Here is a 223,590-nt window from a genome sequence, read left to right as displayed (position 1 = left end):
CTGATGGGCCATCAGAGATCTTCTCCCCTGCTGTAAAACCACTCTTTTATTAGCTCTGCTAGACAGTGGACGGTGAATAGGGGATTTGTTGTATTCAGGTTTTTGCTGTTAAATTCATAAGGTGCTGCACATATTTTGCGTCTTGCCTCTCCATAATTTGAGTATGACTTCAGACAGTGGCATTGAAACAGTCTGAAAAGAAAGCCCTTTGGAGGCTTTGAATGTCTGTCACGGTGCGTCTCGCCCACAACCCTGGATTGCGTTTGTGTGTGTGCGCAAGTACCTGTGGTTTTCCTGTCAGTGAAACCCAATAACAGTCCCATTGCATCACTCCGAATAGTTTTAGAAGAAAATGGATGCAGTCTTGGCAGTCGCTGAGTGTTTCCATTGCTTTTTCTAAACCTTTTTCCTCTTTTGCTTTCTCTCCCTACAGAGCGAGTGGTCAAAACAAACAGCAAATATGCAGTGTAGAGAGACTGGGCACTGGGAAGGCCGCATTCCACTATAAGTGGAAAAAATTAGAGCCCTATTCTACCCTGCTGTCGTTCTAAAGCTCCTAGAGGTTTTGCTTCCATAAATTAGTTTGAGAACGTAGCTCTGAGACTGAGCATTTCAGGCGGGCGAACAGCGCTGTTGTCAGCAGCTTTTTTGAGAAAAATGCCCCCCCATCATGTCAGAATTATACTGAAAAAAGGACTCTGGGCCCTGGGGTTTGGTAACCAGTGGGTATTATGCATCACTGGACCACACTCTGATCAGAGGATGAAAAAAACTAAGGCAGTCTTGCTCGTAAATGACTGGTGGATGTAGAAAAATTCAGGTTGGACGTGTTTTACGTGAGCATAAGCCATCATAGGTTTGTGTAAATTTAAAATTTATGGTTCTCATAGTAGAGAACAAAGGAGATGTTGGTGTTACGATACACTATTGACCTTCACTAATGTATTAGACATGTGAGAGTAACTTTAGGTTAGCTCCATCAATTTAACTACACCTCTTTAATTACCAGGGCCCATATCCACAAAGCATCTTAGAGTAGAACTGCTCTGCTTTAGGACCAAATTCATGTCTTATTTACGATGATCTTACTGACTGAAACGGATCATAGATAAGCCCTCCTAATCTGAGACACTTTGTGAATATGGACCCTAGTCTGGCATCTGGATGGGAGAACTGTGTTGAGAACTTCAGCTCTATGCAGTTGCCGTGGTGCTGGCATCTGTCATCTTAACCATACAGTGTCCACTATATCCAAGATATCTCAACTTTTTGAAGCCTTCGGTTCATGATGAGAAGGCTGATCACTGAGTAGTATTTTGGATATGGTGGACCCTTATGAGTGCACCCCTGAGAACCACTGTGAGTATGAGCTATTGCTTTAATCATAGATTGGACCATGAGAAAAAAACATTCCTGTTATTCAGGGAATGATAACTAAGCTACATCCGCTCTTAAGTGTTTATCGATTTAAGGGGCTTTTGTTAAAACTTCGACGGAAACCACATTATACTTTCTGTATTCTCCAGAAGTCCTGGATAAGGTTACCCCCCTCTTCTGTATAGGGTTACATACCCAAAGGAATAATATTGACTGGCAAGGATGTGCTATAGGTAAAGCATGATGAGAGATGTCTTAGGTATAGCAAAGCAATATCTATATAGTAGTGTATCTTTTCAGACAGTGCCATTCAAATAAAATGGTTAGCTCTTCACTTATCGATCTGTAGGGTTCCCAGGCTGGCATAGCTCTGTTCTTTATGGCCTGGCTTCATTTTATTCACTCATTGGTGATCATCTCAGTGATCTTACTCAGTATGTTAATGCAGTCTTTTATGGCTTTTCACTAAACACTCTCAGAAAAAAAAGGTAGTAAACTATCACTGGGCCAGTGCCCCGCTTGTCACTGGGGAGGTACCCTCAGGGAACATAATTGTACCATAATCCATTAAAATTATGTTTCCTAAGTTGTATTGACTCCACACACCCCATCTCGTCCCCAGGCTTTTTATTCTATTGCTCTGTTTTAAAACATTAGGTTATGAAAAGTTACAAATATGTACTTTTTATTTGGGAAAAACATATTTAATGTACACAAATGGACCTTAAAACCACTGTTGTACCCCTAAGGATTTATTTACATTGTTTGTACTTTGACGAATGAAAAATGTACCTGCACAGTACCTTTAGATCTAACAGTGGAGATGCGCCATCTCCCAAGCATCTGCCACCTGGGCTTTTCACGCACAACTGTTTCTTTAGTTTACTGACAATGATGTGGGCAGCAAAACAGCTTGTGGATCAGAGCAGTCAAAAGAAAAATGGTGAGAACTGTGCAAGTAAACAGTTGAGCCACAACCTGATACATCACATCTAAATTCAATGTTGTGCAGAATGTCATCTCAGAAAGCTCACTTATCACACATTGTCTCAATTAGGCTACCACAACTGGAAACCATATCAGATACTGATGTTGTCGGCAAAAAACAAGAAAGCATGTCTTCAGTGGGAATGTTTTCCGAGCACACAGAGTTAATGGAAGAACGGCTGAATAGTACAGAATAATATTAACATTGATGCTGACCAGGATCATTTGGCTACGACTTGCTCAGACTGAAACTTCCAGCATGATAATACACCATGTTACATATGCCAAGGCAAGGTTTCGCCACCGAATGTATCCTGAGGAATGACAGCAGGTTTTCATTCTGTCAGTGGGCTGTGTGGGGTGGAAAAAACAGAAATTATACTTAAGTGAATGTCTGTGTACTTTATCACAATCTTAACTGGAAGTATTTCGCCAAAAATATGCTTGCGTGAAAGTCGAAAAGTATTGACATTTAAACATACTGAAGTATTTAAAAAGTTCATGTTTTAACAAATAAGTTAAAAGTTCTCTTTCTTTGGTTGTGTGTGGTACAGTGGTACAGTCACTTATCAGTGGTACTACTGTTTCAAAGGATTTTCCACCAGGGAAGCTACTAACACTCTAATTGTATGAACTCACACCAGAAGGACCTCACAAAGGCACATATATGTGTACAGTTACAAATTGTATGTATATGAAGTAAACAGCCTAAGACAAAACCTATCCAGTGCAGTATATTTAACAAGACATGGTGAACTCACCGTTCGTATGCATATATATGTAATATCAAAGCATTACCATCTTATTAGGATGACTAAACTGACCAGACAGTTGAAAGATTTACTGTAGGGTTCACTGTAAAACTGTATTATACAAAGTAAAGGACATTACTTGAACATCTGCTACAACTTCGTCAGTGTTTAAGCTAGAGCTTCCATAGTCAGGATTAAACCATTGTGTGGGAAAATGAATGTACACCATCACTAGGTTGGAGCTCACGTAATCCCATAGGGGTCCTCACAAAAATTATGGTTATCTGATAAACAAAAACTTCCTACAAGGTGAAAGTATTTCTGAATACTTTAATAATACAGATAATTGGTAGATTTCACGGTTACTAATAAAATTGGTAGTGGCAGGCCTAAAATGTAATATTTACTTATTGAAAGTCTCACTGGAGGACAGTATGCCAGCATGCTTAACCCCTTAAATGCCTAGGAGCCGCTGGCAACTCCAAGCTCCACTCCTCATTCCTTTTAATATTTCTGTATAATGAAATGAATAAGGTGTAAACAAAGTCTTTCAGAGTGGTTTGATGTGAAATGCTAGAGAAACTTCATTCTCCATTTGATGCTCCATTCTAAACAAACTTTCCATGTCAGAATTGTTCCCAGTGGTGGTGGTAGAAACCAGATTTCAAAAGAGTTTAATGCCTCCAAAATCTACCACCCAGAAAACTATTCATAAATATACTGCTTAAAGTGTGAAACATTGTTTTATGTAAGTTTTTAGATAAGAATTTGGAGTTTGACATTTGAGTTCTTAGCCACTTCAAATATACTCCTTTATCTATTTGGCAGAAGCCTCATCATTTTGCCGTGTTTTATGCTGACAAGGGACTTTACCACTGTAACGCAATGAGGTTTTTCACTTAAAACTGAACCTGGCTTTTGTCTCCAGAAAGTGCAACAAAAGGCTTTACTCGTTGTGGTGGTGTTGATGTCTGGTGTGTCAGACCCTGATGCGTCCTGCAGTGATGCTGCTTACTCTGTGACCAGTTGAGTAATATGAGCTCACGCAGCATGGATCTGGCATGGACAGTAGAGTGTTTGAGGCCAGAAACCCATTGCTAAAGACAGATTGATTTTTCTAGCTTTTCGTTGAGTCATTCCAAACAGTAGCAGCCAAACACATTATTGACATTGCGAGAGTGCATTAATATTATTTTCCTAGCATCACGTTTGAGGAACTCTTTTCCGTGCCCTCAGACACAGTCATACTGAGTGTATCTCTAATCGTGACCACAGTCAAGAAATGAGGTTTTCTGTTTGGAATCTGGAGGGTGGCAATTCCAAGCCGATTATGGTTTTGAAAGGGTCTGGTCCTTGGGCAGAAATAAAACCAGGTTTATTGAGTATTAGATGCAGTCACGCTTCCAGTGTTAATGTATAAGCAAACCCAACACAAATCTCTCCACAACCACACTCGTCTGATATACCACCGAGCTGACTTTGTGTTTTTGGATGCTGTGGGCCTGCGGCAGATGATAGTTAGCAAGTAGGGTCCCATTTAAGCTCTGAATAATGTCTGAATAAGCAATGGTGTATAATCACTGTCCTTCAAGTGGTGATAAAAGTTGTGTTGATATAAAAAGATGCTTTGGGTTGCAGTTGTGGTTCTTCAGAGGGGCTCTTAGATCATAGCCGATCCTCAGACGTGACCCGTTGCTTCCTGCTGAGGAAGTGATGCTTGAATACACAGAGCTCACGCACAGGCACTACAAACACACCGTCCCACAGGCGTAGGGACTCGGTAGCCAGCACGGGCCGGGCCCAAAGCGCCAGAGGCAGGAGCAGGCCAACTGTTCACTCACACGTCCTTAATCTTATTTCGTCTGACTGTCCTGTCCTCGCTGACAATGGAGCCCTTCTTCGGCTTTGAAGACTTTGGCAGATGTCGCCCAGAAAAAATACATTCCTGCAGAGTTGTTCGTTTTTTTGTTCTTTTTTTTTTGGGGATTTCAAAAAAACCAAAAGGAGCTGAAGCGCCCACATATCCTACTGAAACTGAGTATCATTCGGTAAAAGGCAGTCAAGTTTGACACTCCTTGACCCCAATTTGCAGCACCTGCAAAAATCCAAACTTTGAGAGTTTACAGTCTTTTAATTGGAGGGAAAACAGCCCCTGTGAACTCTTGGCAGCTGGCTTAATTCAGATCTGTTACAAATTACTGTTAAATAGGGGAACCTTTTTTTTATTTTCCTCCACATGTGCTTACAACCCAGCTATGACATCATGGTCCTCTAGCCGTGCAGACGGTGGTGGAAGCAAAACCGCACCGAAATTGAGTTGCCTGAGCTAATTTAGAGAAAAGTAAAAGCCTGCTCTCTGGTTACTTTAAGCACCACATTTGATATGGAAGGGGCGGCTTTGAAGGAGAGGCCAGGCGCAGAGGCAGACTCCTGCCCTCCGCGTGCCAGTAACGAGGACTGGCGGCACCCAGCAGCAGTCTTTTATTATCTGGACACACAGGGACCTCTTCCAGTGTGTGTGTGTGTGTGTGTGTGTGTGTGTGTGTGTGTGTGTGTGTGTGTGTGTGTGTTCAAGTTCCAGAAGACCATCACACCTACCCTAGCACGTGTCGTGCTGGTTTCCTGTGTGTGCAAGGACTGGGTTCGAGTTTGTTTTTGTATGATTTTAAGAAAGTGCTGTTGGCTTTCTTGCTGCCGATCTGGTAGGATAGTTCTACCTGCCATGTCCAACTGTTCTCCCTGCCGAAGGGTTTTCTTTAGGAGTCTGAGCAACTCTTCAATTTTTCTGTCACACTGCCATTCACCACCAAAGCTGAATACACAATGGATTATCATTTGATTGCCAGGTTTTTTTCCTCTTATGCCTTTTCTACTGTTTCTTAATGATATAATTTGCACACTGTGATGAGCTGCTTAATAGAAACCTCAGATGTTCTGTCCCTGTTATATCATTCTATAAGAAATCTGAACTGGGAAACTGTGGTGAAAGCCAGGCTCAGTTCCTCAAAGGTTACAGATGACCTTGTGTTTATTGTGTATATGTACAGTACTGTGGAAACGTGAGGGACCACTATCATTTACTTAATTTAGAAATGACCAGTAAGTACAACCTATTCATTTTTCAGCTTCAAGAAAATAGCAGAAAACATGTATTTTACAGAAATGTATGCAGAAGCCCCCAAAACTAAATAGTATAGCATTTTTAAGTATTTATTAGATTTAGATTTATAAAGATTTTTTTATAAGTATTTAGGATGTCCACCTTTCGGGAGATATGCTTCCAGTTTTTCGAAGAAATATTATTCTGTACTTTTCCACACTGCCAAAGTTCAGTCTTAGAAGCTGGCTGTATTTTCTGCTTTTCACAATCCAATAATCTCAAACACATTCAGTGATGTGATTTGGGCTCTGAGCTGGTCAGTCCATTGTTCAGTGAATTCCAGAAGCTTTTTTTTGATTTGCATTTTTCTTCTTTTCTCTCCTTTCCTTTTGTAGCATTGAGTTGTTTTCTCACAGTGGAAGGATGGGCATAAACACCTGTGGACTTCCAGATATAAAGCAAGAGTGGAGCTTGACTTTCTCTTTGATTTTTCTCTCTAATAGATGAAAGTAAGCACCATTTATGTGACGGTGACTGCTTTGGTGGTCTACCAGGTCTTGCACGGTTGTTAGTTCCATTTTTTGTATCTTTTAATCATTTCTTTTTAATCTCCAGTTTTGTAAACTTTTGTTTTTCCAATTATTTTCCATTGATTATCCCTTTTTCCATTCATTTCCCATTGAATTGCCCTTATCCAGTTGTGGATTCTCTCATATCTAAACTGTGAAGAAATGTTTCCCGAAAAATTAATAACAAAATTAATGGCCATTTTTACTGGAAATTAATTAAATAAAGGAGTCTAGGTCTTTCACAAAAAGCCAAAGTTATTATTGAATTATTTGTCTGCAGATGTATTCTAAAATATTGTAAAATATTATGCTTGTAAGTATTTAAACCCCTGTGCTCTGGAAGCTCGAAGCTTAGACAGATAAAAAAACAAACCCACTAAAGGACACAAATGCCTCTTAATTACACCTAACTGGTTTCTACTGGTTTCTGTGAACCATTAAAGTAATTGCCACATTTTGTAGATGAAGAAGAATCACTCTGACCAAGGATCATTGATCAGCCTGTGAATCTGAAAGAAAGGTGCAAGAATGAAGACTAAGAACTACATGATTTAGAGATACATACATCATACAACACAAAATAATATCCAAGTGTTCAGATGAACTGTAGAATTAATAATTAGGAAGTGGAGGCTGCATCACACTGTCTAGAAAAGGTCACCCATCAAAGCTTGGTGTCCAAGAAAGACGTAGACTTGTAAGGAAAGACAGGTAGGCCAACAATCACTTTAAAGGATCTACAGAGTTCAGTGACTGAAAGTGGAGTAAAAGTACACCAGTTTTCCGTAACAGAAGCTCTGCATAAAACTAGCTTGTATAATAGGGTGGTGACAAAAATCCCATTACACCCAGTTAATCCCAAAACAAACATGTAATTATATCTGGAGTGGCTCAACTAAAATGTGAAAAAAAGTTTTGTGGTCAGATGAGATTTTGGACTTTTTAGGCCAAAATTTAAAGTACTATGTGTGGTGCCAACACTAATCATGTTTCAAGAAATACCTTCTTTACAGTAAAGTACGGTGGTGGCAGTCTCATGTTAAGGAGGTGCTTTTCATCAGCAGGGGTGGGGCATCTTGCTAAAAGTGAAGGAAAAATAGATTAAAATTTAAGGAGGAAATGTTCACCAGCAAGACAGTGACTCCATGCACAAGGCTAAATGAACAAAGGCTTGAAAACAGAAAGCTGAATGTCCTTGTAGACTCAGAGTCACTCAAAGTTTTGACGTCAGTCCCACTGAAAATCTGTGGCACTATTGCTGAACAGTGCGAAAAGCTGGTACCCTAAAACACTGTTACTGCACCGAAAAAAAAAAAAAACAAAACTCCAAAATAGTAACTTTACAGGAGAAGGCAAAAATATTCTTAGCTTACAATGCAAATGAATGTACAAATTTAATTCCAAGTGATTTTGGAGCATTTATATTGGTCATTCGTGACATTTTTACACAGTGTAAATGACAGCTGCTGTGTTTAAACAATGTAGAAAAATAAAAATTGGAAAAAATTGAGTTTTTCATGTTTTTTAAGACATATTAAATATTAATGTGTGGGATCTGAATACTTATGAAAGCAACATATTTCAGTTTTTTATTTTCTTTAAAATGTCTGCAGTCAAATAATTTATTTTGGCTTTCAAAGTTGTGTTACAGCATATGAGTTCACAATATGAATACTGATTGGAAAAACATGTGCAAGTATCATGTGCAACCCAGAAAAGGTTGATAACTTTCAAGGGAATGCTTTTGCAAGGCACTATATATTGTGTTTGATCAATGTCACACATTTGAGCCATATCTTGTGAATACATGAGCGAATAGTGGGTGCTATTAATACGCACCCATTAGGGTGACTTTACGGGACTGATGACATACACTGACAAAAATCGAACAGAAATACACTCCTTGATTTTCCTGTACTAGAGATGAATGCTTTACAGCCTTTGCATTAGTGTGCAGGTGGGAGCACACTTGAGGAGATTATGCAGATTAATAACCCAATTTGGGTCATACCTTGACTGCCGAGCCCTTGATGACTACTCTGTGGTTTTGCTGAGGATGTGCTGGGGCACTGGCCAACGGGTGATAAAAATGCCTCCGTGCCCACCGTCTGGGCACACACGCCCTATTTCAGCACCAATTCCTCTGGAAATTGACATCGGCATCTCTGTGAAAACAGGATGTGGGGAGCGAGAGCGGGAGCAGGCAGATGATCAGTCCTAGCTAAGCTGCCATAGCCCCCATTACCTCTGCTCCTGCTGCTCCACTTGATTATACTTTTTCCTTCACAGGGACCATGCGCTCACTCACTCAGGCTTAGCATGTTGGTTGCAAGCTCTGCGCGTGTGTACACACTGATACTTTTAAAGCCTAAACCACAGCTCTAGGTGTGGCCAAAGAAGCAGACCATGACCTTGACTATTTGAGGACAGATCCTTAGGCAAACGCAAAGAACTTTCAGCAAAGAATTTTGGACTTAGTACTAGGCTTGTGGAATTATTAATATAAAATATAGTCACCGTTCAGACAAAAACAAGTATCTCTAAAATGGTAACTTTACAGTAGAGGGCAAAATCATTTTTTTACTTTTAATGTAAGCTAATGTAAAAATATTGATACCAAGTAATTTGTTTTGGTCCAATCATTATGAAATTTTCACATAATGCAAAGGACAGATGCTGTGTTCAAATTTTTGGAGGGTTATATATAAATATATAAATAAATATGTAAATTGGGAAAAAGTAAGCGGGAAAAGTAGAAAAATAAGTGGGGGGTCAGGGTTAGGCCTGAGAACAATAATAATAAATTGCACCTCTTCTGTTTTGGACCAGATGTATATTTGGTTGCAATCATGGCTTACACTGTGGGGTAATGTAAACATTACCTCCCACAGAAAACCTAAACTTTGTTGGCTTGGACGTCTACGTCTCTCACTTTCCTCTCCTTTACCTCTCTCTTTGCGATTATCAGCTTTCTCCTCATCCCTCTGTTCTCCTTCTGCCGTCTTTTTCATTTGATACGAGCCCTCCTGATTTATTCCCCCCAAAACCTTCCTGCTCTGGCTCTGGGCTAATCCCCACCCCAGCTGTGGGGTCCCCCTTCGGCCATAAATCTGAGCCCCTAAATCCTTACCTGGATGCTGTTCAGAAAGTGCACTCCTGACAGGAAGCTGGGGGAAGGGGATGGTTGGGATTTGGGGGGGCAGCGTGATCCCTAAGCTAGCCTCTAAGTGGATCACACCAGCTGAAATCCCTCTATTTTACTGACGCACACTATATCAATCAACTGCAGACATCGGTGTTAAAGGTGTAGTTTGAAAAAGGTTTTTTCACAATTTTCTCCTTACCCAAAATGTAGTCAGTCAGCCTAGAAACTTTTGGCATTTTAAGTTTATTTCTTTAGTTTTGCACTGGGGCATGAGGCTAATGTAGCTAACAGGTTATGGAAGCTTATAAGCACTAATTAGCATTGTGCAAATTGCAAGTAATCATAATCTTGCTTATAGATGCTGCAGTTTATTAGCCAACCAATATCTATCATTTGGCCTATTTTACTGGTGTTCTGAACTCATACGAAACAGGTATAAAATATGGGTTAATTCTACATGTTTAAAATGTACTTTACCATTACCATTTATTAGATTTGAATGGTTTATCTGATTGCTTTGCACTGTTTAACTGTTCGCTTCTGTCGTTCACCATGTTAAAAATAGCATTGATGTCAAAACTTGGCCAATTCGTGCCGCACCAAAAATTTTGGTGTACCCAACTTCATTATCTCACCTTGTAGGGTGTTCATGTCGTGCCTCCTGGTGAGAAATGCATTTTCCTGATGAGACTGAGACCACTTAGCAATGCAACATATTTTTGCCTTTTAACTCTGGTGCTAAAGCAAACTTCAACTCAAACACAAATGAGAGTAAATTTGATTTTTATTCTTTTGAGAAAGCTTTCCTTGCCTTTGTACACACAGCTTGCTTACTTGTTGATCTGAGTGTTTGTCCCCTGAAAACAGAACAGTATTCTCAGTGAACTCCCACAGGGTTAAGTGCTCTCTTCATGCCTTGCAGGGATGTGATTCTTAATGTACTATGCGGAGGGCCTGGAATGACAGGTAGCAGGTTTACGACATCCTTGCTCTGTTTGTTTGTTTTTGCTCCTGTGCTCGTCCTTGGGCTCTGGCCCAGCTTTGGCACAGGCTGAGGCAGCAGTGCGTCAATCATGGGTTAGGGCCTTCAGGGCCGGCTGTGGATCACCGAAAATGAACCATGTATTTGTTGGACCCCAACTTTCTCGGCGGTAAGAAAATAAGGTAATGGGAGCTCTGAGAGGATTTGCTCACCCACGTTTTGGCCCCCCTTGTGACCAGCCAGGCTGGTCTGGAAGGATGGTGTAGTCCATGAGCACATTTTCAAGGACCAGACCGATCATCTGTTGCACATTAGCCAGAGTGCAGTGAACTAACGGTTTAATTTCAAACTGCCTGTAATTACAGGACTGGCTAGGAAAGGGCCTGTTTCACCCCATCATGATAAAAGTGGGTCTGTCAGAGGTGATCACTCATGTCAGGTTACGAGGTTACACGACCAGTTGTCAAATTTGTGTCATCTATTTGGACAAGGGGAAAAGAAGAGCTAATATCAGGTCATGAAGTGCTAGACCCACATGTGAAGTCCCCCTCTGTGACCTTAAATACTAAGCAAGAAGATTACTGATAATCTCCCATTTAAGTGGACTTAACTGCCTAATGACAGGACTCCCTTCAGAATGAAAACCCCTCATTAGTTTATTACTTTACTGCGCATTGCAATTACTGTTCATTTTCAGTTTCCTTAATCCCTCAGTGCGATCCAATCTAATCAATTCAACAATCCTGTACAGGGAACACACTTCTGTAAATTTTACTGTACAATTGGAGGTACACATTGGAGGTTATAAATAAAACATAAAATGTGGCCTTCGCAAAAGTTATGGCACATGTTATATTTTATAATTATTTTTTTTTTCCAATGTGCTAAACTCAGCAAATAAATACAAATTGTGCTACTAAAATTTGCAGAACACCAGGGGGTGTTTAAACATTTGCACATCATTTTATTAAGGATGCATGACAGCAAAATACGCATGTTCTGCAAAAACACTTGTTTATTCTAAAATAATTTGTCTATTAAATTCTCAGACATTAGCCACAAGCCTGAATGTGGAATGACTGATGAGATAGTTGTTCGTTTAAATGCTTTGAATAACGGAAGACAGACATGAGTGTCAGCAGCACTTCAGTCGACACAGGGGGGTTAGTCAAAGGTGAAGGAGTGCCTAAACTCTGTTCTCCCATGCTCACCTCCCTTCTCTGCTCTCATTTGGCTGAAAAAACACAGAACAATAAATTTACCAGAGTCAAACACAAAAGGGAGAAAAGAGAGCGAGAGAAACCTTAACAATTACAGAAATTTACTATGGTCGTAAACCTTTATGGAAATCTAACACCTGATGTATGGCTAAATGAAATACAATTCATATCGAAGGCAATCAATCTGGCCACCTTAAGACTGACGCGAGGGCTGTGCTGAAACGAGCCCTGGTCTGTAGGCCTCCGGTGGGCTTTTAAATGCAGTATCACACCCAAGGTGGTCCAGTTGAAGGCTGTGTGCTAAATGGGAGGCAGATGCTTGTCCGTGGCCACCTCCCCTGCCTTGTTCCCTCTGAGTGCTCTCACATACAACTATTCCGCTAAAACTGTCACCATCCCACACGTCTCTGATAAGTCACTCTGGTCGTCACGCCACTTCTCGCTGTGCAGATGATGGCCGGACCCCAGACCTTTGCTACGTCTAGAAGATTCTCCGTCACAGATCATGTTTTACCACCTCTTTGGAGCTCACTAGACAATATTTGTAATGAAATCTGTCCTTGACTAATAAAACGCAACGACTAGATATAACGCTGATGTCTCAAGTGATCGAGAAGTCTAAGTCCCTTCTCAATCTCTAAATCAAGTGTTAAGTGCTGCTCTTTCCATCCTCTGGAATTCACTGGACATATTTGAGATCAAATCACTTCTTAAATAATAAAATGCAATGACTAGAGATAATGTTGATGTTCCAAGTCTTTTCTCAGTTTCTAAATCAAGTGTTAACTGCTGTCCTTTCTAACCTTTCTGGGCACAATTTTTGACAAGAAATTTCTTCCTCAGTAATAAAAATGCCATAACTAGAAAGAACACTGGCATTTCAAATAATCAAAGAAAGTCTAAGTCCTTTCTCAATCTCTAAATCAAGTGTTAAGTGCCGTCCTCTCCATCCTTTCAGACTGCAGCTCAGGTGACTGTTAAAGATGGCAGACCCAGATGAGGGGAAATGACAGCAGCGTCTGAGTCCCAGTCGGAGCCAGACACAGTGGGTCGAGTTTTAGGGTCTTTCCTTCAGACAGTCTGAACTGCCTTTGGCCGGGTCCAGCTCTGGCTCCGTGCCGCAGAACCGACCTCCGTTTCGCACCGTCTGTCCTGGGCCTGCCTGAAAGGGATACTGAGGCGACGGCCTCTCCCCACCAAAGGATCAGATAGCGTTTAAGAGCGGAAGAGCAAATCCACAGAGTCCTGCACACCACTCGACATGTCGTAGACGGAGTATGCGTGGCCCTTCTACAGCACTACTGGGTTCAGTAACGTCAATTACTCTTATGTTTGCCCTCACACTGACCCTCCAAGCACAGATGACCCTCAATCCATCTTTATCGGCCCATGAAATTCAACACATTTCGTGACCCACCAGGTGACTAATCTGACCAGAACAGACAGCCAGGTAGTAGGCCAGCAGTATCGCTGCTGGCGTTCAAAAGAAAAGACAGGTTTCACAACAGAGTGACAGATATGTGACCTATATCAATACACATATGCTTTTCATTTGTGGCTCAATTTCAAAAGTGAGAGGCAGCTTGAGGTATAAATGAACAGGAATTGAGCCTATGTTCCCAGACGCAGCTTCTTGTAAAATACGGTGTGCTTTTTATGTTAAACATTAAAATTAAGCCCTATTTTGACGTTTTTTAAATTGAGACAAAGGGGCCTGTGAAATAATTTTTTAATGTAATTGAATAACTGATAAACCTCCGTTTTGGGGGAAAATGAGCTATAGACATTGGATATTAAACTGGAAATGTTTTTTTTGTAACAAAGTCATTGTGCATATGTTAAAGAAAAAAACAGATAAAGGGCCAACAAATGGGTTCTCAGATTCACTAACTTATAAACTGGTCCCAACTGTCCCAAACGAACAGGGACAAGGGTGAAAGAAGAACCTATTTTCTTCTTCTTCTTTTGCGTCCCCAGTGTGTTGATTGAACTCACTAGATGTCAAATCACAGTTAACAGCTGTTAAAACACTGGGATATTTTCACTGTGGTTACTGCGAAAAAGCCCAATTAGGTACTAAAGTTGAGCCATAAAGCGATGGGGAAAAAATATTCAAATCGATATGCTGGCGTGATTGCCAGAGGTAACCATGAAGTGGAGCCATTTGGCAGAAGTTTCTCATAGTCTGGGAGAAACAGGAGCTCTATCTTAAAGTCCAAACAGTGGTGTTACTCTGATTTATGGACAGCAGAGTTTATGATATGGGATACGTCAGATTTAGGTCAAAACTTGTGGGAAGGTGAAAAGGAATTCAGAAATATATATCACCAGTTGCGGTGCAGGGAATGGTTTCACTGTACACTGCTCTGAATTTGGGAATCCACAGTTCTTCCAAGAATAAAAATCATTCTGCTGTTTGAACTACATGGCCTGAAGTAAAAATATATTCTCCATTGATTACCACTGTTTTCAGAATAATCTGCCTTCTAGGTCACCTCTAAATAGTAGCTCATGTTACCCTTGGGCCTCCTCTAATGAACATGTTACCTCTTAAATGTTAAAAAAGCTAATAGTGGGGAAGCAAATTGAACAAGAACAGTATTTCCATGAACCAGACAGGTTCAGTATTTTTCAATAAATACCAATTCTAACCAAGTCTAGTAAGTGACAGGTAACATTTCCCCCCTTTACCAATAGAGGTGAACCGGAAGTGAGACATAAAAGGAAATCAGACATATTCCAAGCTCCTAGCTCCGTTTCCTTCCACAGACCTGTTACTGAATGACGATAAGCCTGCTGGACGTTTATTTAAGCGGTAGCTTGATTTTGACTGATTTCTTGTAATTTGTTATTCTTCCTCATTTACACTGCCCTGCTGTATGAAGCGGAGGAGACTGTTTTCAGTGGCCTGGCTCCATCTGGTTTCTGTGCGCTTCCTGGTTAATACTCTTACCACCTGTTCAACATCCCCACAGCCTGCCCACACAGTGTGCACCAGAGGACCTAATCAAACCTGAAGGTGTACTTTTAAACTCAGCAATTGCTCAATATTGGTCTGTCAGAAGAATTAATATTGCCTGGGACACATGTGGGTTTACTGATAAATGAGGTTTAAAATGCCCTGTCATCTCTGACACCGCCTCTCCCCATTCATACTTCCTAAGAAAGACATACATCACCTCATAAAGGAACTAAACAGACGGAGATGGTGGGTTTAGCCAAATAAAGACAAAGAAAAAAGTGTATGGAGTAGACTTTGCTTGCCCACCTGAAGCACTTCAAAGGAATGAGCTAATGTAAGAGGCATAAACAAATCATCAAGTTACCACTGAATCCATTAAAATTACTTACTTCCCACTACATGACCACCCTCCTTTTACCTTCTGTTGAAGTATCCCAAAGAGGCTAAGAGGCTAGCACATACCTAGCACTTGTGTAGCACACAATTCTCGTCTGAAGTGGGTCTTTCAAACTTTGTTTGCTAAAAGACATGTTCAGAAAGAGAGGTAATGCAAAAACACAAGCAGTATTTTATCATGTTTTCTGATGGAATATCTCACTGAATTGCCACTGAACCTGTTAAAATTAGTTTGTTTTTCCCACTACATGAGCACCTTCCTTCTTACGTTCTGCTGAGCTTTGTAAAGAGGCTAAGATGCTAACACAAACCTAGCACTTGTGTAGCCCTTATAGGAAAGTCTGTTTACTTAGCAGCCATCTTTGCCATGCCACCAGGCAGTTATTTCCAACCATTCAAGACCATAGTCTATCAAAGGGGAGAGACTGAAGGTCAAATTACTATTTAAAACCAGATTTGAAATCACTTGTTAAATCTGACAAAGACCTCAAAAATAGTTTGTAGTCTTTGACACAAAAAACATGTTTTTTTGGGTTGTTTTGGCTACTCAAGGGTCCCAGGAGGGAGGCTTTTCCTACTTTCAGCATAACCAGCAAGCTGATTGGCTCTTTTTACTGAAGGACGGAACTTTCTCCTTAAGCAGCCATGTTGAGCGTTATGAGCTTTCCCCATTTGTTTTTCCAACTAGTGACCTTTTTCCTCCTTTATAACGTCTCTGGTAGCACACAATTCTCATATGAAGTAGGTCTTTCAAACCTTCTATTTTCTTAAAGACAAAAATACTTCAGAAAAGGTCATTTAAAAACACAAGCAGTTCCCAATATGTTTTCTAATGGTAATTCTCAATTTCAGCTTTGGTTCACTGTTAGCCTAATACTGGAGAGGTGGACACTTTGGGATTGAATGTAGGGCCAAGGGAAACAGCCTCATCTATCAGCTTCAGGAAGGCTGCCTGCTAATTACTCTTGGCTAGAGAATACAGGAGAGAGAAGTGCTGTGAGAATAGCTCTTAACTGAAAATTCATTTACTAGGAAAACTGGATATCATGCTGGGAACAAGCAACTCTGCTCTCTAGCGATGGCACGGATCTTCTTCTCAGAGGTCATCTTGTGTCCTTGAGAGGAACCACCTGTATCAGTTTCGGTTCCAAACCACATTCTTAAAGCCCAGTGATAATTGGTTTTTCGACAGCTCCAAACCACCCTCTTCTCAGCTGCTGTCAAGAGAATATATTAGCCAGTCCCAGCACCAAAGTTTAAAATCTCTCAAGATAATTTTCTTCTCTTGACTGCTGGAAAATCTGCCCCTGAGTTTGTGCAGCCTTTGTTGAAAGCACCCGAAGATTAAGTGTACCTGTCAGTTACGCATTTAAGTGCTCCAGAGTTAGTGCTAACCGCTGCACCTAAACAAAATGTCATTTTCTCTCACGCTAATGCCAAAGAAAATATGAGGTTTAAAGCAATGAGGTGATGTCGCGTACCGCTCCCAAACCCACCGCCCACATGCTCTCCACCGAGTGGCATCACGTTAGCGACCCTCTTATCTCGCGAGAGTGCTGTGTTTCTGTTTTTAAAGCGGCCTGCCGTTACCGCATCAGGAAGCGTTGCATTATACATCACCTAGGTCTACAATTTACATGTGCTTGGGGAAGACCAAACTGAGCATTTCAACATTTTTCTTATGTTATCACGTCCATATATCTGATTATGAGTAGTATTTCTTTTATTCGGCCGCTGGAAGTCATTTTTTTCCATCTCTTTGCTGGAAGTGACAAACTAAAGTTAAAGCCTTTCTACTGAATTTTGCAGGGCTACAGCATAACAACAAAAAGGACTTCCAGGTCACAAATGAAAATCCACAAACATTTTAAATGTCATAACTAGTATGTTTCAACTAAATCAAACTTAAAATATAAAAAAAAATTATATCCAGACTATGAGAGAGCAAGATACAACTACAGTTTATTTTTTGCTAAATAATGTAGCGTTCACCTCTATTAAAGAAGACCCAGTTCATGCACAAGTCGATGCTTTATTAACAGGTTGTAGTTGGCCACAGCTGAGGCGTACATAAGGAGTCTGTTTGTCTAACAGTTTGGTCTAAATACATACATACATACACATATACATTTTTTTTTGACACCTGCACATTACACCTACAGCTTTTATGACATCCCATTCTAAATCCATGAGCATTAATATGAACTTGGCTTCCACTCTTTTGGGAAGCTTTCTACAAGATTTTGGAGTGTGTCTCTGGGAATTTTTGCCCATTCAGAGCATTTGTGAGGTCAGACACTGATGTTGGACATGAGGGCCTGGCATGCAATCTCCGTTCTAGTTCATCCCAAAGGTGTTCAATGGGGTTGAGGTCAGGGCTCTGTGCAGGCCAGTCAAGCCCTTCCATGCCAAACTTACCCAGCCATGCCTTTTTGGACCTTGCTTTGTGCACTAGGGCTCAGTCATGCTGGAACAGAAACGGGCCTTCCCCAAACTGTTCCCATAAAGTTGGAAGCATACAATTGTCCAAAATGTCTTGGTCTGCTGAAGCATTAAGATTTCCCTTCACTGGAACTAAGGGGCCTAGACCAACCCCTGAAAAATAAACCCATAGCATTATCCCTCCTCCACCAAACTTTACAGTTGGTACAATGCAATCAGGCAGGTAACATTCTCCTGGCATTCACCAAACCCAGACTTGTCTGTCAGACTGCCAGATAGAGAACATGATTTGTCACTCCACAGTCCAGTGACTGCATGCTTTACATCACTCCATTCAACACTTGGCATTATGCCTGGTAATGTAAAGCTTGCATGCAGCTGCTCGGCCATGGAAACCCATGCCATGAAGCTCCTGGCACACAGTTTTTGTGCTGATTTTAATGCCAGAGAAGGTTTGGAACTCTGCAGTTACTGAGTCAGCAGAGTGTTAGTGACTTTATGCCTCAGAACACTGCGACCCCGCTCTGTAACTTTACATGGTCTGACACTTAGTGGCTGAGCTGCTGTGGTTCCTAAACACTTCTGCTTTTTCAATGGTGGTGTGGCAAAGATGGCTGCCGAGTAAACAGACATTCCTTTAAGGGCTGCACAAGTGCTAGGTTTGTGCTAGTATCTTAGCCTCTTTACAGTGTTTTAAAATAGCCATGCCATGTGCAGGCTATACTTTAGCCTGACTAGCTCTCAATGTGAGTTGTTTAACCCCTTACATTGCCAATAATATTAAAGTTTTATCATACACTACTATAATCTAAGAATAGCTTTCCTGGTTTGCATTGATGTCCCTGTAGATATTGTATAATAAGCCTTAGTATGTAATAAGCCTGGGATTATTAGGGGTTGAATTCAAAATGGTGGTATATTGCAAGAACAATAAAATACGGTCATTAAAATAATATAGGAGTCACTGCTTTGTCTTTTTTATTTATGGTTATTATTGTATAACAAACATTATAAAACAGATAGTTCCAGTCCTAAAATCTGATTGGCTGAGCCGCGTTCGAAGCCGTTGTAAAATCCATGATATACCACGGCTATGACCGCCTCACAACAACTGAACTCTTTATTACTGCTCCACGGAACGAAAAACCCTTCTGCTGTTAATGGATTAATCTTTGACTAATGCTGATCGCACGGAGCACCAAGTGTACTGATGAAGTAAAAACCCGTTTTTGTTGAAACTGAGAGGCTGAAACTTATTTTCTTAACTAGAACTGGCTGGTCAGCTAGCCATCAGGATAAAAGATAGTAAACATGCTAAACAACTCCATCATTAATATCACAGGCTTGAATTAAAGTACTCACGATATGAACCACTGAAAAACGTCAATATAAAAGTCTAAGGAATGTCACTTGAATGACTTACACGCTTCAAATGTCTGTGTTTCAGTCAGAAGTAGCATCAAACTCCGTCGTTAGCAATGATACCGTACGCTAAAGGATCTACATTTCTTGGCGGAATATTTGTTTATGTCGATTATTATTAATAATGACAAATAATTATCTAAATCATTGTGTATTTCAATATCTTTTATGTTGACCGCCGTTTTATAAAAGCAATAAGTCACTCGAGGCAGTGGCTTATTGCTTTATTAATATGACAAGAGATTCCAAACTTTAGAATTTTGTGTAGAATATTCTTTGAATACAAAGTCTACAATGACATCATTAATTCATAATAGTGGTCAACATAAAATGTATTCATTCTTATTCATTCATTCATTTGTTCTAGAATATCATGAAGGTGTGGATATGCTGAAACCAAGAAACTGGCTCTAAAATGCATGAGAGATCCTAAAGATAGCAGATTGCTACCTGTGACAAAAATGAAAAAAGCAACCAATTATTAATAATTCCACAATAGTGCTGACTAATAACTGAAAGATACCAAAGGAAAAAAAATCATGCAGCCACTTGTAAGGGGGGTGCATGCAATTATATTGAATTAGAGAAACAATTAGTACGAGTGGCACAAAAGTGAAGTACTGTCTGCATGAGAAGGCAGTAGAATGCAGGCAGCATGGATATCTCCTTTCAGCCAAGAAAATCGGAACGAGTGCCTTCTCCAAAATCTACCTTGGCTTTACAGCACCTAATACCATCTTTCAAAACTACAAGCTCGCCAGTGAGTTCAGGAGCAAGAACCACAATATGGTAAACCACAGAACCTGGCAGTGAAAGGCCTTCCACTCTACAAATCTCAACCGAGCATTAATAGTCCAAGTAACTAAAATGAGCACGTCTGACTTGCATTAGCAAATTTAGCAAACTCATATATTATGCTGTGCTATTACAGCTCTCTGAAGCATTTTGAAATGTGGTTTTGATATTGCAGTTTGAACTGAATGCCCACTAAAAGTCCTATCAGTGTACAGTATGTTATCCTAATGTCACTTATTCTAGTTGGCCATTAAGATAATCTCAACCAGCCATGTGTTCAACCAGACAATGTTTAGTGTCTGAATTTTTGTTTTTGTTTTGCACTTTGAGCTTTGATACTAATGTAGCCACGTAATGGAAGCGTATACCCCATTAATATGTCCCTAAATCACTACATGCATGCCTCAAACTGTTATCCATAAAAATGGACAGAAGTATATTGCACAACTAAAAAACAGTATTAGCAGCCATCTTGAAGCCTGAAATTTGTGCATGCTGGTGGTGAACTCAGTTGTGACAAAGATGCAATGATTAAGACGTTACTTAGCTATACTTGCATCATAGACAACTAAAGAAGCAAATTTCAGACAAACAGTCAAACAAACCAGTTAAGGATCAGCTTTAACTTCAAAACCTATAGAGGGAAGTTGCAGTCTTACGGCCTCAGCAGACTCCTTGTGGAGACGACATTCGCCTGGCTTCAGCAAACAATATGACGTAATTGCGGAGAAAACGAATAACCGCAGACGTCACGCGGAAGCTTCGTTCGCCGTGTCGCGCACATGGCAGCTGGGCAAACCTCTGATTGGTAGGTAAAAAAAAGGCGTGCCTTTAAACAAAGATGGACGACTTTGAGGAGCCTTGGCTTCGGCAGACACACTAACCTTTCACTGTGAAACGCACATTTGTTAAATAAACAGTGAATACTTCCTAAATGTAAGACGTTTAGTCGATTATTCGGTAGTACTAACTAGTCCTAAGCACCAAAACATAGAGGTTGTCTTATATTTAGGTTCACAAGGGGACGAAGTTCACCAGCTTCTCGTTCGAATTTTCCCGCTCCTCCTCAGAGGGTGGCAGTATTCTGAACTAGAACTTTGAAAGAATCGTTTTCCAGCAGTCATGAAACTGATCATAAAATGTCACAGCGTCACGTGGAGCATCACGAAACCGCAGAAAGTATGCGAGCTTGTAAGCTTGCGAGGGCGCCTTCGGCTTCGCACAACCCTCGAGAATTACGTTTCGCAAGAAGTCTGCTGAGGCCTTTAGACTCAGCTGAGAGGCGATGAGGAAGGATTCGTAAAATTTGGAAGTGATACTTATTTTTTTACCAAAAACAAAACAAAGCAAAACAAAACAAAACCCTAAACCTCTCTGGACGTTTCTGTGAAATGACACCTTCCTTGACTACATGTATATGTGGTGCTGGTTTTATCTGGCAGATTTTGGCTGTGCAAACCACTACACAGAATAGGAACGGCATGAGTGCTTCTGTCATTTCCGTGGCTCAGTGGCCTACATGGCTGCTGAGATCCATATGTACCAGAACTCATTACTGGATCTTACTGGAACTTAGCAGCTAGCTAGGCTTTTTAGTTTGCTTGTATTTTTCAGCTAATATTATATATAAGCTATGTAGGCTTACATATTGTGATGTGGCAAAGGCCATGATTAAATAGAGCAGTTTATAATAACGTGTGTGTGTGTGTATGTATATCCTTAATGCTTTCTGCTGAGATCACGTACACTGTGTTCAACACATGATGATGTTTTACACATAGGTGCCTGAAATTTGCAGTCTCCGCTAATGAACGCAAACAGTTAACACAACTAAAGTTTCTCCAAGTCAGTCTTGAATAGCAGGTTCGGTAAGGGAAATCACAGAACTGTGCTTCACTCTGGCCCTCTGGGAGCAGTGTCGAGCACCCCTGGTGTAAAAGTGAAATCTGACAAAATAGCACGTTGTCTGGCTGACTGGTCTGTCCTTCTCCTGGCCGGGATGTCAGGATCTGATTAAGCAGTTGTTGCAGTGGCAGCCCTCTGCCTGCCTGCCTGACCCTCTGTCATATAATGACCCACCACTGGATGTTCACCACCACAGGTCTCCTGAATGACTTACACATCATAAAGCGGACATCACAGACAAGGCAACACAAGAAGAGTGGTGGGTGTAAAAGTCTTATGTGGCCATAAGATTCAGACTGAGAACATTAGCCATACCAAAAGATACAGATGAAAAAGTGAAAGTGTAATATCTACAGTACCTTACATCACTACATTTTTTGATTGTTACTTATAAGTCATTATTACATAAATAAAACAATTAGCCTTGAAAGCACACTTGTTCAGGGTTATGACAGAAGCTTTCAACAAGTTCAAGCACCCCTCATAGCATGAAATGACATCACACCATCTTCGCCCTAAAATTACACATCAGTTAACTTGTTCACATAACTATGTATCATATCGCTGTTGTCAGAAAAAAAACTTCAAAATGTTAACTTTACCGGAGAAGGAAAACACTTTACTTTTAATGTAAGTCAATGGAACCAGACTTTTTTCATTCTGGGTCGTTTCTTTTGGTCCATTCATCATGAAACGTACACACAATGTAAAGAACAGGCACTTTCAAATTATGTCAAAAACTGAAAAATGAGGTTTTGTTCCAACAGCAGTGATATATATGATTTTTATAGTAGTTACAGAATAATTCATAGTAGTTACCGGACAACAAGTGTTAAAGGGGAATTCCAATTATTTTTCACCATTTCTTCATAGTTAAATGGTCGAGACGTAAACAAAGTCATTCAGAGTGGTTTGATGTGAAATGCTCCGTTCTAGAGAAACTAACCCGTCAGAATTGTTTACAGTAGTAGAATTGTCTACCAGGGGTCTGTGCGTAACGCCTCTAAAAGCTCCCTCACAGAAAGCTGTTTCATGAATTGGTTATGAATACCTTACCTGATGTTTGAGACATTGTTTTACAATAGATTGAGAGAAGATTTTTGTCCTAAAACAGATATTTTTAAAAGGGTATTCATGGTAGAGAGGTACATTTAGGGCATTGTAAAGCAGTCACCAAAGATAACGTCTTTTTTCAGATTTGCCACTATTTTACCACTATCAACGTTACATATAAAAACTCAGAAAACGCAGTCAGATTAAGTGGTCATTTGACTTAGGGCTATATTTGTGTTGTTGATATCATGACCTCTGATTCCTGTCAACAGCACTGTAGAGAAACCTGAGTTGTTAAATTTATCTATAACAAGGCATTTCAAATCAAACCGCTCTGAAGGACTTTGTTTACATCTCAACTGTTAAAATATGCAAAAATTTTCATAAATTAGTTGAATTCCCCTTTAAGATTAATGTTATCAGCAGAAAATGTTATTCATACTAAAGGTTTCAATATCTGTATTGAAAAAGTGGTAATGTGTCATCTCTCTGTGCTTGTAGTTTGAGTTAATTGTGGATTCATTATACTTTCTCTTTTATTCAGTTAATGCAAAATCTTAGCTTTGCCTTAAGCATTAATGTCCAATAACATTATCTTGTCCACTTTTAAATTCCCACAGTCCACCACCGTAGGTAATGTACAAACAATATAACACATAGAATTACTAAAAATGTGTTGACAAAGTACTTTCCAGGTGGGTAAAAGTACAGAAAAATTGTACTTAAGTGAAAGTATAGTTAGAAGTATAGAGCCAAAATATACCTGAATAGAAGTCAAAAAGTACATTTAAACATACTGAAGTATATAAAAGTAAAATGTAAATGTTTTAATAAATAAAGGTTTTCTTTGTTTGGTGGTGTGTGATGCAGTGGTGAGTGGTGTGGCAACTAAAGGGTGGTCCTTGTAGAAAGACAAATTAGCATAGTTGTTAGCAGTTTCATTTTATAATTTGATTGTATATTTAAATGTGAAAAAATTAACCAAAAAAACCCAGGAACTCAACTGATGAGATAAAAAGTAAAATAGTACAAACACTGAAAGGCTACAGCATTTTATGTACACTATAGACTCTCAAAGTTGGTCCCCCCAGTTGTCAGACCAAATTTGCACCCCTGCATTTAATGTTGGCATACAAAACTGTTACCATTAATTCTGTTGCCTTTTAGTGTTCGATACAGTGTACTTGACCTGGCTCTGTCCCCTCCAAAGACACTGCCATCTATAGGCAGATCTGCAGCCACTCAGAGGTCTAACCAACTTTAAACAAGGTCTGGATTCTACAGGTACAGATTAAGTCTAGATTTTTAACCCAAGACTACAAGGTATTTTTTTTATATCTGTTCTGTACTGTTCTGTTTTAATCTGTGTTCAGAAAATAAGCACTAGCAATAAATAACCACTTTTTAAGCCCAGGCATCCATCATAATTTTTCAGCCAATATTCAATCCAATATTCTGTTCACTCTTGAAACTAATGGGGTGCATCGCAAAAGACATGGACTGAATAAGGGTACATAAAGCATTATAAAACATTTCAGTTTTTTTTAATCAACACTGGATAGGATTTGTCCTCTCTACTAACTCATAGTATTAAATCAGTTCAGCACCAATGATCTTGGCAAGGAGAATTCATTTTTGCTCAATGGATTATGGAAAAATGAGCCTTTTTGAATTTGTGTTGTGCGAGACGTGTTTAGTGTCTCTGCTGCTGGATGTTTATCGTTCAAGCCCTTCTGGAGTTGTGTTCAGACATTTCTCAGCCTCCTCTTTGAGCAGTTCTTGTTTCTCCTTCTCGATCTCTTCCTGTTCTTTGGCATCCAAGTCCTTAAACTTCTGTTCCACATCCTCAGGGATGTTCACCTCCAGCAGGTTTTCCATGCCTGGTTCCGGCTCGTCTCCGATCAGTACCTGAACACCACACACAGGCACACAAACAAATGTTAACCAAACAACTGCTGCCACATTTTGTTATTAATATGTCTTTTTGTGCAGTGGTTCCCAACTCTGGCCTGGAGTACTCCTGCATATTTTAGTGTTTTCTCTGCTCTAAATAATCAGCTACCAGCTACAAACCCTTCCTTAGTTGAAGTGTGTGTGTTAAGCTATGTGCTCAAGCTTAGCATACTGCTCAAGTCTGATGCTTTTGTTTTGTGGTTCACATTATTATTATTTTTTTTTTATTTGGCCTATATCCATCAGTAGGCTAAAAAATCTCATACTCCTGAAGTGACCCACAGTAGTTCCCGCCAGTGTGGAATTCCCACCAGATTAATATTGGGTTGGATTGTTGTAAAAGTCTCATCTGACTGCTCAGATAATGCTTTCATTGCTAAAAAAAAAAACTGTTTACACCCTGCATCAACATGCGTTTTCAGAGATTGGAACACATTCGGATTCACTTGATGAATGAAAAGTGTGAACGCCCCCAGGATGCACTGCAATCCATTTGTGATCGGATTCCTCAAACCGCATTCCGAGATGGTTGTCCTGGGGACGCATTTCAGTTAAAAGTGTAAATGCAATCTGGCCAAAGTACATCCTGGTGCGATCCAGACATTAAGCAGATGTTAATGCAAGGTGTAAACAAGTTCTTGTTAGATACATACTCAAGTTCCACACGTAAAAGTGGCCAAAATCAGAAATGTGTTTTGCGGATCCTATTATTTCGCAAAATCTTAGTCAGATATGAAGAAAAAATAGAAAAAAAAAAAAATGTACCTGCAGCGTAAATGCAGCCTTAAAGCATTAAGTATGAAAGGCAGAAGTACTTCAAGGCTTGGGAACTGGTCTGAGAATCTACATGTTTGATGGTATTTATTTCAGCTCAGTAAGCATGACACACTTGACCTATGCCACAGTATATAGTAGCTAATGAGCTCCCAGACACCACAACAGTTTTACAGTATCACTGTCAAGTACCAATTAGACAGCCCAACAACATGGGAAAAATATATTCCATATTCCAGTAATACGATAGCTGTTATAGCCCAGTTATTTGCAAAATGTAGCATTACTCAAAAAAAGGCCATTAATCCTAGATAAATATTAGGCTTATACTGAGCCTCGCATATTGGATGTTTTACGACGGTGATTAAAACGGTTGGGTAGAAACCCAAATGACTGAAGCTCTGCCTGTGGATTGCAGTTCAAAAGGGATCTCCCACATGTTATGGAGTGGATCAGGCTTTATTGGGAGACCTCGTGACATCTTTTCCATGGACTTGTTCCCTCACGTTATGACTGCCACCACGCCACAGTGACACAACCAGGGTTTTTCCACCAAATTAGTGCATCCTGGGATTTTTTTCCTCTCTCTGCCAACCCATAAATCCCTGTTTGGTGTACTGGAATCCATCTGCCTGCTGTCTGGGGTAGTACCAAGCACAACAACCTGACAAAAACTCACATGCTAGGCACTCACTAGATGTCACTGAGATCCAGTAAAGGCACTGGAAAGGAAAACCTGTGTCATGCTTTATCTTTGCAAAGTAATATTTAAACTGTATTGTTGGTACTGATACATCTTCAGGTCAGTCTCTACCCACTTTAAAATATGAAAAACTATGGATGTTTTCAGCAAAACTCTGACAAAAATGCATCCTGAACCATGTTTGGAGTTCAGAGGTGAAAGCGTGTAGCAGTGCTTCTCAAACCAGCTTCAGGGACCCCCCAAACGGTCCATGTTTTTGCTCTAACCCTATGTGTTGTGAGTTAGGTCGGAGCAGAAACCTGAACCATCTGGTGGTCCCTAAGGGCTGGTTTAAAAACTGCTGGTCTCTGGTGTACCTGAACAAGTTTTTCACACGCAGAAATCACTTGCGGCTCCTTCTCCCACTTGTGAAACTCCCGCATGATGGGATAGACGTTTTTCTGCTTCATAATCTGACGTCCCTTTTTGGTGGCTGTAAGCTGTAGACAAGTAAGCCAAACAGACCATTACAATGCTGTATATATACCAGACGTCTAATAGAATATTTCAATAATCGCCAAGAAACATGCATACTGGTAGATTAGTGGTTCACAACACTGGTCTTGGAGTAACCGTGCCCAACATTTTGGTGTTTTTCTACTCAGGAACGACTTGTTAATTAGCTGATTAGTTGGAGCAGGTGTGTTACAGCAGAGACATCATCAAAATATGCAGGGCGGAGTTCTTCCAGGACCAGAAGCCTGTCTCTCAAAGCATATTTAACTTAGACAAGGTTCCTGACTGAGTTTCAGCTTCACAAAACCTAAAAACTCAACTGCAGGTTCATATTATCATGGGGGGTTAACAACTTTCTCTGTTAATCCAGGTTTAGATACTTAGGCTCTGATTAATCCTTGTGTGTATGCGTGTGTGAAGGCATGATGTTGATGACGGACAGACAATCACAGGAAACATGAATCAAAGACGGAAAAAGAAATCATGCTATATAAATAATAAAAAAGTGCCTTAAAAATAACCAGAGGGGTCCACCTCCATTAGTCCCTTGGTCAGAAGATTGATTTGTCCAAGAGCTGTATATGATCTGAAATCCTGACCTTAACCAGCTCTGGAGCAGGTCAGGCATGTGACATAAGTTGCCATGGTGATGTAGCCCAATAGATCTACTACCATGTAAGAAAATCCAGGGTTAAATTAAACTGAGCTTAAAGTCAGCTGGCTAAGCTAGAAATCCTGCTTTGTGAGACAGGCCCCTGGGTTATTATGGAAGAATATCAAAAAGAACGTGCGATAAATTCTAACCAGCAGTAGTGTCTCAATAAGCATCTTGCGGATGTCCGGGTCTTCCTCTCTTGTCTTGTCCTCTGGCAGGTACTGCAGGTCCACCGGCAAACCTTCAGACGAAAACAAAAACCAGCCACAAGAATATTTCCACTGCTAAAATGACATTGTGTGTTCAGGGCTGAGCTCAAATGTGTCTGGACTCAAGACTAGTTGGAAATCTCATGACAGCCGTTGTACTCTTTATTGGGCTGGTTATTCTCCAGAAACCTATGCTGCTAATTATAAACTGTGGTTGAAAGGGAACATGTTCCACAAGACTATTAAAATATTGCACAAATGAAATATTTCTAAAGGCATTATGAAACCACAACCTTTGAAAGTAAACCAAAGATGAACAGGGTGCAAATTCATTACTTCCAGCGCCGGTGACGTCACCCACATTTTCCAGTCTGCATTAGCTGACAACCTAATAATCTTGGTTACTGTGCAGAGCTACTACTCTCCCAATATACAGCTTGCCAAACATTTGATTAACTAACACTGCCCTCTACTGACCAAAGTAGACATCTGCAGCTGCAAAATGAAAAAAGAAGTAAAAATAAATAAATTAAACGCACTGGCAGTCAGAAAAGAAATTCCAGAAGCTCAAGAAGAAGCTCAGCTGCACATGTTGTTCACTGATAGCAATGGTTTTTGATTTGTTTGAAAGAATTCCCATTGAGACTCTGTGGGAGTACAATGAAAAATGTGGAGAAGAAAAATCCAACCACTCCACTATGGATGGACACCAGCTAAGAATGCACAGGAAACAGCTCCTGTAAATCATTCTCTAAAATTAGAAAGCAATGACAAAATATGAAAGAAAATTGTGTGAGGTGGTCATCAATGCCAGAGGACGACCTACAAAACTTTTCTTGTTTTTACTTTCATTTTTTATCAGTGATTATTATAAAAATGTTTGAGCAATTATGTTTGACTGCCAGTCTGTGTTGTCTGTGCTGTTCTGGGTACACTTAGATCTATAAAGGAAAGCAGTTACCTTCATTCTCCTCTTCAGATAGCTCCTCTGGTCCAGCCAGTGGTAACAACAAAAAAGGCAAAATGTCCACAGCGTCGCTTAGCAACCACTCATGGTGAGCTATGAGAGGAGGTAACAAATGAAATCAACACAAAATCAAAAGCAAAAGCTGTCAGAGAAACTCTTTGCTCAACCATTCCTTTAAAGTCAGCTCCTTTAGCTACCTCAAAACAACTTGTCTCTTTATAGATGAGCCAGAGTGATTTTCACTTTACCAGTTACAAGCTTTAAGTGTAAAAAAGAAATCTGATCTTCAGATCTTTAGCTCCTTCTTTTAACTTTACATCAACAGGTGCAAGGCAACTAGTCTAATTCAATTAATTCAATAATGCATCTACGAAGCACGTAATATAAACAATTCCTGTGCACACATAAACAGTAGGTCTTTGAGCAATCAGGCTTTTCAATGGAGCCAAACCCCTGTCAGGTCAGGCTCTACAGAGATCTGTGTCCAGGATAACAAAACTTTTACCATAGTCAAAGCAGCAGTTTCTGAGAGTACCCACTACTCCCCCTCGCCTGGTGACTGATGCTTCATACTGAGTGTAAGGAAGGAGCCTCTGTATCACGCACCTTAAAAACAAAAACAAAACAAACAAAAAAAAAAAAAAAAAAACAGGACAGACAGTGATTATCAGGTTAATCCAGGTTACAAAACACAACAAAGCACGGCCATTTCTCTGTAAACTATATGAGACTTAGTCTCTGCTGTACGTACTCTGTGAGAACTGCTTGCAAAGTAATATTTAATATTCTTCTCTACAAAAGCTGTCATATCTGCACAACTATCGCTGTTGAAAGGTTGTATTCAATGGAATGAAAATATGTTAATGGTAGCTATTCCAGGCTAGCACTTTGTCAAGCTAGTTCCAACCCTAATGTAATAAGCCTGAGCCAGGTGCTTCAGGTTAGGACAGGGTTTCCAATCGAGTGATCTAATGAGATCAGAAAATCTTGGCTTAAACTTTGAACTATCACTGAATGACACTCGCTGTCCCATCTCCATTTGAATTTAGATGCTGCTGGAAAATGCTCCCTTAAACCAGCCTTAATCAGGTCAGTACCAGAGCCTTCTAGTCCTTTATTTACTAGTCACTATGCCCAATGATAAGTGTTGACTAAAGGGGTATAAAGCCCTTAAGTTTGAGCTGTGAAGCAGTGGAACTGTGCTCTCCAGAGTGGTGTTTACAATCCAGAATTTATCTGTGAGCTAACACAATTGTGATCCCGAACTAATCATCCAACATAAGTATCTCACCTCACTAATACTCCTGAGGCTGAATGCTAATCTTCACAGCAATCTTCCAACATTTAATGTAAAGTCTTACCAGTAGAGGATAAGCTGCTGCTCCAGCAAAGGGGACACAAACACTCTATTAATACGCTTGATTTCAGAATAAACAGTGGATGAGCAGGTGTCTACAATCTTTTGGACACACAGGAGTGCCATATTGGATCTACCAATTTGCACACCTTCGGCTTAATTCAAAACTTCTGTCTTACAGAAGTGACTGACCTCTCCTTATCCAAGATGAACTGCCGGGCCTCGGGGAGCTGTGTGAGGTTGGAGAGCAGGGGCCCCAGGTAGTGAAGCGAAGCTTTCTTATTAAAGCCCTCGGTGCAAAAGATCTCGACTATTTTGGCCAGGCCGATCTCCTGCTCCTGCAACGCCTGGAACAGCTCCCTGCATGTCGCTTCGTGCCTGGACAGGTTAGTGAGGATTGTACTTACACGGTCAGCAAACATGTACTCTGGGTCCAGAAGGTTGCGGAACATTGTGGGGAGGATGGCGGCCTCTTTAACTAAGGGCTTGTGCAGGGTTTCATCTGCAGACAGGTTGACCAGTGCATGGTAACAGTCCTTGACAATGGCGATGGAAAGGTCTGCCGTGAGGGTGACCAGAGCCTTGAGGAAGTCTGGTTTGGTCCTAAGATAACGGCAGCCATCTCTGTTGCCCGTGAGGCCGAGGATGTATTCTGTAGCCTGGCCCTTAATGTCCGCCCTCATGTCTGGCCGGAGAAATGAGAGAAGCTCTTTAGCCTCGCTGTCGCTTAACATCTTGGCAAGCTGTCTGGTCAGACTCCAAGGACCTCAAAAAGAGTACGGCCAGAAGTTCTAATTTTCAACCTGAAAAACATAAACACAGCAGTAGCTTTGTCAGTGGAGAAAGTTAAAGGGGAATTCCACCAATTTTTCAAATTTCAAAATTATAATTCAGTGCTTGAGATATAACCAAAGTCATTCAGGTGGTTTGATGTGAAATGGTTCATTTGCAAAGAAATTTACACACTCGGATATCTTTACAGTGGTGGTGATAGAAACCAGGGATCCTGAGGTCAATGCAAATTTACCCATTTTAACTATTATCCAAAACCACCAGTGAACCTACATGTGCCTTCTGAGTTTTTTTATGTAACGATGATAGTAAAAGAAAATGATCAATCTGAAAAAAAAAATATTGTTTATTGACTATATCACCTTTCAACACCCTTCATATATCCCTCCATCAGGAATGGATTCAAATAAATTGATTAAAATTCGTTTCAGACCAAAACTGTATCACAAAACTATCGTATAACAATGTCTTAGATAACAGGCAGTGTATGCATAGCCATTTCACGTAATAACTGTCTGGAAAGGAGCTTATAGTGTCATTAAACTCCTTAGACATCTGGTTCCTAACACAACCCCTGTGAACAATTCTGACACTGTAAATTCCTCTAGAATTAAGCATCTCACACCAAACCAACTGAATGATTTTATTGAAATATTAACCATTTAATTATATAGGAATTTTGAAAAATTGGTGGAGTTCCAAAACGTATTTTAAATTCTGTCCTTCTGCAAATGTGCACCAGAAGTACACTACATGTCCAAAAGTATACAAACAGTAAACAGCATAGAAAAGCACTGCCAATAGAATGGGAGGCTGTGGAGCAGCAACACAAGAGACTAAGGTCACTATGCTCAATGCCAGGCATCTGCTAAAGGGTTATAAAGCCCTCAGCACTGGGCTGTGGAGCAGTGAAACTGTGTTTTCTGTAGTGATGGAGCACCATTCAGTACCTCTGAGGTGAGCTGTAATGGTGTTTGTGATCCAGAACTAAACATCCAATATCAGTACCTGACCTCACTAATGCTCCTGTGGCTGAATACAACCAAACCCTCACAGCAAATTTCCAATATCTAGTGTAAAGCTTTCCCAGCGGATTAGATGCTGTCGCTGCAGCAAAGTGTGATAAACTGCCTTTTAAAGCCTTATTTAGAAGAAACCCTGGATGAGCAGATGTACACAAACGTTTGGACTCCATCAGTAGCAACAAGACAAGTTTACAAGTGAGAATAGAGAGGCATCTCAAAATCTAGTGACAAGATTTAATACAGACAACATATATTACTCTTCAACATGACTTTTCAGTAGACAGCTTCAGTATCGGACTGTATCGGATCACTAAACATAGACCTTCATATCAAGTTACATTTTTCATATGGCCGCTGATTTAGGTAAGGTTAACTGGCCGCAGTCACAGCGCAACGTGATTTTGTATATAACGTTAACTGAAATCTGAGAGTGAGACAAATTATGCGCTGAAATACTAAAATATTACCTGAAATACTACAATATTACCATAAATACTAAAACCAAGCTATTTGTTACATTAAACCTGCTTACCACATTCACCATGCAGAAAACACATGTACCGTAGATGTGTACGCGTTACGCCATTCCGTCTTTGAGATTGACATTCTTCTGAGCCAATCATATTACAGATCACCTCTTGTGTTCCTCAAGCTTGTATATTATTGGTGCAGAAACGTCCAGGATCCGCCTCCTTTTTTCGGTTTGCTCGGCGCCTTCTGATGATGTTCTCGTACGCGTCACTTCTTGAGTCCATGCTTTGAGAGAAACATGGCAACTGTACAAGTGAGCGAAGCTGAGAAAGTGTATATCATGCATGGAGTGAGGGTGAGTGAGAAAGAAGACATTATACACATATGCATTCTGTGTGCTTCACTCCTCCTGACTGTAAGTGAAAGACTTAGTGTCTTCATTAGGGTGTACTGGTAAGTTAGCTAACCGTCGCCAGCAGCATAAGCATCAGTGTTGTCATATGTAACTTAGTTTATATCTCGTTTATTATCTCATTCATCACTGTAATATAACATAGTTATACGTCAGTGTCGAGCCCACCTGAACTATTACATTTGTGCTTTATCCCAGCTCAGGTATTCAGGGTGTTAGGAGGTTGGCTCGAGCAGAAATGAATTAGGGAACACTGAACTAGACTTACGACTGAACTCTGGACTGTTAGTGATGTTTGCTTAACCATGTTATAGTGATCTTTGAAAAATCACCTCTTAAAAGGGAAATACACAATTTTTTTAAACAAAAATCTACATAATTAGATGGTTGAGATGTCAACAAAGTCATGCAGAGTGGTTTGGTGTGACATGCTCCATACTAGAGAAGGCTTACCGAATTGTTCACAGTTAGGTTAGATATACGCTGCCTGTTGTCTGACACATGGTTTATGATTATAAAGTTTTGGCTTATAATGTATTTTTTATCAATTTATTTTAATCAATTCATGGCAGAGGCAAAATAGTTTCCAAAGAGAATTTATTTTTTCAGATTTATTACTATTTTACCCTCATCAACATTACATATAAAAACTCAGAAGACACGTGTAGGTTCACAGGTGGTTTTAAATAGTAAATAAAATGGCTGTTTTTGTGTTGTAGACATTGAGACCCCTGGTTCCTATCACCACCACTGTAAAGAAATTAGAGTCTGCGATTGTCTCTACAATGAACCGATTCACATCAAACCTCTCTGAATGACTCTGTTTACATCTCAAGGATTGAATTATTCAGAAATTTTGAAAATGGTGGATTTTCCTTTAAAGCAGTCTTCATCAGCTCAGTACCTATTCCAGGTCAACAAATATGCTTTTTAACATTTACCCTCTAGTACTCTATTAATCCCACTCCTAAAGCAATAGCCCTGAGTAAGGTGGCCAGTTTAGGGTAGTGACTCCACATCCAGTCCACAGGGACTCTCTAAAAGTTGACATTTGCAGTCATTGACTCATTGATATTTGCACTCACTCACGCTTTTTAATATAACAGTCTGAGAGTTGTAAGTAGCTCAGTTGTTATTGTTATATTAAATGACCCATGTGCTGCATTTTATCATTGTTTTTGTGACAGGATGACTTAAGGGTGGACGGCCGTGGATGTGAGGACTACAGGCATATGGAGATTGAGACAGATGTGGTGTCCAACACAGATGGCTCTGCCAAAGTCAGCCTGGTAAAACTCCGTTTGGAAGTATATGTGAGCCTAGGTGTAGCTGTGTCAGTGGCCATAGGACACAAAGGGTTTAATCTAATGTTCCTGTGACTGATGATCACATACAGTCAGTGACTATTTAATTAGATAAGTTAGATAAGCCTACTCTGCAGATCTACCCAACAGACGGCTGTCATTTTTATAATAATAATTTCTAATCAACACTTTTTTGTGCCACTCTTATAGGAAGGCATATTTTAAAAATTCATATGTCTAAGTACAATGTTATAAAAGTAAAATACATGTATAAAGCATGTGATGGAAGACATGTGATTTTGGTGTGCAACATCCAAAATGAAAGGAGTTCTACAGGAGCTGTAGCTAATAAAGTGGCCACTGAATTTCTGTCTGGTGCCATCATAAAAGATGTGGTGTTGAATGTCTAACAGGGACACACGGACATCCTTGTAGGAATAAAGGCTGAGATAGGGAAGCCGCGGCCTATGGTTCCAGATGAGGGTTACTTGGAGTTCTTTGTTGACTGGTAAGCATGTTATGAAACTGATGCACTTATGCCAAGTTTTACTTAAATAATAGAAGTTGAGGTTATTTTTAAATTATTAAATTATTATGCTTACTAGTAATAACTATAAATTATTCAGTAACTACAGTAATTTTTTTCAAGAGCCACCATAAAAAATTCAGGAACTACTATGACAAATGTCAGCTATATAGTTATAAGGGTTATGTAGCTATCTGGACCTGCAGTTTAAGGGGTTGAGACTGTATCTGTTGACTTCTATATATTGTCTTCAGGCCCAAAACTTTTCTCATCGACATATACTCATCTGAAATACAAGAGGGAATTCCAGGGCTTTCTCTATGTAAAGGAAGTTCTGTGTCACTGCTTTCTAAACTTTTTTCCCCAGTACATGCAAACTTATCACCTTTTGGCAATATTTGATGTTTTCATTAATGAACGTGCCTTTTATGTGAATCGTGTGGATTTGCTACATTTTTAATTTTAAAATTCTGGGAGAATACTTCCTCTCTCCCAAGAAACACAGCTCAGCAGCAGTGTACGATAATTATTCGGCCAATTCAGAGATATAGTATTTCATTTTACTAGGCCACTCTGAACTGAGGTAGCGTTACTGAAACTTGAACAAATCGCTATATTTTGTGAGCAGTTAAGTTTAATTTCCACATATTCTGACTTCTTTCTTCACTAGCTTTCAAACTGTGGGTAAAAGGTTCTCATCATAGTTATTATAAATTGCTATTGTTAGCAACCAAGACAATCAGCTTCAATTTTGTGCGTATAAAATGAATAAAATTAATGTAGAATGCATTGATTTCAGTGATTTCGGGGTCCAAGCACTGTACATCTTATGGAATCAGAAGAGAACAAATGATGGGCAAACTTTTTAGAATGGCTTTGTTTATAATAGATGTTGGGCCTCAAAATAGCATAGTGAGCTAAAGATTTTATCAAATAAATATCACACAGAATATAGTACAATATTTACACATTACTTGTTTGCATAGTTGTTGCACTAACTTAATCATTATGCAGTAATTTCTCCTTTATATTAGTCTCAGAATACACCAGAATTTTCATGTTAATATCACAAAAATTCTCTCCTAGGAACGATGCCCTTTTTTCATTGCTCGTGAGTTTTCATGTCTGTGTCCCTCTTCTTTATTAGCTCAGCAAATGCCACGCCTGAGTTTGAAGGGCGTGGGGGTGAGGAGCTGGGTGTGGAGCTGAGTAACACACTGTACAAAGTTTTCAATAACAGACACAGCCTGGACCTGCGCAGCCTCTGCATCTGCCCTGGAGAGCACTGCTGGGTCTTGTACGTGGATGTGCTGGTGAGAAACACTGCCTCAGCCATGACAGTACAGCCTCAAGTTTCTTGGAAGCTAGTGATATGTTTTTTGCTGTCATAAGCACAACTCCAAGTTTGAAGCCTTGGAAAATGGCGGTGATAAAGAAAAAATGTTAGGCTATATGAGGTTCTTTGAAGCCAGCACTTAAAAATTGTAACTTTGCTGGACACTGTTGAAACAAATGTAGTGGTATAAAAAGCAGAGTATTTCACTATAAATGCATATATGTAGTCTAGTAAAACTGGCACTGTTTAAAAACATTCTAAAGTAAAATGTGCAGTATCATAATGTACCTAAACAGTAGGTACAGTAATTGAAATCAGTTAATTAAAGCACATTGTTTACATGTAGCAGCATTTCACTTTATGACTAAATTCACAAAATGCCATAATGATGCCACTGCTAGCAGTTTGCCTCCCAGTAGCCTGATTATGAATAAAATAAGCTGTCCAGATGTTTCACTTGTACTTACACAGTGTCTGTGTACAGCAGCATTTAATTCTCACTGTGTGTGTACTGCTCTGGCACAAACAGTGAGACACAATTTGAAATGAAAGATGGTATGTGGGGTTACCAAAACCAGTAACATTGCAAAATTTACTAAGGATCCTTGTGGCGTTCAGAAGTGGTAGCTAGTGGGGGGAGCTGGAAATTTCTTCGTTGTCTTTTTTTTTCCAACTGGAATTGTGCCTCTGGAATTTCCAGTCCATGTCAGCATGTTGTCTGTCTGTGTTCCAGCTTCTACAGTGTGATGGAAACCTGTTTGATGCGATGTCCATCGCCATAAAAGCTGCTCTCTTTAACACACGGTAAGCAGTTTGCCTGTGATAAACACAAGCAACGCTCACCTTACAAGCTTTATTGCTCAGTTTTGATTTTTTGTTGTGCTCAAATCCAATATTCCTGGCTTCATCATTCACATTTGAATTTGTAAGTCATATCTATGTAAACACATCTCTATCCTGAAAGGTTCAACAGTTGCATACACGTATTTTGTCATTAAATTTGCAGCTGCTGACATGCTGCACAGTAGCGTGGGGTCTAAAACAGCACAAGTGAAAATCTTTCTGTTTTTATTCTTATCTAATCAGATGTTATTTTTCCATCATAACAATGAAACAGAAGAAGAAGTTTGTGCAAAAGCCTCTGACGAGTAGAACTAAGTCCCCCATTAGATTCATATCAACACATGCAGGAAAGGCCTCAAAGGGGAATTCCAGCGATTTTTCAAAATTTCTGCATAATTCAGTCATAAACAGTGTCATCCAGAGTGTTTTGTTATGAAGTCTTGATTTTAGAGAAACCTACCAACTTAAATTTCTGTGCAATGGTGGTGATAGAAAAATAGAAATGTGATAGATGATAGAAAAAACACATGTTTTTAAATATTTACTTCTTTTTTTAATTAGCCAGTGAACTTACACATGTCTCCAGGTAATAATGGTAAAATAGTGGTAAATATGAAAAAAAACAAGTTTTCTTTTGGGGACTACTTTATTTCACAACACCCTACTTGTACTACTCTGCAATGAATGTATTTAAAAATATGTGTTAGACCATCTTATTCCCCTTCCCCTTAAACCCCCTTAGACCATCTTATTCCTTATTCCTCTTAAACATGGTTAGTGACAGAAATTTGCTAGAGTAGTGATCTAGAAGTAGTGCAAAATGTTGAATATTTCTTCTTCATTTTACTCATACCTTTTCTTTGTTTTGATATGTTTAGAATTCTGCAACTTTCTGTTGGTCATTTCCAGGTTTAATTGAAAAAATTCCAAGATTTTCAATTTTGTCTCAGACCTTTGGACCACATTTATCTGATCTAGGACCGTATATGAAAGTGTCTAAAATTTGATTTGAAGGTTAGATTTTTGTGTTCACTCAAAATCTCTTTGTGAAATAAGTTTATGTTTAACCCTGTAATGTGAACATTGTCACTGAATCATTTTGTTTTTCTTGTCTGGAATCCCTGTATGGTTTGAATGATCCCTTCATGGATACAGATTCTCAGTGTAAAATGGTTTCTGTTGCTGTCAAAACAGGATTCCCAAAGTGCACATATCAGAAGATGAGGAGGGAGGAAAGGAAATTGAGCTATCCGATGATCCTTATGACTGCATGCGTCTCAATGTGGAGAATGTTCCCTGCATCGTAACCCTGTGCAAGGTACACCTGCAGCATCACTTATTGTTTATCGGTTCTTCTTTATGCCTTTATGGTTGTTTTTTCAAAATAGCTTGCACAGTGTGAATTGTCTGTGTGAATGTACACCACAGATTGGCCACAGGCACGTTGTGGACGCCACTCTGCAGGAGAAGGCCTGCTCTGTGGCCAGTCTACTGATCTCAGTCACCCACAAAGGAATGGTGACTTGCGTGCGGAAGCTGGGAGGGGGCAGTTTGGACCCGGACAGCATCTTTGAGATGACAGAGGTCAGCAAGCACACAAACACACTTTCCAGGTCAAATGACATGGTTTTGTTCATCTTCTAAGTGATAATAAGTGAAGACGTCCTTTACAGAGAACAGTCTTCTGCACATTTGATATACACATTTTTACGTAAAGAATAAAACATAAAATGTGGCCTGTGCCAGTCATGACAAGTTTTATTTTTTATGTTTTATTTTTATTCTATATAATAAGCTCAGTCAATAAATAGAAATTGTACAAATTGAACTAAAATTTGCAGAAAATGCCACATATAAGTTCTCTGTAGAGGATGTGCACTTATTTTCACTAAAAAAGTGTAATTTGATCATGAGTATTGAAACTTTTGCATATGACTGTGCACAAACAAACATAAAAATAGTTCACGGACAGATTATAGAAATCCTTGTTTAAAAATGATGTTGGCAGGTAGAGACTTGTTTGTAGGCCTTTCAGGTTTATTACAAAATCACTCTACCTGAGCTGAATGCTTATCTGACCTGACTGCAGTCATTAGCCACTGCTTGTTTAGTTTTCACAAGATATATGAGGCTAACTTAGCTAACAAGTAATGGAAGCTTACACTGCAGCACTTCCCAACCCTAAGCATCATGTGCATGCCTCAAACTGTTGTGTTGTTAAAGCTACACTATGTAAGAGGGATTTGGCGGTTAGAACATTCTGTAATCCTGTTGACTCGTCTGACCCCTCATTGAACTGATAATTTGTTTGCGGGCGTGTTGAAAGAGTTTTCAAGAACTCGGTCTTTGTGAGCCTGCGTGTGTGACATTAGTATGTAAAGGCGTATGATGTCCAAAAAAAAGCTCCCTCGAAATCCAACCCAACACCTCTGACTTTTGAAATTATTTCAGGCTTTACAGGGTGATTCATTACAGAACAGGCAAACCATATTTTTGGTTGCTTTCTTTCCTCACTCAGTAATTTCAACAAAAAAAAATCTTACAGCTTTAAGCTCAGATAGGCTTGCCTTTTGTCACTGTTGGAACAAAACCTCATATCTCCAAAAAGGAATCTTTACAAGAGAGGGAAAAACATACTTAACTTTTAATAGACATTTGGAATAAATAATTTCTTCAGTAATGATTTTTAACCATTTTCATTGCTCCCGTCATCATGAAATTTTGACACAACCTTAAGGCCAGCTGGCAATTTCAAATTATGTCAAAAAATGAAAAAGGTTTTGTCCCTATAGCAATGTTATATGGTTTCTGACACTGTATGACTGACCGTTTATTAAATGGACAAAAGAGACTCTGAGTGACCTTTCACAATGGAAAACTTAATGATGTTTGTAAGACGTTTGAAAGTGTTCCAGTCAGTGCCATTGCTTTTTTCTTATGTGTTTCTTCAGACGGGGAAGCGAGTAGGAAAAGCTCTTCATGCGCCTCTCATGGAGCTGCTGCAGAAAGATGAGAGTCTTGGCAAGAAAAGACAGAAAGTAGGCTTCCTGGCATAGTACCAGCTCTCCTCCTTTTGTACCTGTTTTTTCCTTCATTTTCTTTTTTTACTATTTTAAACACCAAATAAACTTTTGCCTTTTCAATGTGGTTAATGTGGTTTTGATTTTGGACATCACCAGAACACCATTCAGTGTCCTCTGGCAGGAGGAAATAAACGTTCTGTTAAGTTTTTCCACTTATAATTTTACGTTATGTAACAGTTTTTTTCACTGATGTCCCTCAGTGACATTAGAAACCCACGGACAGAGTGGCAGCATTTTTCAGTGCTTTAAACTGAGTTTTGGAAAGAGGATTTATCCATTTACAGTTTCCAATTTCAGTGTTGATCTCTGGATGTTGCTTATGCCAAATGGAGTACGCTGCTCAGTAGATTAGTGCTACTCTGGAATTATATGCTTTTGTTGAATGGTAGAAGAGCCAGTGTCTTGCTAAAACAGCTGAAAGTGGTGGCGTGGTGTGAACGGGTGGTTCCAGTGTTTTTCCGAGCAGACACAAGAATCTTTCCAATGGTGTGTTAATTTCTGAGCTCAGGAAATTAGTGTCTGTGAATGGTGAATTCATTTCTTCCACCTCTGGCAGAATGTGAAACAAAATGCCGTATATTTACAATAATTTGTTGCTGCTTGATTTATACTTATATTTAAATACCACCTCCATTAAGAGCTAGCATAACAGAGATAAAAATGTAGAGGAAGGTCTTAAAGGCTAATTTTTTACCTTGTTGCTTCATGCCAATGGTTATATTTAAGTATGATTCAGCATACCATGGCATTTAAAAGTCAGAGTTCTAATTTTTTACTGTAATCTGTTTACTGTAAGCTACAAGGCTTAGGTGGAGCAAAAAGTAATGAAAGCTTATAATCCACCCATTAGCATCATGCTAACTGTAAGGCGTCACATACCTCAAACTACATCAAGTTGTTAAGTAATCTTAATTAGTGGAAATATGTGGTTGCTGACATATTGTTAACTTGTCTATAAAAATGAAAGAGAGTATAAATACAATTCAGACTTTAAGACAGCTGGTACGATAACTGTATTTATGCAACATTTTGTCCATTTTGAATTTTTCAAGCTCTTCCTTTAGAGGTATACCCGCAAATTGTAACATTACCAAGTAAGAGAAACTAGTGGAGGCCAAGAGTCATTATGCAGCTCAAGTCCTGCTAACTGGTTAACCACAATAGCACTTTAGCACTGGAAGAAAGACAGTGGAGAGTGTATCCCAGTGTTAGGGCTGATGGGCGTCTCTCAGGCCTCTCCCCTGCCACGTGTCGTCTGAAGAGGCTCCAGCCCGAGACAGCAGCTGAAGGCCTGGATCTAAGCCACAGCTCAGGACAGGACGGCTCCAAAACAAACACTGTCACTGCTCAGCAGCCTGTGGATCTCTGAGTAGATGAGACAGGTCACTGGCAGAGGAGGGTTATAGGGAAATGCTTTGACAGTGCTTAGATCTGTCACGTTGGTGGTAGTGCTCAAGTGACTAGGGCTGGTTGGTTACTTACCATTCTTGCAGGATATCTATCGAAAGTTACGGAATACTAAATTGCCCATATACCAAAATATTCATGTATCTTATCATGCAAAATAATCCAAGAATGAACAGTTTATTTATAGAAGCATATTTTTATCTTTGTACACAGTCCTGTACCAACAGCACAGACCACACTTAATTAAGACCATTCTTACTTAATTTGATTTCCACTTGAAATGGCATTTAAGTACAAGCTATTTATTTTTCACCCTCAGGAAAAAAAACAGAAAACATATATTTAACAAAAATTGCATCCTATTTTCCAGTATGTCCACTTCACCTTTATGACAGCTTCCATTTTCAGGAGACGTGCTTTCTGTTTTCAAAGAAATCTGCAGGGATACTTTTCCACACCTCCAAAATTCAATCTTACAATTTGGTTGCATTTTCTTCTTCTCACAATCAAAGTAATCACAAACACATTCAGTGATGTTGAGGTCTGGACTTTCTTTTCTCAGTAACAGCTTCTTGACAGCTACACATCCTTTCAGACCCGTAGTGTTCAGTTGTCTTCTCACAGTGGAAGGATCGACAGAAACACACAGCAAAGAATGGAGCTCGACTTTCTCTTATCTCTCAAAGATGAAAGCTTTAGGTATTGTTTATCTTGTGTGGTCCTCCGGGTCTGGCACAGTTGTCTTATTTTCTCTGTATTTTTAATATTTTTTTAATTTCCAGTTTTAGAAGCTCTTGTTTTTTACTTATTTTCTCCTGGGTTTCCTCTTGCTTATGTAAGTGGATTATCTTATATCTAGTGTTTTCAGAAATAGCAAATAACTTGTACTTAAAGGTGGTTTTGACTGGAAATTACATATGAGGATGTCTCTGACTTTTGTACAGTATTGTCATGCGGATGAGTGAGTGCTGTGAATGTGAATGGGTGAAAATGTGGATGATCGGTGAAGGAGAGATGCAGATATATTGTTTGTAAGTGTATGGCGAACACTGTATGAGTGTGTGTGCAAGTCTGTGGATGAGCACCACGCCTCCAGGCTTCTGAGGCAGGAGCAGGTTTTTATTACAGTAGTTTTCCTCCCAGAGCTAGACAGAGAAGCGTAAATCCCCTTTCCCTCACAGAAACAGCTTCACTGCCACACACTCTCTGAAGCCAACCACTCTCTGCAAAGCCTTCAGCATGGAGCTCAGAGTTGCGTGTCTCCTGATTGGAATGCTCCTCATCCAGGGATCAGACCAGCAAAGCGCACCCAGGAAGAAGCCCCAAGTTAAAAAGGGTAGGGAAAAGTGCTTTTGTATACCCTGTGAATTGCTATAGAATATTTCAGCTTTTTAATGCAATGAATTGGCTAATTAGTTTACGAGATTCTCACAAAAGCCCATATGGTAAATTCTTCTGTGCATCTCACGGTTGGACTGCTTGCTAAATTTGAATCTCAAAAATAATGAATGCATTTTGCTGAGGTATCCATGCATTTCCAAATTATTTTTTAAGGGTTTGCTTTGAAATGAATTAAGTATATTGTCACTGTCCAAAATGTCTACACATCTCCAAAATTGTAACTTTACAGTAATTATACAGGAGAAAGCAAAACATTTTACTTTTGAATGTAAGTTAATGTAAAGTGATTATATTCCAAGTCATTTTAGAGCATTTGGATTGGTCAATATTGTTACATGATGTAAAAGACAACTCATGTTCAAATTATGTAGAAAAAAAATGAAGATATATGTTGTTTTTGAACAGTGACAATTTGTAGGATTTTCACAAAACTCAGGAGTTCTTTGGTGCATCTCAAAGTTGGACAGGTTGCTAATGTCCAGAATAAATAATGTAGCCATGTATTATTATGGGCATTAGATTAATTAATTTTGGATTAACTGATTCATGGATTTTTGCAGTATGTGGCAGTACCTTTCCACACCTCAACCAGTTTTAGCTGGAATAGCATAAACGCCGAGATACAGGATGTTCTTGTGGTCTTCTTTTGGAGGCTACTCTAAACCACCATTATTCTCTCTCCCTCCCGGGCTCTCTCTCTCTCTCAGCCTCAGATGTTCAAAGCACTACTGCCATAGAGGAGCTACAGAAGCAGATCAATGACATAGTAGCAGAGATGAACCTGTTGAAGGAGAAGCAAGCTCTACAAACAGGTTAGAAATACTCCTAATGTCATTTTCTTAAGAGATGTGCTTTCTGTGTCCTTTCCAGTTCTCCAGGGCTGAAGACAGGCTGAGCATTCAAGCGATCAGCCAATCAAAAAAGAAAACTAGATTGGACTCGACAGACTAGTCATTTTGCTCTATTGTTTCCAAAATTCTGATTTTAATGAATGTTTGTCTGCTATTGACATTTGTATTCCCCCTTTTAAATCATTATCATTTATGACAACACTGCAATTGTTTCCACTTTTCCCTATATACAAAGATGAGCCAAAACATTATAACCACTCACAGATAAAGTGAATAATATTGATTATGATGTCAAGGTCTGGAAAATATTAGACAGTAAGTGATGAGTCAGATTTCGTAGTGGTTGGATGCAGGAGAAATTTGCAGGCATGAAGACCTGAGCGACTCTAACAAGGGCTAAATTGTTATGGCCAGACGACTGGATAGAAGCATCGCCGAAATAACAAGCCTTGTGGTATGCTCCCGGTCAGCAGTGATACTGAGAGTGGTCAGAGGAGGGAAAAACCACAAACCAACATCAGAGTGTTGGCCACCCAAAGCTCATCGATGCACAAGGGCAATGAAGGCTATTCCATCTGGTCTGAACCGACAGAAGGGCTACTGTGGCACAAGTCACAGAAATTTGTGAATATGTCACAACACAATGCATGCATATGGTGCTGCACTGCAGCAGACCAGTCAGATTGGCCATGCTAACCCGTCCACCGTCCCAAGCGTCAGAACTGGACCTCAAAGCAATGGATGAAGGTTGCTTGGTCCACTGAGTCCTACTTTCTTTTACATCATGTAGCTGGCTGAGTATGTGAACGGCAGAGTATGTGGACAGTGTTTACCTGGAGAAGTGATGGCACCAGGATGCACTGTGGGAAGACAAACTGGTGGAGGGTGTGTGATGCTCTGGGCAGATGTGGACGTTAATTGGTGGACATCAATGTGGACCAGGTAAACTCTTTCATAGCAATGGTATTCCCTGATGGCAGTGGCCTTTTTCAGCAGGATAATGCTCACTGCCACTGAACACATTGTTCAGAAATGGGTTGAGGAACATGACCAAGACTTTAAGGTTGCCCCGACCTCCAAATTTGAAGCGTTTGTGGGATGTGCTGGAACAAGAAGTCTGATCCGTGGTGGCTCCATCTCGCAACTTACAGGACTTAAAGGATCTGCTGCTAACGTCTTGGTGCCAGATACCACAGGGCACCTTCAGTTCTCTTGTAGAGTCCATGCCTGGGTGAAGAGTTCTTTTGGCGGCATGCAGAGGAGCAATGGCATATTAGGCAATGTTTTGGCTCATTGGTGTACATTATGCAATGCATATAGAGATATATGTAAAGAGCAAATTTGTGAACTGGACCTGCAGGCACAGCTCATAGTGAATAGAGTAGATTTTGAGGACTTTGTAGGCTCATAACTAACTTTGATCTCTTCCAGGTTGGTCAGACATTAGAAGGTGTTCCTAAGAGAGTTCAAAATCAATGGGGACCTATTGAGAACTTTCGTGTGAAATTTCAGTTCGTAAAAGGTTCATTCTGTTTTTCTAACAGAGAAATGCACTCATTTTCTTAACATAGCATGCTGCTGTCATACATTTAATACTGAAATTCCAGTTATAGGACTTTGTAACAGTGCCTTATATATGCAGTATTGCATCAGTGAATGTAAATTGCTTTACTCAGCCAACCAATCAGTGCTCAGTAGCTGTAATCCTATTGCAGAATTATTGCTGTGTGCAGACTTATAAGGCATAAGACCTTGAAGATGCTTGGTGTAAACGTGTGCATTTGGGACAGACTCATGTGATGTGCAGGCTCTGTACCGGAAGCAAATTCAGTATGTGAACTCAGAATACAACCATAATGCAGCTTAATGACGTGTTAAATTAATAAACAAATGCATTTTACTCACATTTGAACACGTTCCTCTTTGCCATGTTGAGCTTGAGAACATTCTTTACTGACTATCCCACAGAGATATGATACATATCGGAACTCTTAATGGCTCCTTTCACACTTTTACTCAATCCTGAACTACATACTGCAAGCGCACTAAAGCAAAACCACAAAAACAAGTGTAAAAATGATTTAAATGAAAGTTGGGTCACTGTTCTGAAAGAAATCATAGCAAACATTTAAAGTTTCTGTTGGTTCCTGGTGGTGTTCAATAGTCAATAATGGTATTTGTGTTTTCCTGATGGGTTGATATCAGACTGTAAAGGACTCTTCTTCTGTTATATGAAAAACATGACTACATGACAGCAGAGGACGTCCAGGAGTGAGTCCTATGAATGGGGTGAATGGAGCTAAATGGCTAAAAACAAAATAGTTTCTAACCATTTTTCCAAAACCTTCCTTTAATTTTAAAGGATGTATTTTTAGAAGGACGTATTCACTAAATGTGCAAAGAAAACTGTGTAATTCGGTTTTTTTCTACAGTTTTGGGCTGTAGGACACTAGCATTACTGCTAATAAATGCTGATTGGTTGGCAAGCGGTGATTGTGGCTTAAACTGCGAGCTAATTGGATCGTTTTCTTGAAGGGCAGGACTTTCTCCAACAGACGCCATGTTGGGCGTTACGAGCTTCCCATCAGTGAGCTGCCTCCTCCTTTATAATGTTTCAATCCTGCTGCTTCTAATGGTCTCTTTTCAGCAGGGCAGTGTTCTCCACACAGTCCGTCTAAACCTTGACCACACTTACTCTATGTTTATTATTTAGTTTGCCTGAGAGGGAAAAAGATCCACGGCAAGTGTTTCCTGGCCGAGTCGCAGCAGAAGAGATACCACACGGCTAGTGAAGACTGCATCGCTAAGGGCGGCACTCTGAGTGCGCCCCTCAGCGGCCTGGAGAACGAGCAGCTCGTGCAGTACGTGCGGGAGAGCCTGGGCACGGACGCTCGGGTGTGGCTCGGGGTCAACGACATGCTGTCCGAGGGTGTCTGGGTGGACCTGACCGGCTCGGCCGTGCGCTTCAAGAACTGGGAGACTTCGACACGCCCCGCACAGCCTGACGGGGGAACCGCGGAGAACTGCGCCGTCCTGTCCGCCTCGTCCGGGGGAAAGTGGTCTGACGAGAGCTGCCGCGTGGAGAGAGCCTCCGTCTGCGAGTTCAAAATCGTCTGAGAGGCGAAGGTCTTCCTTCAGCTCTCACTGTCCTTTCCATTAGGTTTTACTTTCCATCGCTCCTCAGCAGCGGCCTTGCCAGCATTGTGTGGGCTCACCCGAGTGTTCCTGTTCCTTTTGTTGAGGTTTTGGGCAGAACTGAGATGGTCATTACATTCTGTTTTCTTTGTCCTCATAAATGCTGTCACGTTTCTTTGAGTGTCTAATTATACAAGTACAGTTAAACAGTACAGATTATATGTGTTGCAGCTCACTTTGAAGGATCAGGGTTAAACCAGAATCAGACCTCATGGTCACTAAATTATTAAAGAGGGATTTTAAATAATTGGTGATTGAAGGATTCCAAGGATTCAAAATTTCCACATAATTCAGTGATTGAGATGTAAACAAAGTTATTCAAAGGGGTTTGATGAGAAATGGTAGAGAATCGTGCATAGTAGAGAAATTTTAGACCTGGATTTTCTCTACAGTGGCGGTGGTGATGGGAACTCGGGGTTGTGATGTCAACATAAATATAGACATTTTATGTACTGTCCAAAGCCGCCAGTGAACCTACAGGTGTCTTCTGTGTTTTTACATGTAATATTGATAATGGTAACTGTTAAATCCAAGACATGAAATAAATACATACATAAATAAGATAATAATAATAATAATATTATTATTATCTTTGAGGACTATATTTCATGTGTGTATGGCTCTGCCATGATTTAAAAAAACAATATTTTAATCGAATACCTTCTCAAAATTGTTGTAAAACGTCCCAGGCAAGAACGTATTTCTAACTATTTCATGCAGTAATGTTTCTTAAGGGAGCTTTGAAGCACTAAGACACCTCAGCTGTCTGGTTCCCATCACCCCCACTGTGAACAGTTCCACACCAAACCACTCTGAATTACATTGTTTACTTCTTAATAATTTAATTATGAAAAACATTTGAGAAATCAGTGGAATTCTACTTTCAACTGGCTTACATTCACCAGTGTGTGTTATTCATAAAGACTCGTTTTTGTGTCCCCTTGCTGGCTAAAAATGCTGCAAGCTTTTTTCTCACTTTAGCTCTTCAGCTACTGATCAGTACAATAAAGATTATTTCAGTGCTAACTTTACATGCTTGTTTATTTTACAACAAATTCATGTCCAACATCATGAACATTATCAATATATTCTCTACCAAAAACTTGTAGTGATTTTGAGTTTAAAATCTACAAAAAAGTAACACCAAGTGTAACACAGCTCCTTAAATACCTAAAAATTTATTACTTAAAAGGATGGGAGAAATATACATTACCAGGAATTTCAAAAGATAAATAAAATGTATTTGAACCTTTGGGTTCAGACAAAGGGCATATACAAACACCAGAAATTATGACATTTGTCAAAAAAGTGTTAGTGGACACTAAATATGTACAAGTAAGCAAAAGTTCTCCATCATTAAGATGCTTTTGGTATGATGATTTTGGAAATCCCACGTGTCCATCCACCATCTCTGTTCTCATTGTATATGAATAACATGCAACATAAACAGCTTAGGAGTCCATAAAATCTAAGTCAGCAGACTTGCATTTAAAACATAAAACCTTTTGCTGATGCAGAAAGATCTGCTTAATTTTTAAGTGTCTTTAAAATTTCAAATGAAGCAAACATACATGTCTGAATATGTGCTTCCAGTGATGTTCAGCACAGGCAGGTGAACGCTGCTTCATTTTATAATATTCACGAATGGCAGGACAAACACTTTGCCCATCAGGGCCTGACCTGTACAAGCGAATCGTGGATCAGAACCTCTATTCCACAATTTATATCCTCCTTTCCTCCATCCAGCATTACATGTCGGGCATGTCGTAGTGTGGCTCAGCTTCATCAGATTCAGACCAGGAGTTGTCCTCAGGCTCTGGCGGAGGCAATGGTTCTGCTGCAGATAAACGGATTGGGTTTGGATCACCTGGGTTCTTAAAAGTATATAATTCGTTATCCACCATTCTGCGGTCCCAGCCCATGCTGTCCACTGCATCCAATGGAGTGCGAGGTCTGGGGGGGATAAAGGTCTCAGATGGTGCCAGGAAAGGACGGTAAGCATCTTTCTCAGGTCCTTGCCCTGAGTCCAGCTCACATCCACTCTCTTTGATTGACGTTTCCATGGGACCAGTGAATGTGCGGTATGTGCCCACCTGATGGCCATTGAAATTACCAGGCCCTCTGTCTGTGTGGCCATCCTGTGCTAAAAGATGGCCATAGACCATGGTGTCATCAATAGAGGCATACACTGGGGAGTCGTTTTCCCCTCGGCTTTTTGAGAAACTGGCATCACCAGGAAGGGAGACAGGTCCTTTGGGAATATAGATGGAGGATCTGTTGATCAGCCGCTTCTTTTTCCTGTTGGTAAGAAGGAAGTTAAATATTAGAAAGATTTGAATGTGTTGAAATGTTACATTTTGGAAAAAAGTTTACATTTTGGAAAATTGGAATGTAACATAAGCATCGATACTGATGCCCCAGTGCACGACAGTGAATTTTTTTATACCATCACTGCCGGAACAAAATTTTTTTTCTCCAAAAAAGTAACTTTACAAGTGAAAGAATAAGTCAGTCCTGGTCCTTGAGTACCTCTGCCTTGTACAGTTTAGGGTTTTCCCTGCTCTAAGTCAACTTAAACCCAGGAAAGGCCTTATTAATTTTTAACGCCAATTTAAAAATATCTGATTATTCCACAATTTAATCTTACCAATACTGTTTTTGCATGTGATCTAACAAAGCTCAAAATCTAGATTTTTATTTTAGATGTGTTGCAAACTACCTTTTTGATCAAGCCAACACATGTACAGGAACATTCATCATGTCAGTAGCGTTTCATGATTAAACTGATTTCCGATTATACCAGTCAATAATAAGTGCTTATCGATCCAACTTCTGTTCTAAATGTGTGCACATGCTCAGACACACACGCAGTAAATCACACAATCTTCTTCCTCTTAGAAAACATGGTAGCACACAGAAAGCTCATATTCCACATGTTGATACATTTTGCTGTGCCAATTTGGACATGCACACATCCTAACATACACACATATACATATATAAAAAATGATACACACTCACCGGGCACTTTATTAGGAACACCTCTTTGTCTACACTCACTGTCCATTTTATCAGCCCCACTTATCATAAAGTAGTACTTTGTTAACCACCTCTTACCCAGTTCTTCAATCGTTGGGACCTCCACAGGACCACCAGAGAGAAGGTAATATTTGGTTAGTGGATCATTCTCAGCACTGCAGTGACACTGACATGATGGTGGTAGTGTGTTGTACAGGTGTGAGTGGAGACACAGCAGTGCTGCTGGAGTTTTAAACACCTCAGTGCTGGACTGAGAATAGTCCATTAACCAAAAATATCCAGCACTCAAATAATACCTGCCCTGTGGGGGTCCTGACCATGGAAGAACAGAGTGTGAGCACTTAGCACTTTATTAGGAGGTGCTGAATGTATGATACCTACTACTCTGGTGGCAGATTTAAATGAGTTAAAGAGGACAAAGCTAAAGACTAGTTTACAGATACATTAACTCAATTAGATATGCAGTTGTAACACAATTATAAAAGTGGACTTTGGGTGCTTTACCAACTCAGTTAAGGGTGTAGGGTAACTGGTAAATGCTGCTTCATATAATCTTATACTGAAATAACACTATATTGTCGATTTTTCTTTTTAGAAAAGAGACACAATTGATACTGTACAGTTTTCACACCGTGACATAAGTTGACAACCAAAATCCACAGGGCAACGGATCAAACCCATGACTTACCTCACTACCACACAAACTACAGCAAGAATGATGACCATGACTGCCAGCAGTGCTCCAACTACAGCCAAAATGATGCTCAGCAGTTTCCCTACAATAAGAAAAAGTGAGCAAGTACATTAAGTAGTATGCTAGTAACAATCACCCAAAACTGCTGTGTTTAAAAAAAAAAAAGTGAAGATCCATCAAAAAAATAAGGGAACGTTCAAATTGTGAGTTTCTTACGTGTTTTCTTCTGCAGGGAGATCTTGCTGAGTGCAGCGAAGGTGCCATGCTCAGGTTCACAGTTAGACATGTTGAGGTAGAAACTACTCTGAATATCATATTTGTTGTCAAACCGATCGTCTTCCCGGAAGCTCTCCTCCTTGCTTGAGCCCATCTCCTGAATGGCCACTCTGGTGTGGCTCCTGTCACACCGAGGCTGAGAGACGTTGATAAAGAGTAACTCTGCACTGTACTCCTCTGGAATGGTGACAATCCATGATATGGTGGAGTCCGACTTCATTGCTCCAGGCCAGTTGGGCGTTGCAAGGAGAACAGGAGTTGAAACAAGTGGAGACACCGTATAGATCAGCATCTCTGTGAAGAAAAAGGAGAAAGACAGCGAGAAAATTAAGACTGGAAATAAGACTAAGCTTAGCTTTTATTTATGTTAGCTATGAAAGCAAGGAAGCTCAATTCTACCTGTGATCTCAGACCTGAAAGAGATGTTAAAGATAGATCCTTGCTGTTGGCTCAGGTCTTTAGTCCCATCTGCCTTAGCAGAGATGGTGACATTGGAGAAGATCTGGACCTTCTGGATGGTGCCTTGGTTGCTACGGTAGCAGAAACGGCCAATATTGGAGCCATCAGTGTCAGAGACTAGCAAAGAGACAGAACCATCACACTCTTGCCCCGGCACAGACTGGTGCAGGTTGCCCTGAGGTGAGCTCAGCTCCACCGAACCTTGCTCAGGAACACGCAGGTCCCACTTGAACTGGCGAAGAGGAGTAGGCAGACAGAAGTCCAGAGAGGGGATGGTGAGGAGAATGCCATTCACTGAACACGAGGACAAGCTCTGGCACTCTGCAAGAGATGGTGGTTGAATGAATTAGATGAGGTGAAAAGATTGTGGCAAGATCAAAAGCCTGATGCAGACGAATAACGTCCATCACCACTGTCTTTCACATGTGACAGAATTTCTCTGATAAAAGGAGCCATGTCATTGTATCAACTTGACAGTGTACAACTAGGACTATTTGTATTGTGGCCTGAAAAATCGTCTTAATTTTTCAAGCATAACAGACAAAAATGAGACGTGAAACAGCAGACTCCTAGTATTAGTATTAGTAATAATAATAATAATAAGAAGAAGAACATGCAGAACATGAACATTTTCTCAAAATGCCCTCAGAAACTTAAATTCCTCACTCAAAAGTGCATCACAACTTCATTAAAGAGTAGATTTGTCAGTGTAAATGCATTGCAAGGGGAAATGGTGAATGTAGCCCTCGGTTAGGTTAGCATCAGTAAGCTATTTAGCTAGCCATGTAAATCTTGTAATGCATTTTTTTAAACATTTTTACATTTGAGTGTAATGTACATATATTCTATGATCAACGGCTTTGATTGGCTGTAAACTTTGATTCAAAACTGCTGTGTATTTCCCTTCTTTTTCTTGTTGTTAGTCGTGTAGCCTTTAGCATGCTAACTAGCAGAATAAAGTAATGAAGTTCTATCAGAAGCCATGTACAACAGATACAGTTTGCTACCTCAGACCCAATATGACAATACTGAAACAAATGTTTTGGTTTTAAAATATGAAACATTTAACAGGGTATATTTTGTTTTTTCCATCTGAATTGTACATGACCAAAACGTAAGGCAAATTATTCAGTAACTGCATGAAATACATGTACATTTTTATTTTATTTATTTATTTTTAAATTAACAGAACGTGTTTTATGATCACAGACATATTGCTATATGCTTACAGTGTACTGCTGAAAGCCAAAAATCTTAGACACTCTTTGTATTTTTTTATAAAAAATCATTTTTACAGAGCAGATCACTGAAGAGACGCCATCTGTTTATAGCTCAGATTTGTGGAAAAATGGGTCAACTTTCAGTAGACAAAAAAATTGTGAGTTAAGCTTCTTCTATTATAAGGGTTTAAAATTACATTACCCACCTATTTGACTGGAAAGAAGACAGTTATAGCTCTCATATGACACCCACTTTTTGAATGTAGCTTATGAAATATGAAAGTTATGAAGAATATGACGAAGTGCGTTTCGGAATCACCGGTGGTCTCACGGGGCTGAAGAGGTTAAAAGTAGTTTATGGGTATATTGCTGCGTTCAGCTGAAGCTCGTAACTTGGAATTTCCCACTTCAGCTTGGAATTCTTACAGAAAGTTGGGACAGAGTTCTCAACTTTAAGCTCAGCTAATGACTTCAAATTACCACATCAACAGTAATGAACAATGATAATTGCTTTAGATCATTCAACATACAGTCCTATAACACTGACCATAAAGTTTGCTGCTTTGAGAAGGTAAATACATCAAGTAATCATTTCACAACGTTAGCTGGGTAACTTGTTGCTAACAATACTCGCTTTCATGGAGGCGGCCAAGTTTTTCCCACTTTGCAGCTCAAATGCATGGAGGAAAATGCTGCAATTCCCAGTTTCAACTTCCCACCCGCAGAGTCAAACACAGCATAAACAGCTCTGTCCATCTTTTTTTGGGGGGTTGAAAAGGGAAATGTGTCAGGTCACAATGAAGTTCTGACGATGAAGTCAATGTGTGTGTTCACTCAGTCTCTTGCTCCTCCAAGGGCTCATCTAATGGACTTCACTTGAGCTAATAAATGATACAACAGCCCCTAAGATAGTGTTGGGAATTCTCCCAAGGGGAAATGGTGAGGCCAAGTGGACGAGGGCAGTAAAAAACTGGTATTAAAACTTGCAGCCAGCCACCATCATGCTTGGCTTGTTCACTAGAGGCTTAGACCCAGTGTTCTAACAATTCTTTTTACCCATGAGCACGAGTATATCATTTATTATGTTTTAAAATGTTAATTTAGCCTTACTTCAAGTGTATCATACAGACTCAGCTTGATATTACTATTTACACTCTGATAAGATGATACAGGCTATCAAAATATCCTGCCTATAGGTTTATGTAGGGAGCTACCTATAAATATGTGCATTCGGTAAAGCGGTTTTGTGACTATGTTTGTTGTAAAAAGCACTAACAAATAAATTTAAATTTACTTTTCAATAATTCAAGATTATTACAAGAACTAGAAAACAGAAGATGCTTTTCCAGTATTAGCAAGAGAAATTATTTAAGTACACTCTTAAAAAAAGGCATGATTAAAGCGTTCTTTGTATCATGAAAAGGCTCCTCAGATTGATGTAAAGTGTGCATGAACGTGCTACAGACGGTTCTATATAGAGCCTTTTTAAAGAAGTTCTATATAGCACCCAAATAGGTTCTTTTATTGTTACAAGCTTGACTTTGTCACAATAGAAGAACTCTTTTCAAAAAGGTTTTACTTAGAACTATCTAGAGCACATTTTCCATCAATCTGATGAACCATTTTATGATGCAAATAACCGTTTAATCATGCAGAGGGTTATATATACAGAACCATTTTCTTTACTAAAGAACCCTTGAAGCACCATCTTTAAGAGTGTAGGTTAGTGAAGAGCCAAGATATATATTCTAAGTTGACTTTTAAAATGGAAAACAAGATTGTTAAGGGTATGGTCAGTGAGGATGTGGAGGAGGAAGAGGTGTACTCTTAACACCAGCTGTTAAAACACGTTCTATTTTCTGAATAAACTAGCATCATTCTAACTGGAAACACACTTTCATTTATTATTAGCCATATTACCGCTGCAATTTCCCATTCAAAGCAGGGAAACTCTAATGGTTACCTATGGTCTGGGTGGCTGTGAGAAGGAGCTCGTCACTAGGGCAGTCAAGGAAGGACAGGTCGACCTTGGAGCCTGCAGGCACCACAATCTTCTCCTGCACCACCGAGTCCATGCGGAGCTCACAGAAAGAGGTTGGGTTTGTGTTCTCTATTTGGAGACTCAGTCCTTGAAAATTCTGGAGATCGACTGTGCAACGATCTGCCAAAAACAGAATGATATGCATATTATAGTTTTAAAAAAGGAATCTAGTACTGATGAACTGTACAATACATTTATACACTATAGAATTTTTATCAAATATAGAACATACTGAATGACTCCAGTATAAAAGACACACTGTGTTGAAAATTTCACATTACAGCAGTGTGATGCAAAGTCAGATTTTGCATGTAACTAAAAACAATGCTTACATGGATATCCACTCCTGAACACAGAGACCCTGTAGCTGAGAGAGAAGCCAGCAACACCAGCCTTCCGCACTGCATCACAATTGGTCAGAGACAGGCTGAAGTCTCCCTGATAATTGGCTGGTTGCTCATCCGTCAGAGCTTTTTCAATTGGAGCCTTGTTCTGCTGCTGGTATGTAACTTTCACTTCTTTGCTTTGGCATTTCGGCGGCGTGTAGGGAAAGAACTGAATGGTGAAGTTGTGCATGGGAGGTACAACAAAGTTCCACTTCATCACAGAATCGCTAGGGATGTCACTGGCACTGAAGAAGTCTGTGTTTGTTTGCCCACGAGGCAGAGTGGCATCCACTACTACTGACGCTGAACCTACAATTATAGACATTACGTTTAAAATATGGACAAAACTCTTTTATGCAAGATTAAAATGGCTAATGAATTTCTTTAAATCACCTTTTTATTACCTCATATTCAGAAGGCTATGGCTATGGTGATTTTTATAAACATGCAACAAAATTCAGTATCTGATCTATTCAAATTTAAACAAGAACGGATATCAGCAGTGTTGAATCAGGGCTCCAGTCCATAAAATAATGAATACAAAAAACATGCAATTTAAGGTACATCACAGCTACTTCCTTAAACACATTTTCCTAAGGAAGTAGCTATGATGTACTTCAAATTGCATGGTTCCTTTATAGTAGTGTACTGCAATTACTTCAAATTGTGAATCATTAACATAATCACCATCCATTTATCTGTATTTTTAAGATTAAAACATAATAATAATGATAATAATAATAATAATAATAATAATAATAACAAAAACAACAACAACAACAACAACAATAACAAAAACATTAACAATAACAACAACAACAAATGAACAATAAGCCATCATGGAATTAGATCCTCAGCTGACTCAAGCACTAGAGCACTACTGGACTGCTGGTAGTTATGTAACAAATATAAAACATGGTCAATGAAATGACCACAACACTGTGGCTACTAAAATACAGTACTTAATTTTTTCTATCAGACATGTAGTCTTCCGATCCAATTCAAATGAAAACATTAACATCATCTCTAATTGAAATGAAAACAATAACTTCCATTGCTTACCACTAGTTTTTGAGTATTTGAAGTCCGATGATATCAGGTCTGTGTCTCTGGGAACCTCCAGCGTAACACGGCCTTTGTAAAGAACCTGCATCTGACTGATGGTGCCATTTCGACAGAATGTGCCCAAGCTAACAGCTCCTGCTCGTGCATACATTAAGATTGTGTAGGTGTGTTTGTCAGGGCAGTGATCTGATGATGGAATCTGTCTCATTCCTGGTGTTGGGAAGTCTAGCTGGAAAGCCATTGAGGGTACCACTTTCATGTCCCATGTAAAGGTCCTGTTGAAGTCTCGGAAGATGGAACTCTCTGGATGTATGGTATTATAATTGCAGTCCTTCGAACAATCTGAGAAAATAAAAAAAATAGAAAAAATTGAAAAATGGTATATACACTTAGCTGTGGAGAACAGAACCATACTTCTCAGAATTGTTTCCATCCATTACCTGGTGACAATGGAAGACATAGGTGACAACGGAAATTATTTTGGGCTTTGGATAGTAACACTTCGTAAAAGCTTTGAGGTGCCCACTCTCGATAGAAGTTACATTTGTCCCCTCATGTAAAGCCTTCATAAACATTACCTGCTCATCAGGGGTACAGTATGTGAGAAGGATCAGGATGAATCCAAGGGCCCCAAAGAGACAGGGGCCCATGAAGACTGCATCTATTTTTTTTCATATGACTGAAAGATTCTCAATCAAAAGGCTTTATCTATTAAATAATAATTAAATACTAGTTTTAGATAGTGCCAGCAGCAATGCATCTTGTATTCTGTCACTCCTTTAGTGACCCCCCATGTAAATGGTCAGTGTTAAGCCAAGTCATGTTCTGTAAGAAGCAGAACTGCAAATTTTAGCATTTTTGAGTTTTTACCTTATAAATCAACAGTATAAAGTAGTCTCTGTTTTTGTGTCAAGACGTTCTGTGTACCTAGAAAGTGAAGGTGAAGTAGTAAGTGGTCCAGTGTCTGCTATGCATTCTAAGGATACTCTTGTCTCAGGCCTCTCTTTCTATCATTAGGGCTGATTAAAGTATGCATATAAACCAAAATATCTCTATTATTGCTGAATTTCATGTAATATAGTTTGATAAACAAGTATGTTTGTGGAAATTTTAGCGGGTTCTGAATAATGCAAGTTTGCTATACTAGTCAAAAAACAGTTCATTACAGAGTTTTGTTTTGACAGCATAGAGGCAACACTTCTGAGAAGCATTTCAAATTTTTGAATTCAACACAGTATACTGATATGCAGTCATGTTGCTTATATTCATATTTGCAGTTTATTGCGGGCTCAATAAGAGCTGAATTTATGGGGCTATAAAATAAAGGGTTAAGAATACTGTGGCTGGTTTGAATGTCGTGACAGGGCGGATCTCATATCTCTAATTGCTGCTCCTTGACTTTTCCGTCCTACCTCCTCCAGCTCACAACTCGGAAACTGATTGTACTGCGCCATCTTTGAGGAAGCATCAGTTCTTTAAATGTGCTCGGAGGAATCGATGAGAGAAAGCTTCCAGACTGAGGAAATACTCATGCATCTTACACAGAAGTCTTTTTATCACAACTTGTGATGTAGGTGTGTATTACAGTTTCTCCACCTTGTGCAGTCACCGGATGAGCACATTTTACTTGCATCTATTACTTGTTTCTTAGAAGGGAGGAGCTAAGATACAAGGAAAAGCGACAAGGAAAGGAAATAAGGATGAATGATTAAAGATATGAGATCTACCCAGGTTCTGCTAAGGGAAATCAGGTAAGGCATACAGTTTCAGGGAGCCCAACATTCTTACCAGTGCCCCTGGGACAAGTTACTGGGACTGCTTACCAAGATCCCTATTGACCTCAACAGAGAAGACATCCTGAGGCTTGGAGCAGCTGAACTCCACCGTCGTGGTCAGAGGTTCACTGAGGGTCTGTTCAGCAGCACAGCTCTGAGAGGGGCCCTCACCCACACACACAGTACAATCAGAACCCACCAACTTCCTGTTGAAGATAACCCTGGTGTCAGGGTCAGGGGTCACCTTTACTGACTGACCAGGTACTGTGATTCCTTTTGATAAAAAAGAAAAAAAATTATGTAATGACAGTAAATTAAGTAATGACAATAAATGATGCTTACTTTATGGAGTTGTCAGAAAAACAAAATAGATTTTGGGGGTATATATATATATATATATATATATATGGAATATCAGGCCAATTTCAGCAGAAAATGCTAGACTGAATATCAAAGTGAAAAAAAAGAAAGAATCCCATTCAGTCCTGTAACAAATCAACATTTTTAGGAAAAAAGTGTACCATTCAGGGTACAAACACTTTCACTGGGGTGGTACACTCAAGGGTATGTATTCAGTATCTTTAGTAAGGGTACATAAGTACACTACATTCAATTTCAATATATATTTTAGAGGGTTCTGCATTGACTCCATACATTAAACACTGTATTTTTAATCTTTTTAAAAATAGTAGGAAAAAGTAGATATATGTACCTTTTTAAGTTTTCCCTGAAAAATGGCATGTAGAAACTCATGTTTTAAAACCCATACAAGGTGAACAACTGGACTGTTTTGTACCTTTAAGGGCAGGTTAATGTTGTTTATACTGTTACAAACAAACTAACATGTACGTCTACAGTACCGTTTTTTCTGACAGTGTAACCTGAATTAGCACACAAACACATTGTGTAATATGACATTGTTAGCTGGGGGCTAGAAGAGTGTAAGTAGTTTTAGCATTATAGCCTGCTTTTACATGCTCATCTTAAGTGAACTGCTTCAATTAAAATTTGCTCATTTTAAAGCCTAGTAGTTTTTAAAGATGAAACAGTGTAACGGCATCAGCTGATACTCAATGTTTCAATACTGGTATCGGAAAAAAAAGTGGTATCGTGCCATCGCTAGCAGAAGCAGTAGAGGAATAAGTGGTACATACGTTTCTGGGGAGGTTGTGGCATCACTGTGAATAGGCTAAGGGGCAGCTCCTCTTGCTGTGAGACTAGCAGAGTCAGTGTGGCCTGGTTAGGCAGTGTTACATTTGCAGAACCATTCCTGCAGTATGGCTGACTTTGTAGCTTAGCATCAGATCCTTTCATGACCACAATGTATCTGTATCCATCATCACATGTCTCCCCTTCGGCCACCTTCTTCAGACCGTATTCAGGAAAGTTCACAGCCAAAGCCGTTTGTGCAGGAGCACTCAGCTCCCACACAAACTTCCTTTTGAATCCTGAGAGGAAGGAGGCTGGCACATTGCCTCGTTCAGGAGTGCAATCAGTTTTGGTACATTCTGCAAATAATAAGTTAGAGTACATACGCTTAAAAGGCATGACTGGGAAAGCAGATCAGCTGTTAGTGATGACATGAACTGCATGTGCAGAGACATTCAAATGCAACTGCATGTTTAGCAGTGCTGTTCTAGGCTGACAGTGATGTAAAAGGGATGGGATATATTACAACCTCATTATTATCTCTATAAATTCAGTATTTATCGAACGCTGGCCAATTGTGTCCTTAATAATAAAGAAAACTGACATGTTTGACAAATTAAGAGCCTATAAACAACAATCAGCGGTGTCACATTGTCAAACTAAAGCTGCAAAAACAACCAGTAACTGATCGGATGTTGATGTTGAGCCACTGTGCCATTATCTTATTTTTTAATCAGCTGTTTGACTTTTTATCTTGTTCCTTATTATGTTGACCTAGAGAAAACATACAAATTCACAGAGGTTCTAAAATGATGTGTGTATGTGTGTGTGTATATATGTGTGTGTGTGTGTGTGTGTTAAATTGTAATACCAGAACAGATAATGTTTCTTACCAATTCTGCTCTCAATCAAGACTGAGATGGCCTTGTGGGGTTCTGTGCAGTTCAAGTGCACTGTGACATTTTCACTGGGCTTAATCTTCAGGGAGGCAATGCAGTTTCCAACAACCTGATCTTTAAACTCACATACACTACACTGGTCCAGGGGAAGGGAGGTGGACAAGGTCACTGTAGAAACTTCATCAGAGTGGACTGTGAGCTGAAGACATTCTGGACAGGCAGAGCATGAATGGCTGGAGTTAGAACAGTTCCAAAACGTATACCTGAAAACAATCTAATAGAAGGAGAACCGGGAGGCTCATTTTAGCAGAGCCAAAACAACTTGGGTCATTAAGCAGCATGTAAAGAAGGTCAATAGACGACCAGCATACCCTGATATAACTGACTACTGTGTCAAGGCAAATAGGAACTGGAAACTCCCTGATTCTACAGAAAACAAGCTGATTAAAATCAGAATCCATTTGCCAGGATGTATCAGAAAAATGAATTTGCATGTTACACAAGGTACATTTTACACATGGTGCACAAGGACATTTCTGCTATAAGTTCCACTGGATTAATACACAATATGCAGAAACAAAGACAAAAAAGACACATTCACAATATCTACATTACATATGTTTTCATGGGCAAGAATAAAGTGTGAGAAGTGCAGCTACATTAAATATTTACAATAAGACGCTCAGGGAGATCCAGAACAATCACTACTCTAAATTTGTGTAGCTTGTCAATGGACAGAAGGTAGCTTATGACCTGGACTGCAGTTGGTTTGCACTGTGCAGTAGTGGAGCCAAACCAGACAAAGTAATCATTAGTGGAGTAACAGTGCACTGTGGCATTGTACTATCTCAAAACCAAACTGTGATAAAATGTGTTGTGCAGACTGAACATTCTATTAATTATTCCATCTAATGCCGCTGCATTGTTTGGACACAGCTGTACAGCACAATCTACTGTAAGTTTAGAAAATGTACCAACCAGACACTGGGGCTCAAAACCAGACTCTCTGGTTCAAATGGCAACACCAGATTAGACATACATCTGTGTCACACAGACGACAAACACACCTTTAGATGCAGAAGCTCTTTCTTTTAAGAAAGAAAATAAATCTGCTAGACCTACTAGACTAGCTAGCTATCGCTAAAAAAACAGGCTACAGCATTAGTCTTCTTAATTGAGTGGAGAGCTACAGCCTGTGGTACACAATCTGATTCTGTGGGAACTAGTTACACGCTACTATGCTCAATCTAAAACACCTTTAACATTTCTGCTTTTCTGATGCTGTAGTTCTAATGATTTGATTTTATTCAGAGATACTGTTAGAGTAAAGTACACGCACAACCAAACAACAAGCAGTACTGCACACCGATGAAGATTTTTACTCCTCTTCATCTGTTCCAAAGCTTCCATTTTGCACTGAAATTCAGAACAGAACATTTTCTAAATAGAGCATGAATAAAAAAAATCTTAGCTGTTACCTGTTTATATTGCCTATACTTGATTGGTGAGTTTACAATCAAGCACCTAAGTCTCTGTACACCTGACAGCCATGTTTGGTTAATTGGTTCCAGGTGTGGTATATTGAAAGGTGTTGCTTTGAAATGTCAAAGAAAGTGACATTATGTTAGATTTCTGTGTCTAACGTTGAAAAGTGTGTTTGGTGGTTTATATGGCGGTGTATAGCGTTTTGCTAAAAGTGTGAGGCTGAGAATGTTAGTTGTGCAGAACTGAACTGAGGTTTTGCTCCTTCCTTCCTGTCAGGTTTCACTAACAGTGTGTAATTTCTGATTTTAGTGTGGAAGAAATCATAAAAACTGTTAACACTCTAGACAGTCTTATCTGGTCAAATTTAACAACCAAAAGCACTTGCAACTCACAGTTAACAGCAAAGTCTGGATGTGTTGAGAGCATAGCATTGGTGAACGATATAGTACTGGACAGGAGTTGGCAACCCAAATGTTAAGAAGAGCCATTTTGTCAAGTTTCGAAAAACAAATCAAACCAATTTATTGAAGTAACGTTTCACCATCTTGGCTGTAAATATGTCTCAGTAAGTGCTAATGTACTAGTATAGGCTAAAAAATATATTACAAACAAAAACCCAGACGTACTTTGCTCTGCTTTAAGCTTTAGCTCAGCTATAGCTGTTTATCTTGCATTTCTGGCAGGAAACTTTTCCGCAAAAGTGGAATAGTTTCTTGTAAATTGTCTTTTAACATTCGACTTTTTACGAGGCTGAAGTCAGGTTCTCGTTTGCCAGCTTCTTGTTCAAATTTTCCCGTTCCACCTTAAATGGTGCCTGAGGTGCCAGAATGTAATGGTTGTGCCATTAAGATGGAACGGGAAATTACAACAAGAAGCTGGCGAATGCAAAGCTGACTTCAGCTTCACAACTTTGTAGTGTTTGACAGTTTCTCGTTGCAGATTAAACGTATCAGGAAACCAACTGAGTGCTTATAAATTAAAAAAGTCCATTCATCTCCAAATTATCGATGTTCATCTTAAATCTTTCTCTTTGCCTTTTCATTAGCTACCAGCTAGACGAGACTGTTGTCTGCGTTGCTATGGTGATCAGCAGTCTGCACCCCAATCTCCAAGGTTAAAGGGTGAATAAGCACTTTGACATATCTAAACTCCAGCGTTTAATACCATTTTACCTAGATATCTAATTTTGCTATAGAGCTGCAACAGGCCAGTAGAAGAGCCACATGCGGCTCCGGAGCCACATGTTGCCAGCCCCTGGTATAGGATACGGAATCATATCCTTTTAGTAACAGGATATCTGGAACTGTGCACAGTGACATTAGGGTGTGATTGAGGGTGGCTGTGAAGACTCAAGCTAGCACAGAGCAGAGCTTTAGCCTCAACCTTAGAACAAGAACAGAGGAAACAACAAGTAGTTTGTCACCCTGTACGGCTTTATGAAGTCTATGTGGAAGACAGATGGCTAATACATCATTCATTAAAAGGGGTAAAAAGTTGTCCATTAGAAATATGGTTGTACAGCCTTGGAGTATAAGCGAGATAAATGTTACATTCAGCCTGAGCTTTTACTGCATTGCTTAAGAGAACCTCTTCCTCACAAGTCTGGACTTGAGAGATATTGATTGCATAAATGCCAGTGATGGCACAAATATAGACCTACAGCAAGCTACAAGACATCCTGCCTATGAATTCCAATAAATTCTGATTAAACTATTGGTGTTAGATTGTTGATTGTGTTATAGACAACATATCTAAAACTTCAAATCTTCAATAGGTCAAAGGATTCTTCAAATTGAGCCTCGATATGGATTAATCTACATATAGATTAAATGTAGATTAGAACTGTCCACACTGGTTTGGTTAACATCTAAACATATAACTTATACAAAATGTTTGTTTATTTAATCATCCTGGGTTGGAGGCCTAAGCAAAGCTGTCTTTATCTTCAAAAGGTTCCATATCATATATTAATAGAAAACTGAATGTTCCCTGCTTTTCTTAAATAAAAAAGTTTGATGTGCTACATAAATATTGTCTACAGTTCACTCTGTTATAAGGAGTGTTTCAGCATACAGAGCAGCCAATCAGAACAGACATCATTATATCAGTCTTCAAGCCACAGTAATAAGAACTGCCAGTTTTAGATAAACACAGAGGTTGGAAAATGGTAATGTAAAAATGAATTGTGACTTGTTTTGGTACAAAAGCCCAGAGTAAAGTGATAAGTAGAGCTCATGGAAAATAATAAACTAACTATTAACTAGAAACAAAAAGTGAATGTATCAGCACCTTAATACTGCCAAACTGCAAAGAGCACAGCCTTTGTTTGCAGTGGCTTAGGTGTTAAGGGACAGTTAAACAGGATGACTTATGAATGTCTCTTTGCTTTTCCCCCATATTTGCATTTGCAGAACCAAAAATTTTGGACACCATTATCACATATGCAAATCGCAAAATCAGCAACAGAAACAGTGTGCCTACACAGGCAAAGCTGAATGGAACAACATATACATATAAGTGTCGTATTTCTACTGCTTTCTCAAAGGACGAGACTACAAAACCTCTGAAGTATTCACTTCTCTCCTACACATGTAGAGACTTGAGCCAGAGCAGAGAACCTTGTGCCATGCATGTGAAGACTGCAACACTGCAAATATTGCCACATTTACCAATCCATTAACAGGAGCATATCTATGGTTTTGTTTGAGCATACCTAATATTGCGACCAGTGGCTGGGTGGGGACATTGCAATGGACCAGTCAAATGGGATTTTACAGGAACTCTCTCACTCTGCTCAGAATGGTTCATTTGATTACTCATTCAGTATTCACCACACAGCATTTGCTATTGCTACTGTTTGCTATATAGTGAACTAACTGGAGAACAACCGAGAAACAATCAAAAGATTTAGCGCTGAGAATTTGAACAACACTACAATATCGCTGAAACTATATTGTGCTCTAATAGTGAATGATTTCAAACACAACCATCACTACCCTGCTACTAACAGCACAGGCCAGCATGCTTTCCATGCTTTAAGCTGGTCTATAATGGCCTAGTGCTGGTTGTCATGCTGGTTGACCATCATACCAGCATCCAAAACACAGCATATGTTGGGTTTGCTGGTGATCAGGTATGTCAGTCTATGGTTGATACTGTTTGTCCACTAATCATCATTATTAGCTAATGCGGGTTTAACTCAACTTGTGAGTGTAACTGTCAACGTCAAACAGAGTCAAATGGAATCTAACGTTTAAAATGTTCAGGAGAAAATCTGCATGTCTAATCTATGCTAATATGAACGTAGGTTTGCAGGAGCTACACAGGAACACCATGATGACTGGTTAATGCCTCTGAGCACGTTTTAGCACAACGCCCTCAGTCTGAACAGTAACAGATTGCTGGTTAATGATTAATGTTGCGCCATCCTCATTTCTCTCCATAACTAATCCTCATTTTAATACTAGGTCAAAAGGGAGGGTCCAGATCCACCTGGGGTTGCATGTATTAGACAGCATGTATAATCTGGTGAGCATTTATGCAAAAGGGAACAAAACGAATCCTTAGAAATCCGTTTTGTAAACCTGGCTCTGCTCCAGGACACCTCCCTTTATTGTCGAGATTAAATTAATAGCTTTTGTCAACAGAGCACCTTTAAATTCACTCTACACTCTTCAAGGGCTCTTTAATAACAGGAATGGTTCTTTATAGAACCATTACATGCTTAAATGGTTCTCTGAATGGTTAAAAGATTCTTCAGACTGATGAAGAATGTGTTGCATGTAGTCCTATAGAGACCCTCTTTGAAAATTATTCTTGTAACAATAAAATAACTCTGTTTGGTGCTATATAGAACCAATTTCAAAAAGGCTCTATGTAGAACCATAAACAACACATTGTTCATAAGTCTGAAGAACCATTTCACCATGCAAAGAACCATTTAAGCACAACTCATGGTTCTACATAGAACCATTTTCTTTACTAAAGAGCCCTTGGAGAAGCATCTTTTTTAAGAGTGAAGGTATATATTTATATATGAATATATTAAATTAAATGAGCTTAAGTTAGATGCCCTCTATACATTAAATGTATAGAAATGTATTGTCCCTGTTAAATAAACAAATAAAATAAAAACATATAAATACATTCCACCTGTTTATGTTGATGGTCTCATTTCACACTTACAAATTTAATTTTTTAATCAGTTTAAAACGTTACAAGTAAAAACAGGCAGATAAGAAAAACCTCTCCAGCCTGCTCTGCTCTGATTGATGGCCCGTCATGGCTGATGAAAGCTCGCTCGACTCACCTGAAGTTTTGGGAACGAGCACCAGCAGCAGTCCTATGAGCAGTGAACCCATCTTCTCCAGTCCACCGTCCTGAGACCCAACATGAAAAAACAATAATCCACGGTTTGGGTCAAGCCTCTGCGCCCTGCATGCTGCTAAACCACCGCGCTAGTTAGGATAAACTGTGTTGGACATTTGCGCGAAGTCGTAGCGCAACTTCCTGATTCATCTTACCTGTTTCACGTACTGGGCGTGTCTCAGAGCTGCCTGTCCAAACTTGACACTGATAGGCGGATAGAAGCTATTCAAATGTGTGAGCACGGGCGCAGTTAAAGAATGTGCCTGACAGAAATCCCGACAAGAGAATACCGTGCAGTACACCACCCGTGTCTGAAAACAAACCACACTCACGTTCTCCTCAGAAATGAGTCCTAAAACAGCTCCACTTGATATAACTGTAACTTTGAAGCGTGTCCGTGCCTGTTGGGCAGGTTTGAGACGGCCTGGCCTTCAATCAAGATTAACATAAGCTAATGAGGAAACGGGCTGCTCAGATGGAGGCGCTGTGTGTTTACTGTCCGTGATGAAGTACTGAGTAGTCTCGGGTCTTCTCCCTGCCTCCACACGCCCCACAAAGACAGCATTCCTGAATCTGTAAAGGGTAAAAAAAAAAAAGCCTCAGGGGTCTGTCTTTAACACTGAGCAGCTCTTTTTTTCAGCCCAAGCCACAACCACAGTAATGGAGTATAACCTACCCAACAGGTATTGCAGGTCCCAAACGGTCTCGCCCACTCTCACCCACTCTCGCTGACAGTAGGTCACAGTGTGTTTATACAGCGAGAACATGCGGGCAAATGTACTATTACTGTTAGTGAAGGAAAATAATTGCTGAATAAATCATTGTTAAATAGGTTAATGTTGTAATTCACTAACACCTTTAATTGAACAGTGTGGAATCATAGCTTACTGTCAGGTCATTATTCTGTTCATGTAGTTTCAGGTCGCGGCCACACGAGGGCGGCACAGCGTCATAAACGGCTAACGCTGAGAAAAAGCCTGGTTCGAGTCCTGTCACGAGTCTTCATGTGAATTCATTAAGTCCAGAAATGGCAAAACAGTTATTTATTTAAACTTATTATTGAGCAGTGAACCACATTAGCCATCTGTGGTGGAAGTTTAAGGCACAGCATTGCACTCAAAAGCTATAAAATGTCCAAAATTAACCTTGTCATGTCAAAACAGAGGTCTAGAATTTTAGTTTTCCAAATTGAGTAATCTACTGTCGGATGATTAATCGAAGAGAGAGAGTTGTTTTTTCAGAAAAAAAGTTCAACAATACTTTGTTGGAAAAAGGATAACTTAGGAAATGTAATATATATACATGTATATCACACTTTTTTGGCGACGTGGATATTTTTTGGCCATGGATGGCGTTGGATTCCTCCTGTTTGGACGTGTGGGGGAAGAGTGAGTTCTGTATGTGAGTGGCTGCTGCACTGCTGGTAAGGGAGTTTCTGTCTACGAGTGGGGGAGAAGACTAAGCAGAAACGATTATGGCTACAGTTGGGACATTATCCGCATTTGACTCCAAAAGTCAAACATGGGAAGAGTATTGTGAGTTTCTGAGCAATTCTTTGAGGCAAATGAAATAGAAAATGGAGACAGAAGAAGAGCAATACTTATTAGTGTTGTTGGGGCACAGACCTACACTGTCATGAGGAATCTCATCAGTCCTGAAAAGCCTAAAGAGAAAACATATGAACAGCTAGTCACCTTGCTAAAGGAACATTTTAACCCCAAACCTAGTGAGATTGTACAGAGGTACAAGTTTGATTCCCGTGATAGGAACCAAGGCGAGTCAGTGGCTATGTAGCGGAGGAAACAACAAGGAAGAACAGAAAGGGAGCAAAGTTCTCGCCACTACTTTCACAATTCCCACAATGTCATAGAGGGCAGCAGCGATAGCTGGAAAAAACATTCAATTTATGATTGACACGGGGTGTAGTCTCACCTTAATGAATGAAGCAAGTTTCAGGAAGACTTGGGAAAACATGGAAATTCCAAAACTGAGCCCTAGCAAGGTCAAGTTGGAAACATATACAGGCCAAGAGATTCAGGTTATGGGTCAAGCATGGGTCTCAGTAAGCAGCCAACATCAAAAGAAGACTTTACCTCTCATTATAGTAGCAGGAGATGGTCCAAACTTGCTAGGCCGGAGTTGGATGGAGGAGATTCGTCGACCTTGGGAGAGAGTAAAACAAGTGAGAGAGATACAAGAGAAGTCAGACAGACCAAGTCTACAGCAAGTTTTAAAGTGGCATGAAGTGGTGTTTAAGGAAGAGCTGGGAACTTTGGTAGGTACCAAAGCTACCATACATGTGTCACCCAGTGCTAAACCTAAGTTCTACAGACCAAGACCTGTTCCTTATGCCATGCGAGCTAAGGTTAATGGAGAGATTGATAGGCTGTTGAAGGAAGAAGTCATCAAGCCAGTGCAATACTCAGAATGGGCTGCTCCAGTTGTCCCAGTCTTGAAGCCAGATGGTTCCATAAGGCTATGTGGAGATTACAAGTTGACTGTGAACCAAGTCGCTACACCAGAACAATACCCCATACCTTGTGTGAAAGACCTTTTTGCAACTCTGTCAGGTGGAAAGCAATTTACAAAATTAGATATGAGCCATGCATATCTACAGTTACTTTTAGATGGGTGGCATCAGCACCAGTGATATTCCAGAGGGTCATGGAAGGGCTTCTACAAGGAATTCCACAGGTAGCCATTTACCTGGATGACATTTTGGTGACTGTAGCTGATGAGAGCATTTGAAGAACTTAGGGTAACACTTTACTGTAGGGTGCTGTTCATAAGGCAACATGACACCTACATAAGCTTGTCATGACATCTGACATAACCCTACATAACTGTTTATAAATGCTTGTTCCAATAAGCGTCATTCGCTATAAAGGTTACATTTGCCAATTTTGATCAAAGTCAGCTAAAGTAGCCTTAACAGATGACAGATGACGCCTGTTGTAATAAGCCTTTATAAACAGTTATGTAGGGTTATGTCAGTTGTAAGGACAACCTTATGTAGGTGTCATGTAGCCTTATGAACAGCACCCTACAGTAAAGTGTTACCGAACTTAGAGGAAGTGCTAACCAGAATGGAAAAGGCGGGACTGCGCTTGAGGAAAGACAAGTGTTCATTCTTGCAGAGAGAAGTGCAGTACCTAGGCCATCGAGTGGATGCACAAGGGTTGCATCCCTTGGAGAGCAAAGTACAAGCCATAGTGGATGCGCCAGTTCCAAAGAGTGTCTCAGAATTGAAAGCTTTCCTGGGCCTCTTAAATTACTATGGGAAATTTCTGCCTAACCTGTCCATACTGCTGGCTCCCCTGCATTCCCTGTTGAAGAAGGATGTACAGTGGGGGTGGGGTAAAGCTCAAGCGAAAGCTTTTTGTGAGTCCAAGCAGTTACTGGAATCAGCCACAAGACTGGTACATTACTCACCAAGCCAAGAACTCATATTGGCGTGTGATGCGTCAGTGTATGGAGTGGGAGCTGTGTTAGCTCACTGCATGCCAGATGGAAGTGAAAGTCCACTGGGATTTGTATCCCGTACTTTGTCTCCAGCTGAAAAGAAATATTCACAACTGGACAAGGAAGCATTAGCCATCATCTTTGGAATAAAGAAGTTCCACAAGTATCTGTATGGCCGTACATTCACTATTTGCACTGATCACAAACCGCTAGTTGCCTTATTTGGGGAGAAGAAGGCCATACCACAGATGGGCTCCCCTAGAGTTCAAAGGTGGGCGGTATTGCTGAGTGCCTATGAATATCAGATTGTATATAGACCAGGGAAGTTTCATTCTAATGCAGATGCTTTGAGCAGACTACCCCTTCCAGAGAGTCCTGGAGAAGAGAAGGAAACAGAGCAAGTTCTGATGATGGATTGCGTAGATTCAGTTCCTGTGGATTCCAGGCAGATTAAGAGCTGGACAGCCAAGGATTCAGTGTTGTCTCAGGTACATGGATATGTGCTGAGAGGGTGGCCAACTGTAGTAGAACCACAGTTGAAGCCTTACTTCCAAAGACGATGGGAGTTAGGTGCTTGTGATGGTTGTGTACTTTTGGGAGCAAGAGTAGTGATACCACAGCAAGGGAGAGAAATGATGTTAAAATCTCTTCATCAGACACATTCAGGCATGTCTCGCATGAAAGCGTTGGCTAGGTCGTACATGTGGTGGCCTGGAATGGACAAAGACATAGAAAAGACAGTCCAGTCATGTGACCAGTGCCAGTGTCACCAGAAAGCACCACCAACTGCACCACTGTACCCATGGGAGTGGCCTGAAGCTCCATAGTCTAGGATCCATGTAGATTATGCTGGGCCATTCATGGGAAGAATGTTTCTAGTCATCATGGATGCTCATTCAAAATGGTTAGACACCTACCCACTGTGATGATAGCACATATAGCACACATCATCAGAGCTGGAATAAAACCATGTGTCTGCATTTTAAAAAAGGTTTTTTCTTTCTCTTGTGAAGTTATTATTCTGGACATAATGTAAAGTAATAGACAGTTAAATGTAATGTAATGTAGACTTAAATGTAATGTAGTATAATGCAGATTTAATATAATTTAACAGAGTTATACGTAATGTAATGTAGGGTTAAATATAATGTAGTGTGATGTAGCATTAAAAATAACAAATGGATTGATAGATAGATTTTTGTTCAGCTACCGGATAACTCCACATGCAGCGACAGGGGTGTCACCAGCAGAATTGATGATGTCCCGAAGGTTGAGGTCCACCTTTGATTTGCTTATACCGGACATCCAGGCCAAGGTGAGAAGCAAACAACTGAAACAGAAAGAAAACCGAGATGGACAAAACAAACTGAGACGTTTCACGAGAGGAGAGGAAGTTCTAGCTCGGATTTATGGATATGGTCCAAAGTGGATTCCAGCTGTTGTGAAGGATTGCACAGGTCCGTTGTCTTATTCAGTGGTCCTGGGAAACGGGCATACCTGGAAAAGACATGTCGATCAGCTGAGAGGTCGCAGTTCTGGTGGAGTTCGAGAGCTGATGGAAAGTCCTGTGAGAGTACCTGCAGCAGTACAGGAGACTGTGGAATTGTCTATGCCAACCTCAATTGAGAACTGTGAGGATTGTACCGAACAACATGTTGAACCAGAGATTGTTCTTGCAAAGCCCGATCCTCCGAGCACACCTGCTGTGAGTATCACAGAGTGTCTGTCTGTTTATGTTCCGGCACGTAATCTAAGATCTGCAGATAGTGGCCTTCTACAGATACCCTCTGTAAAATACAGAAAACCTAGAGAGGCCTCTTTCAGTTATTATGCTTCTAAACTGCGGAACTCAATTCCACCTTTTATTAGACAGTCAAGCTCAGTGCTCACTTTTAAGAAGCACCTAAAAATGTATCTCTTTAAATTAGCATTTAACTAAAACTGAATGTCTCGTGGTGTTTATCTTGTAATTTAATCTTCTTCATTTTCATCTGATTCTAATTAAGTACTAATGATCTCTTCTATAACTATGTTTTATCACCTGTCTGTAAAGCACTTTGAGCTGCCACCGGCATGAAAAGTGCTATATAAATACAATTATTATTATTATTATTATTATTATTATTATTATTATTATGCGTCGTTCAGAGAGAGAACGGCATGCCCCATTAAAGTTAAAAGACTTTGTTATGTAACTTTGCCTTACAAGGGCAATTAAGTCCTAGATAAGTAGAACATAATAATACGTAATAGTGAATGTACCTTTAGTTAGAGTTGTATAAAGTGTTATGTTCTTGTTAAGGGGGAGGGATGTAGTACCTTCAGTGCCCACTAGGGGTTCCCAGTAGTCTTAGTTGTGCGGGGTTGTACTAGTTAGAGTGGAGAGTGAGAGTCAGTACTGCCATGTTGAGCTGCAGGCATCTGTAAGAGAACAGAGAAAGAATTAAAAGGAAATAAACTGGCATGTGGGCTGAAGAGTTTTTGTGTGTCACGATATCACAACATATATACAAAATATATACTCTTACTATTTTTTGATTATTTTATGTTACAAAAAATGCGTTCCAAAAGTTCCAGTACTCACCAGTGTTAAATTAAAAAGACAGTGTAGTGAGGGTCTTCAGAGACGCTGCACATTTTTGCTGCCCATGTTAGTAACTTGCTTAACCAGTCAACATTTTAGATTTTGGAAAAGACTGGCTTATTGGCTCACTGGCGCTTATAACACTGTTTTATGTCTGTCAGTACTTAGGCACTAAAATGTGGTATTGAATGAGACAGAATTTTCAATACTTGGTAGTACTGAAGTAAATCAGTTGGTTCCATGATACCCAGCCTTATCATTAGGCAAACTACTAAATAATTATTGCCAATCCATCAAGAATGTTTTTTAAATGAATATTTAAGTTTAACCAATCAGTAATCTGTAATATCAATCTGTAATAAATTTGAATTGTCATACATGTGTTTTCATAATGGACACATGAAGTGGCCACACGCTGGCTGTCTTCATGAGCTCTATTAAACTGCGCCCCCCCCCCACACACACACACACCCACACACCCACACACACCCCATTCACACCAGGCTCTCCTGTTACAGAGATGTAGCTGTTGGAGTGTCCTGCTAAATTTGACAGAGAGCAAGCGGACAGCACTGAGAATGGACACCCAGTCAGACACAGACTACTGCTTTGGTAAGCTCCCTGTCAGTGAAATCTCTGTGAAATGAACTGAAGTAGACAAGTGACTTGAAATACAGTAATATGCCTAAGAATCTAAGAATTGGTGTCCCAGTTTGTTACACTGAAGAAGGCGAGTTAATCCTGTGATGATAGCACATATAGCACACATCATCAGAGTTGAAATAAAACCATGTGTCTGCATTTTTAAAAAGGTTTTTTTCTTTCTCTTGTGAAGTTATTATTCTGGACATTAAAATTTAAGACTTAATGTACAGTAATAGACAGTAAAATGTAATGTAATGTAGACTTAAATGTAATGTAGTATAATGCAGATTTAATGTAATCTAGCAGAGTTATATGTAATGTAATGTAGGGTTAAATATAATGTAGTGTAATGTAGCATTAAAGATAACAAATGGATAGATAGACAGACAGACAGATAGACAGACAGAGATAGACAGACAGATAGATAGACCGACACATAGATAGATAAGTAGATAGACAGACAGACAGAGAGTCAGATAGAAAGAAAGAAAGAACAAACTATACTGATCCAGAAGTGCAGCGCTATAGTAGCAAGACATATAATTGCATATACACTTAGATAGAAATAAAAACAGACATAAATTAGAGTAAAATATGAGAGAATAGGAATAAAAGTATATATTTTCAGCATATTTACATAAGCATGTAATACTTTGTTGCAATTACATGAGAGCACTAAATGGTATGAGGTAGTTCAAAACACAGTGTTTATAGACACAACTAGGAGTAGCAGCAGTATTTACAGTCTACAGTGTGTAGTAAAAGTGTCATTACAGTAACAAATTATGATGTATTGCATGGTGTGTATTAACAAGAGAGGTGATATAGTGATGTGGTTCAGCACAGTTCAGACAGCAGGAGATCAGTACCGTCTCTGCAGTAAGGAGACTTGTTGTAGAGCCATATAGCAGTGGGTAAGAAAGGTCTCACATGGTGCTCCTTAACACAGTGTAGCTGTAACAGTCTGCCACTGAATAGCTTCTCTGTTTTTCCAGTGTACTATCACTGTAGCTGTGTCATCAGAGAGTTTTAGCAGATGACTCTGTGTTGTACCTGAGGTCAGAGGTGAACAGGTTGAACAGGAATGGGGCTAATATACTCCCCTGGGGTGCCCCAACACTGCACACATCCTTGTCTGAGAAACAGCCCTGCATTCACACATACTGAGGTCATCCAGTGAGACAGTCCACTGTTCATGAGGCGATAGATAATTTTTACGTTTCCCTGAACTTAAAGGGCTGCATTTTCCTGGTGTTTTGTCCTGCACTCATATATGATGTTTGTGTGGTTTTATGTAACAAAAAACAGCTGCAGTTCATTTTCACATGACCATTTTCTAAACTCGCTTTATCCCTGTGAATTAAACATGCTATTTTTGTTACCATGCCTTTATGACTGTTATATGTAAATTGGCTCTGTTCCGATTGTGCCTCATTCAGAAAGCAGTTTAGGCAAATCACCAAATTGTGCAAGAATCTTTCTCTCCAGGACTGGAATTCCCCACTCCTATTCTAAGAAATAAGGAAGGGATGGGTAGTGGTCATAAAAAAATAATTGTGACTCTTTTAGGTACATAAACCTACACAAATATTCACACAAAAAAGTGGACTTGGAAAATGCAGGATGTGAGCCTTTTAAGGAAAGCCTGGCCACTTCCTATTCCTCCCATTTTCCAAAAACTGGTTGTATAACACCAGAGGGAGAGCCCAAGAGCGAGTCATCAATGAATGTGGGCAAAGACTGTATCTGGATGATTCTACCCAGTTGGCTAAAAGTCCAAACTGAAAACATATTTTCGACTTTTAACTGACTTTAGACTAAAATCCTTTTGCTTTGAGTGACGCTTTATCTTAATTATGTTTGATCTATTAAAACAAAAGAGTGAACATTCCATTTTGTCTCTACCAAAACAATAATTACACCTCTGAAACTTTATCAAATCATTTGCTAGTGACAATTTTAGCTAATTTTGAGCATAACTCAAAACCACTGTCTAGCACGAGACTAACAAACACAACTTTGAACAGCTGTACACAATTGCAGAAAGTAAGTGTTTCGGTAGTGACCATTCTTAATGTTACACACTGATTTTCAGAATTTGGGACACATTTCCTTCAAAACAATGAGATCTAACTGCTCACCATGTGGGCATGAGGGACAAGGATGCAGTCTCACTTCCTGCTCTAAAATGCAGAGGTGTGGCTAAAATAAGGCTCTGCCTATGAACTAACAGTTGTTGTGTTTCAGTAGTGACATGAAAATCTGAGAAGCATTTTTATTTAAAACTTTAATTCGTGATCAATCTACAACTTTCAACTTCAAGAAATCAAAAAGATATTGAAAAACATTGTAAAAATAAAAAAGTAAGTATTTTCAAACTTAGGGTTTGGGACAGGCGCTTCCCAATAGAAAGTATTCTATAAATGGTGCTTTTGTATATATTTATATACGTAGCTTATTACTATCTCTATTAATGCCTTGAGTTTAAATAAATCATAACATAAACCTTTAATCTCAGATCTGAATACTTTTTAATTTTTTTAACTAATTCAGTAAAATGGTCCATATCATGTCTGAATGAGAGGATTTCAGAATAAAAACTTTCATCCAATCAATAAAAACTTACCAGCGTTTTTATGTTTTTCTACAGTAAACAGGATTTGGGCAGTAGGACGCTAACAGTACAAAGACTAATTGCTGATTGGTTGCTGAGCTGATTGCCTCTGATTAGCACTCACTGCCATCATGAATGTACATAAGGCAATGCTACAAAGTCTTATAGAAGGAACTGAAACACAGTCAAATGATAGCGGCGTTGAAATATTGTGCATTTGCGTATCTATAAAGGATTAATCATTCACAAATTGCCACACAAAAGCTCCACAGGAGCTCCTTTTAGAGTCTTACCAATCCAGAAGACATTTGTGAGGGCAGTTCTCCTCAGCTGGATTAGAATGCTAAATGGCACCTGCCAGCATGTCCCTAATTAATTAAACAATTAATTTAACTTTAACTTGTTTTAAAAAATTTAACTACAAGGCAACTTGTTTCAAACCACAAAAGTAATGAAGACGAATTCAAGTACGTGAACAACTTACACTTTAAAACAAGCTCTGCTCCAACAGCTTTGTTTTTCGCCATTTTTGTGGAGCTTTTTTTCCTCCTTTGCATTGTTCGTGTGCAGAGAACTGTGGGTAACTGAAGGCCTGGAAGGATACATCTGATTCCTCCTTGATATCACTTAGAACGTAGGCTACATTTCTAGGCTGTATACAAAGGGTCCTTCACGTTGGAACGGCATGCTAATGACATAGCGGCTGAGAAATGCAGCCTACCTTGGCAGCTATTGCAGCTATTGAGTGGCAGTTAAGTGTGACAAATTCTTTCATAGTGCTGACTTCCCCCTGCAGGAGAGTGTGTGAAGTGCAGGAAAGCTGTGCGTGGAATTGGGCAGGCTTGCCGAGCACTGGGTCAGCTGTACCATGATGACTGTTTCACCTGCTGTAACTGCAGTAAGTGCTCAAAACCAGTGAGGAAGCAGAGGTCTACTGTAGTAGGAAGAGCATGTGAACATGAACTGACGCACAGGAAATTGCAAAAACGCTACACCAGGTTAAAAAGTCTTAACCTGGTGTAAATGGCTCAATATTCTTCTGCATCTGACTCATTGTCAGTTTTTGTCAGGACTTGTGGTGTCTCACATCTCTCTCTCTCTCTCTCTCTCTCTTTGTATACAGGTAGGAAACTCAGAGGGAGCCCATTTTATTACATGTCTGAACAAGTCTTCTGTGAGGAGCATTTTTTGGTAAATATTTCTACACCCTCTAAAAAAACATTCCCAGCTCCAGTCCTGCACAACAAAACGTAATGTAGTCCTCTGCCACTTCAGTTGCAAGACAGTGTAGACATTTACAAATACTGCAGTCATGTTATTATTTCATTTAAAGTGTTCAAATCACTTAATGTTTCACAAGTAACACCACAGATACAGTCTTTATATGATATTTTTATATATTTGTGAAAAACAACCATCACAGTTGTTTCACATTACACTGAAACATTTGTGGTCACTGCTGTGACCTGCTGTTTTTCATACACAACATGACTGAAGATCACTTAAAAAAAACAAACAAAACAAACAACAAAAAAAATTACCTTAGTTTTATTGCTTAATTTAGAAACACCCAAGAATACAGTGACCTCAACATTCTGTGGTTCATTCTTACTTTGAGCTCATTTTCATGCCTTCAATGTTGTGAGAAAAGATTTGCTATCAAAACCATAGAATGACCCTTTTTCTGTATTGCACTGATGGTGTCCACCTTTTTCCAGCATTCTAGATTGAAATGCTCTGTTGACGTCTGTGACTCCTGTGGATTCCTAATTACTGACATGGTTGGTCCTGGTGTGTGTGTGTGTTTTTGAGGTGCTTTGTTACATGCTTAATCTTTTTACAACCTTTTTAAAAACCTTTTAAAACCTTTTCTTTTTGGTTACTAGGTTAAAGTTATGGTTAGGGCTAGGTTAAGCATTAGGCTTAGAAAATTCTTTTGAGCTTGAACCCTGTCAAATTACATGTTTTGTTTATTTTCTAAGTGAAAATAAGTTGACACATTCTCTGCAGAGAACACACTTACATATGGTAAAGTTCTATAAATTTTAGTGCACAGTTTCTATTTGTTTACTGAGTTGAACAGATTGGGGAAAGATATGCACAGACCACAGTTTATGTTTACATTTTTCCTCCAAAATGTTTAATTCACCAAATCAACACTAATTGTGTATTAAAGGACCCATTTCCCACATTCTTTGTGTATTTTATTTTTTTGTGTGGTTTTGTGCATTAAAAACAGTCATAAATAATTTTACATGACTCTAACCTTTCTTTAACCCTTAGAATAACATTTTTTTTTACTGTGTCCCTAAGACTAGTACATGTAAAAGAGCTCTGTTCTTATTGGCTGCCCTGTATGGTGCCCCATTCAGAAAGCACTCAGAGCTGAAGCACTGCTTATAACTTTAGTGTGAATGGATGGGGTTGAACTGCTCTAGGCCGAATAGGTGGATCGCGACATCACAAAACAGTGAATTCAAAATGGGCTGTTTTTGCAGACTAGTTTTCTTATATAGACTGGTTAGTGAATGGCACGTTTTGAAACATATCACTTTATTCCGAATAAACAAAGGAAATTCATTCTTCCATGATGTGGGCCCATTAAAATGTACAGAAGTGTGTTCTCTTAGAATGTGTTAACTTATTTTCACTTATTTAACTAATGCATTATGTTATTTTATGTTCTCTCAACATATTTTTACAGTGTAGAATCTGGCAATCTACATTATAGAATTCTAGCGTAGGCGTGTAATGCTACAAGCTGTCAAACCACTGTATACAACATGCTACGCCTAATTGTGCTTCTGGCACCATTTTAACCTCTGGGTGTTTACAAACATTCATTCACATTCACTGAGTCAAAGAAAGAGAGAACGATTTTGATTGATTGTTTTGAAAATCGCAGAGTGATTCCCATAGACCCTTGGGTGAGCTTTAACACTTGATGTTGTACAGGCTGTGCAGGCTGTGGGGAAATCCTTCCACCCTACCTGCTTCCGCTGTGTCGTCTGCAACCAGAGACTGGAGGGGGAGCCTTTCAGTGTCGACACACAAAGCAGGATATACTGTGTAAAAGACTTCCAAAGGTGAGACACTGAGCTGAAGTCATTATAGAAAAGTCTATACACTCGACAGCCATCTTGGCAACGTACCCAGGCAGTTATTTCCACTCATAAGACCAGATTCCTGTCTCTTTGAGTGGGCAGAAATCTATGAATTCAAAGCTAAAAGCCAAATTATCGTTTGAAAAGCATGTTTGAAATCATTGTTAATATCTGACCAAATTCATATAAATACTTTCTAGCTTTTGGTGCAAATACTGCACAAAAACCTGTTTTTTCCCTTTGTTCTGGCTCCTGCACATTTGCCTGTCTCCAAATCAAGGGGTAGCTTTTCCCACTTGCAGCTTTACCAGCAAGCTGATTGGCTCATTTTATTGAAGGGTAGAACTTTTTTTGCAAACAGATACCATGCTGGTGAGATTTCTCATTCATTTACCAACTAGTGGCCTGTCTCTGTGGAGTTCAAGTTACAGATAAAATAATAAAATCCACAAGCAAAATGTTAAGTATCAAAATGACCAAAATATTTTGCAAATACAAATAATGAGGGTTAAAATAAACTTAATATTTCAAAAATATTATGACTCAGCTTTACTCATTCTGATATAAATGTATTACTCATTTTGCCAGTTTTTGCTTTCATTTTTTTCCATTTGCTGATTTTACCAATATGGTTTTTTGTGTTTTAAATCTTTCTTTTGTGTCTGACTTTTGTTGGTTTTTAACATGGGATGTGTCCTAGAAGAGGGCGTTCACCTGCACACTCTATTGGTCAACTGATTTGGAGGGACAGGTAACCCTTGAGCATGAACTCTCCGCAGCAGAGCAGTTAGCAGTTGTTATGACTGCAGTGTTGTACTGGCATATCTGATGTTATGAGCAATGTGTGTCATATTCTTTTTAAATGATTAATGTAACACATGTTTATGGGTCTCGTGTCGACCTGTGTGAAACGATATAACTGTTATTTTGGGCACTGAACAATGAACTTAGTTTCTATGAATGCACAAGCCACATTTTTTTTTGTTTGCAGCTGCTAGCGCTAACTATAACCTAACAGTGTCCTTTAGGGCTAACTGGGCTAGTCATACTGAAACGGAACTAAATGGCTTAAATATCTAGTAATGCGAAGAGTGATGTGAAGGCAGGGGCATCGGCAGCCTGGGCTTCTGCGGCTACAGCCCCGAATATTCTTTAATCAGCTGAAAACTTTATATCGTTATGAAGAGAGACACAGAGAGAGAGAGAGAGAGATTGCAATGGAGAAGATAAGATACCTGATTACCTGAAATCTCTGTAAAAATGACAAATCTACTCTGCTGTAAAACAACAATGATTTTAAATTATAATTGTAAGTAAACTGGCTGGTTTAAAATTTCAAGTTCACATAACATGTAAGTTAACTGTGTGTGCTACATTCTGTTCACTCATTATTTTAAGTAAAATAGCATTAACATTTTAGAGCAGTCAAGTTACTTAGTTTTTGAAGTTAAAACTACAAATTAGTTTTTTTTTTAATTTACATAAAAATCTGTCATTTGAAAACTAGCCTGATGTTGTACATGAAAAAAAGTTTACCCAATATTTTGTCAGGCTGCAGAGCTCTAACAGCATTTATCAAGACACTAAATCACCTGAATGAAATGATTTGTTTTGGAGTCATTTTTTATATTTAGAATACTGTTTCATTTCAAGAGTTTTACTGAATGACTGTTCAGCTTCTAAAATATATCCAACCTGTAAATAAAATGGTTCTCCTTTTAACAGGAAAGATGTCTAGAGACTGATGTGGAGAGAGAGGAAATGTGCCAACAGTGGTGTTTGATAACGGCATTGTTGAGGAAACATCTGTTTTTGACACATTTTTTCCACTTTCTGTTACAGTGGTTTATTTTGTGTTCATCATCAAAAAAGTAGCAACTGCATATTTTGTAGGTTAATTAAAAACTATTTTTTTGGGGGTTGATGTCGAAAAACAATTCTACAGTGACCTGGGCTGAGAGTCGGACCTTCACAGGCCCAGCCGAAGCTCCTGTTTGAAGCAGCATCATTCTGTAACCTAGTGTGCTAATATAGAAAACCTGTTCAGTGACTGAGGGATTCTGTGGGTAGAAACAAGAAAAGACTGACAGACAACTCCACAATGTAGTGGCCAACCATGACATGCCAATTTCACTTTTGTAGTGATTGAACTTAAACTATCTTATGGCTGCAGTAACACATAGCTGTGTGCCCAGGCCAGTGCTGAGTCATTTCCCTCACCCCACAGCCCTGCAAATTCAACAACACACCTGGTTCAGCCATGAAGGGCTTGATGCTCAGCTAATGAGCTGGATCAGGTGTTTTAGCGCAAGGAACAGTTGAAACCATGTGGAGCTGCAGGTCGCCAGAAGCAGGTTTGAGAAATACTGATTTAAACAGCTGCGAAACTCCTAGTTAGCCCTTAAGCAGACACTGGTAGGCTATTCAGTGCTAGCACCTACAAACTAGAAAGGAGGTACAGCTTTGTTCAACAGTTAAGTTTACTTAAAATACTTTAATTTCCACTGTATATGTATTATACTGGTTGACAATAAATATGACAAACTCTGCATGAAATGCCAGCGCAATCCTCTCTGGCAACACTATGCTGAGTATACTATGTAATCAGAGGTCACCTGTCATTCCAAATCAGTGACAACTAGAGTGTGCAAGTGAACAGCCTCTCTTCTAAGATCCACCCCTGTGAAAATGTACCTAAAGTCAGAAGCAAAAGAAAAAATTCAGAGGCAAAAGAGCGATTCCAGAAGTTTAAATTATCAGCAAAATAGAAAAGCAAATAGAAAAAAATAAAGCAAATACTGGGAAAATTAATAATTTACATCTGAATGAGTAAAAATTAGTAATAATCTTTTTGAAAACATAAAATGTAAAAATAATTTATCTCTTATTATTTGCACTTGCGATCGACTGGTGACCTGTGCAGGGTGTTTCTTGCATTCCGCTCAATGACTGCTGGGATAGGCTCCAGCTCCCCCCCGTGACCCAGAAGGATAAGCGGCTTAGAAAATGTGTGTGTGTGTGTGTGTGTATATTTGTATTTGTAACATATTAGGCCATTATGATACTTAACATTTTGCTTGTGGATTTTATTATTTTATCTGAAACTTTTGGCACAAAAGTATCTCCATATGTATGTCTCCTCCTTTATAGTTTCTTTGACTGAGCTCGCCCACTCATCTACAGCAGGAACATTCTCATCTCACATTGACCTTTTTAAAGTAAATTGAAGGGTTCTGGGAAGAACCTTTAAATTGGTATACAACCTTCGCAACCGTCTAAGCGTTGGCCCTATCATCAGGAGATCGCGAGTTCGATCCCTGGTGATGCTACAGCCATCCGTAGCCGGGAGTCCGAGAGAGCACAATTGGCCTCGCTCTCTCTGGGTGGGTGGGATGGCTGCCCTTTTCCCCCCATCACTCACTCAGCGCGATGCTAGTCAGCGCAGGCGTCTGTTAGCTGACGTAACAGATCTGGCGGTTGACGCTTTCCTCCGAGCGCGTTCAGCTGTCCAGTGACGTTGCGTGAGCGGCAGCTCGAAAAGAAAGCGGTGGCTGGCTTCACAGGTCTCGGAGGAAGCCTGTGTTAGCTTTCACCCTCCTAGCGTTGATAGCATCGTGTGATTGGGGGAGTCCTAACCAGCGGGGTGGAATTGGCTACGACTAAATTGGGGAGAAAATCGGGGTAAAAATTAAAACTTTGGAAGGTTCTTCATAGTCACAGATCTCTTTTTTAACAATTCAAAAAGTTGTTCTTTCTTTCAATGGCTTTGCTCAAAGAACACTTTATGGCACCTTTATTTTTAAGGCAATCACCATCATCTTTATATACGTTTAGGTTCTTCATTCTCTTTCCGTTAACACTTAGTCATCCTAAAGACAGTGACATCAGTGTCAGCAAAAACTGCAAACCTCACTTCCTGTATTGCAGAAGATGTGATCTTGCTGGTTGTCATAATGACGAAGGTGATCAGAAGATTCTGAGTCACTACACTCTAATGACACTGCAGCCTGAGGGGTTCACTGGCAGGTGGCTCTTCAGAAATATGCTGCAGCCCTAGAATTCAGTCTGAACTGTGGATATATTTTAAAAGATTTTTTTTTTCTGAAATAATAAAGGGAAATTCACATTTGGCTGGTCTTTAGTGGCTCAGCAGGAATTATGGTTTACTGTCACCTTCAGAATTCAGAGCAATCCGGGATTATTAAAAAAAAAAAGAAAAACAAGTCCTAGAAATTTTTGTTTGCTCGGTGCCATAGAAGAGTCTCCATTCGTTGAAAGGTTCTTTAGGAAACCATTATGAGTGTGAAGAACCTTTTTTAAAGTTTAAAGCAGCTCAAAATCATGTAAAGGTTCTGGAAAGAACCTTCAAATTGTAATTATACCATGACATTATGTAAATTTTCAAACTATCTTTTTCAAACTTTTTTATGGCACCAATTCTTCTATGCCAGTTCTGGAAGAAAGACTTTTTTTAAATATGTATTTATAGATAAAACAATCATACTAGCTTGTTTAGAATGTGCACAGAAAAATGTCTTAGACACTGACTCACTGTACTACACTAAACTGAAAGCAGCCAGTTCATAAAGAGCTTCAGTATGATCTCTAACTCAAAACACATGAAGCACTTTTAAAACCAAATAGAATCACAGCCTACTTAAAGTTATTTTTTAATTGTCTTTGTTATATTTTACTGTCTTTTGGTTATCTATTTACTTTAAATTTAACTTTTTTGTTTATCTCTTTACTTACTAACTAACTTTATTTGCCATTTTATTTTTTTCTCTCTTTGTCTATTATTCTTTGCCCTTATGTCTTTTACGTTTTTTTGTATTTTGTTTTTTAATTATTTTATTATTGTTCATCCTCCCTCAGGTCTCTTGCTCCAAGCTGTGAAGCCTGTGGGCTGCTTATCCTGCCCTCTGAGGTATTTTACCCTGAATGTTCGTCTGTAGTTTTCTCCCTGTGCCCCAAACATCGCTCCCAGTACACACCCAATAACTCATGCTGTATTTATCTGTGTTTGTTTGTGCAGGGTTCTGTGGAGACCATACAAGTGGTGTCCATGGATCGAAACTACCATGTGGAATGCTTTCCATGCAACTTTGGAGAGCGTTCTATTAAAAACACTTGACTTTTAGGTCAGGTTTATTTAGAGAGATTTAGTGAAAAAGAACATATGAAACATCATAAGCCACTCAAAGAAGGCATCTCTGGCTCTCTGTGCTGCTACTATGTTGTCTGTAGTCTGCTAAATACTGTACATGGAAATGTAGTTGCTACTTATAGTATCAACTGTTCCATTGTTTTGCTGTGGTCATAAACTTATACTAATGTTTTCTGTTTGTGGGTGTATTATACTTGCGGTTTTAGTAACTGTTTTCATGCTGTTTTGTATGATCACTGAAGGGTTTGTCATTTTGCCCACATCATTTCACACATTGTTGATAATACGAGAATGGAGTTTTCAGAGTGAAGGAAGACTGTTCTTCAGTTACTTTTATCCTTTTCTTTATAATAAGTAGGCTTACAGGCCTGGTTTCAACTCACATCGGTCATTTAAAGCATCATGTAATATTTTTTGTTGAAACTGAAAGAAGTGGCATTACTGAGTATGGAAGAAAAAGAACACACTAAAATATAGTGGGCGTGAGCCACTGCAAGTTGCCCTGTAAAGCCTGAAATAATTATTTAAAAGGCATCAGGTATCAGCCAGGTTAAGTTGTGTAATGCTAAAAAAACACCTTGTGGTTGATTGGATGAACAGGTGAGTAACATGATTGGGTACAAAAAAGCATCCCAGAAAGGCTGCGTCTTTCAGAAGTAAAGATGAGGAGGGGTTCACCACTTTGAAATCTCTGTATGCAAGGGACAAGTCCTAAAACCAGTATTTGCTGGCTGTGATATTTGGGCCCTCAGGTGGCACTGCATTAAAAACAGACATGATTCTGTAGTGGAAATCACTGCATGGGCTTAGAAACACTTCTAAAAACCACTGTCTGTAAAAAACAGTTTGTCGCTGCATCCACAAATGCAAGTTAAAACTTTAAAATGCAAAGAAGAAACCAAATATAAACAGGATTCAGAAACACCACCGGCTTCTCTGGGCACAAGTTCATTTGAAATAGACTGAGGCGAAGTGGAGAAGTGTCCTGTGGTCTGATAAATCAACATTTGAAATTCTTTTTGGAAATCATGGACACTGTGTCCTCCGGGCTAAAGACCACTCAGCTTGTTATCAGTGCACAGTTTAAATGCCATTATTCATGATGGTGTAAGGGTGCATTAGTGCATAAGGCATGGGTGATGCACATCTGTGAAGGCATCATTAATCGTGAGCGATATATACATGTTTTGGCAGACTACGTCTTTTTCAGGGAAGGCCTGGATTATTTCAGCAAGACATTGCCAAACCACATTCTGCATGTATTACAACAACATTGCTCCATATTAAAAGAGTTAGGGTGCTAAACTGACCCGCCTGCAGTCCGGACCTGTCACATGCTGATAATGTTTGGCGCATTATGAAATGAAAAATATGACAAAGGAGACCCTGAACAGTTGAGCAGCTGAAATCTTATATCAAGCCACAATGGAAAAGCATTTCACTTTCAAAGCTACAGCAATTGGTCTCCTCAGTTCCTAAACGCTTACAGAGTGCTGTTAATAGAAGAGGTGATGAAACACAGTGGTAAACATGCCCCCGTCCCAACTTTTTTGGAACGTGTTGTTGGCATCAAATTAAAAATGGGCACATATTTTTCAAAAAACAGTAAAATTTCTCAGTTTCAACATTTGATATGTTGTCTTTGTAGTATTTTCCTTTAAAAATATGGTTTACATGATTTGCATATTATTGCATCCTATTTTTATTTACAGTGTCCCACCTTTTTTGGAAATTGGGTTGTGAAATAAGAATCTCATTTTCTATTTGTTTAAAGTTTGAGTGGCCTCTCCCCATGTGAAAATGAGAAAATGTATTTGTCTAAAAGGCTAAAACTTGTTTTTTGTGTACATTTATTTGTGTACATTTGATTGTATTGCCTAATGGTGCATATGTGGGCTCCAAACCTTAATAGTAGTTACTGAATAATTTATAGTACTTACTCAATAATGTCTTAAATAAAAAAAAATAGTAAGCCTGCAAGGGTTAATAACATCAGATAATGACAATAACTTGACCATTCTGAGAAAGTCCTGCCTTCCTTAGTTACTGTTGCTATGTCTACCAAACCTTCAGCTAGGCCTTGATAACAACTGTAACACTTGTGCTAACAGACTAAAAAAGTAGTTCAAGGAAAAATGTAGTCACACAGTACGTTTAAAACATTCTTCATTCAGAAATAAACTGGCTTTATAAGATGTTCAGTGCAGACATGCATATTAGACAACTGGCGAAATATCAGTGTCACTAATCTAAAGCAAAAAAAAATGATTCTGAAAACTGTGTTAAGCAAACCAGGGAAATCGTGCAGTCACTAGATGTTAAAGTGGTTGGTTTTCATGTCTAATAATGAGAAGGTTTTAGCGACAGACGCTACCTCTTTAGATGACCTAATGCTAAGGCTAACCACTAGAGCTAGTCAAAGCAACGTTAGATGCTCTGAAGGCGTCTGAATGCATTCATATGTTTTAATCACAGATTAGCACTGTACAGTCCTGTTTAATCTGTCAGCAGCTATGTTAAGAAGAGCTAACTAGCTAGCTAGCTGATTGTAGTATTTTTCCATAGTGCTATTTATGTTACACATCATATTAAAATGATTTTTAACTAATAACCAAGATAAAATTATCATACCGAGCCAGTTAATAGTTGCATGTTAATAGTTGAACTGTGAATGTAGTCTTCCATATAATTTAAAGCAAAACTTTCAGCTTCAGGAATGAAATAAAAACAGCACCAGGCATTATACGCAGTACCTTTTCACCATTTCTTACAATAAGTCTAATAATTTGTGACTAATTTACTGCCATTCTCACTGCAGCTCTGTTTTGAAGAGTCCTGTCAAAGCTTTTCCATCACTTGATGGAGGAAACAACATTTACAGACAATTGTGATTGGCTGAGAGGTGTGTCAGTCATAATTTAGCAAGCGGCCAATTGTGCTAACCTTTAAACTCCTGAATAAAGACCTGTATGAGTTGGATTAGTTTTACCAGAGGAGTGGTATGACTGCTATGCATGGTTTGACTGACTGATTTGAATGTGATAAAGGATTTGTTTAATTTCCCTAAATTACCCCAAATAGCTGTGAGCCTTGTCTTGAATCAGACATTGCAGATTAATACTGGATTAAAATCACAGATCTTGTTGGTAATCACTCATATTTCATCACCTCCCCAAGTAAAACTAATAGAGCTTGATTAGGGCTTAATTCATGCTAGTTACTGACTAAATCTTGAGAATAAATACATAAATAATAAGTCTGGGGTTTAAGGAGTTAATGAAGACTTTGCAAAGGTCTTCGGTATCACCGTCCTACAACTATAGAGATAAAGACATGAGGCAGAACTTTTGTTTTAAAAAAGATTTAACACAAGGAAGTGGATATATTTCAAGGCAACATGAATTGAAAATCATCAGGTTTTTTTCTTCTGAACTGTGATGTATTTCTGAGTGAAATTTAGTTTCAGGGAGGGTCTCTGAGCGAACTAAATGTTTAGCTCGATAATAGGTGGGGATGAGGGGAAGGGGCAGGTGAAACATGATATTATTGGCTACTATTATTTTTCCCTTGCCTTCAGGTGCACAATGGTGTCATCAAAACATGGGAATATGTCTTCAAGGTGGTCAAAAGTCACTATGTTTTGACTGAAGATTGTGGGAAAACAATTCTTTTGAATGCTGTACCATTCAAAAGAATTGTTTTCCCACAATCTTCAGTCAAACCATTGTAACTGTCAAACCATTGTACTGTACCATTCTTTTGAACGGTACAGTACAATAATTTGTTCTTTACCCCTTACATGACCATGGGCCCTCCAGTGGGCCTAAAGTTTTACTACACACTTCTATAACCTAAGAATGGCTCAGCCAGTTTGCATTGAAGTCCCTGTAGTTATTGAATAACAAGCCTTGGTATATAATAAGCCTGGGATTTTAAGGGGTTAATATGACCAGGGACAAAAACTAGCAAGGAAAAAAGGTCAATCTTGATTTAAGGTTGATTTTAATCGTTTACTGTACATTCCAGTTGCCCTAATATGTCACTGCAAACTAGACAACACAGAGTATTCAGCCATTTTAAAGGAGACTCCAAACACAAGCAGTGAAAATGTTGAGTTCAGAATAGGGAAGTTCAGACTGCATAAGGAAGTCATGAGTAACAGTTTAGCACTGCTGAGTCATTGTGTGTCTCGTCTGTGTATGTTTTGTCTTGTGCTGTATTTGATTGAGATGTGATGGGCATTTTGAATGCACCTCTCTCTCCCCCACATTTTGAAATGTCTCCTGATATTTGATACCCTTAAGATTAAAGAATGTGTATATGTACTCTAAGTTGAACTTGTTGAAGTAGTTTATACAGTTACTTTATCCTCTTACAGATCAGGCTTGTGATGATCCTGTAATGATCTTATGGTTTATTACTCAGTAACTACTATAAATGATTCAGCAACCAATGTAAATTATTCAGTTACTGCTGTCAATTATTCCAAAGCTACTTTAAATTATTCATTTATTATTATCAGTTATAAAATTTTCAGCAATATCCTATTCCTACTGCTGTGAATGATTAAATAACGATCAAAACATGTTTAGTATCTACTATAAATATTTTTAAAAACTGCTCTGAATTATGTTTTAGTTTTGTGAATTGGTCAGTAAGCATACAGAATTCTCAGTAACTACTATATATTTTTAAGCAAACTCAGTTATTTCATAGTAGTTACTTAATAACCAATGTAATTTTTTTAATAACTACTATAAATATATCGATAATACTTTGAATTATTATGTATCTACTATAGTACAACAGGTGTTGGTTTTATCTTAAAGACTGATGTCAGTCAGTAAATATGTTATAACTCCCTTCCTGTTATGCTGAGGATGTGGTCCTACTGGTCTTCGTGATGTGGGCGATCAATTTCTGAGTTGTTAAACTGTGAAGACACTGCAGCTTGAGTGAACCGTGCCAGAAGAATGCTGTACACATAGAATGCTGCCTGGACTCTAAGGGAATATATATTTAAGGAGAAAGAATTAATATTGAAAGAATAAAGGAATTTTAAATGTGATGTGTGGCTCAACAGGAATTCTGGGTGTTAACTGTCCCTTTAAGAATGCACGGTAAGCTTGCAGTTTATATGTCATAACTGTTCTCTTTCTTTTTTTAACCACAAACATGCATGACATAAGTAGGTGGGTGTCTGTTTGTTTGTTAAGATTTGTATAAGATTTTTTGGTTTGAAATTGAAAGAAGCAGCATTATGGAGGAAAAACATGCTAAAACATGGTGTTCGTGCGCTACCTTGGGTCACCCTGTAAAGCCTGAAATAGTAATTTAAGAGTCAGAGATAGATTTTGTAGGAGTTTTAGGACTATGTCATACAGTGTTACAAAAAGACAAAACAAGGTCCGACTTGATGTAGGTCTTATGCAAAATCAGGGTTATACACTAAATAAAGATACTGTGCAGGTACATTTTTCATTCACCAGAGTACAAACAATGTAAATGTACCCTCAAAAGTACAACAGAGGTTTTAAGGCCCGACTATGTACCTTAAATAAGTTTTTCCAGGTGAAAAGTACATATTTGTACCTTTTCATAGCCTAATGTTTTGAAACAGAACCATAAAACAAAAAGCCTGCAGACAAGACAAGGCGTGTGGAGTGAATGTAACTTATTAAATATAATTTCAATGGATTATGGTACAATTATGTTCCCTGACTAAAGGTACTGAGATGTACCCATGAGGGTACCACCCCAGTAACAAGAGGGGTATTACCCAGTTTCATACCTTTATTTCTGAAAGTGTACTGATGAAAATTTAATGATAGTAGTATATCGTTTACTTCCATTCTCAGGATCCATCATTCTCCAAGTTTGACCGAGTTCTCTTTGAATACTCAGTTTCAGTGTGCTTGCAATTTAGAGTGTACATTGTATGCAATTATACCTTTCCACCAGAGAGGTCTTCAAATCTTTGTTCAAAGATTACAGGAAGACAATATGCTTACCATGCTTTGTTTATATGACCACAGACATAACCTAACAAGGTAAAAAGGTCATTATGATTTCAGGAAGAGGATGAGTTGCAATGCAATGTGCAGTGCCAATTATGCTTAAACCTCACAATTTTTTTAATTTTGTGAACAAGAAACAGGAATTATACACAGACTAACAAATCTATAATAAAAAAGACAGTGCATATCCTATGTTTTAATAAATAAATAAATAAATAAATAAATAAAATAATAATAAATGATGAAAGGGAAAAAAAATACATGAATGCTTATCATTATGCTGCCTGCAAGAAATCAGTACCTGTAATCTGGCCTGTGCCATCCTCAGCGCATAAACCCTATAACCCCCCTAAATCAGAGACTATATTAAGTGTTTCTATTTGAAATAGATGAGCAATCTTACTATGTAGACCACCAAATGTAGATTGCTGTTCATGTTAATCATGTTTGTCATTTTAGTAAACAGCATATATTGATTTTCAGGCAGATTCTGCGATTCATTTTGTTCGTGTACCAGTTTGAATAGGTGGACAGGGCACATGAATACAGGGCAAATTCCAGTTTTGTGTGGATTAATCATTGTCAGAGTTTCCTTCTTTCTGCTAGTGCTACAGTAGTGCAATCAGCTTTTTCCTCCTTATAAAAAGCCTTTTAGGCTACATACAAATCTTCCTGTTGCCATAGTGTTTACACACAACATCTGTCAAATTATCAAGTCTGACTCAGGAGGTAGACTAAATAAGAGCTGGTAAACTGATTAGTAACGGGTATAAATCTGAGTAATATATCTGACAAAGCATAAAAAATATTTTGCTCTTAAATATTTATCCAGGCTGGGTTACATTCATATCAAGATCTTGCACAAAGAGTGGAGAATGGTGAATGTAGGTTACTGTGAAAAGACTTGGTGATCGTGGATTCACAGAGCATTATAATGAAAACTGAAGTTATGTTTGAGCCCTAAATTCTATTTTTACTTCAGTACAGTGACATCCAACATGCTCATTCGAGTGTGGGATGAATTTGAATTTGATCGCGTTGATGTTGCCCGTACAGCTGGAGGTCATTTTGAGCACTTGTAAAATTACAAAATTTAAAAAACAAATGTGGCATGATCAAAAATTTGGCCACCGTTCCAGAACTTTTAGTCTTCACTGTTTTATAATGACTGTTTTAGCAGGTCAACAATTGTCATTAGGAATTGTCAGCTGATGTCAGCTGCAGAGTGTACTTAATTCTTTGAACTCTTCAAACTTTGTGCTAACACTCAGCAACCATGTTGTTGACCTGTAAGCAGCTCTAAGCACCACCTCTAAGCTGGCTGAGGATCTGAAATGAAGCTATTTAATGCCTACAAAGCAGAGGAAGACTATAAAAAAAGGTATGAAAGTACTTCTAGCTTGCAATTTTCACTTCCTGAAATGTCATTAAAAAATGAGAGTTAATAGGAACTGCAGACGGCAAGAAGACCAAGAAAACTCTCAGAGATAACTGCTTGTATGCTGACCGGAAAGGCAAATCAAAACCCCCATATGACAGCCAAGTAACTGCAGGTTTAGCTGACAGATTGGTGGTGCAATGATCTATTGTGCAATGATGCTTGTGCAAACATGATCTGCATGAAAGAGTCATCAGATGAAAACCTTATCTGTGACCTCATTACAAACGTCATTGTCTGAAGTATGCCAGAGGCATTTTTGAAACAACTGCAAAGACTGATGAAGTAACATTAAGCTCAGGTAGATGGAAGTATGGATGAATGTCAGCAAATTCTGGAAACAACCTCAATGCAGTCAGCTGATAAATTGAAAATCAGTGGGTAAATCGTAAACATGCTGTGCATGTTACTATTCTTTCTGAATGTCTAATATTGACAGAATAAATTCTGTTATGGGCTGTATTAATAGGGATGCTTTTGCACTGTTTGGACAGAGCTAGCTACTGAGCTAGAAGTTGTGTATTGGTTCAGCAGCAACTCTTGTGTATTTAACCCTAGAACTACTGAAGTTCCACCAATAGTTATTTGCACAATCCATCAAATCTAAAGAGGAGTCTATGTATAAAAAAAGAGTAGGCCTGCAAGGCGACTTACCAAGTCCAGCTATCACAGCCATTCAAAATTTAAATTTATAGTGGTTGTAAAGATAATATTTTAGCCAACCAAAAAGAATGAGAAAAACAAGTTAACACATCAGAAACCCTTAACTAACTTGATTGTGTTATTATTAGAGTTCGGGGGCAACAATATTTCTTGCCAGTCATATCAGTGATTTGCAAACAAAAACAAAACTGCTGTTGTATTTTTGGACAATGCAGTTTGAGTAGGCTTTAGACTCTGTATTTGCACATCTCAGGTAAAATGGACTCTTGTTTAGTCTCTTGGAACAGTGATAAATTTTTGCAATTGTAATATATGTTAAATGAATAGTTATTACAAACTCAACCTTCATGGTCATGTTTTGACTGTTTCTGAAGATGCTCTGTTAGGCTTGGGAAAAATAATGAAACCAAAATAAACTGTGGAAGAACAGTTTTCATTCAGGACTCATTCTGGCTGTCCTAGACTGCTCAAAGTGAAAGTATTTTTGCAGACTCCTCCGTCTGTTTCATCTGTTAAGATGCTTTTATTTACTGCAGTTGGCTACAGGGAGCATTGAACCACACACTTAAAAAGATGCTGCTTCAAGGGTCAGTGCAGGCAAGCTCTGTATAGAATCATTTCCTCCCTTAAACTGTTCTTTGCATGGTGAAATGGTTCTTCAGATTGATGGAGAATGTGTTATGTTTCTATATAGAAGCTTTTTGAAATGGTTCTATGCACCACAAAAAAGGGTTCTGCTATTGTTACGATGTCAAGCTTGTAACAAGAGAAGAACGCCTTTTGGTGCTACACAGAACCATTTTCAAAACGTTTCTATATAGAACCATATACAACACATTCTCCATCAATCTGAAGAACCATTTCACCATGCAAAGAAAGCTTTAAGGATAAAATGGTTATACATACAACTCATGCTTCTAAATAGAACCATTGCCTTTACTAAAGCATCCTTGAACAGCTGTCTTGCGTATAATGGACAAAACCGGAAGCTCTACAGATGGTTATCTATAGCTGTCTTCTACTTCTCAAATGTACAATGTGAGTGCAGCCTTAGAAACTCTCCACATTCGCCTGAAAACCTGATATTGATATCTCCGCTGTGTGATTAACGCGTTGTGGTAAGCTGCAGATACCAGGCTGTAAATTTACAACGACAGTGGAAAGTGTTGCTGTACGTGGTGGCGGAGGCGGGGGCTTTGGAGACTGGGCGTGTATAAGCCATATCTAGTTTTTCGAGGGGTGACAAGACGGTCCCTATTTTGGGAATCGTCACAGATTAGCGAATCTAAAAAAAGAAAGCCGCACCCGACGTGGCTTTTATCGTAGATGTGAACCTTTGGAGACAGTTTAGCTTATTTACAGCTTCCAAACTGGAGACATTCACTGAGGTCAGTAGAACATTTCTGCCACTGAAACCATAAACATTTTGATTTTTATGTACTATAATATATATTCCACTGGTAATACAGTATCAGCAATGTATTTACTTTAAGACATTTACTTTTATTTATTTACTATAAGACAGTTAAACACCTAAACAGTCCCTCACTCACAGTTAAATTCACACACGAACGTAATCAGACAGAGGGGGAGAACAAGGGAGAAGAGGCCTGAAATCTGTGAAATACTATTCAAGCTGTGGGGGCGTGGGGGGTTGTAGGCGGGACATGCCCACCAGATTTTTAAAATCAGTTTTTTTTGTTTGTTTGTTTGTTTTGCTTTAGCTTTTTATTACTACTTTTTTGGTAATATGTACTTAACGTCATTCTATATTACATGTCAAACGTATTTTTCTAATTATGTCATAGATCATACCCCTTTTTCCCTTTTACTTTCTTCCAAAAGTAAATAGTGTAATTTTCAGTAACCATAACAGCACAAATAATTGACGTGAAAATATCTGTAAAAATACAGTATTTGTACATATAACATTATAAAATAACATGAAAAAACATTCCTCCGTTAGCAGGACATTAGAGAGGAGACGTGTGGAAGAGACTGATGTGGAGAAAGAGAGAAAATGTGCCGATACTGGCGTAACGGCATAACTGAGAAAACATCTGTTTTTGACACGTTTTTTCCACTTTCTATTCCAGTAGTTTCTTTTGTTTAATGATATTGTTTATAAGACCCAATAACCGTTGCTAAATCGGTGCACGTTTTGTTGATGTGTACATCTTCATATCAAAGTAGCAACTGCACATTTTCAGGTTAATTATAAACAATTCCGGGGGGTCGATGTTCCAAAACAGTGAAGTGGGCTGAGCCCCGCCACAGCTCCTGAATTTTCACAATAATCTGGCTGGTGGACCAGCAGTGACATATAGTCAGCGGGGTGCAGACCTTATCAAACCGCCTGACCGCTGCCTGGGCTTTTTTGACTCGTTTCTCACGTAAGTCGATATTTGTTTCGTCTGTGCACGTGCAGCGTGCGCGCGACAGGAGAATTTAACGTGAACCACTAAACGTGAAAAGTAGATTTTGGCAAGAACTTCTGGGGAACTCGTACAGACTAGATTTACCTAACCCCAGCCTTATATGGCCGTGTACTTCTAAAACTGTGAAACCCCCTCTTCTCTCCGAGTAGACAGTGTGAGCTGACTCTTACGCTTGATGGTGTTGTTTCATCTTTGTTTCATCACAGGCTTTATTGACTGGGCGTGGCGACGTGACTTCTGGGTTTCCTGGGTGTTTTAATCCCGCACTCTTCAGATGAAGCTTTCATTTTCGACTCTTTCACAGTGTCTTGTGGACTGTCTGTCATTCTGAACAGTTTTTAAAACATGACCCTCAGCGCTCTTCGGTTAGCGTGCTTCTCGACATGCTTTCTTCTCACAGGTAGGAAGGATTCAGGCTTCACTGTCGTCGCCATGACTTGCCGTTTCTGTTTCAGCTCACTGAGAGTTGAACCTGTGTGCTTGACGCTGTCATTTCTGAGGTGGCACACAGCACGTAGTGATCATGTAGGCAAGGCTTACACCGAATTAGGTGGAACTAAGATAATAGTCTTCTTCTCTTTATTGATTTGATGTCAGGCTGGGGCGTTTTGCTTTAGTAAGGTCTACAGGCTTGATATTGGAATGAAACCTGAAATCGGGTTTACTTTTCTCATCTGCGTGGACTTTCATTGTCTATGAAAAGCACTAGTGCAGTAGTTAATGAAAACGAAAATGCTTACAGAACGTGACAAACGTAATACTTTCCACCAACCACATGCCTGTTACAACGGCTAAAGGGGAATTCCACCTTTTCCAAATTTTCAAAATTTCTGCAGAGTTCAGTGGTTGAGATATAAACAAAGTCATTTAGATTTTTTTAAGTGAAATGGTTTGTTTGTAGAGAAACTTACCAATTCATATATCTCTACAGTGGTGGTGATAGGACCCAAGAGCCCAATGTATGCAATGCATATATAGTCAGTTTATTCATGTCCAGAATCACCAGTGAACATACATATAACTTTTGAGCTTATATATGATTGTAAAATAATGGTCAATCTGAAAAAATAAGTTTTCTTTGGGGACTATTTTACCTTAGAACACCCTTCATGTATCCCTGCACCATGAATGGATTGAAATATTTTTTTCTGTATCTTAGACTAAAAACTTCGTTAGCTTCTTATCTGCCAGGTTCTTTTTCAAATTTTCCACTCCACTTTAAATGGTGCTTCACTTGCATTCTGCTGCCTGTAACTTCTGCACCACTTAAGGTGGAACGGAAATTTTGAATAAGAAGCTGGAATGGGACACCAGTTTCAGCCTTACCCAACCTAAACCCAGAACCAGACCACTAAAAGCCATAGTTGGTGAAGCTTTGAAATTTGCACTGAACTTGATATGAACTTCAACTTGCACCTGTATGTGCTAGCTGCACCCCGTCCAATCTGTTGTGTGACACTTCTCCAGTGGTGTGTGGTACAGTTTATTCTATAAAACCATCAATCACCAAAACAGTCGATATCTATGAGAAGCTGTAGTGTGTCGTTTGATCCAGTGGCCTAGGCAGAAATCAATTTTTGGCTAGATCTGTGAAAAAGTGGGTAGCACAAGTTGTCAAACACAACTTCCAAACATGTGGACACAAAGAACATGACATGACAAGTAAAATCAGGCAAAAAACAACACAGCAAACTTAAAAGCCTAAACCTAATCATTGCAGCTAAAGCATACTGCCACGGCGGGCATGAAAAATGTTTATAGTCGATACTCGCTCTACATTTGATGCACTCTACAAGTGATGTTAGATGTTTGCTTTGACATTTTCACAAAGCCCATTTCAGCCTGTGATCAGTCTGGGTATTTGGTTTGGGGAATATACAAATCTCATAAAAAAAGACCAATCAGAAGGCCTGAATTATTATACCCAGGTAACCCTGTGCATTGAATTGCCCCTTAGCACTGTGAATGATTCTTACTTGGTAAGTTTGCCTAGAATGAAGCATTTCACACCAAACCACTCTGAGTGATTTTGTTGACATGTTAACCAATTAATTATGCAGAACTCAACCAGGAGGTCTCAATTTAGGACGAATCAGACTACAAATAGTTTTTTAACCTGCTGCACATCAGTAAGTCAAATTTAATAGGCTATAAAATTTCATGGAGGAGTATATAAAGCCAATGAATATCACTTTAGAGTGTTTCACAGAATAAAACCACGATAACCGTTAAAAGGGGTGCAGTCATGTTTGACTATTTTTTAATATCAGAAAGTGCTGTGTCCTGTCTGAGCTTTGAACAAAAATGCAGTCTTTACTGTCAAAGCCAATTCAGAGGAAAAAAGCGAAGAAAAAGCGTAACAGTGACATCATTGGTCCTATACCAAACAGAGGGAGGGCTGTCACTCCTATCCACTAACAATGGCAGCCTTAAGCCAGTGAACAGTGAAAGAATGATCGAAACTATCTCGAAATATGATGTCATAAGTGTGCTTGAAAACAACTTAGTGCACTTATCAGCACTGCTAAAGCCTGCTTTGCCCAGTGGACTGTTCACATTTAAGGGAGGTCTCAGAACAAACAACGTAGTGATTAGGGGTTCTGCGTAGTATTCGGCTCCCACAACACCTACAGGGGCGTAGCTAGAACTTTTAGAATCGGGTGGCTAAGTAAGGCCAAGTGATTTTATAGGGGTGGCACACTGCTAGGAAAAAGCTAAATAAAATATTGTCACTGTATGGCAATGACATAAAAAGTGATGCATTGCTTTTTCTCTATACTTAATTTCTGTTAAATTTCTACATCTATCCATAATTTCTGTTAAAAAAAAAAACATAAATACAGCTATTATATAAACTGACAGGCAAATATCTGTTGATATAATGTATTTTAGTCATTCACAAGGAAATTTTGCATTTGAATCAAGTTAATTAAATGCTTTACTTTTTTTGTGCACAGCGTTAACTTTTAGAATAACATTTAATACAGACAGGCCACAGAAGTAATTCATGAAGGCTGTTCTTGCTGTATATGAGTCTAATGATTAGAAAGCTAGCCAGATAACACTGTATAAGGTAACCTACAACACATGCATGTATTTATCTGTAAAAAGAAGTTAGTTAGCATGATAAACGATTATAGTTGACTAATTTCTGGTAATGAACTTATTATCGCATATTTCATAAAGTTGCTCACAGAGCAGCACTGCTGAAGGGACCCAGGGCACGTTCACTTGACTGTTTGCTGAGCAAATTAGCCTATCACAACAAAATACGCAAATCATCAAATGCAGTGTCACCATACTCGTATAACTCATTGGTAACTAACCTGGCAGGTTTTCACCATAAGTTGTAATTAATGGTTTATTGATGGTGGCTGACTGATCATGTGTGATTGTCTCACTTTCTGTAGTTGGGGTTGCCAGAAGGGTGGCCATATCTCACGCTAGGGTGGCATTGGCCACCTCTGCCCACCCCTTGGCTATGCCTCTATGCACCTAACAAATGAAAACCACTGTGTTATTTCTGCCAAAAAGACATTGCTTTGCTTCAAAACATCATTTTTAGTTGAAGTTGAAATACAATAGAAATACAGAACTTTTTGAAGGGCTGTATATAAAGCAAATTTAGCAACGTTACATGTGTTATCACAAAGAGAGCAGACATAGCTATGAGCCCAGCAACTGAAACTACACAGTGGACCTCTGGAACATGCATAATAAGTACTGGAGTAAAGTAGTAACAATAACAATATATCTAGGTCTTAACAACAAAGTGCTGTGAGCTTTATACTGAGAGGGCTGGACAATTGATCCGGATCTTTTGACAGCATGACTGGTCCCCTTTAAGCTAACGGGCAGGCAAGATTACTCTGTCACATTGCATCAAAGATGATGCCTCAAAGATGATGCAACGTGACCTATAAAAGGTTAGTTCTAACTTAGTTTAGCAAAAAATGAGATGACAGGTAAAGTGGGAAAAATATGTTTCATGCTGTAGTGCTCATTGAGTGATGCAGACTAAATGTAACTCTCATGAATACTTACTACAAGGATGCTTGTCATTTAGTATTTATTTTCATCCCTCTGGCATCATTGTTTGGTGACTTCTTGATTTATTGTTACAAAAATTATATTGAAAAAGTTTACAGAGGCAGAATGAAAGTAGAGAAGACAGACTAAAAGGTAGCTGGTTGAGTCAGAGAGGAATCCTCAGCTGCATTTTCTTGCTAGACCAGTGAATGTGCCGAAGAATGTTTTAAAGCTTTTCATAGACTTTTACTGTACCTCCTGTAGGCCATATCATATTGAATAAGTTTCAGATATGCTTAAAGCTCTGTTCCACAGAGGTCAAGTGCAAAACAGGGTCTGCTGTTCCAGGATCTATAATATCCAAATAAAAAATATAAATTGGATTATACTAGTATATATTAATATATATAGTAGGGGTGGGAATCTCTAGGCACCTCACGATTCGATTACGATTCAGAGGGCTGCGATGCGATTATAAAACAATTATCGATGCATCTCGATGCATCTTTTTTCCATATAGCATTTATATTTTCTCACTGTGTGAGCTCAAGTTTCGAGTTCAAGTTTCAAGTTTATTTGTCACTTGCACAACATGTCAGTACATTTATGCATTGAAATGCTTGTGGTGAGGCTCAGCTAATCACTCTACAGAAAGTAAATAAGTAAAAATAAAAATACAAGAAAAACCAACTGAAATATATTAAATATACATAAAATATACACAAAATATATACAGAATGTAGAGACAATATACATTTTAGTAACTCTGTGTTGTTGTTATTTAAAGTGACTTGGTACTTTTAAAGCAAAGTATTTGTAATGATCCATCCTTCCAATATCTTTTATTAATAAAACAAATGGAAGTGATGTGGCAAGTGAACTGGAAGGCTCTCATTCAGTGCTCTTGTTTGGAGCACAAGAAGCTGCTGCTACTCATCTGCGATAAAATGCGCAGTTACAGTGAAATAAGATCCAGTGGTGATGGATGTCCACACAGCACATGTTACAGCTATTCTACCCGTTTTCTTTAGTGATTTTATAACTTTGGTTTTGGTCTCGTTGTAGAGACGGGGTCGCTGTGTCACTAAAGTATCTTTGAGACGGGACGTGTGAAACATAGCGCGAAAGCCCTGTTTCGCATCGACTGAGAACCGGCGTGCAGACTGCAGGTCACATAGCAGCGATGCGTTATTCGCATTTATAAGCACTGCAGTTGGTTTCCTGGTACGTTAAATCTGCAACGAGAGACTGTCAAACACTAAAAAGTGGCGTAGCTGAAGTCAGCTTCTCTTTCAAATTCTCCCGTTCCACCTTAAATGGTGCCGCATTTACATTCGGCGCCTCAGTTAGAATTTAAGGCGGAACGGGAAAATTCGAACAAGAAGCGACTTCAGGCTCGTGAAACAGTCGAACGTTGAGAGACATTTAACTGATCTACTTCTGAGGAAAAGTTTTCTGGCAGAGATGGAAGAAAAGTGGCTGTAGGCGAAGCTTAAAGCAGAGCGAAGTAAATCTGCGTTTTCGTTTATATTGTTTAGTCTATACTAGGACATTAACACATACTGAGACATACTGGACATTAAATGTTGCAGCTGCCAAGGTGATTTGATTTTTGTTGAAAGGACAAAATGTTAACATTTGTGTTGTGACTCCTGATCTTCCTTGGCTTTAATGCAGAGGGAGCCGGTCGGATTTCTCACTTATCCAGTTGTGTTTTTGTTATCTGCCGACTGTCTGGGCGCTGCACTTCCGCACTTCCAAGTTCCACCTTTTGCGTACCGTCAACATTACGTTATAAATTAAATATTTAGAAAATCGATTTATGACATTTGTGAATTGATTCAGAATTGTTCACGTCCGCACCGCGATGCATCTAAGAATCGATTTTTTTCCCGTATTAGTATTATAATCCAAAGTCTTTTGAAAGCTGCCTTAGAAGAGTGGAGGCTGTTATAGCTGCAAAGGCAGGGTAATTTAGAATGTGATGTCCAGCAACCTCATAGAGGTGTGATGGTCAGATGTCCACCTACTTTTGCCATTATAGTGTATATAAAGGGATTCTCCTTACTTACTCCTAACCTTCTCACCACAGATGCGTTGAGTGAGGAATGAAATATGGTTTATAACTACAATAAACTATACAAAAATCTCTTTTATTCAATATACAAAGACTATACAACCATTAAGCACAGAACAGTTGAGTCATTCAGAGTGGTTTGTTGTGAGATGCTTCATTCCAGAGAAACTTAAAGAGTCCGAATTGTTCACAGTGGTGGTGATAGGAACCAAATGTCTGAAGAGTTAAATATCTCTTAAAGCTTCCCCACAGGAAGTTATTACATGAAATGGTTATGAAAATGCTGCCTGATCTCTGTGACATTGTTTTACAATAGTTTTGAGAGAAGGTTTTGGCTTCAAATGTATATTTTTAAAACTTATTCATGGTGGTATATGCAGGTTGTTTTAAGGCAAAATTGTCCCCAAAAACATAATTTTTCAGATTGGCCACTATTTTACCATCACCTGTATATATAAACTCAGAAGAGACGTGTAGATTCCCTGGTGTTTTTGGATAGTACATAAATGTATATTTATACGTTGTAGACATCAAAACCCTTTGTTCCTATCACCATCATTATAAAGAAATTCAAAATCTGGTAAATTCCTCTGCAATGCACCATTTTACATCAAAATTCTCTTTATTATTATTTTTTTTGCCTTTAACGGCCAGATTTACTAAGGATTGACCAAGCACATGCTAAACTTTATGGAGTGCAGGTCGCTCTGAATTGTGCCTGTGTAAAGGAGACTCTTCAGACCGATTAGAATCAATGAAGGCCGTTTACTCAAGCACACAAAAACCCAAGAGTCCAAGAGTTCAGAAAAGGGTCTAAATAATCCAATGACAGCAATCCTAGTTGAAACAAGGCTTGGTATGCAGATGAGACTGGCAATACTTCGCAGTGAGCCAGTGTACTGAGGATCCTTATATAGGAAGGATAACAAGCTGCAGGTGAGAAGGGTCAGGGTTGAACTGGGAAGCACGTCAGTATTCAGGTGATGCTGACCTCTGGTGGCGAGTGTGGTTGTCACACCTGACAGAACCCCCCCCCCAAGGCGGCTGCTCCAGCAGGCGCATCAGACCTGCGACGAGGACGACCCCTAGTGCGAGGGGCTGGACGATCCGGATGGGCCCTGTGGAAGTCAGTGATGAGGGAAGGATCAAGGATGTCATCTGCAGGGACCCAGCAGCGTTCCTCCGGACCATAGCCTTCCCAATCCACCAGGTACCACATCCGGCTTCCACGGCGACGAGAATTCAAGAGGGCACGCACCGTGTACGCATGTCGTCAAAGGCCAGCACATCACCTGTAGAGGAAACAGGCTTCAGGAGAGAGACATGAAAAGATGGGGAGATGCGGTAATGTGGGGGCAACTCAAGGCGGTAGGTAACAGGGTTAATCCTACGCAAGACAGAAAAAGGACCAATATACCTAGGGCTCAGCTTCTTGCAGGGTAGTCGCAGTTTCAAATCACGTGTGGAGAGCCATACCTTTTGCCCTGGACAGAAGGTGGGAGTGTTGCCGCATCTGTGATCTGCGTGGATTTTCTGCTGACGGATTGTTCTTTGGAGCCGTACATGTGCTGAGTTCCAAACCCCCTCACTCCTCCTCATCCAGTCGTCGACTGCCGGCACTTCAGACGGCTCACCTGACCAGGGAAATAATGGGGGTTGAAAGCCTAGCACGCACTGAAACGGAGACAGGCCTGTAGAGGAATGTAATAGGGAATTCTGTGCACATTCTGCCCAGGGAAGAAAACGGCTCCAGTCGTGCTGGTTGTCACTGCAGTAAGAGCGCAAATAACGGCCTATTTCTTGATTCAGCCTCTCCACTTGTCCATTGGACTGAGGGTGGTAGCCGGAAGTGAGACTGATGTTAATATTCAGCAATTTGCAAAATTCCTTCCATACATGTGAAGTAAACTGAACCCCCCTATCAGAAACAATATCCTCGGGCAGCCCGTAAAAACGAAATACTTCATGGAAGAGCCTCTCCGCCGTCTCCAAGGCAGACGGTAACTTTTTGAGGGGAATCAATCTGCAGGCTTTGGAAAATCTATGACCACTAAAATTGCCGTGTTACCATTAGAGGGAGGTAGATCTGTCAAGAAATCCACAGCTATGTGCGACCAGGGGCGATGTGGGACAGGAAGAGGCATAAGGCGCCCAGCAGGGCATTGACAAGGTGTTTTACTTCTAGCACAAACTGAACATGACTTGACAAAATTCGTCACGTCAGTGGATAAACTGGGCCACCAGAAAGTGTTCCGGACCAAGGAAATCGTTCGGGTGATACCAGGATGACCCGAGCTCAAAGATGAGTGCATCCACTGCACCACATTACTTCGAAGGTTAACGGGAACATAGACTTTGTCAGCTGGACATGTTGGGGGTGCTGGGTCATTGTTTTGAGCTCTCCTAATTTCTTCCATACAATCCCAAGAAATTGGGGCAACAATACACGAAGGGGATATTATGGGGTCTGTACAGCTGGGCTTTTCCTCAGAATCATGTTGGCGGGAGAGAGCGTCAGCCTTGCCATTCTTAGATCCAGGTCTATATGTTAAAGTGAAATTGAAGCGTGTAAAGAATAATGCCCACTGGGCCTGGCGAGAATTTAGATGTTTTACTGATTTAATGTTAAAGTTTCTATGATCTGTGAGAATGGTGAAAGGGTGGGCAGCGCCTTCGAGCCAGTGCCTCCATTCCCCCAAAGCCGGTGCAACAGCCAAAAATTCACGATTGCCCACGTCATAATTTCGCTCGGCAGGATTAAGTTTCCTGGAATAGAACGCACAGGAGTGGAGTTTAGCTGGGTCCCCATGTTTTTGGGAAAGAACAGCTCCGATCCCAGTCTCGGATGCATCCACTTCCACCAGAAAAGGAAGGGAGGGGTCAGGGTGGCAGAGAATCAGAGCAGTCGTGAAGCTCCGTTTGAGTGAGTCAAATGCCGAATCGGCTCTGGCTGACCAGTTCAATTTTTTGGCGTTGCCTTGTAATAAAGAGGTGAGGGGAGCGGCTATCATGCTGAAGCCTTTGATGAATCGCCTATAAAAGTTTGCAAAACCCAAGAAGCGCTGCAGTTCTTTAACAGATTTGGGTCGCGGCCACTGAGTCACTGCTTTCAGTTTAGATTCATCCATTTTGACTCCCTGCGCGCAGATGATATACCCCAGAAATGATACCACAGGCTTATGAAACTCACATTTTTCCAATTTCACATACAGATTGTGACTCAGGAGGCGTTGTAGCACCATCTTGACATGAGTGATGTGTTCAGTGAGTGAGGGGGAGTAAACAAGAATGTCGTCAATATAGACTATTACCCACTTATTGAGCATGTTTCTGAATACATCATTTATGAAAGATTGGAACACCGCCGGGGCATTTGCCAGCCCATACGGGACCACCTGGTACTCATAATGGCCAGTTGTAGTACTAAAAGCCGTTTTCCATTCGTCACCTGGCTTAATACGTATCAAATTGTATGCGCTCCGGAGGTCCAGTTTGGTGAACATGGTGGCTTTTCTTAGCTGTTCGATGGCTGACGGGACTAGAGGTAGGGGATAGCGATATTTCACTGTTATCGCATTGAGTCCTCGATAGTCTATACATGGTCTCAATCCTCCATCCTTTTTTTCAACAAAGAAAAAACCCGCGGATGCGGGAGAGGTAGAAGGGCGTATGTAACCCAATTTCAGAGCTTCCTCCACATACTCTTCCATGGCTTGAGTCTCTGGAATAGACAGGGGGTAAATACGACTCTTAGGGGGTATGGTACCAGGAAGCAGGTCAATTGCACAGTCAGTGTCTCTGTGGGGTGGAAGTGCTGCAGCCTTGGTCTTACTAAAAACTGAGGAGAACTCTGTATATTCAACAGGAAGTGGCACTTTTATAGCAGTATCAGGACTTTCAACTGAAGTCGTCAAACATGGTAAGGTCATGCAGTGGGAAAAACAGAAGGGGCTCCATTTCTCTAATTCACCGTTGGGCCAGGATATTATGGGGTTGTGAGTAGATAGCCAGGGGAACCCAAGAACTATGGGATTTTCAGGAGAGGGAATGGCTAACAGTGACATACGTTCTGAGTGCAAAATTCCTGTGACAACATTTAAAAGAGGAGTGGCAGCTAGGATTTGACCAGAGCCAAGGGCTTTCCATCCAGTCCTTTAACTGTCAGGGGTGATTTTATTTTGTGGAGGGGAATGTGAAGTCTGGTTGCAAGGTCTTGGTCTATAAAGTTTCCGGCAGCTCCAGAATCAATCAGCGCTGGGAGAGAGAGACGGTAAGAGCCCCAGATTAGTGTTACGGGTAGAGTGAATTTGCGACTTTCAATAGGAGAATAGATAGTCTCACTCACCCGTTTGGGATTCTTGAGAGTGGGACAGTCACCTTTAAAGTGTCCTTGCTGGCCACAGTAAAAGCAAAGACCCTCGCGTATGCGTCTTAGCGGTTCTTCGGGGGTGAGCTGCACACGACCAATCTTCATGGGCTCCGGCACAGACTGAACGGCGGAAGGGATAGAAGAGGAGCTGGTGATAGGACGGCGTCTGGAACGAATGAGGTTGTCCAAGGTGATGGACAATTGGATGAAATCCGAAAGACTATTGTCACTGTCTCGACATGCCAGTTCCGTTTGAAGGGCTTCATTGAGGCTACGGCGGTATACAGCTTTTAAAGATTTCTCGTCCCATCCGGCCTCAGCAGCGAGAGTGCGGAAGTGTAAAGCATGCTCCGCTGCTGTCTTGTTCCCCTGCTTGAGGGATAATAAAAGCTCTCCAGGATCTTTACCGCAAACGGGATGATCAAAAACCTCCCGAAACACACGTTCGAAGTTAGCATATGTAGAGGAATCAGGCACCTGAGCTTGCCACATAGCTGTAGCCCAGGAGAGAGCTTTACCAGTGAGCAGGGACATAACAAACGCTATTTTGGATGAGTCTGTGGGAAAGGCTGTAGGGGCACGAGAAAAATAAATCGAGCACTGCATTAGAAATCCTTTACACAGACCAGGGGAACCATCATATTTATCAGGGAGGGCTAGCTTGACAGAAGGGAGTGACGTGTCTGAGGGAGGTGTGGAAAGCTGTACTGCAGGCTGCGGGGAGACTTGAGCAGGCGGAGGGGCTTGAGCAGATAGAGGGGCTGAAATCTGAAGGTTACGAACCACATGGAGCAATTCGTCAAGGGTATTGGTGAGGTGAACTAGTTGTTGGGCATGAGAGCCCAATAGCTGACCCTGAGCCGAAACAGCAGCAAGGAGATTAAGCGGGTCTTCTGGATTCTGGGTTGGCAAAGTATTCTGTAAAGGAGACTCTTCAGACCGATTAGAATCCATGAAGGCCGTTTACTCAAGCACACAAAAAAACAATATCAAAGTCAAAAACAGTCCAGAAGTCAAAAAAACAGAAAAGATCACAAAAACAGCAGAGGTACCAAAGGGAGATCAAAAGCAGAGTCCAAGAGTTCAGAAAAGGGTCTAAATAATCCAATGACAGCAATCCTAGTTGAAACAAGGCTTGGTATGCAGATGAGACTGGCAATACTTCGCAGTGAGCCAGTGTACTGAGGATCCTTATATAGGAAGGATAACAAGCTGCAGGTGAGAAGGGTCAGGGTTGAACTGGGAAGCACGTCAGTATTCAGGTGATGCTGACCTCTGGTGGCGAGTGTGGTTGTCACACCTGACAGCCTGATTGTCAACCTCTGTTTAAATGACAAAACGGCTAATTTGAACACAGATTTACTCAGAGCCTGTTTCAGCCAGCTGTAGATAGAGGAAATTGGAAGTTCTGACAGAGGAGGAGAGTCTTAGCTGGCGGTGGATATGTAGTTTGGCAAATCACTGTGAAGAAAATAAATATAATACAAACAACCAAAATATCTGCGGATGAACTGAATAAAGATCAGGGTAACCATCGGTCTGGAGTCACAGGTTTATTTTGCATCCCACAGAAAAAATATGGAGAAACCTAAAAGCACTATTCTTATGTGTAATGTTTTTATATTAAATTTTAGTATTAAAAAAAATATTTTTAAAACTAGTCCCCACAGTGCCTCTCTCATCATACTGACTGGCTTATGTTAAAACAGCATTTTTCAAACTATGGGTTACCACTCACTGGTTTGGGATGTTAGGTAATACAAGTGATTAAGAAATGAATTACTTATTTAAGGAAATGAAGTATTTGTGTTGTCCAAATTATTTTGCAGTATTATACATATCAGTAAATGTGAAGACGTAATCTAAAGAAGAACTCAAAAAATAGTTTCTTTATAACACTGACGTTCCTACAAAAAGCAAGCCAAGGCAAAACAAGTTTATCTTTCGTACACTGCTGTCATTCAAAGTACTTTACAAATAACAAAATACAGTCTTTTGAAAAATAAAGGAGAACAGAAATGAAAAAAACATGATTAAAACAGATTTAAAAGAGAAATTCATTAAATGAAAAATCAAATTATAAATTAAAATCAGATGATTAAAAATCAAATTAAAATTTAAATAGGAAAATAAAGAATTATAGAGTGCCAATACAGAGGAGAAGTGCTAGAAACGCTAACAGTGTTTTACACTGAGCTGAAAGCCTGCTCAAACAGGAATGTTTTAAGCCTAGATTCAAAACTGAGTAATGTTTTAAATCTCTGCTAGTGCTCTCTGTCAACTGGTTCCATTTAAGAGCAAAATAGTAGCTAAACGCTGCTTCTCCATGTTTAGTCTTCACCTTTCATAGGACTAACTGAGTAGTTACTAATGATCATATTGCTGCAACATACGAAATAAATATGCTGGTCCTACACCATTGAGCGATTTATAGACCAGTGATATTATCTTAAAGTCTGTTCTGTAACAGACTGGTAGCCAGCGTAAGGCTTTAAGAACGGGGGTGATGTGTTCTCTTCTTTTACTCCAAGTGAGAACTCTGGCAGCTGCATTTTGAATCATCTGAAGCTGTTTGATTGTATAAAAGCCTGAATAGACTGATAAATCAATGTGATCAGTTGTTATTCTCAGTGTTACTGAGCTCTGCTAAAGCCTGAATAGACTGATAAATCACAATGATGATCAGTTATCAATCTCAGCGTTACTGAACTCTTTTGAAGGATGATGGAGCTGAACAGTCTTAGCAGTTGTGGACATGTACACAAGTGATAAGCATACCATCATGGACTTGTGCATGTTTCGTGGAAAATTACGTACATGCCGTTAACTGAAAATCACATAGCTACTCACTTTATAGTCAAATTTGTAAGATTTTGTTATTGGATATGGTGAATATGGTGAACCTTTTTTTCGCACAATTCAATATGCTCTCAAGGTGGCATAGAAAAAGTAAAATCAGACTAAGAGTACCATTGTCTTCTTCCAGCCCCTCTCCATGCTTCATGTGTCTACAATACATTGCGCATTTTAAATACATCCCTTGTCCCTTTAAAATCTGCAGTAAAACCACTTCATTTTTGTTTGTACCTAATCTGATCCTGTATGAACTGGTAATGTTTGTTTTCTGAAGTACTCATTTAAAATGACATTATAGTGACTTAAACTGGGTTGTTGTGTGAGCCATCTGGATATTTTTTGTTGTAAGTATTGTGGTCTGCTTCTTTGTAATAACCCTTTTGCAGAAATGTGAATATGAACTTCCTTAATAATGCACAGTGTAAAAACTTGACTGATAACAACTTCAATGACAAAATGCATGTAAAGCCGTACATGCACACTATTGTGGAGCTGGACTATCCATGCTTTGATGAAAGGCGGCTGGGTTAACAACAGTCCAGTATGGATTATGCTTTAATTGCGAAAATGTAAAAAAAAATAAAAGGCAAATGTCCCAGCTGTTTGATGTGGTCATTTCATGTTTAACTGTATGAAGGAAATAGTTGAATTGTAAAGTTAAAAGAATACACCAGCGTTTTTTACCTGATCTCTATCTGTCGCATCTGTACAATACAATTACCACAGACAGTAATTTCTTAGTAACTTAATCACAGAACAGAAAACCAGTTGACTAATAAGTGTATTTTGAGTTTACAGGCTTTCTTCTGTATACAGAGAGAAATTATTGTCCATGGTATTGACCGTATGCTACAAGTGCAGCAGAGAGTGATTAAGCTGAACAATGATGGCATGTTCCTTTAAAAATACTACACAATCTCCAGGCTAATATGATGTTCTTTTTAAATTTTGTCCTAGCTGCTAGTGATCCCGTCGTGCTCACTCCTCCCAGAGTGGTGGTTGCATATGGAGCTCCAGTCTCTGCGAACTGTTCAACACACCTCACCCATCTTGGGATGGGCTGGGAGGCCCCCTTGGGACCAGTGGACATGACGGATGAGGTCAATCAAATCACCTGGAAAGTGGACAGTCTTACAGAGTGGAATATAAAACCATTTTGCTTTGTCAACGTGAATGAATTGTCCCAGAAAACAAAGTTTCTGGAAGTTATTGTTTACAGTACGTTGTTCTTTCTTATGTCACTTCGCCTTTGAAAAATCATGCTCTGCAATATCTACCTGTCTACCCATACCGTATGCACGTAACCTTAAGTATATTAAGTAAAATAGTTACCATAACCTTTGCTTATGTGAAACAGGCTATATCTGTGAAACACTAGATATTGTGTAAAGCTCTCAGGCTTCCCCCAACAAATTCATGCCACCTAAATATGGTTGAGTTCCTGTCATTAGTGTTACCATGTTCTGAAATCTGAACACAAAGTGTGACTTTCTTGAGATTGCTACTAAAACACAAGGAGACACATGAGATTATTGGGCTCTTTTGCTCAATAGAATGTCTGAGTAGCAGGAGACTTAAGCAGACGTCTCCTTTATCTTTGTCTTTGTCTGATCTCGTTGTCTAGGAAAAACTAGAAAGTCATTAAGAAGACCTCTTTACTGATTTTTATTTAATACGTGATGACACTCCAAACTAAACATTTGGCTTTTCTGAATTTGTTGGGTCGGTTATGCTCTGGCCTTTTCAATAAATCAAAGAACAGATCAATAAAACAGTAGCTGTTGCAGAATAGATGGTAGCTGCTGGCATTGTTTGCTTGTTTTGTTTGATAATGTTAACAATTCTTTTCACTCAACAGAGATTCCAGATAATGTATCCATCAGTTTGAATGACACTGAACGAGTGACTGAGGGGAAAACGTATGAGCTCCTGTGTGACATCAAGAACATTGCTCCGCTTAAGAACCTTGTTGTAAGGTGGTATAAAGGCCAAAATGTAATTCGTATTAGCCGATATTCTGAAACTGACACCACTCCAAAAAGTAAGTTGGGACGCCTCCCCATAAACCTAAACAGAAGTGACAATGGAGCTCAGTACAGGTGTGAAGCTCAGCTGGAACTGGGAGCAGGTGGACCTCAACCTCCTCCCGCAAAGAAATCGGAACCTCTCAGTATTAATGTACATTGTAAGTTTTTAAACAAGACTTGTTTGGCCATTTAATATTGACCAACGTGATGAAAGTGGCACTCTATTTGCATGGACCTCTTGTAGATCTGCATGAATGTAATTTGCATTTGAAATAAACATAATAGCTAGTGCCAGGAGAGTGGTAGACAGTTTGAGTACATTGCTTTTAGCCAAGGAGGCAATTAGTGAAGTGAATAGAGTGATGCTGTTCAGCATGTTCAAATGACTTAAACTGGACTGTGGGTGACACATGAGTTAGTCTGGTCTGCTGGTGCTGTGTAACTGGTTACAGTTAAAACAGAGAATGGAACACCTGCTGTGAAAGTATTAACAGTACAAATGTGAGCTTTTACATCTGTCCTGCTAGATGATTGGCCCTTATTCATCAAAGTTTCGTAAAAAAAAGTGCAGATTTGGAAGATTTTGTAGTGTTAAAATTTTGATGACTGAAAGAATCAAATGTATAATAAACAAAACATCGTAATTTGTGTAGTATAATTCTTTTTCTAAAATAACTTTTATTAAGTACTGTATAATTGAGCTGTATGAGATTTTTATTTTTGGGCTGATGTCAGTAGTATAAAACAAAAGCACAGTGTAATATGTCTTTAAATGGATCAAGGAGGCATGGTAGCATTTGTTCATACCAATGTTCATGCAAAGTAAGTACATCCACTTTTTTTGTGAAGAAATTATTAGTGTTACTTTTTTTTTTATTATTCTTCATTATTGGTATTACATATGATATAGATTAAGACGTTTTTCAGGTTGTTAAACAGTTACACTCAGATTTACTCACTCAAACCAGGTGTGAGTTTGATTATACAGATACATCAGAGATAAAACTGGTGAATAATAATATTGTTGGTGAAATTTGCATGCACTCATTTTGCAAACAGTTTTGTCTGTATATAACTTTGATGAATAAGCCCCATTTTTTATGTTTGTAAATAAGTCAAACATGCCTTGAGTCAGTGTTAGCCAGGGCTTAAGCCTTTTTTGTGTCTGATTTGTGATGTGTATCTTTGTTTTTCCTCAGACAGCCCAAAGTTCTCCAGATCTGTGGAGATCTTTAACCAAACAAATAAAGAGATCACCTTAGACTGCACTGTGGAAGCAAATCCCCATCCAAAATACACCTGGAAAACACCTATTCAGCATGAGTTCAATAAAGCAGTTTTGTCAGTACCTGCTTTGACATCTGGCAGCTTTAATTGCACTGCCACAAATGAGTATGGCTCGTCAGTAAAACAGTTCATCATCAATCCAAAAAGTGAGTAGTGGATATTGCTACTGTTCTGTTTCTCTGTTCAGTCTGTTATATATACAGTGGCCCCCAAAAGAGTGCTCTTACCTGCTTCACATTATTTATGTCATAAAATTGAAACACAGATCTGCCAAAATAACAGCAATGAATTGGCCAAGTTGCACGTTAGGAGCGAAAATATGCTGATTCTGATCTTGGCTAATTCTAATTGTGCATCCCTGCTTGAAAATGTATTCACTTAATTGCTTAAGTAAACAATGTGTCAAAACAAGTGTTTGCCATTTGATAGCATCTATTTATTCTAAACAGACCTATCCAAAACTTTTGGCAAAGTATTCTTTCAAAAGGCAGCTGATGTGCTTCAGATTATTATCATTTAAGCAGTTTCTTTACAGAGTTTTACAGGTTTGCATGCAAAATGACTTCTAAATTTATGATCCCATTAATGAAAAAAAGCTCACCCACACCACACACTTAAAAAAGATGGTTATTTAAGGGTTTTTACTACTTTAGACAATAACTCTATTTGGAACCATTTTTTTCTATTTCTAACCTTTTTAAATGGTTATTGTAACAATAACAGATCGCTTTTTCGTGCTGTATAGAATTGTTTTCAAAAAGGTCCTATATAGAACCTAATGAAACACATTCGCCATCAATCTGAAGAACAATTGTGTCATGCAAAGAACAATTTAAGCATAAAATTGTTCTATGTAGAGAACTCAGGGTTCTAAATAGGACCACTGCCTTTACTAAAGAACCCTTGAAGAGCCATCTTTTTTAAGTGTGCATTGTAGGAAAAACAGCCCTAGGCTTTGACGTTCCCACGGGCTTAACAGAACCCGTCTGGTTGGGATTCTCCTCCAGTCTTTGATGTTGTGAAAGTGTTTTTGCCTGAAATGAATAATATAATTTTGTTGAACATTTTATGAAGTTACCTAAAGAACGTCACAAAAGGTTATCACAGCTTAAATTAAGTTTGTTAAGTTGTCCAAATATTTTTTGGGGACACTGTATTTTAGCTATGTGTTGATGCCACACAGACTGCTGTATGGAAACCTGTTCTCTTTCTCTGTTTAATAGTAATATCTTCTCATAAATTACTTGTGTACACTGATGTATATAACTTTCGATTGTAATACCACTCTTCCTTTACAGGTCGTGACCGCACTATTTTCTGGGCTTTTCTCGGATCGGGGTTGGCCTTGGTTTTTGTGCTGATTGTAGGTTACGTGATAAAGAGGAGTGTCAGCTCGAACTCTGTCGTCTGAAGGTTTCTCACCCAAAGCAGGACACACCTTCAGGACTATAATAACAAGCACTTCATCAGTGTTGAACTGAACTTCTGCAGGTTTAGCTGATCAGGCTGAAATTTGGTTCTTGCAAGTTTGAGTCAGTAACCATTATTTGATCACTGATGATTTTTTTAAGGTTTTGGAAAATGGACCATGGCTGAACTGATCTAAAATGTATGCAAAGTCTCCATATTTTTCTGTCATGAAATGTGTGTAAGAGAATGAAGTGAAAAGGAGTGTGTTGGGGAGGTTTTGTGTGATTTTCACTCAGTTATAGTCTCTGACTTGATCGGTTGTGGTTGTGGTGTTTTTTTTTTTTTGTTTTTGTAATTTTTGTCTTTAATACTTGCTAGAAAAATCAGCATAGACCAGCATACCTGGTCACCAGCAAGACCAGCATAAGCTGTATTTTGGATGCTGGTATGCTGGTCAGCAGCAATGGAAGCTGATATGCTGATCATCAGCACAACCAGCATTTCGCTGCTGTCAGAACAAAACCTCATATCTCCTAAAAGGTGACTTTACAGGAGAAGGAGAAAACATCATTTACTTTCAATGTAAGCCAATGGAACCAGAATTTTTTCCAAGTAATTTTGGTCCATTTAATTTGGTCCGTTCATCATGAAATTTACAATGTAAAGAGCAACAGGCACTTTCAAATTATGTGAAAAACAAAAAAATGATAAAAATGGAAATATGAGGTTTTGTTCTGACAGCAGCGATATGTTGTGTTTTGGATGCTGATATTCAGTTCAACCAGCATGTCCATGCTGGGTGACCAGCTAAACCATCAACCAGACCAGCATAAACCAGCTGGTGGTCTATGCTTTTTTTTCAGCAGGTATGAAATTGCATGACACCTATGCACTGACTATCTATGAACTATTAGTAACGAATGCTTATAAGTTAGCTTTCATTAGGTATTCTCTTCTTTGTTGTAACCAATAGTAAGCCATTCATAGTGAGTTGGCATGACAAATATTGAAAGAATGGTTGGGTGAGTAATCAAATTTATACCAGTTTCCCCTTTAGCCCAGATGTAGTCGATTGGCCCAGAAATGTCCAAATTTTGCTTCTTTAGTTTTGAACTAGAGCTTTGAGGCAAATGTTGATAAGAGCCACTAGAACCCAGTAGTCACCCAAATGGCTCAAATTGTTTCTGTAAAAATAAAAAAATGTCTTTCAAGCAGCTCAGACCATATCCAGGTCTGCTTTAAGCCTTGTCAAAGTGGTTTAGGACACTGTGACAAGTGAGCTATAAGAGTGAAAACAAAACTGCAGGCAGCCACTTTAGATAACAGAGTGTGTATTCATAAAGTACCTCAGGAATAGAAGTGCTGATCTAGAATCAGTATTTGTGACAATGACCGTTATAAATAAATAAAGAAATCTTATCCAAGATCAATCCTGATCAGTCTTTCTGCAAGTCTGCATGACCTTAATGAAGAACTGGATGCTGTTTAAGTAAGTTGAGAGATGTTGTGGCACTTTTACAAAAACTGTTTGGGCTATTTGGGTGACTATTGCCTTCAAGTGTTTTCTAGCAATGTTAGCCTCAAAGCTCCAGTTGTAAACTAAAGAAGTAAAATTTGGACTCCAAATATTGTCTTGGTTGATCAACAACATCTAAAGTAAGTAGAAAATTGTGTAAGTTTGATTTTTTGCCCAACCATTCCTTTAAGCCTAGCCTGAAATTTTGGTGAATTTTGGCCAAACTGTTTTGAGTAGAGCACCACTAATTTGTGATTGGGGTTCACTCTTGCTTGCGTTCTGTCTACAGTCCTACATCCCTTTCCATTGTGATATCCACTTTTTTCCCCCAGCTCCACACAAACTGTGGAGTCAAAATCATGCTCAGACTTGAATTAATCCAAATTGTGCTCCTAAATATTCTCTGTTACTTGATGTTACTTTCCACTGCTACAACTGAATGGTTATTGCCTCATGCACTCATATGGCAGCATTGCTGAAAAAAGTTGTTGCACAGCCTTTAATATTATTTATGTGTGTGCGTGGTTACAGTAATGTTTATAAGGAGGAATCATGACATTTTCATTGTAAAGCTTTAAGTCAATGCCAATTGATATCTTTTTTTGCTGTTATTGTTGTTTTGTTGTTGTTGTATTCATGAAATAAAAAGACAATTGGAAGAAATCAAACAGCCATGTAGTAAAATCTAAACCAAATGCTTAATTGAAGTATGCATTTAAATGACTGATGCATATACATACATAGTTTACTAAGCTAATCATGCTACAGTAATCATGTAGCCAATCTACCCACTCAGGGAGATCGCATTTTCTACAGTTAAAAAACAAGATTTGCTGAAACTCCACTATGAGAACCAAAGTCATGAGAAACAAACTTCAATATAAAAAATAACTTTTTTTTTGGTTGTTGCTTTTCTGTCCTAGAATTAGAATGTGTACTTGATTCATACACGCACTGTATGTATCACTGGGGCTTCTGTGTGGTCTGTATCTGTAATACCTGTAGAATCATGTTGTGACAACTCAAGACTAAGATTAGTGTATATACAGGACTGTGCAACTGTCAGAGAACAACCTTTCACTCTGGTAATTTCCAGGTAATTTCCAGTCGGCCGCTATCTTTTGGCATAGGAAAAGAGTAAGAAAATCATACACAAGTCTCAAATGTTTCAGTATTTTTAACACTTGTAGGTTTTCAATATATAAAGCAAGAGTGGAGCTTGATTTTTCTCCTCTCTCTCAAAGATGAAAGCTTTAAGTACTGTTTATCTGATGGTGACAGTGTTGGTGGTCTACCAGGTCTTGCATGGTTGTTAGGGGTCCCATTTTCCCATCTTTTAACAATTTTCTGAATTCCAGTTTGGAAACTCCTGCTTTTTGACTTATTTTCCTTTGACTTTCCCCTTACTTATGCAAACTGTATATAATGTATATTTTGTCTAATCTCTTAAAAAATATCTCCTTTAACCATTTTAGATGTACATGAGGAAGAAATTAGCAAGGCAGCTGAGGTGTGTTTGGGTAGCTGCTTGTGTAAATGTTAGTGTCTCTTCAAGGGGAACATAATGTCAGTGACTGTTTTGGGAACAGCTTTAGTTGGGAGGACGCAGCGGTCCTGGTTGGTTTTAAGATTGTAAGGACAGAAGAGTTAAAGTGGCAATAGCGTGCACAAAAGAGTAGACAAATGAAACACTGATAGATTTGAGATAGTATACATTGTGTTGGAGGCTTTCGTGTCATTTTGTAATAATGCATGTAATTTATGTTTGCTTTTTTCCTCACCCTGCAAAATCAATAACTTGAACTTATTGGTCTTTTTTGACTGGAAACTAAATAAACAAAAAAGGGTTCTTTGACTTTTACCCAGTTGTGTATGAAAAGCTATTTTGTGCCTTACCTTTCTCTCCCAGTTTCATGTTTTATTATGCCATTTTTTTTGTCCAGTGAGAAACCCATTTTAAGGACTTCAGATGTTATTTTGATGTCCAATGGTCTCTCCTAATGTGCAACTGTTTGAAAGGAAACGTTCATGGTAGTGAGTCTTTCTGGCTGCTTTCCAGTTTGTAATCCACAGTTCTCTTGTATTTTCTGTAGTCATGGAGATGTGTTCTACAATAAAGGAACTTCTAAACATCAGTGTATCCAGTACTTGCCTCTGTCTGGACTTGCTTCAGCACTTTGTCCTTAAATATGAAGGACAAACAGTTGGGATTACTCACAGACATGTTTCGTTATGCTCAGCCTGGTGATAATATGTTCTCCCACACCATAAAAAGCTCATCTTTATGAAGTGGCATCCGTTCGTAATAATGAAAAAAGCGAGTGTTCAGTGCTTCTAAAATGGTGTCTTGTGTTGTGCGTCTTTCATTTGTTAACCTTAAACAAGAAACCTGGAGACTGGAAGTGACCCTGCCAAAAAGCTTGTTGTGTTTTAGCAGTGAGCGTGTTGGCATAGCAACGCTGACTGCTCTGGGGACTTTTAAGCGGCCTGCCAAGTCACATTATCCTCAGTTAATAAAGGAGACATCAACACAAAAAGAAAGCCTGACAGGAAGCTCTATAACAGTGTCTAAAAACCACTGCACCAAAATTCGTTACTATGTGCTTTTTCAAACTCAAAAGAATGTAGCCCTTCTCTGCTCTGCGCATACATGACTTTCAGCAGCTGTTGTGCATTAAATCTGATACAAATTCAAGGACCCCTACAACCCCTGCTGTTGAAGTCATCTATATATCCACATGTAGGCGGGTTGCTATGGTGAGTTGGGCGTTGTAATTTGAGTGACATGCAATGTGCCTCTAGCCAGGGAAGAAATCACATGACTAACACAACTTTGTTACATGTGGAATTAATATACTAGTCTTGAAAACTGCTCAGGAGCATTACGTGTTTTCAGTCAATTACCTAGAACGTTACATTACTGATCTGGGGTGTTTCCTTAAGGCTTTGTAGTAATAAACATCATCTTGACTGGTAGAGAGAGTGTTTAATGTAATGCTTGCTCTACAATTTAACTATGATCTTTGTGCTTAGTTGCTTTTGGGAAATCCAGCCCTGATTTGAATTCAAGGCTTGCAAGTTTCACCCTAAAACTGGTGTAACGTCACTAGAGGTAATGGTTACACAGGCATGAGGAGAGACTTGCAGTGATTGTTTTCAGGCTAGAGAGAGTTTGCTTTCCTGGGGGCCCCCAGTCCTTTCTGGTCCCCCTTCAAGGCCATTCAGTCGAACTATGGCATGGACAAGAGTGGCGATGCAAAGCAGGGCTTTTGTTAGCAGCCACAGCTCAGTTTTTGGGTTGCCAAGCAGGACCAAGTCAGAATCCCTTTCGTCTCTGTACCCGGACTATGGCAGATTTCAACAAAATCTCAGAGATGATGAAAAACACACTGAAATGTTTCTTTGCTCTTTTCGTTCTCCAAACAGGTAAGTCAGCACAGGTGTCAGCACCCTGAGGTAGATGTGATATGCAGTATTTTATAGTTTTAAAGTTACCTTTTGTTTAAAGAAAAATTACAATTTCAGACAGAATTTTTTAAATGGTGGGATGGAATGGACACCCTGTATCCCTTTGGACTTTCTTGGATTACCAAAGTTGTTTGTCTTAGCCTATATATAAGCCTTATGTGCTTTGATTTGTAAATAATATTGTACTGCTTCATTATACTGAAACGACTATCATTAATGGTCTGGCACAACCATTCCCTGTCTCTACACTGAATGTGCCACTGGATAGATGGTATAACAAAGCTATTTTAATCATCTACCATCATCTTTAATCACAAATATGTTAGTTGTAAAGTAGCCTAAGGTGTTCTCATCCTGTCTAATAGTGCATGTATGGTCATATTGTACTGTTATTGTATATAATTCGAGTATGTAATGACTATTTGTAGTATGTAAGTAAATTAAAATCTGTGATATCTGTGTAAAATCAGTAAGTGATAATATTATGAACAGTAGATGTATATAACTGTCTCCGACTCTCCTCAGCCTCAGGTGACAGCTGCTCTCTTGAGATATCGCCCTCGAGAGTGGTTGTTGCGTTTGGACAGCCGGTGACAGTCAGCTGTGTGGCCTCTCGGCCAGTGCGCGTGCTGGGATGGGAATCTGCCATCGGTGCGTCACACACCCAGCGTGACCTTGCTGTCCAGTGGTCAGTGGACAGCTTGATTGACTGGATCGAAGAACCAATCTGCTACGGTGTTTTCTTCACTGCACCCAGACAGTGTGAAGAGAAGCTCAACCTTGTTCTGTACAGTATGTGCAATATTTTGCACAGTAACTATTCATGCAGTGTCATTTAAGGAAATGTTTTTTTGCAAAAACCCAATTTTTGCTTCTCTGAGACATAATTGGTCAACAAAGGCATGTTTGGTGTCTTGGCTGATCGGCTGTTTTGCTTTGATGTTGTTAACCAATGCTAGAGTCAATAGTCACCCAAATCTTTTCTGTAAAAACATCTGTAAAACTTCTTTCAAGTCAGTCAAACTGCATCCAAGTCCTCATTATGTTTGTGCAGACTTGTTGGTGTGATTTAGGGCACAGTTTGAACTATAAAAATGAAAATGAAAACTTTGTGTAGCTGAATGCTGGGGGCTACTATTTTAGACAACAGGTGCTGTGTGACCTTAATGAAGGCCTGGATATGGTTTGAGCAGATTGAGGTTTTGATGATATATTTAAAGAAATGATTTGGTTTGTCTGTTGACTTCTAGTGTTGGTTAGCATTGTTAGCCTTCTGGCTCCAGCACTTAACTAAAGAAACAAAATTTGGGGATCAAACTTGTCTTGGCTGATCAGGATAAGTAGAAAATTGTGTAAATTGAGTTCCAACAAACCCAAACATTTGGCTGGTGGCAATACCTTTGTGTTATTGTTGAGAAACTATGTTTGTTTTATTGTTGAGAGACTCATTCTCATTGGGCTAGAATGTTCTCCCCATTCACACTGTTCTAAAATGTTCTTTCACCTTCACACTCTTCCAGAATGTACTCCTCTGTTCAGAATGTTTACCCCTGTTCACATTTCTCTGGAATGTCTCCCCCATTCACACTGTTTTAGAATGTTCTTCCCATCTGCACTGTTCCAAAGTGCTCTACTGCTTTATTTGGCTTGTCATTTCCTCGAGAACATCCTAACGATAACTGCAAACATTACAATGTTGATGTTTGTTGTGTTAGTGCAATCTGGCCTTAGATATTCCATTTTCGTCTGTTACTCCATTGTATTCCAAAACAGATCAAGGGTATAATAGGTGTTTCCTGTTTTTCTGCAGAGACTCCAGACAGCATCTCCATTAGCATGGTAAACCACACAGGACCGATGGTGGAAGGCAAAGAATACCAGCTACTGTGTGAGGTGCAGAACATTGCACCTGTGCAGTATCTCACACTGCGGTGGTACCGAGGGCAGACGGAAGTTTACAACCACACATTTTCTGAGCTCTCTCCGGCTACTCCAGTCCAGGTGTCCTCCACCCTGCTGATCAACCCAGGCAGGGTAGAGGATGGAGCTCCGTACAGGTGTGAAGCTGCACTGGAACTTGGTCCAGAAGGACCTCAACCTCCGCCCAGAGTGAAGTCAGAGCCCCTCAGCATTGCTGTTCACTGTAAGACCATTCAGACAATATAGTCTCTGTTTTAAAATTTTAAGAATCCTCAAATCAGTTCTCTAAAGTAATAGGGCTCAATTTTTGTGGTCGTAGCTCACTTGGAAATGTAAGGTTTATTAATTGTTTAATGTTCCATGCGTAATGAGGGGCCAAGTTTGAATCCCATTTTGTAGCATCAGCTTGTTTTTCCTTATTTGATATGGAAAAGTTGCAAAGTCAGTTGTATTAGTAACTAAGAGAAGTTATCTATTCCTATTTAAGTTGGGTGATATTTGATCCTCCACAACATTGCTCTACACTCAAAAAAATGACTCTTTGAATTGACTTAATTTTTTTTCATCAACCTGTTGCTCGAAATTAAATTATCTACATTCAGATATATAATTTGAGTAACATTTACTCATTACCTATAAGCAATGTCAACTTAACTATATTTTGCAGGATTTACTTCAATACCTTAAGTAACTTTAACTAAAATGAATCATGTTCTTTCTACTTAAGCAAATTATGTACATTGTAGATAACATTTTTTAGTTAAAACAACTCAAATTTGATGCCTTTCTGATGCTTGTAAGTTTTGTCCGCTTAATTATATTTTGTAAAATTTCCTTGGTGTAATTTTAACTAAATTTAATCATGTTCATGCTATTTCATTAAATTATGTAGATTGTTAAATAACCTTTTAGTAAAACTACAAAATTTTGATGTATTTCCAAATAGTTACTCATTGTTTATTATGTACAACAGCTTAATTATATCACAGAGCATTTCTTAATGTGCAATTTTTAATGTTAATTTTCACAAATTAAACTTCAGCTACACTTATTAATGTTCCATCTATTTAAACACCTGGTCAAGACAATGACTATCATCACAATAAAAAAAAATTACATTGACTTTATTAAGGTACATCAAATGCATTTGCATATTAGGATCAACTAAAATACACATTTGCTTTACCACTATAGAAAAACACTGAATATTAAGTAATAAAACAAGACTGTAGACAAAATAAAGCAGAGGAGTAAAAAAATAGACTAAATACTTCTCTAAAAGTGCACAGCTATCAATACATTATTGCTTGTCTTGCAGGCAACACAAGCTAAAATGCAACTTTACATACAACAATAAGCTTCAAACAGAACACTGCAATTATAAACACATTCACCTAAATGTGTGTGCCTTTAATCACAATTAATTAAGTCTTTAGAAATGGCCCAGAAATTGTGAAACAATTCTGTAATGATAATTGCAACTTTACAACAGCAGATATTTAAAACAGAACAGCACAATAACAGTATTAATGTTATGCGACTTTATACAATATCCAATTATCATCAATGATCAAAATAATGCCCCAGAAATAGCACCTACAGAGTACAACCTTCTTGTCAAAGCACTGCCTCTAGTTAACACAACCTTATTTTGTTTGTTAGACTTCGCAAATTTAGGGTGAAAATTTATAGAGCTCAAATTATTCAAAAGGCTATTTTGTACAGCTTTAGCAAAAAAGACTCTAAAATCTAACTGCATGTTAAGACAAATTGTTCTTAAACATGACCAGGATCTTGACATGTTGTATAGAAAATCACTGAAATGTCACTGAATTTTAAAAGTGATGTTGACAAATACAGCCATTCTTGTTTCATGTGACTTAAGCGTTGTTCAAAAGCCCATTGCTTTTCAATCAAAGTAGAAGCTAGTGTGAAAAGTTCCATATATTTCCAGAAAGGACAGCCTACTTTGACTATCCAAAGATTTTGTTCTCCAAACCAAGAATATTAGGGGAGAACTTTGCACCATCCTTTGGCATGAGGAATGTACAAATTCAAAAAGCAGCATTTCCACCCATTGTGGTGAGCCATATTCAGTGCATAGATTACTCCAAGCATTACTGCAGTCTGGTGCAACTGATTTGATGTTTCCTACAATAATGTTTCCATCAGCGTCACCCTCTTCATATTCTCCACCCTCTTCTGATGACATAAATGTCCATTTCAGTGTTGTGCTGGTCTCTCAATATGTCTTCACTATGAATGTCCTACAAATTAAATCTTGTTATTAATACAAAACTTCATTGTTCTCTTGCTGCATAAAGAGTACGTTCAGTTTATTTTTCATTTGAGCTCTTCTAAATACTTCCAGGCACCCCCCGACAGTTTTTTTTAATATCAAATACTTATTTTATAATGAATCTAAATAAAATCAGCCCCCATCTCCACAAAACTCCATTCAATGGTAAAATACACATTACAAAATGGACAATTCTATTTCACCCTTCTCACACTGGCACCTACAATCTATGGTTGGCGCTAACATACTAACACACCACGCCCTAGTCGTCCCTTAACTGTACGTTTTCATCAACGTTATGTCCAACGCTGCGTTGTGTGCATCTACAACCATCTAAACAATACATTACCGTGTACTTGTGCGGTGACACAGCAGCTAAACGCACTCGTCTGCAGTGAACTTCAGAAAATGGCGCCGTTACTTAGCTAGCTAGCTAGGCTAGGTCCACAGTAACGTTAGCTAACGGTTGTGTTGATGAGCAAACTTAGTGACTACCTCAACATGACAGATACTTAAGAAGGACACACCATATTAAAACACTGACCTTTACAGTTAAAACACTGCGATCTTTAGTAAGTTTAGGGATTATTTGACCGAGTGTCGTTATGTGTCCTCTGAATCTGCGTCGGTTTAAACTAACCTGTCTAGCTAACCTAGCTAAGTTGGCTAAGCTAGCGAATTTTAAGCCATGCTAAGTCCTCCCTTAACCTCACGTTTTTGCCAATATTTTTCTGCGTAAATGTCTTGAACATGTTATATGTCCATATTGACAAACAATAGACAATATACAATCTCCTACCATGTAAATGTAAGATGACAGAATTTTCTCAGGTAATCCAAATCTTCCCAGAGACAGGGTGTAGAAAATGGCTGCCGTCAGCTCGGGGAAAAGCTGTGCTTGCGCATGCGCAGTTTCTACCCCTTGACACAAAATTATTTCTAGTTCACTTTAAGCGTGTTTCATATGCTTAGTTTACTGGTTTTCAACATTGCTTATTATTATTTAGTTGAAGCAAAAACACATTTAAATTGAGAAAAACATGCACAATTTTATTGTGTAAAATTTACTAAGGGCCAAGTTCATTTTTTTCAGTGTATGAGAAATAGAACGTGTTTATGTAGGCTATGTGCGTTTTTTAACCACAATAGGATCAAAAATACCATCAGACCACTGTATTTTGACATCCTCTGCTGTGTCACTCCACCCAAATCATTGTTATATATAAGTTGCTCTAATTTCTGACTGAATGGGCTTGCGTTCAACCAGATTAGTACAATAATGTCATTAAATGGCATGCATAAATCATCACAAACTTGTCTGAAACTGTCTTGAGTTTTTAGGTAATCTCATTAGACTTGCTGTAGTTTCTGACTCTTTATGACATACTGTTATCCATAAACAAGGACAAAAATATGCCACACGACAAAACAGACCAGTAACACTCATCTTGAAGCCTGCATTTTGCCTGTACATTTAGTTAATGTCATATAACTACAAGTATAGCATACAGTGCCAGAGAAGTTTACTTTACTTACCAGTCTGATGTGGTTCGAGTCAAGTTTGATATGACCCTTGTTTTTACCTTTCAGACCCACCTGACCCGTTCAACCCAGAGAGGGAGTTGGTGGAGTTCGTTGACGGAGAGGACATTTTGCTCAATTGTTCATCAGGAGGAAATCCACCACCTTCATACAGCTGGAGCTCCCCAAATGTGCAGGACAATGATGAAAATCAGCCACTCCTCAGAGCTCCCTCTTCAGGCACGTACACCTGTACTGCCTCCAACATGCTGGGTAAATCAAGCAAGAAGTTCATGGTCAAACCCAAATCCAAAGGTGAGATTGATACACTGCTGGACATATTTAACCTTATGTCACTCAATTGCCACTGAATATTCTTTTTCTATTATGCATATTAATTATTACTTTATTTTATACATATTTTTCTTTTTTTTTATAATATATTTAGTTACTTTTCTCAATGTGAACTACTGCAAAAACAAATTTCTTGTAAACTTATTCCAAAGCAGAGACTATTCTTGCTCCATAACAGTTTCTACATCTTAAAGTACTTAGATTTCTACAGCCCTTCATTATCTGGCTTGTGGAACTGGAATACAGCAGAATGTAATCAGATATTCAGGAATAACATTAATGCAATGCTCTGGTTTTGCACTGTTCTCGTATTATTAATGTTAATATATGTAAATTAACTGATCATTTAATATACTGTTTGTCTGATCCACTTCAAAACAATATAATTTTCCTTATAGACTTTTTTTAACAAAATGGATATGATAGCAATTAATCACGCTTTTTTTCTTTTTGCAGGTGTTTAATTTCATACATTAAAATGGAATGGACAGATGGTATGGATCTCCTTGATGTTGATACAGGAATTACCCTACAAATCAAGAATAACTACTGCTCTAAGCGTTTGTCCAATGACACTTTGGTTTTTCAGGTGGGATGGCCACACTAAGATGACAGCGGTACTTCCCACACCTCTGCGTAATTGTTACATGTAAAACAATTTCCTTTCTAACTGTTGTGAACATGAGTACTTTTAACAATGTATATGATGTCTGTGTTAGTTGACGTCTGTTTTCTGGCTATGTGTCTGTGTTTAACATTTTTTAAAGATATGTTGAAATTAACTGAGCACATGCATCAAAGTAATATTATAACATATATAAAAAAAAGTCTCATCAACATGCTTAAGTGTACATATTGTGTTGTGTTTGGTCTTTAATGAAACATTAATGAAGTATGAAGTATGAAATGTAGCATTTGTTCTTTTAAATTATTTTTAGGTTTGTTTTAGGTTTTCTACTGTGTGTATGGAAAATTGAGAATTCAATTGCTTATGATAGCATAAAGTGGTCATTGTCCCTTAAATAGAGCTGTACTGAGTGAACACATTTTTCGGTTCTTGTTTTTGGTTGATTGTGGAGGAACTCACTTTCAAATGTGTGTCTGAAGAAAAAGTCACACCATGTTTAAAATGAGGCTAGTTTAAACTTAACATGGCTAATAATTACTGAAAAGTAAAACACACCCATCGCTCTTAGGCAAATCAAAAACATGGTCCTTACTGACTTCATTTAATGGTTAGCCATGATAACACTGAAAGGGGGAGTAGTCAAATAAGGACGATAGCAAGAGCCAATTCACCTTTACTTAACTTCTTCTGTCTTTAACATTGTATAAACTCCAAAAAGTTGGAACAGTATGTGAAATACTAATGAAAACCGAAAGCAGTGATTAGTAAATTCTGTTTGACTTGTACTGACCCCTTAAATGGCCAGTGCCCACCACCGGGCCCAAAGTTTTATTAGACACTTCTGTAAGCTAAGAATAGCTCAACCGGTTTACACTGAAGCCCTGTGGTTGCCCTGCAGTTACTGAATGAAAAGCCTTAGTATGTAATAAGCCTAAGATTTTAAGGGGTTAAATTGAAAATGGTCCAAAAAAACAATATTTTATGTTTTCCCTTATATACTTGTAAATATATGCTTATCCCAAATTTGATGCCCATTCCAAAAAAGTTGGGGCAGGAGCACATTTACCACTGTGCTCCATCACCTTCACTTCTAACAACATTTATTAATTGTTTGGGGGCTGAAGATATGAACTGGTTCTGTTTTGAAAGCACTTGCAGAATGTGGTTTGGTGTTGTCATGTTAAAATAAGAATGGACATCCCTGAAAAAGACAGTGTCTAATGTTTTCAGCACTAATGGTGCCTTCACAGAAGTGCAACTCTCCAGACCATGACAGTCCTCTTGGCTTTGCTGGTAACAATCTGGACGGTCCTCTTCATCTTTGATTCCGAGGATATGACCTCCATTATTTCCATAACAATCTGAAAGCTTGACTTGTCAGACAACAAAACATATTTCCACTGTGCATCAGTCCATTCAGATGAGCTCAAGCGCAGGGAAGTTGGCAGTGTTTCTGGATATTGTTGATAAATGGCTTCTGCAATGCGTAGTGCAGCCTTAACTTGAGTTTGTGGATGCAGGGCCAGACTGTGTTTATTGACAATGGTTAATCAAAGTGTTCCCAAGCACATATGTTGACTGATTACAGAGACATTCTAATGCAGTGCTGTCTGAAGGATCGAAGGACAGGGGCATTCACTTGTGATTTTCGGTCTTATCCTTTATACAGAGATTTCTCCGGATTCCCTGAATCTGTTGATGTTATCATGCACCATAGAGGGTGAAATACCTAAAATCTTTGCTATTGCTTGCAATGAAGCTGATGCATTTTTGGTGAGCCTCAACTCATCCTTGATCATAAAGGACTAGTGCTTCCCTGGAGGATCCTTTTATATCCAAGGATGAATGCATCACCATGGATGCATCACCATTGAGATGTTTTTGAACACTTCACAATGTTCCTAGTCTTAAATTGCCCCATCTAACTTTTTTGGAACATTTAAAAAAAAACATTCCAGAATGGGCTTATGTTTCAGTATGAGCGTATGTTTCAGAATGAACATGTCATGTAGGCCTGTTGTGATGTGAAATGCTTCGCTGTAGAACATACCAACTCAGAAATGTTCACAGTGGTGGTGATAGGAACCAAACATCCAAAGAAATTTAATGTCTCTAAAAGACATCTAAATGACATTGCTATGGATACTTTGCATGCCTGAGACACTCCTTTACAATAGTTTTAAGATAAGGAAGTTCAAGATAGTCCTGACTATAATGTATTATTTTTATCATTTTTGAACCCTTTCATGGCAAAGAGGTAAATGTGGGCTGTTGTAGGGCAAAATAGTCCCAAAAGAAAACTTATATGTTCAGATTTATCACTATTTTAGCCCTATCAACATTACAGGTAAAAATTCTGTAGACGCATGTAGGTTCACTGGCAGTTTTGGATAGTAAATTTAAAATATTGCTATATTTGAGTTGTAGACATTGTGACTCCTGGTTCCAATCACCACTGTAAAGAAATCTGAGTCAATAGGTTTCTCTGCAATTAACCATTTCACATCAGACCACTATGAATGACTTCGTTTACATCTCAGTGATTGAATCATGCAGATGATTAGATAGGTGTAATTCCTCTTTAAGCTTATGTATTGCTTATCCAAAGCAGCCTATGTTTGAGCAGGGAAAAAAATTCTCAAGTTTGTAGCTTGGAAAGTTGCAGCAATAGTTTGGTGTTTTTGTACTTCACCACATTAATTTTAAAAGAGGATCAAAAACAATGATTTGCATATTAATTATATACATCACACGCATCCCTTACGGGAACCTGGAACTGAAAAAGAACGTTCGGTGTGTCTTACTCTAAGAGATCAATTACTTCTACATACTGTGAAACTTTCAGTTCACAGGTACCTTTCTTTCATTCAGGATGTGAGATGTGGTAGTAAAGGGGCAGTAATGGGGGAGGGGGGGTTATATCGTGTACTGAAGTCTTCTTTACTACAGTGATTATAGTATAGTAAGAAGGCCTACACAAAATGTCCAATAGCAGATGCCGATTTAGTCCAAAATCTCTGTGAATTAAAATTAAAATTAACCCAAATATGAATAATTGACATTTCAGCTGCAGTAAAACCAATGAATAGCATTCTGTGTTGGTTAAGTGTAAACACTTCTTCATTGTTCAATAAGAGACTTTGATGAAGATGTTTTAAATTACTCTGTTGACACACTCCAACCAGGACAAATATTCTAGGCCTACATGAAATCATACTTAGTCGCTTCCAGGCTTCTTTGCAATATAAAAACATGTAGATCTCTTGGAGATGTTTACAAAGTCACTTTAAGGGGAACTGTTTTTTTTAAGTCTACATAGTTAAATGGTTAAGAGGTAAACAAAGTCTTTCAGAGTGGTCTGATGTGAAATGCTTCTTTCTAGAGAAACTTACTGAGTCAAAATTGTTCACGGTGATGGTGATAGGAACAAGACATGCACCTCTGAAAGCTCCCTCACAGGACGTTATTACATTAAATGATTATGAATACTCAGCCTGATGTCTGACACATTGTTTTATGATAGTGTTGTCATAAAGTTTGGCTTAAAATGTGTTTTATTCCATTCATTTTAATCTATTCATGGCGGAGGGGAACATGCACGGTGATGTAAAGCAAAATAGTCCCTAAAGAAAACATATTATTTTCAGATTTTTCATTATTTTACCATCATCCCCATTACATATAGAAACTCATCTTCACTGGTGGATGTGTACAGTAAATAAAGTGGCTATATTTGTGTTGAAGACATTGGGATCCCTGCTCTCTATTAAAGGAATCAGAGTCTGAAAGTTTCTCTACAAATGAGCCATTTCACATCAAAACAGTTTTAGTTGCTTTGTATAAAACTCAAAGACTGAATTATTCACGTTTCAAAATTGGTGGAATTCCCCTTCAAAGCAGTGTATTTGCTTTTAGCGCCGCCCACTGGCTATGTGCCTTCACTGCAGCTTGTTTTCATATAGTTTCTGTAATGACTGTTTGTCTTGAATTTGTCTGATCAGGCAGCCATGTGGATCCACATGACAGTCAGCGCCTCCAGATTTAAAGAAAGCCATGGGTTGCAGGTCATTCAAAATCAAAGAACAGAGAAGAAATGAAGCTTCATTCAACTATCAACTAACGCAGCTAAACGTAACAAATCGGTATAAGCGTTAAAACTCTGTGAACAAAACTAGTCCATTTCAGTGTGTCCTAACGGGAATGGAAAAGAAAACCTCCTTGAAGTAGTAAATGTATTATGAAGTTTTCTGCATTTCAGGCTCTTAATTTGAAGACTGCGCAAACCGTACAAAACACTAGAGCGCGTTGGAGTAACGCAGAACACGCGCAGATAGGCCTGCTGTCCTATAACCGATCTTCAAGTCATTCGCTCCGTGGAAAATCCGTATGTAAATGACATAGAGATCAGGACATGCGCTGTGCGGGGATCCTCCCGTCTCTAGCTCAGCACGTAGCGAATGTAAGAGAGCGAAAGAAGGCGATGCGAACTGCACCAGAGTCCAGAAAACCAAACATTGTCAAAAGACGTTTTGGGTTTTGTTTCTCGACCGTCTGAATGGTAAGTCCAGCTGTCAAACCTTCTGATATATTATTTTCCACTTCGTAAACGAGCGGAGTTGTTGTTCAGTAGAGCTTTTAGCAAATCAGGAAGTAACGTTAGCACTGCTGTAGTGGGTATTTTTACGTAACGTGTTTAGATGTTTACTTTCGTTGAATATATAATTGGCATGCATTGACCAGGTTCAGTTGGAGCTCTGTGTCTGTTGGTGGAGGTGAACATTGTTCTGAGGCTTTGGAGAACATCGGTGAGCACGGCCTTAATTGCTGTGATAACACAGGCCACATTATTTAACTAGTGTGGAGCAGTCTTTCTCAAAGCAGACACTGTGGATTCATCCATTACAGACAACTGTATTATAAACTGACGACAAACAGACTGACCATAAAGTAGATCCGGTGTTTACTGGCGCATTTTGTCTGCATTTACACTGACAGTGTCATTTCAACAGTAAACAGGAGCCTTTACTGTACTTTCGCTTCTTTATTACTGTACAGTACAGTACTCCAGCAAACACAGCTACGTTGTAACATCGTTGTGACAACCTATGGTTTATTTCGGTGCCCACAACGTTGACATGTAATTTCTCAGAAAGTTGTGACAACATTATCTGACAACATTGTGGCAACGTAGTGGGAACGTTGTCACGACCTACTAGCATCCTTCCGAGTTCCATTGTTGTGAAAGGAGCTCCATGGAATTTTGCTAAGTTTCCAGCAGGTACCCACAACACCGCACGGCAACGATACTGAATACTGAGGTTGTGACAGCGTTGTGACAACCTTGCCCACACAACGTAAACAGCACCACCTTTTTACCATCCTGTAGCAACGTTGTCTGCTTTTTTACAATGTTGTGCGTTTGCTGGTGTTCTACAATTGTTGGCCCACCAGGGACATACTACAAAAACGGGCCATCACTAACAATCAGAATTAAATGGGTTTAGTCAAAGGCCTTCAATACCAAGAACAAGGGTTTTAGGATTTTAGGGATTCAAGATTTGAGGGTTTATTGCCCGTCACTAGAGCAAACTCTAGAATAGAGAATTTAGAAGCTTCGGGTTTGTTACAGAATCTGTCTCTGCATTGATTCTTTAAGACAACGCCTTTCAGACACTTCACTGGATCAGATTCCTAATGCAGTCTTCCCGCAGTCTTAGGATGTAAACGTTTTATTTTGTTTAAGCTCCTAGCACACCTGAGCCAAGTCGTTATTGGGTGCTTTTGTTTCATCCACGATTGAACGCTCGTGTTGTATGAGTGGTGACAGTGGAGTGTGTACACAATCCTGCACAAAGGCCCTGAAAACATGATGACCTGTGGTTGACCGAGACTGGCTTGGGGACCTCTGGCACAGCCATTAGCACTGGCTGGATCTGTTCCCACACATTTTTTGGTTTTTGTTTTTGCAAGTATTCTTACATTGGTCAACCCAGTTATACTCTGACTGTGAGTGGGACTACATGACTTACTTTTGTTTAATAGTAACTACTGATTTATTAGTTGCAACGGTTTTTGAATATTATTAAATAATAAGCCTTTGGATTAATAACAGAAGAATGTGGAATATTCCTAAAGGGGTTAAGCTGTAATGTATAAATACTAAGTATGCTCATACAGATTCCGATTTCTTTACAGCCAAATTGGCCGATGGCCGCTTTTTTTTGGATTATTTACATTAGCCTTTTTCTTAATCTGAAGCTCACACCGTATAAGGTGAATGAACACATGAAACACTCTAGCACATTTGTACTTTTGGTCTATCTTGACCAAACTTGCAATATAAACAACATTGTTTGCTCTTTAATGGGCCAAACAGGCATTTAAAAAATTTCAATCGTAAATCAGTTGCTTATTTCAAAATCACGAAGACAAAAATATAAGATAAAGTGCTACTTTTCAAGTAAGAGGCAACTGGCTATTTAGCACATGCATAATTGAGTGCATTTCCCTACTTACATTATTTATGTCATAACATTGAAACAAAGATCTTCCAAAATAAAAGCAATAAATTGGCCCAATTGCCAGTGTTTTCAGCAAAAATCTGCTCATTCCGATCTTGGCCGATACTGATAGTGCATCCTTAGTAGTGATTTTTGATGTGTTTATTTAACCATTTCCTGACATCATCTCCTGGCAGGCCAGTATTAATTGTACTTCCAATACCTGGTTTGATTATTAATTAGTCCTTCGTTAAATGAAATCATGGGTGCTGGTAATGGAATTTTACAAATCCATGTAATAGTTGGGGCAATCAAGCAGAAATCTGAAACCAGACTTTGTTCTTCTAATTAGCTAACAAGATATCTTGTTATGTTATGTGATATATGTGATAAGTTCTGTCTTTCACTGTACATAAGTTTTTGTGTTTATTTCAATGTTATGTAGTGTTTTTTATGCAAAATTTTACTGCCCAGATAAATGGCTTTAAATAAAGTAATTAGGTGCCTAAGGCATTTGTATATATACATTTAGTACTGTGCAGTAGAGTCTTAAGCCATGTATGAAAATTGTTTTAAAAAATGTAACTTGCTGTTAGTGTTTCTGTATGTAAAAACACCATTTTACATTTAAATACATGAAAACAAATATTAATGCACTTTCTGGTTTAATTTAATGAAGTACTGGTTAGCCAAACTAGGTATTGGAAGATAACTACAATTAATACCAGGCTGCCACGATGAGAGTTTTGGAAGTAAATAAATATAAATATATATGTGCACACATATAGTGCTAATAACTGAGCTGTTACATCCATTAACTCAAAAAGTACTTTTGTTAGGCCAAAGTGTCTTTTTATTGCTAAACTGCACACAAGAGGTTAATTTCCTCACTTAAGGGTGGGTCGCGCCTAACCGAATAATAAAAGGAAATTTGATGCAGCTCTCTTCCTTCCATTAAGCACTTTGCATAAAAAAGAAAACATGATGCTATTATCCGTAACCATTATTTTAGTGTCGGTTTACAAACTCTCCACCAGCTTAACGGAACTGCACTCCTCGCCAGTGAGAGTAAGAACGAAGAATGGGCAGATCGACTGTATGACACATCCACTGTGGCATGTTCTTGGTACTAATGCATTGTTGTCCTGTGCATTTATGCCTACTTACATTGTTTAGTTGCTACTGGACTTTTCTGGTGGACTGAGGCTGGATGCTCTTTTTTCCTCTGAATGACAGGTGTGAACCCGAATGGAGGATGCCTAGACGTGGATGCTTCAAGAGTACAAAGCATGGGGTGTCCACAGAGCAGTGTGAGGCACCCCAGAAGCCGGGGATTCATGTGTATCTGTTCTGGACCAAAGGTGGAGACTCCTATTTGACCCATCAGGATGGTGAAGTGACTGCCGAGGAACTCTCGATCCAGGCAGCGGAGGTTGTTGGTAAGAGCATTTGCATGTGCCTGAGCGTTGGGGCCTGAGCTTTTTTCTGCTTTTTCTGAGAGGCATGTAATCATGTTCGCTGTCTCGCACAGGGATCACACCAGTCTGCCATGCGCTGTTTGCACTGTATGACCCGTCATCATGCTGTTGGTACAGTCCTAATCACAAATTCAACCCAGAGAACCAGTCGAGCCTGATACTTCACTTTCGCATGAGGTCTGTGTTTTTTTTTGTTTTTTTTTGGTTCGGTTCATGCCTTTGAAGGTGCAAGGAGTGCACAACTTTATGTGGATTGAGCTTTAGTATATTTTTAAAATGCAGAGCAAAGCAAATACTAACATTTCGTATGCCTCAAACTTGTGATGTGCAGGTTCTATTTTCGGAATTGGCATGGACTGAATGAGAAGGAGTCAGCAGTGGCTCGCTATATGCTCCGAACTGGGAATGAGCAAGGGGGCGCACCTCTGTTAGAGATCACATCTCTGGAATACCTCTTTGCTCAGGTGAGCTTCAAAAGTATTCTTAAGCCCTATTCATGCAGGATAAGTTTAACATGGAGAGGTGGGGTAATATAAATTTTACCAATGTTTCTCAGTGATTTTAGTCCCATCTGACTGCGCTGTGTCAGTAATTTTTACCAACTGCACGCTCCCACTTTGAGATTCGGGCACCTTTATATTCTGTAAAACAAGCAGTAGAAATAACCTCAGGTTCACCTTAGAGTAAACAAAATAATGACTGTATTAAAAGTTTTAACATTTGTTGTTTTGATTTATCATGCCACTCGGTCATAAACATTACAAACGTCCTGTGGTAAACTGGCATTACCCCACCTCGTTATGGTAAAATAATCCTGTCCAAATAGGGCTTTAGTCTAAAAGGAATTGAGTTTTTTACACTTATTTTTAATAATAGAGTAAATTTGAACTTGAGTATCTCAGTTTATTTGTCGCAAGAGTTTATTACAGTATTAAGAGCAACAGTGTTTCATTTTTGCTTTCAGTGTGTAAAGCTGATATTAATAAAGTAGTAGTAGTAGAGCTGCAGAATGTTACATCAAGTGAGTGAATACAGGTTCTATGTAGCACGTCTAGGCCTGTCTCAAATTGAGAGGGGCAAAAGACCTCTGACTCTTTCTTTCAACTTAGGGCAAATTTATTGGCAAGGTTATGGTTTTGTTTTTTGAAGACCCAGGACATACCTTTAAACATCTAAACATCTGGAAACACACATGATGAGCGAGAATCTCTGATTCTTTGTTAAAAAAAAAAACATTTTCACTATCGCTGTACAAAAGCTAAATAAAGATTATCTCTATTCTTTTAGTAATTATTTTCACCATCCACAGGCAAAGTGTGATTTTGTGAACGATGTGGCATCACTGGAGGATGTGAAGGGTGAAGTGGAGCGCAGCTGCTTTAAGAACGAGAGCCTGGGCATGGCCGTGCTGCATTTGTCTCACAAGGCTCTGCAGAATGGCTCCTCTCTACAGGAAGTGGCCAATCAGACCAGGTGTGAGCTTTGTTTTTGCAGTACAGAATGTGAAAGAAGGTTATTTGTGAAAAGAGTCTAGAGATTTAAATGTCAGAAAAAGAAATCAAAACAGATTAGCTCCTGACCAAGGAGGAAGTGATAGAGTTGACTCAAAAGTCACATATACAGTCATGTAGAGTGGGTTGTGTTGATGACTGTAATTTACCTTAGGTCAAAATGAAACAAATGAATTGGTGAATGAAATGCAGAGCACAGTAGCTGGAAGGTAGCTTGTGATTAATGTGCCAAGCCTGCTCATTTGTTTGTGTTGGATATTAATCTCCTCCAGCTTCCTCCGCTGCATCCCCCGCTCATTCTCTCGGCAAATTGCCCGGGACAACTTCCTGACCAAGTTCCGCATCCGCCGAGTGTTTTCTGACTTCGTCCGTAGCTTCCAGCAGCACACAGTGGGCCAGGGCAGGCTGGGCTCACAGGAGGTCATGTACAAGTACCTGTCCACCCTGGAGCGCCTGGCTCCCCGATTTGGCACTGAGACCTTCCCCGTTTTCCACTTAGACTTGAGGCCCCATGGAGATGGAAGCGGCTCATACCTGAATGCTTCCCGAGCACATGAGCCCCCGGAGGAGCTCATGTGCAGCCAGCCAAAGCACGAGGTTATGGTGTCTGGGACCACAGGCATCCAATGGAGGAAGATCTCAGCACAGAGGGTAGGTTTAAACTTTGCTGCTGGTTGGCAAGAGTAGTTTTGAGTCCTGGTCTAATTTCAGTTTATGTTGCAGGCTTGTGAGAATAACTACATGGGTAATGATTACTTGGATAACGGGAGACAAGACAGGCAACAGGTGCCTCAACAAGAGGCTGACCCCCCAGAAAATTGGAATGTCTTCTGTGACTTCCCTGAAATCTCACACATTGCCACAATGGGGGCAAATGTCTGTATCAGTCGGCAAGACAACTTTGCAATGGTAAGACCCATTTACACACACTGGTATGCTTAATTTTATCAGGGTAGAGAGGACAAATAAAATGCTTTTAAAATTATGAACCTTTAAAAATGTTTATGTTGCTATTTTAAATTATAAGCAAATGCTTAATGCACTTCTCCCTGAAATGCTTGTTTCAAAATCTTGACATAGAGTAGAGAAAACTAAAATTTTTCTTTTGAAATCTCAATGTGGGATATGACCATATTGTATTGCAGGACCTGCGTTTGAGGTCCAGCCTTGAAGCTCGCTCTCTGGTCTCTCTGCTCGATGGGTACTTCCGCCTGACCGCAGACGCACATCACTACCTCTGCCATGAGGTAGCACCACCAAGAGTGGTTCTTAGTGAGGCGAATGGTCTTCATGGCCCCATACTGTACGTGTCCATTACACATGCAATATGAGAAACATGACGCATACTCGTATATGGTGCTGAAGTGCATATGTCTTTCTTTTTAGCGACGAGTTTGTGCTACACAAACTGAAGAAAGAAGCAATGGAAGAAGGCGCATACATACTTCGCTGGAGTGTTCTTGACTACCATCGCATTATACTAGCGGTTTTGAGTAGGGCTCAGGTACTGTTTATCCTACTCCTTGCAACCCTAAAAAACATCCAAAATATTGGAAAGAGACAGTTTAAACATTGTTTTTTTTTTTTAAACATCTAAACATAGTTTTCTGATAGGTTAATCACTGGTTAAAATTAACATTGTTAACATTGCCTTGCATTGTCTTTGAAACCTCGAAGAATGTAATGTGTGATGAATAAACATGTATGTGCTGCATACACATTCAGACTTAATTACAGAAAGGGTTCCTCAGGGATCAGTCCTGGGCCCTCTCCTGTTCATCCTACATGTTTCCTCTCGGTCAGATTATTTGCTGACATGGTTTTCATTTTCACTGCTCAGATTAATATGAGCACCAAAGCTGCCACTACCCTGGCAACCCTTTGCCCTAATATCCTGTATTTAGGATCTTAGACGTTGGATAAACACATACATTTGAAATACTGCAACTCCCTTTTCATTTGTGTTCCAGACAAAACCAGTATGTTCAAAATACAGCTGCTAGAATTCTCTCTCACTGGCTAACAGTCCCACTAAGCTTCCAGTTTAAACTCATCTTGCTAAATGGACAATCTCTACGTGGTTTTGTACCCCTCCATTTAGCCGCTTTCCCACATCCCTACTGTCTTGCCCAAATATATGTTCTGACACTGGACTCCTGTCTGTCCTAAAATTCAGATTAGTCACTGCTGGGGTCAGATCTTTCAGTGTCATGGCTTTGACTCTTTGCTCTTCACTCTCCTAATTTAGAGCTCTCCTAATTTAGATCTTAAAATTTACCTCTTTTCTCAATATTTTCATTCTGCTCCTCACTCCAGTTAATACTGTCTCTCTCATTTTCTCCAGTTGTTATTGTTGTTGATGTTTTTTTATATGTGATTATATGTTTATGATGCTTTGGCAAAGTGACTTTGGGCATGAGAAAAGCTCTATATTTCTTCTTCTTCTTCTTCTTCTTCTTCTATTTAACACAAATAGCTGTTACAGATGTGTTAAGTATTTGTGTAAAATGGTTTGTAAGTGTTTATGGGCATGTTTGTGATTGTAGGATGGATACAATGCAACACATAAGCAGTTCAAAATCATGCAAAAAGGCTCAATGTTTACACTTGAGGGTTGGGAGAAAGAGTTCTCCAGTGTCAAGGAGCTCACAGATAGCCTGAAGACCTTTGTGCTCAAGTCTGGCCAAGACTGCTTCACAATCAAGAAGTGCTGCCTGCCCAGACCTGCAGGTGTTGTATAGTAGTGTTACTGTCTTTCTGCAAAATACGTTCCTGATAAAGGAACATTTCCAGATAGAAGTGTTTATGTCTGTACCCTTTCCCCCTACTTTTGTTTATTATCTTGCTATTATTTATCCCAGTGTGCTTGCATTACAGAATTGTCTAACCTACTGGTCATGAGACAGAGCATGAACAGCAATGCCAGACCTGTGTCAGAAACCCTCAACCTGTGTCAACTCAGGTTCCATCAGATTAAAGACAAAGAAATAACACAGGTTAGCCTCACTAAGCATCACTTGCCTATCTTGATTGAATTGCCTGACCCCTTAATGCTTCAAAACACACTCATATTTATCACATACCACTTTTACAGATCTCTTTTTGATACACTATGGTAGGGGTGTCCAGTTTTATCAGAATAGGGCTGGTGTGGCTGCAGGTTTTCATTCCAGTGAAGCAGGAGCACACCCCATTCCACAGTTGGTCTCAGTCTTCAACAAGCGCTTGTTTTGTTGGAATTAAAACCCACAGCCACACCATCACTTTGTGGATAAGACGGCATAATTTTTTTTATATAGTGTTTTAGACCATGTTGTGTTTTCTTTCTTAGGAGCAGCACTTGGGCCGTGGCACAAGGACCAACATCTACTCGGGTCGTTTGATGGTACGTGGTGGAGCTGAAGATGAGGACGAATGGAACAACAACCACACAAATAGCAAAGGCATCCGTGTGGTTCTCAAGATCCTGGACCAGAGCCACAAGGACATAGCTCTGGTGAGGACTGTTTCCTTGTCAGTGCCTGATAAGGCACAGAAATGTGGTCATTTAACTTTAAAGAATCATAAGTTTTCTATTAACTATTTTCTGTTAACTTCTCCTGCAGGCATTCTTCGAGACAGCTAGCCTTATGAGTCAGGTGTCTCACTGTCATCTGGTTTTTGTGCATGGTGTTTCAGTCAAGGGATCTGAGAGTGAGTGACCTGCCCTTTTAGGGATTCCTCTTTTGCCTAGGCCATTTTTCCAGCATAAACCTGAATGTACCTGCTTTATTCCCCCCATTCTCTTAGTAACTTTGTAGCACTGTAGATGAGGCTTCTCAATTCACAAGGTGTACCTTTTGTGACAATATCAAATTGTCCCATACCTGTAGAACAGCACCCCAAATTTAATTCTGTTCAAATTGCATTTACAAATTTTGCTTTTTTTTCTCTGGACAGACATCATGGTGGAGGAGTTTGTTGAGTTCGGCCCTTTAGATGTCTTCCTGCATAAAGAAAAAGCCCGTGTGACTCCTCAGTGGAAGTTTACTGTGGCAAAACAACTGGCCAGTGCTCTTTGCTATCTTGTAAGCTCTTCAGTAGTTATCAGATCAAATATAATTCTGCTGAATTCAGTGTCTATCTGCTGTATCTGCTTTGCAAAATCTGAAATGCCCTCCTTAATAGTTATAGCATGGCATATTTACAGTATATTACTTTAGTATTTACTATATTTTTTCCCTTGCAGGAAACAAAGCGCTTGGTTCATGGAAATGTCTGTGCAAAGAATATTCTAGTCGCACGCAGGGGTCTTGAAGAGGGAACGTTTCCATTTGTGAAGCTGAGTGACCCGGGCATAGCTCTCACTGCCCTCTCACGTGGAGGTACAGGACATCAGTCAAACACCTTTATTATTTTCTGTAGTAAACCGGATTTAACAAAGTAGGATTTCCTAATTAACTGGCCAAGTGAAACCAAGTCAAGACTCTTCTAAGGCAATATGATAATCTGGTAAAATGGACCATCATGAAATCCTTACTGGTTTGAGGAGCTTTCTGATTTGGTCTCCTTTTCTAGCTGAGACATGACTATCCAGTTACCCTGCTTTCATTTTTTCACTCTGTTTACTTCATCAGATTGCTTTTCATTTTTTATAGTTGATGGTGGAACAGGAAGCCAAATGCTAACCACTTCCTGATGGTGGCGTTCACTTCCGTCTGTCTTGCACATTTAATAATGTTGCATTGACTGATGTAGCGTGGGAGGCATCTGACCTGTTTTATCAGAGGGTCGAGTGAGTGTTTTTCTCTCTCTCTCTCGCTCTCTCTCTCTCACTCTCTCTCTGTTTTCTCTGTTGTACCTGTAGAGCGGGTAGAGCGCATTCCATGGATTGCACCGGAGTGTGTGCCCTGTGGGGCTATAATAGGCAGCGCGGCGGATAAATGGAGCTTTGGAGCCACGCTGCTTGAAATCTGCAACAACGGAGATCTAGCCATGAGTGGCAGTACTTTACCAGAGGTACACTATTCATATGCTTTACATACCATCTGCCTGTGTTATGTGAACGTATATAACCCTACTGTAAACAATTTGTCATTAACAGAAAGAGCGTTTCTATGAGACCCAGAGTCGCTTGGCAGTGCCTTCGTCTCAGGAGCTGGCGAGCTTCATAAGTATGTGCCTGACTTATGACCCTGCAGCCAGACCATCCTTCAGGACCATTCTGCGAGAGCTGACAGAGATACAGCTAAAGAGTGGGTCTTCTTTTTTACATTGCATTGCATTGCATAATTTCCAGTGGTTGTTTTTGACCCGGCTTAAACTGAATTAGCTCGATCCTCAATTAAATAAGGCCTAACATTCTTTGTTCAAAAACTGGTAATGTGATGTTTTTGCTTACTAATAACAGACCCGGACATTTCTTCGGACTGTGAGGCACTTCCGGACAGAGATCCCAGTATTTTCCTTAAACGTCACCTGAAGAAGATCAGAGACTTGGGAGAGGTTGGATGCTACTGTCTGAAAGTGTATTCAATACTTTTGCTTTGCACTTTATTTTTTCTTTTAACTCTCTGGTGCTCTGTCTTCAGGGTCATTTTGGGAAAGTCATGCTGTATGTGTATGACCCCGCTAATGATGGCACTGGAGAGTATGTGGCAGTGAAAACCCTCAAACAAGAGGGAGGCAATCATCTTCATGATTCCTGGATGAAGGAGATTGAAATTCTAAAATCGCTGTATCATAACAACATTGTCAAGTACAAGGGTTGCTGTACTGAACTGGGTGAGTGGTGTTGTAATGGAGCTCATTGGCTACATCGCTACCATCTACCTGCCAGATGATAAGTGTTTGTGTAATGATACATGTCTGTATGGTATTACAGGTGGGCAGGTGGTTCAGCTGATCATGGAGTATCTTCCACTGGGCAGCCTTCGAGAGTACCTGCCCAAACACCGCCTGGGAGTTGCTCAGAATCTGCTCTTTGCCCAACAAATCTGCCAGGTCAGTTAGACAGATTAAACACTAATTAATTGACAAATATAATCATCAAAATATAATCAAACAAATCAAACAAATAAGTAATTCATGTCTCCCTTACTGAAGTAACTTATGAAATGAATTACATAGTCATCATGTAAACAGTACTACCATTTTTTTAATGATAGGGAATGGATTATTTGCACTCAAAAAGATACATCCATCGAGATTTGGCTGCTCGTAACGTTCTCGTAGAGAATGACGGTGTGGTCAAAATTGGTGACTTTGGACTGACAAAGTACATTCCTGAGGGGGAGATCTACTATCGTGTACGGGAGGATGGTGACAGTCCTGTGTTCTGGTTAGTTTTGGTGAACAGATTGAGTGGATCATCACAAGAACGTTTGATTCAGAATACAACAACATTGATATTTATCTATATTAATAAAACAGATTTATTGTGAGGAAATTAAGATCATAATGCAGAAAAGCTATTCTGAAATTTCTTTATAACAAAGGCATGCTAACTGCAGTTTGAACAGCCCAGAAAAGACATTATAATGAAAGGGCTCTAAGTGATGGTTGGTGATAGAGATGGTCTACTTTCAAGTAATCTTGTCAATTCTTGGAAAATAGACTTTTTGTCTCATTAGCAGCAGGTTTGTTAAATGAAGAAAGAACCAAAAGAAATGTTGGTTATACCTAGTGTTTTTTTTTTAACTTTTCAGGTATGCCATAGAGTGCCTGAAGGAAAGTAAGTTTTCCTTTTCCTCTGATGTCTGGTCTTTTGGTGTGACGCTCTATGAGATTTTGACACGCTGTGACCATCGTCAGAGTCCACCTACGGTGAGAGACCTTTGCCTACCTCAATCCTCTCACGTTTCACAAACCTAATGGCTGTTCTATTATTCTGTTTAATTGAGTAGATGTGTAGAGCATACAGTATATTGAACAGAGTAATGAATGTTTACCTGCTTGCACTTTCAATAGAAATATGTTGAGATGATGGGGATGGTGCAAGGTCAGATGACTGTGATGAAACTGATTAACCTCCTGGAGAAACACAGGCGTTTGCCCTGCCCCCGGGACTGCCCACATGAGGTAGAGTAAAATTCTGAAAACACATTCCATTTCACATTCAGATCTACACTTTTTTGCACACTGTACTGATTAGATATCCTGCCAAAATTATAGGTGTACATGTTAATGGAACAATGCTGGGATTTTGCGCCAGCCCAACGTCCAACATTCAAGTCCCTTGCTGAGTCTTTGGAGGATATTCGCCGGACATATGAGCAACAGCCTATCGTTCGGCTTGCTCAGATTAACCATCGCTGACCACTTTTCTGACATTTGCCAGGTTTGCACTGAATAACCACAACACTCTGTACTGATGACGCGACCCTGTTGTTAGCATTGCTTATAGAACAGATGTTGCTTCATTGTTATAATAACAAATTAAGCCACTCTGCTCCTTAGGTGCTCTTTAAGTCAACACTTTTGCTTTAAACCAATTAACCAAAGTCTGTTCAGTGACAGAACCTTGTTCGTGTCTCAATGTGACTACATGTGTTGTAAATAGAGATTTTTTTTATGCAGTTTTGTTTTATCTTGCAAGTTCATTTGTTCATTTCCCAGACCTGCCTTAAATGTCATACTGAATTTGTTTTGCTTTCTTTCTTTTCTGTTTTGTTCGTTTCTTTTTTTAATATGTGGTCACAGATTGGATCAATAATTAAATCCCAACAAATGTAAACCAAAGTCAGTAACTTTTTCCTGTAAGGGCTTAATAGTTGAGACTGTTTTGCCAAGCTGCACCTTATGTTAGTTAGAAACTCAGAATTGTTCTGTGAATCTTTAAACTGTCCCTGAATATTTTTTAATTGTATTTATTTTCTTCTTTTGTAAAAATGTGTGTATCATCATCTCTTAATGAACAATAAACAACTTTAGCTGTAGTGAGATGCCCATGAGCACCCCAGGCACTTCTTATAAGAATGTATTTAGTGATTTGGTAAAACAAGCCTGGGGTGTGTTTCCCAAAAGCGTCGCTGAACACTTACCATAGTGAAATGAAAGAGAGACTATCATTTTTAACCCTCTCTCCCTGCTTTTCACGGTGCTTGCTCAACAATGTTTTCAGGAAACACAGTCCTAAACGGAGGAATAGAGGGCATCAATTAAAATATGTATTTCAAAACTGCAAAAGCTCAGAGTTATATGATTCATGTCGTATCACATACATATGAAATAAATACCTACCGATTGTTTTTTTTTATGCCATTTTGTTCTGGTAGTGGTGAGAGAACTGTTTTCATCTAACACGTTGTTGTCCAGTTCACTGGAGAACCATGTCCTGTTTATTTTAAGTAAAATTTCTTCTTTCAAAAACAATTTTATACACTTAGAATGCTCAAAGTACACATTCTGTACAAGTGCCACCTTGGCAGTTTGAAAACTAAAATTTTGAAACCTAAAAGCCTAATGCTCATGTCTCCTATGCCTCTATTATAGCCTCCTGAGGAAACCAGTTTAACAGAATTATCAAACACTCCCCTAGTCATGTCTGGGATGACTAACATCATACCATTACAGTGGAAAAAAATACTAGCACTGCATTTGATTGCTTTTGAATGTTCTTGTCAGTTTGCTAAAAATCTTCAGCTCCGTTCAAAAACGATGCCTTAAATAAAGGTCATTGCTCAGTCTGGTATTTTTTTGATCCCTCAGTTTGTCTCTATAGAAGTTACCAGTAGTCCATGAAGTGTAAGTATTAGGCTCTAACATGAACTCACTAATTAAATAACCACATTTTATGTAACTGGTACCTATATCAATTTTTATTTAGTCATTATTTTTAAATATTGTGATCCTCTTAACTATGGTTTAAATTTATAGAATGCGGATTTAAAAGAGGTTCATGGTTTGCCAAAATCCTTTTTATCATATGACTCCCATAAATGCGACTTTAAGGAAATGGTACTTGTAAATCGTGCTTCTTTAATGGATCTAATGTTGTCAAGGACTGAAGCCTAATCACGTAACTGTTAAAGAAAAACTAAGGCTGAACCAGAAACCTTTATTTACCTCGCGTTTATTTCAATCGCCGTAGTAACCCAGTTACTAAATCATTTTGTAGTATACACAGAAGTAATGACGTTGCACCTGTTAGTAAACTATTATGGTATTATGGTTACAGTCCTTTATTGCCTCACTATAACATTTTATTACAAATCGACTCATGGCAGCCCTGCGTGTTATCGATTTAAAATGGTCATGTGACACGTTGGCCCCGCCCCCAACGCTGTGAGGAGATACGCATTCTCTTCTCGGCCAATGAGCGGCCGAGTTTGCCCTGTGTGTGTATTGTTTAAACTGCCCAAAGCAAACGGAGAAACTCCGAGCGAGGAAACTTCCACACGAAGCCATGGCGGCCGCCGTGTCCGTTAGCAGAGCTGCCAGAGACGAAAAGAACTATGCTGGTGCCAGTTTCACTACCCGTCCATTCTACGAGCATTATGATCAAGCCAAACCGGAGAACTGGGCTGCTGAGGAAAGCAGAGATACCGAAGCAGATCGCCACGATGAAGACTCGTCCGCGGGCAACGAATGTCCTCGGAGGGTCGACGATGAACTGACAACTCTCAGCCCCGAAGAAATTGCTAATCGTTTGGAAAGGACTCGAAGAGAGTTTTACAATCGCCGCAAAATCATTATTAAGAACCTCCCCGCCGATGTGAGCAATCAGGCAAGTATCTGTAGTTGGCTAGCTAACAAATTAGAAGAACTTTTGCCTTGTTCATCTAGTTAGAAAACAAGGTGTAGAAGGGGGTGAGTTGGCTAACGTTAGCTAGCATCTCACAATGGGACGGATGGATAGAGAGGGGAAACTTGCTGGGCTAAGCCAACTGTGTTTGCCGGAGTGTGTAAGCACATTCACTTTCACTGCGCTAGCTAGCGGTGCAGTGTACGGTGACAGTGATGTGCTGGGTGGAATAGCGTCGCAAACAAAACTAATTACAGCTACTTATTCTTGTCCATCATATCCTAAAACAGGGAGAGTCCACCCGGGCCAGTTGTTTGGATGTGTTGGCCTCGTGTGGAGCGGACCAGCTGAGCTTAACGGGTTAACGTAGGCTAACCCGGTTAGCCCCGATAGTTTGACTGAAGCGCCCTCACCAGGTTGGGGCTCTGCTGCTGCTGTCGTTGAGCAGGTCTTTCACATGTTAGACTAATTTGTAACTTTATTAGCTAACGTTAACTGACTCGACTGGGCGTGTGAATGTGTGGTGTTTCAGTTGTACTGTTGCGAGGTTCCCCTCAGGTGGGAAGTTAACTGACCGAGCTAGTTTAACGCTGCGCACTGAAGCCATCCACCCATCTGGCGTGCTCGGCGAGTCTCAGCACTTCGCTCGAGATAGTTGTTCATTATTTATCAAAACATGTAATGTGCTTCGTGTGACGTTGTTGTTATTATTTCGAACTGGCCACATATTGTGAAACACACTCTTCAGCTGGCTGGCGTTAAAGTCAGTGGGGAACTGTTAGCAGTGAAGTGGCTGGTCGAGCTGCTCTTTAGTTTGTTGCCATGAATCAGCGTCAGCGAAATGCAGCCCGTGAGTGAATTACCATGTTAAACCGACTTTAGGTTTAACTAATCCCGTCTTTGAAAGTGTGCTCACCGTGATACGAGGCGGTAAAGGACTCTCTCCGTTTATGTAGTCTGAGCGGTGATAACACATTATTTTAGGAAAGTGCTTGATTCGCGGGGAACGGTGGTGCGCGCGCGGCATTGTGGGAGCGCGCTTTTGGGAGTTGGAGATGGGAATGGGAGCAGGGGGGACGACAAAAGGTCGAAGGCACTTTGACAAAACCGATTTGTTTTCAGCTACACTACAAAGAAAGTGCTCGACGGCATTGTGGTAACGCGTAGGAAGCTTTTAAGCATTTTACCTTAGCAAATCTTTCATCGCTGACAGGCCCGCTTGTTACCTGTTTGCTGGGTGTACACTGGTAAAAAGTGTTGTAAATGGTTTTGTGTAGAACCTTTTTGAAAATAGTTCTATATAGCGCTAAAGGTTTCTTCTGTTGTTACAAGCCTGATATCGTAACAATAGAAGAACCTTTTTCAGTGTTATATAGAATAATTTGAAAAAAGGTTCTGTGTAGAACCACGTACAACACATTCTCCATCAATCTGAAAAACCTTTTCACCAAGCAAAGAACCATTTAAGCTTGAAATGGTTCTGTCCAGAACTCATAGAACAAATAGAACGCTTCCATTTACTAAAGAACTATTGAACTGTCTTTTTGTGTGTGTGTGTGTGTGTGTGTGTGTGTGTGTGTGTGTGTGTGTGTGTGTGTGCGTGCGTGTGAGTGAAATAACTGGGCTTTTTTTCCTTTCCTATAGTCTGTAGTAGGTGTGACGTATGGAAGTCAATTCCTGCCAGGTAGAAAAGAGAATCACCTCACTGTTCTGTTCTCTCAATGTTTATGGCAGTACTCTGTCCAAATTTTGACATGATACTTTGAAATAATTATTTTCCCATAGTATTGATGCACTTTGTTGAAATGAATTTTTTTTTTTTAACTCGGTGACTTTACCTTTATTGAAATTTAACTCATTATTATATCTTGAAGTAAGTATTTATTTTAAGATATTATGTCAGTGATTTGAGACAATAAGGTATCGTTTCGATTCTTCCCCTACCTGGCAGGAATAGGCTTCCATAATGCTGAAATGAGCTGTGTGTCCCACACAGCCTGAACTGCACTGCTCTTGGTAATTTGGAAGCAAATGCAGTTTAAACATTTTCTAACCCTATTTTTTTTACCTTTTTTTTGTTATTTTTTTTTTTATTCTTTTCAGGAAGTGCATGAGCTGTTAAGCAACTATGATCTGAAGTACTGCTTTGTTGACAAATACAAAGGAACAGGTATGTTCTTTGCTTACCACAATACTTGAGCTGAGTGGGCAGTTTGGTGTAAAGCAGTAGCTAAAATTCACCACCCTTTACCTTTTTTTTATTCTGTAAGTCTCTTGTTTTTTTTTAATTGACTTATTAAGCTATTATTAATTTACAACCTCATTTCCAAAAAAGTTGGGACAGGGTGCAAACTGTAAATAAACACAGAATTCGATGAAGTGAATCATTTAAACCCTAAATTTAGTTGTACAAAGACAACATATTAAATGTTGAAACAGAACACTTAAAAATATTTGCCCATTTTGAATTTGGTGCCAGTGAATTTGGTGTCAAAGTTGGGACAGGGGCAACAAAAGTCTGGTAAAAGTTGTTTAATGCTAAAATACCTGGTGGAACATCACACAACTAATTGGGTTAATCGTCAACAAATCACTAACATGTTTGGGTATAAAAAGGGCATCATGGAGAGGTTCCGTTAGAACTAAAGATGGGAAGGGATTCACTACTTTGGAAGATTGGGTGAAAAGTGCAAGAATAATTCAAGAACAATGTTTCTCAGTGTAAAATAGCAAAAACCTGGGGATTTTATCATCTATCATACATAATGTCATTAAAAGATTCAGAAAATCTGGAGTAATCTGTATGCCAAGGACAAGGCCAAAAACTAATATTGGCTAGCTTTGATCTTCGGGCCCTCAGGTGGCACTGCCTTAAAAACAGACATAATTTTGTTTAAGATGGACTGATGCGAAATGGAAAAATGTCCTGAGGTCTGGCGAATCAAAAATTAAAATTCTTTTTGGAAATCAAGAACCGTGTCCCCCAGGTTAAAGAGGAAAGGGATCATCCTGCTTATCATTTCAAAAGCCAGCATCTGTGATGGTATTGGGGGGGTGCGTTAGTACACATAGCATTTGTGACTTGCACATCTGTGTAGGCACCATTAACGCTGAACGATATATACAGGTTTTGGAGCAACATATGCTGCCATCCAGACATCTTTTTCGGTGAAGGCCTTTTTTATTTCAGCAAGGCAATGCCAAAACAGCATGGCTCTGTAGTAAAAAGTCTGGATGCTAAACTGGCCTGCCTGCAGTCCAGACCTGTCACCCTTTGGAGACATTTGGTGCATTATGAAACAAAAATACGACCAAGGAAAACCAAACTGTTGAGCAGCTGAAATCCTGTATCAAGCAAGAATAGGAAAGCATTTCACTTTCAGAACTACAGCAGTTGGTCTCCTCCTTTCCCAAACGCTTATAGAGTGTTGTTGAAAGAGGTGATGCAACACAGTGGTAAACATGCCCCTGTCCCAACTTTGAAACTTGTTGCTGGCATCAAGTTTAAAATGAGTATTTATTTTTCATAACAATTTCTGTCTTAACATTTGATATTTTGTCTGTGTACTATTTTCAATTAAATATAAGGTTTAAATGATTTTAACATTATTGTTTATTATTATTATTATTATTATTATTATTATTATTATTATTATTATTTTGTTTAGAAACAGTGTTGCATAAATTAATGCTTGACTCTGTTTCCTTCTGCGTTGACCCTCTAACAGCATCACGTTATGTGTGCTCAGAGACTACTTGCAGTGAAAGTTAGTGATGTTATTTATAACAAAAGTCCACTTATTTTTGTTTTATGGAACACTACAGCCTAACAGCAGTCACAGCTGCTGTTATACAGTTTAGTGTACCTCCACATTACCCTATATACATTTGCCATTGTGAAAAACCACTTGGCTAAAGGCACAAGACATGGTTTCACACAGTCATTAAAAGGAATGTCATTTTGTCATTTTTGACAGTTTTCTTTTATAGTTAATATGAATAACTGCAAAAAGGAAACTTTTTGTAATTGAAAGAACAACTACTGAATGATCAGGTCATTTAGGAGGTTAGGCAGTATGATACAAATTCATTTTTTTTTTTTTTAGTGAACTTATGGGTATTGTCAGTACTTAACAATGACAAGCAGCATGTGTAACTCTGACCTGTTTATCTGAATTTAGTTTAAAACATTGGGCAAAAAACTACTTAGCAATTTTTTAATGTCAAACTGTTGGTGTGTGTGTGTGGTTTTTGTTTTTTTTGTCCCCTCTCTGTCCCAACTTATCAAACTTCAGGAAAAACTATTTATTGTAAAACTGAGTATCACGATACTATGTTTTGCAGTATCGCTGCCCCTAATTTGCCGCATTTTTGGATAACACTTTGTCTCTAAGGCTCATATGATCAGGTTTTGCTCATCTGTTCTGTTGCTCAGCTGCAGCTTATGATTTCTTTCAGCCTTTGTCACACTGCTAAATGGCGAGCAGGCCCAGTGTGCGATCAAAGAGTTCCACCAGTATGTTCTGCGTGATCGGGAGATCTCTGTGCAGCTGCAGCCCACAGATGCTTTGCTCTGCATTGCCAACCTACCCAGGGCCTTTACACAGCAGCAGTTTGAGGAGCTGGTCCGGCCCTTTGGAAACCTTGAGCGCTGTTTCTTGGTGCACAGCGCCACTACGGGCCACTCCAAGGGCTATGGCTTTGTGGAGTACATGAAGAAGGACTCGGCGGCCCGAGCCAAATCGGAACTGCTGGGGAAGCAGCTTGGCTCGCGCATGCTGTACGTGCATTGGACGGAAGTTGGCTCGCTCACCTACCCCATGCTGCACTCACGTTGCCTCTGTGTGGACCGCCTACCTCAAAGCCTCCTCACTGCTCAGGACCTTCGCAACGCCCTGGCCGACACGCCTGCTCCAATCTTCTGTCAGGTTCGTGTTTCTTCAGTATGCCTGTCCTGCTAACCTTTTTATGTGGACCTGAAACTAACAATTGTTTGCTTAATTGACCAATTAAGCATCAAATTGTTTTTTTTATTGCAATTAGGCACCCCAAGACAAAGTTTGGGCTTCCCTGGCCTTGACAATGAGGTCTTTTTCTTCATATACACATTTTGCTTTATAGACATCCTACATCCTATATATTTTTAATTACTATGTTTACTGGCATGCCAGTGATTTATATTTTAGTCTTACTAGTCTTGCGACATCTTGCGGTGCTTTCTGCTGTATCATGTGAAGAAAGCTTTAGGCGAAAGGGCCTGCACATTTGCAGAGTGGGAGACATCCCTCCATGTTAAACAGTTGGTCCAAAAAAGACATTAGATATTTTAAATAGAGCGTTAATGAGGAATGCTGTTGCGCCTGCTAAATGTGGATTCATTCATAATGAATGGCAGGCATCATAAGTATTGTTAAAATTATCATGGGTTTCAATGTAGAATTTAATAGATTTTTATTGTTTTTTTTTTTTGGTTTTTTTTAATGGAGTAATTGTTTTATTCAAGGAATGGTGCCTGCCCTGCTTTGCTGAATTGCCAAAGTAACTGCCCCCTAGTAATGGTAAACCTCATTCCCTGTTGGTTTAAAAACCTGTTGCTCTTTTATTGATTTCATGCAAAGCTTGGTAACACAGTAGTATTCCCACACATGCACAAAACTGAATGTTATAACATGTTGGGTGATGTGACATTTGGTAGGTATTAATTCATTTTAACTATGTAATATGATTATTTTCTGTAAAGTAAGGTCTGAGGCTGCCAAGGTTTTTTTTTTTTCATTTATTTATTTATTTATTTATTTATTTATTTGTTCGTTTAAACCTTAAGCTAAATGCAGTGTGCTGAATAGCCAGTTGGTTGAGATTATGCTGTCTCACAGCACACACATTTGGTTGCTTCTGATTGGTGTAATTCATTTACAATCTGATCATAATCCAACTAATAACGTTGAGCTTTCTTCACTTAAAACTTGGTAACACAATATTGTAGGTAGTGTAGGCTTTGGTTGAAATTGCATCTCTTGCAGATTAAAAGTGGCACTCTTTCAAATTGCTGTTTTGATATGAAATCTATTAACCTTTCTAATATATTTTGTCCTTTGTTAAATAACTCCATTTGACGTGTTCCAATGGTTTCTAGTTTCTACTCTTGTTTTTTAAGAAGTGCAGAAGTTAGTTTGCCCTTTGTCTGAGGGCACAGGTGTGGCACATGACCCTGTAATTTTTTATTTCTAGGCCCCTCACCTTTGCCCTGCTTTTCAGTTAGCATTGAGCATTGATGGTTTCCGTGGTGATGACCATCTGACTGAGCCAGGTGCTGTCAGTCAGCAGGCCTCTGGCCCATGGGCCTTTCTGGAATGGGAAAGAGCAGCTTGCTTTTTCATGTTAAAACACTACCTCACATACATGGGTACATACGTATGTGTTTTTGTGGGTGTGCAGCCGTGGTATGTTTTGAGTGGAACCTTTTTTCCACTTTTAACTCTCTATATAGGGTTATTAGAGCTGCTTCATTTCTCTTTACTGAATCTTAAGTCTCTAGTCCCCACTGGGTTTCGTCCCTTTCTTAGTGTTGTATTGGCCTTTTAAGGATGGTGGACTTGGTGTAAAGCAATCAGCAACAAACAGTGCTCTCAGTGTGTGTGTATATAATCGTGCTGGTCTGTTTATGCTGCTTAACTGACTAAGCTCTAAGTTAATGCACCACCAAAATGTCAGATTTGAGTCACTTTTGTGGAAACACTTCTGTAAATTACTAGTCTGTGAGTGGAGAGAGATCTGAATAGGAGGGCTTTTGGGTCGTTTAGGGGAAACTACATGACATTTAATGAGTTTCCTTTATTTTTCACTTGCCTTTTAATTTGGCCTTACCTGGGCTGTTACTTTTTCACTTTGTACATGTCTGATTTTGTAGCATTGACTTAAGTCTATAATAAATAATAATAATAATAAGGGTTTTATGTATAAAGTCATCAAAATATATCCAATTGCTTTAACAAGGGAATATAAAGAAAGCATTGGAAATTAAAGGCTGTGGTCTTTTACAGTTTAAAACATGAAAATGAGCCACAGTACATCTAGGCATCTTGGCCTAAATAAATAACTTTTAAATCTGGATGTGTTTTAAAAATAATAAAATAAAAACCCTTGAGCTTGCATTACTAATTCTCTAGAATGCTGTTTCCAAAGCTTAGGATTTAGGAGCTAAATGAGAATGATCTTTCACCAACTGAGCTGTGAGTGATCGTGGGAATTGGCAATAAACTTGGCTCAGCTTAGCAAAGTGATCTGGATCAGCTAAAACCCTTCAGATCAGTAAGGCAGGAGGAAAGGGGTAGAAATTTCTAGAAGTGGGATGGCTGATTCCTTTATGGATGAAGTGACACTCGCCATTTAAAATATTGTGCTCAATTGTGTTTTCTCTTCCCCCAAATAATAGCTTGCTCAGGGCCAAGATGGCAGTTTCCGGCGGTTTGCTGTTTTGGAGTACTCAACCCCAGAGATGGCTGAAGAGGTCCAACGATTAACAGATGGAAAGCTTCTAGGGGGAACCCACATTCGTGTCTCCTTCTGTGCCCCAGGGCCACCAGGCAGGAGTATGCTGGCAGCTCTTATTGCTGCCCAGACTATGGTACTTTCCCTTTTGTGTGCAAAATCAGTCCCGAATTAATGGAATTTGTCTGTCATTGACTGCCCTCCACCATATCTCTCTCCACAGGCTTTAAACAGGGGAAAGGGTCTCCTCCCTGAGCCCAATGCCATGCAGATCCTTTCTGGCTTGAGCAATCCTGCCACCCTGAAGATGCTGCTGAACCCTCTCAACCAGGGGCAGAAACAAGGTAACACATCTACTAATGCATCTGTAGCGTATGGATATGTTCAAAGTAGTGTAGTGATGAGATGAACTCGTCCTTGTTTTCAGGTCTGCTTGGTGCAGCCCCAGCAATGCCGTTCTTAGCTAATCCAGCTCTCTCTGCAGCTCTGGTGCAACTGCTGCTTCAGAACCAAGTCCAGCAGGTACAGAGTGGCATTTCATGCCCCAGCCCATTACTTTTGTTTGTTCCTCCTGTTACCTTCATTATTCTTTAACATTACTCTCTAGTTCTCACTCAACACTTCCTATTCTCCCTTCCTAGCAAGCCCTTCTAGGAAACCCTCTTCTTTGGGCACACATTCTGCACAGTAAAGAAAACCGTCTACCACTTTGTGTGAGTGGCCCTTTTGAGTGTGTGGTGTGGTGTGTTAGGTAGTATCGAAGAATAGTTTGATTCTTCCAAAGAGACTGCTAAAGTCTTCATGGACAAGGAGCCCTCCAGTAACTGCAGAACAGTAAATGTGGCATTGTCTTAAGACTGACATGTGCGTACGACTTCAAGGCAATGTTTTTTTTTATTTATTTATTTTTTTTGTCCTTGTTTTGAATAGTATGAAACGTGCAACACCAGAGATATTGTTGGAAAAAGAAACATTAAACTCAAGTTACTTAGTCATAATATTGTTAGTTTTCATAACTTCTAAAACTAGACAAAGATACTGTGTATTCATTATGGTCTGATATTAGAGGCCAATTTATGTCTACACTGCACATGTGTAATGTAAATACTAAATCTTCCCAGTGTATCCTCAGTAGCTTGTTGTCCCATCACAGCAGAGACAGGGTGTGTAATTAAAGTTGATTTTGTTGTTGGTCATTTCCTGTTATAAAAGTGAAATTGTTGACGTGCCCATAATTGCATTGTGGTTAATCCAAACCTCCAAAGGACTTTAAAGAAGGGGATGTACAAGGGCAATAAAGGGTGTTGGTATTTCTTTCTCTTTAGGCTGTTTATCTTGAAATTAATTCACTTGGCTGGAAAATCTGGAAAACTCAACAGACCTAAACTTCCTGTAGCTTTCCTGTTGCATGCTTCAGGACAAGCAGTTGTACACACCAACCAATCTGTTTGTATTCTCTAAAACTAAAATTGATCACTCTTATGAAGCCATGAAGGTGTTAAAGTTCTTCTAAATGCCCATCCTCAATCTGATCTGAAATATTTTCTTTGTTTGCTTTGTTGTGTTGTAGCATTGACTTTGTGCTGCACATATTGGGTTAGGTTTCAGAGCCCTTAATGCTGTGGTTTCTGTTCAGCAGGCTGGACTGTTGGGTGAAAATCCTCTCGCTCCTCTCCCTCTACATCAAGGTATTAACATGCTGGGAGATCTACCTCACAGTGTGACTAATCTACTACCCCAAGGTATTAAATGTTGGAATATTTTGGATCTTGTATCAGTTGATGAACATTATTCATTCTCCTGACTTGCCTCTGATGTTAAAGAAATAGTTTGGCAAAAAAATTAACCAGCTCTCCACTTGCCCCAAATGTAGTTGATCAGCAAAGACAGGTCCAAATTTTGCTTCTTTAGATTAGACCTGGAGCTATGAGGCTAACGTTACTAACAAACACCAGAACTCCAGTAGTCACCCAAATAGTTTCTGTAAAAATGCATCCCCAAAAGTTCTCTTAACCTACTCAGATTGCATCCAGGGCTTCATTAAAGTCATGCAGACTTGTCAATATAAGCACAGCAGAAGGGAACCCACAGGTCCTTCTAGGTCTCCAAAGAGGGCCTAATAATTTCTTGGAACTAAAAATGTCATTTTACTTCATTTCATTTGGTAGAATCATGCTTGTATTTATACTCTGCAAGTATTACAGTACTACTTGTTTTATGTACAGGATAAAAACGAAGATTAAATTCTTGAAAATTGGCCAATCAAGAATTGCTTTTCTCCATGGTGTCTAGGTTGATACAGCTAAGAAACCTTCTCTATTGGTCAGCTCTTGAAGGCCTAACCAAAAGTTGTAACGCATTAGATAAACTATCATAAATATGAGCTGATAGAATTAACCAGTCATGTTTTATTTCCAATGGCTGGGACCAGTTTTTTGTGAAAACATCACACTAAGCTTCCTGGAAGTCCTAGATGTGTTGCTGACAATACGAGGGCAGACTGATCAGTGGGTTGTTGGAAACGGAAAACGGCAGTTGCAGGTCTATACCATCCCTGTCTAATGAGAGTAACTGTTAAACTGCCACAAGGCTACAAGTTAAAATATATGCTGATGTCTGTCACAACTTTCAAATAAAACCTGAATTTTTATTTATTTTTTTAAAAAGAAGCTTCAAATGTTTCATTTAGAATGGCCTTTTTCAAATTTTCTGTCCCACCTAAAACTTGCCAGAATTTAACTGCTATACCATGCCTAAATCACCAGAATGTAACTGCTACACTATTTAAGGTGTGATGGAACCCCCATTAATGTTTTGACATTTTGTGGCCCAAATTGAAGGCCTAGCTCTAGTCGTGGTTTGCCACTGGAGCACAGTATGATTAACTATGAGCTATAGAAATGAACAACTTTACCACTTTGTGCAGCCATTTCAGACAACACCAGGGCTGGTATTCACAACGTAGAAGTGATCTTGGATCTTATATGTTCATACCGATGATAATTGTCCAAATGCTATTTTGTTTTTTTTTGTTTTCTTCTAGATCAGCACTCCTATTTCTGAGGTGGTTTGTGAATACAGCCCTTGTCTAAAGTGGCTGCCTGTAGTTTTGTCCATTTTTGTAGTTCACAGTAAGTTGGCTGTGTCCTAAACCACATTGAGGAGTCTGTTTAACCTTAATGAAGTCCTGGATACAGTCTGGGTGGGTTGAAAGAAGTTTGGGTGATTTTTGTTTTTTACAGACATAATTTTGGGCTATATGGTTGACAATTGAGTTCTAGTGTTTGTTTTCCAATGTTAGCCTCACCGTTCCAGTTCGAAACTAAAGAAGCAAAGTTTGGACTCCAAGCATACCTCTGCCAACTGATCTGGGATAGGTAGAATTATTTTATTTTTTTTTTTTTTCCCTGAATCATTCTTTTGTGTCTTGTATATCTGATCTAGGTGCCATGGGTCCTGGCCTGAGCCTGCAAACAGAGCCCCTAGGTCCCATAAAGCCCCCGTCTGTGGGCCGGACACTAGGGAGGGAGCCAGAGTCTCCAAACACACCAGTTAGCTTCCCCCCAAACCCCTCTCCTGCACTACAGGGTTTGAGCATGCCACTTCTGGGGAGTGTGCTAGGGGGAGATGGGTCCTCTCTTTCAGCGGTGAGACTTGTTAATTTTTCATTTTTCTTCATTTTTTTTTTTCTTTTCTTTTCACTTTTGCCAATAAAGTCTTTTATTAGTTTGTTGCTAACTAATTTAATAAAGAGTTTACAGGTTACAGTGTCTGCTGTGCAGGCAAGTCATTTTCATGCAGAACATTACCACAGATGCCACATACACCGACCTTGCTGTGTTGCACATTGCTGATGATGGAGTTTGCGCATGAGCATAGTCACTGGAAATTTTATGAGGCGACACTTGCCCTTATTGACAGCTATCTTTGCTGATAATGGAGTTTTGATTTTAGGTAAACTGTGTGGAGTCATAGATGTGCTGTAGCGCCTAGTTATCAGTTCTTCTCATGAGATGATTTATATGCTGCTGTTCTGAACATTTGGCATTATATTTTGAAGTTAAATGTCTGAGCAGTCCCAAAAGGGAAGAAATTCTACTTTTTTTTTTTTTATTTGTGGTAGGGCTGGGCGATAAAACGATAACGATAATTATCGCGAAATAACTTTTCCTCGATAGAGCGATACGACATTCAATATAATACACCATTCTCACACTTCCACGTTCAGCGAAGGCCTTGGCGTTTTCTACTGCAAGGAAAACGACACTACTCTGCTGTCGCCAGGAGAGGAAGCACTTCCGAGTTTTTCTACATGATTAGAGAGGGAGGGGGCCACGAGGAAGATGAGTCTTTAGCAACGGCTGAAACGCGGAGTTATACATTCCCTGTTTGAGTGGAGCGACCAGCGAGCTGTTCTCCTTTGACCGAGTGTGAGTGACGAGGTCAGTGGAGTAACTGTACTGTCCTACAGTGAACTCACCTCTTTCCGTACGTCCTAACAAGCTTTAGCAGCGTTAAATCATTATCCTCACAACTACAGTGCTGTTACAGTCCCCGGACAGTCATATTTAAGTATTAGTGCATTCCCAAGCAACGAAAGTGAAAGAAAGAAGTGAATTCATGTAAATTACAGCCCTCATTTAAAGAAAGTAACCTGAGGAAGCTGTGAGGCATTGGAGAGCAGGGGAGCGCTAGTTTTCCAGGCTAGCTGTTTTTAGCAGCTGGCTAACTTGAAGCAGCGCGCTGTCACTCACACAGCACAGAGAACTGATGATACTGTGGATCAAACAAGACACAAAAGCACCGCTTTCAGTTTAAACGTACCTAAAAGGACGACTCTGTTTGTCTGGTGTTGATATTTTGCGGTTCACCACTTAAACTACTACGATAGTGTAGAGAAATCCAGTTGTCGCCAGCTGGTGTCTGAATACTGTGATGTCATTTGTAGCAGGGTAGCCGAGCGCTCGTCACCAGCTAAAAATAATCTGTTTTCTTTCTTAAATTATGACTATTACAAAAATAGCCATGCTTTTCCAGCTGGTAAAAACAGCTTACCAGACACTTTCTCCCACTCTCCCATGACAGATTTGTGAAATGTTCCACTGTGTTTGTCGTGTTCCGACCATAAAGGATAGTTTAAAACAGTTAACAAACAATTAACCACCCAGGAGCAAAAATCAGCCTTCAAACTTGAAAGAAATAATGTTTTGACATTTATCGCGGTATGTATCAATATCGAACGATATGAATTTTGTTTATCGTGATAACATTTTTGGCCATATCGCCCAGCTCTAATTTGTGGCCACGTTGTTTACAGCTTTTTAAGTTGGCCATAAATTAGAGCATACCAGTCAAAAGGGTCCAGTAGCGTAAAATTCATGCACTTACGTTCAGTTCCATGTTAGATAATGTAAAATTAATTTTTGTCTATAAAGTCTGGATCATATGTTTGTTCCTCAGAGTTAAAGATACTAAGCTAGTTAACTCGGTTCAAAAAAAATATATATATATCCTTGTTTCCCTGTGCCTTGCTTGTTCCACTCTAAAGCAGTTAGTTACAGAACCAGCTAACTCTTCTGTGGGGTGTTTTGTGAGACCCATGATGTGCTTCTGGAATTTTTTGGGATATTCCTGTCATTTCATAGAATATTTTTTTTTTGTTTTTGTTTTTGTTTTTTTTATTCAAAAACAGCCATGTGCTGGTCACATTTACTTATATTGTTACATAGCAGTGTTTTAATAAACATTGTAATTTTGTTTCATAAGCGATTAACACCACTAAGATAAAACTAATTTCTGCTAGTGCTGCCATATGGTTTCTAGTGTTGGTGCCAAGCTAATTTTGGATTGTGGTGTACAAAATACTAAATGCTTTTGGTGGAAGAGGCTGTTAGCCTGTAGGCTGTCTCCTAACCAAGACTCATGTTTCATGTTTGAATTTGATTTAATTAAAAGTCCAGCATTTGGATCATTATGTTTAAGCATAATTTAGAAGTATAAATTCAACTAGTTAGCTCAAAATTATGTATTTATTTTCTTTCATTCCACAAACAGCATGGTGCAATAAGGGAATTTTCAGAGAACAAATGTTCCAGTGCATGGGAATGATTTTGACAATGGCTCACCTTGGTTGATACCTTGGGCAGTATCTGTTTCTCCTGAACAATGGAACGTTGACACCTGTAGTTTCCTGAAGAGTGCCCATTGTAGAACATGGGACTGTTGACTTGATGTTACTTCATGTTGTCTGAACCGGTTTCTGTTTTGTTAGAATCCGTTGATTGCAGACTGTGATGATGGAATGAAGGTTTGAAGTGTTTTTTTTTTTAATCCCCCCCCCGCCGCCTCTCTTTTTCCTCTCACTGTTGGAGAAGGCATCCATATTAGGAGATCCACCTAAAGAGATTGGAGTGTCCTCAAACCCTTTTCTGAATGCACCTAGCATATTCCCATCCTCAGGTGGGTCATCTGCCTTTTGTGTTTTTTGTTGTCCATATAATGCTCAAGTGCTGTCCTACAATCTGAATGTCCCATCTGCCTGTATAGCTGCCAGCTCCAGGCCCCACCCGTATAGGAAGAGGGCAACGTTAAGTGGCACATCTACGCAGCGGCCTCTTCAGAGTATTCACTCCAATTACAGCTTGCGCTGCCAGGATTCTTACGCACGCGAGTTCCCATCGCTACACCAGGTTAGTGGGTACATTTTAGACAGCCATAGTTTAGCACAGTGATTCAGCGTCTTGCTCCTGGGTAGGGTCGGGCAGTATCCCCTTTTTTATTACGGTCAAACAGTCTCCAAATATTGCTGCAGTATATGGTATTACCAGGGTAGGCGGGGTGTCTTAAGTGACAAACAAATGGTGTTTTGTTGTCCTGCATTACATGACACGCTAAATATATCTGGCTATCTAACAACTTATAAATGAACAGTGCTGCGAACTAGGAGTGGCGCTGGTTAGCAGTAACTATTAGCTAAGCTAGCATAACAGCTCTGTCCAACACAGAACATATTAGATTCTGGCTAACTAAAGCACCGACACAAGTTTAGATGATAATGACTGATTTTCTGAGGGAGTGAAGTCAAGCGTCTGGTGCAGAAATGACAGAAAAGTGAAATTAAACATGTTTTTTGGTGTTTGAATCTGCAGCTTGATTGCCTAGCATAACGTTAGCTTAGAGAGCAGGCTACAGACACAAACAGTGCTAGGTTTGATTCTGAGTAAGTGGTGCTCTGCTGACACAATTTTAGATGATAAGCTGATAAGAAAGAGAGCAAAAGTCTAGTGAGACAAAGCCGAAATCAGACCTGTTCTGTTGTTTGGGACTGTAGTGTTTTAATTAGCAGGCTAAACATACCACACAGCAGGCTTGGTTCCAGCCAACTGTTGCTAAAATGACACTCGTTTAAAGGATATCAGAGTGTAAACTTGAGTGACCTGAGTGAAAGCTGAAATCGGAACATGTTCTGGGGGGGTGTGTGGGTGTCGCTGAGCTACTATCACCTTTAGGACCACTGCACACTGGTCCCGCATCTTCCAAATATTTGTTTCTAATGAAGGTACCTACACCGATGCCAGTGCTCGCGACTCCTCTGAGCGCTTTTGAATTGTCATTACTATGTTAAATTAAAGGGGACCTATTATGCTTTTTCCAGTTTTTCCCTTTTCTTTAGTGTGTTATAGCTTTTTGTGTATGTAAACGGTCTGCAAAGTCACAAAGCCCAAAGTACATGACAGAGGGAGTAACTCTCTCCCACAGAAAACACTTCTCAGCTGGCTGAAACACTTTGTTGGAATTCCAGCCCCTTTGTTATAAAATAACGCAATCTTGTATCTCAATCCTTATTGCCCACCTAATGGCAAGCTTGGCACGACCTCACACGAGCAACAAAGTAAAAACCACTCTATCATCCTTCTCCAGTCTAGCTTGCGAATGTGTATCGGATCTGCCAACTTGTTCTACCTGACTTTTAGCGTCGGACTCTGGCTTAAACTTATACAGCAAAACCAACGCCGTTGTAAGAATAGCCACAGTGGTGTAGGGGTGGAACTTGTAGCAGTCGGAACACAGTGGCTGAGCTGACCCAGTCTGAGCACGCTGAGCTCATCAGGCTTAAAGACACTGGAGCTCTAACAGAACATTTTTAGAAAGAGGGGAAAATGGAGGTGTATGGTATAAGAATTAATTTGGAATATTGAAGCATGTAAATCTGTTCTGGTAGACCCCAAAAATATTATGAACACTGAAAATGAGCTTAAGTCCACTTTAAAGCCATGTTGAGATCAGAAAACCATGGTAGATAATGTGATATTTAAAAATTTACACAGAGAAAGTGTGTTTAACTGAACATTATCTGTAGGTATCATGATTATTCAAGTCTAGAAATAATTAATAATCAGACACATAAAGCAAATCCCCCATATGTTTAATGAACTGTCCCTCCCCCTCACACACAAAGCTGAAGAGACCAGCAACTGAAAAGTTTTTTCTCCAAAAGCCCTTTAACATGGGATGGAAGACGGTTAATAATGATAACAGAGCAAATGGTTGCTGTTCATTTCACACACCATGAGCACTGCTTTAACTTTCACTGACAAAAAATGAAATATGGGCTATAGTATGCATTGCATGCTTGTTACTGTGTGTTTTATTTTTTTATTTTTTTTTTGGTATTGATTTCGGGTCTTTCTGCAGGACTCCCTTGGTCACCTTTTTGAGCAACAGGAGGCTCTAGACAGCATGGGGCTCTTGGCCTATGGGGCACAGGTATAGTCTTCTTTCATGGCAGTGTACTACTGGTTAGTTAAAGGGGAATTCCACCTACTTCTCAACGTTTTTGCATCAGTAGCACAGGTTTTGGATGAGTGTCAGGAGTTGTGATACCTACAATGCAATTATGGCAATTTTATTTGGCAGTCTTTGTGGCTAGTGCATTAGCTTGTGGCTAGTGTGTTGGATCAGGGTACTATAAAACACAGCTTTTGTTCAGTGTGTTGCTAAACTAGTCTGAATGCACCAGGCGAAACTCCACTGTACCATTTTTATATCTGAAATATTGTACTTTCTGAGGTTAAATTCTCAAATGGCAACTAATATAAGGCACATTTCTCAGGCACTCTGAATGACTGTTCACATCAGTTGAGTAAAACAATCAGTGGAATTCCCCTTTAAATAACAAAATGAATGAAGGTTATCAAATGGCTGCATTAATGTTATTCCAAAAAAATCACACTGGCTAGCTTGCTAACTTCTATTGCCTGTTAAGATTAAAGTATACCCTTTTAACACTATAGCACTCAAGCTTCAGTGAGAGAGCATCTCCATTCAGCTATCCCCCCAGCCCTCCTGGCTCCTCCTACTTCAGCTTCGGAGCCCCTAGCAGCCTACAGTCAACCCAGCTCAATAAGGTACAGTCTGCTGTCCCGTTCCCTGCGCTGTTCACAGCTGCTAAAAATATCATTGTTGATTCCAAAGGGAGGAGGGGACTATAGTATCTTCCAAATCATCAAACACTGGCTCCTTCTCTATTGATATTGGATACAATCTATTGATTTACCTTGAGCTGCCAATAATGGAGTTACAAGGTTGTTTTAAGGACAAAGGACTATGTAAATCAGTAAATTGGTTTTTACCCCAAGGGTATACTTTTTAGATATTTTAGTTGTGAGGTCAGATTAGAACAGTCACATGTTGTAATGTGCAATAAGGCATATCCTCTTAAGTGTTTTGATCTTAACCAAATTTTGTGTTTTTTGTTTTTTTTTTTTTCTTCTTCTTTTTGATATGGAATGTAATGATTGTCTTGTTTGACCAGGCTGTGGGAATGCCTCCTGTGTCTCACTCCAGTCTATTCTCCGCTGCAGCTGGGACTGGAGTAAAGGTATGAGATTTTGATCATTCTGCCTTTCTGACACCTGTATGTTATCAAAGTACACTGCTCGAGCTCCCAAAAGCGATTACCATTCAGGTGATGGCTGTGTACGACGTTACTGACTCCATCTATTTATCTGCTTTAGACTCCTGTTGGAGGGCAGAAGCGTCTGTTCTCACGGCTGATCCCATCTCCAGAGCCTAGTCCAGAGGGCGGTTATGTGGGTCAGCATTCTCAAGGGCTGGGGGGACACTATGCTGACTCCTACCTGAAACGCAAGCGCATCTTTTAACCACCGCTCATCGGCTCTCTTGGGAACCCCTGCGGGCTGTCAGTCAGGAAGAGGACAGAGTTCAGCAAAGAAAGGCCAGCATCTTGTTGGTCTGGGTGAAAGCCCAGCAGGGACCCCTGGAGGGCCCTGTGTTGGGAGCAGCCCTAGAGCTCAGCCAGCCTTTTGTGTGCCAGTCAATGGGAGTTTTTTGTTTGTGAATGATTTCAGTGTGTATGTAAATTATTTTTTTATTTCCCTTTTTTTAAATTTGCCTTTTCTTTTTAATTTGCCTTTTAAGTTTTCTTAATTTTGTTAAATGCGAAGACACAGCAGGTACCTCACAAAGGAAAAAAAAAAATCCCTTTTCTGTTGGTCGCAATTTGTTTTATAATTTTCTCTCTCTCCCCTGCCTTCCCCCTCTACCCCCGCTTATCCTCCTGTTAACTCGTTTTGTATATAGTTGCGTAGCATTCATGGTTGGACTCCCTCTTTCTCTCATGGCTCTCATTGGAAGCCTTGGCAACCTCAGCTCAGCATGCCAGGTAGTCTTAGGCCTAACTGTTGCTTCATGTCATCACTGTTCGTCACAAGCTGCATTCTGACTTTTCTGTCTTTTCCGAGCTCATGCTCTGCTCCAATGAACTTGGGCTCTTCTGACTGTTCCTCCACTTGGCACCATATTTTTGTACATTGACCCTGCCCCCCTCCTTCCCACTCTTCTCTGTCACAAGGCCAGGTTTTCTGCACTGAATGTTGTGTGTTGCACTTGAGGGATGAGAGTCACTTGAAATGTGCCTTCCTCAACCTGTCCTTTCCTCACCTGTCCTCTGAATTTGGGCTGTTCCTCCTGCCTTCTACCCTTTACCATGTTTACCCTGTTCAGTCTGCAGTTTTGCTGTTGCAAAGTGCTTAGCATCCTCGTCCACAGGTCCCTTCTGTTTACGTGGAGATGTTCAGAGAGCCGCAGCCAGGCTGGGTGAGCCCTCAGTGGGGCCCCTGTCTGTTCTCAAGAAGGCCCTTCCAACCAGTTATCTCCCCTCAGTCTTGCTCCCCTGCAAACCAGCAGAGGGAGCTGGTTAGCTTTAGGGAAAGCGCTCAGTCTTCTCTTGCCTGCTGTTTTTTGCTTTTGAACTGGAACAGCTGACAGACTGGAGCAGGCTGGACCTATGCTCAAATGTGATGTTGGATTTTTTTTTTTCCTTTTTTTTATTTTTAAATTATTACAGCTGTAACTGACATCTCCTCCACCTTGTCATCACTTCCGTAGGGCAGGAGGAGCTGTCGCTGACTGGAATATGATTGAGTACTAGATCTGTGTGACTTGATTTAATCTGATTTGACATTTTGATTGTGATAACTCAATACCTCTGGCTTGTACTGCAGCTCACTATGGAACCTACAGTTACTCTTGTGCCTAAAACTTGGAAGTGTCCACTGTAATCTTCTCTCCCCTCTGTGAGCCTGAACTCTATTTAACCTCTGTTTAATTGCTGTGTACATACTTGAGCTTGGATATACTTCTTTGGAGTCCAGAACTAGTGTTCCTTTTTCTTCCTCTAAACTGTAAAGAGATTGAAAATGCTGCTGTTTTTGTGTGTGCACGCGAGTGCGTGTGTGTGTGTACTTTAGAGTGATAATTGCGCAGTGCAGCATCTATCTTGTGGCAAGTGAGTTTACATATGCTATATGGACCAAGAGGTGCTGCTGTGTACAGTGAGCTTACAGAGACAGTTTCTCATCTGTTAAATGACTGCTCAGCAAGTGCTCAGTTTTTGTGACCTGTATTTGAGCAAGTAAATGTTATTTAAGTTCACCCACCTCTCCCTGTGGTCTTTACTCTTGCTATTAAGTCAGTCATGCTGACCCTATGACCCTTTTAATTTATTTATTAATTTATTTTTAAAAGCCCAACTGGTTGATCCTTCCAGCCTAAGGCGTTCTAGCCTAAAACTAGCATTTAATGTTATTTATGCAATATTCTGTATTGCAGCATTGAATCCATTATTGATTTTTTGCATTTTTTTTCATCCATAAATGTTCTCACTACAGTACTTGGCATGCATTATGCAAATACAACCTAAAATGGACAAGAAAAATCTTAACTGCTAGTGTAGCCACTGACAGAGGCTAATAAAAACAGATATGGTTCTTGGCTTCCTTGCAGTAACATCAGCTATCTGGCTTCCTTCTTCCATACCCGATTAGTGACAGGAGAAAGCAGTTCATACAGCCTGTACTCAAGTGTCCACCCCAAAGCAGGAGTAGTTTTTCAGAAGTGCCTCCCACCTTCAGGATGTCATCAGGAGGGACTTTTCCCTAGTTTTTAAACCTAAATTTCGCACTAATAATAAGTATGAGGCATGTTTACATTATGTAAGTTATTAATTTTGGCAAGACTTCCCCTTTAACGCAGGCCTCCTTGTGAGTAAGAGCCCATATTCATCAAGCTTTTCTAAGTATGAGCACTAGGAGCGAAGTTCTTTCTTCATATCGATCAGCATGTCTACCTGGGTGTTTTATAAAGGTCACTCCAAGTTCTTAAATAATCTGAATAAAGATTTCAGTCACTTCTACCATCTAAATTTATATGGTCTTTGATTTATCTGACTTGTTCGTGAACTAATGAACTTGATGTCCATTCAAAAATCCTTGTTCCCTACTCCTGAACCCAGAGCCAGCTCTACCTTAAGTGACCCAAGCGGATACTATGGAGTCCTCTAACAACTTGGGTAGTTACTGTAAGTTACTATAGTGTTTAGCCAAGATGCCGGAGGGGCTGAAAAAGCGATTCGAAAAGGGAAGATGAGGAGCAAAAGTTTCAGTATATTTTGAAGGGCAATTTTACTGTAAATTCAAACTAACTTACTAGAATCCCACACAAGCATTCACTAGTGCCCAATCAGCAATACAGGAATTGGCAGGTTATTATTATATTTTTATTACTAATAATATTTATATTTACATAGTAGGACAAGTGTTACGTCACAACAGCAAAGAACTTGCTTCTGGCTAGAGACTGAAGGTAACGGCTGCAGTGCTACAAGAAATTTTGTAATAATCCTCAGATTTATGTACCAGTAATATTGGAAAAACGTTTTATTATTACTATTAAAAAACTCTTCCCCTGTCAATAATTTAATGACTGTCATTTAATTACACTAGTCACATATTTAATTGCAAGGTTTAATAAAGAAGTATTGCATTATAAAGGTGTTTTCCTACTGCTCATTCAAAAACAAGAACGGACGTAAACATGAACCAACTGAATTTACGTTTCTAGTTCTTATCCTAGTTTATTTCACATTTTATGGTCACTTTAAAGCATTTAATTTGGATAACTAGCTACCTTGCTTGCTAGTTAGCTTAACCTCTATACTGCTAGGAATATAACTACTGCACTGTAAGGCACACAGACTAACACGAATGACTACATTTACACAAAATCAAAGCTTCATTTTTTTTTCTCTGCCGAGTGTGAAAATAAGCAAAAACGCTCATTTTATGGGCGCTAGCATAAATGCTAATAGCTTTAGCTTCTTATAGTTCATGGCTCTTTATGTAGAGGCCTATATGAAGTAATACTTCTAAAAATAGCAATCAACAGATCATCATACTGTCCGAGTGTACATTCTGGTGCTCATACTGTTCATGTAATAGTGCTTGGCAACTTCATCTGAATGAGTAACGTTAAAGGACTCGCTAAATTGCCGTAAGCTTCAGCTGCAAGTATTACCAAACACAAAGGATCCCACACCTCCTCTAGAAAGCTGGAAAACTGTAAGTAAAATCCATTAACGTTACATACTTTGCCTTTGATATTACGGTCTCAAACACAATATTTTACCGTTATTGCCAGTGTTTTGTCTGTTCTGTTCTGTTTGTAATTACTGTAAATGTAGGGGTGAACTGGCCTCCATGCTTCCATGCTAACCAGCGTAGATTCGAATCCATTATGTTAACGTTCTGATTTAAGTTGGTCTGTTAGCCTCTAATTTTACAGTACACCAGACAACTGGTTTGCTAATATAAACAAATGTTTGTTTAAGACTATAAGATTTATCTGTATGAATGTTTGGATTACATTATAACTGGTATTTACAATTATTCAGCGCCTCATTTCCATATTAAACATAAAATTAGACTCTAAATAAATAGTCATGGCAGTACTCAAGCACAATACAAAAAGGACACATGGTTCAGGGGAATCAGAGTCCAAAACAGATATGCAGCATCAGCTGATCTCACCAATATCATATAAAATGATTTAGTTGTTTGAGGAGGTCAAAAATTTGGATAACGCTAAGTATGATTCATTTTTCAGTCCTATTTAGGAGCACATCAAATAAATTACTAAAATTGTTAATTCACATCGAGAGCTTGCGGCCTCAGGGGACAAGTTATTCCCTCTGCTTTATTTTTAAACTGTTTACAAGCTGTAGGTCTGGGGGAATGCCTAGGCAGATGCTTGCTTAGAGTCCCCAAAATGCTGCCTAAATCTTTTCCTGCACTGAAGTAGGAATTCACCGCCACTGCCTCTTTTAATGTGCATTATTCTTCAGCCCATTAAGCTAAGCTTTATTTCTGAATATCTTTGTACATAAACAAAATCAATTGCCACAAATCTTTCCATATTAAGAGAAGCTGACGGTTCCACTTTGTCAGTGCAGTAACTCCGTCAAGGATGACAGCAGTGCAAAATCAAACTGTCATCGAGGAAAATTAATGAGCAGTGGCATCTCTGAACGAGATGATTTAATGGCAGAAGCAAGATGAGATGAGAGTTCAACATTTTTATATATATATGTGTATATATATATATATATATATATATATATATATGTGTGTGTGTGTGTGTAATAAATATATAAAATATTGAATAAATATTTAATAAATTCCACTATATTTATTTATTATTTGTTTTATTTCTTTTAAGAGAGTAATGAAAGCTCTGCGCTGAGGACGACGGGCCAGGCGGGAGCTGGATTTGGCTGCTGAGAAAGGCCATCACAGCGAGACCTGGCTGCCTGGAAAAAGTCAGTGCGCACCCATGCTGTCAGCACCAAAGGTTGAGATTTCCAGATTTAAGTTTCTTGGTCGATAAAGTACTGAACCTGTGGAGATTTCACATCTTCACGTACTTTGGAAATGTCATGGCGGGCTTGCTAAATGAACGTTACAGTGAGGAGTTTAAGCATGCCTCTTGAAGTGAGAGAGAGCCAGAAGAGAGTGTGTGTGTGTGTGTGTGTGTGTGTGTGTTGACATTATCATTTAAGAAAGTAGAGGACAAACTATTGACCTTTTCTGAGAGTCGTCCCTCGTGTTTGCATTCTCAACTGTGGTGGAAAGATCTTGATGTTTTTGTAACCCTTCTGACCCAAAGCCAAAATGTGCATAATTTATTTGGTCGTTATATTTTATATATATACCCCAGGCTAGTGGATGGAATAGAATTGATTCTAAGGCTTATTACTGTGAAATAAATATAGATTAGTGTTTGGTAGCCATAGTTTAGATTGATTTACTCTCCCCTTGGATTCATGCTAAGGGCTAAAACTCTTTGTATCCAGCAAGGCAGGCCTTGGTATGCTTTTAAAATGATTTTTATTATTCAGATTGATGTGGGTATTTTCTGTTTACTTGAATTGAAAGGAAAAAGCTGAATTTACATTCACAGAAAAAGAAAATGCTGGATGTTATTTGTTATAAGTTTATTTTTTAGTTTATCTGATCTGTTACACCAAAGATAGCTGTAGAACAGACAAAAAGGAGGTTAGTAAGTTCACAGCCCCCTATCAACTCTGTAACGTGATACTCGCAAATGGATGCGAGTTTGTTCCACACTGGGGATTTAGCTGTGAATGGAGCTGTATGAACCTTGTTTACCATCCCTTGACTTTCACAGTGACTTTGCTTGTCATTTTGCCTGTGGCTTTCATCCTTTCATACCGCTGAAGGGGTTGATGAGGGCCACTTACATAGATTCTTGGCTAATGAGGTTAATAAACTGCAGTGATTGGTGGAGCACTGCCAGTTGTTGAGGCAGGCCTAATGGAGATGGCTGGCAAATCTCAGAAAATGAGAGAAATAAACACTTAAAGAACCCAAAGGGCATCTGAAAAGGTAAAGTACCAAAAGTACCAAGGGCAAAGTCTGCAGTGGTCTTTGTAAAGCTGCATTTTTTGGTTCTCGTCTTGGAGTCCTCCTGCTCACTAGTGATTCCCAACTCCCGATTCAACTAAACTGCTCATAACTAAACTTATCTTTAGTTGAATTAGGTGTTTTAGAGCGCGGAAGCGCTGAACTAGGCAGGAGAGGGCAACAGCTGGTCTGCAAGTAGGAAACACTGTAGCAGTAACAGGGATCGTTTCGTACAATAAGACTAAACGTCTGGCTTTTTGATCACGAGTAGAGACACTTAAGAGGAAGAGGAGGAAAAAACAGCTTTTAAAATGCACATCCCTGCAGAACGTATCCCTTGTTATTATGTGTCGAGGAGACACGCAGTCCGCTCAGATCCCTGTTGCTATAAATGTCTGTGATTGTTCCTGGACCTAGGAGCACACGCTGCCTGTATCCTCTGACTCTGCATGCAGAAACCTGTGATTTTCCAAAATACCCACTGGAGGAGAGCCGTTGCTGAGACGAAACTTAGAAAAGGTGCCGGAATAATCGGCATCATTATTCTTACGGAAAACCATGCTTGCCTTGCATGAATCATCCACCAAGCTGCGTCTATTCTGCCTGTGGGGATCTGACGGTAAATATATGCGTTAATGCTGGTGAGGGTCATTTTGCCCTCAGCGCCTGTGTGCACGATGATGACGGACTATTAGCAAAGCGAGAGTGGATGTTAATGGGGTTGGGTGAACAGGCAGCTGTGGGGAAACAGGCCAGGCATGCGGTCACGCTGACACTCGACCCTGTCTCCAGCTCCATCAAATCCCATCTCCTCAGCATCTGACACTCAGGCTTTCACAAGTTCTCCAATCCAATTAAAGAGAGATCAGACTGCCGGAGAGTGCTCAGCCTGCTGCTGTTGCAAACCACAGACGGCCTGGCGGTTCCCCTGGTCCATCAGGGCCGCTCTTTACTCCTTCATGTACACAGACACAGTCTAGGATTAGTTTGGTAAAGGAAGGGAGGGGGCGTGGAAGCAGTTAATGGACTGGCAACTGAGATGAACAAAGTGTTCCAGCCTTACTGCAGCCTTGCGACTAAAGGAGAGAACACAGGCTCCCTCCATTAAGGGCTATTTTTGGTTTCTTTTTGGTTTCTTTAGTGACTAAACCTTGGCAGATAACCTGCTGCAGAACGATTAATGTGGCCCACTCAAAGGCATAAGCACATTCAACCATCACTGTTGTCGCTTGACTTGGAAACACGGGTGCATGACCCTAACACGAGCCACACATACACACAGCGTCTCGGACAAACTCACCTTTTTACACAGTGGCCCATTCTTCACTGTCAGCAGAAAGTTGAGGATTAATATTTCATTTCCCCCGCCCCCTCCAGGGAAAAAGAGGGAGGCTCCAGTTCCCAGCATTCCCTGACGCTGAGACTACCTTTTGGGACGGGGGAGCAGACACTCAGGGCTTTTCTTGGCATCACATGGGTAGATTAGCTTTCGTGTTTGCGTGTGTGTTTTGGAGAGGGCTGGGATGTAGAGTGCACTCAATATTACAAAGCACTAATGAGAGCAAAACAGAAAAACAGTCCCTGAACAAGTATGTTGCATCACCTTCTCACAGAGAAAAGTCATCGGCTTTAATATTGCATTACTTCAATTTTCAATTATAGCCCTAGATGGATATATTGATAAATTGATTTTGAGAGAGAGGAGGAGGAGAGAGGGGGATTTGATGAAGTCTCTTCTACAGGAGGACAACTTGAGAGTCAGAGAGGCTATTGATATTTCTATTAAGCTGCACTGTATGAATGTAAAATTTATGGTGCCATTTGTTTGCACTACTCAAATTCATTTCATTTTCATCAACGTTTGGGCTTACAGTATGCAAATTAATTTATAGTTCATATCTTGTGTTTCACAGTCAAGAGTGGCTGTGCAATTAAAATGCAGACAGATCAGCTGGGTGCCTTTCCAGCACTTCAGTGTTGTCTGCGAAGGGACACGCCACCAAATTTCAGAAAGTGCCTGTAGAGAATTATGTACTGTAGAGAATTTTGTACTGTCTGGTCAGAAGGAAAGGAGACCATCCTGGAAGTATGCCATCATCATATGAAGGATTTCCTTCTGTAACACCTTGTAGAGCAATTTCAAGAATTGTATTTATTTTTATGATGTACATTGTCAGGAGCAAGCATTTATAAACAGGACATGTCATAGCTACACAGATGAGCCAAAACATTATTAGCACTCACAGATAAAGCGAATAATGTTGATTATGTCATAACAACAGTGCATGTCAAGGTCTGGGATATATTAGACGGTAAACAAACAGATGATTCTCATAGTTGATGTGTTTAATGCAGGAGAAATGGGCAGGTATGAAGACACATGCCAAATTCTTTTGGCCACATGACTGGGTCGGAGCTTTGAACGGCAAGGCTTGTGGAGTGCTCCCGGTCAGCAGTACCTACCAACAGTGGTCCAAAGAGGGACAAACGACAAACTGACGACAGGGTGTTGGCCACCCAGGGTTCATTGATACACGAGGGAAAGGAAGGCTATCGCATTTAATTTATACCAAAGGGTTGTGGCACAAGCCACAGATATTTTTTATATGTAATGATGGTTACAGGAGGAATGTGTAACAACACAGTGCATCGCACCCGGCTGCATATGGAGCTATGTTGCTGCAGACTGGTCAGAGTGCACATGTTAACCTCTATTCACCATCGAATGTGGCTACAATGAGTCTGCAGTCGTTGGAATTGGACCTAATTACCTGGTACAATGAATCCTGTTTGACGGGTACTTGTGTGGCGTTAACCTGGGGAAGCAATGGCACCAGGGTGCACTGTGGGAACAAGACAAGCTGTTGGAGGGAGTGTAATACGGTGTACAATTTTCTAGTGGGAAGCCCTGGGTCCAGGCATTCATGTGGGTGATAATTTGACACATGCCACCTACCTGAATATCGCAGGCCAGGTACACCTCTTCATGGTAATTGTATTCCCAGATTGCAGTGGCCTCTTTAAGCAGGACAGTGTGCTGTACCTCACTGCACACATTGTATGGAAAAGGTTTGAGGAACATGACGGAAGAATTTCAGGAGTTTTGGCCTCCAAACTCCCCAGATCTCAATCTAATTGAGCATCTGTGGGATGTGCTGGAGCAAGTCTAATCCGCAGCAACTTCAAGTATCTGCTGCTAACATCTTGGTGCCAAATACCATAGGGTCACCATTTTCAAATGAATCATTAACAGCATGATATATTCATTATTCATTGCAAAATCTTAAGTTAACATTTAGGTTAATGTTAGATGTTAGTGGGAGGAGTGGTACAACTGGACAAAACAGCTTTGAATTAGCTTAGCTATAGCTTCCATTTCTAGGCAGTATAATATTGCCTGCATTCGAATAGCCAGTATTGTATATTCATCCCGCCTTCTTGAAGCATATGAGTTATTTTTCTAGCAAAAAACCTCTGTTCAGCAAACAGTAAGTGGTTTAGATTCATGCAGTTTGTGGAATGGTTCAAAATGGACAATGTCAAATTCATTCTCTTTAATATTCATTTTGTATTCATGAAACTTCCTAGCTAGAATACATCAAGTATACTTCTTAGCTAAAGCTAACGCCACTTACTGCAGGGGCTTGTTTAAGGGCATACTACCTGGGCAGTCATATAGAAGGGGCTTTCTGCTCACAATCTTCAGAGTCTGAGTGGAAATGATGGGAGTCATCGGACCCAATCACATACCACTCTATACAGTTCCAAAGTTAAATTTCCTATCGCTAGACCAGCATGTGTCAAACAGTGAATGAATTTGCAGTTGGAGCTTCTGCCAAATGAAACTGTGGCCTGATGTCAAGGGCTATGTGATATTTAAAAGAGCTTAGCCAGAATTTTTCTTATCATTAGTGGTCCTTTTATTCATACTAGGGCCACTCTTTCCATGGTCACTGTAGGGAATGGAGACATGGATGTCAAACTGTATCATCTATGATTTACTTTGGGGTGCATTGACTTGTCCAAGGGCATAACAGCATTGGTCAGAGGATGGACATGTTCCAACAGTAGGTTAACATTGCCTCTGTTGTGTTCTGGCCCCTCCATTATGTACTGTTAAGCTCTAGACTTTGTACTAGCTGGTTTGAGGACATCTGGCTACATGAACTGAAAAAGTGGGATCTTTGTTTGGCAGCGGTGGGTCCCGTGTTTCTCTGCTAGCCAGTCCTACCTAACATTTATAACAGGAAGAGGCACCAAGAAGTGAATGCACAGACCACTGCGTTGCCCTCTTCACAAATATCGTCATATAGCTAGCTAAAAAGCTAAATTGCTTTTTAGTAGACTCAAACAATACACTAATGAACAGTAAGGTTTTGTTAACAACAGTGAATAGTTTGGCTATAGTTCATCTCAGCTTGACCACGGAGGAAGAGAGCAAGGTGTTTTGTTGTTCTTCTTTGTAATAATCTTGCATGACTGCTTGGAGGTATACAGCATATTTAACTAATTGTGACTACTGGAGTTAGCTAGCTAGCTTGAAAACATTGTTGGGGCAGTCAGCAAACATTATGTGCTGTCTATGAATGGCGGCTCATCCAAGTGATAAAACTTTACCAAACTGATTCTTAACACCAAACCAGCCCTGGATTCAAGTTTGCCACTGATTGCAGATTGCATTACCTGTTCAGTAGAAAAACAGTTTTCTTGATTTCTACCTTCATCCCATTCACTAACAACAGGTTTTCTTTCATGGAAAAACTTTTCACTTAATCAAGTTTCCTAACAGAAACCATAAGTTGATGGCCTGTAGTTTACTAATAGTATAAGTTAGCAAATGAAGACCTTATTTGAAGCCCATGGGAAGCGACTGAAAGATGAGAGAGATGTTTAGTGAAATTTTGTAGCGTTTTTTCTCTGTAGCGAAAGCTACAATGAGGCCCAATCCCATTTCACCCTTTGCCCCTACCATTTTTGTGTTTTTAAGCCCCTGATATGAGCGTTATTACATTTAACCGGTTGCTGACCCTTACTTGTTAGTATAATACGTGTTGATGCATTAATTAAAAAAAAGACTTTAAACGGAATAGCTGGAAGTGCTCGAGCTGCTGGAGCGGCGCTGTTGTCGTGCAAACAGTAACGGGTTAATCCTCTTCGCCCTCCATGCAAGTGCAACAGTCTTAACTGCGCGAATATGGTGCTCATCAACGACATTTAAACGTCCATTTGTAAGAGAAGTGAAGCCCGAGAAAAAGACTCCAACTCCCCTGAGAAACGTAAACAGTAACGGACAGCTGCCATTAGTCGAAAACACCGCGCCAGTGAGCTGAAAATGGGCACAAAAAACATACAGTTCTTATTCGGAGACCGCGGCGCTCCGGCAGCTCACCAGGGCCTGTAATTCACATACACATCATCTACAGTATGAATCTGTCTGGCGCTGTTACTTTACAGTGATCGTTTTAAATGAACTGTCATTATTCATCACTCCATCGGCGCGTGTCTGCATATGCAGCCCGGATACGTGAACAGATGAGTGGACTCAGGTAGAGGAATACAGAAGAGGAGAGAGAAAAGTAAACCCAGAACAGGCTTTTATTTTACCAGAATGAAAACAACAGTGCGTCTACAGCAGTTTAAAAAACAGACTGAAATAGGAAAGAAGCGGAGAGAGAGTGAGTAGAGAGAGAGAGAGAGAGAGGGAGGGAGGGAGGGAGGGAGGGAGGGAGAGGGAGACAGCGAGTAAAGAAACAGAGAAAGAGAGTAAAAAGGGAGTGAGACGGAGTAAAGAGGGAGGGAAAGCAAGGCAGAGAGGGAGAGAGTAAAGAGAGAGAGAGACGGAGATGGTGGGTGAAGCGTAAACTGTCCATCTCCGATGCCATAATTCAGCATCTGTCGGCGGAGTGAGGGATGTCAGCGGGCGACAGACGGAGTAGATCAGCGGCGAAGAGCGCGAGCGCGGTGAGCCGGGCGCACGAGCGTTCCGCAGAGGGAGATGCTCTGTAGCTCAGAGTGGAGGAAGCGAGAAAAGAAACGGACGCCGAGAGAAGCGGAGAGGAAAGAAGCGGTGGATTCGAGGCGCATCCCACGCGCGATGCTCTTCTCCGCGCGGAAAGAGAACCGCGTCGCTCCAGATACGCAGCCGGAGGTGGACGCGGATCGGGCGGGCGGCGCGCGCGACCACTTTTAGGCGCCGTGCAGCTGTTTCCAGATGCGCCGGACACTTTCCCTGGACGCGGCTGCGTGCGCAAGCAGCAATAATAGTAATAATAAAATTAATAATAATAATAATCATCATAATAATAGCTCATAACACCCAACACAGCCGCGTGGCACTCTGCAATAAAGATTGGGTTTTGTTGTTCGGTCGATTTTTTTTAACAAAACAAGCAATAAATTGTGGGGTAAAGCAGTGCTATGGGTGACCACAGGACGAAGTTAAGAGAGGTGAAGAGCACGGGCGAGCGCGCGTGGTGATGAAGACGAACCGCGCGGATTTCGAGGCGTTTCGGACTCTCGATGGACAAGTTTGGGGGAGTTCATAACTCGCGGCATGTGGAGGAAACGGGCTGAGCCGTGATCCGCGCACACTGTGACATAGCCTTCTTTTCCCGACTGACCGGGCTGTGTTTTTATGTAATAGCTAATCTGGGAAGAAAAAATCGGAACCTTTGGACTTGGTTTCCTTCGCGTGTCCACCCCAGGGCTGAGCATGGAGCAGAGCCGCTTACGGACAGCAGCAGAACTGAGGCTTTCTGCTCTCAGCGCGCGACCCTAGAACACGCGCGCCCTCCGTGCCCCTTCAGAACCCGGGAAGCTTTTTGTTGGCGAGTTTGTGTGGCGCCGCGATGGAAGCCCCGCCGTGCTCGAAGAAGAGCCTGTCCCTGTCTCTGCCCGTGCCCCGCGAGGGCCAGGCCACTCTCAAGCCGCCGCAGCACCTATGGAGGCAGCCGCGCACGCCCATCCGCATCAAACACCGCGGCTACTCGGACACGGACCGCCACCCGCACCGGCCCATGGAGCGAGCGGACGCCGTGGACACGAGCGACAGACCCGGCCTGAAGAAGTCCCGTATGTCCTGGCCCTCTTCCTTCCACGGGACGAGCAGCGCGGGCATCAGCAACTGTGGTGGAGGCAAACGGTAAGAGTCAGTGAGGCGATGATGGGGAGGAGTACACCCCCTACTGATTATAGTGGTTAAGGGAATACTTTGGTGAAAAATAAAATTCACACAGTTTTCTCCATAACCCGAATGTAGCCGGTCAGACGTGCCATGTTTGGTGTCTGAACTTTGCTTCTTTACTTTTGGACCGGAGCATATGGGCTCATGTAGCTTGCAAGCAAGGGATACTTACGACCATCAGCTAGCATAAAGCAAACGCACGCCTTAATCTAAGGGTGTTCTTTCAGCTTTAAAAGTGAATAGGACAATGAAGTTGGGGACATCATGAACTTCATCATAATAGTATAACTGGTAGGCCTAGCCTCGTGGTGCATGTCAAAAATTGTAATCTGCTCATCGTGGACAAGAGCATAGCCCACTGATTCATATTTCAGGGGTGGTCTCTTAAAATCATCTGGCCCCAGTAACGGACAGCAAGAGTAGATCTGCCCTGGTTAGCAGCTTCCGCCACAATCTCTACCTAACACGTCTGGTGGAAACTGTGACTGAATATTCACACATTTGTCTCAAACTGTTGAGTTGTTAATCGATCTCAGATAGACTTGCTTGTGTGGTTTCTGATATTTTCTTATCAGGCCTGTGCACAGACATTTTGAGGAGCAGGGGCTCAAGAGAAAAAAAGGCAACCTGAACCTGAATTCAATAGGATTCTCATTAGATTTTATTATAATTGTTAGAAGTCTTGTCCAAGGATGCCTATAGGCAGGGTAGAGGATTAGATTCTAGGATTCTTGCCTGAGCAGGGAATTGAACCCCAGTCTTCAGGGTATGGGGAGTTATAACTCTTTAAGCTGGTGGTCTCTTTAAGAGGTCCTTATTTCCTCATGTAGTCTTGTGGGGCAGGTGTGATCTCGTACCTAGAAAGTCTGGGGACAGCCGTAAGAAGTTTTGGGATAAATGTGGGTGGAGACACAGACTTATTAGGGTGGGAGTAAATTTTCTAAACCAATCTAACACCCGATGAAGGCACAGGGTGACGTTTCACTCGTCAAGATTGTCCAATAAATAACAAGCCTGTCGATAGACCATGGATGTAAGTTAGTATGGCTAAAAGGTCCCCCCAAAAAACTCCAGTTAAACAAGTAGACGTGGGTCATGTGCGTGGAGAACACATTGCATATGGTAAAATTAAAATTACCTCTTGCAAGGAAAAAAACAGTCCAGTTAAACTAGACTGTACATTAGCTTTAGAAGATATCACGAAACATCATATAAGTTGATGATGGGTTACCAGCAGTTGTTTGTGGCCACAGTAGCAGTGATGATGATGTAGAAAGAACCGGCAGGTATGATTGAGAAAAGTTGAGCTCTCGGATTTGTATTCGAGCTAAACTATGTGCCATCACACCCTTTCAGTAGCATGCGAAAAGGACACTCGTTATCCACAGCAAACAGCAAAATCCATAAATACATGTACTCAGCACTGAGCAACGTCCACAGCCATTCCAGCAACAGCCATTCCAACAACAGCCATTCCAACAACTGCTGACAGAACAAGTCTGTCTGAAATTGCCTAAAGCTATTTTCTCATTCATTTCTGTACGTGTTCTCTGTGTGTGCAGCTGGAACCCTCTTTGCATTTAAGACACAAACTTATTCCTCCATAATGGACAGTAATGGAAACATAACCAAGACCACATCCTGTCAGCAAACAAGCTAAGACAAAGTATTTGGATCAATTTTGTGTATTGAGCACACCTCTGACAAAACTAATTTGAAAGGCATTTCCTTTTTTGTTTGTAAATAATTGTTTTATTGTCTTTTGGCATAGAAATTGGTGTATATCGTCACTGTCCGAACAAAAACAAGTATCTCGAAATGGGAACTTTACAGGAAAAGACAAAAACATTTCTAAATTTTAATGTAACTTAAGGCACCACCATTTTATTCCAAGCAATTTTGATGCTTTTCCTTTGGTCCAATTATCATGAAATTTATACACAATGTAAATGACAGTTGCCGAATTCAAATTACCTAGAAAACTAAAAATCGCAAAAAAATGTTGATGCTTGTTTTGGTTTTTTTTGGACAGCGATGATATGTTATCGTAAAATCACGGAACATCCCCATTAAATCCTTCCAAAGAAGGACCCATCAAAGGAACCTGTGCTGGGTGCGACCAGTTTGCCGGTCACAGTGTGCTGAGCTAGAGGAGATAAGAAACACGCTGAGAAGTTAACAGAGATACAGTGATGACTAAAGGTCTGAGGAGATGCATGATAAAGTTTTATAACCCAGTAGATCTGAGGATGCCCCAGGTTTCCAGGGTCATGGACGGAGAGAATGAGGTTTGAGATAACATGATTGGCTGGAAATTGAGGGGAGGACCGAGGAGGTGCAGCACATGATGTTTTTTTTAGTTTCTTAGTGCCATATGTTCACTCTCTACTTTACTAGAAACATCTTGTACTTACACTCACTGATTGCTTTATGAGATCTGCCAACCTTAGAGATCCACTATATAGGGTACAATTACTGACTGCAACCATCTGTCGTCACGCACATTTTGTCAGCTACCATCTACCCCATTCATCATTGAAGGCGCAATTCATCACTGACCACAAGAATACTGTTGACCATATATTTTATTGGTGGTAGACCATTCTCAACACAGAAGTGACAGTGGTTGGTTTCATGCTGATAGGAGGATATCAGGCAAGCAGCTTTGCTGGCGTTTTTGCTGAAAATGTTACTGAAAGTGATCCAATACTGATATTTGGTATTTGTATCTTTTACTGCTTTAGTTTTGCACTAGAGCTGTGGGCTCATGGGCCATTCTGGGATAAACTGGTAGTTTACACATCTGTAAAACCCTAGCAATATTTATTGCAGGTCACTTTTTCTGGAATTGTTGACTGAACAGCATCCGCCCTCTTCTGATCAACTGTTAGCCCCTCAGCACTAAAGTTCCTCTTGCTACTGCTGCTACTTGCAGAAATGCTTAACACACTTTGGGCAAGCTTGCTGTAGTGCACTACATTTGTGCACTACAGCATTGAACTTCTTCCCCTGTTTTAACTAAGGGGCACGTTCATCCTCCCCTTAACCTCTGTAACTATTCCTAAAGCAGATATAGACTACAGTGGCTGTCAGATGATGCCTTTTAAATATAAAGTGCACTGACTGTTGTGCTTCAGAATAAGGCGAGTTAATTAGACTATCAAGTGGATAAACACGAGAAAGAGATTTGAGACAAAATGAAAGACAAAAACAAACACTAAACATTTCAAAACTGACATTAAAAAAATTAATTTAAAACTTTTTTCACATTTAGTTTGTGTTAATCTTTAAGTGTTTTATAGCTCTGGGTGTCCAAAAACTCCAGAAGCTTTTTCTCCAGTGGTGAATTGGAGAAGGAGTCCTGGATATTGATTGGACAACTGTGATGATGTATGCTGCTTTTTTGTGGTGCTCAGGGGAAAAGTTGGCAGTTTTTCAATTTAAATGTGCAGTTTAAACCATTGCGTAGGCTAGAGGGGTGCTTTTCAGTTCTGAGGCATGTCGCTCCATAAACGACAATTAAAAAAAGCATGCTTGAGAGAACTTAAAAAGCCATCATCTGAACACCTTTAAAGAATTAAAAAAAATAAATAAATACACATGAAAAAACAGCCCAAAACGTATATTTTGTTGGACCCTTTTAGGGTTGGTTCGGGTAGCAGACCTCTAGGGGTAGTTTGAGCATGATAACCTACTAGTAAATGTTCATCCTAAGTGAAGAGCTTAAATAACTTAATAAATGTTGCTAATTTTAAAGCTTAGTAGTTTGAGTGGAAAAAAAGGGATTAGTAATGGTATCAGCTGATACTCAAGGTTTTAATATTGGAATCGGAAATGAAAAAGTGGTATCGTACCATCTCTAATGGCAACAGATGAACTGCTGTAACACCAGCAAGGTAGACATACAACGCAGGTGATCCTAATAAAGTGCCTGGTGAGCATATGTCCATACCACAACATATACCTTGGTCTCCAAGGTGATATTTCAGAGGGCAGGATCTCTGTGTAAACTGGATAAGTTAAGCCAAAGGTCAAGGATGTCCAAACGGTGACGAGATAAGGGTCAATCTTTTCATACAACCTAGGCCCCATGGTTAGTGCTCTAGAGATGAGGTACAGGTGCTGAAATAATAACGTTGATCAGAATCAGATTTAGGGCGAGGATTAGATTTTTACATTGTGATTTGAGGATAAGGTTAAGATTACAGTGAGTGTTATGTTTAGGGTAAGGGAAAGGTCAAACTAATGTTACAGTAATAGACGCTCAATTAAATGACATGTTAAGCAATTGCAAAGCATCTACAGTGGACCTTCTAAATATCTCAAATACCCAAAAGTACCTTTTGAATTCAGCTAACTGAGAAAGCCTGCTCTGCAAAACACCCCCAGGTCTAATGAGTGGTAATTCAGTTGAGTCAAGCAATCCACACTTGCTCAAATGCACCTGTCTCTCCGTCTCTTGAATTGTATTACAGTTGTATTATAGAATTACAGATAGTTGATTTTTGGAACTGAATCTATTTTGTGTTGTTCAGGTTGCCTCACGCATGAGTTTAGCTTTATTATACATTACACTGTGTCTGTTTCTAATGTACAGTACAATACGCTATCTGATGCATTTGTCTTCAGTTGGTTTGAATTTATGAATTTTAGATTTGCTATAATTCATCCAGATTTTAATTTCACATCTTTGTCTTTAATCTTATGCACTGTTCAGATTGATCCCAAAGTGGTGTAGGGCTCTAGGGGTCATCATGATATAGAGGTGGGCAGTATGACAACATTAAATCATTGTCATGATAACTTTTGTTATCATGATAAACAATATGCTTCTCTGAGCATATCATGGGTGTTGTCAGTACTTGCAAAACACCAACAGCATGTTTTATTTAAAAAAAAACATAATTTGTCCTGTTTAATTGAATTAGTCTGGGTGTCAAAATATCATGTTACATATGTATTGTGAAAATGTCTTAAAGTATCACAATATGATATTTTTGCAATGTTGCCCACCCCTACCATGATACAACTCAAATATAGCAATTTTATTTCATTATCCAAGACGATCAGTGAACCTCCATGTGTCCTCTGGGGAAAAAATATGTTTTCTTTACTATTTTGCCTCACAACATCCTGCATGTACAGCTCTGTCATGAATGGGTATTGTGTATCAGGCAGCATATTTGTAACCATTTCATATAGTAGCTTTCTGTGAAGTAGCTTTTAGAGGCAGTAAACAGTGCCGGCATCTGGTTCCTATCACCACCACTGTGAAGAATTCTGATTTTGTAAATTTCTCTACAATGCAGCATTTCACATCAAACCACTCCAGGTAACATTGTTTACATCTTAGCGATTTAATGATGTATAAATTTTGAAAAAACATTGGTTTCCACTTTAATTTCCTTGACCTGTATTTACTGTATCTATATGTACTTACGTATGTGCTGATATTGCCCTCAACCTGAGTGTAGGTGTTGTGGCCCAGAGTTGTATGTATCTACTGTACAGGCATGAATGCTGTACGTGTGAATGTAATAGAAATGTTTGGCGAACAGTGGGGATTATTACAGTAATAAAGCGGTGCTGTGAGGGCCAGGGGGCTCCCAGGGGGAAATGGAGAGCCTGAGGCATGACTTCCGTCCTTCCAGGTTGTGCCGGGGCCACAGACGGCATGCTCGGCAGGCTTCTGGGACAGCGTCCAACTCTCACTGACTGTATGCTGGAGCCTGATTTGTATTCCAGGCCCCAGGACATGCTTGCAGCCATTCCAGGCCAGTCCAAGCATTAGTGCAGCCGCAATGACTCTGCCTGCCCTGCGTCTTCTGTGGGCGGCACAACACAGGGAGAGAGAAAACGAGTGTGTGTGTGGGTCGGTGTGTGCGTGTATGCGAGAATGTGTGTGTGTGTGTGTGAGATGCCACAAGAATCAGACTGTTATGTCAGTAGCTGCTTTACTTGAGTCATTGTATGTGTATATATGTGTATTTATGTGTGTTAGGGCGCGAAGAGTGTGACTGTACATTATATTTAATCGTGTGAGTGTGTATGCATGCAGTCATACTGTAATTGTGTGTGTCAGTGGTGTACCCAGAATTTAATGTTAGTGGGGCCTGGTTACAGGTTTAGGGGGACTACCATCAATTAGCCTACCTCATTGTAGATAAGGCATTAGAAAATGGCCCACTCCATTACCATAATCGGAGGGAAACATTTTGAAGTTTGAGCACACTAAATAGTGAATATTAAACATAAAAAATTAGCTTACCTCACTTTTAACTGGCTTATGTTATTTTCACTAACAACATATCTTCATTGTCCAAGAAAAATGTTTCTTTAGATGAGGTTGATCTGGTATCCATGATGACGCAACTCAACTAAGTTGTAGGCTGCCATAATATGCTGAGTGTTCACTAAGTCACCACTTGCACAAAACATCTTAAGTATTTACCTTAAGTTAAATAAGTTAAGATCATTATAAAACTATAAATTTACATTTAAACTAGGCAACTGTGAAAAACATAAGTGCTGAAACTTAAACTTAGAGTCCAAATTTTAGTCTACAATCCTCCGTTTTTCCACCTCCCTCTATAACGTTTTCCTGAAGGGATTTTATCCAGCTCACTTAAGGTAACGAGAAAAACTTAAGGTCAAAATTCACTGTTCACTGGACCTCAGTTCATAGAAAATAATCGCAGTGATATTATCAGTCCAAAAATAAATTGCTGTTAGTTATTTTGCACAAAACTGTTCAGCCCTAATTACTGCAACATATTGATTGTCACTGAGGTTTTTCTTTTTACTTAACCTTTTTTAACATAACAGTTTATGGTTGAGTTTACAAGGAAATCATTAAAAAGATTCAACAGTTGAAAGTAATGCAAATTTTTTAAATGAAAAAAAAAGAAAAGGATAAATATTGAGAATGAAAAAAACATATATGGACACGTTTTGAAAATGAGAATTTGGGTTAAAATACTTATTTGTCCTGATGTTGTGCTAATGACCTATATAGTTGAAGTTGGCTTCTTGATTGAATTTTCCAGCTTAAATGCTAAGAGGTAAAAGAATGTAACGGCTGCACCATTTAAGTTGGAACACAAAATTTGACCAAGAAGCCAACATCAGCCTTGTATACCACGGCGTATAAGCTAATTAACTAGAGGTTTCCCTTTAACATCAGCCTTGACGTGCTTTTTTGCGTGACCATTGACTTTATTCGCTGTGGAAATGTTGCCATGGTTATAGTGTCTGCCGAAAAATTGATGATCAAAATAGAGTTTATCGGTCGCTTTTATTTAATTAACATAGAAACAAGGCACAAGCATGCGGGACATGCACTTTTGCCCATGGCGACCATACATTTTGGGATATTTTATTTGCCATTAGACAATTTTTGGGGGTGGGGGCCTGGCTTCCAAATAAGGTGTACTCAGGCCCTGGTTGTGCATGAGACATTATATTCTTTTCAGTGGAATTTCCTGCAATGAGCGATTTTGCATCCCACAGTTCCAGGGCAAATAAATTTTGTTTGCATCTTTGACCAATAGCAGTACTTTTTTGGCTGCGTTGACCCCTGAAGGGGAGGCCCTTCCGCACTGAACATCCAAGATGAAGGAAACACTATATATGGCAGTGTTTAGGCATGATCCTTTAAACATTTCTTCCCAACTGGCTATAAATAAACACTGCACTGTTAGCTTGTTGGCTAACCACAGCTGTACACAAGTCACCCCACTACTTCCAACCACACCAGTTATCTACACTTTTTTGCTACTGATCATTGCCACTGTGTTGTGGCATTCTATAATTATCTGATACAGCAATATGGATGATTATTTTTTCCTCACCAGTCTGCTGGTCCATTTCGCAAGGCAGCACAAACTGCAAACATCTAGAGTGACTACAGCTTAGGAATGTTATGTTAGTAGCTGCTTTACTCGATTGTTTGTATGTGTTTAAGTTGTTATGATGCAAACTGTGACTGTGCATGTGTGTGCATATAAGTGTGTTTAAGTGTGTTAGGTAACAAAATATGTGCGTGTGAATGTGCATTTTCAAAGCATATTTAACATTAGAGTGTATGTGTGTGTGTGTCTGAGGGGCTCTGCATAGCGCAGGACGTGGATGCTAATCAGCGCTGTTACCTTTACACTCGCATCCAGCCGGGTAGAGGAAGAACTTTTATTTCACATGTGAAGTTTTTATTTTCATCCTTTCCATTTATTAGGGCGATATCTTTTCCTCCTTTATTTTGTGCTGACAGCCAAATAATGGCTTCCCACGGTGCTGGGTGCCCAGTCTTGGGATTTATGGAAACTCACTAACATGCTGCTTGAGTCCAGCACGCTTCCCCTGTCATCTGCTCCTCAAAGCCCGGGGCCACTCTCAAATCGCTCTAGTGTGGGTGACTCTGCCTCCTGCACATCTGTTTGCCTGATGCCACATTTATGCCCTGTGCCCTGCCTGCAAAGTCAAGACAACCTTTATGTTTCCCAAGCTAGCTCAAAAATTCTCATTTACGACAGATAAACTTAAATGCCTTTTGAAAGTGAACACTCAAAATGTAAAACACCTCAGCTACCTGACTTTTATCACTTACTAAATCACATACTCATTCACATTTAGCAACCTGAAGATTCTCCACAAGAGGGAGCTATTAGGAGTGAAAAAGCTTTTGTGTACATCTTTGAAAGGGAGAAAACTGTCACACAGTGGCGCTTATTCATCAAAGTTGCAGTCGAATCGGATCATAAAATGTCCGTTCGCAAATTTTACCCACAGTTTTGTTGGTCATCAGTTTCATCTTTGGCATATCTGTACAATCAATCTCATTTTTGGTAGAAATGCTTGATTTGCAGTTAAATAATAAAGTTAATAACAATATCATCAATAATACCTGCAATAACAGCAAAAACATAAAACACTAAAGTGGATTTAGTATTTGGCACTTATTTTTACATGTATGCTGATATAAACTTATGCTGTGACTATACATTCTGTTTAAAGACTTCATGCTTAATACTACTTGCACAGTAAATAGCTACCTCCCTAAAATACAAAACATAGCTCACATAGCGTAGTAGAAGCCACCTCAAATACTGCAATATCACTGCTCAAGAAGCAGTGTTTTATGAAAATACACACTACACAATCACACTGCTCTACCATCAGAAAAAAAGGCTATGGCATTTTATTAATTTCACTTTTTTTTTAATAGTTAGAATTGCTGGCTGTGGCCACGAGGGGGACAGTTCATATCCTGCTTGACCCCAAACTCCACCTATGAGAGCAACCAACGGCTCATGCTGAATACTTTTCTTTTATTGATTTACTATCGACATGTCTGCATGAATAAGGGCATGACTTATAATTCATGTCTAATTAATTGTATATGAGGGCCAATTGGGCATGTTGGTGTACTCACATGCAGGCACATGTTCCTATGCATTGAAGCTGGTTCATCAGATGCCCTCAAATTTTTGCCATCTTTGTTATTGTACGACAGTTTCCTAAATCAGACATGGAGTTTGCAACTTTGATGAATAATGATCTATTTGCAGAGGCACTCCACATGTTTTAAGGCAAACATTTTAGGGCTTGTGATTTTTAGCATTTAACAATTTGAAGGCGATAATTCCTGAAGTTGTGGGACATAAGTTCCAAAAATGGCAATTTTTACATATATATTTTATTGTTATATTAATATATTATTATTATATATTCAAATTATTCAAATGTTCTCTAGGATTAGAATTACTGTTAGCGACTCACTTTGACACCTTGTACAGCTTCTGTCTTGAAACTGTTGACTGAGAACAAATGGCTTAAACTGAAGTGAAGCAAAATAGCACTACACTGCAAGTAGAACACACCAGCAGGATCTCAAGAATACCTTCATGTTTGTCGTTACATATTGTGTGTACATGAAGTAAAAAGACCAGAAACATACCCTACATAAGTATTCACAGTACATTTGAAGCAGCTGGTGTTGCATTCTTATATCACTAAGGTAGTGAAGATGACTGTGGACCCAAAAAAAAACAAACAAAAAAAAACACTAGGTGTGCTATCTAAGAGTGGCTCTTCACATCAGTGATACTCTGGGTCATTGTTTTTTAATTGAGGTCAATTTTCCTTTTTCCAAAGAAAAGGTTGCAAGCAGGCACCTTTCTGGTCACGCTGCAATCAGGAGGACCTTGATGAGAAGCACTGTGCACCAATCAAAGAAGCAATCACCCCTCTCTTGGGATTCCGTGACACTGTGTCCTGGAACTAGAACTGGCAAAGCCCTTCGGCAGTCAGTGGGGCATATGGTTCCTCCCAGCTGTGTAGGCTGGCGAAAAAAAGGTATACTCCCAGAAGCCAGGCCTGTGTGTATAGGTCCTTGCTTTTTGGGGCAAGCCACTTGCTTGTGGAAAGTGATGACACATTTATGTGATATACTGGAGCTTGGAAATATCCTTTGGGAAAGTGGAACTCAGACTTCTTCTCTGTTTCCTCCTGTTTCTGTCAGCTATGTTTGTTTCTCAATCAGTCATTTCTGAAAAATTCATTTTGTGGTGCCTGCAAGTGGCAACCTGGCAAAGGCACTGCTTCACAGCATAGAGTTAAGACCATTGATAAGACTTATGTTCAAGTCCCAGTGCTGCCTGTGGCTTGGGGAGGGGGTCCATGGAATGCAACTGTTTTTTTATTGAGAGAAAAGGATGGCCACTGCCCTCGCTAAACGACATACCAGCCAATCAAGCGGTTAGATGATTATACAGCAGAGTCAAGTACTTCTACTCAGAGCACATCGAGGCACTTGGCGATGCTGTGTGGGCAGCAGATCGAACCCATAACAGGCTTCATATGCATTTAGTACTTGATAGGAGGCATGCTACACTGTGATTTTGCTCTGACTAAACCATGAGGGAAATGCTAAGAAGAAAAAAGTCTCCTATAGCGTTAAGTGGACAGTTGCGGTCTTTCCATTTACTTGCTATGGACTGTGATTTACTGCACCGTGTCCTTTTAGTCATAAATTTATTCAAAGTGCGGCGTTGTGTTTGGGCTGCCACCTGTGTCGTCAAGTTCTCTGTATTTGCTTTCATCCATCAAAACATAATACTGTGCACTTAGAGTTGAATTCCAGGTTTCATGGTTTGTTTGCCATATGTAAGCAACATAAGCATGGGTACAATGAGAATGTGCCTGAGCACTCACCCAATCGGCAAACACATAATAAATCAAGATCTACGCAATACAGAGACCAGGTTACAATCACACACATGCTTTGCATAGACAATATATTAAAGCTAAACACCATAATGTAAAATATACAGTAGTCAATATAGATGTACAACATGAGGAATGGCTATATAATAGAAACTATGCGAAAGAAAAACTGCTTTAGCTGTGCAAAGCCAGTACAATAGAATGTCTGCAAAAATGCATAGGACAATAACAATGGTATAAACAGACATGTACAATAGTGCTGCTGTGGCTGCAAGATATTATTAATGAGACTTAGGGAGCTTCAATGCGTGTGACAGCTAGAACTATCGGTATCAAGACAGCTCACGACTACAGCTTGTTAATAACGTGTATGGGTAAAAATATGCACAGACTGTTATGGAATTTGCTGGTTAGAATGAGACAGAGAAGATTTTTGCACCTCATTCCCGGCCACTGAAGGATTCAGCTTGCAACCAGGGTGGGTCATGATATTTACAGCAGCTTGCGCATTTACAGCAGTAAAATGATAGGACTAACTGGGCACCGAGCCCAACAGAAGTGGCATAAGATCCCTCTTTTGGGAGGTCACTGAAAAGTTATTTAAAGTCTGTGCATATCATTTTCTCAGAAGTTCATATGTGGACCAAAACCAAGACATGAGTATACCACCAAAACTTGAATCTCATCCTGATTAGAGGTTACTGCAAGCAGTCAGATTCCACTCTGTTGTATGCAGTGGTGATATAACACTGGATCACTGTGGAACTCGAAATGACTGGATCCAAAACTGCTGTGCACCAGGAATTATTCAGAGTAGCTATAGTCAATTTTTGTGTTTTAATACCATTAGCTGTTTTTGTAGAAATTAAATTCATTGGAAATGGAATGATTTACATGATGAACTTACATCATGTCTTCAATTTACCACCAGGTAATATTAGACCAAGACAGCCACCCTATGGGGCCTCTAATAATATGTTAATGCTAAGCTAACGCTTGCATGTATGAACATTTTGGCCTTAGCATTACCAATGACACTAGAACCATGTAAAAGACATTCTAGATCAGGGGTGTCCAGTTTTATCCGCAAACGGCCGGTGTGGCTGCAGGTTTTCACTGCAAACAAGTTGGAGCACACCTGATTCTACTTGTTTAATCAGTTGGTCTTAGTCTTCAAACATTTCATCAGGTGACCTCCAGCCTTATTGAAGCAAAAACCTGCAGCCACACTGACGCTCTATGGATAAGATTGGACACCCTTGTTCTAGATCTATATTTGAAGATTGTAACAGACATTAATGTTACCTTGTATGTTGCAGTTTTATGGTGATTATTTCACAGTAAAGAGTCCTGATGCAGTGCTGCCACCACTGTTTTCCATGTCTAACAACTGATTGAAGCCTTGTTAAATAACCATTCGTATTTGCAGTCAGTGATGTATCTAGCACTTCCAGAATTACATTTTTCCTCACAAAATTGGCCCCATTCATTGTAAATCAAAAACAGCCAAATTAATATTACTACAATACATGCAGAGTTTAACCTCTGCAAGGACCCACTCAAAATAATTTACACAATATTTTCATAGTAACGGAATAGTTCACAGTAGTTACTGAATGATCTCAAAGGGCTCATTTTGTACATTTTTCTTGTATTTTATTTTTCTCTAATGTAACATTATAATATTTGCATGGGTTTATGCATCCAAAACGCTTTTTTATGTAACTATTTTCTAACCCCATAGAATTAAGCTGTTTTTGTTGCTGTCTTCAAGCCTGGCTTATATAAATAACATCTGTTCTGATTGGCTGCCCTGCATTGCGCTTCAAAGAACAGTCTATGTTGAAACACTCCTTGTAACTTCAAGATGAATGGACAGGGCCTAAATAGCTGTAGGCAGAATAGGCAGAATGCATGTACATGAGTTGTTTTTCACAAATCACAAAAAAATGATAAAAACAACATATTCAAAATGGACATAGTCTTCATATATGGACTCCATTGACTATTGGCTAAATTCATGGGATGTTTTAAAAAAGGGTGTATAAACAATGTTTAAGTACTACATCAAAGTCTTTTCTTTCAAAGAAGTGAGGAAAATTAAATTCTCCATTATATAGCCTTTAAGATCTTAAGGTAAATTAGTCTGTGGTTTAAATGGTTAAATTTCTATTAAGTAAAAATGATCTGAAATGTACTGCCATGTATTTTTCATTTCCTACAAATCATCCTTCTTCTCTGATGGCCTAGAAGGCAATTTAAGGCCTTTGGCAAAGCAGTCCTGAGGTCTCAAACAAAATGTCGTAGATGCTGACGTGATAGCTTTGTGCAGTAAATCTTGTGTGTAGTCTCAGGATGGGTGTAGAGGCCTAGTATAATGTGAAAGGCTTGTTGACTTAAGAAATCTTGTGCTCTGCCCAAATATGCATCTTTGCAAAGTGTGACAGTTCAAACACAAAGTATTTATATGCCACGGTGTACAAAAGAAACTCTAAGCCACATGATTCTCACTATATGATCTTTAAAGCAGCAATTCTATTAATTCCAAACAGAATGATATGCATGAGGGACTCTCATGATGTCATCTGGAAACTCCACCCTTATTCCTTCTGTGAGCTTCTGGAGGTCTCTTTTCTGTAGCATGTAAGGTGCAGCTTGCCCGTGTAATGAAAAGCCCCATGACAGTTTAGAATATGAATGAATCCACATGCTGTGTTCCTGGATGTTTTTTGTGCTTTCTGGAACACACAGAAAAATCCTTTGTTATTATCGACCGGTGCTGTCAACCATGAAAAAAATTAGACCTGTGCACACCCCCACAGTGGCCTGCACTTGTGAAAATTGTGAAGGCTGTTTGGCACTTTGGATTCTTTTGCTGCAAGAACATTTGTCAGTTTGTCTACATTATGCAGCTACCTTTACTTACAGTGCTGTGAAAGTATTTGGCCCCTTCAGAATTTCCTCTATTTTTTGCATATTTGTCGCACTTGAATGTTTCAGATCATCAGACTACTTTTAATATTAGACAAAGATAATCCAAGTAAATACGAAATGCTGTTTTTAAATGTTTTGATTTGATTTATTGAAGGAAAATTGCTGTTCAGCCCTACCTTGACCAACGTGAAAAAGTAATTCCCCCCTTGGCTACTATATCAACCAGTCAACCAAATTCAGTACATTATTAGGTTCAATTTCGCTAGCCACACCCAGACATGGTTACTGCCAGACCTGTTAAATCTAAACATCATTTAAATAGAACCTGTCTGGCAATGTGAACACAGCCCATTTTGAGACCTTCTAGCCCAGTCAGACTAGAATATCTCAAAAAGTAGCACATGAGGCCACATTCTAAAGAGATTCAAATATAGACGTGAAACAAAGTCAATAATATCTACGACTTCGGAAAGAATTACAAACCATTGCTAAGGTTCTGGGACTCCACTGAACCACAGTGAGAGCCATTAAGGAGTGGCGGGCCTACAAAATTTCACCAAGACCGCATTGACAACTCATCCAGGAGGTCACAAAAGAACCCAGACAAATATCTAAAGAACTGCAAGCCTCACTTGCCTCAGTGAAGGTTAATGAGTTGCTAGGCGCAAACCACTGCTGACTAAAAAGAACACAAAGGCACGTCCCATTACATTTGGTTTAAAGATAACACCGCATTCCACCATAAGAACATCATACCAGCAGTCAAACATGATGGTGGTAGTGTGTTGGTCTGGGGTTGCTTTGCTTCTGCAGGACCTGGATGACTTGTCATAATTGATGGAACCATGAATTTGCTCTCTATTACAAAATCCTGAAGGAGAATGTCCACCTGTCAGTTTGTGACTTAAAGCTCAAGCGTAGTTGGGTTATGCAGCAGGACAATGATCTGAAGATTTTGGAGTGTCCGAGTCAAAATCTTGACTTGAATCCCATTGAGATGCTGTGGCAAGATCTTAAATGGGCAGTTCATACTCAAAAACCCTCCAATGTAGCCAAATTGAAATAATTCTACAAAGAAGAGTGGACCAAAATTTTTCCACAGCGATGTAAAAGACTCATCACAAGTTATCAGCAGTTGTTACTGCCAATGGTGACACAACCAGTTATTAAGTTTGGGGGCAATTACTTTTTCACATGGGTGATATAGGCTTTGAATAATTCTTTATCTTTAATAAATAGATTGACCATTTAAAAGCTGCATTTTGTGTTTACTTGTGTTATCTTTATCTTATATTAAAATTATTTAGATGATCTAAAACATTTAAATGTAATAAATTGCCCAAAATGGAAGAAATCAGGTGAGGGGCAAATACTTTTTCACAATAGTGTATGTGTGTGTGTGTTTTCATGTGTGCAGTGTGTGTGGGGGGTAATTATTCATGTCCCATGCCCCAGTGCAATCTGGGAAGTTACTGCTGTAGAAAGAATGACCGACGTTGAACAGAGGAACTGCTCAGCATGCAGTTCTGTTGCTATGGTTACTTGTTTTGTGGATGTGTAAAATAGATACATTTGCCAAAAAAGGCAAAAGGAAGTCTAATTCCCTGATGTGCCGTGTGTTGTCATGGCATGTCGAAGCAAACACGTTTTATTAGCTGTTCGCTGCGAAGTAGATTCACATTTTTTGATAAGCCCTGCGCCTCAGAGAGCCCAGAGGTTATATGTCACCAATTTTATAAGTTGAATTGCCTTTATTTGTCTGGTATTTTCTAGTACTTCAGTGTCCCCGTTTTTCTGCCACCCCCAGCTTCTTTCCACTCTCCCTCTCTGTTGCTCTAGTTCCTTGTTTCTCTCAATCTTGGCTTCTCTCTTTCTGTCTCTTGCTCTTTCTTTCTGTTTCTCTCTCACTCACTGTGTCTACAGTTATGATGTCTATAGATAAACACTGTAGTGCTCTTTTGGAGGCCTGTTGGCTAGCTGCCAAGCTTGTTAAGCACTTAATTAGACACACCTGTGATTAATTAGCTCACAAGCAGGATTGTGTGGCACACTTTTTTATTGTTCTAACTGTAATCAACATACAGGCCAGTATTCATATTTATATGATTTTTGCCTCGCCTCTTTTGCACTGATGACATCTCTGTCACATCCATCATCATTCAATCTTGAAGACTCTTCTGGACCTCTGAGCCCTTCACCTGCCGAGCCCTGCCTTGAGTTCAACCAATTTTGCCAGACTGGGCAGTTTCCCACCTCATTTGGTAGTTTTTGGTTGGATTGGGTGGGGAAAAAGTGCTTTGGCAGGTGGACAAAATTTGAGATGGTTTATCTTGATTTTGGCAATTTAAAGAAAAAAATGTAAAACCTAAAATTTGAATCAACCCTATCTCTGTCCATATCTAATCAAAGCTTTGCTTGACATATTATTGAGTCTTGTTTAGAGGAGGTTGCCATGCCCATCGGCATTGCCCACAGTCTCATAGTCAAAACATGGCATGGATTATCCATTGGCATTACAGTAATGAGTGTATGTTCTGCAATAGTTGGATTGACCAGTGATCTGTTTTAAAAAAATCATGTATATGGAAATAGTTATGCTTCTTTTGTTGCTTGCAATATTATCATTTTAAAATTTTTAAATTATGCAAAAAGCTTTTTAGTCTTAACACTAGCGACATTAAACACAAAAGAAAGACAGTGCAGAGATATTCCCCAGTACATTATTATTGATGTCATAGTTTTTAAATGCTGTATTGTTTAGAATTTTGGTTGAAAAGCTGACCTTAGACATTTTGCTTTTTTGGGCAGTTTTTCATTTGTAACATTTTTAAAGAAGCAGTGTGGCACCTCTGAGTTCAGGCTTTATGTATCCCTGTATGTTCTTGTCGTACATGCTGTCTTGATCCTCCGAAATTGCTTCCTTCAGAAATACAAAACCCCGCACACAGTCTTCAAGCAAATCGCCCTGTTTCTTTTTCAAATGTCGCCTTCTTCACTTCTGACTCTCCCTCTAATTCTTCACTATGTCTGAAGACACGGTTATTATCGTTGGTGTAACTCGTGCTCCCTCCCTGCTCATTCATTGGGGTGTCACTCATGTACACCTAGTCTGGATCTGAGGCCACTTGTTCCTCATAAAGCCTTTTGCTGCCTCTTTTCAGCTCCTTGTTTTCTAATTACACACCCCAAATGATTCTTTGTCCTCTGTAATTACCGACTTCGATCTCTGCCATTTCCCTCGATGCCTTTCTCTCCTCCTTCTTGTGCCATTTTGCCCAATTTCCCTCTCTCTCTCTCGTGCTCTTTGTTCCTCCGCTCTCCTTTTGTCTCCTCTATTGTTCTCCTCTCCTCACTGAGTTCTCAGTGCCACTCAGATTCTGGCTGATACTCTGTAGCTAATGCTTACTGCTGAGTTAATAACACTGCCAACATATCTTTAAATCTACCCCCCCACCCCTCCCCCCCAACTCCCCCCAACTCTTGTTCTCATCCGCTGAGATCCTCACTGTGCGGGCATGCTAGCCCCCTCAAGCATTTATGAATCCCACTATCCTATTCGCATACATTTCCCCAGTGACTCAATGAACTGGCCACCATTAGGCATTTGCTTATTACTTCTCGATGGCCCCTGCGGGCACACCGCATTTAATGGCACCGCTGACGTTCGTAAAGCATCCCCTTTGCGTTTGCCATCCATCAAAGCCCAACAGCACTTTTCTGATAGCTCGCCAGCCAGCTAGCTTGCAGGCACATGCATAGTGATCCATGGCTCTCGAGCAGCCCGCTCTGAGTGGGGAGGAGACTGTATCGCTGCTTTGTTTAATTAGCAGAGCTATCTGAAATCTATACAACCATTTACAAGTCAAAGCGCCACAAGCAGTGAATGAAAGGATCCCAGGCTCTCCGTTCCAGGCCCCCTTTGAACAGCTCTCAAGCAGTGTGCTGGTAAAAGCGCAGCCAATAAATCGGAGACATGCCGTAGGGTTTGGATCAATCCCAGCTGTGCCATGAGCTGTCTATGGCCGGGGACTCATGATTGTTGTTGGCAGCATTGACAAGGGGAGTGGTGGGGCAACTAATGGTTGTTTGTATTTCAGTCAGAAGGCCATGTGGTCATGTAGTAAATCCAGAGGTCAGTGCTCTCCTCCAAGTACATTGATTGTGCATTGAAGTGTGTTGTGTGGCTCAACAAGAGATCGATGGTACAACCCTGTTTCCAAAAACTTGGGATGCTGTGCAAAATGATGTGAAAATCATTTAAATCCAATGTTTAATTGAAAATAGTACAAAGACAAAATATCAAATGTTGAAACAGAGAAATTATTGTTTTTTTTTGATGAATGTGATGCCAGCAATAAGTTTCATCAGAGTTGGGACAGGGACATGTTTACCACTGTGTTGCATCACCTCTTCTTTTAACAACACTCTGTAAGCATTTGGGAACTGAGGAGACCAATTGCTGTAGTTTGAAAAGTAAAATGTCTTCCCATTTTTACTTGATAAAGGATTTCAACTGCTCAACGGCTCGGCATCTCCTTTGTCATGTTTTCTGTTTCATAATGTGCCAAATGTTTTCAGTGGGCAACAGGTCTGGACTGCAGGCATGCCAGTTTAGTACCTGGAGTCTTTTACTATGGAGTAATATGTGCAGAATGTGGTATGGCATTGTCTTGCTTAAATAAGCAAGGCCTTCCCTGAAAAAGACGTCATCTGGGTGGCAGCATATGTTGCTCCAAAACCAGTATGTGTTGTTCAGCGTTAATGATGCCTTCACAGATGTGCAAGTCACCCATTCCATGTGCACTAATGCATCCCCATACCATCACAGATGCTGGCTTTTGAACTGTGTGCTGATAACAAGCTGGATGGTGAAAATGCTAAAAATTAAGAGCTAAAATTTTTTGTTTTGTTGGAACACAGGACACTTTTCCACTTCACCTCAGTTCATCTTAAATGAGCTTGGGCCCAGAGAAGATAGTGGCGTTTCTGGATCTTGCTTCCTTCTTTGCATGGTAGAGTTTTAACTTGCATTTGTGAATGCAGTGATGAACTATGTTTACAGATAGCGGTTTTTGGAAGTATTTCTGAGGCCAGCGTTTTTGGAAATGGGGTTGTAGAAACAGACTGATGGTCCTGTTGTACAATACAGGAAGTTTGACCTCTGGTTTCATAAATGTATTCTATATGTCTTTTACAATCTTTAAAGCCAGACATACAATGTGCAGTTTTAGAAATCTTGTTCTTTGGTTGACAAATCACAAATACCATTTTAAAATGTTAAAAACATATTATTAATATTTATACCTCACAATTCCATTCAGTCAGACAAAGCAAAGTCAGCATATATGGACTTTAGAACATGTTGACTTTTTTGTGTGTTTACCTCTGTAGGGAAAATGGGTGTGATTATGAGTGCCACCAACTTCAAGAAAGTTAGTGAGATCTGCTCAAGACAAGTGACTACAAGACAAGTGACTAAAATATCTGAAATGTTTGAAATCCATCTGATCGTTTGACTTCTTCATTGGAGCTTGCTTGGGCAATTAATCGGGCATAACTAACCTCCTCGCACTGCACGCCAAACTCCAGCCAATGAAGCAGAATTCAGCCAGATCATTTAGTTGATGATGACCAAATGGGACCTGAAAATGAGCTGAAATTGCACAGTATATGCCTGACTTTATACACATTTAGGAATATTTTGGGTGTTATATTTTTAGATGCAGTGTGTGATTCTCCTTTCCGACCTCTGTGGTCTTCTCGCATGGCTGGGTGTGACAGATGTGATACTAGAGTCAGGTCAGAGGCTGACTTTCTGTGGCTGAATGTTATGGGGATGAGCCTGGCTTAAGGCACATAGCAGCCAGCACACAGAATCCACACCTGTCATCTTTTTGCATCAACAAATGGAGTGCCAAGGGCCTCAGGCCCTTCTAAAATACCCTGCAGGGGTCCTGGAGCTGCCAACCACTGGGTGTTAGTAAACTATGGCAGCTATTGTAACAGATATAGTGTATTGGCAGGATCTGATTCAGGCCCTTGACAAAGTGGTCCCAAGGTCCAAAATGTTGAGACTGGCATAGTCTCAGCATTTTGAGTAACTGGCATAGCTTTGTATTTATATTCACGAGGGCAAACGGTTTGGGTTATGTGAAAGACATTGTGACCAAGCATGTCGACCATTTTTAGTTCCAAAATGGATGGTAGGGAAAGATTTTTAGAAATAAGATGTGTAAGTATTCAAAATGTTATGAAGTTTAAAGAACTTGCATGTATTATAAAGGTTTTAAGAGGAACCCTTAAGTTGGTGTGAAACATTCTTTAAATCTCTTAAAGGTTCTTCACACTCACAAATCTCTTTTTCCCAACATTCCCAATGTTTTTAGGGAACCATAAGTGTTTCTTCTTAGAGGTCTGCACAGACATGAAATTGAAGCTCAAACCTAACCCATACCCTCGACTTTGAGACCCAACCCGACCAGGCCTGACTCATACTGCTAAATTTGAAACCCCAACCTGCTTGCACTCACTAACAGTGATGGATTGTCGTAGACACTGTTTTCCAGTGTTTTGCTTTCTTACTAGTGCTTACTAGTGTTTGAATAATAGACAAAAAATATCACACTGGGATAAACTGATATTTTACACAACTACAACACACCAGCAACATTTATTAGAAATATGTTTTTGTGGATTTGCAATTCATACCTGCCAGAGAACGGCATCCATCCTTCTCTTATCAGCTGTTAGCCCTGCTGTGCTAAAGTTCCTTCTGCTACTGCTGCTACTGTAGAAATGATTAATACGCTTTGGATGAGCTTAGCAAGCAAAGGGAAGAATGTTTCTAAACAGAGAGAAAGAAAATGCTTAAAGATTGATGTTGGGATATTCCTCAAACAAAAAAAACACTTTTTAGAAAAAAAAAAACCTGAGCCAGATGTTGAATGTGAGAAACCGGCCTGAACCTGGCAGGAAACCTGATATTTTGACAGAGCCCGCGTTGCGTAGCAGACCTCTAGTTCTTCTATAGCATTGCTTAAAGAACCCTTTTACATACACACACAAAAAACATAAAAAATCTTAATATTTTCAATATGTACTTATATTTTCTTTATATGTAATGTATGTTCGTATTATTTTTTTAAGTTAGTATCTTTTTTTTTTGAAAATGACAGCTGCCTTTTATATTGTGTGAATATTTCATGATGAATAGACTGAAAGAAAGGGTGTTAAATGAATTACAATCCATTAAAATCTTGTTACTTTACATTACATTAAAAAAGCATGTTAACATTAAATGTTAAGAGTCCGGTTTCGCAAGTGCGTGTTAGTGTTAAGATCCTCTTAACTGGTACAGAGAGTGTTCAGTGTGATGTTCACTCTACAATTTAAGAATTTGAGAATTTAAGAAATTAAGAATCTTTGTGCTAAAATGCTTTTGGGAAACCCAGCCAAGAATATATATATATATATATATATATATATATATATATATATATATATATATATATATATATGTATATATATATATATATATATATATAAAATAACCAATTCAAATATATTATGACAGTTACAACAAGCAGGTATACTACCATCTTAAATTGTTAGTTCTCAATCCCAGTGCTGGATAACCCATGCAAAGCAGGTCTTCAGTCCCAGTTCATAGGTACCTCTTATGCTGTTTTCTTGTTTTTAAATTGTCAGGTAATTATCAAGCCCTTCATGAGGTGAGATGAGTGTGTTAGAGCACGGTAAACACAGCTATGTAGAGTTTGTGTCATGAACCATTTTTTAAGGAATCAGTCAAGAAATTGAGTGGGTGTGTATTTGTCATTTAGTAGTATCTCTGATATTACACACAGGACGTAGGGAGGTGTGAGGAGTTGCACTTCCCGCTTGTTACCAGCCAGACAACCTGAGCCAACCTGCTCCCCAGCCATCACCCACAATTCCATTCTCACATCCTGAATAAACCGTGTAGTGACAGCTGTCTGGGGACCAAACCCCCTGTATGTGTATGTCTATGTGCGTCGGGCTCGTCTCTCAGTGGGCCATCACAGTGGTGTCAGTAGGATGTCAGCAGCACAGCTTGTCACACACACGCACACTCACGCTTCCACACACAGCACAGTAGAGCAGGAGGAGCGATGCCCCCAGCAATATTCATGAGACAGACCTCACCACTGCTGAAAAGCCAAGCTAATGCAGGTTACCGGCTTCAGGTTAACAGTGTCAAACAACTCAGAACTGAGTCGGGTGCATTACGGCGAACAGATCACAGATACAGTCATATGCAAAACATTTTGTTGATTTTCCAACTTATAATATGTTAATATTCCTTCTACAGGGAACAAACTTAAATATGGTATTTTTTCCTGCAAATTTTAACACTTTGGAAAAAATAAAACACAGGCCACATTTTATGTTGTTTTTTTTCAAACATGTCAAATTCAGCAGATAAACCATAATTGTGCATTAAAATATGCAAAAGTATGGACCTGTCCAGGGTGTTTACTGCCTTCCACCCAGTGAATGCTGGGAGAGGCTCCAGCACCCTCCGCCACCCAGAAGGATAAGCGGCTCAGAAGATGGGTGGATGGATGGATGGAATATGCAAAAGTATTTTCTCTAAAGAGGTTTTTGTACTTATTTTCACATAGAAAATCAACAAAACATAGTTTGACCGGGCCCAAACTTTTGCATATGACTGTACATATAGAGTAGAGTACAGACTGTAGATATAAACAAGGTTACTGAAGATGTCCCAATAGTTACATTCACACTCCCTGCTGATATAATGTCAGCAAATTCCTGAAAATGCAGATACAACAAAAATTCTGAGGTATACTGCATTGTCCTGCAACAACACCTAATTTATGGGCTGAGGCAAGACGTTTCATGTGTAAGTATCCATGTAAAAGGTTTTTTTATGGCTAATATAACCTAATGTAGGCTATCTGATCCATTATTTCATATGGATGGATGTAACTGTTTGAATACACTGATATGCAGACTCAACTTAGTATTCATGTAGCTGACTTTGGGTATCTAAAAAAAGGCATGTGCAGTGGAAAAAAAGATGTATTGTCTTTTTTAACTAGCTCTCAGCTGACAATCTCAGCAGATAGCTCAGATAGCTATCAGACTAAGAGGCTCCTTCAGTAATAGCCAGAGTAAGGCTTGAAATTGTATTTTCTGAAGGAATTACTGAAATACTGCAGAACAAAGTAAACATATGTTACATGTTCTTATCAGCTGTTGACCTGCTGCGAGTGGTATTAAATTCCTTGCAGAGAAATGGAAGGACACTTCAGTTAGCTTGGTGCTAACATTATATAGTATTCTACATAAAGATGCTTACAAACATGAGCATTATTGTAACAATATAAATAGGATAAAGCAAAAATATAAAATGAAAAATGTATTAGGATATGGAAGATGAGATGTTATGCTCTGCAGAATCTGCATATCTTAAAGGAAAAGACTTTTAGAAATCTGCAAAAATGAGTGCAAGTCTATGGGGAGCACTTACTCCCTGGCCGTATGCACCACTGGAGTGTCTTCGCTAGTTCGCCCTCTGTCGATAATTTATATATTTATATATCCATGAGGTACACACGATGAAGTGAGAGAATGCTGAATGTGCATTGCACACTACCGTGGTGCTTGAAGCTGTGTTTTCTGCCGTCCTTCTTGAAATGCAATGCCCCCTGGGAGTCGTATTTTCCAGAAGGGCTGGCAGGGCCCCAAAACTTCAGCCCACTGGATGATTACGAGAAAGTGGCAATCCTACTTGCTAGAGAGGGACAGATGGCTGGATGGCTGCAATATCAGCAGAATATGGCTCTGGTTGCCGTAGCAAGTTTTTTTATCCATTACAGTGCTACATTAATTTACAATATCCCTGCGTGTGGTTTAATAAATTAGTTTGGCAGCACACAGTAGAATTGTGATCATGGAATGAAGCGTGAATGGTATTTGTGAAACCCGTGTTTCAGGAGTTTGAGAGGTCTGATAATTGCTTGGCGTACAAATTGAAGGCCCTGGGTGAGTTTCTGCGAGGCGACGGATTGATTATGTGTGTGCAAAAGAGAGAGAGACAGAGCGAGTGAGGGAGAAAGCGAAGAGGGTAGCATTGGCCTGGCTGGGCTGGCGTGGATTGTGGTCTGGTTGTATGTGAACTGGACTGGAAACTGCTGCTTCTTAGTCACTGGCATTACATAACCCAGCACACAACTAGCATTTGGTTCAGGAAAATGTAGATTCAAGGGTACCGAAAGATTACAAGCATGGTTCCTGTATAACTGCCTTGGCAAAAAAAAAGACTAACAAAAAAACAACCACAAACCAGGGGATACTGGAAAGCACAGAGGTGGAAAAGTCTGGGCCTGTTTTTCTTACAGTGGTGTTGGTGAGCTTGTGTTCATTCATGGGATCATGAACTCAAAAGTGTACGCAGGTATTTTGGCTGCAAACCTGCATAAGTTTTTAAAGAAACTGCTCAAACGATTACAGTCAGAAACTCACCAGTCACATTTTGGAAGAATGCTTTGCCAAAGAACAAAATGACAGTAATGGAATGGCTGGTTTAAAATAAATAAAATAAATAATGTTTTGCATGCATCAGATTTTGAACATGGCTGCTGTCCTTTATGTTGTGTGAAAAATTAAAGATAAATAGGCCCATAGAAATGCTCAGAAGGTACTTGAAATAAAACCTTATATTAATGTTATTATTATATTAACTTGAATTAAAAGTTAAGAATGTTTTTGCCTTCTCCTGTAATGTTGCTGTTTTGGAGATGCATATTTTTCTTTGGATAATATTCCTAAAAATGCCCACAAAAAGTGAAAAACAACAATAAATCTAATTAAAATTGCTGAAGCCTGAATGCTGAGCAGTGAGTAGAAGGTATGCAGCACAGCAGACGAACCGCATCAAGGTCGTAAGACAGTCTCAAGAATGAAGGGCTTTTGTTGACATTATACTGAACTGCTCTATCCATCCCAGTCAGCACAGCACCATGGACATTGTAAAATGCACTGTTCCATCACTCCCTTGAGGAAGATGCTGCCGTTTACTCCCCACCGCGAGATCAAAGTGTGAACACCCACCAGCCTCATGGCACAGTCAGGGTCCCTGTCAACCACTATCGTCAGCTCTGACATATGACACTTTCCAACCGCGCCACTTAGCAGTCTGCATCACCCTGTGTGGCCCAGGGTGCCCTGCTGAGCTGGGGTTGAATTCATTTTCCTCAGCTGCAGCTCCCTCTTGCACGGAAGGATCCCAGGCTGGCTCTTGGGTCGGGGCCAGCGAGTTTGAGGTCTGAGCACCAGGGGCTATGCTTCACTGCACTCTGACTGACAGCAATAGTCTGGACATCTGTGGAGAATGCCAACTGAGTGCCTTTCACGATGCCAGGAGAGGCCCCGGTGCCACACGCTTACTCTGTGAGGGTAATTAATTACCAGCACCGCTGCATATAAACCTAATTTCTTTTCATATACTGATATAATTCCATGTCCCTTAAACTCAGCCTTTTGTAGTTGGCTCACACAGCTTTCTTCTCTGTCCTTCCCTCATTCTACTTTTTTTTGTACGTGTATGTGTTTTTGGTATAATGAGGCCCAGAGCAGCTGGATGCCAGTCTTGAGCTGTGTCCAAAATCACATACTTCTACACTAAGATTAGTGTGTCCACAGCCATAATACCCAGCAAATACTAGACAAAATGTACTTGAATACCATATTACATCCACTCAGAATCCAAAGTGTGTGACCACTGGATGCTTTTAAGTCCCATAGGACTTAAAGAGTTCTTGAGAAATTTGAAAAGACAGTGGATGCAGATGAAGTGATTTTCAGGTCTGACTATAATTATTAGTAACAGAACATATGTTGTTGTTGCATTTCATTTATGTCTTATATATTTAAATAATATGATCAGAGTATATTTAAATATATATTTGTATGTAAATTTTTAGGCATTTACATATTATTTTAATTTTCTGTCTTTTACTTAAATTCTTCCCAGTTTAATTTTGGCAATTCCACCCATTATCTACCTCCAATCACAAGGTGCTACCAAGTTGAAAAGGATGTGGGCTAAGTACATGCTCCCTCCAAGATATCTGAAGCCAGCCACTGTATCCTTTCAAAGTAACATGTTTTTGGACAGTTCAGTGCGCTTGGAGGAGAACACTAACTGTTAATGTAGCCAGCATACACCCCCATTAGCTAGTAAATCGGGGTGTGGGGGGCTTGGTGAGGCCAGTTATACTGTGTTGGACTCCCGGCAACAGATGGCAGTGCCATAACCACGGATCAAACTCACAATCTCCTGATGATAGGGCCCAAGCTGTGGACAGTTGCACCACTTCGGGGCCCCACTTAGTGGATATCCTACATAAAAATTCTCTACAGAGAACTTGCATCTGCGCATTTCAAGGCACAATTACTGTTTACTTGCTGAATTTACTGTACTGGAAAAAAGTAAAACATAGAATGTTGCCTGTGCAAAAGTTATGGCACCTACATGCAATGGATGGAGTACACAGAGAAGTCAAGAAAGAAACCTATGTTCTTCAAACTGTACACTTCTAACTAAGATATTAATAACTTTTGCACAGTAATATATAAAAAATGTTTGGACTCTTTATCCATTCAACCATTGGTAAACTTTAATGAAATTCTTTATGTTACTTCGTAAAATGTTTAACAAAATGATATTTGTTTCAGAGAATATCACAAACAACAAATTGATGGTGATGTGTGTGTGGAGAAAACTCGGAGAAGAACTCCAACTGAACTACACCAAGAGTACTGTAAAGCAAAAGAGGTAGAAAAATCAAGGTCTGAGGGCTGTTTTTCTTACAGTGGTGTCAGTGTGCTTGAGCTCATTGATCATGAACTCAGAAGGAAAAGAAAATTACAGTCTTAGTTTGAAATAAATGCCACTTGGCTTGACATTTTGTGTCCACACAGTGAAGATTTTTAAGTATGGCACAAACGTTCAAATACCTTTTGGGGCCACTGTGTGTCTTTTCATAATATGCTTTAAAATAAAAGATTTGAATGGGTTTATTAAACATTATTTTGGTCATAATATTATTATAGCATAAGATAGCAGTGACAGAAGTACTTAGTTATATTTGAAAAATAATTCTTTTAAAATTTTAATGACAGAGAGAATACTGAGCCAAAGTTCAAAGCGCAGATGTCATATGAGCAACTAGCTGTTGGGTTGTAGTCTACTTGAAAAATTCTGCACTCACTTAAATACTGTGCTACATAAGCAGGAGAACAGTATATTTTCCCATTCCAAAAAAGTGCATAGTATGTAGTGCTCAATTTCAAATGCAACATTCATTATCTGTGTGCACCAGGTGCGTTCCAATTATTCCTGCATGGTGGCACGCGACAAGATATGGCAGCCTGAAAGTGAATGAATGGACCGGCGTGGAAGGCAGTGATGACACACGTGGCACCGAAGTTCACCTCCACCCACTCTACTTCTGCTGGCGAGATCCTTATTGGGCGTGACAGATGAGGGCACTTATCGTTGTCTGTGTTTAAACCCTGTCGGCCATGATGGGAGGTGACACAGGGACCCAGGTCTTGGAGGGAGGCAGGTGGACTGAGGACAGCAGAGGCAACCAAGAGCATAGAATGGGAGAGAGAGAGTAATGGGTGAGGGCGTTGAGTGGAGGCAGCGGTGCTGGCGAGGGCCAGTCACGACCGATTCGCAGCAATCTCCCACTTGGCCAAATCAAATCAAAGCAGAACCCTGCCTGCGATTGGTCCTGTGTGCTGTCAGTCATGTGACTGAGGCCGTGCAGCCCATTGGAGCATATGTGTGAGCCACCCCTGTCAGGGTGCTATAAATAGGCGGAGAGAAGGCCCCAGGCTCCCACTATAATGAGATTAAACCCAACCAGCCTCGGCTCTGAGCATGTATCGAGTATGACTTCAGCTTCCTCTCCACATTTCTCTGCCGATGAAGGGCGACGTCAAGGGTGCCTGCATTCGCGTGCAGTGCATGCGTTTACTACAACATGCCTTCGAGATGGTTTGTGTGCTGATGTGTGGCTGGATGTGGATAAGCGTACAGCCATCGGGGGTCTATTAGCTTACAATATTTGTCTCTGGGAAACAGCATCTTCTCATACTGACGCACATGCGGTGCTCACGCCAAGTCCCTCTCAATTGCACCTTCCTTCAGCAGTGCATCGCTGCAAAAAGCTGCCTTTTATTACTTTATTACCTTTTCTTACACATCATTTGACTGTAGCTAGTGCCATTACTTTCTAATGGTGCACATGGATATATTTGATGAAGTTTGGCCCTTGGCAGCCCACCTAGATTTGTCTACAAAGTTCTTTTTTGTATATCCATTTAATAGAAGCTCTATCAGGGGCACAGGAAGGTGTTTTGAGCTGGAGGTGATGAAGTATTCATTAGATTTTTTTATCCACTTTTAATGTATACTTTTAGTGTTCCACCAAACAAACTGTGTCTTTTGTGGAAAAATTAGGTAAATACTTTAAGGATCTACGAGTCCTCTACATTCTCATTTGTGAACACTACTATGATGAATTCCTTTGCATTGCATAGGAACAAGATATTAATAACTTTTGCAGGGTAATATATAGTGGCTCCAGAAACTTTTGGAGACAAACCATTTAACCATTGGTAATCTTCAATAAAGTTCTTTAGGTTTCTTCATAAAATGATATTTGGGCCCAACGTCAAACTAATGGTACACTAACTAGAAAGCCTGGAATAGAATTCCAGTCAAACTGCACTAAGAGTATTGTAGAGCACAGAGGTGGAAATAACAAAACCTGGAGGTCTTTTTCTTACAGTGGTGTCAGTAAGCTTGCGTTCGTTGTTGGGATAATGAACTCGGAAGGCAATTTGGATGCAAACCTGCAGAAGCATGCAAAGACTCTGCTCAAACGATTAAAATTTCTAACTGTAATTTTCTGTTTTTTAAGCAAAAAAGAAAATTACAATCTAAGTTTTCATCCATTTTTAATGCTCCACCAAACAAACTCTTTTGTGGAACAATTAGGTAAATACTTTAACACTAAGGATCTGAAAATGTGAGTTTGTTACATTTTCATTTGTAAACACTGCTGCTGCTGTAATCTACTACTACGACTTCCGCTGTGTTGAATATGGAAGTCTAAAAAAGGTCCAGCAGTTAAAATATGTATAATAGTTACGGAAGTTTTTTCCTTCTCCTGTAAAGTTAACATTTTGTAGAAAAGGATTTGTTGTGACGAGGATGCTATCTATATGTATGTTATTGGTATTTGTTAGTTTATTTATCGTAAGCACTCATTGTTGTGAAGGCTGATTGCTCCAGTGGTTGATGGCGGGTGCCTGATTTGCACGTCTTCCTTTTTGGAATAATGAACTTGTCTACCTATTACAGCGCTTTTACTGGAGCAGTGTTGGATTTGTCATCAGACCTCAAGACGGATGCGTATCTAATATGCCATTAGGGTGATTAAGTAATTAGAGTTTTTTTTCTTCACCTTTAATCATGAACCGCCAATTCTCATTAGGGTGCAAGCACTGTCCTCGGCGAGCACGAGTGTGTGACAACGTGCAGTACTGAGTATTTGCATGTGCCTGGGGATGGAGTGGGAGACATCCAGTCTGTTTAGCCATACTGCTGGTCCTCTGCCCGTGTTTGCCCATGACTACATGCTAGAATAGCCTGGTGGGAGAGAGAGCCTTTTATCTTAGAGCCAGCCAGGCCCTTTGGGGGGTTTCCCTTTGCTGGCTATAGGCATCATTAACCAATCACTTACTACTACACCCTGCTCTCAGTCAAAAGCTTAATGTTTAAAAAAGTATTTTTTTTTTCCTAATGCATTTTCAGATATTTTTATGTAAGTGGAAGATGATGCCCAGTGTAGTAGATGCCTCCAATCTGGCTAGTCATAAACAACCACAGATCTAATCTGATGTGTGTACAATTTTCTACCATGTCATTCTGAGGATGCTGGACTCTGTGTGACTGAGCAAACATTACAATTGCTGGTACTGTTCTTAGGTATTGGGGAACGGTGGTGTTCCTTCTTCTAATGTGGACTGAAACTTAGCGAGCCAAAAATGTCATTCAGTATGTTAAATGTAAAACATACAGGTGACATGAGCTTGCCTGTTCTATTTTCTTCCTGTTATTCTCAATATAAATAGAAATAAAAAATGGTCATGGTGCTAATAATGAATTAATTCTAGAAGGGGCCATCCTGGATTGTGTAAACAAGATCATACTAACTGGTCCCTACAAGATTTATTGTAAGCCACAGTAACATGTTAGGGTACGGTATTTTTCTATGTCTCTTCTGCTTTTCACCGTCTCCAGGTATTTTCACTTGTTTCCTTTCCTTTTCAATTTTCCGCATTTCAGTGTGTTTGTCCCATTTGTTCATCTCAAATTTTTCTCCTCACACACACCTTACGTTTTCACAGACATTCCGTCATTTTTCTCCCCACTCACAGGCACTTCTTACACAAGCCATTTCTTTTTCAGGGCTGGATGGAGAAAGCACAGCAGCTCTGGCTAGAACAGAATGTTTCTTAGCCCACCAAACGCTGCTCACAGTAAAGCTTTTTAAAGCCTGGCTTATTGCCATCCTGTGAGCTCCGTCTAATGAGCCCAATTCACTGAGCGCTAACAAACAGGTAGGCCATAGTATTGCCTGGATCCACTGTGCTACCTTGCTGTCATCAGTCCTCATCTTTTGGAGCTAAAGCATTATCCCTGAATGCAAATGAGAGACCACAGATATGATTACAAAAATACAGCTTGCCATTTTGACTAGCCAGTTTTGCCAATATCTCTGTTGGCTAGGAAACAAAATAATTGGATGGTTAATTTGGCAGTGACAAACAGGTTGACAAACAGGATGCACCACAATTTGTATGGCTTATTCTGATTTTGATTTTGATTTCTTTACAGTCAAATTGGCCAATGGCTGATATTTATTTGCCTTTTTTTATAAACGCTGTGTAGGCTAAAGGAACACATGAAACACACTAGCACATTTACAGCACTAGCCAAAGTCCCAATATAAATAACTTTGCTTGCTCTTTAATGGGACAAACTGGCAGTTTAAAATCTTAGAAGAAAATCAGTCATTTATTTAACTAGTGTGTATCAAAAAAGTCCTACAGTGAAAGTGGCGATTGGCTTATTAGCACAATGAGTCATGCTTAATTATGTTATGACATTTTGTTGTAGGTGTAGCAGCTGCATGCAAATATAGATGCAGGTACACTTATCTGCCTCAGGTTATTTACATCATAAAAGTGCAACACAGGTTGGCCAATATAAAAATAATAAATGGGCAGATTGCCAACTGCATGTTTGGAACAAAAATCAGTCCTCTGCTGTAAAAAATATTGTCTAAATTGTTTTAAACTTGGATGTAAGTTATGTAAAGCATAACTTCATCATTATGTGGAAAATTCACACTTCATACACCTCTTTTACAAAAATGTGTTTTTAAATCATCCTTTGACAGATTCTTTAGGCAACTACAAATGTTTCTTTCATGGCAACGCTCCAAAAGACCCCTTTTTGGCACCTTTATTTCTAAAGGCCAGAAGACACCAGCAGGACCTGTGTTCAATTGCTAATGGAATCGAGAATGTTCCCTCGCCATTCATTCTGCTTCATTTGGCTTATTTGGCAGTTCTTTCTCTGGACGTTCTAAGACAGCTGCAGACATTTGAATGTCCATGTTTGTCTGGCATACTCTGGCCTTGAGAGTGCAGGGCAGTGGTTTTGGATACTGTTGCTCCTCTGTTGGCAAGAATCAAACCAATTCCCCACTGAAATGATAGCATGTCAATACATCTTTCCAGCACTTAAGATGGACGTAGTCAAAGCTAGCAAGATGTTTCTTCCAACCCAGATAGACACCTACCAGCCCTAGGAAAATGGCAAGCACTCAACCATGACATGTTTCCCTCCCACCAAGAGAGTGGTCAGCTGTGCTCTGGCGGCAACAGGAGGCTTTGACCTTTAAGTTTGTCTGGCGCTCATCTAGAGCTCCATTTAGTTTGAACTTTCTTTGTTTCTCAGATCATTATGAGCTTTGTGAATAAGACAGCAGGGCAGCTTCCCGGTTTCTATTAGTGCTGTCTGCTTATTTTCCCCACTCCTCGGACAGTTCCACCTCGCACGCTCTGTCACGCTGTGTTATCTGCTAGTTCTGTTCTCATCATAAATATCACTTGAATCATGATGTGCATCAGTATTAATGTAGCGCTCAGCTGAGCTTTCTTATAAGGCCATCCATCAGCGGGGAGAGAGATATGGATGGAGGAAGAGATAGCAGTTTACCTTCTGTGGATTGGCAAATGACTGAATAAATTGTGAAAGATGGAGAGCAAAGAAGTACATGGAGGAAATACCAGATGTGAAGAGCTCCCAGACATAGCCCTAGAGAGAGCGAGAAAGAGATGCCTAAAGAGATAAAATGGATAAGAGGCATGAAGCAGCCAAGACAAATATGATATATGAATATGAAAAGAGATCTCGTTTTAGTATTTGAGTCTGGATGCAGATCAAATTCATCGTTGACTTTGCTGGTGCCAATTTCACATGTCCATCTCAAGTAGCCTTATAATTAAAAAAAAAAAAAACAGCAAACTTGTAAGATGTAACCTGCATAGTTAGACTATAAGAATGAATTGGTTAAGAATATATCATGTACAGTACTGTGCAAAAGTGAGAAACCACCCTTCACTGAATTTATTGAGTTATTTATTATTCAGGATATATTTCTGAGGCGAATAGAGAACTGGAAAACTAAAAATGGAGACATCAGCATCATTGAATGTGTTTGGGATTAATTGGATTATGAGACACAGAAAATGCAACCAACATGTAAGACTGAACTTTGTGTGGAAAAACATCCCTGCAGATTTATTTGAAAAACAGAAAGCAATTCACCAAAAAAGAATGGAAGCTATAATAAAGGCAAGGACAGACATGCTAAATACTGAAAAAAAAGGACATTATGTTTAATTGTTGAGACTTCTGTCCAATTTTCTGGTACGTGTTTGTTTTCTGCTTTTTACCTGACACTGAAAAATGAATAACTCAGTGAATGTTTTGACTGGAGATTAAACATATGAAGGTAAACATACGGTTTTAAAACTTCTGCATGTTTGTATTTCAGAACACAACAAACCAAAAATCTAAAGGATTATAAGAATGTGATTTTTCGCTCTGTGATCTATCCTTTGATACAAGTCCAGTGGGATGACTTCTATGCTGATAGAGGCTAGGTAGACACAAAGAAACTGATTTGAGAAGACCTTGCACTAGTGAATTGGCTAGAGTTGGATAGAAGGAAAGAGAGAGATAGGCATGAATGACATCTCTGCATTGTTGAAATCAGCAACCAGAGAATTTCTATCTCACACCTTAAAAAAAAAAATATATATATATATCTTTTTCATTTTACAGGCAGACTCCATCAGACTCCATGCTAGCAGCTCTTAGCCTGAGGGAGGGTAGAATCCATGCTGCTTTAAAGACAAAACAATTCACTGAGTGAACCGCTCCTTTCTCTCACTAATGACTATTTTTACTTCCTCTATTACTGAGGATAATTTCTATGCTGTTACATTTTCCTTATTAATCCATAGCTATATATTAAATTCTTGTGTAGGTGTGTACATGGATTTTCTCATTACGTTTTAACGTGTTACGCCACCGGCTGTGGAAGTTGTGTTTTTTCACGCACAGCACTCCAGGCTGTTTTTGGAGGTAGCTTTCTAGGGCATACTGATGTGTTTCAGAAATAACAATGTCTCTAACCTAGGAGACAGATTATGAGAGCATAATCTGATGGAACAAAATGAAATATACAAATGAAAACATCACCCACATTATTATCCTCCCATTTTCTGCTTTTAGCTTGTATCCACTCCCATCATTGTAATTCCTTATATTGTACCAGTTAGCATCCATAATGTGTTTTTAATGCCCTGGCACCATATCACTTTGTCTTCCAAATTTGGTGTGACAAATTGATTGTGAAACTTGCCATATTAGATAAATCTCATTAATAAATTGGCCATCATGGGAGAAAAGAATACAGTTAAAAACAGAGATACTGTAGGTCACTGCATAACATATTCAGAGTTAGAGACCACCCTTCATTTCCAAAACAGCCATTAAATACAAGTTATTAATTTTTCATTAGATATTTTTGAGAAGATTAGATATAAGATAATCCACATGTATAAAGAAGATGAAAGTCAAAGGAAAATACAAGAAAAAATTCCAAAGAAATTAAAAAATTATTACAACAAACCAACACTATGGATCTAAAAGAATGTGTAGCTGTCAAAAAACTGTTCCTGGGAAAAGAAATAGACAAAAAAGAGGAAGCTGCTGGTGTTCTCGGAACAGTAGATTGGTCATCCCAGTCCAGACCTCAATCTTTTAATGTGCTTGGATTTACTTGGATCATGAACAATGGAAAGTGCAACCAACTTGTAAGACAGAACTTTAGATGTGTGGAAAAATATCCCTGCAGATTTCATTGAAAAACTGAAAGCAAGTCTGTAAAGGAAGCTGTAATAAAGGCAAAAGATGGACACACTAAATACTGAAAATTGTATTATATTTTGTTGTCGAGGCTTCTATATAATTTACATTACAGCAATAAAAATGTTGAGAAATCTGTGTAATCATGTATTACATTTTACTTAGTAGCCATTTTGACTGGAAATAAATAAGTTAAGCATGGTCTCTGACATTTGCCCAGTACTGTAGATAAACAGAAAGTTTAAAGAAATAACAGCGGTAGAAGGGTGAATGGACAGATGTAAATTGCTGCTATCGGAACAAAACCTCCAAAATAATAACTTTACAGGAGAAAGAAAAAAACCACTTTACTTTTATTAGAAGTCAATAGAACCAGACTTTCCAAGTAATTTTATAAATTTAAATTTATTATAATGAAATTTATACAATGTAAAGGGCAACAGCTATTTTCAAATTGTCAAAAATGTCATTATTGCCTTTGTTCCTGAACACGTTGACTGTAATACAACCATTAAACATCTATTAACAGCATCAAACCTTTTTGCAATATTTGGCAAAAGTTTCCTCAAAATCTGACAGCTATCAATAAAATACACTCGCTTGCCACTATATTAGGTACAACCTTGTAGCTACAATAGGGATGCCCCGAACAGCTTTTTGCAGGTTTCAAATTTTCATTGAGGTCCAGTGAGTGTATATGCTCAGAGGAAAAAAATCATTCTCTATGTCTGCCCCCACCTCTATAAATGGGAAAAATTGTTGACCACTAGAACCTGACAGGTCAGGACAAAGAGGCATATCTACGTGCTTGTCAGTTTTGTGCATGCATGGCACAAGCTGTACCTTTAAGCCTTAGCATTATAGCATACCTGAGTTGTACACAGGAGAGAGCTAAAGAAGTTGAAGGGCATGAAGAGCGATGCTGACCTTGCTGCATTGAACATCTAACAAAGTGGCCTCTATAATGAAAGGTGTTGTTAATGTTAGTTAATGTTCACTAGCTAATTAGCTGTGTTAATGTCTGCCCATGGCTTTGTTTGTGACAGTCGATTATTAAGTTAGACTATTCACAGCACAATCATTAAAGTACAAATTAAAGCATATCTTGAAGATAATCACATCATTTAAGGCAATTGACAGTATTTGGGTTGTTGCTTTTGAAGTTTCTTGTCAGGCAGTTGCAGTTAGAAGAGTTCAGCCATAATAGCAGGTCATCATATGGTGAAAAATACATTTAAAGACTTAGTTACGTCACAAAACACTATAAATACGCAAGAACAGCCTGATGCTTTTTTTTACTTTGCTGAAGCCCAAAATGGATGACAAAATAGTTACCTGTGCCACGCAGTGATGTAAAACTGAAACCTTCCCACTCAATCTGTGAAACATGGTGGAAGTAGTATTATATTTTGGCTGATGCCTTCCAGTACAAGCAGGTGATGATGATAGCTCTGCAGGATCTGAATGATGGAAAAATTGTGTATGCTCAGACATGACCAACATACATCAGAATTCTTGAATTATGCCTCACCTTTGAACTAGACACAAAGCACAGTGCCCAGGGAAACATTTTTTTCTCTTGTAGAAAGTGGCAGTGCTCTTCTCTTCTCCTTATCTAAATCCTACACAGCGTGCTGAGGTTGAGACGCCAAATAGCCCCAATAAAGAAGGATCTAAAGCAGGTGGCTGTATAAAATGGGCAGAATGTTACCAGGGCAAATACCTGAGGATATCTGTGCATCACAGGATCCAGGTTGTCATGATAGCCAAACTGAGTGTATAAAATGTACTTTCCTTTAACATATTTATCTTTCTTTTTTTAAACACTATTTTAAAATGCTACCTGTCCTTTATGTGAACATTTCCTGATGAAATGGTACAAAATTCCAAGTATGATTATTTTAAATTAGCATAAAAATTAGAATGTTTTTTCTTTTCCTTAGAAGTTTACCATTTTGGTGAATGGTAGGGATTTTTAGCAAAGAAAATGTGTCACCAAATTACCACACATAGACAGACATATAGATAGATAGATAGATAGATAGATAGATAGATACATACATAGATAGATAGATATGTGACACAGAAAGCAAGCAACAGCAAGCAGTGCATACTGAGGATAAAATGAGTGTGAGATGTGATGGAGAGAGCGATACAGGGAAACATGGAGAGATGGTGGAGGGGAAGGCATCGCTACTGTGAGACAAAGGTAGCTCTTGATGACTCACTCCCTCTCTCCTTCTCTCTCTCTCTGTCTCTCTCTCTTTCTCTCTGTCTCTCTGTCTCTCTTCCTCTCTCTCTCGCCAGTCTGGATTAAAATAACAGAGCCTCGGCAGCCCCAGCCTGCGGAGAGGGAGTTACGCGTTCCATCTCAGAGACAGGGTGATAGTCTAAAAATACCCCTTCTCGTGTGGGCTGAACTGGGAGATCAGGACGGGGGCGCAGGCTTGGGGAGCTGCATTCCACATTACTGATCTGACATACAGTATACCGCACTGATCCATATATGCGTGTTCTGTGTACTAGTGGAGGCACGCTTCAAGTCATGCACCGTCAGCCAGCACCAGAAAAATCCATATTCATAAACGTCTCATTACCCAGCTCAGGATGTTAATTGTGTGTCCGCTTTCGATTTTCGCAAAGTCTGCACCTCTTGAATTGACTCCAATAATAGCTGTGCCCTTTTATTTGAATCTTCAATAGGACCCCTGCCCTCTTGATTATAGAACTCCATTAACTAATAACTTATATGTTTCGGTCATTACACGCGGAAATGAAGTTCGATTGGTGTTATTACTAAATCAGTGAGTCGTCTTTCAGTGAGATAGAATACCTTTGGCGCACCTAAACGTTTATTTTTATTCAGCCAGGCGAGGAACATGGCTCATGCCGTCACATTCCCATATCGGCTAATGTGCCCCTACACCAGCAGAGGAAATAAAGCACGGTTCCTATTGAAAAAATGCCTCTCCATCTGTTTTTTTTCCGCTTTCCCAATCACTTTCTATGGCAGTTCATCTATCTGGCATGCTGCTACCGTATTTAGCATCTCATATCCTGCCTCTAAAGACCTTTAGGGGTGGAAACGGTTGGTTTTGTTCCCAGAACTCATAGATGGGAACGTGTGCCAAAGGCAGACAGCCCTCTTTAAAACCAACACTTGTTTCCAAGACTTCCCCTGACATCGTAGCGCACGGTAGGCTGTTAAAAGATGCTGATGTCAAATAGTGGGATTTTAATTGTTTCATTTTCTGCTAAATGGGCCCTAGTGTCGCAGGGAGGGAATTTCACAGAAAAGGTTGAGGGAATCAGGGAAACTTGTGATTGTGAGAGGTGTAAGAGAGAGAGAGAGTGAGAGAGAGAAGTGAGAGAGAGTCTTTAGCATGCTGGTCATTGTGTCAGGAGCAATTAGTCAGGTTTTGGTGGAAGATGTGAGCTGTGGGGCTGGTGAGACTTTGTACCAGGCTGGTGGCTGCTGGCAGCTGATGGAGCAGACGCTTGTGCAGCGACAATTTCTGAAGCAGACTGCTAGAGAGCAGCAGGGGGGTGGGGCAATGAGATTTACAGTGTGAAATTCATAACACTGAGGTCATGGTATAGCACCATCGCTGTAGACCAGTATATCATTATAAGACACTGTAGGACATCACATCACAAGTAGCCTATATGGTCTATGTCTGTGTTTCTTGATCCAGTCCTCTAGGCCAACTAATGGGCTAATGGGCACTATTTGTGCTCTATCCCAGCTCCTCAGAGACCAGATACCATTAAGAACGTTGAATATGAATACCTGATGTTGATGTGGCGTACAAATGTGGAACATCTGGTGGGGCTCAGGTACTGGGAGTAGAAACAATGGTCTGTCATGCTGTGATTACAGTGCACCACGATGGAGATTTTTAGATGATGTTTTGGGGTTAGGATTTGCTAGAATGAAGGGTGTGCTTGTTGTGAAGACAGGGTTCAGCTCTTGCGAGGTTTGAGGGAGCTCTGAAAAGGTAGGAGTAATGCGAAGTGATGGGTGTCCCCGGCGGCTCTAGCAGAAACACAGCAAAACAGCGAGTGAAAGGCAAACAGGCGCACAAATGGGAATGGCAGAGCTTTACTCTGGGGAGCAAAGGCAGGTTCAGCCAAATGACTGCGAGTGTTAAACACTACAGAAGCCAGAGCTTGAGATATTCCACAGTGCAAGCTTCTACAAGGAGATGCTGTGGATTTGCATTGTGGCTATCCTAAGAAAATCTTGTGTCCACGAAAAGGTACATTTACAGGAGAAGGGACAAATGTTCTTAACTTAATTTCTGTTATTGTCATTGAAAACAACTTGGGCCATTGGACCTTGGTTTGTTTATAATGAAAAGTTCACACAACATAAAGAGCAGCTGGCATTTTCAAACAGTGTCTCCAAAAATAGAGGCACAAAGTTTCCTTATTTTTTCTGAAAGGCTTTGTAACATAGTGTGGAACTACTCGCCTGCTATCTCTTAAGTGAACAATTGGATGCCCAAATCAATTGTTTCATGGGCTTAAAGCTGCTTGGCAAAGGGCCTGTGCTGGGCTTGGGCTTGCCCATGAGTGCAAAACCCTCGGGGCTGGGCCACTTTCAGTGGGCAGTCTCTGATCCTGCCTGCTGGATAATCTGCTGTAATCCCCTCCAGCCTGTCATCTGACCAGAATTCAGTGAATGCAACAGCTTGACCGCCTGCACTGAAGCGCTGTGTGGCCAGTCTGCCTGGACCAGCCCGGCCTGCCCTGATTCTGGCCTGAGCTTTGTGTATGTGTGGCAGGTTTGGGGGGGGTTGGGGGGGTCACTTGACAGATCACGCCCTTTGGCACGGTGCTGAGATGGCCCTGACGCACACCTGGCCCTGAGTGCAGGTGGGTAGGTGGGTGGGTAATCAGGGCCTGTCTGGTGCAGCTCGTGTTGGCTGCTCCGAGGCTCCGGAGGCTAAAGAGAGAGCGAGAGAGGGAGCAAGCGCTTCCATGCACTCCCTAAAATATCCCGGTGAGTCAGCGGCAAGGCTGACGAGCTGTGGCCTCGCTGTAATGTGGGGCCAGAGCGACAGTGCAGCTCAATAAACCGCCCCCTTTTGCTCCACATCAGGTGCTGCTCTGAGCTTGAGTGATGTGACAGTAATAAATAGATGGCTGCTTTTATGATTGGCGATTGAGGCAAGAGGGAATTTGTTTGTACACCCCCCTTCCCAGCACACACACAGACAGACTGGCTTTCTCTTCTAAACACCCCCCGCCCCCCTACTCCCACAAGTGCACAAATCAGGCAGGTGCTAAATGCCCGGGTGAACCATGCAGCTCAGAATGGGGTGGTTGGGGTGCTGATGGGAAGGGGGGGGCTGTATTGCTGCACACGTGGAAACAAGCATCTGCGCTTGGCAGTGGAGGAAGCGGAGGCAGGAAATAACTGTCACTCTCCATTCAGCCTGCAGAGCTGGGCTGTGCGGGGATGAGTGCGTGTGTGTGCGTGTGTGGGAGGGGTTAAGCACTAACTCGAGCGAGTAGAATGAAGGATTTTGTTTTGCACAGGGGCTCTCTTTCTCTCTTTTTTTTTTTTCATTTTTAAATGATGCTCTCCCACTAGAGGAATGGCATAGCATTCAGCGCGTGGTGATGAAGTGCGGTCCGGCCTGATGTGTCAGCACAAAGCCGCTGGGACTCGGCTGCCATGTTCGCTTTTAATGAAGAATCAATCAGGGGGTCAGCACGGCAAAGAGCCGGCCGGTAAATCCTTCGCACACCCCTCCTAGATTCAATTAATCCCTATCAGCTCACTGACTCACTGACTTCAAAGCCTCTAAAACCCATGGTATTTAATGGGACATAATCGAATTCTTTTCTTTCTTGCTTCAGAAAAGTTTGAGTGCGTGCAGTGGTTTTTCAGACAATAATGATTAGAATGGCTGCAGTCTATGGCTGCCTTTCAAAGTGAGCACTAATTCCACACAGGGTGCATTTCTAAATGGTAAAAAAAAGGGAGTGACTTAATTACATCATAAGGGTCAAGAGATATGGTGCATTTGGATGGTTAGCTTGTAAAGTCAGAAAATTGTTAGGTCAATGAATTGTAACCACTAGCTGGTTGCACTGAAGTGGTCATTGATAACTGGTAAATCTGTAATATGAACATTACATACATCTGCAGAGACAGACCAACGCCAGCTTTGTATTCTGTGTTCACATGGTATTAGTTTTTGTGATGCGTCACAACTTTTCAGTCCAACACTTTAATTTAAGTAATTTAAAACTTTTGCATTTACGACCATTTGCAACTTCCATGTGGCAAAAACTTTACAAAGCCATTCAACCTTTGTGGATGACCACATAAACATATTACGCTAAAAAAACAAATATAATTTTGTGGAGTTCGGTACTGAAGCTGACTGCTAACTAACTACTAGCATTTGTACTACTAAAATCTAGTACTTTTATGTTACAATACCAAATTGCTTGGCAATTTGTCCATCATCTTGAATTACAATTTTAATTTGGTTAAATTAGGGGTGAAAATGGGCCACAATGCACTGAAATGGCATTCCCTTGATTTAAAGTCAGAACGGTACTAGGGATGGACATTTCAGCCAAATTTCATATTCAGAATTGTAATACATTATTATATCATTGTATTAGAATAATCTGCGGCATTAAACACACGCTCGGACCACAAATCCATAACAGATGACCTGTGGGATGAAATTTACACTGGGAATGGTGCAATCTAAACTCTTTAAGTTAAAAAGACTAATCATCTGTTTTTACCTCAGCTAACATTACTAGTTTAGTTATGTTGTATTCCACTTTTTAGCTTTAAAAGTTTTACTATATTAGATAAAGTAGAGTGTAAAATGAACTTGGTTCTCTATTATCAGTGCTTTTCTGTGATACATTCTATGTGCAATAGCTGCGCTTTATACTCTGCTACCTTCTGCCAGCAACCCTCTGGCAGCATGATGCAGCCCTTCTCACTTGGTGTGTGGTATCCTCTGACCAAAATGTATGACAAAGGCTCTACACTGCCCTCTGGTGGAGTGTAGAGTTTGGATATCTCATGGTTCTTCAATAGGAGAGTGAATAACTTTAGAGAAAAGCTCATTTACATTTCGTAAATCAAAATGTACTATCAGATTTTTTCAAACTTTTATGAAACTTTGAATATTCAAAAATTCAGTCATCCCTGGCCTTCTGGCTCAGACTTTAAGCATTTTGGGAATTGACTGTTTTTGTCAAAAAAATATATATATAAATAAAAAGTCCTGCCTGGTGTAGTAACTGTTGCCATGTCTGTCAAACTTTCAGCTCAGGCCACTTAAATCCTTAGGAAATGTTTTTTATGGTTCTTTCATTTTACTTTTCTGTACCTCTAATGATCCAATTCAGTGATGTTTTTGTTTGTTTTTGAAATGATCTAAATTTCAAAATATTTTTTTGTTTCTTTATCCGCACTGACTTACCTGCTCTCCACAGAAAGTGTATTATTTATATTTATGAAATATATATAGAATTGCTGTGTGAATTCCTGGAGTTTATTCAATCAAAGCAGTATTGATTGTAAAATCTGTAATGAAAATGGATTTATTTGTGACAGTGAAAGGTACTATGGTTGGCAACATGCATATTTTAAATGTTTTTGTTCTTTCAGCTTCAGCAAAAAGAGACAGACAAGAGAGATGAGAGGTGTAAAGGGGACAGGGAGAAGAGAGCAAGGGCCTAGGAACAGAAGAGTAAAGGGTAGAGGAATATAATAATAAGAGACTGTGTTGAATATGAAGCATCATCAAGTCGGTAAAGCTTTCATCTCTTGAACCTTCTATAGCAGTGGTGTCAAACTCAACCACTAAAAGGGCCATATTAAAAAAACACCTATGTTTTTATTTTGATTTTTTTTTTGCTGTAACCCAAGCTAAGCATTGTTTATTTAAAATATACAAAAACAACAGTAAAATAGGCACTTGTGGTAGACCTTCAAATATTACATGGATATATTCAAAGTTTAAATGTCCCCTGGAGTTCAGTCTTTTAAACCTACCTATTTGCTTGAACTAGACGCTTGGCATCCTTTTTTTGCGGCAAGTTCATTAAGACTTGGGCTCAATTTCTGAGCTACTGAGCAAACGTTAGGTGTATAGTGTGTATAATGTATGTATGTACTGTATATAATATAGTATGTTGATTGAACTGCAGCTGAAACGCAGCAAGTGTGTTTGGTGATATGACTGGTGTGGTTTTGGGTAGAATTGTGTAGAAATAAGGTGTGACAGCTGTCCCATAGATTGATGTTGGAGTATGAGAGTTGGAGAGCACATTACGTTGCAGTGCATGCTGGGGGGCTGTAGTGCAGCGCATTGTGAAAAGGGATAGTTATACACTAGATCAGTCATGACACGTTCACATTTTCAGGTGTTATGGGATGCTATCAGGGGACAAAAGTTCAAGTGCACTAGGACCATTTGTACCAAACCCCTGGCTCCCTACATGTTCAATAAGGGGTTTGGGACACGGCCTCTGAGGTGATTTCCCGGGTACTGGTGCTACCACAGTAATGGATGTGGCATGAAGGCCAGTAGTTGTGACTGCTGAATTGGGCGAAGATGATGAAGATGACATACAGTAAGATCTTGGAATAAATAATAGTAATGGTTAGAGTGCGTACGTTCGTTGTCGAGTAGGAGGTGGGCCGTTCAAGTCCAAATTCATGTGACTCACTGCAACTTCTCTGAGTACATTTCCACGCTGCATTACTCATATGCTCAGATTTATTTTTAATTAATTTCAAACTGTCAGCCAAAAAGCTCCAAAAGGCAGAATCCTAGCAGCTCTCTGAATAACCTAAGGCGTACTTGCCAGCACTGAGACCACAGAAAGAGGGAGATTTTCCAAACCCAGGAAAAAGGAGTTCTTAACCCAGAAACATTTGAGTTTCACAGTCAGTAATTCTGGCATAACAGCAATGTTTATAAATCAATAAGGAACCACAAATGCATTTTTATTTTAAAATTGCTCCTATAAAGGAGCAATATGTAACTTCAATTCAACTCAAAGATGATCAGAAGATGCCGTTTTCAGGAGGCATGGCCCCTGCTGTTTAGGGTACAGCCATGCTGTTGCCAGTTTAATAGCATCCAATTTGATTTCTTATTGACTTCCTCTCCACCCTCCAAACTAATGTTATCTAGTATTTACTTTAGTTTCCAGAGATTGCAGTTTCCTGAAATCATATGAAATTGGCATGCACAGACAATGAAAAAAAAACAAAACATAACTACTCTTAAAAAAATACAGTAAATTCAATTACAGTAAATTACTGGCACACTTTATTAACAATAGTTCATAGTAAATTACAGCTGTAAACTGTGACTTCATAGTCACCTTGACCACAAGATTACTGTGATGTAGCTATATTCTCGTGTATTTCAACACAACTGTAAAAGAAATGCAACTGAATACCAAGTAATTTATAGTAAATTTACATATTTATTATATATTTATACATTTTAAAAGACCTATAAATGTTTTTTTTAATTAAAAAAAGATAAACAAAAATAAATCATTATCAATATACGTGTTTATTCATTATGTTTTGCACTTGTATATACACAGAATATCTCAGATGAATACCCTGTTGGCTTGCTCATTTGGCGCTTGGACCCAGACTTTCTGTGAATCTGCTTGGTGAGTGGTCATTGTGAAAAGTGCTACATAACTATAGATAACTGAAAATACCTTAAGATGATTTCACAATAAAAACAATACAGTATTTTACTGGGAAAAATTAGTGTTAAATATTTTCATTAGCAATAATTTACAGTGTAGAGATGCCAAAATACCACTGATTCTTTTCAGTATCCAAACCTAAAGTATCAGCTGATACTGATATTTTTTCTTTAAAAACTACTAAGCTTTAAAATGAGCTTGTAACAGTAATGAAGTTGTATGCTGAAGGCTGAAGACTGCACAGCTAGCAACAACAAAAAAATCCACACTATGTATGTTATGCTCAGATTTCTCACAAAACATTTTGCTTCTGCTCCCGGCTGTCCCCTCCTTCCCTTGTACTGTGACTAGCTGCTTGTGCAACGTTGGTGTGATGCACTTCCGATTGGTGAGTGGAACTTGGCCACAGAACTTAAAGTTGTTTTCCTTCATTGATGTTCTTGTTTAGCTGGATAGCTTAAAGGAATAACTTGGCGAAAGATCAAATTTACCCAAATGTTCCACTTAAACCAAATGTAAACAATCTTCCAAGACATGTCTGGAGCCCAGATTTTGCTTTCTTAGTTTAAAACTGGAGCATTGCTAACACTAGAACTTAATAGTCACCCAAATAGCCCAAATCAGTGCACTAACTGTACAGTGCTCTGCACTGTGCTCTAAACTACATAAACAGGTCTGCACAACCTTAATGACGACCTGATGCAGTCTGAGCACGTTGAAAGAAGTTTTGGTGATATATTTTTACAGAAACTATTTGAGCTGTTTGGGTAACTGTTGAGTTCTAGTTTTAGTCTTAGCAATGTTAGCTTAGCCGCTCCTAGTTAGTTCTAAACTAAAACAAATGTCTTGGCCGATTGACGACCCACTTATCTGGGGTAAGTGGAAAATTGTGTAGAATTTTCCTTTAATGCTACAAATTGAAAAAGGTTAGTCCTAAAATGTGACAAACATGGGAGAATCTTGAACCTTCCAAAACTTCTGCTCATGCTGTAGGCCCCTGAAGTGAGCGATTATGAATCTTAATTCCCCCTTGGGTTACTCATCCCGTTTCTCTTTGTGTATCCTTTTTTCCATTTTTTTTGCTTCCAGCCCACATCAATAGGAGCACTTATCGCCGAACATGTCTGCCGCAATTATTGTCAGGTTCGTGGCTTTCTGCAGTCACTCCAAGGTCAGTAATTCACAGCGAGGCAGAGCAGGTACATAAACAAGGCAATCAATGCGCTGGGCTTGGTTTTTCCTGCGGCTCGGGGGAAGCTCTGACGTTAGTGTGTTATCTTTTATAGGGAGAGACGCACCCAGCTGGCACAAATCCTTTCCTCTGTGCACCCTCTGATCATCATGTCATTGTCCAGAGTTCTGCTCTCCAGGGGTAGTCTTATCGCTGAGCGAAAGAGTGAGCTGCCAACAGCGTATCCTATAATCACTCTCTCTCTTTCTGTGTGTGTGTGTGTGTGTGTGTTAGAGACAGAGGCAGAGGGAGACAGTGTGTGTTTCTCCTGCATTATCTTAATTTGTCCCCCCCCATTGCCTACTGGTGCATATTAATTGCCATTTTCCAGGTGTATTAATCCGGCACATTAGTGCATTGTACCATTAGCGTAAACGGCAGTGCCTTTGCCTTCCCCGTACAGAGCTCAACATTAAGAGGACACCTGATATTTCGAGCTGCACTCTCTCAGCTTGGCTGTCAGAAAGGCCACGGAACGTCACGCACTGTAATCCGCGTGTATTCCGGCGTCAGTGTGCGTGCTGCATGTTGTTTGACTCACGTTTCATAAGTAAGAAAAAACGCTCCTTTTTTGTTTGTGAGTCAGTGAGGGCACTCTGTGGGTCTCCTGTGCCCTGCGAGCGAATGGATGCTCCGGTGCGGCGGCGGAGCTGCTTTCTTCAGCACTGACTCACAGCCGCGGAGACAAATTATAGAGGAAGACGCAGAGAGGGGGAGAGAGACAGAAGAGACAGGAGACGGCAGAGGAGGAGAGCAGAAGAGACAGGGATAAGGAGAGAGAAGGAGAAAGAGAGAGCAAGAGAGGGTGTTGGGTTGCAGGAGGAACGAGGAGGAGGAGGAGGAGGAGAAGAAGGTTGTCAAGACTTGTTATTTATTTATTTATTTTATTTATTTGTATTATTATTAGTTACTCTGTGGATAGTCTGTGACTGGCAGGTGATGTGGCCTGCGCAAATGTATGCACCCAGCTTTTCTTTGCTCTTTTTAGAAACGTCACATGACTTCAGGAGGACTGAACGTGAGGCAGAAATGAGCGAGAAAAGGAGCATGCGTGTGCACCCACTCTCTCTCTTTCTCTCTCTCTTTCTCCCTTATTATTATTAGATTAAGTTATTGCATTGCTTAGTTATTGGGTGGGTGCGAGGTGGATGGGGTGAGCAGTGGCACTAGACTAAAAAAGGTTTAAGAACTGCTACTTCAAAGAACTATTTTTGTGTGTTCAAGTGCAAAGAACCATTTTAAAGTGTAAAGTTTTAAAATTTAAAGAGCCTCAAACCTTTAAATATCATTTAAAAACTTTTAAATATCATTTAAAGGCCTTTCTTAGAACTTGTACTTCCAAGCATGTAACCATTTCATACACTATATATGATAGAGCAGGGCACAGTCTTTCTTATTTTGATTATTGCTGAATAATTCAAACAAGATTATGATTTTTTTATTCAAGACATCTAGATATTTATGCAACACATGAAAATGTAAATTTTGTTTCCAGCACATACAGTTTATGAGCAGTTCAACAGAAAATGGTGTGAGTGCAAATGTTACAACTTACCCCATAGGTGGGCTTAACTCCAGCCATGTTGCTAACCCTGCAGTGTGGAGGCTGTACTTTAGCCTGGCTACCTCTCTCTGGGAATTGTTTATATGCTTCAAAGCAGTGCAGTTACAGCCAAAAGAGGGCAACTAAAGTAATATAGGTATGAATTTTGACTAATACACGCAACTGAATAATAATAACAATAATTAAAAAAACACTCATTATGAAAACATTTTTCTGGTACAAAAACATCAGGGTCTTCAGGGTGAATTTGGAGGAATATCTGTCTGATTTTTGCGAAAAATCTGCAGATGAGGTTAATAAGAGAATATGAAATGACCAAAGGCAAGTTCAGATTGAACATGTTTAACCACACAAAATACTCATGTTACATTTTACCCTGCATTAGCATGCGCCCCTCTCTCCACTACACTACAATAACATTTTAATTATATTACAAGAATAGCAAAAAGAATTAGGAATGTTTTATTTAGAGAGCAGGGTGGAAGGGGCGCAGTTGCTGATCCTCTGTAAGGCCTGACCACTGTACTTATGCAGACGTTAGTGGCCAGTGGGGAGTTTACTCTCTAAGGTCAGCCGCCTGTTTATTCCCTACTTTGCCCTGGTCATGGCTGGAAAAACAAAAAAACAGTTTTGGAAGAAAACATTGCATGCTCCAGGCTCCTGGGGTATGTAAACATTTAGATAGACCATGAGTCACCCCCCCACCCCACTCCTCCTTGCTCTCACACTCTTCTCCACTTCCATGGTCTCACTCTCTCTCTCTCTCTCTCTCTCTCTCTCTCTTTCTTTCCTTTTCCACTCTGTCTTAAGAGTCCTTGTTCTCCCATGTTCTCCGGTGTCCTGTTAATTGCCTTTGGTCTCTTTCTTGCGACGAAGTGTTTTCCTGTTGCTCCGAGAGGAACTCTGCACTGCGAGATAAGAAGAATGAAAGCAATGGAAAGGGAGAGAGAGAGAGAGCAGAAAAGAGTGGCTGTATGTAGAAAGCATTAAGGTAGAAAGCAGAGGAGAGAAAGAAGGGGAGGAGGAAGTGGGCGCCTTGAAGGTAGAGCTTGAAATATTGTTTTTCAGAAATGGTCAGGTTCAGACGCTGCTCAAAGATTTCTGGGTTTGATTTTGGTTTAGATTTCATTTCATTAGGGTTTCTCATAGCCTGTTTCCCATTTTTAACAGATTTTGGCCTACAGTTACCCCTGCACAAAGTTGAATTTGATTTTATTTACTAATAGTCTGATGACAGCTGTTATTGTTGAGTTTTTTCAGTCCCCAGACAAAATTGTGTCAGGCTACAGTTGGGTTCAGATTCAAAACTTGGTGCTTTGTGTCAGGTCAGACTGATGCAGGGTCTTCTCGGACTGTATTCGGATTCAGATAAAAATTTTTAGGCCCAATTAACAATCTAAAGCCTTAAGGACCCATAGGCCAGTCCAGACTTCCATTCCTTCCTCTCATACCTACATACTTTATGTATTAGTTTCACAGTAGTTACTGAATAAGTTTTATACTTAACCCCTTGACACAGTCACCTCTTTTCCACTGCAGAGCTGAATGATTCTGAGCACGGACTGTAACTGTTCCAATGGCTTTTCCACACAGACACGGTCCGACATGGAAGACTCATGATGTTAGCATGGTTAGCTAATCATACTCTGGGCCACAAAACCGTTCGGTGGGATGATGTAACAATGTGGCTATTCGCTGATTGACTCTACGTTTATGTCGGCATTGTGCCACAGCATCCTGCTGCATTCTTTCAAACTTGGAACCAAACAAATTTAGATGCTATTTTTGACTTGAATGTGAAATTGAACAGCTGATGTCAGAGATTAGAGAAATTAAACCTGTTTTCTGGTGTCTGGAGCTGAAGCCTCCTTGCTCAGCTAATGCTAGTCGGCTCCTCTCCCCTAGTTAACTTAGCATAGCTAAAGAGATCTAGACACCCCAGTGCAGGTTTGATTTGACTAACTGGTGCTCTGTTATCACAAGTATAGATGATAAAACTTACAACAACAAGAACAAAGTTGACAAAGGGCAAAGTAGACTGCAAAGGATAGACAGAAAGCTGAAATGCGACCTGTTTTGTAGTCTGTAGTCTGCTAGGCTAAGCTAACATGAGTCTACGGTGGCTCTCACCACAGTACAGGCTCAGTTCTGGTGAACCGGTGATTAAAAACCCTGTTTGGAGGATAAAGACTCGTATCTGAGAGCACAAATTTGCGTGAATGGTGTTGAAGTGACACAAAGATATTTAATTGTTCTGTGGTGCTTTGAACTGTACCCTGCCGAGCGACGCTAATGCTAGTGTAATTATCCGGCTACAAATGAAACCCACTGCACTACAGGCTGTTTCAGTTACAGATGCTCATATACCACCCTTTTAGAGGATAGAGCAGATGAGAGCATGGCAGGAGCAAGGAGTTGGAGTTGTAGTGGGTGGTGTGTGCATAGCTATTGGACTGTTAGCAGTTAGCCACTCAATTGTGTAATTTTCTTGAGTATTTCCTGTTTCTGATTTAGCAGTTCAACAGATGGAAAAAGAAACC

The 223,590-nt window shown here is 39.7% G+C and overlaps 8 protein-coding genes across 10 annotated transcripts; 6 read left to right on the top strand and 2 right to left on the bottom strand.

Annotated features, from left to right (window-relative positions):
- Positions 1 to 24,048: 24,048 nt before the first annotated feature.
- On the bottom strand, positions 24,049 to 32,639 carry hgh1 (HGH1 homolog (S. cerevisiae)). Its single transcript, XM_036566891.1, has 7 exons — positions 32,570 to 32,639; positions 30,413 to 31,023; positions 29,369 to 29,469; positions 28,858 to 28,956; positions 27,837 to 27,928; positions 26,894 to 27,016; positions 24,049 to 25,015 (listed from the first exon to the last, which is right to left on the bottom strand). Exons 2-7 carry the CDS (start codon positions 30,952 to 30,954, stop codon positions 24,824 to 24,826), a joined length of 1,149 nt encoding a protein of 382 aa, XP_036422784.1. The 5' UTR covers positions 30,955 to 31,023; positions 32,570 to 32,639; the 3' UTR covers positions 24,049 to 24,823.
- A 115-nt stretch (positions 32,640 to 32,754) lies between these two features.
- Positions 32,755 to 40,072, top strand: exosc7 (exosome component 7). Its single transcript, XM_036566888.1, has 8 exons — positions 32,755 to 32,863; positions 34,108 to 34,209; positions 34,638 to 34,732; positions 35,898 to 36,063; positions 36,820 to 36,890; positions 38,124 to 38,247; positions 38,358 to 38,513; positions 39,881 to 40,072. The coding sequence occupies exons 1-8, from the start codon at positions 32,807 to 32,809 to the stop codon at positions 39,983 to 39,985; spliced, it is 876 nt and encodes a 291-aa protein (XP_036422781.1). The 5' UTR covers positions 32,755 to 32,806; the 3' UTR covers positions 39,986 to 40,072.
- Positions 40,073 to 42,384: 2,312 nt separating this feature from the next.
- On the top strand, positions 42,385 to 47,897 carry clec3bb (C-type lectin domain family 3, member Bb). The gene is made up of 3 exons (XM_036566889.1): positions 42,385 to 42,755; positions 43,528 to 43,632; positions 46,385 to 47,897. Exons 1-3 carry the CDS (start codon positions 42,659 to 42,661, stop codon positions 46,786 to 46,788), a joined length of 606 nt encoding a protein of 201 aa, XP_036422782.1. The 5' UTR covers positions 42,385 to 42,658; the 3' UTR covers positions 46,789 to 47,897.
- A 34-nt stretch (positions 47,898 to 47,931) lies between these two features.
- cdcp1b (CUB domain containing protein 1b) lies at positions 47,932 to 66,295 on the bottom strand. The gene is made up of 11 exons (XM_036566887.1): positions 65,664 to 66,295; positions 59,864 to 60,079; positions 58,976 to 59,329; positions 57,870 to 58,094; positions 56,044 to 56,388; positions 54,928 to 55,290; positions 54,518 to 54,715; positions 51,275 to 51,655; positions 50,816 to 51,169; positions 50,594 to 50,681; positions 47,932 to 49,164 (listed from the first exon to the last, which is right to left on the bottom strand). The coding sequence occupies exons 1-11, from the start codon at positions 65,713 to 65,715 to the stop codon at positions 48,615 to 48,617; spliced, it is 3,126 nt and encodes a 1,041-aa protein (XP_036422780.1). The 5' UTR covers positions 65,716 to 66,295; the 3' UTR covers positions 47,932 to 48,614.
- Positions 66,296 to 72,322: 6,027 nt separating this feature from the next.
- Positions 72,323 to 83,329, top strand: limd1b (LIM domains containing 1b). The gene is made up of 8 exons (XM_036566890.1): positions 72,323 to 72,380; positions 75,824 to 75,925; positions 76,151 to 76,218; positions 76,746 to 76,808; positions 77,983 to 78,113; positions 78,832 to 78,882; positions 83,007 to 83,058; positions 83,167 to 83,329. The coding sequence occupies exons 1-8, from the start codon at positions 72,347 to 72,349 to the stop codon at positions 83,263 to 83,265; spliced, it is 600 nt and encodes a 199-aa protein (XP_036422783.1). The 5' UTR covers positions 72,323 to 72,346; the 3' UTR covers positions 83,266 to 83,329.
- A 10,359-nt stretch (positions 83,330 to 93,688) lies between these two features.
- On the top strand, positions 93,689 to 127,660 carry si:ch211-66e2.5 (hemicentin-2). Its single transcript, XM_036565517.1, has 11 exons — positions 93,689 to 93,809; positions 94,061 to 94,254; positions 108,143 to 108,403; positions 109,044 to 109,370; positions 110,412 to 110,645; positions 111,798 to 111,886; positions 116,620 to 116,851; positions 117,419 to 117,685; positions 118,704 to 119,036; positions 122,703 to 122,948; positions 127,617 to 127,660. Exons 2-11 carry the CDS (start codon positions 94,200 to 94,202, stop codon positions 127,658 to 127,660), a joined length of 2,088 nt encoding a protein of 695 aa, XP_036421410.1. The 5' UTR covers positions 93,689 to 93,809; positions 94,061 to 94,199.
- Positions 127,661 to 128,012: 352 nt separating this feature from the next.
- tyk2 (tyrosine kinase 2) lies at positions 128,013 to 141,345 on the top strand. Of its 2 annotated transcripts, none has more exons than XM_036566885.1 (24): positions 128,013 to 128,173; positions 131,352 to 131,554; positions 131,647 to 131,770; positions 131,925 to 132,057; positions 132,903 to 133,066; positions 133,377 to 133,755; positions 133,828 to 134,013; positions 134,250 to 134,407; positions 134,491 to 134,608; positions 135,651 to 135,834; positions 135,982 to 136,100; positions 136,436 to 136,600; positions 136,710 to 136,797; positions 137,044 to 137,171; positions 137,333 to 137,468; positions 137,951 to 138,102; positions 138,188 to 138,338; positions 138,494 to 138,588; positions 138,675 to 138,867; positions 138,968 to 139,086; positions 139,251 to 139,423; positions 139,791 to 139,908; positions 140,053 to 140,163; positions 140,257 to 141,345. In XM_036566885.1, the coding sequence occupies exons 2-24, from the start codon at positions 131,371 to 131,373 to the stop codon at positions 140,398 to 140,400; spliced, it is 3,522 nt and encodes a 1,173-aa protein (XP_036422778.1). In that variant the 5' UTR covers positions 128,013 to 128,173; positions 131,352 to 131,370; the 3' UTR covers positions 140,401 to 141,345. The 2 variants fall into 2 exon arrangements, with proteins under 2 accessions (XP_036422778.1, XP_036422779.1); XM_036566886.1 differs by lacking the exon at positions 128,013 to 128,173 and adding an exon at positions 128,298 to 128,420.
- Positions 141,346 to 142,459: 1,114 nt separating this feature from the next.
- On the top strand, positions 142,460 to 160,746 carry raver1 (ribonucleoprotein, PTB-binding 1). 2 transcript variants are annotated; one of them, XM_036565690.1, is made up of 15 exons: positions 142,460 to 142,810; positions 144,932 to 144,998; positions 147,287 to 147,756; positions 150,264 to 150,455; positions 150,543 to 150,663; positions 150,747 to 150,841; positions 150,961 to 151,032; positions 151,959 to 152,061; positions 153,764 to 153,966; positions 156,694 to 156,778; positions 156,866 to 157,008; positions 159,014 to 159,085; positions 159,613 to 159,726; positions 160,134 to 160,199; positions 160,336 to 160,746. In XM_036565690.1, exons 1-15 carry the CDS (start codon positions 142,490 to 142,492, stop codon positions 160,480 to 160,482), a joined length of 2,271 nt encoding a protein of 756 aa, XP_036421583.1. In that variant the 5' UTR covers positions 142,460 to 142,489; the 3' UTR covers positions 160,483 to 160,746. The 2 variants fall into 2 exon arrangements, with proteins under 2 accessions (XP_036421583.1, XP_036421584.1); XM_036565691.1 differs by lacking the exon at positions 150,961 to 151,032.
- Positions 160,747 to 223,590: the final 62,844 nt, after the last annotated feature.

Source organism: Colossoma macropomum, unplaced genomic scaffold (assembly GCF_904425465.1).
Source record: "Colossoma macropomum unplaced genomic scaffold, Colossoma_macropomum, whole genome shotgun sequence".
NCBI classification, from domain to species: Eukaryota; Metazoa; Chordata; class Actinopteri; order Characiformes; family Serrasalmidae; genus Colossoma; species Colossoma macropomum.
This window is presented reverse-complemented; position numbering and strand designations above follow the sequence as displayed.

Coding starts and splice junctions, on each gene's coding strand:
- hgh1 (XM_036566891.1), bottom strand. CDS start 30,954: ATGTTAAGCGACAGCGAGGCTAAAGAGCTTCTCTCATTTCTCCGGCCA. Junction 29,470..30,412: donor TTCATCTTGGATAAGGAGAG/GTCAGTCACTTC, acceptor TTTGTTTTTAAG/GTGCGTGATACAGAGGCTCC. Junction 25,016..26,893: donor CGTGTGAAAAACTTGTTCAG/GTACACCAGAGA, acceptor TGTGGTGTTCAG/GTACTGATCGGAGACGAGCC.
- si:ch211-66e2.5 (XM_036565517.1), top strand. CDS start 94,200: ATGACCCTCAGCGCTCTTCGGTTAGCGTGCTTCTCGACATGCTTTCTT. Junction 116,852..117,418: donor TCTTTTCGTTCTCCAAACAG/GTAAGTCAGCAC, acceptor GACTCTCCTCAG/CCTCAGGTGACAGCTGCTCT. Junction 122,949..127,616: donor GGTCAAACCCAAATCCAAAG/GTGAGATTGATA, acceptor TTGTCTGATCAG/GCAGCCATGTGGATCCACAT.
- exosc7 (XM_036566888.1), top strand. CDS start 32,807: ATGGCAACTGTACAAGTGAGCGAAGCTGAGAAAGTGTATATCATGCAT. Junction 32,864..34,107: donor ATATCATGCATGGAGTGAGG/GTGAGTGAGAAA, acceptor TTTTTGTGACAG/GATGACTTAAGGGTGGACGG. Junction 34,733..35,897: donor TTGGAGTTCTTTGTTGACTG/GTAAGCATGTTA, acceptor CTTCTTTATTAG/CTCAGCAAATGCCACGCCTG.
- raver1 (XM_036565690.1), top strand. CDS start 142,490: ATGGCGGCCGCCGTGTCCGTTAGCAGAGCTGCCAGAGACGAAAAGAAC. Junction 150,456..150,542: donor TTATTGCTGCCCAGACTATG/GTACTTTCCCTT, acceptor CTCTCTCCACAG/GCTTTAAACAGGGGAAAGGG. Junction 159,727..160,133: donor AGTCAACCCAGCTCAATAAG/GTACAGTCTGCT, acceptor TTGTTTGACCAG/GCTGTGGGAATGCCTCCTGT.
- limd1b (XM_036566890.1), top strand. CDS start 72,347: ATGGACACCCAGTCAGACACAGACTACTGCTTTG. Junction 78,883..83,006: donor CAACTGATTTGGAGGGACAG/GTAACCCTTGAG, acceptor ATCCTCCCTCAG/GTCTCTTGCTCCAAGCTGTG. Junction 83,059..83,166: donor TGCTTATCCTGCCCTCTGAG/GTATTTTACCCT, acceptor TTGTTTGTGCAG/GGTTCTGTGGAGACCATACA.
- clec3bb (XM_036566889.1), top strand. CDS start 42,659: ATGGAGCTCAGAGTTGCGTGTCTCCTGATTGGAATGCTCCTCATCCAG. Junction 42,756..43,527: donor GAAGCCCCAAGTTAAAAAGG/GTAGGGAAAAGT, acceptor TCTCTCTCTCAG/CCTCAGATGTTCAAAGCACT. Junction 43,633..46,384: donor GAAGCAAGCTCTACAAACAG/GTTAGAAATACT, acceptor TTTATTATTTAG/TTTGCCTGAGAGGGAAAAAG.
- tyk2 (XM_036566885.1), top strand. CDS start 131,371: ATGCCTAGACGTGGATGCTTCAAGAGTACAAAGCATGGGGTGTCCACA. Junction 134,014..134,249: donor GGCAAGACAACTTTGCAATG/GTAAGACCCATT, acceptor ATTGTATTGCAG/GACCTGCGTTTGAGGTCCAG. Junction 137,469..137,950: donor CACTGCCCTCTCACGTGGAG/GTACAGGACATC, acceptor TTGTACCTGTAG/AGCGGGTAGAGCGCATTCCA.
- cdcp1b (XM_036566887.1), bottom strand. CDS start 65,715: ATGGGTTCACTGCTCATAGGACTGCTGCTGGTGCTCGTTCCCAAAACT. Junction 55,291..56,043: donor CAAATACTCAAAAACTAGTG/GTAAGCAATGGA, acceptor CTATAATTGTAG/GTTCAGCGTCAGTAGTAGTG. Junction 51,656..54,517: donor CACAGCCACCCAGACCATAG/GTAACCATTAGA, acceptor CATCTCTTGCAG/AGTGCCAGAGCTTGTCCTCG.